This window comes from Lissotriton vulgaris, chromosome 2_1, assembly GCF_964263255.1.
Source record: "Lissotriton vulgaris chromosome 2_1, aLisVul1.2, whole genome shotgun sequence".
In the NCBI taxonomy this organism is placed as follows: Eukaryota; Metazoa; Chordata; class Amphibia; order Caudata; family Salamandridae; genus Lissotriton; species Lissotriton vulgaris.
The window spans coordinates 1461645053-1461933410 of record NC_141687.1 but is presented as its reverse complement, the minus strand read 5'-3'; positions in this window follow the sequence as shown (position 1 = coordinate 1461933410).

The following is a 288358-nucleotide window of genomic DNA, read 5'->3' as shown; positions in this document are numbered from 1 at the left end:
AAAGGCAGCTGTCGGCTTTAGCATTTTATGCGGGTCTACGGGGGGTGTCTGATCCGACTAAAGACCAGAGAGTTAGAAGAGCAATGAGAGGTTGGGAGCGCCTAGCGCCCGGGGAGAAAGATTGTAGGAGGCCGATAAACGTAGAAAAACTGATAAAAATCTTAGGAGCTCTCCCTTTCGTATGTTTCTCCCAGTATGAGACACAGTTGTTCCGGGTGGCCTATACCTTAGCCTTTTGTGGGGCTCTGAGAATTTCAGAATTACTCCCGGCGTCTAAATCAGATAGGGAAGGGGGTCTGAGGTGCTCTGATATAATCGAGTCCAAAGGTGTCCTACGGCTAAGGGTGCGGAGATCGAAAACGGATCCGCTGGGTAGAGGTACCTGGTTACAACTGGGTAGAGTAGAGGGTGAGCCCTTCTGTCCGGTCAATTTGCTGAGGGTATTTCTCCAAGTCAGGCCCCAGGGAACTGATGATAGACTCTTGATTCATGAGAATGGGTTACCCCTTACCAGGTTCCAGTTCACTCGGGTAGTAAAAATGGCCTTGGCATGGATCGGAGTGGATCCGGCCGAATTTACATCACATTCGTTTAGAATTGGAGCAGCGACAACGGCTGCTGGCCTAGGCCTACCCGATCAGGTAATCAAAAGGTTGGGTCGCTGGAAATCATCTTGTTATGAACGTTATATCCGCCCGCAATTAGTCTGACGTATCTTTCGCTTGCGTTCCTTTTTGTGAGAATCGACTGCCTGTATCTCTTCACATTTACTCTTCATATCTGTCAAAAGACTGAACCAATCGGTGGCGGAAATCCTGAAACAATTGAGTATTGAAGCGATTCGCCATAAATTAATTCAGGCAGAAAGGCCGGAGTTATATGCAAAGGACGGAGTCCACTTGTCGGAGGCGGGTATGGAGATATTTATAGAAACAGTCCTAGGAGCCGTCTCCGAAGCTCTTGAGCGCAGGGGGGGAGGTCGAGTCCGCCAGTAAGCTCCTCGTCCTGTGGCGGGGTTCCGGACAAGAATACCACGGGAACTTCTTGTCTAGAGACAGTTAACTCTGAACAGGTTTGCTAAATCAGTATGGACTCTGGGCTGGCGGGAGAGTTGGGGCCGACCTGCTGGTGGCCTTGGCTTTTCAGCCCTACCCCAGAGGCCGCTGGTTGCCCAAGTGGGCGCTTTCCTCACCTGCGGCTCTGTTGACCAGAAGGGGGTTAACGTATGGGGCAGGTGATCTGGATTGTGGCCTGCTGGCGCAACCCTGAAGTCAAATAAAAGGCCCAGTGGAATGGGCGGTGAATGTATATATTGTATTATAAGTGCAAGTTTTTTCCTAAATACTGTATTTGAATATGTACGAATAGATAAAGAGATTGGTGGGTCAATGAGGTAATTGACCAGAGAACTTAAATTTTAATAAACAAGCAGCACACTGCAGAAAATCAAGTACGACTCCCGAGTTTGATGTGGGGTTGGGTCCTTGTAAAGCATGCAGTGTGGCGGGGGGAGAATGCACTTTGTCTGCCATCTACGTCATTTACAACGCCAATAGCTCAAACTCGCATAAATGCGAGTCCTATTGCATTGTTTTTCAAGAACTCAATAATGAATACCAAACATATATGCGAGTATGAGGATGAAAAAAAACTTGCGGCCCACTTACTAAGAAAAACGCTAAATATCGTCCGAGCCCACTGATAGATTTCGGTGCCACCATTATTCCTTTAATTCTTATGGCATACTTTGGAAGCAATAATTAGCATGGATACCAAAAAGGGGCTTTAAAGCAGGCTCAATACGCAATTGTCAGATGGATCTTAAGCAGACATGTTAAAAGTGCCTTCTTTGATTTAAAATTGAAGGAGTCTTGAAGGTAAACTCCAAGACAGGGTCATAAAATAGCCCTTAATGTTTTGAAGCATTCAGTACTCAGGGTTGGATTTTTGTCCACTTAAAGCAGTAGAAAGGGTTTAGACAAGTACCAACACCTTTTATTTACTATAAGATTTGGCTTTAGTATTTCCCTGAATACTGAAATCCCTGAAGGAAAATTACACTGGGTCAACTTACCCGCTGATGCTGAGAAGACCGTTTCCTTCATGGTGAGGGGGGCGGATAAAAGCCCTACCGAAAGGGGTCCTCTTAGATGTGTAGATTTACATCAACCAAGAAAACGGCCACTAAATTCGGACATTTACCATAAACGTATGTAAAAATAATACAACACATTCTAATTGTATTTATACAGTGTATGAGTTTAACACTTACAAATATTTATTGAATGATATAGCAACTTTTCACATAATTCTTTTTTTGGGCATTACGGCATTGTAAAAAATTTGATTTTTAAATAGGCACCTATAGTTTTCTGATTCCTAATGGAGCTCTTGTTCTGCATTGAGAACAAATGTAACTCTAAAATGGCTGTATAGTGTCTAATGCTTTATGAAAAGGCGAAAAGAACCGCAAACAAAGCAGGGTGAACTTTGCATGTACTGAAGGCAAGAGCTGCGCTTCTAGTGCAGGGAATGGCAGAAGAAGAAAGAGTCCTCTCATAAACAGATAAGCCCCGAAAGCGTAAGGAAACTGTACTTTACCGGTGCGCCTCAGTCCTGAACAGAAGTGACTTACCGGCAAAGTGAACTAGTTAGGAGGCAGCAAAGAAGAGGGACAGCAGTGAGAACCTATGGTAAGCCGCAGGCGAGAAAAACATTGTTTTATAGATGACAACAGGTTTTGCAGACAGTGCTTGCACGCTGATTCTCGACCTAAAAATGTACACATGCAAGGAATTAAGTTAGGAGACCCTGACCATTATCTGCTTCCTCACTATCCTCCCTACCCATGGTTGCCTAGCACCATTCAAAAAGTGTGACCTGCTGCATAAAGACAGATTCTACTTTTTCCAATGAGATTCACTCCCAAGTTTGGTGAGAGTATTCATTTACTTATTCTTGACCATAAATGCATTCTCCAGTCATTGATACATTGTATTGTTACACACACAGAGGGTACCACATCCTCTATGCAATTAATGTTTGGGTTGGTAAAAGCGCGTTGTGAGTCAAGAAGACTTTTGTGACTTGTGAAGTACATTCAGTACTATATGACTCCTGATTTTGATCCATGTAATTAGTCAGATTATGCACACGTATGCTCACATTGGAATCGGAACACTCACATTTCACAGCATTACGTGCACACCTAGCCAATGCTTGAGTTTCGGAAACTAGGAACACAAACTTTAGTGTGAACACCATTCAGTTGAGAGCAGCATGCTTAATGCGTGTTTCAGAACCCACATGATCGCTGATACGTTGTACTACATTTGTCATTGTCTGTGTGGCTAGGTCTATTGGAGAGAAGCGCTGCCCTTACTGTAGATGTGGCGGTCTATCTCTGACTCCATCAAACAAGTTTGCTTCTTAAGCATGTTGAAAGTGATTGTTGTCCCCTCTAGCCTTCTAGGAATTTAAGTTTTTTTCCATGAGCAGCCATTTTGAGGTGTGCTCTGGAAATATTTGCTCTTGGTGCAGTTTCTTCTTATTCCAACCAGAGGTCTAAGGTTGACCAGACCGGTGTCCCACAACACTTTACCTTTGACCCCCTAGTGAAGAACAAGTATAATGCTGCGCTCCACTTCATTCCCACATCACAGCCAGGCTACCTTGCCAGAAGGTTATTTGTTGACATGGGTGTTTTCAGACTGCCCTACGAAGCCCTATGCATCACACGTTAAACTATTTTTTTAAGGAAATCCCACATCCCTGCATTGTCCAAAATATATCACAGAAATGAGTTGTTGCAAAGATTTCTGTGGCAGAAATGTGTGTCTGCGGTGCCAATGATTCTGTACTGCCTCACTGCACCAGTCATTGCAGGGATTCGAACGTTCTTTGCTGCCTCACATGAACCTAGCCTTATCATTAGTACAAGAGGCCGGGTAGTTTTACTATGCTGCTGCTGATATTCTATTCGCTGCCACTGTTACAGGATTGGCAGAACTGCATTGAGGTCAGTTGTGTTGCATACATACAAACTTCCCCAGTTGTGTTTTATACATGCACACTGCCCAGTTGGTCTGTGTTGAGAACTTTACAAGTATTTGTTACTTGTGCTTACTTTCATCTCACACGGGAGTGCAGAGCTGCAACTCCTCAGAATATCAGTGAGAGCCATCATATCAACTGGCATTGCCTTCATCCTGTCTAACTTTCTTCAGAGCTGCTGATCTCAGAGAAGGCAGCAATGGCTTCAAAGTTCAGCTCTAGATCACCGAGATACATTCACAAGCAGTGTTTGCATACCCACTGCACACAAGACTTGGGAATGGTATGGTATAAAATAGGAATGCATTTGATCACAAGTGCAGTTGTTGAGATAAAAAATAATGATGAGTTTCATCCACACTTATTTTTAGTTCTCCAAGTACTGTTCCTTACATCTTCCAGAATTGTGCAGGGGGATAGCTTCTTTTAGCTTCTTTCTACTTTAGAACTAATGTCTCACCACAACTCTACTTGGCATAACTATGATGCACCATATCAGGTATGCTTGGGGTAAAGTCACATCAAGATACAATCCTGGTAGGGAAACAACCTTTACAACGCAACTTTTACAACGCACTACCATTACAACAAAACTTTTACAACGCAACATCCATTACACAGTATGCCACTACAACGCACACCATTACAACGCATGTCATTACAACACAGTCATTACAACGCATACCATTACAATGCATACCATTACCATACAACATTTACCCTACTGTTGCACCCCCTGGAGTTAGAATAGTAATTTTTACCCCTACACTATCCAATACTTACCATACATGCAATGTAATGTTATGCTTTGTAATGGTATCCGTTGTAAAGGTAGTATGCGTTGTAATGGAATGCGTTGTAAAGGTAGTTTTTTAAAATTCGTTGTAATGGCATGCGTTGTAATGAAATGTGTTGTAATGGATGTTGCGTTGTAAAAGTATGCATTGTAACGTCATACAACCCTCCTGGTATACTACCCAGTTTATAATGTAAGTAAATAAAGTAGAGAAAATGTCGATTTCAACAAATATTTCCCGGCCGTGAAAATCTTTTCCTTGCACAGATCTTACATTCCCCTCAATTTCTTGAGCCCCACCACAGCTAGCACATTAATTACATATCAGAAAAAAGCATAGGGAAACAGTGGGAATGTGAATTCTTATTAAAAAAGCATTGGCATGGTCAATAGGTTTTGCCTGTGCGAGATCTATTGGCTTCATCAATGTTTTTTTTTTAACATGACTTAAAGTTAAAAAAAAAAGTGCTATGCTGCAGGCATCATTGACAGTATCATTATGCTATTCCCCTTTAAGTCATGTTGCACACCAGCCCTTGCTGCTGTGGAACATGTTAAAAAACACACACACCAAAAACAGCGGGGCTGGGAGGGTGGCAAGCAACATGAGGGAGGAGGGTAGGGGAGTGTGGATCAAAAAAACAGTAGGAGTGTGAAGTGGTTATTAACTTGCGTCTAAGTGTTGATTATTTTAAGCAGTAGAATTAAAAAAAAATAGTGAACCCCCCTCCCAACAAGAAGTGTTGCCATTTCTGGATGTTTTAAACGTTGGCTTAGGTAAGCTAGGTGTGATCATGAGTGATGGGTTGCAAGAACTGCATATGAATGAGGTAGAGAGAATGTGTTGCTGTTTTAGAATGTTGGCTTGCAAGAGCAGGGTATGAGTGAGGTGGAGAGAATGTGATGATGCTCAGAGTGTTGGTATGTGAACCTGGCAGTTATTTACAGATGAATAAAGCCATGGTACAAGCCTGTGCTGTAGATACTTCATCTTTGTTCTTGTTATGCGCTACACTACTGTGTGTCATGGCACACACCTACCTCCCCTCTTACATCTGCCACATATCCTGAGAGCACGTCAAGATGGGGGATTCCCTATCAGTTCAGAGAAACAGACTCCCATGTCTTGAACAGGTTGATGTGGCTAAGACCAATGGATACAATAAGGCTGCCAACAAGTAGTACTAAATCCTCCTATAAATGTCTACCTTCTGTCAAAACGTTCAGTCTGACCAGCACATTCATCACTGAATTCTAGAAGGCTTTCCAATGAGAAAAGGAAATAGAAAAGGTGCAACCATTCAGAAATTTTCACTGGTGCCTGGAAATAATATTTTGCAACCACAAGAAACAAGCACAACTGTGACCAATCGTAGACAATATTCTGGCCTGTAGATATATAGATTTCTAATCCAAAGAAACCAGAGGATCAGCATAAGCAACTGTTACATCCTAGCAATGTGTCCTGGCAACATGGTTTGAGTTATCTTCATGGTTGCCAGCATCCGAGAGTTCTAGAGCTGGACCACAAGAGAGGAGACAGTTGCTGCAGACAGGACGGGTATAGGGGTTGTTCCTCTTAACTTCAATAAAGTTCCGGCTTGAAATATATCGTCTGCGCCTCTTAAAAGTGGCGACGAGGATGGGATGTATTTTCACTGAGGGCAGACTGGCAGTGTAACGATACAAGTTGTTAACCCCTAGGTCATTCTTTTTTTAACTGTCAGGAGGTGCCTCATATAGCATGTTGTTGACTTTGTATTACTCAAGAAAGTGCTGCTGTGCAAGGATACAACTGCTGTGTAAGGATACTACAATAAGGAGACCGACTGACTGCTGTCGACAAGCACCACCACACGGAAGCGACCTACTGGAGCCTTGTCTGAACTCAAGGTACATGCGGAGTAAGTACCGATCCACGTGAGGCTCAGCTAAGAGCTGTGACTATGTGTAACCTTGCATTGTGTCTGTAGGAAATAGATCGGCAAAACGTGGTGTACCCTTGACTTCCGGAAATTTGTCTAACCTATCCATCCTAAAAATAAAAAAAATGTGAGAGCATTTGATTGGAGAGGGAGCGTTGGATTTCTTTGATTGTCAAGCTTATTGACTACCAGTTAGCCGAGATCTACCGATATATGCCATTGAGATCGGGAGCTCAACTAGGTGCATCATTTGTAACTTTGTTATGTTTTAAATTGGCTCACCAGTTGTTGCTCGTGCCTGCCTCTGCCTCCGTTCGACCTCTGTTGTTGTGCGTCATTGTGAAGAGACGCGTAATGCGTAACCAGTCGTTCCACACCTGAACCCAGAAATTGTACACGCCACAAGCGCGCAGTGTACTGTGGGAGCCGTGCTGCGTTGTGATGTGCAGCGTGATTGACGATCAACAAAGAACAGCCTTGGTTGCCATGGCAACCTAATACAAGTGCTGCAAAGCGATTGCAAAGACAGAACCGGCATACTAAAAAGAAAAACAGCGACACGATCGCAGAAGTGGAACCTGTATATTAAAAAAAAGGGAAACCGCAAACAAAGACTAGGGGCTAGATGTTGGTAATTCCGATTTACCTACTCTTAAATACCAAATTTTACCTATTCGGTATTTAAGAGTAGGTAAATAGGAAGGAGGCAGATGTAGGTAATTTTTATTTTACAATTAACGAATCTGTAAGATTCGGTATTTACCGATTCGGTAAATACCGAATCGGTATTTCCCATTGATTCCTATGGGCCTTGAAGCCCATAGGAATCAATGAGAAATACCGATTCGGTATTTACCGAATCGGTAAATACCGAATCCTGCAAAGGGGAACGGGGTGTCACTTTGACACCCTGTAGCACCCCAATTCCAGGCTTGTGTGCCCTGTGGCACACATACATGCCCTAAGGGCATGTCTGTGTGTCACATGGCACAGGTGTACATGCACAGATGTGCATATACACCTGAATTCGGTATTTTACCACTTATTGGATTGGGTGGTAAATACAAACTCCTAAAGGGCCTGTGGCACTCTTTGAAGTGCCAGCTACATATCTGGATTTATCGAATCGGTAAATATACCGAATCGGTAAAATATAGGCCCCCTACATTAGAAAACCCTAATACCGGTCGGTAACAGTCGAATTCGGCCGTTACCGACCGGTATTAGGGCTCCTACATCTGGCCCTAAAACTATCAGCAGGCACAGATTGAATTACCAATATAAGGAGACTGAGTTCTTCAACACTGCTTCGAACTTTTACTACGTAGACTACGGTGATTACATTAATTCTTTTAGTTTTTTTTTCTTCCTTATGTTTTCAGATATTCAATGCCAGTGACTGTTAGTATAATGCTTATTATTGTTGTTTCACCATAATATCAACTTAGTGCATAACAATTGTTAGAGATATTCTCCAGGCACAAAATTATTATTATTCTGCAACTAGGAAAAAATCATCAATATGGACATGTCATCTAATATAGCTCTGCCCACATTTTTACAAAATCTAGAAGAACCCACTTTGCAGTGGGAAGATTGGCTAGAGTCTTTGGAGACTTATTTAAAGGCTATAGGTGGGGAGGATTTTACAGCTTCCCAAAAAGTGGCGTGGCTCAAACATAATTTAGGAATAGGGGGCAGAAAGGTGCTGAAAACCCTACCTATTAATAATGATAAGGGACATATTATTCTGGGAGAGAAAACAAGTGATAGTAAGGTGAGGAAGCAGATGTACATTACAATGAAGTACTTCTCGCTGATGAATATGTGGAAGTAATTAAGGCACTAGAATAAAACTATGGCAAGAAAGTTAGCATAGTAGTAGAAAGGCACACGATGTTTTTCTTAAGCACAATTACTTGGGGAATCTGTAGAACAATACATCTCTATGTTAAGAACTCTTGCTGCCACCTGTAAATTCAGGGACTTACATGAGGAGATCATATGGGATCGATTCTTAAACAGAACGAGTAATGTTAAAATTACGGAGAAATTACTAGATATGAAAGATTTCCCCTTACAGAATACAATGGAATCAGCAAGACGGGTGGAGAACACTTCCAGATATGTTGAATAATTAAACACAGAAAAGACTGACACAACTAAAGTGTGTGTCCTAGAAAAGAATGCATTAAAAAAAGGAAAGTAATGCAAAAACCATTATACCCAAAAACAGCAGAGTGTGCTACAGATGTGGTAGTACGAGACACAACGCAGATTCCGTTTTGCAGTTAAGGAAAAATGTTTAAAATGCAAAAGGATTGGTCGCTTAGCATATATGTGAAAGGCTGGATCTTTTTCCTCCCAAACATGGAAGCGCCCTGTGAATGCTATTAGAGAAATTCTGAGGATGGCAACTCTGCCAATGATGGGGAATTTGATGTCATGGTTATTTGTGATAATGTTGTCAATGATGTATCTGAGGGTTACAACACACCCAAATGTGATCTTGGCATCAATGGTACCAAAATATCATTCACAAAACTTTATTCGACAGCTAAGTCATACAAGCACATTACATAATACATTTGAGAAGCAGTTTTTTAAATTATCTAAAAATTTTAAAACACAATTAAATCATTCTGTAACCATCGAATATAAAAATTCTATAAGAACACCTTAAAACTATTATCTAAAGAGATCGACCATTAATTCATTTCACAGATATAATAATACTGAATTTTCATGAGGAAACGCATAGCATAATTTTAGTAAGCAGAACATCTTGGAACAAAGAGTCTTTATAGACATTAAATATGGTAGGCGGCCACTCATTAGAACCTTGGTGCAATGTATTCAAACGGATTCGCCAAGTCCATCCTAAGAACTTCGCAACAGCTATAGAGATAGGGGTGCGGGATCTGAACACAATATTCGCAAGGCAGCTGTGTGCCTCCTGATGCCCATTGGCCTACAAATCGGCTTTATCCAGACTTTACGGGGCACAGTGTACATGGGGCAGAAGAATAATATATGCCCCACAGTTTCACATTGTTCTATGCACTTGCAACATTTGTCATTACTCGAACCTCCCCATCTGCAGGTAAATTCACGGGTTGGAAGAGCACCCACCCTTAATTGAAAGTACACTTTGCGGTCATAAGCTTTCTCACTCAAGTCCCAATACCTTTCAAAAGCTGGACGGGACTTCAATTCGAGGAAGCGATCTGTTAGGTGGGTTGAGAGGCCTTGGAGATTTCTGATGTGAATACCATTTCCCAATACCTTTCTTTCAATTTTTCCTTCGAAGGGAACACAACATTCAAAGGGTCATTCCAAAGCTCTAGCAACCCAAGCTTCCCTAGGAGGTGTCTAATTTCATTTAGCCATCTTATCTTGTGGAACGGGTCAGTTCTTATGACATCCATGAGACCTCTAGAATAGTGTACAAGTTCCACCGTGCACCAAAGCCTCCGCCAATAGAGTAAAGGGCGAAGCTGAGCTAGGTGTTCCACAGGCTTCTTGCCAAGATAAAGTAGTAGAGGTCTTAAGGGGGTGCTTTGAGGGAGGCTTGTTACTTTGCGTAAAAACGCATTCTCCAATACAGTCAAGCACTTCAGGTTTTCGAACCCCCGTAGCTCTGCCCCATATAGGGATGAGCTTAGGACCTTCATCCCATAAATATCTAATACTGGGCTAATAGGTTTTGTCAGAGGTTTTAAACTTAATTAGAAGGATTCCTGTTTGCTGTTTATGTGACAGAACGGCCCGATCAAGTTGGCAGTTCCATCGCATATCCTTCTGTAAGGTAACGCCCAAATATGTGAAAGAAGCAACCTGTTCCAGGGGCAAACTATCCATAAGCACATTGCCCTTGAACGACTTGTTTTCGTTAAATGACATAAACTTGGTTTTTGCTGTGTTTACTTCCAGACCACGTAGTTTACAGAATTCTTCGAAACGCAGGAGGGCTTTTTGTAAACCACTTGGGGTCTTGGAAATTATTAGGGTGTCATCTGCAAACATAAGGATTGGGATGTGTGACCCTGCCAACACCGGGGCATCCGTGGGGGTTAGGGAGAGGAAGTCGGCCACCCCGTTGACAAAGAGTGAGAACAACGTAGGTGCCAAAACGCATCCCTGTCGAACACCCCTGCTAACAGGGAAGTCTTCCGTCACCTCTCCCACACCCCCCACCGGACCCGAGCAAAGTTACCCTCATGTAAGCGGATGATTAGGGACAGTAGTTCTGGAGCCATTCCCATTTCTCTCAAGACCTGCCATAGTTTTTCTCGCGGTACTAGGTCGAAAGCTGCCTTTAAGTCCACAAATACTGCATAAAGGGCTCCCTTTCCTATAACCACCGTCCTCCAGTACAAGGTGATGAAACAAAAGACTTGGTCTATCCTACTGGTGCGGCGCTGAAAACCGGCCTGCATAGGACTCAGAATATCGTGGTCCTCTATCCATGTCTGGATCTTATACAGAACCAATCGGCCCATAACCTTCTGCACAGAATCTATTAAACTGATTGGTCTGTAGTTACCAGCTACTGACTTATCGCCCTTTTTGAATACTGGGACGATTTCCGCACCCTTCCAAGAGAGTGGGACATCCGCTCCTTGGGCGATTGCATTAGCGATATACGCAATATAATGACATCAGGTTTGTTTGTCATTAACAAAAACATCTGCCGAGATGCCATCCATACACGGTGCTCTACCCCCGGTCACTGCATCCAGCGCCCTATCAACATCTATTGGGGTAATATGTATTGGGGGGTGGTTCACTAATCTCTTCATCACTGCTCCTTGCGTACTGTGGCTTAAAATAATCAACCCAAGCATTTTGAGACACATTATTCTGTGGGCGATCAGGACAACCTCCCCTATCCCATTTGAATATATCCCAGAACAACTTAGGGTTCTTGGCCGCAAAAGCGTCTTTGAGGTCCTTCCACTTTTCTTCGCCCCAGCTTATTTTGCCTCTAACATTACTTTCCTATAGCAGGCTCGAGCAGACCTTATCAATGATATATCTCTTGTCTTTAGGGCACAGCCAAAGTTAACCCGAGCTTTTCGACAAGCTGAGTTATACCATCCCTCCGGTTTGTATCCACTTAATTTCCATCCTATATTGGGCCAGCAAAAGTAGGTATTTAACCCTTCAAAGAGTTTAGTATGGACATCAATCACATTATGATTGGTGTCCAAACTAACAGTAGCAGAACCCAGCACTAACAGTGCATTAGTTACATCTTTATTAATAGCAGCTACAATTTCAGGGATCTTCAACGATTCTGCTCCATTTTAGGTGGCGCATATCGTTGGATAGAACATGGTCGGGCGCTAAAACTCCCTAGGTGGATAGTGAACCGCCGGCAATGGACAAATTAAAAACGGAGGTGAGTGGATGGTGGCCACTCTCAATGCGATTAGTAACCTTCATATCTACAAGATGGGGCCATAGCCTTAGGTGAACAAGCAAATCATCTATGCGACTCAACCTAAGGCCATTATCAAAAGTGTTCCTGCCGGACTTATCCGACAAGGTACGCCCATTTGCTGCCCTCAGATGGCTACCCATGCACAATCCTTTCAAATGAATTGCTGCCTCTGTCCACCTTTTGATTGGAGCTACCTAAAGGGCCGGAATTCCCCATCTAGAGTCATCCTCTTCTGTAAGCTGGAGACCATCCTACCCTAGGGGCTCAAAGGTTGTATTAAAGTCCCCCACTACAAGAGGCAAGGTATTCGGGGGCAAGGTCCCTAACAGTTCTTCCAGATCATTTACAACCTCAGATTTTTTCCCCCCTGGGTGGCCTCGCGCATAGACATTGAAAATTTCTAAACTTATTCCTGCTGGAGTACTAAACTCTTACTGACAATATGTCATTATTACATACTGGGTGCTGCTTGATTTGACACCCTAAATCTTGCCTCACCCATATGGTTAATCCCCCAACTGGGCGACCCCTATCTTTTTTCAATGCAGGGACATAAAAGTTAAGGTAACCAGCGCGGAAGACAGGTTCTACTAACCATGTCTCCTGGAAGAGGCATATGTCGAATTTTTCGATAAAGTCCATCCACTCAGGTGAGACTAGTTTTGAGCCTAATCCCGCTAGGTTCCAAGATATCATCAAGGTTGTTCCTTTACCATAGGACAAACCACCAGCTACTTCCTAATCCCACTGTCATATTGTTATGGCTAGTAGTTAAAATGCCATCATCACCATTAACGGTAAACATCGTTTACCACAAAGTTTTTACCACGCGGTACCTTTAGCACGCATCCCTTACAACGCAAGTCGTTACCACGACTTGCGCTGGAGGGCGCTAAAGGATTAAAAATAGTAAATTTACTATCCCAACACCTTCCCTAAGGTCCACGGGGACTGGTGTTAGAATAGTAAATTATACTATTCGAAATCCGCACCCCCAACGCAAGTCGTGGTAACGACTTGCGTTGTAAGGGATGCGTGGTAAAGGGATGCGTTGTGACGGTACGCATTGTACCGTCATACATCCCCATTAACACTACCCACAGATAAATCATTTCCCCTGCTTTTACTGCACTGGGTAAGTTCTAGGTAGTGAACCCCGGTTCTGGGCAGGGAGAACTGTCAATCGCAGTTTTCCAACCCAGAAAGCCTGTCAAAACCGTTGTGAGTCCTAATCCCTCCCTTATTGTTAGCACGATGGTCTGAGCCCCTTGCTATTAAGTTGTTTGAGATGTGCTGTTGTGGTGTACGATAGAAGAAGGCAAGGGGTAGAGAGCGTATTGAGGTTATTGGGCTTGCCTCCTGCCAATCACAAATGTTGTTGCCGGCCTTTCTGTCCCTAAAATTAATAATTATGCAATCCCCCTCAATGGACTTACTGTGAGAGCCCACCCAGTCAACACGTCTAGCAAACAAGATTTCTGATGATACATTCGGGGGCAGGGGCGATTAGAAGTAAGCCAGTGGATACACTTATTCTTGAGTTCCCTGTATTCCTCCCTTTTATCCTGACTTAGTGGGGTGACCCCCGCTAGTACCACCACACAGGGGATGGATTCTGGGGGGAGATCAATACAAGGAAACCTTTAGACCAATGGCATACGGGGGGCATCCAAAATTAATTGCGTAGTGTGTGAAGCCTCCCTTATAGCTTCCCTCCTCCCACCCCCACCATTTTTGGCGAGTTCACTAAATACAGCCTGGTCTCCCGAGCATGGTGAGGGAGAAGTGTGCTGGGGAACAACAGCAGCTACAACATCCACAGGTTTTACAATACAATTATCAGTAGGTTTGTTGATCAGCTGGCAATTACTGGGGCCTTTGGGCCGAGATATGGTCCGCGCCTGGGCCGATGCGCATGATAATTCGAGACATGCAAGCCTACTCTCGATTATATCTAACCTATCATAGATAGGGAGGCATGTTTTTTGGAAAATAGATTCCAGCTTTGTCCAAAAGTCCCTTCCCATTTCCATGGGTGGCTCTTCATTGGGAATCGAAGGCAAAGTTATTACTTCACTTGTAGGACAATCAGAGTCTAATCTCAGAAGCACTGGTGATTTAACATTCCTAATTTCTGTATTGATTTTGCGGGTCTTTGGATTTTTCCATTTAGCAGTAGCACCCCCGCATTTCCTTTTGGAGCTTTGGTTCTTAGAATTTCCATCGGTGAGCTGGCTAAGTAGGACCTGCTTAGCGTTGGTTGCAGACTGTGTCATGATGCACTGAGCCATTACTCCTGTGTGTGTACTACTGAGTTGCCTCGATACCGCTCTACAGTTAAGGTTTGCTTCATCAGATACTGGGAGGCAGAGGTGAGTTTTGTCGCGCTGAAGAGCACCGTTTCCTTCCCCCCCTTCAGTATGACTTCCTTCAGTAGGTTCTAAGGCATGAGGAAGCACTGGCGAACGAACCTGAGCCAGTAAACCCAATGAGGACCGTTTTTCCAGTGCAATATCCAGGGACAGTCTTTTTTCTGTCTGGACAATTTCTTTTTCTAAGATTGTGGATGCTCTTATCAAAAACTGGTCCAAAGTTCCCACTATGGAACCACTAGTTAGCGACTTTCTTCCTCTCCTCCCTGAAGGTGACGCCATTATAACAATTACAAGTTTTGCCAATATACTCACAACCTTGTTTTGAGTTGCTAAAGATTGCAATGACAGTTACGATATTTAATAACAATTGTTGGGCTAACACTAACCTCTTAGTAAGATGTTAGGGGGAGGCCCCGTCCCGTACTCGAACGTTCTCTAATGGGCTCAAATGGGCCCGACCTTGGCACGGGCTTCGCCCGGCGTCCGCCCGCGCGCGTCCCGCGGGACAGGAATAGGATGCTGGTTAAATCCAATTGGACAGGCGGTGTGACGGTAGGGCGTCTCTCCATTGGCTGGGGAGCGTGGCTCTCCCTGTTCATGTTCCCCTGAGCTGCCTGCTGCCGGTAAGGGTTTCTTTAGTTGTGCGAGAGAAGTAATTATCCCCCTGCAGCTGGGGGCGTGGCAGTAGGGCGTCTCTCTGTTGGCTGGGGAGCATGGCTCTCCCCGTTCGTGTTCCTCCGAGCTGCCTGCTGCCTGCTGCCGGTAAGGGTTTCTTTAGTTGTGCGAGCGTTACCAAAATATCAGTTTGGGCAGACTCTTGCTCCCCTTACATCATTATAGATAAGAACACATGGGAGAATGTAGGAAGTCACCAATTGATTTCCACAGATGTTGAACCTGTAGATAACTGTAGGGTTAAGCTTCTATTGTTGCGCTTCTTCAAATGCATATTGTCTCACAAGGGTAAGGAAGCTACTAGCAAAGTATATGTTATGGAAAAAGAAGAGCATTGCCGGGGTGGTGTGAAATACAAATGTTGGGTATTACATTGGACCCTAACCACCCACAACAAGATCTAGTCACTGAGGATCTAAAGAAAACCAAGTAGAGCACCAAATTTCCAAGATTATTTGGGGAACGGTTAGGATGTTTAGAAAAATTTGAACACCGCATTGTACTAGAGTCCAATAGTGTTCCATGTGTGCATGAAGCAAGAAATGTGCCTTTTACTCTTAGAGAAAAATTACAATTAGAACTGCAAAGATAATGTGACGCACAAGTCACCAAACCTTTTGAGTCATCTAAACGGCTATGTTGGGTCGTTTTAGCATGCAAACCTGACGGTAATTTATGCATGTGCATTGATTTAAGAGACCTTAATTGCAACATCCTAGTTGACCAGTACCTCTTACCTCACATTAATGAAATGGTGTTCTCTGTAATTGATGCTACATACTTTTCACTAATTGACCTGTCCAATGCGTATCACCAGATCAAGCTGCATCCCACATCTAGACATCTCACTTCCTTCATCACACCCGAGGGAGCCTTCCTGTTTATTAGAATGCCCTTTGGTCTGGCATCCACCTCTGCGGTTTTCCAAAGAGTAATGTGCAAAATATTGGTCTGTTTATCTAAAGTGTTAGTATTTAAAGACAATGTGTTACTGTGGGGGGCGAATCGCTCTGAACATGACATGATACTGACACAAACTCTACACAGGTTACAAAATGAAGGTCTAACTGTGGGAGTCAAGGAATGTAAGTTTGGGGTCAAACAAATTCATTATCTAGGGCGCACTCTATCGAGGAAGGGGGTGATACCATAAAAGAAATGATTGGATGCCATCACAAGTGCACATCACCTTCTGACAAGGAACAAGTGCGTTTATTCCTAGGTCTCGCAGAATTTTATTCCAAATTCGTTCAACATTTTGCTGACAAAGTCCATATCCTCAGAACACTAATGAAAAAGGGTGTCACATTCGAATGGACTGATGAATGCAAAAAAGTATTCAGTTCCATTAAAGAACAGATTGTTAAAGCTGTTGCATTAAAACCATTCAACCCATCAAATTATAACATAATTGTGGTGAATGCTAGTGCATACAGTCTGAGTGCTGTACTCATGCAGAAACATTTGGGACATGAACGGGTAGTGGCCTTCGCATCACGCACTCTCAAGGGTGCGGAGGCCACATATTCTATTATTGAAAAAGAAGCACTTGCATGCTGGTGGGGAGTGAACTACTTCAAAACTTACACCTGGGGGACCCATTTTGAAATTAGATCTGATTACAAGCCACTCATAGAGTTGTTTACTACTACGGGTGTTGGAAAAGCAACCTCCAGGATAAGTAAATGGCTTTACAGGCTACAAGGATATGACTTCTCACTACAGTGTGTTCCAAACATTCGCAACATCAATGCCGATTGCTTATCCCATTTACCATTGGAGTGCGACGATGATGACATTGATTCCAATAAAGATGTGTGGCAGCAAGTGTATCTGAGTTATGTGAGGGGGTTATATCCATTGACGGGTGGAAAATGGCAATAGCAACAGATCCCATTTTCAAAGACATAATGATCGAATTGTCTAATCCATCTGGTCCCAACTTTTGTCTAAAAAAAAAAAATTGGGGGAGTTTTGGACAGTCTGGACAGAACTTTCAGTTGTGGATGGTGTGATGCGCAGAAACGGTAGGCTAGTGGTTCCGGCAAGCTTGCAGTCCAGACTGTTAAAATTGCTGCACGAAGTACACAGTCGAATGTCCAGTAAGAAGAGGAAGGCTAGAGAGACATTTTGGTGGCCAAGGATGGACAGAAATATAGAAGAGCATGTACGAGGATGTATGGAGTGCATGTGTAGTGAAAAAAACAATTGGGTAGAGGAATCCCCCATCTCCCCAACTAATTTTCCGAGCAAACCTTGGGAAAAAGTGGCTATGGACATCTGTGGACCATTTTCATCCAAAGGTATAACCAAAAATCATGCATTAGTACTAATTGACTACTATTTCAAATGGCCGGAAGGGGCCTTCACTGGACACATCAAAGCTTCCAATGTAATTGAATTTTGTGACCAATTCTTTTGTAGGGAGGGCTGTCCTGACATGTTGGCCACGGATAATGGACCACAGTTTTTAGCGGATGAATTCTAAACATATCTTACCAAAATGGGCATTTCTCACCACAATACCGCTGGTTATAATCCTAAGGAAAACGGGTTGGTTGAGAGATTCAACCGAGTCCTGAAGAAGTGTATCCAATTGTCAGAAGGTAGGAGTGGAGACTGCAAGGAGGCAGTAAGAGAAATGTTGTGGAGTTACCGTGCCACACTTCATTCTGTCACTAAGGAATCTCCATTCAGACCAGGTACAAGAGTTTCTCCTGTGTAGATGTTCAAAACATTTCCACGGTATGTGTGTGACAAAAGTCTAGAGTGGAGAGTAAAGAAACACCAAGAGAAGTATGTGAACAGGCACAACAATAGATTAAAAAAAAACTCAAACATATATTTGCTGCTGAAGACTGGGTGAGGACATATAGCATGGGTACTCAAAAAAGAGGTCTGTCTAAATGGTCAATGCCCAAGCGTATAACCAAAGTTGTTGGTAACAGTGTTTGGCCGAGTGATGGCAAGAAATGGAATATTCGAAGTGTCTGCTTGTGCAACACTTATCGAACTAAATGCGTGGTTAAAAAAGGCAGGTGAAGATCAAATAGAAAATTGAAGTAACAATGTAAGTAATGATAAACGTGTCAGAACGGCTCCCAAATGGCACAGTGAATATGTGACATATTGATATACCTGATGTCGTTCTTCAATCATATTTAAATTTATATTTGTAATATTCTTTTCTCAGGTATTCCTGTAAATATCTATGTATTCTTGTCCTGTCATTTTGTTTTATTATTAAGAAGGAAAATGTGTTACATCCTAGCAATGTATCCTAGCAACATGGCGTGTGTTCTTTCCATGGGTACCAGCATCCAAGAGTTCTGGAGCTGGACCAGAAGAGAGGAGACACTTGCTGGAGACAGGACTGATCTAGGGATTGTTCTTCTTAACTTCAATAAAGTCCATGCTTGAAATATATTGTCTGCGCCTCTTAAAAGAAACTAAACAAGCATCTCACTCTATTACCTAAGACACAAACATCTAGTCAAATAGAAGAGCATATTTATGGCCAAGGAGAGGAACGGTTGAATAAATTCCAGGAAAAATAAAGCAACTCTAACATACACGTATAAATGTGTGAAAATATAGAATATCAGATACGCAATTAGAAATCTCCACTCTGGATGAACCAATACCAATACACTCTGCACAAGATTCCGGAAATGTAAGATGGCTTATCATTTTGCAGCAAAGTATACTAGTCCTTATTTTTTGTGTGAGGACACAGAAAATGTGAATAAACAATAATTTGCGAAATGTAGAATTTGATACTCTGTTTTTGTTGTAACTGCAGAAGCCTTCTCAGACTGGTGTGTGGCTCGCCTACAGCAGGTTTGTCAGACCATTTCTACATTGTGGATCTGCTTCCAGATAGAGACCTGTACCGCATGACAAAGATTTCTTTCAGACTGACAAGACCACAACAGATATGTTGTCTCCCTCAGCATTAGCCCATATACGTGAATAAATACTGCTAACCTAATCTTTACGGGTGGATACAGGTTATCATCTCACAATCTGTACATGAGCCCTTAAGGTCCCCTAAGCCAGGCTTGTGTGACTATCGTGGATAGGGGCAGTTTTAATGTTGCAGTCTTGCTTTTATGTGTGGGTTGAGAGGGCAGGAAACAACACTAGGGTGGAGGGTGGGTGAGTGTGAGACTATGGGTAGTAGGGGGATGGGAATGGGCCAGGGGTCAGGGCCAGCAGACATGCACTGCAAAAAGTAGAGAAAGAGTCCCTGCAGGAAAGTCACTGGCCGCAGACAGGAAACTGTTCTTGGTCCATGCTCTACGGCAGGGACACAACAGATAAGCCCTAGGAAGAAGTCAGGAGAGGAGGATCTGGTGATCAAAAGGAAGCAAAGAAACGAGAGTGAGGTCGCAGCCATCCAATGGTAAGTAAAGGTATACGGAAGCGGTGCGCTCTAAACCCGTGTTTTAAGCTTTTTTTGTTTCCAAGAGATTTTGCATGCACAGTGCAAATGCTGTGCAGTCAAAACCTAAATACACGTATTTCCCTTCTGAGATTCACAACAGAAAGCCCTGAATATAGTCATAATTAACTAGCAGGATCATTTCAAAGAGGGCAATCAAACAAATGTCTTCATAATTCGCAGAGAATAAGTTCTGTTCTCTCCAGTAGTATGGACTTCACATATTTTGAGGCCGTGGTCTAGGATGCCAGTGGGCCATTTGTCTACAGTGCCAGGCTTTCCTTTTACACACTTAGGCTGAATCTGACAGCTGCAGACTTGGTAAATCTAATGATGATGTATAAAAGGAAAGCTAAGAGCTGTGAGCCTAATGCTGAGGGAACCCATAACCTAGAGGAGCCACCAATGACCTGCTCCCCTGACAAATAACGTGGATGAACTACAATTGCGGTGTCAAATATATCATATCTACTTATATTTTGTGTTTCCTACAAAGCAGTGCTTTTTAAAATGTTTGAAAACTTACGTGCGATACTAGCTTTCACAAGACACCTGTAAATCCACCTGCCAAATCAAATCTAGGGGTTCACGAAATTTGTGTTACTTTTGCCTAATTACGGGAACTGATGGAAAATTATGCATAGTTGCACATAATGCAAATCCACTATTTTGCGCTATATTTGAGCGTAAATGCATCCTCACAACAATTTTTGGCACAAGATTGCACTTAAAAAAGAGCACCATGTATAAAAGCTGCATGTATTCTGTTATTTCTGTGCGTTTGCAGTTATCGCAAATTGCACAATTTACAGTATATTTTTTTTGCAGAAATAAAGCATAATCATGCAAAGTAGCTTTAATAACATACTTTCAGAAATGTCGCATAAACTTGCAAAGTTACATACATTATGTAAATTGTGCCGTGTAATTTAATTTTCATCCACACCTACTTTCATTGTTTTAACTCAACTAATAGGAGCTTCACAATACACAAACACCTCGCTTAATGGAACCCGAAAAATGTTCTCCAAGTATTCCAATGCTTGCATTACTATTGCACAGACTGTACCTGGTGTGTGTAGGAAACTATGAAAAGCTGGTGCTTACATTACACGTGTTTGTGTGTGTGTGTGTTATGGGAAGTTTGTACTGCAGCTGTTCTGTGTGTGCGTGTGTACCTAGCACTGCTGATGCACAAATGTCATCTGTTCTAACTGTCCCGAATATATGATGTTACCACAAATACAAGTTCCACGCATGGCAATACCACGCGAATTTTAGTTCGCAAGTGGCTTTACCACGCTGGAATTTGCAACGATGGATTACACCACGCATTTTAACTTTCATTAAACACAAATAATAAAGATTATTTTCTTACCTGACACCGTCCTGTCTTTCACCAGCAGCCCGTACTTCCATCCACCATCGAAACAAGCGTCAAAACACGTCTGCCAAAATTAAAAAAGGACTGCTTTTTTGACGTAACGGCACGTCTTTGGGGGAGGCACTTTCCTTTTTCCTCGTTGGTACTGAAGTGCGTTTTTTTTTAATTTAATTAACCCGCTCCTTTGTTTATTTCTGGGGGGGAGACCCCCCCAGGCCCCCCCCAGCCCCTCCCCCAGCCGACCCCCGCCAACCCCCCAATCCCCCTAGCCAGAACGTATATGCGTTGCAAAGACTGTCGTTGAAGGCATACGCGTGGAAAAGACGTTTGCGAGGTAAGTGCCTCGTAGTAAACGTCACGCGTAGAAAAGCCTTCGTTGAAAATGATGTTTCCCAACTGTCCCTTTCTTCAAAAAGTGTTGCTCGTGAAAAGTGAAAATGACATGCTTTGACGGTACTTGTTTAACATTTACCTTCTCCCACTGATAGTGAGAATGTGTTTCTTTAGAGTTCACTGTCTATGCTATGTCAAAAATACTAACAACATGTCATCTCTTTTTGGAATCTAACGAGGACTTTAGCTGAGAAATGGTCCTCAGCTGGTTGAAGCCCAACCCCATGGACGGCGAACAGTGAAAGCAGCTGCTACCCATTTGTTACACCAATGCTTACCCTAACACTGCCCTTGCTGCCTCTTACCAGCCAGACTCATGTAGTCCGTGAAAGCAACAGAAAGTACAGCAGGCTCCTAGATACTAGTCAGTTTCAATTCTGTGGTTTGCCACCCCTGGTCCATCCTCCAGCCCTTCACAGCAAATAGGAGACTGTTGATAGGCTAGGACCAGGCTAGGACCAGAGCACAGGCTTTGTGATGATCGGGGCTGTAGGCCCCATACAGCTGGAAGGACCACACAGACACAGTAGTATAGTGTGTATATATATATATATATATCTCTACCCGAGGCACGTGCGCCCGGTCCTTTTTATTGGCAGGCCACATGTTCTGTGACACCTGTGATGGATGGGTGTGGGGTGAGTGTGGAAGCCAGCCCTCTAGGAGTGCCTGGTGGAAGCACATTACTTGTTACCACTAGAACGTGACCAGTCGGTCACTACATCTCTTCTAACCTTTACAAAAAATGGGACAATAAACCCAACCTGTGGGAGAGAGCAAAATGACAAAAACAATAACTCCACAGAGTCCATTCAAGTTGCTGGCAGGCCAGGATAAGTGGAGAGGAGCAGCTAAGAGCACCAGGCATCATGGTACTCCTCCATCGTTTCAACCAGAACACTCTGGACCTCAATGGAAGTGAGAATGAAATCCGGGCTTCTCACAGCATGGAAGTCTATATACAAAGTTTGCTGTGAGGGTGCACGTGGAGCTATAGTGAAGTTGTTTGCTAAAACATATTCAAATGCATCCTGGCTCTGTAGCTAGCACTCCTCCAAAGACGGATGACATTCCAGTGACTGTTGAAGATTCTACCTCGGATGCCACTGTGCTTCCAGCTGCCTGATGGTGGGGCAATTTCCTGCTTTCTTCTCTCACCAGGATTCCCCTCTCTTACCAGGATTCCCCTATCGCTGGAGTCCAATGAGGTCCTCTTCACCAGGCTTCTATGTGACTGTGTGGACTGCGCCGTGTCTCTCCAATGACATAATATTAGCCCATAGAGGAATCACTATGAGTTCCACCTTCTAGTCACCCACTCCACCTCAGGGGTAGTTGTTTTCAGGTCGGGGTACTCCTGCCATCCTGACTCTGGTGCACCGGAACTGACAGGGTACTCCTTGGGGTAGCAAGACTCCAAACAAGAACTTCATGCTTCCTGTAACCTGCTCGGGAGCTACTGCAGACCCATCTCTTGTGTTGGGATTCATCTCCCACTGGAAATCCCTGAGGCCCTTGCCCCATGATTTGCACGGGCTGGTGTGGATTGCTTGGGTCCTTTTTTATGGCCCACGACCGAGGTGGTCCTGTCCGAACAGGACCACCACCAAGTTTCATGTGCAACCCCAAAAGTGGATGGTACAAATGACCCAGCTTGCTCACTTCCTCAGGCTTCATGTTCACTTGTTCTAACCGAAGACTTCTGGGTGGTCAGCCTCTCACTGCACTAAAGATGCCTCACTGACCTCTGGGTGTTTCATAGGCACAGTGCTCCACTCTAGATGTCCAAGGCTCCTGCGATGGTCTTGGGGATGCACTTGATTTCAATAGCACTCACAGTACTTATTTCATACTTTGCTGTTTGCCAACTGACTACTACACCTCATTCTCTTTTTCTTTTCTTCCTCCTTTTGATTTAAACTTGTGACCTTGCGCCACGTCTACATTTTCATCTTTTCCTCTTCATGACGCGGTCTAATGCAATCTTGCCTTCATCTTCTTTCTTTTGACCAGGCCTCTCCATGTGGTGTGCACTTCGCATGGGTCTCCCTGACAATGTCTTTCCCCTAGGGCTGAGACTTCCCCTCATCCACTGACCAGACCTCTCATTGTGACCTTCTTCTTTTCACAACCTCTCACAGGTCTTCTTCTCGGGCCTCTCACAGGTCTTATCTTCATCGACCTCTCACAGGTCTCCTTGTAGACCTCTCACAGGTGTCTTCTTCGACCTCTCACAGGTCTCTTCTTCAACCTCTACCAGGTCTCTCCATTGACCTCTTACAGGTTTCTCCGTCGACCTCTCACAGGTTTCTCCGTCGACCTCTCACAGGTTTCTCCGTCGGCCTCTCACAGGTGTCTCTGTCGACCTCTCACAGGTCTCTCCGTCGACCTCTCATATAAGTAATAATAATAATTAATCCAGTATTTGTAAAGCGCGAACAATCACCCGTAAGGGTCTCCAGGTGCTGGGGGCCTTCGGGAAGATTAAGCAAGCTATTGCCCAGAGTCACATGGTGCTGGCCTAATCTGGCGCCGGGGATCGAACCGTGATCCCCAGATTCCAGCCTCAGTCGCCCTGGCCGCGGTGCCGCACCTCTCCCGCTCTCCTGGTCTCTCTTAAGCATGGGCGGAAAATCCGTTTCGCTCGCGGATTTTGCGGATTTTCGGTAAATTCGCAATCCGCGAGATTCGCGAATTTCCCGCAAAATCCGCAAATCCGCGAGCAGCGGATTTTATGGCTTGCTCGCACTGTTCGCGTGAGTTCGCGGCTTCCCAGTTCAACCTCGCGCCCCGCGAATAAGCGCTAAATTGCAGAAATACGATCTTAGCAAAACTGAAACTACTTACCAGGTTCAAAAGTTCAAGCTCATCATTAGTAGCCATTTCCTGTAGTGCTTCCTGAGGGGCCCCTCCAGAGTTCAGTTGCCTACTTGCAACTATTATGTGACCCTGCTCTGACCCTCAGAATAGTTACACAAAGGTCCTGAATTACAGCTAAGGCAGACAAGCAGGAGCCAGGCTGGAAGTTCAAATCAAGTGACACATTAATCAGCCCCTAATTCATTATTGTCAGTTGGGGCAGGGCAGGTGTTGTAACTAATTTTGCAACAATGAAAGCACTTAGCAAGTGCAAAAGATCACTAATCAGGAAGCACTAAGGAAGCAGGTGCCAGCTAAAAAAATATTCTGTGACACAATAATCAGCCCCAAATTAATTCAGGTCACTTGAGGCAGGGAAGGTGTGCTTTGCTTTGCCGAAAATAATGTACACTGGACAACCAGAGGGTGCGGTGATGAAACAGAGGGTGGCATGGGTGGGCCAGAGGGTGGCATGAGTAGTCAGAGAGTGGCAGTGGTGACAGAGAGTGGCAGTGATGAAGAAGAGTGTCCCAAACAGGCTGGACACGTAGAAACATAAGTTCGCAAAACTTGCGACCCGACAGGTAAGTTCGCGTTTGCGAAATTGTACAAAACCCTCGCGAACTGGCAGAAACCCGCGCAAACACAAAAAAAATTCGCGAGAATTCGCGGATTTTGCGGATTGCGAGTTCGCACATCCGCAAAATTCGCGAACGCGAGATTCGCAAAATTTGCCCATGCTTAGTCTCTCTGCCTACCTCTCACAGATCTCTCTGTCGAAGTCTCACAGGTCTCTCCGTCTACCTCTAACAGGTCTCTCTGCTGACCTCTCACAGGTCTCTCAGTCAATCTCTCGCACCCCTTGCCCTTAAGGCAACGATGCCGTGGCAGTCTCTTCTGCCTCCACCAAGGCAGGCTTCACAGGGTCTGTCAAACGCTGCAATAACATGGGCCCTCTTCCTCGCAGGGCTATCACTCCGAGGATCATGACCATGTAGTCAGCTTCTTTGGTGCGGTCTTTGGTGTATTTCTGACTTTGCGCCCTCTGTCCTTCACTTGAGGATGCTCCTTTTTCTGGTGCCTTGCTCACCCTGTTCTTCCACTTGCGGTGGTGTCCTTCTGCCACTGGGGGTGCAGTCAGCCTGCATTCTTTTGTCCTTCTTGAACTTGCTGCCTGAGGCTTTGCTGCTTAAGTGTCTTTGCTATTAGTGGACTCTTGTCAGCTTCCTTGGCTGGCAGCCTTGAGTTTGTTGGGTTTTCCCACATTGGGATACATATTCTCTCTCCCTTCATGGTTCTTGCCCCTTGGTGCTGCCACCAGCTTCACTCATGTGTTGGTATCCTTTTTAGCACTGCGAGCCTGTCATTTCTCACAGGTGTCCTTTACTGCTGCAGTGACCACCCATAGCCATTAAGTGTCACTGCAGCCCTCCTCATAGGCCCGGGCAGCCTTTTTCTTCTGGCAGAGACATCTTGGGACCAGCTTGGGGCTCATAGAGCCCTTCTCTGGGTTGCCCAGTCGCAACTTTTCCTAAATTAGTGTCCCTCATTCGGGTGCATTGCAGGTCATACTTTCACTCGCCTGACCCAATACGAGACGTTCATACACCCAAACTATTTCTCTGGACTCATCTAACACAAACACTGCTGTCCTTTCAGCTTATCCCACTGTGACTATAGTCGCTTTTGATGACAGGGTTTGCTGACAAGAGCAAAAGGGTATATAGTCCTTTTTAGGTTTCGCCTGGCGATCCGCTGCGCAGCAGCGTTCACGCAGGCAAAAACATTTGTTTACCAGTATGGGGCTTTGTCCCGCCTCTCTGTTCCATTGGCTAGCTCCATAAATGAAGGCTAGCCATTGGAACAGAGATGCGTCAGTCATCGTGGGAGCAGATTCGTGGGTGTTCCAGCGATTTTTTTTCTCTCTCCACCCCTTTGGAAACGTCATTACGGCAGTGGGCGGTGTTTTTTTTTTTAAGGTTTGTTTTGGCCATTTTGAAAGTGTCTTCTTTGAAAGCGGAGTCTTGTCTTTCCTTGCTTTGTCAGTTTTGCTTACCTGCATTAACCCATCTCTGTTTCGCTCTCCCTTTCCTACCCTTTCTCCTCCTTCACTATGATGACACCATGGCCAAGCTCCTAAAAGGCCCTGCGCGTCGTCGCAGAAGCCGAGCTTCCCAGCGGGGGGGCCTTCTAATGCAATTATGAGCCCGGATTAGAGCACGAGCGGGTCCTGGCCTCCCTCTGAGGGTGACCCTGCCGCCGCAGATGTTTCTTTCACCCCTCGGCCCCCAGTTGGTGTTGCGTTGTGTAATTTTGGCCCAGCCCTGAGTGCCCGCATCGAGCCTTTCCCAGTCCAGAAAGTTGACTGACTCTGTCTCTTGTGTAGAATTTGAGTTGTGCGGAAAAATGCAGGTATCAAGAATTTAACTGATTTTCTTTTGGGGGGGGGGCTCTACATTTTCCTTTCCATCAGAGTAGACGTCTCGCTCGGAGATGTCACATAGGCTGCACCAGGTGAATCATATCCCGATAGACCTCAGCTGGTGTGTGCCACAACTCATCCATTGCTTCAAGCGTGTTCCTTGTGTCACAGTTCATGCCGCAGGCGTCCTCTGTTAATGGTGTCACCACAGAGCTCTTCTGGCCTCGATGTCATGGTTCGAGAGGCCGGTGTCACGATAGGATCCGTCCGGTCGCTGGTGTCACGCATGTCGCTAGAGCTATCCTGGTATCAGCAGGTAAAGGACGCTCCGCGGTGACCTGGGCAGTGGTTAATGATGGTAGACTGTTGAAAGGCCCCATTGTTTCTGTGTACAATGGGCGCCTCTGATGGCGCAGCCCAGCGCCCAGACCCTGCTTCCAGGTGCCAGAGGTGTCTGACAGCGCTGACTGCAGAGGCCGTTTATCTGCTGCTGGAAGGAGCACGTGGCTGCTGGGAGGAGGGCCTTTGTGGTGACCACGATTACTTTTCAATGGGTACGTAGGTAGGCGGGACGGGGAACAATGCACCAAGCGGGGGGGGGTCACTTTTTGTACATAGTGGCGGCAAGGTGCCTTGGTGACCCGAGATGAGCTCCAGAGGTGCGATACCCGTCTGTGGTTGTGAATATGCGTTGGCGCTTTGGCTGCTGGGGAAGTCCCCTCCCCCCTCCTGTTAATGGAGTATGAAATTCGGTTCATTGTTTCTTAAATGAAACCAATTAAATTCGGGGGACATCTTTAACTTAAACTTTCAGATGTGTTGGACGCAGGTTTCGCTTTTATAAACCCACAAGACAACTGCTGGCCTTAATTTCTCTTGCTGCCCTTAACAATGCGGAAGGAAAGCAGCTCTTTAACACTGACGTAGCCGCCCCTTCTTTACCAGCTGCGCCCGGCCAGCCTCGCGAGACCCCGGCTCAGACGGTGCCTTACCTTGGTTCATCTTGGAATGAAAGGGGTGCGCCTTTTATTGCGGTCCTTTTCTAGAGTCTTGTTTCGACGGGAGGTGGATAACGAGACACACATGGGGCTTCCAGGTAAGTGTCATTCCAGAATATAGGGCTACCAGGAGATTCGACATTTCCCTTGTTGTACTTTCTTTTTCTTTAGTTGCATTTACACACCATTGTGCCACCTTCCCTTACAGTCACTTCCTAGCCCTGGCGCAGTGTACAGAGCCACGGCTAGGTGGTGCCCCCTCCTTCCACTGGCTGCGTGCGCTCTCTCTCTCTCCTTGTTGGGCCTTCCCTACCAGGAGCTAGCCTTTGCTGCTGCCGAACATTGCAGCAAGGGCACAACCAGGCTTGGCCCTTGCCAGCTGCATCTCGATTACAGGCAGAGCGCTGGGTCCAGCCAGTGTTGCCTCCTCAATGCTGCTGGCCACGTGCTCTCTTCGCTTGTGGGCAGAGCCCCATCTCTGAAGGCCACCTCTCAGACCAGGCACTCTGGCCTCAGTGCATTATGACAGATCACGTTGCAGTGCCGTAGCTACCTTCTCCATGACGCCCAAGCCTCTTCTGACCCTGTGGTGTGGGACCGTCTCATGCTTCCTGCAGGCAACACAGACAGAGGATGGCTCCCTCATCCTCTGGTGAGTGCATGCAGGTATTTTATGTCCAGGTGGCGGGGACAAGCAATACTGTTGTGACAGGGCAACTTGTTGCTCAACCATTTTAGCTTTCATTTGGGTGTGGGCACCGCATGCAGGTTGCTCTGGTCTGCTTGTCTCTTGATGTTTCCACAGTATACGACTTACACTGCAGCCCCACATGTCACCCTCATCTACCATGCTGCAGGAAGTGTCCCTCCTGCTGGATGCACCACAGACAGCATATTTTCCTCTCAAATGCAGACAGGGCTCTGCCATGCCGTGCCTGTCAGCAATGTTTAGGCACCTCAGATCTGTGCAGGCAGCACCATGTCCATGGTTTTTCCGCTGCACCTGTTGATTGCAGATCTATCCACAAGGCCCACCACATGCCCAGTAGGGCGTTGGATACTGCAACAGGTCCACTTACTGCCTTTCATAGTCATGGCAGGCACTCACTTGTAGGGAGTGGAGGCGGGATGCCATTCTCTTTCCTCAAGGGGTGGCCATCATGCTGGCAGCAGGTGCAGGGTTCCCTATGCACGGGCCACACCTCCCTCCTGCCGAACTAATAGACTTCTACCATGGAACAGCAGGAATTGGCCCACTCGTTGCCAATGTAAGAGTCGGAGTTTTAGGCCCCCGTACACCTGGAAGGATCACAGAGAGACAGAAGTATAATACATAGAAATAGCCCAGGGCATGTGTGCCTGGCCCCTTTTATTGGCAGGGTCAGATGTCCTGTGACACCTGTGATGGATGGGTGTGGGATGAGTGTGGAAGCCAGCCCTCTGGGAGTGGCTGGTTGAAGCACATTACTTATAACCACTAGAACGTGATCAGATGGTCACTACAGGCTTGAACCAAGTGGTGGGCACTCATTCAATGTCTACAGCTTAAGGGTAAAATGAGTATGTGATGCAGTTAATTTGGTAATATTGGGGCTGTGTGTAGATGCTTGTGGGTTCAGTTCAGATGGGAGGTGTTTTTCAACAGATGCAAGATGCTGGATGGCCTCTCTACCTTTGCATCCTTTGAAGTAGACTCTCCTGTAGCCTGGAATAAGAATTTGTACAATTCCGTAATTAGGCTGCAGAGTAGACTCCATGGCTCCTTTAAGTTGGTTTCGAGAATGTTGTATTTCACAAAATGTGCATTATATCAGACATTTACCTCATAACAAGATCATTGCTGCCTTGTTCTACTCGCATTGAAGTGTCACTCAGTGTCACACATAATGCATTGAAAGCCACACATAAGCATGCTGAAAACAGAGAAATGTGACAAATAAGCAGACTGAAAGTTTGTCTGCTGTCCAGCATCTCAGAGCTGAGGGGTTTGCCTGAAGAAATAAGAGCTCTACGAATTTCGTTTTTTTACTTTAAATCACAACATAAAAGAAACGGCATTAAATGTATATGTTACTATTGACCAGAAACAAATACATTACTATCAAGCATCATTATACAGATGAAAGAACTCATCTAGTGCTGGGGCAGCACTTTTACCATTCATATTCGGGGGGCACCTTCGCCGACTGAGAGGTAAAGGAGTTAGCATTTAATCAATCAATTTTATTAACAGTGCAACCAATTTGGTTACACAGGAATCAGAGACTATAGTTAAGAAGACTTCTACAAATTAGCAGTCAGATTAAGGTAAAAAAATCTCAATACTATGCTGTAAAGATATATAATAACAACTGGATAACCCAACCTCCTAAAGATGTTTAGGCATACCAGTATAAGGCAGATGAGAAGTTCAGTCACAGCAATGCAAAAGATCAGTAACAGGATTTGATGTTCAAAGAAGTTTGTGATTCTTTTTTTTAAACATGAGTGACGTCAATAATCATCTGAAGTAAAGTCCAAACTGAGGAAGATAGTTTAAAACCTAAAAGGATCCTAGAAATCAGGGAAATTAAGATAATTCGGAAAATGTGGGCAAGTGCTGAAAGTGTCAGCATTTCAGAAGTTCACTTAAGATTCTTTATGGGATAGGGGTAAGTGTTAACCTAAGCCACATTCAGAAAAGAGTCAAAAGGGATAAGCATTGAGGTCCACATTTCTCAAAGTTCAAAAGAAAGTGCTCTAACATCAGACAATGTGGAAACCAGGTATCACCACAACAGTCTCCATAGTAACACCCATCAGGGGCGTCATTGTCCTTTCCATTCTCACATTATGAGTTGAAGCATTAACAATGTCTCCAAGACCAAACAGGGGAAAATGTATTATCCTTGGTTACCTGTGATTCCTTGCAACATTAATGAATGTAAATTTTCAATTGGTGCTCCTGCTCTCCATGCTCCTTGTCAAAGTCCTTTTTAAAGCTCTCTCTTCGTATCACTAGTACAGTGTTGTATCTATCCTCAAATTAACAAGCCATGTGAAAGTGCCTGCAAGGTGAAAACATGCAAGCAGAAAATGGAAAACAGCATTTCATGCAGAAAGAAATGAGGGCGTAGTCAGAAAAAAATAACATATTAAATCAGTGGTGCACATTTAATATATATGTGCACGTTCAGCAGACAAATACATGGAATTTCTCAGTACATTAGATTCATGTTACATGTTACATACAGACAGAATAACTTGAGTATTTGTCTCTAAATGTGACTAAGAACTACATTATAAATGCAAATATGAAACATTATTGCACACATTACATAAATCCTTTTAGTTTTTAAAGTAACTACATTTTAATAGTGTAAGGATGGTTTTATTCAATCAGCTAAACAGTAAATGTAATTTAAGGAGTTAAAAGCAAAAGAAATAAATGATGGACGGATGCTGAACAATGCAAACATTCACGCCCAGTCACAGAGATCTTGGTTTAGTCCATCGTTCTTTTGCTCACCATGCCAAACCAGTTTGGACCCAGGAATATGCAAATTAGCCATGACCCTGTTCCTCAAGGGAACAGTCCTGCCCGAACTGCCAAGCCAGGTCCTTCCTGAACCGGAAACAGGCATCCTGGGACCGGCTTTGGGCATCAGCCCTCATCAGCCAGGCTAGTTTGATTCCAGTGGCGTGGTGAGCACAGGACCCACATCTGTACATACCCTACCCACTTATGGCAACAAAAGCAAAAGAAACAAATGATAGACGGAATAATGGACCATGCAAACATTCACCCCAGTCACAGAAAACAGGGTTTAATCCATCGTTCTTTTTCTAACCATACTAAACAAGTCTGAACACAGCTATATGAAGATCAGTGTTGACCCTGTTCCTCATTGGAACAGTTCAGGAGAACTGCCAAGCCAGGTACTCCCAGGACTGGAAGCAAGCTTCCTGAGACCGGTTTCAGGGAATCAACCCTCATCAGCCAGGCTAGCTTGAATCCTGTGGCGCAGTAAGCACGGGACCGAAGTCTTGGCATACCCTTCCCACTTAGGGAGACAGAAGCAAAAGAAACAAATGATGGATGAAATACTTAATAAAGCAAACATTCACCACGAGTCACAGAGATCTGGGTTTAATCCATCATACTTTTGCTCACTACGCCAGAACAGAGTTGGACCCAGCCATATGTAAATCTGTCTTGACCCTTTTCCTCATGGGAACAGTCCAGCCCAAACTGCCAAGCCAGGTACTCCCAGGATCAGAAACAAGCATCCTGGGAACAGTTTCGGGGCATCACCCCTCATCAGCCAGGCTAGCTTGAATCCATGGTGCAGTCAGCACGTGACGCTTACTGGGCATACCCTTCCCTCTTAAGGTGACAAAAGCAAAAGAAACAAATGATGGATGGAATGCTGAACAATGCAAACATTCAACCCCAGTCACTGAGATCTGGGTTTAAGCTGGGGTGGTGTGGTGGGCAAAAAAAGCACGGATTAAACCCAGATCTGTTTACTGGGGTGAATGTTTGCATTGTTCAGCATTCCGTCCATCATCTGCCCTTTTTGCATTTGTCGCCCTAAATAGGAAGAGTAAGCCCTGATGTGTGTCCTGTACTCACTGTGCTATTGGATTCCAGCTAACCTGGCTGACGAGGGGTGATGTCCCAAGACTGGTCCCAGGATGCTTTTTTCTGGTCCAGGGAGGACCTGGCTTTACAGTTCCAGCTGGACTGTTCCCATGAGGAACAGGGTCAAGACCAATTTGCATATGGCTGGGTCCAAACTGGTTTGGCGTAGTGAGCTAAAGCACAGTGGATTAAACCCAGGTATCTGTGACTGGTGGTGAAGGTTTGCATTGTTCTGTATTTCCTCCATCAGCAGTTCGGGCTGGACTGTTCTCATGAGGTACAGGGTCAAGACTGATTTGCATATGGCTGAATCTAAACTAGGGAGTTGTGGTGGGGAATAAAACTGTGGATTAAACCCAGATCTGTTGACTGGGGGTGAATGTTTGCATTGTTCAGCATTATGTCCATCATCTGTTTTTGTTTGCATTTAATGATTTAAGGAGCACAGTGTATATATAAGTCTCTAATCCTACAGTGAATGCAAACTAATAGTGATGTCAAGTGCAACACTTTACATAAATATTGTGCTAAATGCTTGTATATATTGCGTATTTATGTGTACGAGTGGAGCCAAAATTCAGCTGCTCCTGAACTAAGCTGAAAGTGAACTACTTTTCTACCATTTTGTTAACAATATGAAACTTGGCCTCTGGCTGCTCATGTAAATTCAAAATATACCTCAGTGTCATCATGAATAGTTCTTCAGATACCTTTTCTGGCTCTGGAATTTTTTTGGGCAAAATGAGGGTGGTTTGAAATCCCTCTTCTCTGCTTTCAGGTTGGCAGCCCAAGATAACGCTTTGGTATTCATTTGCATTGTTTACCGCTTCTATCTGCTAATTGCGAGTCTAAGGAGACTAATTTATTTGGTCTCTGAATATTTGCTGCACTTTGTTCCCATGTTTCAATTACAGGTTCCTATTTTAACTGTCAAATTGTTTCATGCTTGTTCACAGTTATAGTGCAGGGTGCCCTGTTGTTTCTCTTCGGGGCTCTTCCTGTAAACTCTCATTGTCTGTAATTTACACTCCATTGTAGATGTGTAGAAAGGGCCTCGCTAAGTTAATTGTATTTTAACTTGTGCCTTCAATATTGATTGAGTGGTTTGCTATGTGTTTTCTCTTTATTAAACACATATTCAACAACTCCACCCCAGTTAAAAAAAAAAATATATTCGTTTTTTTTTTAAACAAGTAAAACATACATAGCTCCATCATAATCCTAGGTGTGTCCCAGCCTACAAAGTGCTCAAAAGCGCATGGTCGCAGCTGCCAATCTGTAGCCTCACTGATCCACTGGGTGTACAGAGCAGCATTGTGTAGTGAAACAGTACAAACAATGGTTCAACAATCCAGGCAATTACATATAGGTTGAGTATCTATTGTGGCTGTCATAGAATGTAATCCCCATGTGGCTTGAGCTTCTGCCTGGCAGGAGTGTTGTTGTGGCTGCTTTGGGTTGCGTACTGCTAATAGTCCAGTGTAGTATGGGTCGTCCCACCCAACATGTGTGCTCTTCATGCTTGGGAGGGAAGAGAGGGGGAGCTTCCTCCACATACCAGCTCTATGAGTGCACATAGTACCCCATCCATTATTCTGCCTGGGGCGGTGTACATGGTCCTCATGGCACTGTCTATGTCAAGAGGGCTGCTCCCTCTGCAGTGGCCCATGTCTCCACCTCCCACTTCCATCTCATGAGGTGGTCCCTCTGGAGATTTCCAGTGCTATGCAGTGTCTTTGCGGGCTACACTGAGGGCCAGGTCAGAAAACCTATTCCCTGCTTTCCCTGTTGCCCAGTGGGTGTAGAGGCCTATCAGGCAAATCCCATCAGTGTACATATTACTCCTATAGAGTGCCTGCTTGAGCTGAGCTGTGACCCACAGCCAGACACAGGCAATCACCAGGCAGCCACAGATTACATGTATAAAATCTGTGTTGGGTAGGGAACACCGTGGACAGCAAGTTGCTTGTGTCTGCATGATCATGTTTAGTTGATGGGGTGTGAGACTTGTCATGTGGAGGTAGTTGAAATTTGTATATTTGAACTTGTGCTCTTGGTCACCATATGTGTTTTCTCTGGAATCTTCAACCACTCCTTGTCCCGCTAGGGCCTAACCAAGGTGTCCTCCCACCGAAGTCAGATGCCCGAGAGGTCATTTGGTGCTGCAGCTAAATAGTGTCTTGTGTCCATCATCTTGAGTTGAGTCCCTATCTCGCACATTAAGCCCTGCAGTTGCCGTACCACTAGACCATATGTCAGGAATTGTGCGCCCAACAGCCCGCTGCCCATCACCAGGCTGCCGAGGCTTCTGAGGGTGCCCTCAGAACAGATGTCTCTGAGTGTTTCCATCCCTACCTATGTCCAGGTCTTCAAGCTCCCAGGAATCAGGTATCCTCCTCCCAGTGAAGGCAATCCCACCAGAGGCGATGCCGACACATATCACAGGTCTCCTCAGGCCCTGCGTAATGCCCATTCCAAACATTGTAGAACAATTAACAAGAGCTTAGGCTTCTCGGTGGGGCTGAGTTTGGCCCCCAACTGGAGTGCCACCAAGGCTCCCTCTCTGGCCTGTTCACCGAACTTGCCCATTTCCTGGGTGTTGTGACCAGCTAGCCAGCAGACAAGCCACTGCCGTTGTCTAGCATGATAGTATAGTTTGAGATCGGGTACACTGAGGCCACCACTTTGCGTCGAGCGCTGAAGGATATGCAGCACTAATGTATGCCTCCCACCGTCCCAGATCAGTTCTCAGAGAAGTGCATTAAGCAATTTACACTATTTTTGTGGGACTTGAATCATGAGGTTTGCAAAGCACTGGAGAACTCTGGGTACAGCGATCATTTTAGTTAGGGTAAATCTGGCCATGATGGGCAGTCTCCGAGAACACCAAAATGTCACACTGCTGTGTAGTGCCCTCAAGACCCCACCCAGAATCAACTCCAAGATGTTCCGGTCTGTGTGGTAGACCCTCATTCCCAGATACTTAAGTACCCCTGGCTCTGGTAGATTGATATATACAAGAGCGTGCAAAAAAACAAAAGCTAATCCTTTAAGGAACAACTCACTACAAATAAACATTTTGAAAAGTTTCAATACTATCCCTTCCCTTTTTCCAAAAAAAGAATCAAATTTAAATTCAGCAGGGTGTTGGTACCAGCTAGCCAGCATACAAGCCACTGCCGTTGTCTAGCATGATAGTTCAGTTTGAGATCGGGTAAATTGAGGCCACCACTTTGCATCAAGCACTGAAGGATACGCAGCGCTAACCTACGCCTCCCACCGTCCCAGATCAGTTCTCAGAGAAGCGCATTAAGAAACTTAAACCATTTTTGTGGGACTTGAATCATGAGGTTTGCAAAGCATTGGAGAACTCTGGGTACAGCGATCATTTTAGTTAGGGTAAATCTGGCCATGATGGGCAGTCTCCGAGAACACCAAAATGTCACACTGATGTGTAGTTCCCTCAAGACCCCACCCAGGATCAACTCCCAGATGTTCCGGTCTGTGTGGTAGACCCTCATTCCCAGATACTTAAGTACCCCTGGCTCTGGTAGATTGATATATACAAGAGCGTGCAAAAAAACAACGCTAATCCTTTAAGGAACAACTCACTACAAATAAACATTTTGAAAAGTTTCAATACCATCCCTTCCTTTTTTCCAAAAAAAGAAACAAGTTTAAATTCAGCAGGATGTTGGAGTCTACTCGAAAAGCTTATAGAGAGACTAAAGTAGTCCCTGGAAAATCATCACCAGTAGTATCTATTAAACTATCTCCCAAACCTGGAGGAATTTGGTCTAGGGATCCCCAACTCTTGGAATCTAGGGAGGCTGACTATGCTGGCAAACTTAACCATCCACTCCCTTGCTAATGGAGTCCCCCAAATTGAAGGGGTATCTCATCTAGTGCCAAAAGTTGGAGAACCCATAATGGAAGATTTTATGCTACCTGACCTCAACATTGATATAAATCAGTCTTCCAAAATGCATCACACACCTAATCTAGAGTCATCCATATTCCTGCTATCTCACTTTCCTTCAAATCTCCTGTTCCCTCATAGGACTGTCCCGTTAAAATGCAGCTGTTTGGTAGTACACCCAGCGGGACAAGCATATTAGATTCACGCGGCTCGACTACACCTGATCTATCGCCGAACTTTTACCCTTCAATTTATAATCCAGAGTCAAAAATGCTGATGTCTGATTTATTGCTTTGCCTGGAAAGGGTGCTGTCTTCTATTTTAGCCTTAATGGAGAAATCAGTAGGGAACTCCGACTCTATTCTGGATTCTCTTTTGGCCCTGACTAAGTTCATAGCCTCTGAGCAAAGATTATCGCCTAGTAAAGCCGGCCTACTTCCTTCCTCTAAGTCTAATCCAGGAAAGGGGTCCTCTTTCCCTTTATTTTTGGAGGATAACCCCAATCAGCTCCACCTTACTCAATTAGGCTATTTTCCCCACGCTAAAGGGTGGGACTTTGGCGTTCAGGCTGGTAAGCCTTTTACTAGTAGAAAAACAAATTCAAATTGAAAGAAAACGAAGATATACTTGATAAATTACACTCTTCCACTCTTCAACAGCTTTACGATCCTGTGACTCTAGCTCCAGGGGTTGTATCCACATCTCGCCTACAAGCAAGGAAGAAAAATGTAAGTACAATTCAAAAAGTTTTCCCCATTTTCCTAAAAACAGGTGCAAAATCTCCTAAGCATCCTATAGTGGAGGGTCTAAAAGCTGGTGGCTCACCTACCAAAGAAAAAGATACCAAGAATAAAAGTAACAGCGTCTGTAGGAAGAAGAAGAAGGACAAGAGGGAAAAAGTCAAAGGATAAAAAAAAGGGCAAAAAGGCTACGCTTCTACCCTAACATAATCACCAATGTATCATCAGGCCCCAACTTTAAAGTTTTGAAGAAGGAAGATGGTCAAGCAGAATGCAACCTGTCTAGACCTTGTTATTCTTTTTTGTAACCAAGTTCTCCAAATCGATTCTCCCAAGATGCATTTGTATGAGATATAAGTATTCGAACTACTGTTCAGAGTAACCTGAAACCTAATGCCTCACTATTTGCTTCCTCCTTAGGCAATAATGTCATTTATAATCCTAATGAAAATATTCCTGAGGTAACCTGCCAAATCAATCATTCACCTTTTGCCCCTTAAACCTTGGATTTTTCATTTATTTTTTACCATGAACCATTCATGAATAGGTCCTTCCTGTTGGGTTGCTTTGCTGAAATCCCTGGCATTCAAATGATCCGAAGCAATGACCTTGTTCTGGTTCAGGTCCAAAAATATAATAATCCTAGGGGAGCAAGAGTAACATTTGCATCTAAAGCTATTTCCCATCTGATAATGTTACACAGTGATAAATAACACTGTTGTGGCATTGACGTTCTTATACCTGAAGAGGAGTTTGCCTTAAAAAAAGTGGTGCAAAATCAGAATCTAACACTTTCTCAGAAATCGCCACAAGAGACATACCCCAATCGGAGAGAGAGAGTATATTGCAGGTCTCCCTTGGTAAAGAAGGCAGGAGGGTCACGCTACACTCAGAGAAAAAGACACAGTATTAATTTTCCGCAGATGAGGAATATAGGAAATTGAGTTGGGTAGCAGGCGCTCTTAAAAAAAATAGATCCTTAGGCTGAAAATGTGGGAATTTTGCCTAGAAAGGATATTACTATCATATCTTGGAACGCAGCCGGCCTAAGCACCAACAAAAACAAACTCTTATTTTTGAAAGAGCAGAGTGCTGATATAATATGTCTACAAGAGACTTGGATCACAAAGGATTGGTCCACTGAAGATGATATAGTGCTGGGCCGGCCTGCGCTCCCTGTAAATAGAGGACATGCTAAAGGAGGTATTGCTATTATGCTAAGTGCAAGTCTTAGTTGGTCATATAAATCATTTTTTCATGGCTCCTACTTAATTCAGGTGATTGAGCTAGATCTTAAAGATGTCAGGATAATTCAAATTCTCTGATGATCGTAAATGCCTATTTACCTTTTGATGCTTACTCTCACCTACTAAAATACCTATTTGTTTTGATCTCCTCTACCTTGGAAAGGGAAGATTGCAGGTTTCTAATATTAGTTGGAGACTTGAATTCTAAATTCTCTTCTTACAGTAAAAGGGTATTCTCTAACACTACAAAAAATGAAGCCCTAAATATCCCCACTGCCCAATTTCCGAATAAAAGCAGGACAGATAAAAGAGGAGCTACACTACTCGAAGGTCTGAGAAGCTTAGACCTTATAATTGCTAATGGGAGGTTAGAAAATGATATTCCAGCACATTATACTCATTAGGAGCCAACTGGGAGATCCATTATAGATTAACTAAATACTTCTACAGATTTCTTTTGTAAACTCATAAGTATAGAAGTTTTGGGAACTGATTTTAGCGACAATATGCTGATCTGCTCCAAATGTAATTTTATTTGTGCTAACGTAGGTCCCTGGAATTTTAAAGGCAGCACAGTAGGGTTCAATGCAACAAATGATAGCATTCACTGGAATACTCAAGCGACCGCTAAATTAAAAGCAAACTTAACAGCTTTGATAAAAGGTCAGGAGCACTTAGTAATGGCGAGTGTGACTCTCCCCAATTTGATATACTTGAAGCCTTTTCCCATAACGTAGGTTCTTTGGCTACATTATGTAAATAATCTCATGCTCCAGCCAAACGTAGATCACATTTAAAGCCAATGCTCACTATAAATAGGGACATAAATAAATTAGTGAGGGCCCAGTTCCTGAATTTTTCTATGGAACAAAGTAATCTAATAACCCTATTATTGAGGAAAAGGCAGAGGAAAAAACGCTCCTTAACCCCTTCCCTGCTCATGACGAGCTCAGCTCGTCATGAGGCACACTGGAGCTGTGCTTATGACGAGCTGAGCTCGTCATGAATAAAGCCAAATAGCAATTTCCAGCACAGGATGGGAATTGCCTTAGCAGCCAAGGTGTTAAAACAAATAAAGGAAGATGGCATATGGGTGCAGTTAAAAGAGGCGGCCTAAAAAAATAAGTATTTGGAAGTCATTGCTGACTGTTGCGGCAGAAGAGTGAAATCTCTCCCCATTCCTATTAAAGAAGAGGATTACAGACTCCCCCTGGTAGAACTCTACTCTGTGAATTCTAATTCTACCAGCTTTGTCCCCGCTGCACCCGACTCCTTTGAAACTCCTGTATTCAACTATGCACATTCATTGAATCACTTGGTTGGATCTATTAAAAAAATGAGATCTTCAGAAGTAATGGGTCCTGATGAAATCCCATGACAGTAATCAAAAAGGAGCCACTTTTGTGGGCCTCATACCTAGCTCCATTGTTTAATATGTATTACTCTCAGGGGAAGACACCACCTTCTTGGTCTGGAAGTATTTTAATCCATCTGCACAAAAAGGGCCCAAGAACCCATTCGGGTAACTACCGGGAAATAGCTTTATCAGATTCAGTGGGGAAAATATTTGAACATAGTATTCTCAATCACCTTACGGAATGGGTGATGGAGAAGAAGGTCCTCCCTATAGAACAAGCAGGTTTTCGGAAAAATCACTCCACCCTGGATAACATCTCCATGTTGAAACTGATTTAGGAGAAATACATGATCTCTTATAGGTCAGAGGTATACAGGACCTTCATAGATTTCTCAAAGGCCTTTGATAAGGTAGACCAACCATTTCTATGTAGAAAATTACATATTATGGGACTGCCTGCGCCCCTGCTATCCTTAATTATTGCATTACATTTTCAAACTTGGGGCCAGGTACTAATGGGAGGAAACTAAGGCTTATCATCTGTAATTCCCATAGAAAATGGCCTGAAACAAGGTTGCTTACTAGCACCGCTGCTATTTTCCTTATATATTTTTACTAAAGGACAAGGGAACCCACTAGGTAAGCAAGGACCTGGGGTATCAATTAAGCTAAAGACAAAGGTCCTTGACAGGGAAAATAACCACTTCAATAATTATAGGCCACAATATGCACTATAATGAAAAAACGTCCAGCCGGACTTTGGAGTTTATTCAATGTTTAAATATGTAAGATCAGACGAACCAACAATGAAAAAGTGGGACACAATCCTGCATCCACAATGCTACACATACATTAGACAGTACATATAATTAGGGTATTTCAGGCATATAGAAAGAAGGAGCAAAAAGGAAATTTACAGTGCATTTGCTTCACATATGTGGAAAACACATGGTTTTTTGGCACATAATAGTACACTAGTGTTTAGACCACATATTGTGTCGACGGCGTTTCGATCCAGTTAATAATAATGGATCATCATCAGTACATTCATTCTTTGCCTGAATTTAAAAGCCTATATTAACAGGAAGGAAGGGAACATATAACAAATCATTAATCAACTGTGTTACTCATAGGACAATACTAATGCAAACTCATACCAAGCTTAAGGTGCTAATCGTCATTCAAGTGAAAAGGTGTCAGGCAACCTGTGCCAACCATCCACGGCGCAGTAGTGAGCAAACCCAACATACAGTCTCAATGATTGGCTTGTTACCATAACCAACTCGGGGCTACTGAGTTGATCAGACAGTTTCCAATAAGGCAACTATCAGTCATACAGCCATAAAACAGCAAATGTATGCAACATTACATTTGACAAAGCAAAATACAGTCCTACGATGGTATAACAATCTGTATCATAGTGTACTATTTTACACTCAGGGTATGTCATCCAGGTAACCCAACACCAAAACCCTGTCTATTACAGTAATCTGCCAGATTCTGTGTTACAAAGTATCTGTCAAAGGCCTTTAACACAGTGTAATAACAATCCGCCCTTAAACTCATATTGTATTGTATTGTATTGTAATTGCATTTATATAGCGCTTACTACCCCTGATGAGGCGTCAAAGCGCTTTTTCGGCGAATAGCACGCTACTCCGGGACCCATAGAGGATTAGTGTTCAATTAGTATTGTAAAACATGCAAGTACATTTTAATTAGTGGATAGGTTAGTCAGTTATTTGGATTTGGAATGATAGCAGAAGGATATTGGCTTTAACATACACTTTATACTTTAAATACACCCGGCCTACTGCTGTTGTCATAACTCTATGAAATAAACGCATCAGTCCATTATCCTTGATCCTTGACTTGTCTCATTACCCTAATAAATCCTGCTGTATTAAGCATATGCATTCCCAATAGAGAAAGCATGCAGTACTAGCACTCGTGTTCCGTGGCTGTTAAAAACTTCTACCAAATCAAATGCTGGGATCAAGGATATTAACATCTGATTGGAGCAAATCCCCTCACTCAGCAGTGCTTTTGAATGTTCTTTTGGTTAACTGACAAAATATTGCATATGAAAATATTGCCATTACAAAATACTGTGACCAAAATATTGATGCAAAAATATTGTCATCTTATTTTCATAATGGTAAGTACAAAAATATTGAAAAAATTGATATTTGGCATTAATATTGTATTAAATATATATGTATATGTATATATGTTCAAGTATTAAATACATTAAATAGTAAAATGTATTTAATCAAAATAAAAAAGATTTAATATATTTCAACAAATACAGCAAATATTTGTTTTAAATGTTAAAGAAACATCTATATTAATACATATATATCTAATAAAAAACTATTGTTAAATAATTTTAATTTATAATTTCAGACTTTTTTTAAAATAATGTAATACTATAACAAAAAAATATGTATACCTGTCGACACTCAAAGGCTTTTGTGGAAACGCCTCTGTTTCATATTTTGAGTGCACGTTAATAAATCCCGATTTGGATTTACACCAACGCGAGTGCTGGTCCTTACTGTTGTTGAGGCAGTGGAGCAGGATATATACATGCATGTCAGCAGCTCCCCATGTGGAAAAGAAATTCCGGCTCCCACAGGACGCGGGGAACCGGCAGGGACCGTGGGAGCATTGGGGCTCCCCCCACTGTCCCCAAGGAAGAGGCCAGGCCCCGGGGGATGGGGTCCCCAGGGCCAGAGGTGGCCTAGGAGGTGGCCCAGCAGCCCCCTCCATAAAAAATAAATAAAAGAGGCGCAGCCCTGGGGGGTGGGGTCAACAGGGCTAATAATAGAGTCCTCAGGAGTGGGGCCTCGACTTGTCCGCTGCGTTTGACACGGTCGACCATTCTATTCTTCTCGACCGTGTCTGCGCAGCGGGCATTCGGGGTGCGGCCTTCTCCTGGCTAGCATCCTTTCTTCAGGATAGGCATCAGGCCGTTCATCTCTCTGGTTTCTCTGCCCCTTCCTGTCCGGTCACCTGTGGTGTTCCTCAGGGCTCCTCTCTTTCCCCTCTCCTCTTTAATCTGTACATCTGTCCCCTTGTTTCTTCTCTTCTCAAGCTGTGGGTCTCTGTATATAATTACGCAGATGACCTCCAGCTTGTCTTTGATCTGTCTTCTTCTCCCGATTCTATTCCCAAGTTCAGTTCCACTCTTATTTTTATCTCTGAGTGGATGAGCGCCAACCATCTCAAGCTCAACCCCGATAAGACGGAACTTGTCCTCACGGGTGGCCCCTCTAACCCTTGGTCCCCTGCTCACTGGCCCCCTTCTTTTGCCCCCCCCTTGCCCTCTTCCTCTGTTCGTACCCTTGGCATTAAAGTCAGCTCTGACTTAACCATGCACAGCCAGATCAGCTCTATTGTGTCTTCATGTTTCCTTTCCCTCCGTCTTATTCGGAAAATTTCTCGCTTTTTCACCATCGACGCGCTTAAAACCATAGTCTTGGCTTTAGTCATCTCTCGCCTCGACTATGGCAATGGCCTGTACGTGGGTATCCCCTCCCACGAATCCCGACGTTTACAGGCCATTCAAAACCAAGCTGCTTGCCTCATTCTCTCCCTCCCCAAATCCTCTCACATCACCCCGGCTTTGAAATCCCTTCACTGGCTCCCTATCCGCTTCAGATCCCTTTTCAAACTAGCTTGCTTTGCCTTTCGTGCCCACTCTCGCTCTGCCCCTGCTTACATCTCTTCCCTCATTTCTTCCTATGTTTCCAGTCGCACCCTCCGGTCTTCCTCTCGCTCCCTTCTTCACATTCCCCATTTCCGCAAATCCAGATCCGGGGGCACTCATTTTTCCGTCCTGGCTCCCCAGTTCTGGAATAGTCTCCCACTTCATCTTCGTTCCATTCCTATTTTTAGCCATTTCCGTAAAGCCTTAAAAACTTTTCTTTTTTCTTTGGCTTTCCCTTCTTAGGTTCCCTTGTGTCCCCCTCTGTGAGTTCTGACCCAGGTCCCCCAGCGCCAGGAAGCCGCTTGGCAGCAGTGCGCTTTATTAAATATTGTTTTCATTTCATTTCAAAGAGGCACAGCCCTGGGGGGTGGGGTCAACAGGGCTAATAATAGAGTCCTCAGGAGGGGGGCCACTCAGCCCCCCTCCCAGATTTAAAAAATAATAGGAATTTAAAAAAAAATTATGGCCATGCCCCGGGAGATGGGGTTTCTGTGCCGAAATTAGCCTTGAGAGGGGAGGGGGCCTTACCATTTTCTTTTTTTAAAGGGGCAAGGCCCTTGGGGTCCCCAATACCCAAAAAAAGAAAAGAGGAGTGGGGCCACACAGCCCCCATTCTTAAAAAAAAAAAAATAGCTGCATCTCGGCTAGGCCCCCCCCCCCCCCCCCCTCCCTGCAGCGCTCAGCAGACGCGCGCCCTGGCACGTTGTAAGTTGGGGAATTAATTCCCCTTCAATACTGAGGGGCCCTGGGGGCCAACTAGCCAACCAGGTACCTCCAGTATGCGCCAGGGAGCTGCATTGCAGAGGTGTTCAGAGGCCACGCTCCTTTTTAAACCTCTCTGCAACATAGCTCTGTGGTGCTAACTGGAGGTACCCTGGGAGCCAACTAACCCACCAGGTACCTCCTGTAAGCGCCACTGCGCTGCGTTGCAGAGAGGTAGCCCAGGCCCGCCCCTTTTTACACCTCTCTGCAAAGCAGCTCTGTGGCGCTTCCTGGAGGTACCTGGTGGACTAGTTGGACCCTCAGGTTTCAAAGGGACTGCCCCCAAGTTAAAACATGCCACAGGGTGCATTTGCACAGTGGTAATGGGAGGAGGCGGGACCTGAGGTGACGTGTGCAAATACGCCCTGTGGCACGTTTTGAGCAGGGGAATTAATTTCCCTTCAATCCTGAGGGCCCCAGGGGGCCAACTAGCCCACCAGGTACCTCCAGTAAGCACCACTGTGCTCTTTGCAGAGTTGGCCCAGGCCACGCCCCTTTTTAAACCTCTCCGCAACGCAGCTCAGTGGCCCTTACTGGAGGTAAATGGTGGGTTATTTGGACCCCAGGGACGATCAGCATTCAAAGGAACTTAATACCCCAACTTACAACATGTCAGGGGCAGGTTTGCAGAGTGGTGGAGAAAGGGGGCATGGCCTTTGTCTACCTCTCACCACTCCGACTGCGTGGGGCTTACTGGAGGTAAAAGTGGACTTCAATTCCCATCCAAGAGCGTGATGTAATCAGTAATGTCACTGACCATGTCATGAGTGATGTAATATGTGACGTCATCAGCAGTGCATTGCGGGAGCAAGAGTTATAGTTAGCTGAACTAACTATAACAGGGGAATTTCTCTGGTTTTGTATGAGTGAAATGTTCAACTAACTATAACGCCCCTGAAACCTATGGTTTTTTCAGTGAATTTCTAAGGTTTTTTAAATGCTAATTTCCAACTATAGCGTGCCTGAAACCAATGGTTTTTCAGTGAATATATATATATATATATATATATATATATCATTAAATGCCATAAGTTTTTCCTCTCCGGTAGAGACGTGTGTTTTTACCATCATAACAAAATTTTATTAAGGATGACAGAATTGTGTCTAACAAACAACTTTTTTCATTTTAATAAGGAAATATCTCAACAATTCAGGGGTGTGGCTATGGAGGCATGCTTCTCCCCTAGCTATGCATGCTTGCATGTTGGCTGGTGGGAGAAGCATGTACTCAGGCACACCCATGCTGACACTGTCTCTAATCACGTCATTAAATGGTGGGGATTCATTGATGACGTGTGTGTAATATGGAATGGTACGCAAGCGTGAGAATTAAAATTTGTAGCTGACATTAATGACAATACCCTGAATTTACAATTTACTGCCAATGTTAGTAATCTTAAAGTGGAATTTTTAGATGTGGAAATTTATGTGGAAGCCAATACCATACACACTAAGTTACAAAGAAAGGTCACTGCTGGCAACTCTATACTGCATGACAGCAGTGCCCACCCTAGACACCTGATCAGGAGCATCCCGTATGGGGAATTTTTTAGAATCAAAAGGATTTGCAGCAAAAAGGAGGATTTGGAAGCATGCCTATCTGAATCAGTGGATAGATTTAAAGCTTGAGGTTACAGTTCGAAAGATTTGCAGACTGCACTTTCCAAAATACAGGATCAGGTAAATCAGCAAGAAACAATTAGCAAGGCTGATACACAACTGCAAACTCTGCTACAGTGTGATGATAAAAAAAGACGGTGGTTAAACTTATCACCACATTCAGCAGTCAAGAGAAGCAAGTTAGAAAGATAATCAACAAACAGTGGCCCATTCTCAAAACAGATATTACCCTAGCCCCTGAATTGGATACTTATCCGGCTATAACTTTCAGAAGAGCACCCTCTATGAGGGATGCTCTTGTTAGAACAAGTCCGGAAGTGAGTGAGACAAGTAATTGGTTGACCAATAGAAAGGTTTTTTTTTAAATGTAGCTCATGTAGGGCTTGCTAATTTGGGGTATGAGTTTGTTGATGCTTTCTCTTCTACACTGTATAAAATCCAGAGCTTATAGTCATGTAAGATGGACCATGCAGTCTATGTGCTCAAATGTACGTGTCAACTTCAATATGTGGGCAGTACTAAACTCCCTATGTTTAACCGTATTTAGCAGCACCTACAGGCGATAGTAAATTCAGATTCTTCATATCCGGTCGCCTGTCATTTCAAATTAGTGCATCACAACAATCTCAGTGACCTCTGCTATTTTGTGATCGATGCTGTCCCCAAATCTATACGAGGAGGGAACAGAGAGAGAAAACTGCGTCAGCTTGAGAGTCAATATATTATACGGTTAGATACTAAGATGCCAAATGGCCTTAATACAGGAGATTTGTACAATATTTTTATAACAACTGTCTATAACCTTGAGTTTTATATATTCAATTGTAAATATATATTTATATATGTATATTTCTATAACCTGTTTTGCTACTATTGATGAAATGAACTTTTTCTAAGAGAATATTTCTATGTATTCTAATATATTTAAGTGATCCGTGTATTCTGTTATGTGTATTAGATGACTATTTATTGGATTTTAGCTTCACGTTTATTCGGGTTTTAACTGGTTTTACTAGTTGTCTGGTTTTACTGGTTTTTTTTCCGGTGTCTGTGTGGTATTGGAGTCCAATGGTAGTTCATTTTACACGTCTTTGAATGCATATGTTTACTTCCACAGTCCTTTTTCCCCTTCATAGCATATATTTGTACAGTTGTTGTTCTATGCACTTTATAGTACTAACTTGATAAATTAGGATATATGAATTGCATCCGCCTGACCTGTTTGAATATTTTTAATCTTTGATCTTATGATGTAATATGTAATGTCATCAGCAGTGCATTACACGCGCAAGTTATAGTGAGTCCAACTAACTATAACGTGGAATTTCATTGGTTTTATGTCAGTAAAATTTCCAGCTAACTGTAACTGGTGTCAAACCTATGGTTTTTTCAGTGAATTTCATAGGTTTTTCAAATGCTACTTCCTAACTATAACGTGTGTAAAACCTATGGTTTTTTCAGTGAATTTCATAGTTTTTTTGAATGCTAGTTCCTAAATATGTAATCACGTTCGTAACTACATAGTGCCACCGCCTACACGTCCTGAGAAGCGCATGCAAAGTCATGTGACTTGAAAACAAAACTTCCAATTGGTTGTTAGTAGTTTCTGTTCTGGAATATACACGAAGCACTCCACCCACTTTCCTCACAATCTTTTCTACTCTCAAGAGACAACAACGTCGAGCATCTTCCGGAAGACTTTGCTGAAATGGCTGCCCTACCGGATTCATCTTCCGAATCTGAAGGAAATGAGCGACCACCGTTAAGAAGAAAAAAGGAATCTTTCATTTGGCAATTTTTCACTTATCCTGCAGATCAAAAGAAAGTGAATGCGCCAAAAGTAACCTGCACGATATGCAATTCGGAGCTCTCAAGGGGAAATCCAAATAAAAAATATTCCTTTTCTGCACACACCATGCAGCGGCATGTTAAACAAAGGCATCCTGAGCTTTATGCAAAAGCATCGACAAGAGCCCTGGCCACGCTATTACCATCAGAGGTGGCCAGCACATCTTCTGGTGTACGACCTGTATCTCCATCGAGTGCTGAAATGGACTTGAGACCATATCTTGCGAAGGTGCATATGAAATGCAACGAGTGTGGAGAAATTCTTTTATATGGAGAGCAGAGCCTCGTTCTTATTAAACTCAAAATTGGCAGTCACAAATGCCCCAAGAAAAGATAAATTTCTTCACTTCATTTTCAAACTATTACATACTGAAAAATGTAGTAGCAACTTTAAGAAATCGAAAGCATTATAACACTTCTTTCCCCAAAAAAAAAAAAAAAAAAAAAAGTTCTTTTCAGAACTAACTCTTTCTACCAAAACATGCTCGAAGAGCATATTATAAGATGTTTTTCCGCCGCTTTATTTTAGTGCGAGACCGAGTGCGCGCACCCTTCTATTGCGTACAGGACCTGACACTCCCATGTGAAGTCATGTGACTTCTAAACAACACTTCTAATTGGTTCTTGGTAGTTTCTATTCTGCAATTTACACGCAGCACTCCACCCACTACCATCACTTTCTTTTCTACTCTCAAGAGACAACAACGTCAAACATCTTCCCGAAGACTTCGATACAATGGCTACCGTTCCGCATTCATCTTCCGAATCTGATGAAAATGAGCGACCACCTTTCACAAGAAAAACGGAGGCCACGCTATTACCATCAGAATTAATCAACACATCTTCCGGTGGACGACCTGTATCTCCATCGAGTGCTGAGATGGACTTGAGACCATATCTGGCGAACGTGCACATGAAATGCACGAACTGTGGAGAACTTCTTGTATACGGAGAGCAAAGCTTTACTCTAATTAAACAAATAATTGAGAGTCATAAATGCTCCAAGAAAAGTTAAATTTCTTCACTTTATTTGGATAGTATGACATACTGAAAAATGACGTCGCAACTTTAAGAAATCAAAAGCATCATAACACTTGTTTCCAAGAAAAAAAAAAAAAAAAAAGTTCTTTTCAGAACTAACTCTTTGTACCAAAACAAGCTTGAAGAGCATATTAGCTGATATTTTCTCGCCGCTTTCTTATAGTGCGCAACCGGGTGCGCGCACCCACCTATCGCGTCGAGACACGCATGTGCAGTCATGTGACTTTAAAACAACACTTCCAATTGGTTCTTACTAGTTTCTATTCTGCAATTTACACGGAACACTCCACCCACTTCCCTAGAAAACCAGTTTATCGTAAATCTTTTAAAGCCTCCTCTTATAAAATATTCGACATCAATCACATAGCAGAGTACTAAACAGCACTATATACACTCCGTCCCTTAATTATAAGAGACTTATTTCTATGTAAAATCAGCTTTTGCTTTCCAAGATAATGTAAAATGCTGAGCCTATTACATAATTTTATTACACATATATGTTACTAGTCTCCTTCGAGTACTAACACCGTAGAAAATACCACCAATAGCGATGATATTTTTTACACCGAGAACGGGCGATTTCTATCGCTTACAGCCCTTACAATTATAAAGTTTTATTTCCTAAGTCTCTGATCTCCAACTGTGCAACGTAGATCCCCTGTGTGTCGCAATAAGGTCCATAAACAAAAACTACAGAGCCAGCATTATAAACATACACAAAACAACAAAACGACAAGAGCCACCATGCTAATATATATCCTTAATATAATAAACCTCTGAGAATAAATACATATTTCCGTGGCAGCCCATAACACAAATGTGGCGTCCTCTGACTCTGCTCCATTACCAAACACCGTAACTCCCCGCCTCCTCACTTTTCACTAAACTCCGCACTCCACCCCAGCCAAACCCCCTATTACAAACCCCCAACCTACCCTCCCTGCCCAAACCCACCATGAACCTCAAACCGCCCCTAGAAAACTTATAAGACACAGGATTACTAAAACTCAAAGAATACGCAAGAGGCACATAAAGTAAATAGTACATAAAGACACATATTTTTTCCAAAATACTATTTAAAAACATGTTCTATTTTTAATAAATCTATCATGCATCTGACCCTCTAGAACTGCTTTCAAAACGTGAAGTATAAACCTCTACTTTTCATTTTCAAACAATACACTTTCTTCTGACCCTCTAGAACTGCTTTCAAAACATGAACTATAAACCTCTACTTTTCATTTTCAAACCATACACTTTCAATTACATTATTTTTTTTCCACAATTCATGTAATGTTACAAACCTTTTCTAAAATACACCAGTCCGTATCATTTATAAGGATTTATTTTCAGTCTTCATCAGTGACACTTTCTTCACATACAATAGAAATCACTATAACTTTTTAAACGACAATGCTAACGCGGTAAAAATAACCCTTCATTTACTTTCCTTTAAGAATGCACACTATGTACCCCACGCATGCGTTTCTTAATCTTTGTATTTGGCAGCGAATACCGACCTTGAATCGGAAGACATGAACAAGAGCGCCATTGTCACATTTAAAACTGAACGTTGCATCTGCTCACACACATATCTTTCACTAAGCTAACATTCACAGAAAACAGCATTGATGTAAAAAAAATTGACCTTGCTTTACAACTCCCTCAAATCACTCCCTTATTTTTTAACACATCCTCCAGTTCAAAAAAAGCTACTTTTTTAATAACCACTAAGCAATATATAAGTGACTAGACTCCTAGAAAATGTATCAAGTCATTCTGCTCCTCTCCACTGCATGGCCGGCGACCTAATTCTGTGGAGTTGCTATACAACCAGCGGTGCTGCGCCGTTTCCTGTACCATCTTGGGAAATTAAAAATGGATGTCCCTCCTGCCTTCGCAAACAAGCCGGGCCACTTAGAACTATTTCGCCAGAGGATGCTTGACTACTACGGCATCTTACCACTCTCGACTTTGAATACTTCATATCGATTATCATTTCGATATTCGCATTTCACCTGTGTGCAGCCTGTATTTCATTGCCTGAGCTGTGATTTCACGTGGGCCCTGGATTTATGTCTCTGCAATTTGGTACCTCCTGAACCGAATTACAATCACCTCATGAATCCGTTACTTGATCATGAACAGCTTTGTTACAACGGAGGGTTTATGGCCTTTGCAGCGATACAAGGAGTTCTGGGTCATTGGAATATATTCGCAGCGGCGCAAGATTTCCTAACAGAGAGCTACATCGAAAACCCACCGAGCTGCCCAATGATGGTAAAAGACACTCCAATAATGACAGATCATGAATGCTCCTTTCATCTTCTCAATTGGATGGCTGACATGTTTTCAGATGATAACAATGATTTCATGTTAGAGGCACTTGCTGCATACTTTGCCTACACAATGGACACTTAACTCTTTCCTAACAGCGAGCTACATCGAAAACCCACCGAGCTCCCTCTGATGGTAAAAGACGCTCCGATTATAACAGATCATCAGTACTGCTTTACTCTTTTCCATTGGATAGCTGACATACTTTCCGGAGGGTTTATGGCCTTTGCAGCGATACAAGGAGTTCTGGGTCATTGGAATATATTCGCAGCGGCGCAAGATTTCCTAACAGAGAGCTACATCGAAAACCCACTGAGCTGCCCTATGATGGTAAAAGACGCTCCAATAATGACAGATCATGAATGCTCCTTTCATCTTCTCAATTGGATGGCTGACATGTTTTCAAATAATAAAACTGATTTCCTGTTACAAGCAGAAGCTACCTATTTTCCCTAAACAATGCTTCAATAACTCTCAAACAAGCCATTGACGTCCTCATTTCCTTTTGGTTTTCTATATTCTTCACGTTCTTTTCCATATTTTCTTTTGAAGAACAGACCTATTTGCTTTACTAAGAGTGGACATTATAATTTCGTGACAGCTGATTCATAAAGTAATGATGTATAACCACTTGCATTTTCATATATCGTTCCCAAACTGAAAGGCCAGAGACCTTCTTCCATTTATTAAAATATAATATACTTCCTTATAAGAGTGTACAATGTTTTTTTCCAACTATATTAATTTTTCTTCAACTATAGCGTTTGTATTCCATGTACTACTGACAATACCAATTACTGTGTTTTTTGCAATTTCTGTACTCATATTACATAATGATTTGCCTTTAAAACAGTACATTTCTAAATAAACATTTCAAATATTCACGGTTTCTCTTTTAATCCATAATCTCAACTGAAATGATTTCATATTGAAAAACTATTCATGGGTTCCACATAACCTTAACTGTAGTCACTGAGGACCTTATTTATGAAGACCTTCCGCCGCCGGTGCCTCATTTTTTAAAATGGGAAAAAGTAATGCACCGGTGGCGCAAGGCCTTCATAAATAAAGTCCTGAATCTTTTCTTTTCTCGACCTCACTTACTGATACTAGAACCTGCAAACCAATTACGGCCCGTGAACTCTTTCTTAGTAGGTCGCGCACCGTAAAGACAGTTATACCACTGTTAACATTTTTTTTTTACTGTTACTAAGCACCGACACAGTTCCGCTTCACTCAGAGTTAATCACTGCTCCCACGCTTCTACAGGCCAGACGCTATGTCGTATTTCTCTCCTTATCACCCTTTCATCTCCACAATAACAAACAGTTGTCCGCCAGCCACCAGAGAACAGACTCAGATGCAGAGGCACCAAAGAGTGAACCCATCACCAACTGCCATCTCCGGCTGTTTCCATGGTTACACCTCATTCTGCACCTTGCTGAAGGCACAGGTCAAAAGTTCATGTCTCAACGTTCTACAGCTAACTAAGAACACTATTTTCCCTCCAGAAACACCTGCCAATCCACAACTCTGTTACATGTCTTGTTTTTTCACACCCAATAGTACTTTTCGTTTAACATAAACATTGACCTGTTCACTCTCCACTTGTTACAATCAACCAATCATTTTTATTTTTTTAACCACACCCAGCCTCTTCCTTTTTCTTTATTTAAAATTTCAACTTCTAACTACCATTCCACTTCCAGAACCGATCGGATGACGACTACAAATCCCTTGAAAATGAAGGTCTGGCTAATAGGACACAGTTATATTCACTGGAGTGAAAAATATGCAGTAAGCAGACGAATTTGCAACCTCAGCTTACCAAATGTACACATAACATGGATTTCCAAAAGAGGATTGAAATGTCACCAATTGATTCCATTGGTGAAAACTTTTATGCATCTCCCAGAACCAGACCTTATAATTGTGCAATGTGGTGGGAACGATCTAGGCACAATCACTGGGGTAGGTCTGGAAATGCTTCTAAAAGACACCTTTCGACAATTGATGACACTTTTTCCTCGATCTGCCTTGGTATATTCCAATATATGCCAAAGACAGAAATGGAATTGGTCCAATCACCATTGTGCACAATTTGAGAAAGCAAGGAGACATATAAATAAATCTGTTTCTGCGTTCCTCAGAGATTATAGCATGGGTTCTATTTACCACAACAACTTGCGCTACCACATGCAAGACGTCTATAGGAGAGACAGTGTTCATTTCACGAATGAGGGAAACAGAATCTTCCTCTGCAACATCAGGCTCTGCATCGGTACTTACTTATAAATGCAGAAAACACTCAATTAACACAAGGGCTCTTTTCAGAGCCACCTTATATCTAAGCACTCAAACTTCTGATTTACCTCCTTTTCCACACTGTTGTAAATAGGTGTGCGCGACCGGGTGCGCGCACCCCGTATTTTTTTTCGGGGAAAAATTATATCTTTTTGCGTTTAAGGGCCTTACTGCACACCCCGAGAAAACCTACGCAGGAAGACAATCTCTACCTTCTCCCCTTTCCATGTTTCAACGCTTTGAAATGAACAATATATTTACTCGCAGTGACAAAATGGCGGACAAAACTTCCTGATTTCCTTCGAATTGAACGTTAACAGACGTCACGCAGCAAAATTCCGCTCGCGCGCGCAGCCGCTTGGGTGCGCGCACGTGTGCGCGCCTATAGATATATAATTGACTTTAACTTTAATTTTCTCAACAACTACTGAACGGATTTACACCATTCCAAAAAAAGCGTAATCTGCGAACAAGACTCTACAGTTTTGGCAAATTTCTTATAAATTCATTCACCCGTTCGAACTGTAGCCGAGTCTAAAGGTCCTATGGAAAATAACATTGAGAAAACACGTTTTGGGACCCCCCTTATATCTCAGCCCCCACTTGACCAATCCCCCCCAAACTTTCAGGGAAGGAGTGCAGCGAACCTAGCCATATTCTTTGAGAAATTCGCAAAGACTCATCCACCAGGGCCAAAGTTATTCCAAATAGAATGTTGAGGATTTCCTATGGAAAACAATCCTAACTATAACTACCTACTGGCGACCGCCAGCTTTTATTTAAAATTGATTGGTTTTAAATATTTTATTGCATTAGTATATATATATATATATATATATATACTAATGCAATAAAATATTTAAAACCAATCAATTTTAAATAAAAGCTATACAAGCAAAAACATAGTAATATACATTGTAACAATATAAAATACATTATATAATTTTACATTTAATAAATATACTGTTCCCAGAATAATTTATAAAAAAGTAGTCATAATGTTCTACTAAAGATGTACAAAATATACTACTCCCACTTCACACAACGCAACAGTTGGAATACTGTTACATCACACAGGAGTAGAATTTACTATTCCCACTCCAGTCAATACAAAATTAGAGAAATTGTTGAATGCGTAAGGGTCAAGTTCACTATTCCTACTCCAATCAGTGCATCAGATGGAAAAATGTTGGATTGTGGAGGGGTAAAATTTACTATTTCCACTCCAGTGACTGCAACAGTAGGGAGGGTGTTGGGTTGCAAAGGGCTAAAATGTACTATTTCCACTCCAATCAGTGCATTAGTAGGGAAAGTGTTGGATTGCAGAGCAGTAAACTTTATTATTCCAGCTCCAGTCAATACACATTAGAGAAAATGTTGATTTAAGGAGGGGTAAAATCTACTATTCCCACTCTATTCAGTGCTACAGTAGGGAAAGTGTTGGATTTCAGAGAGGGCAACTTTACTGTTCCAACTCCAGTTAGTGGAACAGAAGGGAAAGTTTTGGATTGTAGAGGGTAAAAGTTACTATTCTCACTCCAGTCATTGCTATAGTAGGGAAATTGTTGGATTGTGGAGGGATGTAATTTACTATTACCAATCAAGTCACTGTAACAGTAGAGAAAGTGTTGGATTGCAGAGCAGTAAAAATTACTGTTCCAACTCTAATGAGTGTGTCAGTGGGGGAATGTGGTGGATTTTAGAGGGATAAAATATACTATTCCTGCTCCATTTAATGCACCAGTAGGGAAAGTGTTACATTCTGGACAGGTCAAATTTACTATTCCTACTCCAATCAGTGCAACAGTAGGTAAAGCATTGGTTTGCGGAGGGGTCTCATTAACTATTATTACTCCCGTCAATGCAACAGTAGGGAAAGTGTTGGAGTGCGGGGGGGTAAAATGTACTATTTATTCCCACTCCAGTCCGTGAAACAGTAGGGAAAGTGTTGGATTGTGGAGAGGTACAATTTACTTTTCCCACTCCAGTTAGTGGAACAGTAGGCAATGTGTTTTATTGCGTAGGGGTCAAGTTTACTAGTTCCACTCCAATCAGTGCAACAGTAGGGAAAATGTTGGATTGCAGAGGAGTAAAATGTACTATTTCCACTCCAGTCAGTGCAACAGTAGGAAAAGTGTTGGATTGCAGAAGAATCAAATTTACTATTACCACTCAAGTCACTGCAACAGTAGGGAAAGTGTTGGATTGCAGAGCAGTACAATTTACTATTCCAACTCCAATCAGTGTGTCAGTAGGGAATGTGGTGGATTTTAGAGGTATAAAATATACTATTCCTGCTCCATTTAATGCAACAGTAGGGAAAGTGTTACGTTCTGGACAGGTCAAATTTACTATTCCTACTCCAATGAGTGCAACAGTAGGGAAAGTGTTGGTTTGCGGAGGGGTCTCATTAACTATTATTACTGCAGTCAATGCAAAAGTAGGGAAAGTGTTGGATTGCAAAGGGGCAAAATTTACTATTTCCACTCCAGTCAGTGCAACTGAAGAAAAAGTGTTGGATGGCATAGGGTTCAAGTTTACTTATCCCATCCCACGGAACTTTGACCTGACTTTCAAGGATCTCTAATGTGCTTCAGTAAGGAGATATCACAGGGCCATTCAAGTTGAGCATGCAGCATTCTACGCCGAACAAATCAGCAAGAGCACCAACCCGGCCAAGAGCATTTTTTCAATAGTCTCAGATCTTAAAACCCAGAAAGATGCCGCAGGTCCGCTGATTACATCTGACCGGCAGTGTGATGAATTGGCAGCCTTCTTTGTTAGGAAGGTAGAAGACATTTATAAAAGCTTCCCTATGGTCCACATAGGCCCTCTTGAGATATCGTGCAATCATTCCAATGGTATTCTTGAGGCTTTGCCCCCTATCACTCAAGATGTTCTACTGACACTCTTGTTCTAAACTTAAGTCTTTCCTGTTGACGCGCGGAAGCCCGACCAATTCTGGAAAATTCTACCCACTATCATACTTCTGTTGGAACAGGTGATTAATGGGTCCCTTGGCGCTGTGGGCATGCCTAAGGCATCGAACCAGGCCAGGGTAATACCGCTGCTCAAAAAACCGTCCTTAGACCCGAAAAACCCCAGAAAACTTTCGGCCTATCTCCTTGCTACCTTGGACTCCGAAGTTCACGGAGGCCTACATTAATTCTCTTCTCACGGAATATCTCACTTCTAATCATAGGCTCGACCCCTCTCAAAATGGTTTTTGCCCTTGCCACAGCACTGAGTCAACACTTCTGGCTGTGTATGAACATCTTTGGAAAGCCTTAGACGCTGGGCAAAGGTTGCTGAATGGATGACTATCAACTGTCTCCTACTGAATGCCAACAAGTCAGAGGTATTGTTGGTGGGAAAGAACCATGACCATTGGAACAAGACCTGGTGGCCAAAGAGCAAAGGCACTGTTCCTATCCCTAAACCTGTAGTGAAGAACTTTGGGGTGTGGATGGACGCTTCGCTCAACTTTCAGACTCAAACCAAAAAGGTGACGGGAACCTGCATTGGTCTGTTGCGCTGACTCAAACCCATTTTGGGCTTTTTTGATGCCCCTACTAGGCAGATTATCATCCAGGCTATGATTATGTCAAGACTCGACTACGCCAGTTCATTGTATCTGGGAGCCGACAAGTCAGAGATACAAAGGCTACAGAGAGTCTAGAATGTGGCCGCAAGAGCTCTACTCAGCCTGCGCAGAGCCTGCTCAGTGACAAGTGCCATTTGCCCTCTTCACTGGTTGTCTGTCGCTAGGTGTATTAAGTTCAAGGCACTTTGTATAGCCTTTAAAATCCTGAAAGGTGCATCTCCGGAAATCTTGACCGATTTACTTCTACCCTACACCCCCACGCATCTGCTCCGCTTTATGGTACAATGCCTGGTAGTGGTTCCCGTGTGAGAAGGGTTAGCGCCGGAGGACTTTCCTTTCGGAATAGAGCTGCCATCCTTTGGAACTCGTTGCCGGCCCACATTCGGGGGCTCAATAACTACCTCCAATTCAGAAATGCCATTAAAACGTTTCTTTTCCCCCTTCTCTAGGCCTTCCTGTTGCCCTTCTGTGCGTGGTCATTTCTCTGCTATTCAGCGTCGGGACGCCTCTTTCCTGGGGCAGCTGTTCTGCTATACAAACCCATAACATAACAATCAGTGCAACAGTACGGAAAATGTTGGATTGTGGAGGGGTAAAATTTACTATTACCACTCCAGTCAGCGGAACAGTACGGAAAGCGTTGAATTGCTTAGGGGTAAAGTTTACTATTACCACTCCAATCAGAGCAATAGTAGGGAAAGTGGTTGACTGTAGAAGGGTAAAATGTACTATTCCCACTCCATTTATTGCAACAGTAGGGAAAGTGTTGAATTCTGGAGAGGTCAAATTTACTATTCCCACTCCAATCAGTGCAACAGTAGGGAAAGTGTTGGAATGCGGAGGGGTCTTATTTACTGTTTGCACTCCAGTCAGTGAAACAGTAGAGAAAGTGCTGCATTGCGAAGGTTTAAAATTTACTGTTCCAACTCCAATAACTTCAACGTAGGGAAAGTGTTGGATTAAAAAAGGGTAAAATGTGCTATTACCACTCCAATCATTGGAACAGTAGGGAAGGTGTTGGATTGTGGAAGGTTAAAAATTCCTATTCCCACTCAGTGCAAAATTAGAAACAAACAAATTCTCTTCAACACACTAAAAACATTGCAAAAACATAGTAAACAGTTTAAAATATAAATATGGTCAAAAAAATACAAATATGTTACATTAAAAATTAAATTAAATAAATAGATATTATAATGTTAAATACATATCATAAATATTTTACATGAAATATAAAAAAAATCAGTTGAGTAAAGAATTTTATTTAAAAATGATTTATAGCACTGTTGTTGTATATCTGATCTTTAATTGGACATAGAGTGTGTTGTCTTGGTTTGCACTGCTCTGTACCCTATGGGGCTGATTAGTATGGAGGATTTTCCTCATCCTCCGGGCCGGCGGAAGCCACCGCCAGCCCGGAGGATGCGGAACATCCTCTGCGGACCCACCAAAGACCCACTGCCACGTTAGGATGGGTGGTGGGTCCTGGTTTCAGTCCGCTGCTTTTCCGCAACGGTTGGCTTACAACCGCGGTGGAAAAGCTGTAACATGGCTGACGGTGTCTATCAGACACCGCCAGCCATATTAGGATAGAGTAAAAGAGATGCTTTTCCACTGCAGCTTTTCTGCCGTGGAAAAGCATACGGAAATTGACTTTGGGGGCCCGTTGCGGGCCCCCTGGGTTAAGGGGGGTGGGAGGTGCACATGGGGTACCCATGGTACCCCCCTGCATTTGTATGCAGAAATCGGCAGGCACCGCGCGGTGCCTGCCGCTTTCTGCATACAAATGCAATGTATGCATTTTTAACATTGCGGCGGGTGCAGCTTGAAGCTGCACCCGCCGCAATGTTAAAGATAGAGGATGTGACCGCCACCCTGGTGGTCACATCCTAATCTGCACGGAGGGAACGCCGCTGCCCATGCGGACGTTCCCTTCTACTCTGGGGTCGCGGACGGACTCAAGTCCGTCCGGGATCCTAATGAGCCCCTTAGTTTGGTGCACTCTGTGTATTCCGGGACAATAAACCTGACAACACTGAAAAATGCACTGTCCTTAGTGGAGATGAAAACTCTGAAGGTTTGCCTCATATTTCACTTGCGGCAGCATTTATGACTCTGCGTTCACATCTGTAAAATGGTAGGGATACAAAGGCAAATCGCTACTTCCTTTATATGAGACCATGCAAATGAAGGAACACTCCATTGTGATTGCACCAAACCAAAAAGTGCATCTACTGTATGATAGAAGGGTCTGCACAAGGAACTACAGTCTCTTTCTATAATACCAAGAAGCCCTGTGGGCACAATGAAATGGGTGCAAATGCCCATTTGGCTCCATTGGGCTTCTTTTTTCAAAGTGCCCCAGGGACGCAACGGGCCTTTGCACCCACTTTGCATGGCCCTGAGGCACAATAGTATTACAGAAGGGGCCGCAGATGCGTTTACAGCCCCTTCTGTGATGCAGATAGAGTTGGTGCACATATATCATCAGCTGTATCATCAGAAGGCGTTCCCTCATCTGCATGGGGCATGGCCCTATGCAAATGGGGGAATCATATTATGTTATGTTATATTATATCATATTATATTATATTATATTATATTATATTATATTATATTATATTATATTATGTTATTTTTTTATATTATATTATATATTATATTATATTATATTATATTATATTATATTATATTATATTATATTATATTATATTATATTATATTATATTATATTATAGACTCAGGCTCAAAGGTGTACAGAAGCTGTCTGAAGGTGCATTGACAGTGTGCCATCTGAAAGGTGGTGCACTGTCAGTGCACCCCCTGACATGTTAACACTCACCTCTCCTCCATCGTTACCGCTCACAATCCGCTGCATCCATGCCAGCCTGGATTCAGGGTGGATTTCAGCACCAAATCTGCCCTACTCGAGTCACAGAATTTCTGAGGCAAAAACCTGATTCTGGTGGCACATGCGCTGTTATTCCCTTGGGTGAAAGAATGGCCTTCGATACGGTCTCACATTCCACCCTTTTGGATAGATTGGAGGCATTAGGCATTCAAAGCATTGCCTTGAAGTGGCTAACCTCTTTTCTGAAAGATCGAACATTTCAGGTCTCATCAACTAAAAACACCTCCACTATCCTAACACTGACCTCAGGGGTTCCTCAGGGTTCTCTTCTGAGCCCTTTGCTTTTTAACATCTACCTACGCCCCTTGTTGGATGTGATTGAAGAGTCTGGTCTCACCGTATTTTCGTATGTGGATGATTCTCAGACTATTTTCCCACTATCTGATGCTCAAAACAAAGATCCTTCCCCTCTCAGTGAAGCACTGACTAATGTCGCCCTCTGGATGAACACAAACACCTTCAAACTCAATGGCAATATACCCAAAGTTCTGATCTTGGGAAACAACTTTGAACTTTGGGGAGTCAGCCCCTGGCCCGCCATACTGTGCCCTTTACCCACACCGGTGGATAAGGTTAAGAATCTTGGTTTTATTATTGATAAAAATCTGTCCCTGACAACACAGCTCTCCAAGCTTACAGTCTCCTGTTTTTAATTCTGAAATGACATCAGAAAATACTCTGGATGATTCCTAGAAGTTCACGGAGAACATTGCTGCAGGCCCTAGTTACATCCAGATTGGACTGTGGGAATGTACTGTATCTGGGTGCTGATAGAACCTTGATTTGTCGCTTGCAGATCATTCAGAACGCGGCTGCACGCCTTCTTTTCCATCTGCCGAGATTTTCTTCCATCTCACCCTTGCTTCATAAACTGCACTGGCTGATGGTTGACAAACGGATTCAATTAAAATCCTTTTGTTACATGTTTTCACTAGACACGGTCTTGCTCCGTCTTATATTCAAGATCTGGTGTCCCCGTATGTCCCTACCCGAGCACTAAGATCAGCCAACCTCACTCTGTTTACTGTGCCTAGGTTTCGCAAAGCTCATTTTAAGGAGCGCTCCTTCTCCGTTCTAGGCCCAAAACTCTGTCATTCTCTTCCGGTTGCTCCCAGAATCTGTAACTCATTGCTTAATTTCCGTAAGTACCTAAAAACTTTGCTCTTCAACTGCCTTGACTGAACCCTCACCACCTTCTTGCTGTGCCCCGCCATTGTCTGCTGATAGTGCCGGGAAACCCTTTTGGGTAGCTGCGTGCTCTATAAGCTAAATAAATAAATAAATTGCAGTTCTCTGGAGGGGTATAGTGGAATCTATGGGCCCCCTAGACAGCCCCTTGCAGGTAGGTGAAGTCGCTCACTGCTTCCGCCTGCAAGGAGATCTCTCACCCCTATTAAAAGTGCAGTCAGGTTGCTGCCTACACAGTGAAATACGAAGTGGCTGCTTCAAAGCCGCTCTGTATTTCACGTGAATACGCTGCCCCCAGTTCAGTTGAATTCTCAGCTGCCCTGGGGCCAGCACATTCAATCTAATATCTTGCACTGTCCTTTTGAGAGGTGCGCCTGGAGCTAACAAGAAAATGCGCCCCATTTTATCATATGGCCCAAGGGGCTGAATTTCACAAGCGCCCAAGGGGCAAAATGGGCGTTTATATCTACTTTATGTACTCTGGAGCACTTTGGTATTACAGAAGGGGTAGCCCCTTTTGTAATACAGATAGCATAGGTGCACATACCATGCCAGAGCTATCATTTAGGGCATTCCTTCATTTGCATAGGGACGTGGCCCCACTTTGACTCTGTGTGCATACACTGTTTTACTGATGTAGGCGCAAAGGCAAGCATGCCTTTAGAAGTCGCACTGAAAGTGCGACACAAAAAGATGGTTACGGTCAGTGAACTTTCTAACTGCAGCCCACTAAAGGGATGAAAGGGTGTCCGCAGACATCCTCTAGCAGGTGAGTGAAGTCATTCACTGCACCCACCTGCAAGGGAATCTATAATCCCTTTTAAAAGTGCAGGTGGGTAGCCGCCTGCACAGAGAAACACGGACCATCTTTTAAACAGCTGCTCTGTATTTCTCTTGAATGTGCTAACCTGGGGGCAGTGCAAGTTCACGGCTGCCATGATGGCAGCACATTCTTCCTGACAGGGCTCACTTTCCATATTTGCACCTGGCGCACCTGCTTTAAGGTGCGCTGTGGCACAAACATGAAAAGTGCGCCCTATCTGAAATACGGGCTAAGATGTTCTTTGTGTTCCCTGATATCACTTGGAAAGCCTTGTGCAAAATACCCCCATTACTGACTGCTAGCAATCTCTGATAAGATGTGGTATATTACTTACCTTGAAGCACTGTGAATAAACTAAGTTTGGGCGGAGTTTGTGGAGTTTCGCTATGCGCAGTGAAAAAGAAACTACACTGCGCAACACGAAGCTCCGCAAGCGTGGAGTGTGTTATATAAATGCTGTCCGCTGTGATTTTTAGCATCACATGCTTGTCCACACTGTGCAATCATTGCGAACTGCACCATGCACATCGCAACAAGGCGCTGCTTCCTTTCTGCCGCTCAAGTAGATTTTTTACTCACGCAGCAGCTTTCTCAACGCAAACGGACGGTTTCTCAACATGTTGGTTGTAAGCATATGCAACCACTTGCAATGAAAAATCTGACCGCCCGTGTTGAGAAATCTCGCTGGTAGGTTGATTTCCCACGCAAGCCAACTTGACATTGACGATCGTGAACAAAAGAAAAATCATGCCAGGAGGTGGATTTTCCTCGCTCGTACTTGCCAATTTGGTGTTGGCAAACCCGAGTGAGGAAAAAACTCAGAACTTTGCGATCTCCGTGTAACACGGAGTGCGGAAAACTCAGTGAGCCGAGTTCACCGCCCAGACTTAGAATAAACAGTTTCACTACTGGGAAAGCAAATTGTCCTCATTTTAATTTTCTTGAAAACATCTTCATTGGCTCTACAAGTATTAAAACTTGCAGTGATGTTGTAAAGAATAAAAGAGTGGGGGCGTTTTATCTCTAAAATGTTGCACTGTGATAGTATAATCATGTTTACTTAAACAGATTCAAAGCTGTTTCAAACTAGGGTCTTGCAGAGTTTATATGCAGAACCAAAGCAGCACAGCTTTAATTCACAATAATGTTGTAGATTAAAACGTAAAATCATGTTAAGATACTCATATTCAGAGGTCTACGACTAAGATGGCTAAATAAAGGGAAAATAGATAAATATGTCATTTTTTTTCTCTTTATAGTGATGACTCCTGAGTAGGTGCCCCCCCCCCCCCTTGCCTAGGGGAGGGGCGCCTTTAGTTGCGCCACGGAGCCGAGCCTCCTCTTCTGGGGGGCTGGTAGAAGGAAGGAAATCATTGGGGGCATCTCCTATACGTAAAGGAAACTGAAACTGATCATGAATGCATTTAAGGCGTTGTCCCAGGGATCTCGTCCTCTTTGTCTCCTTGGATCCCTGGGAAGCCGCAGGAGCATCTGAACCGATGCGAGGCCTGCCACGTGGGTTCAAGGAGGCCTGGCGTAGTGTTTAGGAGCATCGACTTGTTGGCTCAGTTAAGTGATCTCGTGGTGCACAGAACCCAAGTTCATGGGTTTGATTCTGTTTAGACCACGTTGGTTGCTATTAATGGGCCAAGTTGTTTGCTGTTTTATTTTCGTATGTGTATTAACAATTGTAAGTTTTGGAACAGCGCGCATAAATGGTTGTGTGTTTTTTAGGTTGTGTCGGGCGCTTGGTTGGCCGGGCCGCGACGTGGAGCGGAACGTTTTGGGAGGCTGCCGTGTTGTTGAGGGCGGGCCTGTATATGGCATGCTGTGTTTCATGTGGCGCGGTTTTTGCTTTCTCTGGTGCTTCATTTTCCTTCAGTTTTCCTGGTCACATTCAGTGTGCGGCTTCCTATGTTTTCAGTGGCATGGCGTGCACTTTTGCCATGTCTCGGCTTGTCGCTGCTTATTTTGTGTCCGGTGGCTTGTTCTCTCTGTCTGCCGAGTGGGGGGATCGGTTTGTTCACCCAGAGCGGAGCACTGGTCCATTATCTGTTTTTTCGTCCGCTGATTTTGACGAAGAGCTTTTTGCTGCCTTGTACAGGTCAGGGGTTGGTGAAGGTGTAGTGACGCGTGTGGCCGCGGTGTGCAGGCCCTCCCCAGGGGTTTTGCTTATCACCTATCTATTGCTTGTTTAGGTCTCGCTCTCGAGACCTATTGTCGCCGAGATGCCTCTCAAGGGAGACAAACTGGGGCATGCGCGGCGATTCTGGTCTGTGAACACGCACGTCCAGCCCGGCGCCGTGCACATCTGTTGCTCCACATTCACACTCACGGAAGCACACACACACATGCGCGCGCACGCACACACACACACACACACACACACACACACACACACACACACACACACACACACACACACACACACCCAGGCACACACACACATCCCTCCTTCCTCTTACCTCACGGGCTCTTGTTAGGTCTCGCACATTGACGACGCAGTGTCTTGTTAATTCCTTCTCAACATTTCATTTCTCTGTTCACGTTGGAACGCGCAGTTAGGCTCCAAAGTTGAACGCGCCGGGGGTATGCATGCTATGTCTATGGAATGAACCGTCATCCTCGAGTCAGCTTAGAATGGAAAGGGAATTTGGTGGATGAAGGCAGACTGCTTTCCGGCTATCACGAGGCACCTATGCTGACTGGCCCATCTGGCAATACCATAAGTACTAATTTGGTACTGATAAGTGCATTTGTACTATAAAAACTGACACGGACAGCTGAAACGTGCACACACACACTCTCTCATACCGCAAGCAAACACGAATAACCCACAAGCCAGGAGCACCCGATTGGCTATTCACTCGTGGGAGCGAGCAGCTGGCGCCCTCCACCCCCTCCCCCTTCGCCCACCCTTCACTCAGTGCCGACTTGTTTTCACACGGACCGAGTTACTCTTTTTTTCAGAGGGTCAGCCTCAATCGCAACACCCCCTGCAGTCCGACATTTAAAACAGAGGTCAATAATGATGCGCACCTCAACTGTGCACGCTTCTTTCCGCCTTGACTTGACCTTGGAGTATCTGCGACTAGCGGGTGTCCTTGGTCGGGTGCACCTGCCTTTGATACCTACTTCTGCACAACCTCCCACCAAAGGCATGCTGCGCCGCTCTTCCAAGCGTCCCACTCCGGTCTCGTTTCCGGGGATCCTGCCTGCTATGGCACCGTTAGTGGGAGGGACTGCCCGATCTCTGGACCCTCGGGCTGCTCTCATGTTTCAGGTTCCGCACCACTCCATGTTACACATTCCACTAAACACGCGACAGATCAGTAAGCTGACCATCAGGATTAGCAACTAATGGGACATTTTCATCTCTGTCTTCCCTGATCTTGCTGTTGTTATCTGCGTCTACGAAATATTTAAGCGATGCGGATACTATGCACGTGGTACTAAGCGCTATACAAGTGCATTTAGCATAACATTTCCCGCATCGCTCTTCCGGGCACCCAAGTGCCAGCATTCCGATGGGTTCTGCTTGTGTGGTGTTGAGGTGCCATAGTGAGTTAAACTCTTTTCCAATATATGAGGCGGGGAGGACGTGCCCTCATTCCTGCGGACACCCCTGTGCCCCCCTCTCATCTTGTTTCATTTGAGCTTTGCCATAATCTTGTGTTATTATATGTCTCCGCTGCCGGTTCTGCGTTTTGTTGTGTGTCAGTTTAGTGTGTACAAGATGCAGAGCAGTAGATAACCAATGCCTGGGGTGGGTCCAGAGCAATACGGTTGTCTCGGTGGCATCTAATTCTATTGCCTACTAGCTTCTTATACCACTCGGTGCAGAGCTTTTAAATACATGTATAGAGATGTAGCTGTGTTTACTGGATTGTTGTGGAACATAAGCGGTGTTGACTTCAGTATTCGCTTGGTAGGGCACGAAGATGGACAGCTAGTTTTGTCTGCCCCCCCTCCTCCCCTCCTCCTCTCCTCCCCTCCTCCCCTTGAAGACATGTTTCCATCTTGCTACACGTGTGATAGTGGGCAGCGCACTTTCGCTCAACGGGTCCTATACGTCCCAAGGAGAATGTATTCCTTCCCCCCCAGTTGGAGGGAAAAGAAGAGCGCTTATGATAGGCTCCTTGTAAGGGGGGGAGGGGTGGAATCGGATGACGCTCCCGATCGCCGGGTTAACCCCAGAATTGTATCACATCCAACAACTGACCTGGCCCAGTGGGGAGCTCCGCGCAGAGCAGCTTATGGTCGGGGGCGTAGCTTCCGGTGATGCAGCAGGTGCAGTGGCACCGGGGCCACAGAGCCCTGATTATTGTTGTCTTTCACAGTGCAAACAGCAACCGTGGGTATAGGCTGCGCCACTGCTCCCGGCGCTGGTTTCCCCTCCTTGCCGAGCTCGGAAGGGCCGTCCCAGCCCTTGAGAGTTACCGTAGGTGGGAGGAGCCGCCGCTCAAGTTCAGGAACTCATCGAGGTAAGGGGGAAGAAAGTGCCAGAGAGCAGGAATGTGTTTATAACAAGGATGGAAGAGAGGCTGTCAGAAGCACATGCAAGAGCAGGCGTGCTTGGCCAGCCCCAGACAACCAGCCCTGGGTATTTTATGAGGGGGGCTGCTTCTGTGTGTCTGTTTTCTAATCTCGCACACCGCAGCTTTTACACAGCTGTGCTCTCCAGCAGAAGTGGGAAATATTCATGCAAGACGGTATACACCGACTTCGTCTCATAAACCATGGCCGCCACCCCAGGCCTGTTTGAAAGATGGGCCCCATCCCAGCGCCAGAAGTAATCTTTTTTGAATGTGTGATCTTGTGCACGCGTCTGTAAGAAGCCCCGGCGGAACTGTCTAGGTCTGAAATTACCAATAAGGCTGTAAGAGTCCAAATCTACCTAAAGTTAGTCTGCCAGGCAGAGTTACATTTTCACTCAACCTAGATTGAGCGCATATGGTGGTCGGTGCCGGCGGTGCCAAGTACGACAATCACTTTTGGTGCCCCACACCCCATGACTGTTTCCTCGGATTCTCTCACTATCACCGGGCAAAAGTGGACCTCATCTCTAATCATAAGACATTGCTTAACACAGCACCCTCCCAAAGTCAGTTCTCCCCTCCACTGGTCAGCGCCCTGTGCGGCAGAACTGGTCGCAATGCCCTAAAGCCGGCTCTGATGGTGGTTAGTTTAATCTATGGCAAATTCTGGGATGTGCCGCGTCTGGGATGTTTATTTGACGTGTTGGGCGCAGTTCTTTATTGCTTGGTGGAGCCAGCTGCTTCGGTGCGCTGTAACAGAGCTGTCAGTTCTGTGTGCAGAACTGTGGGCGCTGTGCCTGCCAGAAATTGGGGGTTTGCCAGTGCTGTGAGGCAGGGAGCAGCTTCCGCTGTGCTACCTGACAGACTGGGTCGCTGATGTACCATGTGACATTGTTTAGCTGCTCTTATGTTTGGGACAGAGCTGTCAGTTACTGTGATGGGTGACATAACAAGGATACTACTGTGTAGAAGAGCTGTTGTTACTGCTGCGTGCCTTGGCTCGATTGTTGCTTTGGCGAGCAGCCTTTATGTGCATCTAGCCCAACGTACCTACCTTCTCAACCTGTGGGAGCAAAACAGTACCCCAAAATTTAGATACCCCCAAAATACCTTTATTAGAGCTTCCATATTTCACTGGTTCGGAGACGGTGTTAATCCTCAGTTCCCTGAGGGAATGTGTTGCCGTGTTATGGCATTTCCTAAACAGCAAAATCTCGCAAATACAATTCATTAAATAATTGTGCCCACTCAATAATTGAATTCTAGATCAAATCTAAGTTTGAGGGTTTCTTTTATAACCAGATTTTAAATAAAGCGGAACAAAGTCAATGCCATGAAGGCTCTCGATGCAGAGTTATACAGAGAATGCAAAAATTAGAAATTATTCTAAGCCCTGAGTGGGCAACAAAATCAAGAATAAAACGACCAGCACCCCCGCAGCGTCCAAGCCTTCAGGAAAGTCTTTAAACTCTCCCCAAAAATCAAGTTGAAAAAAATAGATATTATTCTAACATATGAAGTTACTGGATCTGCAGATTCATGTGGTGGGAGCAATTTTAGTATTTCTTAAACAAATTAGAGCACGTGAAAGATAAACATTACACTGCGTTACCACTCAAGCGCTATCTCACTGTGTGAATATTTATTCTGAACCCTCCACGCTAATGTCGTCCAGAGATGCTCGAACAAAACATGATACATTAACAGTAACATGTTATGTGAATGAAAAGGACACAGTGAATAAACAGTAGGACCATCGTAAACTTTTCAAGTTGGAATTGAATTGCGTAAGGTTCATCAAGAGCAGAATGAAGATAACAGTGGAAATAAACCAGTGCATTTCAATTTGACTATGTGCTATGGAGCTTGCTAAGAGAGAAGGTGGGCGGGGGTGGGGAGGTTGGGAAGAAGTATGTCAAACGTTTCTAAACATGCTGCCACGTGTGTTGGTGTGCAGCAGCAGGCCCTTTCCCAAAAATATCTGCAGTGGCATAACAATGTGCCCCTGCAGTGCAGGGGTGCCCCAAGCTGCTGGGGGCTACCTCAGCAAAGTACTCTGGCCTGAGAGCTCCTGATTAAATTCCGCACCGAGGGTCCCTCAATGAACCTTGCAGGGGGGACCCCCTCAAGTTTTGTTACACCGTTGGTTATCTGGTCACCGTTCAATTGCTGATTGCTATATTTAAACATTAAACTGATTCTAATGATGTGAAACCTTTTGCCTAGACAGTGTTAACATATATAACAAGCATTGGCATAGCCAATAGGTCTCGATTTTGGGACCTTATAAGTGTTTAGCTATGCAGCACAATATCCTTGGTGCAACAACAATTGTTGCATGGCTAAACACTTATAGGGTCCCAAAGGGGAGGCCTATTGGCTATGCCAATGCTTTTTTATATTTGTTCTCCATCCTCTTCTTTACCCTCCCCTTGCTCCTTCTCCCCAATCCCTCTGCCTTGCGATATCCTCAAGATTGACTTCCTTTTTGTCTACCTTTAACATCACTGCCCAACCTTTACTGCTTCTCTGGATTACTCGGCTTCAGGTGTATGGCTTTGACCTCTCTTATAACTTTACTAAGGTACACTTATGTTTCCCACACTTGATTTAATTAGCAAGTTGCTATTGTTCATCTTTAAGTCATTTTCTTGGGGTTCAGGGGTATTCCGTGGTCGCTGGCTGTATCCCATGTGGATATTTCTGATTTCCATCAGTGTCCCAGGGTTGCAATACATCTGCACTATAGCTAGATACACAAATTACTCCCTTTGGCCACTTGACTAGCTCAGGATAGCAAGGACGAGCAGTCAAAGCTTACTCCGTTAGGTGGAGGGGATTAGAAACTTTGCTACAGTGTTGCGCCCTGAGTAAAACCCACTGCCCTGCCTCTGCTTGACTTAAGAAAACAATCATTAAAAATGCAATAGGTCTCGCCTTTCATTAAGTGAAAGCCATTTGCTCTGCTACACAATACCATTAGCAAAGCAAATGGCTTTAACTTAATCAAAGGCGAGACCTATTGCATTTTCAATGCTTGTTTTGTTCTTGGGTGTCAAAGCGGTGTGAGTCATGTCACATGGCAGCACTGGACGGGTACATTACTATCTTTGGAGCTCTTCCCTTGTTGAAGGTTCATTCGGGCACAGAGCGTGTGGGTTTGTCCGGAGGATGCCAAGTGGGAGCAATGCTGTCCCCGGCTCTGAAAAGGAGTGTGGCTCGGTTTGTGGAGCAGTTAGTAAATGCTGAAAAAAATGCATAATAGTGTATATTATATTTAAGTAGTGCATACTATCCTTGGAGCTCTTCCCTTGTTAAGGCTCACTCGGGCACAGAGCGTGTGTGTTTGTCCGGAGGATGTCAAGTGGGAGCGAGGCGTGTTTGCCCGGAGGATGTCAAGTGGGAGCGAGGTCTGAAAAGGGGTGTGGCTCAGTTTGTAGAGCGGTTAGTAAATGCCGCAAAAAATGTATAATAGCGTATATTACATTTAAATAGTGTGTACTATACTTGGAGCTCTTCCATTGTTCAAGGCTCACTCAGTCGCAGAGTGTGTGTGTTTGTCCAGAGAATGCGAAGTGGGAGCGATGCCGTTCTTTGGGCTGAAAAGTGGATAGCTCAGTTTGTAGAGAGGTTGACTTCTCTCTGCGGGACCCGGGTTCGCGCCTCAGGGGCTGCCCTAACAAGTGCATACATCTTCATTCCACTGCAGACATCTGCAAACAGTATAATGGGGAGCGGAGATAATAAGAGATCATTTCAATTATTTGATTTTGAAACTTTGCCGGCACTGGGTTATTGGACAGACCCTCCTTTGCGATTTCGCGGTTTGCCGCGAAATCGGCACTTTTGTAAAAATGCCGCAATTTTTACAAAAGTGCCCGCGAAATCTGCACTTTTGTAAAAATGCCACAGTTTTTAGAAAAGTGCCTGCGAAATCAACAACTCCACATTTAACTCTTCTCCCCTCACTACGGTCCTACAGTAGGCTAAAGACAGGACTTCATCCTATTTTTGACCACAGCTCTGGGACAATCTCCCACTGGCAATAAAACCACCCTTTTGGAAGGCCTTGAAGACCCACTTATACCCTCAGTGCCTCTTCCCTCTCTTTACTGGTCATTAGCGTCAAGATGTCCCAAGGGGTGAATGTCAAGCTCTGTAAATGATGTTCAATTCGAATCTGTCTTTGAATCCAGATCTCAAAACTGTCCACAACAGCAACCAGAAGTCTGTGTCTGAGAAAGATATCTGCTCCCAGAGGCCTTGCTGAGCCTCAGCACTTTCTAAGATTCCTTCATTTGAAGCTGTTCTGTTACAAGAGGGTGGGACATCGTTTTGCGAGATGTGAATACACTCACAAAAGTCGAATCAGGGGGACTGGGTTTGTGGCTCGGCAGCTAAGCACTGTGGTGTTCCCTTTATTTTGCACTTAAAACCTTTTTGTTCTGAGATGTCTGGATAACAAGACATTTATTGTCTGATGGAATCAATGACATACTTTGCTGTTTTTTTATTGTGTTTTCTAAATTGCCTGTAAACATTGGTTTGTTTTCGAATGTCTTTATGACATTAAATCATGTCATGATAACTTTAAGTTTGTTGAATGGCACTTCCTGAAGGATGCACAGTTCTTTTCTCCATGGCTATGGTTAGGGCCAGGCTAAAGGATGAAGTTAGGATTACAATAGTGTCAGAACAGGATCAGGATAATGAATAGTTATGGTTAATATATGGAAAAAGGTCACCCTTATGACTGTAATGGGGTCAGCATAGGATTAGATGGTGTGAGGTTACGGTCATGTTAGGCTACTGGTAGAGGTTAGGATCGGAGAGGGCCAGCTCTTTTAAAGTTTAGATAATTTTAGAGTTAGATTTGGATAAAGATATGGAACAGGATTTTGGTCAATTTAGGTTGTGTAGTTAGGTTTATGAAAATGGTTAAGATGAGGTAATGCTTGGTTATGATTTAGAAAATGGGTTACGGTCAGACGTTAGGTTAGGATTTAGCTTATTGTTTAGGATTTAAAATACATTCCGAGTAGAGCAGAGAGAACCAGTATAAGATTTCAACAAAAAAAATGTTATCACCTACATTATTGAAGTATTGATTGCAAAGCTCACACAGACAAACACAATATTTTCTATCTAAAGGTTTTCACCAAAATATTTATCTGTAGCCTTTTTTTTCCTCTGAAGTGAATTAAGAGGAAATGACAAACTAACACAAATGTATACTGCAAATGACAAAAGCAACTTTTGTCCTCTCTGGAAGAGCCATTAAACAGACCCTCCAGGATTTCGCAGTTTGCCCCAAAATCGGCACTTTGTAAAAATGCCGCGATTGTTACTGAAGTGCCAGCGAAATTGACACTTCTGCAAATCAGGAAGTAAGCTTTAGGATGTGGGAAGAAGAAAACAGAATAATTTTGAGCTTTAAAATAAATGGGCAGAGGTAGGATTTCAAAAGGTTTGCATACTAACAGAGTTAGTTATTTTTCTAACACTGGGCCTTCTCGGACCTGTTCAACGGGCCATGGCTTGTCCACAAAAGCGGTGTCCAGCCGCCTTCAGACTCTCAGGCAAGAAAAGGGTTAAGGATGTGCCGAACATTGGTCCCGCAATGTGTCAAAAGGTGTGATAGCTGCTACCAACCTATACTAAAGCAAATGGAGAATTGCAATTCCAAGGGATAACAGCCTTCACCTGTGGGCTGCTTCCTCTATTCCATATTCCAGGTTGCCTATTCAAATTGGAATACTCTGCTAAAACAGTTTCCATTGATTTAAGGCTGAAAAAGAATGATTATGAGTAAAATAAAGTTCCGCAAAAATGCAGCTAAATATCCATATTTGTGCCGCTAAATTTCCATATTTGTGCCGCTAAATTTGCGAATCCATGTCGCTATATCCTGGGGGGTCTGATTGGATTTCAGGTTTACTGACAAGGGACAGTTTAGGCCCCACCTCCCCTGTTTAATGCTTCCGGTTTTTGCAGACATCTGCAAACAGTATGATGGGTTACGGATATTAAAATAGCTAATTTCAATTTTTGAATTTGAAACTTTGCTGGTGATGTGTTATTTCCCACCACTGACTCAAATATAACTTTTTGTGGATGGCATATAAACTGGTTGGATTCTGGGTTTACTGCAAAGGGACAGTTTCAGACCCACCTCCCCTGTGCACTGCTTCTGGTTTTAAAATCTAACTTTAGTTTCTTACGCAGATTACCTGGGTCACCTGGCATAAGGGGTGGTGTGGGGCTGCGGTGTCAAACGGCAGCACCTGCACGGGACGAAGCAAAGGTGGTAAGGAGATGAAGTGACAGGCATGGGGAGAACAATGAAATGTGAGAGGGAAGCGAGCACAAGATGGGAGTGACTCAGTGAAGGAGCTCAGGAGTCAGTGTGAGACATCAAAAAGGGGTCACAGGAGTCAAGTGCCGGGTGGAGTGATCCAGGGCTATAAATGGACCGGCAACCTGGGTCTCAGACCCGGTAGTAATTCAAATTGACTTTTAAACTGGTCATACTCTGCTCCGATTTATTACAAAAAATTAAAAAATTGATGGTATCTCAACGATGATTGTTTAAACCTCAGTGGTAATTCATGTTAGTGAGGTAGCTTCTTTGACGCTCATACATCTGATTTAAACAACAAGCATGGGCAAACACAGTGGGTCAGACTTGTTCTAGGGTATGTTGGCAGTTGTATAAAGTGTCTTGCATACAATAAATCTCACGGAGGGGCAATTAAGTACTAGTCAGGGGTCCTGGTATGAGGCGCCCAGAAATTTAGTTTACATGTTTAAGCCATGCCTTAATTGCATAGGCCATGCCTCTTGAAATAATTATTTGGACACATCTCTTTTATGGACCTGCTGCTTAATGCCCCAGAGGGATCACGTTTTGCCACAAGGGAGGTAACACAGAAACACAATTAATATAGGTGGCGTAACAGCCAGACCTGCCAAGTTAGCTTATTGAAATACAGGGTTCAAGTCTCAGCGCTTGATCCACGTAATATTTTCTAAGGTCGGTGTTTATATTGTATATGTGCAATCATATTGTAATGTATGCAATCATAAGAGCTAGCCTCCTCAGTCGTGCTAAAATACATAAATAATTAAGTAAATATATCTAACTTTTGCATAATCAAGTCAGAAGCACACCAAACATTCATGGCTTATATTCTCTTCTCTTATATGTTCGTGGGAGGCACAACGCGCACACATGGCAGCAACTGCACGAAATTTCGGGTTCACTGTCATATCAGTACCATCAGGCATGGACAGGATCTTGTGCCCGCTGTGGAAAGCGGTTTGTATGGTTTGGGTACTACAGGCATTCGGGCTAATTTAACTTAAGTTCATGTTCACATGGGCGGGAACGGTACCACCGTCTATGGTCTGCCATTTTTAAGTAACATGTAATAACACAATACTAGGGAGATAGATCCAGCAAAAATTTAGCTTACAGAATTAATATAACTTTCACGGATGAGCGCCTAGCAGTAATAACACCAGCTGTTTTGGCACTGGTGTTTGCAAAATGTTCGGTCACATGCTCCTGCCAGTGCCAATAATGGTTTATTTTCTCCAAAATAAGTATATCCGGCCTAACTCGCCTGGGTCAGTTTGGTACCAGCCTCCATACCTATGCTGGCAGCTAAAAACGTGGTAGGGATGTTAGTGCAGGGGCTCATTCATAGGGGTCTCATGGTCCTTCTCAAACATCTATAGAGCTACAGAGCCAGTGCTCAATCCTTCTCGAGGTGATTGTCTCATGACCACTGCCTTTCTCCCAAAGTTGGGACAACCGGCCCGTGACCATGTTGAACAGAATATATTCACTTAATATAGGTGGCGTAACAGCCAGACCTGCCAAGTTAGCTTATTGAAATACAGGGTTCAAGTCTCAGCGCTTGATCCACGTAACATTTTCTAAGGTCACAAGGGCGGTTAAGACAACTTTCAGTGCCACCCTACTAGCGATAGTGGCGGTACGCAACCACAGTAGCAGGATCAACCAAATACAAAAGCATAAGAAATGGATGCTGGTGCGCAGCTGGGTGGGGCCGGAATATTGGATAATACAGTCTTCAGTTACCACTTGCCTTCAACAAGGGCAACATAATTTTTCTTATTGTTGGGCACTCACTTTTATTAACAATTGATAAGGGCTTGGGTTAAATAGATGCAGCGCGTTCGGGCCTGATGGCACAATGTGAGCAGCTGGGTGGGGCCGGAATAATGAATAATACATTCTTCATTGACCACTTGCCTTCAACAAGGGCAACATCATTTTTCTTATTGGTGGGCACACACTTTTATTAGCAATTGATAAGTGCTTGGGTTGAATAGATGCAATAAGCATAACAATTGGTAAGTGCTTGGGTTAAATAGATGTAATAACCGTAGAGTGTTCAGGCCTGCTGGCACAATGTGCACTGTTGAGGGGCCCAGACTAATTAAATAAATTAATTAAGTACTTCAGATTGTCTTCGACAAGGGCAACACAATTTTCTTATCGTTTGGCACTCACTTTGAATAACAATTGATGAGCACTTTGGTTAAATTGAAGCAATAGGTGTAGGGGACTGAATAAGTTTCACCAGTTACATAAAACGCTCTAGTCATTCCAGAATCAAATTAAATAAATAAACAAATAAAATAATAAATAAATAAACGAAAAAGAAAAAATTATTTAGCACAACATAAGTTGAGCCATTTAGAGGAGGTCGTGTTCCAGTTGGAGTACACAAGTCAAGCCTCTCTGGAGGCCGCTTGGTTCAGGTGGTCATAGGCTACGTGCCTTAAATTACAAGTGATAAACTGTTCACCAGAGCACGTTAGTGCCGGCTAGCACAATGTGTGCAGCTGAGTAGGTCGATTGAGTCGGCCAATTTCAATTTAAAGGCCACATGCCCTAAATTGCAAGTAATGAACTGTTGGCTTTGGAGCGTTATGGCCAGTTGGTACAAAGGTCGAGTCGGCAAAATACTAATTCAAAAGTAAGGTCAAGCTCCCCAGATTACAAGTCTTGAACTAGTTGCGGTAGCACATTGGGGCCTGTTGGCATAAGGTGCGCACCTCACAAATACAAGGCCAAGCAGATGTTCAAATGTAATATCCTGTCTAATTTCCTTAGTGCTGTTCACAGGTGGATGTCGATACAGTTTAATACTAGGAATAATGTTACATATATCCAAGTGAAATACTTTTACTCTAGTATAAGGCCCTACGCATTGGGCCGCTTAGTATAGGTGTTGATAAGGTAATGTCTTCACAGGTTCCATCTACGGTTCACTAGAATTACACCTCATGCCACCAGCATTATACCCAGGTGAGGGCAGTTTGCCCTGGGTTTTCTCGGTATATAGACAAGCTCCGACACATAGGGAGCAACCTCACAGAGCAGGGGTAAGCTGTAGATCAACAGAAATATTTTCAATGCACAGCTTTTCTTATCACAGTTTATATTGGGGTAGAGAGCATTGGAGTTAGCCTCCAGGACCACATTCCATTTCCCGAGCTTTGCGATCATATTCAGGTTTACACAATACTTACTGGCACAGTTAATATACTGGTTGGAATTAATACAGCTGGTTGTAGGGGTTTTCGTGAAATACTCACTGGTACTGTTAATATAGTGGTTGGAATAACTGAAGCGGGTTGTAGGGGTTTTTCGTAAATGGTGCCACGCTGAGCACAAATCAGCCCAACCACCTACAGATAGGAAAAAGGGTTTGTTCCGTTGGGTTCTGGTGCAGCTGGACTGCTGAAAGGGCAGGAAATCTTAACCAAACTATACGGGGCTATAGGGCAGCACTGTCAGCGCCAGGGGGGTGAGTGTGCAAGGGACCTTCTTACCCTGTGACGGAGCGCTGACAGATAACAGCAAAGGGACATGCACTGCAATAGAGGATCAGCGACTGGATGGACCCCAGGAGGGGGTACGATGGAAGTGTGCTAAGGGTAGGCGGGGAGGGGACTGACCTGCCGGTGGTCCTGTACTCTACTGCCCTAACCTGCAACATATGGACTGAGTAGTATTATGGGCAGGTTGCCTGTGTTCAGGTACCCCGGAGGGCCAGTGCATTATGCGGTGCCCTGGATTTCAAGTAATGAACTATTTGCAGCGTGTTGGGGCCTTCCGGCACAATGTACGCATCTGACTGAGTCGGGCAAATTAAAGCAATGCAGTGCCCTGGATTTTAAGAAATGAATTGTTGACTGTAACGCGTTGGGGCCTGCCGGCACAATGTGCACAGCTGAGTGAGTCGGCCACATTTATGGGTAAGGCCATGCTAAAGTTCAAGTGTAATGTCTTGCCTTATTTCCTTCAGGCCTTTGATATGTGGATGTAGCTAAAAATCTGAAGCTGTGAATAATGATATATCCAAGTACAATGCTTTTGTTCGTAATATACAACTGTTTGCTGTAGCACGTTGGGGCCTGCTGGCACAATGTTCGCAGCTGAGTGGGTTGGCAGAGTCGTCCAAATTCTAATTCTAGTGTAAGGCCAAGTGGAACTTCAAATGTAATGTCATGCCTAATTGTCTTTCTGCCTTTTGACATGTTAATGTCGCTAAAGTCTGATGCTGTGAATTAATGACATATATCCAAAGAGAATACTTTTACCCTTGTAATGGTTTGCGGTTAGTCAACTGATTTGATATGAAAAAAAGTCTACACCTTGGACAATATAACCTGATTCCTAAAGTTTTTGGGCCCCTCTGGGGCAGAAAAGGGGTCAGAAGTGGGGGTGGAGGGAGTGTTACGTTATGCGTGTACTAGTAATTTATGCTAAAACATAAATATGTCATTTCCACAATGCAATCAGATCATTAGCAGTACTGCTCAACTGGAAGTGAAGGTTAGGATTATTGGTTTCTTATTAGATTTATTGTGTACGGAAACTCAGATGCTGATTTTGCTGCAGGGTAAGGTCAGACTTTTCTCACAAGCTTTTCTTGAAGCAGTTGCTTGCATTCATGTTTCTGCCGGGAAACATCATTAACAACGAAGGCATTACTACGCGTAACGTTTACAACGAGGCACTTACCACGTAAACATCTTTTCAACGCGTATGCCTACAAGGATCGTCTTTACCACGAAAAAAAAAAAAACCTGTAGGATTAAAAAGAGGGGTTGGGGGGGTCTCCCCCCCATAAAAAAAACGATACCGCCGTGCCGAAGAAATCAGCGTCGTAAGAGAGGAAGCGGAATAAACTTCCGCTTCCTCTTTACGACGTAAGAACGGCGTGGTAAAGATGAAGAGGGGAAAACGAATTCCGTGGTAACGCATGCGTGGAAAAGGCATGCGTTGCAACGGAATTCGTGGTAACGACATATAACCGTCGACTGCAATCAAGACACTCCTGGGTAACTGCTTCCCAAAAGGTCAGGTTTCAAAAGTACCCAAGTTTAGCATTGTACTTTACATGAACCGTTGGCAGGGTACGGAGGCGCTCCGATGCGCAGTACAGGGGCCTGCTCACTTTAGGAGCCATGCCACGAGACTGATTGACTCCAGGCAGGATGCGCTTCAAAGTCATGCTCTTGATTAGGGACTGGGCCTAAAGATCTGAGGCAGGTTTTTCAGCTCTCTGTAAAGAATGGATGTATTGTCATCACCCCTAATCTGTTGTGTTCCTCAGTTCTAAAATCATTATTTTCTAAAGATATAATTTCCCTCCTACAGCTCTGCCTTTAACAACTCAGTCTAGCCCCCTGGTGGGTCCCATTTCACGGTCGCAAACATCATTAGGAGATTATTCAAGTCAGCATGGAGACACTCTGCACATATTGCCGATGAGAATCTGAGTGCATGACGGACGTGCCTGGCGTGAGGGCTGAGCAAAGCTGCTCAGCAGACACAACCACTCGGTATTACATTCTAGGGATCTCCTAGAGACTGCAAATCAAATAGGAAGTTCCATTTTCGCACCAGCTTCCAATTAATGTGCACAGAGTCGGGTTTCCAGGGTAAGTGTGTCATTGATTGGGGTATGTCTATTTATTTTAATAATAAATATGGCCACAATGAACGATCTTACTTTGATGCCTGTCAGGAGTAAGACGTAGCAAATGTATAACTGTTGTAGCAAAATGTTGACACCTGCCTGTTGTAAAAAGAGGTTTTCGTGCCTCTGACCAATAGACAAAACAGGCGAAAAAATCTCACGTTTAAGGAACAGTTTTTTGTCATTAGACTTTGCTTACATTCGTAACTTGGAATTAGAAGAAGTGATGTAAAGCCCTTGCATCCCCACTTAAATAAATTGTGACTTATTGAACAGAAAAATATTCACTGTTGTTAGACGGGACCTGGAGGGTCGGCCGAGGTCAAGGGGAGAGGTCTCCGGGGAGAGCCGTCTCCAGCGATCGTACAGACGAGTAACTTCCCCCCCACAGATGTACACCACACAAAGATAAGGTTTAACGTTCTTTATAAGCAATCTTTAAGTACGGTAGAATGGTACAAGGAGGTCAGGACTCAGGGGTCCCCTCGATTCTAGTCTCTTGGATGGGAAAGGGGGTAGCGGGACAGTCTTGTTACCAATCTGGTAGATGCGATGAAAAGATGGGTAGCTCACAATCCTCGAGCTCGGCGTTCTAGGAGGACGGGCCGTGGCAGCGCCAGCAGGTCCCGAGATGATCGTAGGTAGCAACGGTCCGCGGCAGCGCCAGCAGGTCCCGACGAAGGTGGTAGTTACAACGGTCCGCGGCAGCGCCAGCAGGTCCCGACGAGGATGAAGGTTGCAGAAGGCTGCGGCAGCGCCAGCAGGCAGGGCGATGGTTTCACAAGGCAGGGCTGCGGCAGCGCCAGCAGTCCGTCAAGGATGAGTTCTTCACGGTGTCTCTCGACTCCAGGATACCACTGCCTTCCTGCTCTGGAACTGCCCCAGTTATAGGTCTGGCGCCCTTTGATGTCCGGACCCTCGCACTTGGAGGTCGGGAGGTCTGGGATGAGGGAGTCCAGACACCCAGCAGGGGGGTGGAGCCAGCGCCCGGGGAAGCTGGGGGCGATCGGCACCTGGCGGGGGAGAGCCATCGACACTTCTTTCTCCCATTGACCTGCCAAGTGGTCCGTTCACCTCCTGTGTGGATGGTGGTGCCGGGATGTCGGGGCCTGGCCAGGCCCAGGGTTAGGGTCGAGTTGAGGCCATGCGGCCTCGTGGTGCAGTGTCCAAGATGGCGGCCGGGCCGGGCAATGGAGCTGACAGTGGCCCGGCCCAATGATACAGAGATGTCCGGGGGCAGGAGTCCCGTAGGGGACGGGGTGCGGGTTGCTTCTTGTGGGTAGCACCTGGAGGGCCGGTGTCCGGGCCCTGTCATGCGGGGAGGGAGCGAGCCCTTCATGTGGCCTGTCCAACATGCGTCCCCCCCCGCTGAAGGCGGGGAGAGCCACCCATCCTCTTGGGGACTCTCCTCCTCGAGGCGGAAAAAGCGTGACAGGCCATTCGCGTTGGCGTGGTCCTGGCCAGGTCGGTGCTCCACAGTGAAGTCCATCCCCTGCAGGGAGATGGACCAACGCAATAGTTTGGGATTTTCCCCCCGCATTTGCATTAGCCATTGCAGGGGGCGATGATCTGTTTGCACCCAAAAGTGGGTACCGAAGAGGTAGGGCCGGAGCTTCTTGAGGGCCCACACTACTGCGAAGGCCTCCCTCTTGATGGTGCTCCAGCGCTGTTCTCGGGCCAGTAGGCGTCTGCTGATGAAGGCCACTGGTTGGTCAAGTCCATCGGGGTTCAGCTGGGAGAGGACAGCACCGATGCCATGGTCGGAGGCATCAGTCTGTACGATGAATTCCCAGCTGTAGTCGGGAGCCTGGAGCACAGGAGCGGTGCACATGGCGGCCTTCAGTTTCTCGAAGGCCGCTTGACAGTCTGGAGTCCAGTTGACCATTTTTGGGTGTTTCTTTGATGTGAGCTCTGTGAGGGGCCCCACAATGCTGCCATAGTCCTTCACAAACCGTCGGTAGTATCCGGTGAGCCCCAAGAAGGCTCGGACCTCGGTTTGTGTGACTGGCGGCTGCCAGGACTGGATGGCAGCGATCTTCAGCTGAAGGGGGGCCACCAGACCGCTTCCCACTTGGTGTCCGAGGTAGGTCACGGACCCCTGACCGATTTGGCACTTGCTGGCCTTGATTGTGAGGCCGGCCTGTTGGAGGGCCTGCAGGACCTCTCGGAGGTGGCGGAGGTGGTCTGACCAGTGGCGGCTGTACACAGCGATATCGTCCAGGTAGGCGGCGCTGAACTCTTCGAGACCCGCCAATACCTGGTTCACCAGTTGCTGAAAAGTGGCTGGAGCGTTCTTCATGCCGAAGGGCATGACTTTGAAATGGTAGTGTCCATCGGGGGTGGAGAAAGCGGATCGTTCTTGGGCCCGGGGGGTGAGGCCGATCTGCCAGTAGCCCGCTGTCAGGTCGAAGATGCTGAGGTAGCGGGCAGCCCCCATGCGGTCGATCAGTTCATCTGCTCAGGGGATAGGATGAGCGTCGGTTCTGGTGACAGCGTTCAGACCCCGATAGTCGATGCAGAATCGGAGCTCAGGAGTGGTGCCCGGGGCAGCAGCTTTGGGGACCAGCACGACTGGGCTGGCCCAGGGGCTGTCCGAGGGCTCGATGACCCCGAGCGTGAGCATTTTTGATACTTCTTCTTGGATGCAGGCACGTACCCGATCTGGTACGCGGTAAGCCCGATGTCTGATAGGGGGACTGTCCCCAGTGTCCACGTCGTGCAAGCACCAGGGGGTGACCCCTGGGGTGAGGGAAAACAGGGTCGCAAATTGCAGCAGGAGGCCCCGACAGTCTTGGCGCTGTTCTGGGGTTAGGGCATCTGAGAGTCGGACCCCGTCCACTGAACCATCTTTCTCACGGGTCCTCAGTAGGTCAGGGAGGGGCTCGGAGTCGTCTTCCGCTCCACTGTCTGTAGCCATCAGTAGGCTGAGCTCCGAGCGCACAAAGTGGGGTTTGAGTCTGTTGGTGTGGAGGACCCGGAGGGGGTTCTGGGGAGATTCCATATCGATGAGATAGGTGACGGGGCTCTTGCGCTCGACTACCTTGAAGGGCCCTGTCCACTTGTCCTGCAAGGCACAAGGTTCGGTGGGGGACATCACCCATACTTGTTGGCCAGGTTCGAACTCTATGGAGGAGGCATTCTGATCGTACCATTTCTTCATGTCCTCCTGACTGGCCTCAAGATTTGCTTTTGCTATTTCTCTGAATCGTCTGGTCTGATTGCGTAGGGTCAGGAGGTACTTGTAGACGTCTGGAGGGGTTTTCAGGGGGGCCATCTCCCAACCTTCTTTGACTAGGCTGAGGGGCCCTCGAACAGGGTGTCCGTACAAGAGTTCGAAGGGGCTGAAGCCGAGGGACTTCTGGGGGACTTCTCGGTAGGCGAAGAGGAGGCACGGGAGTAGCACATCCCACTGGCGACGGAGGGGCTCTTCCAACCCCATAATCATTCCCTTGAGTGTGCGGTTGAACCGCTCGACCAGTCCGTTTCCTTGAGGGTGATAGGGGGTCGTGAATCGGTAGGTGACTCCGCACTGCTGCCAGAGGGATTTAATATATTTTGAAATAAAGTTTGTGCCTCTGTCGCTGACGACTTCCCGGGGGAAGCCCACCCGGGAGAAGATTCCCATTAAGGCCCGGCCGACCACCGGGGCTGTTACAGTTTGCAGGGGAACAGCCTCGGGATAGCGGGTGGCGTGGTCCACCAGTACCAGGATGAATCGATGTCCTTGTGCTGCTCGGGAGTCCAGGGGCCCCACAATGTCTATTCCCACCTTTTCGAACGGGGTGGTAACAACTGGGAATGGTTGCAGGGGTGCCTTGAGTTTGCGGCCGCTCTTCCCGCTGGCCTGGCAAGTGGGGCAGGACCGGCAGTGGTTGAGGACGTCATTTCTCATTCTTGGCCAGTAAAAGTGGGTCACCAGGCGGTTGTAGGTTTTGTCCTGTCCCAAGTGTCCAGCCAGGGGGACATCTTGGGCCAAATTCAACAGGAAGTCTCTAAAGCGGAGGGGCACCACCAACACTCGACTGGCCCCCAACTCCGCGATTCTCTGTTCGCTATACAACAGGTCATTGTCCCAATAGATCCAGTGGGCCCCGGCGGTATCTCCCGCGCTCTGGGCGAGGGCTTGCTGTCGTAGTCCCTCGAGGGAGGGACAGGTCTTTTGCTCTTGACGGAACTGTTCCTGGGTGGGTCCCCCTTCTTGACGCCACTGAGCCAGGTCTGGAAGGTCCTGGGGCTGAGCGAGCCTTTCTGGGGTTTGTTCTGGGGGGTCGGTAGGGTCGGTGTCCTCCACTGGAGCGATCGGGGGAGGAGGTGCTGGCCATTCGGGTTCTTCAGGTCGGGGGATGGCACGGGCGGCCATGGACCGGGTGGTTACGCACGCCCAGTCCGGGAGGCCCAACATCCCCAGGTGCTCTCTTCTTTCCACGGCGGCCCACGGGGAACTCTCGAGATCGTTCCCCAGGAGACAGTCCACGGGGGCATCATCGCGGACCGTCACCTTCAACATGCCGGATACTCCTCCCCATTCGAAGGGGACGCAGGCCATCCGACACAGGCTCTCGGAATTGTCGGCTGAACGGACGGGGCAGAGAATGTTCGGCAGGATTTGTTCTGGGGTCACCAGGTGACAGCGGACGGCCGTTACACTGGCCCCCGTGTCACGTAGGGCTTCAGCCTTGTGCCCATTAATGTTCACCCACTGACTGTATTTTCTGGTGTTGGCGGGTAGGGGAGCCCGCGGGATCATGTCTCTTCCCCCTAGGCACGCCAGAACCATGGCGGCCGGTTCCCACTCTTGTTGTTCCTGTTCGTATTCTTTATGTTCTTCGGAGATTTGCTCCTCTCCCAGGGCGGCGGCAGCTACCTGGCGGGGCCCCGGAGTCTGGTTCTTTGGGCAGTTCGGATCATTGGCGTAGTGGCCGACTCGCTGGCATCGGTGACAAGTAACATTGGCTCGGAACCCCGGGCGCATCGGGGGGTTGCCCCGGCTGGCCGGGGTGCTGGTAGCGGGAGCGGCCGGGGCGGTGTCTCTCCCCCGGCCCTGGCCTCCTCCTCCTCCTCGGGGACGGTGATGACCTTGGTTGTTCCTGTTCTGTTCGTTCGGCCCACTCCGGCCCACTCCGGCCCACTCGGGTGCTCTCCCATCGGTCAGCCTCGGCGGCGAGCTGCCGCGGATCAGTCAATTTACTGTCGAGGAGGTGCTGCCTGAGCTCGACGAAGCAGTTGTTGGAGAGGTGCTCCCACACGATGAGGTTAAAAAGTTGCTTGTAGGTCGTTACGCGGCTCCCCTTGATCCATCCCTCGAAGGCTCGGCTGAAATAGTTCACATATTCCACCCATGTTGTACCCGGGATTCGGGTGCATTCTCGGAACCTCTGGCGGTACATTTCGGGTGTAAGCCCATATCGAGTGAGGAGGGCGGCCTTCATGTGGTCATAGGACGTCATTTGATGGTCTGGGAGCTGTAACAGGGCATCGCGGCCTTCATTGACGAACCTCCCCCATAGACCGGCTCCCCTGTCACTTCGATCGATCCGGTGGGAGGTCATGGCGATCTCGTAGGCCTTGAACCACTGTTGTATGTCGTCGTTTCGGAAATACTCTCGGACGACATCCTTGGGGATGTGGACTTTTGGTTCTGTAGCTCCTGGGGTGCGCGGTTGCTCGGGCACCCCCGGGTCTTTGTTTTGCTTCCGTAGGTCTATCTCTGCCAGTTTGCGCTCGTGTTCGTACGCTAGTCTCTTTTCTTCGAGTTCTCTTTGTCTTTGCTTTTCTTCCCGCTCTTCTCGGAGCCGTAGATGTTCTAAGTTCAGTTTTTGTTCAGCTAGTTTTAGTTCACCGTCCATCTTGAGCCGTGCCATTTCTAATTTGTGTAGTCTGTTTCTTTCTCTCTCTTGGATCTCTTCCTGTGAGAGACCCGTTCTCCGCTCTTCGGGAGCAGTGGTGTTCATCTCTGATGCTGCAATGTTTTGGTCCGGGGGTCTGACGGCCCCGGTTTCCGCCCAAGACTCAATGGCGCGCTTGAAATCGTCTTTCGTGCTCAGACCGGTGGTAGCAATGCCTAGTTCGATGCAAAATTGTTTTAACTCACGATGGCTGTACTCTTCCAACTTCTCCATCTGGAATTTTTCTGTGCTCTCTCTGGTTGTCATTGTGGTCTAGTCGTGGGGTGAGTCACTCTCTGTACGTACGCGTTGATTCGGATCGCGCCGCTGGCCACCAATGTTAGGACAAGGGGAGAGGTCTCCGGGGAGAGCCGTCTCCAGCGATCGTACAGACGAGTAACTTCCCCCCCACAGATGTACACCACACAAAGATAAGGTTTAACGTTCTTTATAAGCAATCTTTAAGTACGGTAGAATGGTACAAGGAGGTCAGGACTCAGGGGTCCCCTCGATTCTAGTCTCTTGGATGGGAAAGGGGGTAGCGGGACAGTCTTGTTACCAATCTGGTAGATGGGATGAAAAGATGGGTAGCTCACAATCCTCGAGCTCGGCGTTCTAGGAGGACGGGCCGCGGCAGCGCCAGCAGGTCCCGAGATGATCGTAGGTAGCAACGGTCCGCGGCAGCGCCAGCAGGTCCCGACGAAGGTGGTAGTTACAACGGTCCGCGGCAGCGCCAGCAGGTCCCGACGAGGATGAAGGTTGCAGAAGGCTGCGGCAGCGCCAGCAGGCAGGACGATGGTTTCACAAGGCAGGGCTGCGGCAGCACCAGCAGTCCGTCAAGGATGAGTTCTTCACGGTGTCTCTCGACTCCAGGATACCACTGCCTTCCTGCTCTGGAACTGCCTCAGTTATAGGTCTGGCGCCCTTTGATGTCCGGACCCTCGCACTTGGAGGTCGGGAGGTCCGGGATGAGGGAGTCCAGACACCCAGCAGGGGGGTGGAGCCAGCGCCCGGGGAAGCTGGGGGCGATCGGCACCTGGCGGGGGAGAGCCATCGACACTTCTTTCTCCCATTGACCTGCCAAGTGGTCCGTTCACCTCCTGTGTGGATGGTGGTGCCGGGATGTCGGGGCCTGGCCAGGCCCAGGGTTAGGGTCGAGTGGAGGCCATGCGGCCTCGTGGTGCAGTGTCCAAGATGGCGGCCGGGCCGGGCAATGGAGCTGACAGTGGCCCGGCCCAATGATACAGAGATGTCCGGGGCAGGAGTCCCGTAGGGGACGGGGTGCGGGTTGCTTCTTGTGGGTAGCACCTGGAGGGCCGGTGTCCGGGTCCTGTCATGCGGGGAGGGAGCGAGCCCTTCATGTGGCCTGTCCAACAACTGTTTTCAATTCTCTTCTCTGGAGTCAAAAAGACTGATTTGGAGAAGGCTATCCAATGCTACATGATGTATACTAACGAGATCACTGCATTTACACCAGGTCAAAAGTTTATTTAAAAGAAAAATGGATGCAGAACAAAGGATACCCAAGTAACACATTTTTAAAAAACACCTTTTTGCTCTACGAAAACAAACATTTTTCTTGATCCATGCACTGCTGGAAAGTAAGTGGAACCTGCTGGAAGCAGGTTCCAGCAGCTGTTTCTGTGCCGGATCCCCAGGGAAACATGCTAAATTTGTCCTGGTGTCATTGTCAGACAAAGGGACATAAATCATCTGCACCTGCACGTTTCCTGCATTTTGTTCAGAGCAGCAACCTGTAGGCAGTTAAGGAGCTTTCTTAGTTTTACATCTAGGCGTGTTTTAAAGGGCCATCTTCACTACTTTTGTTCAACTGCCATCTTGACTGGGAACCACCTGCCCTCCGCCCTCCGCCTAGAGTATTCATTAACTAGTGCCTATGCCAGAGGAATTGCTAATATCATCAGGTGGGCATACAATCTCTTACACACGGATGAAGTAACGCTCCGATCCTTGCTTAAAATAGAAACATTTGAACGCGAATCATTGAAGCATGTATTTTCAAGAAATGTTTTAACTGCTTTCAAACTTTCAGAGACTAATACTAATCTGTTACTATCCTGGACACCTGCCCACCTGAAACTCTTCTTAAAACATTTTACCCCAAGACTTAGCTTTGACCTTGACTTTCAGCATTGTTTTAAATTCACTCTTTATAAAAATGTTGCAGAATCTATTGTTTTCAAGAAACCTCAACAGTATATTACATTTAATCTTAACCATGGGGCTAGGAGATCGATTGTGCTGCTCAGATTAGAAATACTTCCTGTAAAAGCCGTTACATATAGGTGGCACTTAAAAGAAAGCCCTATTTGTAATCTGTGTAATGGTGGAGAGCAGGACTTAGAGCATCTATTGTTCACCTGCCCAAATGCAACAGTTGTTAAGGCAAGAAAAAGGTTTCTACAACCAGTCTACGCTAAATGTAGAATCAACTCAGTACACGAAATGATTATTCTATGTAAAGCTCTGCCAAATGAATTTGTATGTTATTACTTTAAAAAAAATTTAAAACCATTTTTAACTTAGTATTAGAACAAAAACTTTTTAACGAAGTGGTTTAAAACTGAATATGGTGTACTAAATATTTGTGGTCCTCAGTGGAGAACCAATTCAAATAAAATAAACTTGAAACTTGGGAATCACCTGGAGCCTAACACCTTGATGCCAAGGAAGCAAAGCACATCATTTACCACTTCACAATTACTTTAGAGATGCCATGGCTTGGAGGCAGGTTTTTGACTTCATTCAAATCCCATGTAAGAAATGTGCACGCACTGTAAGAATGCAAGATTTGACTATGAGTACAAATAATTACAGAGATAATAATTTAAAAGGCACTCTTTTTTAATTTATTATTTTATAACGCTACTCATCACAGTGTCAAAGCGTCAGGGTGTCAGAGCGCTTAACAGCACAACCAAAGGCGCAATAAATCTAAATGTCCAGGGAATGTAACATAGTATAATGAGGGTTGTAAGTTGCAGGGATCACATATTATCCCTATTTGCAGACATTATTAGTTAAGAAAGAATGATCAGGAGAAACACAAAATTAAGATATACAACATAGCACAGTGATTGTTGTTGTTTGCATTAAAAAGACTGTATTACTTCTCAAAGAAACCCTTCTTTGCAATCTTAGAGTAACAACAGATTCTTAAAGAAGCCAATCTGTTGTTACTCAAAGAGCAAAAAAAGGATCTAAACCCATGATAATTAGATCACTGGCTTTTCATGGATGGGGTAGTGGCAGGGCGGTCACTATGGCAGATTTAATTCCTGGGAAAACCAGCTTGGCCTAAGAGTCTCTATCTGTTGCTTGTTACACGTGCCCCCTTGGTGGCGTGGGACAAGATAGCTGGGAGAAGAGCTCTCACCTCATTCCCGTCTCCATTAACTCCCATTGTGGAGAACCATGCTTTCTGCCCTGGGATGGAGGTGAAGACCTTTCACTTGCTGGACCTGGGAGGGCTGCAGGTCTATTGGACATTTCGTCGACAAGCAGGGTCCGTTATTCTTTGAACAGGGACCCCCCGAAACAGAATGGTACCGCTACAAGCAAATAAGGCACTGGGTTATGCACTCCAGTGTTTTCCCGCAGGTGCAACGTCACCTCACCCCATTCGAGAAGCTACTGTTATCCAAAGCTATTCATACCCACCTCTTATCACAAATTTACAGCTTAGTAAGACATGCCTCATAAGTCTCCGAGTAAAAAAAGATGGGAACTAGAATTAGGATGCACACTTACACAGCACAAATGGGAAAATATATACTACAGAACTATGCATACTGTGTGTAATGTTGCTAGTATAGAGACCGCCACTAAAATAACTAATTGGTATCTCACTCCCTCCAGACTTCACAAGGGCAGCCCAACAAGAGATCCCTTGTGTTGGATCAGATGTGGGTCGCTCAGTACCCTGATGCATATATTGTGGGATTGCCCCCAATTAACCACCTATTAGACACAAGTACTCAAGGATATTGACATCCATTTTGACATAGATTTGCTCCATTTTCCAGCATACATCCTCTTAGACCTACCTAATGCTCTCACATTCCCTCTTAAATCACGCAGAGGGCGTTGAATTGCACTGGCTCTAGGGGCGGCCCTTCAAAATTCCTGGCACATTGAGGACCGGCACGCCTTCCTACCCATCCGAGGTGGTTACATCGGATGTGGCACATTCTAGGCATGGAGCGGATTTCCCTCTCCCTTACCAACCAAGGTGCTTCATTCCCTGCTCTCTTGAAAACTTTCCTGGTGCTGCTTTCCTTAGAATTTAGAGATCTCACTTGCCCCAAATACTTGCGACTTTAATGACTCACTGAACCTAGACTGACCAATATCTGAGGAACAATGCATCTGGGTTAGCAACAGGCAATTGATGGCTGGGGGAGTGGGGGTTGAGGGACACGGGGGAGAGGAGGTAGTTTGGGGATGTTGGTATAGTTAAGTCTATTAGCTTTTTCTACAATTGTGGGATGTCACGTTGCATATCTGTATTACTACTGTGTTTTATTTCTTTTTTTTATTGAAAATCAGTATATACATAAATGCACAAAATTAATACTGTTACATTGTCTTTGTAATTTTAAGCAATGGTCACAATAGGATATTTTACCTTAAACATTTCATATTTACATATACATACATATTTAAAAATTTAAAAGCTCTTTCCTATCCTCCAATATTATTCAGCCATAACAACAAGGGCTCCCAAATCTTTCTGTTACCTCCAGGTCTAGCCAGCGTTATATAAAACCTTTAAAATAAATAAATAAATACATCTTCATTCCCTTCATCCGTGCTTCCGTCCTTTACATTTATATGGGGAATTTCCTACTGACTGATATTAAAAAGCCAGTGCAGCCATTGGTAGTATGACGGGGACTCCCTATCTTTCCATGCAGTAGTTATCAATAGACGGGCTACTGCCAGTGTTATTAAAACAAAGTCTCTATATGATGTATTGAGGTTTGCCCTACCATGATATCCTAGTATCATCATAGCTGAGGTGATCTTTATTTCTTTATTCAATGTCTGTAGCCAAGAACCCTCTAGATCACTTTTTAGAAATGACAGTTTCGTACAAGAAAAGAACATATGGATCCCATCGGCTAGTCCACTTAGACATCTCGGACAGTTATCAGACTACCTCTTCCCCCATTTGAAAAGCTTAGCTGGTGTATAGTACAAATTATACAAGGTTTTATAATGCTGAGCTTTTACGTTGGCCGACAGAAAGATCTTAATCCCTAATTCAAGTGCCATGTCCAAATCAATCTCCCTATCGCCCATTTTTTCTACCTATTTTGCTTCAGTTTTATCCATATCATCCAGGAGAGTCTTTTATAATTTGTGATAGCAATCTCTAATCCTATTATCTTGGTGTTTCATAATTTCCAGTATTGGAATTTCTTCCAAATTGATAGAACCCTCAGGTAAACTTCTTAAAGCGCTCTGTATCTGCATAAACTCGAAATATGAGTTGTTATTAAGACCGAACCTCTGAGCAAGTTCAGGAAATATTGAATATTTACTGTTGTGAAATAGATCTGCCACCCGCTCTATCCCCACCCATTCCCCTTATCTAGCCATACCATCATATAGTAAGGTAAATGTATTATATCTAGAGATGTTACAGCATTTATTTACCCTTTTCTATACTTTCCATGCCCCTTTAATACACTTAAAGCTTGTTTTATTTAATAATAGCTTGGTTCCAGTTGTCTTAAGAAGAGCCCTTCTGCATCTTTACCGATCACCAATTGATAGATTGTGGGTAAGCTCAGGACCTCATCTCTGCTCTGGTCTGGAAACAGTAAGAAACACATTTGATGGAGGGCAGTGGCCCACTAGTACAATAAAATATTGGGGGCTCCCCAACCACGCGCTCTCTTGGTAGTGTCAGATATTGCAATGCACTGCGATTCTTCTGATAATCCCAAATAAAATTGGTAAACAGGGCATTGACTGTATTTATTTAAATATCTGCTGTTCCAAAGGTATTGCACGGAGTAAATATAATATCTTGGGAAAATATTTCATTTTTATTACTTTAATTCTGTCTATTATTGTGAGATGAAGTTTGTCCAACCGCTTAAGTTCCCCATGTATTTTCCCCATAATCGGATCAATATTTACCGCCCAAAGGCTGTCCATGCTGGATGTTCTATTAATTCCTGAATAAGTAGCCATCTCACATTCACGTGGATCTTGTACCTGGCACTGAGAAGAGCATATCATTTGAGTTTTACTGCTGTTTAACAGATATCCAGATTTCCTACCAAAATCCTATGCCATACTTTTTGTTTCCCTAATTGCCATCTGTGGATCTGATGTAACTATTGCTATGTCATCCGCATATGCAAGAATCTTGGTTTCATAGCCTTTAGTGATTATGGGTTTTATTGCTTGGTTATTCAAGATTTGGTTAATAAATGGATTGAGATAAAAGGCTAATAATATTGGGGCTCATGGAACGCCTTGCCGCATCCCTCTAGCAATCTCAATCCTACCTGACGTATTACCCATTGTTTGTAGCTAAGCATATGGTTTATAGTACATAGCTTGAATAGCTCTGAGAAACCTTGACCCAAGCCCTCTCTCTACCAAAGTACCCCATAAATAGTGCCAAGATACGCAGTCAAAGGCTTCCTCCGCATCTAGGAGGACCACAGCAGCTCTCTAGATTCTACTTCTGCTATATCTAGTAGTGCGATGACCCGTCTGTGGTCCCCTCTACCTGGGACAAAGCCATGTTGACAGGGTGATATCAGCGCCACTATGATTTTTTGTAGATGTTTGGCGACTATCTTCGGATATAATTTGGCGTCCGAGTTCATAAGCGATATCGGATGATATGAAGAGGGTAGTTCTAGTGGTTTGCCTTTTTTTGGAAATACTAAAACATACGAGCCCTGCCACGATGGAGGGGGGATCCCGCTACATTGTACACCCAAGAATAGATCATGTATAATTGGAAGAATCTTGTCCAAGAGTATGTTATACACTTCTACTGGGATTTTAGCCGGTCCTGCTGCCTTCCCGGCGGAAAGACACCCTAACGCCTCCTGCACTTCTTCCATGGTAAATTCTTCATCTAATTCCTGAGTTTGGTCCTCGTCTATTCTATGTAGTACGGAGCTTATAGGATCAGGGTCTGTCTGATTTGTTTTGCACGCGTCAGGTTGATACAACCTTCTGTAAAACTCCTCGAACACCTCCATAACCTTTTCCGGGTTCGTCACTAATTGATCCCTGCTATTCTTGCTTTGTAGGATGTTATTCCGGGCACATTTTTGCGTCATTCTTAATGCTAAAAGCCTCCCTGTTGCCTCGCCATATTCATAGATTTCCCCCCGATAGGCTTGGAACATTTGGGCCACCCTTTCCCTGGAAAAAGCTGTTGATTTCTGCCTTTACTAGAGTTAATTTTATCATGTGATCCGACACTACCTCTTCCTGGTCTCCCTTGACTATTATTTTGATATCCTCTGCCTCTAGTTCTGCCAATTTCCCTATTAATTGAGCTACCTCTGCCTTTTGATGCTTCCGATGTCGGGCCACAAAACCAATAATTTCTCCCCTTAAAGCGGCTTTAAAGGTGTCCCACACTATCCCTCGAGTAGCACTATATCTATTGCTGTTAAAGAATTCTGCAGCCCGAAGCTTAATATGGGCACAGAATCCCTCATCAGCAAGTAGTTTTCTGTCAAAGGATCATGTGCTCTGTTTATATATGCCACGCACTCCCTTTATCTCCAGAATCAACGGGTTGTGGTCCGAAAAGAGTTGTGGTAATTTTATAATATTGAGGTTCTCCACCACTTTACTTGAGGCTAAAAAATAGTCCAAACGTACAAACCTCCTATGTGGGTGAGAGTAATAAATGTATCCAGGGTCTTTTGTAGTTTTTTCCACCCAAACACCCACCAGTCCATAGCTTACCTTAACTGCATTGATAGCCCTATAAACTTTAGGTTTTCTCCCTTCATATTTCTGGGCCTGAGTTCGGGCTTTTATAACCTCTAAGTGTATGTTAAAATAACTGCAGATTAATAATGGCTCTGGTCAAGAGGCAAGTTCAACCTAAAGTTCTTCTGGGTTTTATTTCTATTGTAACTTTATAAAACAATAAAGAAATTTAAACATAAAATATTAACTGTCGTTTTCACCAAAGTTGATGCAGATTATGATGTGCCTCTCTAGACACGTGTTTCTGGATTTCATCCTTCATCAGTAGAGATCAAAAAACGATTTCACCTGGGGTTGCTGGAAATGTTGCCAAAGTCTTCACAGGGCTCAGTACAACTCACATTTACCCAGGCGCATCTCAAAAGCTTGACACTTGAGTTCTTCTAATTCAGAGAACGGTCTTCACTTCCCGGAGCGGCACTCGCAAATCAGTGAGGTATGTCACACAACCACCATATTTCTGTAGAGCCTGCTAACTTTGTCTCTATCCGATCCCGGTTTTATACTCGTTTCCCCCATTTTCAGTCACCGCGTTTTCAGTAATCTCGACCGTCTTCTGCCATTCATGTCTTTCACTATTATAAATTGGGTCCTTTTTTTCAGGTGTTTTTCCTCTCTGATTAGTTCTCCATACTCTCTTGATTCAATCGGGATTTCTGTCATTCTTAAGATACGGGAATTTTACCACTCTGTTCATGGATCCTTAATTTATCTGGACCCCATCCACAGTAGCTTCTCGAGTAAGTGTTGTTACTTAGAGGCAATCACTTGATTACCTGCAGCCTCTCCTTCCAGATACATCATTTGGCTGACAGACACCTATATTCTTGTTCTGAGGTATGTTTGAGAGCCACGGAGCTCATTGACCCTCCACCATTGACTAGTGAGAGGCCCCTCCTTATCCACTCACGGTAAATATATTGACCAGGACCGCTCGAGCGACTGGAAGTACTCATTTTCATTCTAGTTATTGATTTGACACACCACCCTTTATCCTTCGTAGGTCCCACGCCACCCCACACCCCCCACCCTTTGTCCTGAGGAAGACCCTGCGAGTAAGGTCTGGAAGAACCTGCACACACACAGGGGTCGAAACGTCGACACTTCATGAATGCCAGTCTCTTCAACAGTACTTACTTTACTGTGGAATTGTATGCTCCATGGCAATTTTGTACAGATGTTATGTACTGTGACGAATCTCTAATTGTTTTTGGTTTCCTGGCATATGAATAATATATGCTTGAATGTTTGTTTGTGATATTTTATCACCTCCTATACTCTGTTTACCTCACTTGAATCACCGTCCTCCCCCTTTCCACCTTCCACTTTGGGCACTGCAATGTTGATATTTTTACAAAAATGTATGTCCTCCAATGCTTTTCTGACAAAATGTTAACTAGTTTCAGTGTGATTAAATAACACTGTAAAATTAAGTTATTCGTGCTCTGATTCTTCATTTTGAATCTCACTGTATCCTTTTCCTTTTTGACACTGTTGATGTTTTAATACTGGGACCACCCCAATATATACTGTTGGCTCAAGTGAGCCTTTTAAACAGAAGGGGGTGGGAGCACACTGCCTCACATCCCAACACAGTTCCCCCTTTGCATTATGGTGAATGCAGTACACAATTAGCGCTCACTTCAATATTAACTGTAGTTTTTCACCAAAACTGTTGCAGAAAGTGCTGTACTTCGCTAGACACATTAAAGATAACAGCGGGAAGAGGTGTCTAGGAGTAAAAAAAAGAGTACCTGAAGGAGGCTGTGGCCAGTGGAAGGACCCTGGCCACAGGAAGCAGTGGTTGGTCAATACTCAACAGCAAGGATAAGAATACTGAAACCTAGGGGAAAGATGGAGGTGCCAACCAATAGGAAGCATGGAAATAAGAGTGATGCGGGGGCCAACTATTGGTAAGTAAAGATAAGTAATGGCCGGGCTCTAAGCCCCTTTTAATATTTTTGGTTTCCTAGCAAGAGATTTCAAATCAAAGAAACCTAAAAACTGTGACTTATGTCATTGATTTTGTGCATTACAACTACGCATATTTAAAATCCCATATCCTCAGGTGCTTCTTGTTTTTTAAATAATGTATGTAGCAAACAGTATATCACAACAGAAATCTACCAAAAGAGTAATACCAGATTTTTCATGTCACAAAGTATAACGTTAAAAAAGTAGGCAAATACGGAAATGAAATGTGATATTTGCATAACCAAAGCACTATTTTGAACTCCTTCACAGGGATTCAACATACAAAAAAGAGAGAGATAAATAATTGCTGTTCGCTGTAGGCCACCTCCTCCCAAAAGTTTAATCTGTTCTCGAAAGTAATCAGCATTAAGCAGAGACTGCTTTCTCTTTGTAAACACGTCGTTAGCACCGCTGCTTTCTACAGAGTCCAGATTTCATTTTTATTAAAATGGATCTCTTTGCGGCACCTCGCTGTGCCCTGGAAAGCGCACTATAATTTTTTACCAATTCGGTTGGCCACGGGAGCCAAAGATAATTGGGCTTGCATTTGATTTGACAATTAGGGGAAAGTGTCCTTTTCATATGGATAATAATTTGCCCCCTCCACAATGGGCCTCTTACCACCCGCCAATAATGGAGCTAAGGCATGGTTCCCCACTTCTATAGTTCTAATAGGCACATGGACTCAAATGAGTGCGTTTTCGTGTACTTATTGGTTATATGCTAATTCTGAAGTTTAGAGGCAAAACGAAAAAGAGAGAGGCAAACAGTTAAAGAGATCTCTTGTGGGAGATCTGGAAGGGGCATGTTACAGACCTGATAGCATTGAACAGTTGAACTTACTTTGTCTGTGTGATTATGGCTCCTCCAGCTTGTGAACCCTGTTAGCTGCTCGAAGGGAATTTGCACCTGGCACACCTATGTTATGTAACATAAACACATACAAGTGCTGTTACTGGGTAAAGATTGCACATTTTGCATTCCTCCTTTACTTCGTGAGCAAGAGCAAATTAAAAGTGCATCTTGTGAAAATTGAAAGAGGCACTGATTCTAGCATCAGACCTTCAGATCTTGGCAGCAACCCACAGATGTAATTACGTGACTCATTGAAAAGGAAACTGCTAATTCGCACTTATCTCATCTCAGCAAGACTCAGGGCGGCATTACGAGCTCCAAGTTCGGCCAGTATCTCAGCACATAAATCCAGGAAGCTCAAGTTATTTCCGCAGGAAGATATTGACTTCCGGTCTGCATGTGTTCCTCCTTCCAGGGGGAATAACAGATCCAAATATGCACTCATTTACCACTTGCTTGGAGCAGATAGTAAATGTGTGTGTGGAAAAACTTTCTTGACAGAAAAGCAATGGGATGTAATTCATTGGTTTTTCGATCTTTTTGTGATAAAATAGCTCCTATAGCGAAATCTGAAGCGTCAGCTTCCACTATGAAAGGCTTTTCAGTGTCTGGATGTCGCAGAATAGGTGCCTGAGTAAACGTTTTCTTAAGAGTCTGAAAGGAAGATTCAGCGTCTGAAGACCAGGCGAATTTCACGTTCTTTCTCAGTAACTGGGTTAAAGGAGTAGCCAAGGTCGAAAAATTCTTTATAAATCGACGATAAAAATTTGCGAACCCTAGGAAACGTTGATCACAGGTTCCGTGCCTTCTTTATGCCTAATGTATGCCTTCCTTTTGCCTTTACTTATGTCTTGTGGTCCTCTGTACCAATTATGCCTTGTTATCTAATACATTCAGTGAATTTCGTTTCAGGTACCAGTGCTTGTTATTTTCAGTACACTACTTGTAGTTATTTCTAGACCAATGCTTGTTTGAATCTAGATACTGCATGGTGCGGGAGGCAGGCGCGCAACACCCATTGGGCTCACCGGGCTTCAGCCCCCCTCCCCCCCTCGCCTCCTCTGCCCGGGCTAAGATGACACGCACTGAAATGGTGCAGGAAGGCTGCGCATCCGATCCGAGAATGTGATTGTTTTAATGATTTCTGAGAGGCCCAGCAGCTCGAGCCAGACAGCCAGCCTCTGAACAGTTTCAGCGAGTGAACCGACCCCCCTGCCCTGACCTCTTGTGTTTCCTTTAGAGTGGTGCAGAGGTGAAATCCTTGACTGAAGGCAGGGATTTCACCTAAGCACTTGATGGGTTGTGGGCATGGGGTGTGAAGATGTGCACAGCAGGGGGAAGGCATGGCCAGTTAAGGTGATGCTTTTCCTTTGTAAAGGAATTTCTGCTGGCATCTTAGCCCAGGGTGTGCTGTCTGTGCACTTGTATAGATGTGTATTCCATACAAGTGCACAGACAGCAAACCCTGGGCTATGACACCAGCAGAAATTAATTTACAAAGGAAAAGCTTCACCTGCACTGGCCATCCCTTTCCCCCTGCTGTCTGTGCATTTGACCCACATTGATCTACACAGTGAGACCTTCAGGAGGAGCTGGATGCCAGGACACAGTGCTGCTGATCAGCCAGACTCCACAGTATAGTATCAGAAGAGCAGGCAGCAGTTTTTTTGTGTAAGTTCCAGTAACTTTAATGCATTTTTCAGCACAGCATTACCTACTGCCTGCATATCTAGGTTACTGTGAATGATGTTCTTGACTTACATACATAGAAACGTCAAAGAGGACAGTCCCCTCCAAATATGCAAATGTAGTGTAAGTTTGTAGTGTTTATTTTTTTTGGGGGTGCTAGTGGGTAATTTTAGAGTTCGGGTGGGTGTGGGTTTTAGGGTGCCAGTGAGTAATTTTATGGTTCAGGGTGGGTTACGGATTGGGGTGCCAGGGGGTAATTTTAGGATTCTGAGCGGGTATGGGTTTTGGGATTCCAGAGGGCAATTTTAGGGTTCAGGGTAGGTATGGGTTTTGGGGTGCCAGGGGACATTTTAGGGTTCAGCGTGAGTATGTGTTTTGGTGTGCCAGGGGTAATTTTAGGGTTCAGGGCAGGTGTGGGTTTTGGGGTGTCAGGGGGCAATTTTAGGGTTCAGGGTGGGTATGGGTTATGGGGTGCCGGGGGGGGGGGGGAATTTATGGTTCAGCATGGGTATGGGGTTTGGGGTGCCAGGGGTAATTTTAAGGTACAGGGTAGGCGTGGGTTTTGGGGTGCCATGGGATTAATTTTAGGGTTCAGCGTGGGTATGTGTTTTATAGTGCCAGGGGTAATTCTAGGGTTTAGGGCAGGTGTGGGTTTGGGATGTCAGGGGGCTATTTTAGGGTTAATGGTGGGTATGGGTTATGGGGTGCCAGATGGGAATTTATGGTTCAGCATGGGTATGGGTATGGGTTTTGGGGTGCCTGGGGTAATTTCAAGGTTCAGGGTGGGTTTGGGTTTTGGGGGCAAGGGGGAATTTATGGTTCAGCATGGGTATGGTTTCTGGGGTGCCAGGGGTAATTTAAGGTTCAGGGCGGGTATGGGTTTTGGGGCTCCAGGGGGGTGATTTTAGGGTTCAGGGTGGTATTGGGTTTTGGGGTGCCAGGGGGTAATTTTAGGGTGTGGGGTGAGTATGGGGTTTGGGGTGCAGGGGAGGGATAATTTTAGGGATAGGATGGGTATGGGTTTTGGGGTGCCAGGGGTAATTATAGATTTCAGGGCGGGTATGGGTTTTAGGGTGTGAGGGGGTTAATTTTAGGGTTCAGCGTGGGTATGTGTTTTGGTGTGCCAGGGGTAATTTTAAGATTCAGGGTGAGTATGGGTTTTGGGGGGCAATGCATCAAGCTAACAAAAATGTGTGCTTTAATTGTTGTCCAGTTTCAAATGCAGAATTCACCACATTTTTTTCTCAGCTTGACCTGAGCATTAACCGATCTTGATTATCTGCCATTTTAGCTCTGCCCCATTGATTTACATTAGCCACGCCCCTTCATCTGCCATGTTAGCCCCCCCCCGAAATTAAGACCTAGTTGCGCCCCTGGCGGGAGGCAGTAGCTGAAGGTACCGCTTCTGGAGCCTTTGCTGATCCTGCTCCTGGTATGTGTGTGCCAGAGACACTGCTGTATTGTATCAAGTATAAAGTGTGCCAGCCACCAGCTCTCCCCTTTAAGGTGGTTCGTAAAGGTCTGCATTGTCGAAAGCGAATAACATCGTTGCTGCGTTGCTAGCCCAGTGCATCTTCAGTCTGGAAACAAAGGTGCTTGTGTCCCTAGTAGGCCCATGGTGTCCCTTCATTGGCACCTCCCCACACACATTTGCTGTGCATTTCCCAAAGCCTCAGAAAAAAAGTTTGTACGCTTACGGAGATTTTCTGAAAAAGTGTTTCAAACTTTTGAGGGATGAGCTCAGCCACAATCCTCTTGCACATCACGAATTTTATAAGACTAGGCTCGTTTTCGCACTGTTTTATGGCAACACTGCAAACACACCTGATCACTTAACCTTCATCCTACACCCATTGAAGAGCCTACACCTAAGGTGTTTACCCATGCTCTCCATATATTTTCTGGTCAAAGATATTCCCTGGCGTTTAGAATAGTTTACTGTGTCATTATTGATTCACTCAATGCCCCAAAAACCACAAGTTTCCCCTAACAATAGCAACCATCAGTTTCCCGTAACATTAATCTATATCAGATCGTACCTGGAGAAAGTACATCTATGCAAAATTTGCAATTGTATGTGTAAATACTGCATAGTTCAGTATTTATTGTTCATTTTATTTTGCATCTACCTATAATATAAAAGCACATTCATATGTATTTATTGATTATATGCTTTTTCGGTTACCTTTATTAAATATTAAATACTGAGATAAAACTGAAGTATAACCTATATCTTGCCCTTCGGCATTACTAAACGTTTCATAATTTCTTAATTCCAATATGCCAAAGCTTTCGTAAGCCCCTGCCCAGTTACATGAAATTATGAAATTGTCATCTTCAAATCTGCCCTCTCTAAGGGGTCCATTAGGATGGCGGGCGGACTTTGCCCGCCCGCCATCCCTGTGCAAAACCGGACCGCCCGCCATCGGAGAGGCGATCCCGCCTTCGCCATTAGGATGCACCCGCCACACTGGCGGGTGCTTCCTTTATTTTTACCATTGCGGCGGGCGGTGCTGAAAGCGCCGCCCGCCGCAATGATAAAAATGCACGTTGTGCATTTCAAAGCACAACATGACAGGCACCGTGCGGTGCCTGCCATGTTGCACTTTGAAGTGCGGGGTGGTACCTTAGGTACCCCCCATGTACACCCCCCAACATCCACAGTCCCAGGGGGCCCGCAACGGGCCCCCGCAGGGAGTCTCCGCATGCCTTTCCGTGGCGGCATTGCCACCAGTGAAAGGCATTCCCCAAAGCCCATCATAATATGGCTGGCGGTGTCTAATAGACACCGCCACCATATTAAAAAAATTCCGCCCCGGCCGCAAGGCGACCGGGGTTGAGAAGCGGCGGACTGTTTTTCCGTCCGCCGTGGCCCCCCGCCATACTAATATGGCAGGGGGAAATGGGTGGCGGGCGGCAAAGGATGTTGGGCGGATCGCCACCGCCCACATGGCGGTGGCGATCCTCCTGACATCCTAATGGGCTCCTAAGTCTTTATGTTCCTAGGTCGCCCCACTCCAAAGTCCGCCAGTATCGAAAGTACTACTGAGAGGGAAAAGTCTTTAGAATAGCATCTCATTTAGTGCTTATAGAATTTAGGGAGAGTGAAATCCACTCTCAACCCTTATTCAGACCAACAACACAACAAATAAATGTACTGTTAGACCTTGCATCCTTAGGGTGGTCTTACCCCGAACGTTTAGCTTTTTACGTCCACGTTTTGCTGTATTTTTTTGTTGGCCTTAGGACTCTGAGCACTTTACTACTGCAAATCAGTGCTAAAGTGCATGTGCTTCTTCCCTAAATGTGTAACATTTTATATACATGATCGCCATATTTAATTTACTTGTAAGTCCCTTGTAAAGTGGTACACCATGTAGCCAGCGCCTGTAAGTTAAATGCTACAGACGGCTGCAGCACTGATTGTGCCACCCACAGATGTAGCCTGCCAAACCTGTCTGAGGCCTGCCACTGCTGTGCCTGTGTGTGCAGTTTCACTGCCATTTCAACTTGGCATTTAAAACTACTTGGCAAGCCTTAAACTCCACTTTTTATTACATAAAAGTCACCCCTAGGGGCAGGGTGCTATGTAAGTAAAAGGTAGGGCATTTACCTGGTTGTTTTACTAGTCCAGTAGTGACAAACACCCACATTTGTATTTCACTATTGTGAGGCCTGCTCCTTTCACAGGTTAACATAGGGGATTCCTCCAATTGCATTTAAGCTGTAATTCCCGATTGCGGAGGAGTAGCTGCTTTATGTGTTATTTCTTTGGATTGGTGATGACAAATACTCTGTACTAGTAAAGTTGGATTTGACATTGGTAGTTTTGGAGTGCCACCTTTAGAAAGTGGTCATTTCTCTGCACATACTGCTCTATGTGCCTTACAACATGTCTCAAATACTTGTCCGGAGAAGGGTGACAGCTACACTGTGTTTATTTCCTCTAGACAGCCACAAACACAAGATACTGCAGTCCATCTGCATTCATTTGCATACTGATGGTTCTTCCTGGGCAACAAGGAACGGAGGAGCTGCCACTTACACTTCACTAGGTAGTGTCCTGTCCTCACTCAAAGCACTGATCAACCCACCCTCCCCCCTTTGCTGGTAGTCTGGCAGACAGGACTGGGCTGAAAGAGGACCTGCACACGCCAAAACCTCAAAACAATAATGGGCCCTGGCTCTCACTCAGCAAGGCTGAGCCAATGTAATAAGAGAACAACACAATTGCCAATACTGAGACTCGCTTATTTAGTTATTCAAGGTCATTTCATGAAAGCAAACATGAAATTGTGCTTTAGGAATTGCAATTGACTCCAATGTACATTATTCAGCAAACATTTAATTTTTTTAAATTGTTTTTTCAAAGAGCAACATTTTTAGTTGTGCATTTCCGTACATGTAAATAAACACTCATTTGAAAGGAAAACAAGATATAGTGACACGCTACAACAATTACCACACCATACAGTTGGCCAATTCAACAATCATATCACATTCATACGAACATTCACCCTAAAGAAAACATTATAAAACAAGGTCCCTTTAGCACAATGACATATACATTTGAACAGTCAAAGTATTGCTAATAAACAAGTTTCTATTAGTCAAATTTTTCAGGGAAAAGATTTACAAAGTACACAAAACATCCTTTTATGTGTAAGGGGACCAGGTTGGTCGACGCGTTTCGAACCCCCTCTAGATTTTAGGGTTCTCCTCAGGACCAAAAACTGTCTATAAAAAACCAAAGAAAAGAAAAATATTTAGAGTAACTCAACTGATATTTGACCTATGGCCTTAGGTCTATTAAACTACCCCCTTTATCGCTATCCTACCTTCAGTTCTCCAAATTTTTAGCTACAGTCCGTGTGTGCAAAAGTCGGAGTGTCAAACATAGACAACACTGCAAGAGGAAAAGAAGGAGAACAAAGAGTACTTAGTGCTCCATAACATATCTAAAAGGGAAACTTCACTATTTTCATTAAACACCCCAGGTGGGTGACTTACTGTGTATTCAAATGATCTAGGCGTGGTGCGTAACTTGATGCCCATCGGTCAGTTTTCCACAAAAGACATGATCGTATTCTCAGACCCTGTGATATAATTAAAACTCATTTAGCAGCTGTAGCTGGATTCGATTGTGTTCAAACTGCACTTGATCGTGCTAAACTTACCCCGGTTTGGTTGGTTTCAATGTTCCTACGCTTGGGAAATGTTGACTTGCTTCAATTGCGGGTTTTCTTCGTTCTCCTAGAAGTGAACAACATTTGCTTTAATATACGGAGCGCCCTTCAAACACGGCGAGGTGCGGAGAAGAAATCAAGTGAAGTTCTTACCGGGCGGTAACGGGTTCCATGAGACAAGCGGTTCCGACTCAGTCTGCCAAGCGTTCACAAAGCTTGAGGCGTGGCGTGTTGGTTCCTACTTCCTGGTACGCCTGCCGCTGAGAGTTCTGGTCATTGTGGTCCATAGATATGGAAATTATTCAAACAGTGAAAAGGGTCTGTTCTGGGTGGTGTCCCGGTCTACGACCTCATGGGCTTACCACAAAGTCATGGGCTTACCACAAAGGCATAAGGCATTAAAATTAGGATTATTGATTATTAATGTGCAAAAAAGATGCGCAACAGACGCAACTTGCAAAGGCATTGGCCAAAGGCTCACAGAGACTGGACACGAACAGTCTCCTGTCTTAAAGAGGTTTCAGTATCTCAGAAATTTCGTTGAGCCCACTTGTGGCTGTATTGTACTTCATAATGAGAAAAGCTTCTCTTTGACTCAGCCGTGCTTCAAGGTCCCCACCACGGGGATCTTTTTCAACTTTTGAAAGAACGGTCCATCTGAGATCATTATCCTTATGTTCCTTGGTGATCCAATGGTTAACAAGAGGCGCATTCTCGACTCGTCTGCGTTCCAGACTTGTGTTGAGTAATTCGCTGTCTAATTTCCTGAGTTGTTTTTCCAATGTATACATTTGGACAGGGGCACAGCACTGCATAGACTACATTTCTAGTCTTGCAGTTTGTGAAAACCTCTTGTTTCCAGTAAATGTCTTGGTACTCAAAGGTGGAACTTTCTATAGTTTGGTCGCAACAAGTGCATGTCCCACATTTGTGGTGACCACTTACCGGAGTTAAGCCAAGCATGCTCCTTAAAGTTGGCGCTTGAATCATGGGTAGTGATGCGCGAACAATATGGTTGGCCACGCTTTTTTCTTTTCGAAATGCAAAAAGTGGTGGTGCTGCAAATTCTTCATGTAGATTTTTGATCAAGTGCCAATTTGACAAAATTAATTTCTTAAGATGATGGGCATTAGGGCAAAATGTGGTGACACATACAGCTCTTTTTAAACTTGGTTTGTTTTTAGTCTCTAATAGATTTTCCTGAGGAGTCCACCACGCTCTCTTGATTGAGTGCTTCAGGAGTGTTTTGGAGTATCCTCTTTGTATTAGTCGGTCTTTAAGTTGATTGGCATGGCTAAAGTAACTTTCCTTATTTGAGCAGTTTCTACGAATCCGTAAAAATTGTCCATACGGCAAGTTCTCTTTGAGACTGCGCGGATGGTTACTGGTAAAATGTAGAGCTTTATTTCTGTCCGTCTCCTTGCGGTACAAAGTAGTGGCCAATTGTCCCTCTGATGCCACCACTTTTACATCTAAGAAATTAATAGTTGTATTAGATGCGGAGCAACTGAATTTAATATCATTGGTCCTGGCATGTAGCCATTCAACAAATTCATTGAGTGATTCATGGGTTCCAGTCCAAATTAGAAATACATCGTCAATATAACACATGTAATTGGAAATATGTTCAATAAAAGGATTGTTGTTATATATGAACTTCTTTTCATATAACCCCATGAAAAGGACTGCCAATTCGGGCGCAAAAGGGCACCCCATGGCTACGCCTCTTATTTGGTAAAAAAATTCAGAGTCAAATGAAAAGTAATTTCTTTGTAATGCGAATTTGGCTAATTCCAAAATGAAGTCTGTGGGTACTCGCATCGGTTGTTTTCTGGTGTCCAAGAAAAATGATAGTGTTTCCAGCGCCTGGTCTTGGGGGATCTGGGTATATAAAGACACAACGTCTAGTGTCACAAGTAGTTGTTTTGATTCATCAAATTCGACTGAGGATATTCTGTTAAGAAATGCCGTGGTATCTTTCAGATGAGCCGGGATCTCTTCAATAAAAGGTTTTAGGAAGAAGTCTATGTATTTCGCTACAGGTTCAATCAGAGAGTTGCAACCTGACACTATCGGTCTGCCTGGGGGGTCAGTTGCATTTTTGTGAAGTTTGGGCAGTATATAGAAAACTGGTATTCTAGGGTGCTTGTTCTGTAGGAAAGTGCATTCTCTAGCTCCTACAAATCCTAGTTCAAATCCTTGCTGAATAATACCAAAGAGATGATTTTGCAATTCAGTTGTTGGATTCTTTCCGATTCTCCTATAGCAATTGATATCATCAAGTTGGCAAAGAGCCTCCTTTTTGTATTTGTTAATGTCCCAGAGCACCACTCCTCCCCCTTTGTCGGCCTGCTTGATGACCAGAGAATTGTCGTTTTTTAGTGAAATTAATGCGTCTTTCTCATCTTTAGAAAGGTTGTAATTCACATATTTTTTCTTTGACTCCATATTATTTATCCCAGATAAGATAGTTTTTTCAAAAGTTAGAACTTCCTTCGCCACTTTCAGGCTTCCTGGGATAAAAGATGATTTATTCCTAAGGCCCGTGACATCACCTGTTGGAGTTTCATGAATGTCCCCAAAAAAAGTTTTGAGTCGAATCTTACGGCAGAATTCGATACTTTCTAGTTTCATTTTAATGAAACCCGTTGGTCTTTCATTTCCAAAGGCACTTTTGGGTGTAATCACTGGGTAAATCAATCAATCAATCAATCAAAAGCTTCATTCAGTTATTTGCATAAAAACTATACTAGCACAATACAGCAGCAGGGCCATAAAAATGTGCAAGCAAAGTCAATAAGCCATACACTTAAAATATAAATAAATAACTATCCAGACTCTTGCAACCCAATAATAAAATCAATCCCAAATTTTCTGCAATCCCATGGTGGCTTTCAGAAAACATGTCACGTTTAAAATTAGTTCTTCAGGTAGAAGTTGCAGGTACAAAAGAACAGCATATACTTGATAGAAGTAAAACATTTTCCATCAAGGGTTTAATAAATGCCTTCCTTGGAACCTCAAGAAATTTGCAAAATATTAAAAAAGGCAGAGTGCCCTGCAGAGACAATCCGTCATAACCGCAGGTTTCTAGAGGATAACCCCAGTTCTGCACCTGGGATAAGTCGGCATAAAATGTAAAAAAACAAACCTAAATCTGGTCAGCAGAAAACGCATCTACAGGGTTTCAAAAACGCACCCTCTTCACTTCTCTAGCAATTAAGGCAAATATAAATTCTTTGGACCACCTAAGATCAGCCCTCATGATTCCCTTTGGTGGGTTATATACCTCACACCTTCCAAGCTTCTGGAAGAGATCCTTTATGTATTTGCACCATGGAATTTGTGAAGAGATGTCCAGGGACAAAAAGGGCAATGCAGTTAAATCTGGTAAGTAAGCCAGCCCCAAATCTTCATGCACTGAAAAAGTTGGAGCACTAGGCAGGATGCATAAGAGATGTTTTATAAAACAGTTTTCCACAGTCCGGAGGTCAGACTGATTGACAAACCCCCATATCTCACTACCATACACTACTTTATAGATACTCTTTGCCCAATAAACTTGTAAAAGGGCCTGAGTCTGTCTACTGCTGGGTCTAGATGCAAAACTAAACACTGCTGTATTTGCCCCAGTAAAATCCTCCTTCTTCCTATTCAACAAAGGCAGCCAACTCATTTTGTAATCAAAGAACGGCCCTAGAAAGGAAAAAATGTGGTCTTTGGGATAGTGCTAGACCCCAACATAAACGTGCTGGTCTTGGGCTTACGTGGACCTACCACTATCACATATGATTTTTTTAAATTCACGGTCAAAACAAAGTCTTCTATAAAATTGGAAAAGGCGTCTAACATAGATTGTAACCCCTTAGCTGTTTTTGCCATAAGAACAGCATCATCCGCATATAACAGCACCGGAAAATGCCGGCCTTCTACATGTGGACAATCTGCTCCCACATCAATCAGGGCCTGTTTTGAACTATTAATATATAGATTAAAAAGAAAGGGGGCCAAAATGCAGCGCTGGCTAACACCCCTTTTAAAGGAGAAGCTGTGCGTACATTTCAGGTCATGAGCATAACAAACAGAAAAAGAGGTGTTCATATGTAAATCTCTTAAAAATAGAACAATATCACTGTCCGCCCCGATGGACAACATGAGCTGCCACAATTTCCCTCAAATAACTCGATCAGAAGCAGAGGAAAGATCCATAAAACCTAAATCACAATAACCTGACGGCGCTATTGTGTATTTACTTAAAACCGTTTAAAGATTTAAACACTGGCCGACTGTTGACCTCCCAGCACGAAGACCATACTGTACTTCTGAGAGGACATCATTGTCCTTGGCATATTTTCCCAGTCTGTCAAAAAGAATGCACCCAACTACCTTCACAACAGAATCGAGGAGGGAGATTGGTCTGTAGCAAGCCGGGTTGTCCCTGTCTCCCTTTTTACAAACAGGAATAATAATAGAAGAGGCCCATACACAAGTGGACTCTCTCTCACTGCCACATTAATAAGTGAGTTTAGAGCCAGGGCCCATACCTCAGCGTCACCAAAATACATGTCTGAGGGGTGTCAATGGGTCATGGGGCCCTCCCCTAGTTAACTCTGCTATTCCTGTCTTCACTTCCTCAAGGGAGAATACCAATTTTGAGGTCCCAGCTAACATCCCCTCCTCTCTTTCTTCGACCACATTTGCAGTCTCAAAGCACTTCTCGAGAAGAAAAACCCAGCTAGCCTCTGTGATATGCGACACCAGAGATGCTGTATTTTCTGAAGCCCAAAATTGACAATTTACTATTTTCCAAAATTTGAACTATTTTTTAGGGTAATGGCTTCAAGCAAATCTTCCCATGCCATATCCCTTAGAAATCTTTTCCTCCTCTTAAGTTCTTTATTATTTTGGGAACGACTATTCTTCACTAACGTTGGATCTCTGGGTTGAGCGTTCAGGGAACACATAAGCTGCTTTCACGCCAGGGTAAAATCTTTATCAAACCATCTAGACCCTTCCTTTTTACCCCGAGGCGGTCAGACATCCAAAAATCTTGACTCTTTACTGGAAATAGCTTCAAAAGCCCCTAATACTACCTCAGGCCGACTAGTAACCTGCAATAATACTCTGAATTCCCTGTCACAGCTAGTATACAATGAACTGTAGAATGCCCTGGAGTCCAGCTGCAACTATCTTAGTCTCCTCCCTTGTGACATAACAGTTGAAATACTGCCTGATCCCACAACACTCTTTTGAACCATTGTTGGACAGGCCTCGTGAAGGGGCCGCTCCCTCCCCGCATAATAAGACTCGACCACCGGCGCTCCCGGTGTCACCAGAAGAACCACCCCGGCAACCCACAGAAGCAACCCACAACCCGTCCCCAACGGGACGCCTGCCCCCGAACACCACGACATCGGCCGGCCCGGGCCACCATCAGCAGCATTGCTCCGGCCCAGCCGCCATCTTGGACACTGCACCACGAGGCCGAATGGCCTCAGCTCGACCCCAACCCTGGGCCTGGCCAGGCCCCGACATCGAGGCACCACCATCCACCCAGGAGGTGAACGGACCACTTGGCATGTCAATGGGAGAGAGGAGTGTCGATGGCTCTCCCCCACCAGGTGCCGATCGCCCCCAGCCTCCTCGGGCGCTGGCTCCACCCCCCTGCTGGGTGTCTGGACTCCCTCATCCCGGACCTCCCGACCTCCAAGAGCGAGGGTCCGGACATCAAAGGAGGCCAGACCTATAACTGGGGCAGCTCCAGAGCAGGAAGGCAGTTGTATCCTGGAGTCGAGAGACACCTAGAAGAACTCATCCTTGACGGACTGCTGGCGCTGCCGCAGCCCTGCCTTGTGAATCATCGTCCTGCCTGCTGGCGCTGCCGCGGCCTTCTGCAACCTACATCTTCGTCGGGACCTGCTGGCGCTGCCGCGGCCCATCCCCGTGAACGATCGTCCTGCCTGCTGGCGCTGCCGTGGCCTTCTGCAACCTACATCGTCGTCGAGACCTGCTGGCGCTGCCGCGGCCCATCCTTGTGTGAACCATCGCCTTTGCCGGCTGGCGCTGCCGCGGCCCTTCTCAAGTGAGACTTATCATCCGAGCCTGCTGGCGCTGCCGCGGCCCGACCCTCCAGAACTCCGAGCTCGAGGATTATGAGCTATCCATCTTACCACCTCAGTACCAGACCGGTACCAAGACTGTCCCGCTACCCTTTCCCTTCCAGAGACTAGAATTGAGAGGACCCTCGTGTCCCGATCTCACTGTATCGTTGATATCCTTGCCTCAAGAATCGTATATAAAGAGTGTTGACCTTATCCTTGTGTGGTGTCCATCTGTGGGGGGGAAATTACTTGTCTGTACGATCGCTGGAGACGGCCCTCACCGGAGGCCTCTCCCCTTGTCCTCGGCCGACCCTCCAGGTCCCCGTCTAACAACCATGAAGGAGGAACCAAAAGACATAGGCAATGGGTTGTGGTTGCTGAAAGGGCCAATAGGTATCTCAGACTTACTAATAAATAAGGAAAAGCGAAGCTGAAATGCAAATAAAATCAATAAACATTTCACACCACCGCCCAATAAAAGTAGGATGCAAAACAGTAGAGGAAACTTCTCCAGGTTAAACATTAGATTAAATGCACTCAATAATGCATTCAATAACAAGCCTTGGGGTGAGTGTTTGAAATGATGACCTGACAGTAACATACAGCCATCTTCCTTCTCATTCCCCTGCGTGGGATCCCCAAACAAGTAGACGTTGAAGTTTCCTGCCACCATGATATTCACTGTGAAAGTAATAGAACCCTGCAAATTCTTTAGTAGCAACCCCACGGCTTGGATATTACTAAAATCATTTGAGTTTGATTGAGTGTTATAAAAATGTAACAGTCAATTAAGAATGACCACCGATGAAAAATGTTAAACTTTGAAAAGTAGAAACCCCTGTGTTTATCACATTCATCCTTCCTCTTCTCGCCAAAGATTCATAAGTAATCAAACTCCCTTTTGTCCTTCTGAACCAAGATTCCATTGCTGGAGTAAAAAAGGTCTTATACCCGTTTATAAATAAAACTATTAGTACCAAAGTCTCCTGTCAATGGATTATATAAACCCCCTAATAAAATCCATCCACTTGGGGTCCTTCAACTTGGGCCCAGCTCAGCATTGTTTCAGCTAATGAGGTTGACTGTTTTCTCTTCAGGGCCAGGTCATTTCCTCCTGCTATGTTGGATGACACCTTTGTGGACACTCCACCACCAAAAGGCCCTTTGAGTCAATCACAGCCATCAGGTTAGCTAGGGGGGGGGGCACATTATTGCTTAATACCAACTCATGTTGGACTGGTAAACGGTTACTCTAGGCCAAGGGTTGCCATGGTATAGAATACCACTGGAATGACTCTTGAACACCAACCACAGGCTCAGAGCTATAGAAAAAAGCCAAAAGAAAGAGCAATAGTACAGAGGGCGTTGCTTGAAGTCGCTGTGAACAGACGCGGGCTGCGGAGCCCCGCCCGCCGCTTTCCCCCATAGCCGCATATCCTGACCCCCAGACGCAGATTCAGGCATAGATCTGCAGACCAGAGGGACCTGGCAGCTGGGAGCATGGAGAACCGGGCTCCACACCACCTCGAAAAATCAAAAATCACGAAAATCAGGAGTGGGACCCACGGAGAAGTTGGCTGCAAGATGGTGACCTGCATAGCTGTAACGGACGGCCAGGAGAGAGACGAGTCCCAGCGGGGAATAGTGCCTCACCCCACAGAGAAGGCCTGTACACCACAAGTAAGTGGAGGGAACCCGGGAGAACAGGGGAATACGCCGCGAGTCCTGACTCCACAGAACGAAACTCATTAGCTCTGTAATCAAGTTCAGGCAGCCCCACGGAAGAGCCAGCAAGATGCGCCCACGCCATAGAAAGCCCAGTGTAGCCGGGGCCGGACGATAGCTCAGAGTCGAGGCCTGGTGGAGGGGAGCACCTTACTCAGCAGGAGAGCCCTAAGCACCGTGAGGGAACAAAGGGGCCCCGGGAGCAAGAGGGAGTGAGCTGAGTGCCTTCACTCCTCAGGAAAACGCCCCCAACTGCTGAACTCAAAGTCAAGCAGAAAGGCAGAACCGGCAGCAAGATGGCGACCATGCCATGCCGAACAAACTGAGACAGACCCCAGCAGTAGTAAGCCCCATGAGTATTGGAGGAGCCCAGAGTGCCTCAATAACTGCAGCCCACTAAAACGAACAGCGGTGACCAGGAGAAAGCCCTCAATCTCCGAAATTGGAATCCAGCAGCGCCGGAGAGCCGACAGCCAGATGGCACTAGCCCAGCAATAAATAGTACACAGTTGCCAAAGGCCGAATTAACTGAAACAGGCACCAGCAGTGGCAAGTGCTACGAGCACTGGGGAGCCCAGGGCATAATCAGGGAGGAAAGGCCCAACAATTGAAGTCCACTATACCGAGCAGTAGTATAGGTACTACCCAGGGGAGAGAAAGGGGTGGCACGCAGTGACTTCCCATGCGCAGAAGCCAGAGGAGGGGTCCATAAGCAGCATAAATTAGATTGAGGACATTTGATGGTCTTCAAGTATACTGGGCAACAGAGGCCCAGGAAGCACAGAACAACCTGAAGGAGGTTGCCCTCCTGGCACCAAGAAAACATACGGCTATAGAGCAAAATTCACAGTGTGTACGTCATTAGGCTCCACTAGGCCCCTTCTACAGACAGAGACTTCTAGACGAGAGCAACCTTGAGCCCGCAACGCTGGGCTGAATATAAGTGTTTTCTGCAAAGGCCGAAGTGGGTAACAGCGAGCAGGTACAATCCTGGAGTGACTGCTGCAGACTTAGTGGCAGTGACGGTCTGGGGAGAGCCGGAGATATGCTAAGAACGACAAGCAGCTGCAATGAAACGAAACAGCATTCTGTATCGCAGAACCTATCCGGGGATAGAGGAGAGAAATCAAAACTCAACCAGAAAGATGGTGAGAACCCCAAAAAAGAGTATATACTGTCCTCAGTGTATATGCCCTTGGGGCCCAGACCGATGATGATGAAGAAGTGCTGGAAATGGGTAAAGACTCAACTCCCAGGAGGCCAACGCTGACGGACATCATGCAGGCAATCACAGCCTCCAGAGAGGCGCTGGAGGAGAAAATCGATGCAATAGGCGCATATTTGAGCCTATTAAAAGATTACAATTGAAAGCTTAAAGAAAGGGTGATCACCACTGAGAATGAACTGGATGGCCTTCCAGAGCAGGTGACCGCGATGCAGAAGACACTCTCGGACCTGGAAACTAAAGTCAAAGTGTTAGAAGTGCGGACTGAAGATAGAGAGGGAAGATCCCACAGGAATAATATTCAAGTCATCGGAGTGCCGGAAAACGCGAGGGTGCAAATATGGTGTGTTTTTTGGAAGATTGGCTTCGAACAGAGGTAGCCCCAGAAGGATTTTCATCCTTCTATGCTCTGGAAAGAGCCGATAGAGTTCCGGCAAGACCGCCTATACCTGGGGCCCCTCCTAGACCGACAGTGGTGCGCTTATTACATTTCAGAGACTATATTCTACAACAAGCTCACCAAAAATGAGGATTACAGATTGATAATAATGCAGTTATGATTTTCCGGACTTCACCAGGGAAGTCCAGCAAAACAGAGCATCCTTCTTAGCTGTCAAAAAGAAACTCCGCCAAGTACAACTGTCATATGCGCTGCTATTTCCTGCGTGGGTCAGAATAGTGGACCCACAGGGATCACAATTCTTCACTACACCTCAAGAGGCCTGGGAACGGTGAATGGCTGGACTCGCGGCAGCCCCTTGAACGTCGTGGTTTCCAAGCGGACTCACTTCAACAGAGCCCTTGAAGCAATCAAACAGGGTCCAGAGCCCCATCTCCTGGGGAGCTTAGACTAGAACGTCGCAAACTGCTACAGGTGGTAGCAAAACATAGCCAAAAGGTTACAGCCCCACTTCAAGTAAAAGTGGATTGGGTGTGTAATATCAGAAGGTTCATCAGCTCCTAGTGACAACAATACCTCGGAGACAGAATCGCCAGAGATTACACCCCAGACGGCCGATGAGATTGCTTGATGACTATGGCGTGCATTCAAAACGGCAAACTACTGAGGCACGATATGGACTTGAACTGGATTGTTATGTGGGGACAGGCGGGTCACATTGAAGGATTTTAGCAGGAGCAAGGTTGCCCTAATGCAATGGGACCCTCCCGAGAGTTAAAATATATTTTGTGGAATGTAAGGAGAATTCATTAAATGGTATGGCATCATAAAATACATGCATATTTGGTCTGTAGGGGTGTCCAGATTGCACTACTCCAGGTGACCCATGTAATGAAAAAAGAGGGGGCAGCGCTGCAGTGTCATTAGAGAGGTCAAGTATTTTATATCAATTACCCAGCATTTGCTCAAGGGGTCATGGTTGGGGTTAAGGCGGGAGTACCCTTTTTTGCACAAAACAAATTATAGATCCAGACAACAGATATGTGATCATTTCTGGGAGATTAGATGGCAGGGATATAGTATTGGGGAGTATATATGCACCTAACTCAGACCAACCAAACGTTTTCTCACACCTCTCTGGGAAATTGGCCTCCATACTTACGGGATCAGTTCTATTAGGAGGTGACTTTAATTGTATAACGGATGTTGCCATTGACCAGACTCGATATCTGATCATAATCCAGAGTTGATTAGTTTGTAGTGGTCCAGCGCAAGGCCAAAAATACCCACTTGGCATTTGAGGCCTGAGGCCTTAGAGGACCAGGTGTTCCACAAAGCGATAAACACGGCTATTGAAAATTATTTCCAAGACAATGCTAGCACAGCAACAAACACATTAGTAGAGTGGGATGCATTTAAAACAGTCATCAGGGGGTGCTATATATCAGAGATGATGGGTACATGGAAGGTGCTACTACAGGACATACAGAGAGTTGACCAACGCCTAAGGGAACTAGAACAGGAAAGGTGGCCAGAGAAAGCTGACAAGCAGGGGATCTCTTGGAGGTTAGAGAAGTAGTGGCAGTGCAGGTGGAATATTTATCATATGAGGGGAGGGATTATTGTTGTGCAATTTCCACTTATCAGAAGTGGGAGGTCCAGCACGACCGGATGCCCCAAGCAAGAAATCAAGGAAGGATTGTGGTGCTGTTCCTCGTGAGGAAGTAGTCACTAAAGCATTGGGGACCACTGCGTCTCACAAGAAGGTGCAGGGGAATCCATATGTTGGATTGTAATGCCCTCACACAGCCTTGCAGGTGTTATGCTTTATCATCTGGGCTGCTCCTCGTTGGGTCGGCAGTGCAATACCCAATGGGCTCACCTCAAAGAGGGGCACTTTGCCGGAGATCTTTTTCCAACAGCTGTTTGATGAAGTGCAGGTATGGGGGCAGGACAGGTGTGTAGACGTGATAGTGAGTTAAAAATGGGGCTGGGAGTACCGGAAAAACGATTTTTATTCTGTGGATCTCCTGCCTCAGTTAAAAGCAGTGTAGCTGACAATCCGTGGGGTATTATGTCCCCTGTTATAGGGTCAGCGATTGAAGCATGGGTTAGACGGTCAACATGTTTCTCGCGTGTGTGTCAATTGACTCGCAATTCTTCAGGACCAAACTAGAACTGTCTACACTGAGAGGCATGTGTGTTCGTCAGTGGTTAGAGTTAATTCAGCTCAAACACAATTAGAACTATTGTTAAAGACTAGGTATACCAGAAGTGCACTGGAACTGCCTGTAAGGTAAGTATGGGAGAAATTAGCGAATTTGCGGTCTGCGAATTGGTGCGAAAGCGAATTCGCGATCCGCAAAATTCGCGAATTCGTGGGTTTTTTTGCGTGTTCGCAGGGTTTTTTGCGTATTCGCGGGCCGCTTGCAGCGCACCGACTGCAAAGTTACCCATGCGGTCATACATGGGCCCGGCCATCTTGTGTGCGTTGCGTATTTCCGTTTCCGGGCGCTATTGGCAATCTCGCATTGTGTGCAGCGCGGTATTACGAATTCGCGTGTGTTTTTGCATACTCGCGGGGAAAATATCACGCAAACTTACCCACGCGGTCCTCAATGGGCGTAGCCATCTTGTTTTTCATTCATTGCTATGGTTCTGTCCATGCTTTTCCTATCCAGCTTCAATCTTTGCCATCCTTTGTTTGTTTGAAGTTTTTTAAAATCTTTTTTACTTATTATCTATCCCTCTATTTTTCTAGATCTATATTTTGTGTTTTCTTCTACTTTTGGTTACTTTAAAACTACTTATTTTGCCTCTTCTTTTATTTACTTTTTCCCTATTCTCTTTCCTATTTATTATTTCCATTCCTGTCCAGGACCATGGCAAAGGGAGCCGGGAAGGGTACCGCACCCCGTACCCGGCTCCCATGCGGGCGATTGCGGGGGGAGCAATTCACAGGCCGGGAGCACTTCAGCGCGGAGGAGGTGGCCGCACTGGTTTACTATGTGCAGCGCCGCCTCCCCAAGACCATTGCGGCAGGAGGCAGGATCGCTAGCGGGTACGGGCTCCGGGAGCATCGGAAGCTGTGGGAGAAGGTGTGACGGGCCATGTATAAACACTCTCGGGTCCGGCGCACCTAAAACCAGGCCATGCACCGGTGGTCCGACCTCCTGGACCGTGAACATGACCTGCTCGACCTGCTAGGCGTCGAGATCCCAGGCCTTGGTGAGTAGTAGTAGCTATTTATTCACCACTCTGTTTTCTCCTGCTCTATGTGTTATCATATTGCAAATTTTTGTTTTTTCCGAAGAGCAATAATGCTGCTGATTAGATTGTAGGTAAATTATGTTTCAAAATGTTCTGTGATTGTATTTCAGGTGCACTGCTCTCCTACTCAGTGGCGGTGCTACTATGCTTATTTGTTTCGATTTTTTGTGCTCATTTCATTGGCCTGAGTGATTATGTATGAGTGTACTTTAAAGAACTGCGTAATGCTAGATACTAAGGGGCAGATTTACAATTACTGGCGCATCCCTGCAAATTAGCAGGGATGCGCCAGTAATTGTGCACCACGCCTCCACCACCTATGGTGCGCTGCATTTACAATGCGGCGCACCATGGGGCAAAAACAACACAGAAGCGTCACGCATCTGTGCCCTAAAGGCAGCACATTGCTGGAGTTGCGTCGCAACCACGACGCAGCTCCAGCAATGCTCTGGGGTGCCCTATCTCCCCAATGCTGCGTCAAGCCGCACGTCTGCTTCAAGCAGGCGCAGGGTTTTGAGTGACGCAGCATTGGCCTAAAAGTGACTGAGTGAAATCTTGTAGATTTCACTCAGCCACTTTTAGGATGCGTTCCTGCGCAGGAATGCACTCCCTTGCGCCGGAACGCCCCTAATGGCGCAGGGCTTTACAACGTGATGCATCTCCCAGATGCGTCAAGTTGTTAATATACCCCGCACCATGGCGCCTCTTTTGTGCTGCTGCTGCTTCACAAAAGTCATGCAACGACGGAGCAAAAGAGCCGCAAGGGACTTGTAAATCTGCCCCTAGAGACTCAAGTCCAGTCCTTCCTTTGTACACCTGCCACTAAGAAGAGATAGTGGTGGTGGATTGATAGTTTGCGTATTTTAATGACTGGTTATGTAGTAGGAAACTTACTTTTTAGTGTTCTCACTGGTCTGCAATCACAATGGACTTTGTCTGTCACTTCGCGTGCTGTGTAGTGCTGCCTGCCAGTACTAGTCGAACCTTTTTGTAGTTGGTTTAGTGAGTTACATAACTTTCCAAGTCGACGGTCCGCGAATCCAGCAATACTAATATCCTAGTAGACCACATCAGATAGGTCAATAAATGTAGTGCAATTGTTGTCTATTTCCTATTTCCCCGAAATAATTTGTTATTGTTCTTTTGAAATTTTTGATTTGGTTGACAACAATCATCCATGTTTGGGTCTTTCTTTCATGTTGTACATCAGCTTCCCCCAGGGGCAAGAGAACAGAGGAGGAGGTAGTGGCGCCGGCGGAGGAGGACCAGGAAGGCCAGGATCAGTCCGGCGAGGGCTCCTCTGCTGGCCCCAGTAAGTTTTCATGTTAATATTAATAATTATACTTCCCTATCTTTTAGAGTACCTATTTTTTACTAACGTTCCTCGTTCGATTTTTTCTAAATCGTCTTTGATCTTCTTGTAGACTGTTTCTAAATTCTTATCCTGCCTCTAAAATGACTCCCTGTGGTACTACTAGATTATCATTATTAGTCTGGCTGTGTAGCTAACTAAGCTTGCACAGTTGGCAAAAGGTGTTAAACAAAACTCCCATTCTATTCAGCAATAGCTCTATGCACTGAGTGCAGGTCTCTTGGTTGTCCAGAATGTCTTTTGAAGTCTTCTAAATGTTTATGCTTTGACAATTCCCAACAATAAACTGTCAATAACCACCAAGAAAGAATAAGATACTAGTTTACTTTTTGATTGGATAGGAGGACAATCCATACTACTATTGTTGGAGGGACAATTCTGCACAAACAGAACTATGGACACTAAATAGTACATTTTTTATCAATTATAATAGGCGCAGTTAGACTTTCCACATACTTCAGTCATAACAGAATTTGAACCCCCAATCTCCTTACTGACTAGCTAGTGTGACAGAGTCATTTAGCTCCCTAATTCATCGATGATTGATCCCCAATGATAATTATCCAACCCAGGACATAAGACTACGGAGTCAGAGTCCAGAACTGTCAGAGCCACGGACTCATGCTTGCAAATTGCAGACCCTTTCGCTCACTCACTCATGACTAAAAATCACAGAGTCTATGTAAGTTTTAAAGCTTTATTAAAAGTAAAAACATTCATTAAAATCAAGTTCATCATACAACATAAACGGTGGATTGAAAATGGAAAAGTGCTTAGTGATTTCACACATTCATTGTGGGTGAGCCCTCACCTGGTTGGAACTTCAAATCTTCTTTGTGGTGCTGAATCGTTGCTAACTCCGTCCTAGTGATGATGATCTGATCTTGCTCTTGTTCTTAGAAGGGAAGCTTCTGTCTGTTATGAGACAAACGGTGCGTGTTAAAAAGCAAGCATTCATCAGTTGTGCCAAAAAGTGTAGCAAGACAACACCCTTCCCTGAAAAAAGTGCAATTTTTTGTTTTGACTAGACAGTCACAAATTATCAAATCTGTTTGTGTAGTCGTAGTGACATTTTTTCATTCCTAGACAAAATACTAGGGAGTGGTGTATATGGTATCTAAGAATCTGAAATGTATTTTCTAGGCGGAACATCGGCACAACCATTCACCGGTGCTGGGGCCAGCGCGGAGGTGGGCACCCCTGGGGCGGAGGCGGTGCAACAGCCAGCGGAAACTGCTGTGGGGGATGCCACAGTAGTGGCAGACAGTGGTAAGCTATTATATTCCTTACTTATTGAGATTGCAGATTGCAGAGTGTGCTCTCTGCACGGGTGTATATGTTGTACAGTACAAGTATACTATACTGTTAAGAAGACTTACAAATTTAGAACTAAGTTTTTACCAACCAGATTGTAGCCTCCTCTAAATTGACTTCAACTCAGCTGTGAAAGTTTTTTCGAGAATCCAAGTCAGATCAGAGATGAACTTAATGGATGGGATGAACGAAAAGGGAAAGAAGGGAGTAAGTAAATGTGGAAGGACGAGCGAGTTAAAAGTAATGATGACTGGCAAAGAATGATACGTGTTTTTGAATGCTGCCCGAGGTGGCTGATAATATGATGCATGGCCGGTTGAAGGATGAAGCAAGGATGGGTGGAAGAAGAAAGGGAAGAGGACTGCCTAGGTGGGTGAAACAGAAACTGTATGTGTGCGCAATATATCCTTTGGTTGAAATTCAAATGCAAGTTAAGCACGGATGCATGGCTTGCGGTTTCGAAAATAAAATGAAAATGTTGTTTTCCTGTGAGAAAAAGTAAGGTTTGTCCAATTGAGACATTAACCCCTTCGATGCTGGTGACGGAACCATTCCGTCATCAGTCACGGTTGAGCTGTGCTGATGACGGAATGGTTCCATCACGACCACACCCTGTTCTGCATTGTCCAGCACAGGGGGGAAATTCAAGCAGCAGCCAAGGTGTTAAGAAGAATGATTACCATTTACTTTGAATGGATGGATGCCTGGATCATGGTACTATCTGACTCATAGATAGCATATTTGTATGTACAGAGAGTTGACGGTCACTGGATGAACTGAGTGTTACTTTGAAGAGCATGTAACACCACACCCGCATGTCCGTTCCAGTGTAGGAAAGGCAAGGAAAAGAAGTTGTAAATTTTCCGAATACTACCATGAATAGTAGCAGTAGTTTGCATTGCAAGCACAGCATATATCCGGCGATTACGGGGGCCACTCACTACCTCTGGTAATAATTTTAGTACAACTCAGTCATTCATGTGTGGCCTATCAGTGTTCACTCAATAAAAAACAAAGCACCTAAAGTCATCCCATATGTACTCAAATACATATCCTGTGAAGGGATACATAATCATATTATTTATCTTCTTCATTTTTCTTTTCTAGTAGTCATTGGCACTGTAGGGTGAAAGTTAAAATAATTAAGCAGTAGCCCTTGTAACAAAGTATTCTCAGTGCCACCCGTAATAGAAAAGTAAGAGCTTCACCACCTGCATGCACTGGACTGGTACAGTAACAAAGGCCTGTGTCATCATGGCGTGCGTCTGTTTTTCTCGGGTGCAAGTTGACTGCGCTGGCATTATGCCGGCTTCCAGAAGTTTATGTACCAATTTCGCTAAACAAGAGAGAAGAAGAAGAATAAGACTGGTGTACTGTCATAGTCGACTCTAATGTAGTGAGTCCACAGTGCTCGTAGAATTGATTCCTGAAACTCCCACTTATGTTAGAGCAAGGCTGAAGAAGTGGGAGGTTAGATAGATACAGGCCACAAATGTTATGTACTGTGCTTGCAAGTTGCTAGTTCTACTGTGACACAACTTTCTGCTGAATTATTTTGTGTTAATTTAAAGAGCATTGGTTACAGACTATGTTTTTCTTTCTTCATATAGATGCTCCTTCAAAACTGTCATGGAAAGAGCTGGCTAGATGGGCCCGGCAACGGAAACTGGAGGCGACTGTCGCCGAATATCGGCGGCTGGTGGCCAAGGAGGAGGAGGACTCGCAGTCGACCTCCACAACATCCACAGTGACAGCTGCATCCTCCTCCGTGCTCCCTGAGTCAGCCAGTCAGCGCAGGCCTCCAGCGGTACGGAGCCGTGGTCCCGCAGCCACCCGCCACCACCAAGCAGCCAAAAAATCAGCTGCCCCCCACAGCAGGTGCAAGGCACGCGTGCACCTTCTAAACCTCAGGGTGTCCTACCTTGAGCAGGAGCAGAAGAAAATGAAAATCCTGCTCAAGAACCTCCGCAAGGAGCATGACCACCTGGCCCAAAAAGTACACCGCCGGCGGCATTAGAGGAGGAGAGACTGTCCCTTGCCCCTTTTTTTATAGATTTTTGGGGGGTGGGAATTGGGAGTTGGGTTTTTTGGACTTTGGGGACTTTTTATTTCACGGACATTCATTGGGGTTAGGTGGGGGGTGTGTCGGGTCTTGCGGGATAGTTTATTTTTGTTAGTGATATAAATAATTATTACTTTCAACTTAAACATAGCATACGTGTTTTTACTGCAGTTGAGGCTGGAGGGGGGGTTTAACTGTAAGTTTGTTTTTTCTGAAACTTAAGTGGCTTCTTGATTCAAATTGTGTAAGTAATTGCCCAAATGTTTACAAAAGTAAGTGCCTCTCACAGAGTTACTGATTTCAATTGTCCTAGGACTTTACTAGTACTACCGCCAGTCTCTTGTCTCTCCTACTACTCCATTATTCTTCCTCCCCCCAAACGCTTATCTTACCTGTAATTCATGTTTGAAAATAGGGCTCCGCACAGGGCTGGCTACATGGCAAATGGCGATTAAGGTTGGCAATCCTGGGCGGTTGAAATGGAATAATTGCGGTGGTACTAGTGGTGGTACACAGTGGCATTTGCAGCATATGAAAAAAAGAAATTAAAACCTTGATTGGCCTGAGCGGAGCATTAGAACAGTGCGATAGATACTATAGCAAGTGACAGTACACTAGAACAGTGCCATAATGTAGCCTTACAGATGCTAAAGTATTGAAAGTATAACTACTACTTGCGTGGAATTTGACATTGGCTACTACTACAAGAAATAGTACTGAAGGTGAAGGACACATCAGCGTAATCATTTGCCACATGTAGGAGGAGGATGTTCTTCATGATCAATCCAGTTGATCAGCCCATGAAAATCTGCTTTGATTTGCCAATAGTCATGGGTCTGTGTCAAGCTGAGTAAGAATATATCCTCAGATTCCTTCACCAGCCTTGAAATGTAATTCATTTTCAGTTGCTATGACCTTATCCTCCCCAGCAAGTGTGTGGAATTATTGAAGTCATTTACTCACACATCAATGAAAACCACACAGCCTGTGGGAAGAGGGTTAGGGTTTTGAAATTGAATGGGAATGGGTTTTTTTTGGAAAGTTTTGTTGAGAGAGGAAAACAAGCATTTGCAATGCAATAGGTCTCGCATTTGGAAAGTTTGAGCTATTGGTATTGTAAATGACACATTTTTTATTTATGTTTTGTTTTTGAAAATAGCTAAATTAATAGCTTTGTCATTTACAATGCCAATAGTTATAACTTTCGCAAATGTGACACCTACAGCATTTGTAAAGCAATATGTGTTGTATTTACGTGACTTACATGTATTGATATTACAAATAACAATGGCTTTTACTTTTTTTAATAATAAATACTTAAATAAAAGTTATTGTCGGGCTTTAATGGCAGGTGAGAGTGGGGTCAGGCTCCTACAGCGGAGGGCGAGGCGGCGCGCAGGAGAAGGGTGTCAAAGTGCCCAGGCACCAACAATAGCGGAGGGGGGATGGCCGAGCACGAGTCGGTCAGGTGCGAAGTCCTGGGGAGTTGGGGCCCACGGGAGGGCTCGAGCGCAAGGTTAGAAGAAGGAAGGGCATGGAGGGATGGTGGCCGGAGGGGCCAGAAGTGGAGGGTGTGCTCTTCCATGGGGGGGGGGGTTGTGGGGGACTTATTGATATTCAAAGGGCGGGGGGGGGGGTTGTGTGGGACTCATTGATATTGAAAGGGCGGTTGGGGATGTGAGGGATCATACTCAGTAAAGCACTTTGGTCGACGTGGCCTTTTTTCGGAACGATACTGTGTATTATATATATATTTTTTCTTCTCATAGCAACATTAAAGGTTTCAGAAACGCCAGCCTTTTCGATACACGTACTGCATGCATTGCATAGGCTGAGCAAAGGAAAGGAATTTGTAGGAGGAGGAGAGCAGGGAGGACCACCGAGTGTAAGGGCTGGCGAATTTGGGGGGGAGCGGAGCCCGCTGTAACAGGCATGGCAGGGAGCGGCAGATAAGGCGAGTGGGGGAGAAGGGTGCAGGGAGCCTTGGAAGTGCCGGCAAGGAGTCCCCCCCCCCCCTGGATATTTGGGTTTGAAGACGCTTGGTAGAATTTAGTACGGTGCATGCATTGTAATTTAATAATGTTATTCACCATGTTAGTTAGAGATGGATAAATGAAGGTGTGATGAGAAGTGCGCATTCGTCGGCGGGGGGTGGGGCTGGGCAGCTCTCGAAGCAGTGGGGGCTCTGTTTTCGAAGGGAGGGCTCGGGAGATGACAAAAGGTGGATGGGCGCAGGGCGGTCGGCGGCAGGGTCCCGGACTGCGGGGGTCAAAAGAAAGATTTTTTATTTATTTATGCATTTTTATATAGCGCGGACTTTACCCGAAGGCGTCAGAGGGCTTCACATTAGGAACAGAAATGAAACATAATGAGAAACATTACAAAAGAGCAGATTACAAAAGCATACGTTACTTACATAAGGTAATAGTGACATTTGTGATCAAACAAAATACATGAGGTACTAAAAATTGTGAGCAGCCAAAAATACATGAGGTAGTAAAGGTAATAGTGACAATTGTGAGAAAACAAAATACATGAGGTAGTAAAAATTGTGAGCAACCAAAAATACATGAGGTAGTAAAAAGTGCACAAGAGGAAAAAGTGACAAGTGTGATATGCGGGAGGGCGGATGGGAATGACGCAGCGTGGACTAAAGTAAGTAGTTATTTGGTTTGTGCATTTTGTGTGGCGCGGACTTTGCCCGGGGTGTCAGGGCGCGTCACGAAAGGGGGCAGGGGGAATTATAGTGAGAAACATTGCAAAAGAGCAATTTGCGAAGGCATACGTTACTTTACATAAGGTAGTGGTGACAATTGTGAGCAAGCAATAAATACATGAGGTAGTAAGGTAATGGTGACAATTGTGGGCGGTCGGAATACGTGAGGTAGAAAAAATTGTGAGCGGCCAAAAGTCCATTAGGTGGTAAGGGGTGCACGGGGGAGGGGATGGCGGGTGTGTAATTACAGGAGAAAAAGGCTCGAAGGCTCTACCTCCCGGTGAAATTCACGTGGGTTTGGGTGGGGGGGCGGAGGTGAAGGGGGGGTGGCAGGGCGCAAATTACGGAACAGGGGGGATGGGAGACGGTAGGGGCGCCAAAGGTAAGGGGCGTAGTGGGGCACCAACGCAGGCAGCCAGGGAAGACACAGCGTAGGGGGTGGCGACAGGTGGGAGGGAATAAGCAAAGGAAAGGAATGTGTAGATGAGAACATGGAGGGCCGCTGATGGTGCTAAGGGCTGGCAAATTGGGGAGGAGGGGGCGGAGCCTGCCCCACCAGGCATGGCTGGGAGCGGCAGATAAGGGCGGGGGGGGGAGGGAATGGTGCAGGCAAGGAGTTTGCCCCTCCCCCGGTAAGATGGCACGGGTCAGCGCAGTGGATAGTTAGGAGGTTCAGGTGGGAATTGTTAGGGACAGACATCGGCCGCGCAATAGAGTGAAGATTCCACTCCTGGCATCTGCGGGGCGAGCATAAATAAAATATATAAATAAATAAATACTAGATGCGCGGCAATATGCCGGAGTGCGGACGGGAGAGAGGTGCGCATCTTGTGGTGGGGGGCATGGCTCAACGCTTCAATGCTCTGCTCGAGTCTCGTGCGTGCACATACGAGGACGGGGGCCCATGGGAAAGAGCTGGCTGGTCTGGTCGTTAAGTAGGGACTAGAGCAGACGGCTGTCAACACGTGGGTTACAGGCCGCGGCTCCGGGCATCCACGGAGTCATGAATGTATATGGGGTGGAAGGCGGATGAGCGGAATTAAGAAGAGCTAAGCATGGGTAGCATCAGCAGTGGAGTGATTGGCACGCGGGGCGAATAGGCACTAAAGGTATATGGCAGGAATTAGGCACAGATTGTGTAACACGGGACTTGGTGGGCTTTGGGGGGTCCTAGCAGAGTAAGCGGGAAAAATGTTTCACCTTGCCATGAAGGGATAATAAGTTGAACGATGGATGCTTAGAATGTCAGGCGCGGTCCCGGTGGAATTCGGGCGGGGGGGGGAGGGAGGATGGCAGGGTGCAAGAGGAACAGGGGGCGGGGGGACAGCAAGGGCGCCACGAGGTGGGGGCAGGACGGGGCGGACAGGGAACAAAGCTGCATTGCTTTACTAGGGTCTCGATCCGCACACAAGCGAGGACTGGGGCCCAGACAGTGTAATGTCCAAAGTATCAGTCGGGTGTAGCAGGATAGGAAAGGTAGGAAGGGGACGTGCACACCCGGTGGGGAACGTGGAGGTGCTGGGGGGAATATGACGACTTTGGCAAATTGAACAAAACTCCTTCCGAACTAATAAAGTACATATGACGGACAGTTCAGTCGATACCCTTCACGTGTAGGATGGTGTGCAACGCGTGCTGCTTGACACAATGATACGTTGGCTGCCGTCAGTGTTTTCGTGTTTTATTTAGTTACATTATTGCTGCAGATGCTCAGTTGGTTTTGGTGTTTTAAGAGTTGAATGTTTTGGGTGTGAATGCTCTTTGTAGCATTAGGTACTGGGTGTCGCCAACGTCAGCGAGTCACTGCCTGTGAAAGACACTCCGACCCCAGGGGCCCCCCAGGTTCTGGTCTTAAAAGTTCAGGGGCTAGTCCTTGTAATACGAGCTGGGTTAACACAAGAAGGTGACAAGAGGAATGCTCATCTGACCCATGAGAGCTCTGATATGCTGCGGGGTAACGAATGGGATAATAGGAGGAGACTGGGTTGAAATGCTGGGCCATTGTCATTCCTTTGCCTCTGGGCCACCATCGTTCACGTCAGTACAACTTCCTGTACCCTAGGGTTATCATTTCAGGGATAGAGAGGAGATAATTTGCGCGCTAAAAAGTGCTGAGGGAGTATTGGATGCGCGAGAACGCCCCCTTCAAGGCCACGGGAAAAGATGGTGGAAAGGCAGCCGGAGAAATAATTTATAGGTAATCTCCGTTTAGGATTACCGCCAGCCGGACGGGGGGGGGAACACTGCAGAGAGGAAGTGGAGCCGGGAGGGAGGGAATAACAACTAGAGGGGAACTAGAGCCAAAGAAACAAGACAAACTTTAAAGTGCAGACACGAGCGACACACGCAGGAATTAATATAAGTGATGTGCTGCCTCTGCAGCGCCTGCACCAGCCCCGCTTCTAGGCGCCCTGCGATAGAGCCCACTGCATCGCCAGGACCTGCCCCACAGATCACCCACCCCTGTTGTGGGTGGATGGAGTGAGCTGCGGGTGCTGATCAAATGTCTTTCATCACTCCCCCAGGCTCGGCCCATTGTTAAACACCCCCTCCTCCTAGACCTCGGACAACCCCGGCGGGCGCTCTAGGCATTCTAGGATAGAATGTAGTGCAGTTCATGCTGGGCTGGGCACCTTCTGATTACTCAAACATAATGTACCCTAGGGCCCTAGACACTCATATAAAGAAACAGACACAGTGCACCTTAGACGCACTCATAAAGAAACAAACAGTTCACAATAGACATTCTTATAACAAGGTTTATAATCAGGGCGGAAGTCAGGCAGGCCGGGGGGCGGGACGTTAAGACACACCGGAAGCCCGGGCGGGCTCCCGTGAGGTGAGAGAGCCTCGCACGCACAGAAGGAAGAGACCGCCGCCGCCTGCAACGAGCCCTCGCCTGGAGACGAGTACAGGTGAGTGGGGGCCTTTGCTGAGCTGCGAGGGCGGGGGGCATGTGTGTGTGCGTGGGGCGGCGGGGGGCTCTGTATGTGTGTGAGCGTGCATGTGTGTATGTGTCTTGGAGTCTGTGTGTATGCGTGTGTGTGTTTTAAAGAGCCCGGTGACTGGGGGGGAAGAGAGCGAGTGAGTGTCTGTCAGTGTGTATGCGCAAGCATGTGTGTATGTGTGGGGTTGTGCAGAGTGGTCGTGCAGAGTGGTTGTGCAGAGTGCAGAGTGGTTGTGCAGAGTGCAAAGTGGTTGTGCAGAGTGGTTGTGCAGAGTGCAGAGTGGTTGTGCAGAGTGCAGAGTGGCTGTGCAGAGTGGTTGTGCAGAGTGCAGAGTAATAGTGCAGAGTAATAGTGCAGAGTGGTTGTGCAGAGTGCAGAGTGGTTGTGCAGAGTGCAGAGTGGTTGTGCAGAGTGCAGAGTGGTTGTGCAGAGTGCAGAGTGGTTGTGCAGAGTGGTTGTGCAGAGTGGTTGTGCAGAGTGCAGAGTAATAGTGCAGAGTGGTTGTGCAGAGTGCAGAGTAATAGTGCAGAGTGGTTGTGCAGAGTGCAGAGTGGTAGTGCAGAGTGGTTGTGCAGAGTGCAGAGTAATAGTGCAGAGTGGTTGTGCAATGTTTGTTGGTTAATGAAAGTTCCCTGATATTTGGGGGTGTTGTGAAGCTGCAAAATTTTCAGTGTAAAGAAAGCCAGAAAAAAGGAAGATCAAGATGTTGGTAGCATCTCTGAGTCTAAAGCATAGAGAGGAGTGTGTATTGAAGAAGAGTGGGGCAATGCATCGGTTGGAGACAGCAATCCTAAGTCCAGTAAGAAAATAACCGGGCCCAAGTACCAAACGCATCTTTAAAGTAGGCAGAAAGCATCGTTGCCTCGTAGAGCAATTTAAAGAGGAGATGTAGGAGGTGTAAGGAAAGCAGCACTGACATTACAGGTGAAAATTAACCAGTGTTCCTATCAATGCTAAACGTTGTAATCTCGATGTTGCTTGCCGTTTGCTATGCTGCATTGTATTCCAATTGCGATATACAGAGGTGTTACAGAGACTAAAAGTAAACATTTGCTTTACAATTTCGGAAGTCATTTTTAAGGCAGGGTTAAGCACATTAATTACAAAGCAGTTTCTCTATTACTGAAACTTCATTTTCCATGTATGTACATTTTCCAGTAAAGTATTCTGATGCTGTGAATTTGCAGCATCGGTTGTGTAGGCAGTGCATGTTTGTAAGGACTAAAGCAGAACTTGTTTCTAACATGTTTAATGTGTAGGAAAGTAGGCAGCAGAATGTATAATAGGGTTCAATGCACTGTTTATCGTTTTGACACACAGACAATTGAAATGGACAGCAGGACGCGATCCAAGGGCTAAATTGCAAAGAGTTAGGAAGTGTTTAGTGTGAAGCAAAAGAGTGAGCAGATCTATGTTTGGTGCTTAATGAGAGCTCCCTGAGCCTTGTGTGTGGCGTGAAGCAGCAAAATTTACAGCTTAAAGAAAGACATGATAATGCAAGCCCAAGAAGTTGGTAGCAAGTGAAAATCTAGAACATAAAGAGGAGTGTGTTGTTAAGAAGAATAAGGCAATAATTATTTTGTAGAGAGCAATGTTATGTTCAGTAAGTGAATAACAAGGGCCATGTTGCGAATCTCTGCCGAAAGTGGTCCAAACGCATACTTGTGTTGGAGTACAGCAGTGTAATCATACGATGTGGGTAGTACAAGGAAAGCAGCATAGACCACTTTCATCATTACGGAAATTTTAACTGAATTACTCGCGAAGGTAGTATAACTAAAGGAAGTTAAAGCTTAGTGAGTAGCGGAGTCCAGGCGTTTTCAGTGAGGCAATCCTATGGAACTAAAAGTAGCCCACAAGTGCCAATGATTAAGAAATAGTGCCCTAGCAAAGGTGTAATACTAATAAACAGTAGAGCAATCAGGAAGCCCGTATTTTCCGAAAGAAACCTTTCACCAGTTTATTAATATTTTGTAGGCAAAGTCAGATACGCAGCACCTTGGCTAAAAATCTGACTCTATCAAATAGTTTTAAAGGCTTACACAATGGTATTGTACGCTATTAAAACACATATTGGCATCTATTTGACGTCACTGACTTGTGTCTAATGAAATCTGAGTTAGCAGGCTACACTACTACGTTATGTTTGCTTGTCCACATAGTTCTGCAAAAAGTGTTGTAATTATAAAAGCCACACTCAAATTACATGGAAGCTTCCGTTAAAGGGCCTCCAAGTTTTGAATATTTTTCATCGCCCTTCCTATGGTCCTTCGTATGTGCAAAAGCCATATGCACACACTGCAAAACATCGCCTACGTTTTCCACTAGTTAGTATGTCGAAGAAATTACACGACACGCCCTACAATTAAAGTCTGCCTCACTGCTAACATAAATATTGCAGCTGCGCCTTTTACCACAATGTCCGAGCAATCACGAAGCACGTACTTTCCAAAAGAAACCTTTAAAATGTTTATTAATATGAAAAAACACACGACACGCACTCCAATTAAAGTCTGCCTCACTGGTTACATAAATGGAGCAGCTGCGCCTTTTAACACAATCGCCGTGTAAGAAAGCAAAGTATATGCATACTATAGCACAAGTTTAAAAAAATGGCAGTAATCAAAAACACATTAACATCACAGTTTTTGATATTAGTCTGCAAAAAACACCTAATATGGCACCAACAACAAGCACCATTAGACGCTGTTTTGCACAAAACTGGCATATGACTCTGCAAGAAATACCTTATATGCCACCAACAACAAGCATAGCAGCATTCAACACATACACGCACTCTGAAATATCATGTTCCTTTTGCACTTACGATTCCGTAAAGGAAAAGCGGAAAATGAGCACTTAAATGAAAGTCTGCTTTATTATTTTACATCCCAACGAGAAACAAACATAGCAGCATTCGACACATACACGCACTCTGAAATATCATGTTCCTTTTGCACTTACGATTCCGTAAAGGAAAAGCGGAAAATGAGCACTTAATGAAAGTCTGCTTTATTATTTTACATCCCAACGAGAAATGAAAGCGCTAAAGCTTTTAAACGAAAGCCAGACCACGTAGCGCTGAAGCTTTTAAACGAAAGCCAGACCACGTAGCAAGCTCCCAGCAGCTAGATCCAAAAGCGCGTTCACATGGAGGAATCTGAAACAGCGAAGCGCGTGGGCGATTCCTGTCTTCACATTCCTTCTAACACGCCAACAAAAGATGTCTCGCAGACAGCAGGCTTACGCCTGCTTTTTACGTCTGCGAGACCTAAAAACACAACATGGACAAACAACAAATGAAGATAAACAAATCTTTGGATACGAAGATATCCATAAATATTTTAAGCATGCACTACTGCAGGCATGAAGTTGATTGCTTAATGGATGGTTAGGTTACTTAAACTAAGTAGTACTTTCTAATGAATGAAAGAATGCGACAGTACAGGGCTGCAGTAATTATGCGTTTTCTCTTGCCTATCTCTGCACTCAGAGAAACACTTTGTTCATTAAATTAGTTTGAAAAATAGCAAAGTAAAACTATACAATGGCTGGATGGATGAATTTAGAAGCAGAGAGCAAAGAAATGCAGAGTAACACTCATAGAAGTTCACAGCAATAACATTACTTAAAAGATAAGTAGAAATTAATGGATACTGTTACTGTATGTTGTTGTTCTTGTCCTGTTGAATTTAGGAAGTTGCATGCATCCAGCCATTCCTCTTATTTGCGGTACTCCTCCATTCCATCTGACGCTCCGTCGATCAATGTTGGTGAGCAGAAGACACCCTGTCCACTGCCTGCCTGGCGGATGCTGAATTGCGGCTCGCTAATGTGAAGCCTGACTTCATCCTTTTTTTCCATTGCACAGGGTGAAAGCCGTACTGTAAATGTTGATGGAAAAATAGGAAGTGATATTAAAACACCACTGAGAAAAAAATATAAGGTACGTACGCTGTGTAGTGCAAAAAATCACACTTTCAGTTTCAGAATCAACAGTACAATAGTTTCGAAAGGGCGTACTCGGAGTCTCCTTTTGAAGGATAAATAAGTATGGGCGAATTTTGCGGATCTTTCTCCTCAAGCTAGGTGTACTGTAAACTACGATTTTAGAACACAATTAGACCTTCCCAGCAGTGCTCCCAGACCCTTAAACCCAGACGCTAAAATGTACAATACCCCCAATCAGACCCCAAAAAACGTGCAATACTGCTACCTGTCTGAGGCCTAGTGGAAAATGGTGACAAAACGTACTTTGAAAGTAAAGTAGGCCCAAATCCCCCCTTTGCCACCATGGATTTTCTTCAAACCACTTGCAACCAAAATCAGACATTTCTCGACAAGTGCCTCAAGAGTGGACCCCAGAACCCAGTTGCCAAAATCTCGAACACCCCCAAACACATGCAATACTGCTAACCATAACGAGCCCCAAGTTAAAAATAGTGTCAAATGCTTTTTTCAACTAGGCCCTAACTCCCCTTTGCCACCATGGATTTTTTCCAAACCACTTGCAATCAAAAGTATCCATACCCAGCGTTGCTCCAAGACCCCCCAACCCCCCCCCCCCCAAACACCAGGAACCCCCCCAAGCAGGCCCCCGAAAACACAAAAGTGAGCGAAAACTCTGAAAAGTGAAAAACTTTTCCACCATGGATTTTCTCCAAACCACTTTTATCCGGTATTAGACCTTCCCAGCAATGCCCCCAGACCCGTCAACCCGGGCGAAACAGCAAAAAGCAAAACCGCAAAAAGTGAGACTTAGCAAATTTCGGGCCTACCTGGAATTCAGTCCAAATGGGCTCTTCAGCTAGGCCCTAACTCCCCTTTTCCACCATGGATTTCCTGAAAAACAAATGCATCAACATTAGACTGTGCCAGCAGTGCTCCCAGACCCCAAATCCCACCCACAAAAACCTAGAAGCCCCCCCAACCAGCACCCCAAAGACAGGCAAGTGAGCAAAAACGCAATACCTTTTTCACCTCCGATTTTCTCCAAACCACTTTTATCCGGCATTAGACCTTCCCAACTATTGGCTGACAGGCTTACAGGCTTAGGGATGGGGATAGGAATAGCTCAGATATATTACTTCTGGAAAATAAACTTATGATCCTACGCACAGATATGAAAAGTTCTTTCAGGGAAAAAAACAGCTGTAAGATACTTAAATACAAAATTTCACAATATGAATGTGGGGATCGAATAGGAAAGCTCCTGGCGTACAAGGTGGCCAAAGATCGAGCATCAACACTAATTAAATCTATAAAAGGCCCCAACGATATTATGTATACACAGCTTGTAGATATAATGGAGCAATTTGCTTCTTACTATGAAGAACTATACACTCCCGAGACTAGGGCTAGCCCAGAGCAGATTCAATCTTACCTAAATGATAATCTCCCCGCAAGACAAATTTTAGATCAGGATACTCTAGATAACCTGGAACAGAATTATACAATAGAAGAATTACGCTTAGCTGTGTTTTCACTTCCTTCTAATAAAGCGGCAGGGGAGGACACGATTCCTATTGAATTGTATAAAATCTGTGCCGAAGAAATACTTCCTCTTTTGTTTTTAGTTGTGAACTCAATAGGCACAACAGGTAAGGCCCCGGAATCCTGGAGAACGGCGAAAATTATGTTTTTTGTGAAAAAACAGAACCCACCAACGGAATGTAGGTCATATCGGCCTATTTCTTTAATAAATACCAATGCTAAGGCCTATTCTAAGCTAATATCAATCCGACTGGCATCCCTTATGCCGCACTTAGTCAACGAACAACAGCATGGTTTCGTAGCTGGAAGGGATACTACAGCTCATGTCAATATGGCGATTACGGCATTCAATATAGCGGCAACTAATCTCACCCCACTCAGCATGATATTGCTGGACGCAGAAAAAGCTTTTGACCGAGTGGGGTGGGATTATTTGTGGCAAGTGCTAATGCAGTATAGATTTAAATATCATTTCCTTAGAAGTATACAGGCCATATACAGGGATCCTAATGCTAAAATTAGCTATGGGGGGCTACTCTCACCAACTTTTGCAATATCAAGGGGGACTCGGCAGGGGTGTCCACTTTCACCCCTGCTGTTTGCCCTCTCCATGGAGCCTTCCATAAATGCCCTGCAGGATCAAGAGAAGATAATACCGGTAGAACATGAATATAAAACTCTCAAAATTACTGCATATGCAGACGATTTGGCTATATTTACCACAAATGTAATAGATGCTCTATCAGGAATTACAGACGAAGCGACAAAATTTGGAGGCATTTCAGGCTATAAATTAAACTGTAATAAAACCCAAACCATTATGAATTATCAAATTAACCAATCAGTTACTGGGTTATGTAATTCGGCTGTCTACTTAGGGGTGAAAATATCTTCTAAAATAATGAAATAATCAAACTAAATTATGACCCCTTATTTAAACATGTTACATCGGTGCTTAAAAAATGGCACAACATTCCATTGAATATCCTGGGAAGAATCAATTTGATAAAAATGAAAATTTGGCCCAAATTTTTATATCTTTTTCGTTCTATTCCCCTCCGAGTTAACAATATATTTTTTAAGAATTTAGAAGGAATATGCAGTAGCTTTGTTTGGAGCTACAACAAACCTAGGAGATCTATGGCGATACTAAAATTACCTCTAGAGAAGGGAGGATTGGATTTTCCGAACTTTAAGTCGTACTTTTTTGCATCCTTTCTAGGACGGCTTAGGAGCTTATTGAATAAGAACCAAACCTTTTTTTTAAATCAATTTATGTTAGGCACAAACTCATCTCAATTCCTAGCAAGAATACAAGACCCGAATTTCTTCAAACGAGTCAAATTCAAGACAGCAAGGGACTCGGTAGTGATTTTTAACTTAATTATGAAATTTTGTGATACTTCTTTTTTTCATTCAGACTTACCATTATGGGACAACCCAGGGCTACCAGGTATTTTTAATGATCAAGTCGGGAGAGAGTGGGCCAGTTATGGGATTAAGAGATTGGGAGACTTATATGGCCCTGAGGGTTTTCTTCAGTTCTCGACTTTACAATTAATATATTCGCTACCAAGTGAAATGATACTTAAATATATGCAAGTAAGGGACTACTTTATATGGAAAATGAATTTGAAAAAAATTACTAGCTCGGACATCTGGGAATCTTTGTATAGTACTAAAAAGAAATCACTAATTAGCACAGGATATAAACATTTAATTCAGCATAACTCGGATGACTGTCCTAGATTGTCGCAAAAATGGACGCTTGAATTAGGAATTAATGTGACACCACAGAATATATAAAATGCTTTCATAAATCTTAATAAAATTGTTCATTCTTCGAGTTTAAAGCTTCAATTATACAGGACGGTTAGCCAACTTTATTACACCCCCCAGGAAATGTCCAAATGGTCACAAAATAATGAGCGCACCAAATGCCCTAAATGCGATCTGGTGGCAGCAGATCTCATTCATATGATCTATTCTTGCCCAGCACTTGAACCGTTCTGGCAAGAAATAGAAACCACTCTATATCAAAAACAACTGATTAGCTCTCCACTTACTCCATCTATGGTTTTACTATCTATACATGAGAGGGGCAACAACAATTTAAGTTGGTTAAACATAGAGATTTCCTGTGCTAGACTGGTAGTAGCTAGAGCCTGGATCTCACCGAATCCACCTCATAGGACTGGGTGGTTAATGTTACTACATGAAATATATACTATGGAAAAGGCTCTTGCTAAGAATAGAAGTCGAAAATCAGTAGATAAAATGGAAAGGATTTGGGCAAATTTTGTATAAACTATAAACGCCATGAGATGAATTCCTTTGTTTATTTTTTATATTTTTTTCGCTTTTTATGCGATTTGGAATTATGTATTTGGAATGCCTTTTGTCTGCTTTTTTTATATAAATGTCTTTTTGTTAGGCTGAAGCTGTAACATTTGAAGAATACTGTTTTACTTTGCATATTGGTGCCAACCCTGATATCACTCTAAACTATGATATTCTTTGCTATAATGTCTTTTTTTCTGTGACTTGTTTGCCAAATAATTTTTTTTTTTTAAAAAAGACCTTCCCAGCAATGCCCCCAGACCCGTGAACCCAGGCAAAAACAAGTTTAACCCCCCCAAACAGCAAAAATGGGGACTTTGACAAATTCATGGCTAGTTCCCACATCACTCCGTGCGCGCTCTACAGCTAGGCCCTAACTCCCCTTTGGGATTTTCTTCAAACCACTTGCAATCAAAACTATCCATACCCAGCGTTGCTCCAAGACTCCCCAACCCCCCCCCCCCAAACACCAGGAACCCTCCCAAGCAGGCCCCCGAAAACACGAAAGTGAGCGAACACTCTGAAAAGTTAAAAACATTTTCACCATGGATTTTATCCAAAACACTTTTATCCGGTATTAGACCTTCCTAGCAATGCCCCTAGACCAACCCAGGCGAAAATAAGTTTAACCCCCCCAAACAGCCCAAAAGCAAAAATGCAAAAATGGGGACTTTGACAAATTTATGGCTAGTTCCCACATCACTCCGTGCGCGCTCTGCAGCTAGGCCCTAACTCCCCTTTGCCACCATGGATTTTCTTCAAACCACTTGCAATCAAAACTATCCATACCCAGCGTTGCTCCAAGACTCCCCACCCCCCCAAACACCAGGAACCCCCCAAGGAGGCCCCCAAAAACACAAAAGTGAGCAATGGATTTTCTCCAAAACAGTTGATTCCGATATTAGACCTTCCCAGCTATGCCCCCAGACCCCTGCAGCCACCCACAAAAAAGCAGAACACCCCCAAACAGGCAAAAAGCAAAAATGGGCCTACCTTCAATTCAGTCCAAATGCACTCTGCAGCTAGTCCCTAACTCCCCTTTTCCATCATGGATTTTCCGAACAACAAATGCAGTCAAAAATTATACTGTGCCAGCAGTGCTCCCAGACCCCAAAACCCACCCCCAATAACCTAGAAGCACCCCAAACAGCACCCCAAAAACAGGCAAGTGAGCAAAAACGGAAAACCTTTTTTACCATGGATTTGGTCCAAAACACTTGATTCCGATAGTAGACCTTCTGAGCTATGTCTCCAGACCCTGCAGCCACCCACAAAAAAGCAGAACACCCCTAAACAGGCAAAAATAAAAAATGCAAAAACTCATACTTAGAAAATTTTCAGCCAACCAGTCAACATCGGTCCAAACGCGCTCTGCAGCTAGGCCCTAACTCCTTTTTCTGACCATGGATTTTCTTCAAATCACTTCCATCAAAATTATGATATCCCAGCAGTGCTCCCAGATGCCCAGACCCTCCCCCACAAATCTAGAACACCCCCAAACAGCCCCCCAAAAACATGCAATACTGGTATATTCAAAACATGGCAAATTGCGCTGTTCACAAAACATTGCTGTTTTCAGCACTTCCACTACTTCGATCCTCTTGAAACTTACCCGGACAGTCACTTGTTCCAGCGATTCACAAGAATCTCAGCAAGGAAGAAGAAGAAGAAGAAGAAGAAGAAGAAGAAGAAGGAGAAGAAGAAGAAGAAGAAGAAGAAGAAGAAGAAGAAGAAGAAGAAGAAGAAGAAGAAGAAGAAGAAGAAGAAGAAGAAGAAGAAGAAGAAGAAGAAGAAGAAGAAGAAGAAGAAGAAGAAGAAGAAGAAGAAGAAGAAGAAGAAGAAGAAGAAGAAGAAGAAGAAGAAGAAGAAGAAGAAGAAGAAGAAGAAGAAGAAGAAGAAGAAGAAGAAGAAGAAGAAGAAGAAGAAGAAGAAGAAGAAGAAGAAGAAGAAGAAGAAGAAGAAGAAGAAGAAGAAGAAGAAGAAGAAGAAGAAGAAGAAGAAGAAGAAGAAGAAGAAGAAGAAGAAGAAGAAGAAGAAGAAGAAGAAGAAGAAGAAGAAGAAGAAGAAGAAGAAGAAGAAGAAGAAGAAGAAGAAGAAGAAGAAGAAGAAGATGATCTATGACTAGTTTTCACTTAGTTTTCACCCAAACACACGCGCCCGTAAAAAGCCAAAATTCTGCCAATTCTGGACCAAAGAACACCAAACCCCCCTAAAACATTGCCAACATCATTATGAACAAGCCTGCATCGGGCCCCGAGCCCTAGAATCAGCGTGAACCATACCAACTTAAACCCAAAAACCCTAGTAGATCGCACTGAACCCTAAACCCTAAACCCTAGATATGCTTTGTCTGTCTGTGTCAAAGAGCCTAGGTATGCTACATCAGGAGGATGCTTCACTCAGTGGTGCCTGCCTTGACCGTCTGCATGGCCCTGCTGCAAGCATGGGCCAAAAATCCGTTCCGCTCAAGAATTTGCGATTTTTTGGTAATTTCGCGAGATTTGCGAAATACCGGAAAACAGCAAATTTTGCAAACATAAGGGATGTTTGGCCCAAGCTTGAGGCAGTGCCATGCAGAGGGTCAAGGCAGGCACCACTGAGTGAAGCAACCTGATATAGCATACCTCTGCTCTTTGTCAGACAGTCAAAGCATACCTAATTGTATGCAGCAAGCCACATAGCCCCAATTTTACATGAACTGCTGTCTGGAGTGGACTCTGCCTGGCATAACAACAACAGTACACTGTCTCGCCCTCAACCAATACATACCACGAATAGACAGACTTTTAGTTCTGCTGTAGTAGTTGTTGTAGACTGGTTTACCTGTTTGCCACTCGCGAATTGGCCATAGTTCTTCCGTAAACCGACGCTGATGATCCATCCATCCCAGTGAGTGACTGTAAAGAAAAAAGATATATTATTTAATCAATCATCATGGTATATTGGCAAGTGAGTCCGCTCCAAGGACATTTTGCATATTGTGAAATGCAATATAGTTGCCCCTGAATTTGAAGTACAATTTTAATTGAACACGGTAAAAAAAACTAAGTTATTGACATGAGTTACAATTACTGTCTAAAAGATTAAATAATAACTAACACAAGACATATGAATCATCATTTCATGCACAAAAAACAAACAGCAGTTGGTTTCATCAGAGCCAGACAGCCATTCCTGTCCACTGCATGCCATCTTCTCAATTATTCATTACCTGTTCTACTTTTTGTCCGCATCTTCTTCGGAAAGTGAGGGCCCACAAGGCAGGCTCTCCTGTCAATATCAGACGTAACTCTGTCAGCAATCAGCAAGCAGGTAGTCAGTCAGTAATTTCAGTCCCACTTGAGGGGAGTCGTCGTAATCCATCCATCTGCCTTGAGGGAAATGGATAGGGGGAGTCTTGAGGAGGAGTATAAAGGAGCATGATTGAGTTGTAAACTTCTGAACCTCAGGAATGCAGACTGCAGCACCTTCAAATCAATAAGGAATATAAGATGAAGACAGTGCTGCTGATGGACTTGTTGTGATTAGGTGATTAGAGTTTTGTTGTGGTAAAAGTGGCAAAACAAAGAAAGACACACAGGAATAAAAGTGAATAAGGACGAAAAAAAGGAAGTCATTTTCAGGGCTCGTTGTCAGGGAAGTAGAGCTCGTCCTCAGACTCCATGAATTGAGACAGGAGTAGGTCAGGTAACAGAGAAGAACTTCCGTCACCTAAGTCGGTGTCCTCTTCTTCCTGCGGGCATTCACATACTTTGTAATCTGGTGGTATGAAGTGCTGATTCATCTTGATCAGTGTTAACCTCTCCACATTTATGACCGCGAGGCGGTTCCTTTTTGAAGTTACAATGGCACCAGCAGCACTGAAAACATGTTCAGAAGACACGCTTGCGAGTGGGCAAGACAAATAATTTATAGCCAGGTTGGTGATCAGTGGCCATAGAGCCATTTTCCTGTACCAATACAGCAATGGGTTCTTATTAACAAAGACCTCTGTTGGGTCATCCAGATAGGCCTGCACCATCGACTCAAGGTTCTCCACGGTTGCTCCACTTTGCGTACCATCTGTGGCCTTTGCAGCACTGTAACGAGCAAACCCTTGATGACTTAGCCAATCCACTTCCGACAATATTATGGCTGGGCCTGGTGCAGGTGAGGATGATAATACGGTTGCTGCTGGTGTCGTTAACAGCTGTGAGGGAATGTGAATCCCTTCGCCCACAGATTCAGAAGTGGAACTTGACGCTGGATGGCCTGCTGATTCAGTTGGACTTTTGCCGGCTCCTTGAATTTTCTGCTGATCTTTTTCGAACCGAGCGGCAACACAGCTAGCCAATGTTTGTACTTTGAAACATCTGCTTCATCAAAAGGAATGAATGCTTTGCTGGCCACTGCCTTTCTGTACCGTGGATCCAGAATAGTGGCAGAAATGTAATGTTGTTCTGTATGTATTTTTTTAAGCCTTTCATTGGCAACTAGGCGGCTTAATAACCTCTCCACCAACAGATATGCGTCTTGCTTTTCAACATCATCTCTGAACAATGAACACACCGCCTTCAGTTGGTTCTCTAGCATGACCAACAATGGGATAGCTTTACCCAAAGAACAGTCCTCCCTGCTGACTTCACGCGTGAAGACCTCAAAAGGACGAATCATGTCTGTCAGGATTTCAACTAGCTTCCATTCCTCCAACTCTAGCCTCATGTCTTTCATAGTAGAACCTAGTTGAAAGACATACTCATTGATTACCATGCACTGCTCAGACAGACGCTCAAGCATATAAAAGGTTGAGTTCCAACGTGTTGCCACCTCCCGGAAGAGCCCTTTGACTGGCACTTTACGTTCATGTTGAATGCTCCTTAGCTCCTTCCGGGCCTTAAAAGAATGGCTGAAATGTGTGCAGATTCTTCAGCAGGTGGTCAGTAACTTCTTGACTGTGGTTTCATTTTTTAAGAAATCTTGCACAACCAGGTTTATACAGTACGCCAAACACGGAAATAGTCACCTTGCTGCATGGCCTTAACTATATTACTGCCATTATCCGTGGAAACATAAACAACTATGCGATTTCTTGGTTGCAGCCATTCAGACACCTTACTGTTAAACTCCTACAAAATGTTTTTTGCAGTATGAGTTTTCTCCATGGCAAACATGGCTAATGCTGCATGTTTCCGAGTAGCTTGAAAAACTGTGTCCAGGTCAACAACTGCACTTGACTTGTCTCTAACCCCTGCAAAAGACCCAGCAAAAGAGACCTAGTGTGCAGTGATGCACATGTAATCAAGGGCTTGGAAACTGGTCCACATGTCTGTTGTCAAGTGGATAGCGTGAACAGCACTCTTCTGCAAAGCTGCCCCAATCACCTCCAGCACATCTTGATGTTGTGCTGGAACCGCAACTCTGGCAAAATAGGACCGGCTAGGAACTTTCCATTTAGGGCAGACTGTTGCCACTAATTCTAGAAACCCCACCCCTTCCACGAAAGAAAAAGGGAGAAGGTCCCGCGCTAGCATTTTAGCCAGCTCTGCGTTATACAGACGTACCGTTGGGTGGTTGCGTTCAAATGGCGCCTCCGACCACAACATTCCGCGAATGGTGGGCTGGATCATTTTACGTGATGATGATGATGACGTCTTTAAACTAGTTAGGCCCAGTGAAGTAGTTTTTCACATTGGTGTCTCTCCCAGACTCTTAGTGTGCCTCATCGATGTTGCAGGGCTAGAGGGTGTGGGCGATACCACTGCAGTGCTGCTGCCAGCGTTACTGGGTGTACCAGAAAAAATGTCTGTGTCGCTTCTTCACTTCCCCCCTGAACGATCAGCCTCTCGTCATCAGATGCAATATCAAGGGATACATTTGGATTTGGTTTTCTTTTGTCTTCCTCGATCTTCCTCATGTGTGCTTCCCAAATGATAGTGTGGTGTTGCTTGAGATGACCTCTCTGGCCTCCAGTACCATAGTTGGTACCAAGCTTACCCCGACATCCGGATACTTTACAAATCGAACAAACAACCATGTTTTCCGCCTTTGCGCTAACAGTAAAGAAGTCCCAAACTGGAGACTGGTGATGTCTGCTGGTGGTGGAGGTGCTACTTTGACTTTCAATGCCAGATGAAGTGGAGGATGGGCGTGGCTGAATTTGTTTCTGTTGTTCACTTACAGCACCACTACTTGTGGTCGAGCTGGATGGAGGTCCATGCCGGCCCTTCTGCCTAAAAAAGATGGAAGCTGTAGGTCGTGTTGGTGTTGTAGTTAACGGTGGTAGTACCAGTGCCACGCCGCCCATATCCCGCTCAGCAGCCATTCGGGATAGGGTCAAAATGTGTGTCTGCTGCATGCCCGCTGGGGCTGGACTGACGACTGTGATGACTGGGTCGTCGTCAGACTGTTCATCCGCAGCAGAAGGCACCACTTCTTGTTCGTCATCATCACCCATAAGTCAAAGCCTTGCGGGAGCCTTCCTTTTAGGCTTAGCTACCTTTGTCGGCTCATGGCGTGACTCACTCTCAGACTGCATTGCTGGGTTCCAATCACAATCAAGGTATTCAGAATGAAGGGGGCTTGAAGAAGAACGTGTAGTAGTAGTAGTATCCCTCCTTGACCTTTTTCTTGCTGGGGATCTGGAAGACAATGGATCATCATCAGGAGGAGTGGCTTCCTCGGATGATACCTCCTTTTGAATATCAATTTCCTTATGTGCCGCTACTTCTGGAGGAACAAGCGTTTTAGGCAGTTGTGCCGCTTCATGAACATCTAGTTGCACCTCTCCATGCGCCTCTCCTTGCACCTCTCCTTGCGCCTCTCCTTGTGCCTCTCCTTGCGCCTCTCCTTGCGCCTCTCCTTGCGCCTCTCCTTGCGCCTCTCCTTGCGCCTGTCCTTGCGCCTCTCCTTGCGCCTCTCCTTGCGCCTCTCCTTGCGCCTCTCCTTGCGCCTCTCCTTGCCCATGTACTTGCGCTTTTACTAGTTGCACCTGTGTTTGTGGATGTGGTTGTTGAACACTCGTCAGCTGAGTTACACCCGGCATTGATTGGATGGTACTTTCTTGTGATGAGCCAAGATCACTGGTCGATGGAGATTGAACAACCAAAGTGGCTGCCGCAGCAGCACTCCTGTTCTTGGACCTAACTTGGCATGGTGGCACTGAGCCCAATGAAGCGGAGGTGCTGCTTCCAGGTTGGTCCCTGACCGACACCGCTGGTGCTGCAGGCGTAGTTTTTTTTATATCACTACGGGGAGAAAGTAAGTCTATTGGAGTGACAAAAACCTCAAATGCTCAAAATGAACTGCTCACCAGGTCGAAATAGTTTGCCCAAAAGCTGGCTTGAGAAAAGTCTCCATCAGCCCACCCATTTGGCGGAGCTTCGTCATCTGGAAGACTACGAGAGGGGGGTCAGGTGTAGCCAATGTTGCTCTAAGGCTTTCATGAGTGGACACTTGACCTCATACTCTCAGAAGTTCTCAGCCACAGTAATTGTTCAAAATATGAGACCACTGATGGAGTGCTTGCCCGGCTTTCTTCAGGACCCTAATGATGTTAATTGCTACTGCAGGAAAAATAATAGGTGAAGTGTATTATACATCCAGCTTTTCCCACAAGGAGGTAAATAGATCAGTGGTATATTACCACCCTACCAGGTATAAATCCAATATATACATAGATAAGATCTATCTCTTCATTCCTAGAACAAAAAAAGGTTTAGTTCAAAACAGGTCAAGCTAGCAATGGCGAACAGAAATACTCGGAGCATAGAGGTAAAAAAGTCAAAGAATCGATTACACTTTGTGATCGACTGTACCCATTCATTACGTAATTTTAATTAGGCAATTATGTTTTCAAAAACTAGTAGGTACTCACCCAGCTTGCTGTGGGAGTGAGCCTCACCCGGCAACTGCTCGTTGGTTGAGCCCGCTCTATTTGTAGGTAAAACAAGGGAACAAATGGTAATGGCATCATCCATCTTATGTGCCCTTGCTATACTCAGAAATCAAATTTATAAAACTGAAAATTAAAAAACTAAGACCATAATATTCTACACCATGTGAGGAAGCAGGCTGGCGCTCAACGTCTGAGGTTCTGTGTTAAAGTATGTCAATTTCTTAATATAGTATTTAATTTCATTTATTGATTGGAAACCAATACTTAAAATTTAAAAATTAGAGAAAATGCATAGAATGTCTGTAAAACACTCTCTCATTGCTATTAAAGACCAGTAAGATTGGAGCAAATGAGCCCAATAAGGAGGTATCCTGACATAAATGTTACCAACCAAGGGCCTATCAAAATGGTAAGGTAACCTACAGCTGAAGCTACAGTGTTTACCCATATTCCCAGTTAGCTAAGCATCCATTAAGAATAGAGGGGCAAAACAATAATTAGGCCGAATGGTAAAGGATAAGTCCAGACTAGCAGAACCACCCAGGATCATCTTACCTGTCCGTCGATACCTCTTAGCAATCCGGAAGCAGTGTGGGAGGTACCGAGGACGGTTCGATGTCCCCTTTTAAAGTAGAGCTAATTGGCTAATCAGTCTCAATTGGTTCTTTAACCAATAAATGTCCGTGTTGTTGTGGTATGCTTAGCGCATTCTAATACCTCGCAATGTTGATAGATATAATTGCTAGCCTTGCATCGTGCTCAGACGCTTACTTGATTTATTTGCCTCGGGTGCACATGCGCAAAAAGCCAGTCGCTCTCTGGGCATGCTCGATCCTTCCGGTAGCAAAATGTCGCTAGTAATGCTATTCACAGGCTCATGCGCGTTGCTGCCTGCTAGGTGATTAATGCTCATGCGCGCACAGCTTAGGACTCGAGGTGGCAGCGTCAGTACAAGTCGTAATATGGCCCGTAAAGGTTTTTTATATGTAAGAAAGGTATTTAGACTCATTGGATCTGTCTGCCCCACCTCTTCACCAAGAAATGGTAGAAGATATCTCTATTGATAACACAATGCATATCACAGAGAACAATTTAGATCAATAGATGGAGTGCCATTAATATAAATACACTAGTTGCTAGGTGTCGAGTATACATCATTAAGAGCAGTAAGTGCTGAATACACACTTAATGGTGCCATACGTGGAGTCTAATAACTGTCTGTCTATTACTACTTATACCATAAGTCTGACAGCTAGATTCACATGATTGGAGAGGCCCCAATATCGATCATAGATTGCATGCGACCAATCTCCTGTTATAATAATAATGATCGTGAGTTACAGTGAAATACCCATGAAACAGGTAATACTTAAAAGTATGCTTATCACTATACATAAGATGATACAAAATTATCAACAGGTAACACAACAACTGTTTGATGTATTACAAGTAGATCAGGCCTGATATACCAAACGAAGCTAGCACAATATACTGATGGCCAAGGTATCATTTTACGAGGCTTATTCAGATAGAGACCCATGGAATGTTATCATTCAGGCCTTCTGTATCCGTTTTGAGCTTAAAAATCAATTTTTGCTCCTTAATAAACAGAAACCTGGATATGTCAGTCACATGTTGGGGGATCAAAGGGTGTTCAAGGATCAGCCATCTCATGTCATCTGCTTGATATTTGAAACGCAAGAAATGGTTTGTGAGGCACGTTGATTGCTTATTACAGCGTATCGTACTTTTATGCTCACTAATACGCAGCTTGATTTTGCGGGTGGTGTGGCCGATATACCTGAGTGAGCAAGGACATGTGATCATGTAGATCACACAATCTGTATTGCAATTGGTGTGATTTTTTAGAATCCACGGTCGACTAGTCCAAATATCCACGGATTCCGTTTTGATGGTCTGTGGGTACACACTGCATGACCCACATGGGTGGAGGCCCCAAAGGGTGTTGGAGTCTTGTTTGGACTGCAACCGGGGTCGAGTATGTACAAGACTGTCACACAGACTAGGACCTCTCCTGAATGCAAAAAGTGGCAGAGGGATGTTATCTGTGGCAACATTCAAAATGCGCCAATGTCTGCGTACTGTCTTCTGGACTTTATTAGACAGTGTACAAAAAGTATTTACAAATGTCAATCTGTTGATTGCAGGTTTGATAATGCTGTGGTCAAGTAAGGCATCTCGACCAGTGTTAGAAGCTCTCTTCCAGGCCCTATGTACTAGGTGTTTCGGATATTCGCGGGCCTGGAGTTGTAGGGAGAGTTCTTTAGCATGTTTATCAAAAAGTGCTGATGTTGAGCAATTCCTGCGCACCCTCAGGAATTGGCTCACCGGGAGGTTTTCGTGCAGAGCCTTAGGGTGATGGCTATCAAAAGTAAATAAGGAATTTCTTGACATGGACTTTTTGAACAGTTCACATTGTAACTGTCCATTCTCAACAAAGATGGAAATATCCAAAAATGCTAATCGAGATTCACTGTCCTCAACAGTAAATCTCAAAAAGGAGTTCTGTTGATTAAGCCAAGAATGAAAGGCATTAATCTTGTGAGTAGTGCCTCGCCATACCACCAGCACGTCATCTATGTACCTCTTCCACAGCAACACCTGATGGAAAAATGGGTTGCTGTGGTTGAGGACACAGTTCTGTTCAAATAGATGAACGTACAGGTTACAAGGCTAGGCGCAAATACGCTGCCCATAGAGGTGCCCGAGATTTGGAGGAAAATCTGGTCTTCAAACCGGAAGTAGTTCTCCATCATGGCTATCCTGGCGCACTCCATGATAAAGCTAACCGGAGTGATGCTTTCAAGGTCCCGAGCCTCAAGTAAACTCCTGACAGAATCAAGAGTCTCTTGTTGGGGTATACAAGTGTATAACCCAAAAAGTCAAAAAACACAAACAAATCACCACAATCCCATGTCATCCATGCCCTCAATGATGTTTAAATTCAAGACACCCCACAGAAAGACTAGGCCCATGCACCACTGAGTACCCCTGGGCATAATGGTTGAAAGCAAGGCAAACTGGGTACAGGCCTGAGCACACTGCCTGGCTTCAAAATAGCCCCTTCATCCCCACCACACGGCCAGGCTCTGCCTATACCAGGCCTCAAAATGGCCCCCACCCACATGGCCAGGCCCCAACACCAACCCAAAAAGCCAAAAAACACACAAGAGTCACAACAATCCCATGCCATCCATGCCCTCAATGATGTTTAAAATCAAGACACCCCACAGAAAGTCTAGGCCCATGCACCACTGAGTACCCCTGGGCATAATGGTTGAAAGCAAGGCAAACTGGGTGCAGGCCTGGGCACACTGCCTGGCTTCAAAATGGCCCCTTGACCCCCACCACATGGCCAGGCCCTGCCTGTCCCAGGCCTCAAAATGGCCCCCACCCACATGGCCAGGCCCCAACAACACCCCAAAAAGTCAAAAAACACTCACAAATCACCACAATCAAATGCCATCCATGCCCTCAATGATGTTTAAATTCAAGACACCCCACAGAAAGACTAGGCCCATGCACCACTGAGTGCCCCTGGGCATAATGGTTGAAAGCCAGGCAAACTGGGTGCAGGCATGAGCACACTGCCTGGCTTCAAAATGGCTCCTTCACCCCACCACATGGCCAGGCCCTGCCTGTACCAGGCCTCAAAATGGCCCACACCCATATGGCCAGGCCCCAACACCAACGCAAAAAGTCAAAAAACACACAAAAATCACCACAATCCTATGCCATCCATGCCCTCAATGATGTTTAAATTCAAGACACCCCACAGAAAGACTAGGCCCATGCACCACTGAGTACCCCTGGGCATAATGGTTTAAAGCAAGGCAAACTGGGTGCAGACCTGAGCACATTGCCTGGCTTCAAAATGGCCCCATGACCCCCACCACATGGCCAGGTCGTGCCTGTCCCAGGCCTCAAAATGGCCCCCACCCACATGGTCAGGCCTCAACAACACCCCAAAAAGTAAAAAAACACTCAAAAATCACCACAATCCAATGCCATCCATGCCCTCAATGATGTTTAAATTCAAGACACCCCACAGAAAGACTAGGCCCATGCACCACTAAGTACCCCTGGGCATAATGGTTGAAAGCAAGGCAAACTGGGTGCAGGCCTGAGCACACTGCCTGGCTTCAAAATGGCCCCTTGACCCCCACCACATGGCCAGGCCCTGCCTGTCCTAGGCCTCAAAATGCCCCCCACCCACATGGCCAGGCCCCAACACCACCCCAAAAAGTCGAAAAACACACAAAAAATCACCACAATCCAATGCCATCCATGCCCTCAATGATGTTTAAATTCAAGACATCCCATAGAAAGACTAGGTCCATGCACCACTCACTACACCTGGGGCTACTGGCTAGTGAGGCTTTACAGGCACCCCAAAATTTTAAAATAAATCAACATGTAACAGTGAGCTAAAATTCCATGACATAAATGAGAATTAAGTTTTAAAAAAATCACAGAAACAGTTGTATCAGGCACTCATGACTAACCCTGGGCCTACTTGATACTGTGGCTACCCACAATATATATTTTGTTAAAGTTGTGAAAAAAAGTTTTAGAACTGTAGTTGCCTCAACTGCAATGCCCCAAACAAACAACACCAACTTACTGGTAAAATCTCAAGTCCAAAAGTGATCCAAACTCCAAAGTCCAAAAGTTCTCAAATACAAATATCCAGCAGCAGCCACAAAAAGTAATCCTTCCAGCTCCACATCCAAGTCAAAAGTGACCAGGACATGAACAAAGCACTGGGAGGAGCCTGCTGGACAGGAACAGGAAGTTGGAGACTCTGAGGCACTTCCTTCTTCCCACCCGACCCCAAAAAATGGACTCCTGCACCAAAAAGTGCAGCCAAATGCCAATCTGAGGAGGTAATCTGATCAAAATCATCATTTTCACAAGGTTTATGCTTCCTGCGGTGGATTTCTTGTGCAGAATTGCAATTTTTGCAATTTCAGGAACGCGAGCTGCTCAAATCTCCCGCCGGAAGTCAGCTGTGCGCCGCATCTATGTGTTTGACATTGTTTACTCCTGCAATGCGTGATCGCGGGCCTTTATGACGTACTCGCGTTGTCAAACTCTCGCTCTGCAGGATGGCAAGCCACGATAACGTAATTGCGTTCGAAAAATTCTCGCGCGATCACGCAGCAAGATCAAGGTGGGGACAGGCAGGTATCACACTGGGTCATCTCCTAGACAAAAGGCAAATAATACAGTTTTTGGATATTTGCAGTTTTTCAAGTTTTCATACAAACCAATTCCACACTTAAAAGATTTTTCAAAGAAAAACAGTCAATGCATTCCTATGGGAGGAAATGAAGTTATCGGTTTACAGGTAAGTACTTTGCTGTGAGAGTTGATATTTCAGAGTTAGCACCAGGGTTCCCCCAGGGTCAATGGTGCACTCTCAATGTATCCTCAGCAGCACTGGATCAGCTGGGTGCAGAGTGTTGAGGCCCAATGTTATCCAATGGGGGATAGGGGGCCTTTGGTTGGTGGCTGCTCACGAGAAGGCCCCAAGGTTGTGGGAGCAAAGCTCCTGGTGTTAGACTCAAAGAAAAGGGGATCCTATTTAGCACACAAACTGTACCTACAGTGGCACAGGGGTGGCCGGGTGCAGGGTGCTGCTTTGGGGTTGGGTGCCTTGTTGATTTCAATGAGGGTTCTCCGTTTGCAACAAACACTGCAGGCTCGGAGACTACGATCTTCCAGAGGTGACCACCAGTTGGAGAGGTAAGTTAGGATGCTGGGACGCCGTTGGTTGGGCCACCCAAGGCCGTGGGAGGTCGGGTGCAGGGATGTCTTTAGGTGTCGGGTTTTTCTTACCGACTCCGGTCTCAGGGATCCTCCAGAAAGGGTCTGCAGGCGTCGATTGGAGATTCGAGGCAGGTCAGAGATTACCAACCTCAGGTCAGAATCACTGAGGAGACCTTCTCATGCTATTGGGCCACTCGACCTCGGGCTGTGGGCGTCGGGTGCAAAGTTGTGCAGGCTCATGGATTTGGCCAGAGTCTGTGGGTGATCAAATACGGTGCTCATGGGAGACAAAGTCATAGTTTGAGAAGGCAGAGCAGGTCCACAGGGTTCTTGGGGACTGCTGGCTACAGAACATGCTCGAGGTGGGGACAGGCAGGTATGGCTGGGGCCAAGTCAGTGGGTGTCCTCCTCCTTCTTAGTTCAGCCCGACTTCTTTGGTCCTTCTTCTTTCTTCTTGTCAGTTCTTCTCTGAGGAGGCAAGGTTTGGGGTTGCCCCTAAATACTAAATCTTGGAACGAATCAGGTAGGTACAGGTCTGGATCAATGGGTCCCTTCCTTGGGCTGGGTCCACACCCTATAGTGGGAGGGGGCATGTGCCTCTCTCTGTATGGCTGGGTCCCCCCATTAGCAAGATGGTGGGGACTGAGAGTTGTGCCTAACCTTGCCTCCCCCACCTGAGGGGTGGGGTTGCAAAGGTGGGCACACCTCCCTTCCTCACTTGGTTTCCCGCTGATTCTCCCACCCAAAGTGGGGGTCAGAACTGGTGTGGGCTAGTTAATGGAAGCTGCAAATGGCTTGGTAGCTCACAAAGACGGAAAGCTTCCCCTTTGTGGACCATGTCCATCCTGGGGGAGGAGGCTTGGCACCTCATCCCAGGAAGTGCATTGTTTCAGACCCCAGAGAGCAGCAGGCTCTTGACCCAGGGGTCCAAAAACATGTCTGGTGGTGTCAACTGGCAAGCAGTTTTCGGTAAAGGCATTATGGTGCTGTGTAATAAACTCCCAGCACCATATACTCGTAATGGCAGTACTGCACCTATAATATCTAAGAATTGGTTTAGACACTGTAGGAATACCGGACTCATATGCCTGTACCCTTACCACTGGTATAGTGCACCCAGCTAGAGGGGTGGCTTACTTATGCAAGGGCAGTGGGTTGTAGACATGGCACACATGGATGTTTGCCATGTCAACTCTTCACTTTGTTCACTACCAAAGCATGCAGCCTGCAATTGCAGTGTGTGTGTGTGAAGGTAAAGGGCCTCTAAGGGTAGCACAATAAGTGCTGCAGCCCTTAGAGGCCTTCCCTGGCCACAGTGTCCTTGTTACTTATGGTACCATTTACAAGGGACTTACATGTGGCCAAAGAGTGCCAAATGGGTTTTCTATCAATGTAATTTAGGGAAAGAACATAGGCCCTGGGTACCTGGTTGGCAGGAACTCCGGGCACACTCACTCAAAACACATCAACAGTTTCGCAAAATGTGGAGGCAACCATGCAAAAAGAGAGCACTTTCTTACATTCATGAAAGGCCATTAGAAGACTCAGAGACTAAGTCCCCTGTGTTGAACTGTATATAATAATAATATAAGGTGGCAGGGTTTGGATGCCCTGCTCCCCAATGTCATGTGGAGGGATCCAGAGGGGCACCCCAGGTGCCCAAAAAATAAATCTGAGGTTTTAGCCACAATCACCATGGAATCTTGTGGGATTACTGCAAAAAAATAAAAGAAAGTTGAGCTACCAATTTTATGAATATATTTGTGGAGGGATTGTGTAAATGGGGAATTCACTTCCTGGGGCTGATTTAAAGGGAGATGGGTACGCACCCCCCTCCTTCTAAGCCTTAACAGGCCCCGGAAACCCCATTTATCAGGGACGATTGCTTTTCCTTCCAAAAAAGGGAGGAAGTGCAGCGGCCCTCACAAGCATTTAAAGACCCAAGTACCCCTTCCACTAGGGTTGATTGCTACAAAAAACAAAGGGCTTCTCTAGCATTAAAAGGCCCCGGTGATCCCATCTTCCAGGCTGACTTAACATATGTTTGCTCCAGCATAACAGGAGCTTTTTTTAATCTCCCACCAATCGGGAGCAAAGAGGCCTTTCCTGCCTTCTGGAGTGCAGGCAGGGAAGGAATGTCTGCTCCCAGCCAGCAGGAGATGTAAACAGGAGCAGACTTCTGTTTTACTGCCTTCACTCCTGCAGGCAGGGAAACAGGATAGATAATTCTCCTGTACAAAGGGAGAAAGCATAAATAGCTGCTCAGGAGCAACCTGGTAGGAGCAATGCTATCTCCCAAACCATACGGTAAGCCGGCTGGGGCCCTGTTGCTCTCCCTGTTGGCCCCCATGTGCTGATTGGTGTGTGCCCCAGTTGAGCATCAGGGTACCAACCTCTGGCCTCCTCCTTCTAATAATTATATTTGGCCACAGGGGATGGGGTTCCCATACCCTATTGAGGCTTGGGGAGGGGGGTTGCGTGCCCACCCACCCATTTCCCCGATATTCACTAAAAAGACTAAAATTAAAGTGATGTTATAGTTAGCTGAGCTAACCATAACCTGCTCCCCCACCATGACAAAGTATGCCCTCACAAACTACATCATTTGACATGTTATCAGTACTGTCGTGTATGATGTCATAGAACACATCATGAGCCATGTAATATGTGAGGTCATAAGCAGTGCATGGCTGGGGCGCAAGTTCTAGTTATCTCTGCTCATTATAACTGGGGAATTTCTTTTTTTGTTTTACTTAAGCATGTCATGTTGGCACTAACATGTTTACCTAACTATAACATCACTTTATCCTTTGTTTTTTTCAGATAACATACAAAAGTTTATTAATGCAACATTTTAAAAAGGCAGGCCAAATATATCAGTCATGGTAGACTCAAATAAACTGTTGAATAATACAGTGTTCAAAAAGGTAAGCCAAATATATCAGTAAATGCAGATCCCCAAAATGTCAAATGAATATTTAAATGAACAATTGAAATAGAATGCAATATATACAGATAGCAAAGAGTAGAAATTATATACAAGAGACAGAGTGATTAGGAACACCTCACCGATTGAATTTGCATCATCCTTGCCCGCTCAAGCTGTAGGAAGTCCATCAAACAGCCCAGGTGGGAGTTTCAATCAGGACCCAAGTTCTGTCATCCCCACATCAATACGTCTATTCTGTAGTGAACTTTCCACCTGGCTCCCGTCGGCTCACAGCTTAAATATCATTACTAAACATAGGATGAAGCTTCTAGAAAACCCTGCCCCCTTTCTCATTGAAAAAACCCAGCCGGCTGTACCTGTCTGCGTCAAGGCCAAGACAGTGGCTGGTTAAGACCCTATATTTTGACTTAGAGGCAGAGTTTCACATTCTACAGATAATGTGCAGTTCACTCTGGTCAGTGATGTGCACAAAACAAGTGAGAAGCAGAAAGACCTTGAATAGGAATCGCAAGCATTGCTGTGTAGGCAGGAGCAAGGCAAAGTCAGACATGAGACCATGTCAAAGCCAATATTAAGCACTCATAATTAACAAGCAAGGCAAAGTCAGAAAGCAAGATTACATGAGACCATGTGAAATCCATTAGTCAAAGTCAGAAAACAAGATGACATGAGGCCATGTCAAAGCCAATAATCAAAGTCAGGTAAAAGCCAATAGTAAGCACTTATAATGTAAATGTACTGTTCTATTCTGTATGAAATTAGTGTTAGGATGGGATGCACAGCTTGTAAGCGAAGATTCAGTATGGTTGGGTTCACCTCGGGTGGCGTTAATACCCCTAAAAACGCCGTTGATAAGTACTCAAGATGTGATTCCAGCGGGACACTGGGACCATCCCCTTGGGAACACCTTAATTTCCTCTAATATATAGAGAATTCCACAATGATTAATGTTTCAAGTTAGTCTTTTTATTCTTCAAAAGTTCATTAAATGTTGATTCAAAAAAACGTGTTGTTTCAGTTCATATTTTCACTCATTGGTAAGCATGAGTGACATTTTAATTATTCAGACATCATTATAGTTCAATGTATCCAATGCATTTCGGGCAATGCTATATGCCCTTCATCAGGGAATAATGATGTCCGTGGGTTCGATCTTGGCTTAATCGTTATGTTAACGCTGTTTGCCAATGGATTCAAGCGTGAGTCTGGCCGCTCGTCCGAGGGTCCGTGCTCACGGTAGCTTGCGATTTCAAATTGCAAGCTACCGTGAGCACGGACCCTCGGACGAGCGGCCAGACTCACGCTTGAATCCATTGGCAAACAGCGTTAACATAACATTATTTGAATAATTAAAATGTCACTCATGCTTACCAATGAGTGAAAATATGAACTGAAACAACACGTTTTTTTGAATCAACATTTAATGAACTTTTGAAGAATAAAAAGACTAACTTGAAACATTAATCATTGTGGAATTCTCTATATATTAGAGGAAATTAAGGTGTTCCCAAGGGGATGGTCCCAGTGTCCCGCTGGAATCACATCTTGAGTACTGTTCTATTCTGTGACAGCTCTCACTAAAAGACAGCAAGATTACAAGACAGAAGAGAAGCAGGCATATCAGGACCATTTCATACCGCCAGGCTAAGGTAAAATAACATACTAAAGTCAGTTAAAATGGTGGTAGTTGAGGGTCATCATAGTGTGCCAAATCACAAGAGCGCCTCTTGTTTTACAGCCCTAAAAAGGTTTCGCTCAGCAATTCTTTTTCTGTCACACAATTGTGAAATAATGCAACAACACCCGTGGGTCATTTTATGTGATAGTGAAAGTGGCCTCATGTTATGTTGGGCCTATTCAGCCAAGCACTTTGTATTCTAGGACTGGCATTTAGGGGGTAAAGACCACTAATTTATGATGCACAGCATGGAATAGAGGAGTAAATCATACAGCAAGATATGAGCAATAGACAATTGTATGACACATTCTGTGGCTTTAATACCATATTGATACAATAGGTATCCCAATGGTATAACAAGCATTGGCATAGCCAATAGATCTCACCTTTGGAACCTTGCAAGTGCTTAGGCAGAGATATTGACTTTGCCTATGTCTTTAAGCTGTGCTGTAGAAAAGTGTGCAGCATGCTGAAAAGTTATAAGAAGTGTCAGAAGCATTTTTGTTACCTTATATATGACAAAGAAAGCATTATGTACAACTGAACGACCACATTAAAAAAGTATTTACAATAAATTATGTCTTGAGGTTTTTTTGTCCTTGCAATCCTGCTAACTTCTAACTGCCTGTTCCAATGGTTGCCTGTCATGGTTGTTTTTGTTATGGCGAGGTGCATAAATAACGGGAGGGTGAAGGTTGGGAAATAGTACCTGTATAACAACACTAGCAGCGGACGGATGCTAAGGGAGTAAAAACAGATGCTAAGATCCGAGGGCAGACTGAGGTGGTGCTGAATAATGCTGAGGTTGTGGTGGTGACTAGTGTGAGGTGCAGAGGTGATGCTGAGTGATACTGAGGTCTTGCTGAGCGATGATGAGGTGGTGGTGTACTGGTGCAGAGGTGGTGACCTAGTGCAGAGGCAATGCTGAGTGATACTGAGGTGGTGCTGAGTGATGCCTAGGTGGTGCTGACTGATGCTGTGGTGCTGAGTCATGCAGAGGTGGTGGTGCTGCACTGGTGCTCTGGGGGTGAAGAGCTGATGCTCAGGTGGTATTGAGTGATGTTGATTTGTTGCTGTGCTGAGGTGATGCTGAGGTGGTGCTGCACTGATGCTGAGGTGGTACTGTGCTGGTGGTGGTGCACTGATGTGGAGATGGTATTATGCTGATGCAGTGTTATGCTGATGCAGAGATGGTGTTGCTCTGGTGCTGAAGTGGTGCTGTGCTGATGCTGAGATGTGCTGTGTGGATGTGGTGCTGAGTGATGCTGAGTGAAGATTTTGTGTAGCTCAGGTGATTCTGTGTGGGTGCCGTGCTGGTTCACTGATGCTAAAGTGGTGCTGTGCTGATACTGAGGTGGTCCTGTGGTGTTGTTGAGTGATGCTGAGAAGATGCTGTGCTGGTGCTCAGGGGTTGCTGACTGATGCTGTTGCGGGGTGAATAATGCTGTTGTTGTGCTGAGTGATGCTGTGGTGGTGCTGAGTGATGCTGTTGTGGTGTTGAGTGATGCTGTGGTGGTGCTGAGCGATGCTGTGGTAGCACTGAGTGATGATGTGGTGGCACTGAGTGGTCCTGTGGTGGTGCTGAGTGATCATGTGGAGGTGCTAAGTGATGATGTGGTGGTGCTGAGTGTGCTGTGGTGGTGATGAGTGTTGCTGTGGTGGCACTGAGGGATGCTGTGGTGATGCTGAGTGATGCTGAAGTGGTGCTGAGATCCCGCTGAGTGATGTTGAGGTGCCACTGAGTGAAACTGTTGTGGTGCTGAGTGATGCTGTTGTGGCGCTGAGTGATGCTGAAGTGGCGCTGAGTGATGCTGAAGTGGCATTGAGTGAAGCTGAGATGGTGCTGAGTGATGCTGTGGTCACGCTGAGTGATGCTGTGGTCATACTAAGTGGTGCTGTGGTAGCATTGAATGATGCTGAAGTGGTGCTATGTGATGCTGAAGTGGCGCTGAGTGATGCTGAAGTGTCGCTGAGTGATGCTGTGGTGGTGCTGAGGGATGCTTTGGTGGCACTGAGTGATGCCGTGGTGGCACGGTGGGACGCTGTAGTAGCACTGAGTGATGGTGAAGTTGCACTGAGTGATGCTGTGGTGGTGCTGAGTGATGCTGTAGTGGAGCTGAGTGATGATGTGGCCAAGCTGAGTGATGCTGAGGTGGCATTGAGGTGGTGCTGAGTGATGCTGCGGTGGCACTGAGTAATGATGTGGTGATGCTGAGTGATGCTGAAGTGGCGCTGAGAGCCCGCTGAGTGATGTTGAGGTGCTACTGAGTTAAGCTGTTGTGGTGCTGAGTGATGCTGAAGTTGCATTGAGTGAAGCTGAGGTGGTGCTGAGTGATGCTGCGGTCACGCTGAGTGATGCTGTGGTCATGCTGAGTGATGCTGTGGATGCACTGAGTGATGCTGAGGTGGTGCTGAGTGATGCTGTGGTCACCCTGAGTGATGCTGTGGTCATGCTGAGTGATGCTGTGGTGGTGCTGAGTGATGTTGTGGTGATGCTGAAGTGGCACTAAGATCCCGCTGAGCGATGTTGTGGTGTTACTGAGTGAAGCTGTTGTGGCGCTGAGTGATGCTGAAGTGGCATTGAGTGAAGCTGGGGTGGTGCTGAGTGATGCTGTGGTCACACTGAGTGATGCTGTGGTCATGCTGAGTGATGCTGTGGTGTCACTGAGTGATGCTGAAGTGGCGCTGAGTGATGCTGAAGTGGTGCTGAGTGAGTGATGCTGTAGTGGTGCTGAGTGATGCTGTAGTGGTGCTGAGGGATGCTTTGGTGGCACTGAGTGCTGCTGTGGTGGCACTGGGTGATGCTGAAGTTGCACTGAGTGATGCTGTGGTGGTGCTGAGGGATGCTGTTGTGGAGCTGAGTGATACTGTGGTCACGCTGAGTGATGCTAAGGTGGCATTGAGGTGGTGCTGAGTAATGCTGTGGTGGCACTGAGTGATGATGTGGGGGTGCTGAGTGATGCTGAGGTGGCACTGAGTAATGCTGAGGTGACACTGAGTGATGCTGTGGTGCCGCTTATTGATGCTGTGATGGCGCTGATTGATGCTGTGGTGGCGCTGATTGATGCTGAGTTATGCTGAGATGGGGCTAAGTGATGCTGTGGTGACACTGAATGAGTCTGTGGTGGTGCTGAGTGATTCTGAGGTGGTGCTGAGGTAGCGCTGAGTGATGCTGAGGGGGCACTGAGTAATGCTGAGGGGGCGGTGAGTGATGCTGAGGTGGTGCTGAGTGAAGCTGTGGTGGGGCTGAATGAAGCTGTTGTGGCACTGAGTGATGCTGAGGTGGGGCTAAGTGATGCTGTGTTGGCACTGAATGATGCTGTGGTGGTGATGATGGGTGCCCAATTGGTGCTGAGTGATGCGGAGGAGGTGCTAAGTGAAACTGTGGTGGAGCTGAATGAAGCTGTTGTGGTGCTGAGTGATGCTGAGGTGGGGCTAAGTGATGCTGTTGTGGCACTGAATGATGCTGTGGTGGTGCTGATGGGTGCTGAATTGGTGCTGAGGTGGCACTGAGTGATGCTGTTGTGGTGCTGAGTGATGCTGAGGTGGGGCTAAGTGATGCTGTGGTGGCACTGGATGATGATGTGGTGGTGCTGCGTGATTCTGAGGTGTGCTTTGTATCTGAAGCTTGTTCTTTTGTTCAATAAAAATGAATTAAAAACAATACCTTAGAAATTTACTGAAAACAACACAGTTAAATTTAAGTAAGGTTTCAAAATAAAACCCAAAAAACACTGATATGCTCTATTTATGCTTACGTAAACTAATCATAACTTGCGGAATCATTTTGCACTGCTTTTAAACTCACATATGGCTTCAGTCAGGACATGTTACATGACGTCATTGATGACATCTCTTGTGACATCACAAATGGCATCATTGATGACATCACTGATAAGATCATTGATGGCAACATCCAGTGGTACTGCTGTTGTCATTACTTTTAATATCTCTGTTGATGTAAATGATACATTTATATTTTTACATTGCATGAATAAAATCTTTTTTCATAATGAGCCATTTTAAATCTCATTTTTGGTGAACAATAGATTTTATTGGTTCCGCATATTTTTACATAAAGGTGTCTCCCTTTTTCTGTTAGAATAGTTGGATGTGTGTATATTGGTTAAATAAGTATATTTGCTCTGTGTGTGATTACATACTGAGGGGGGGTATTGAGTTGAGATGTGTTTATTGTAGTTGAAGTTTAAAAGGAGCTTCAATATGGTGACATTTTAGATTGAAAAAGACAGTTGACTGCCTAAACGCATCTTTCCTGTGTTCTTGCGCCTGGAGCAACCTGATCCAATAAACAGGTTAATTTCTCCAGACTTTGAGCGCCGGTTTTCATTCTCCTAATATTTTATTTTTATTTATTTATGCATTTTGTAGAGCACACAAATACCCATGGGTGTCTCTGCACTGAGGACTGATGGAAAGATAGGTAGAAGGATTATTAATTAAAAAGCCATGTCTTTATCTGCATCCTAAAGGTGAGCAGGGTAGGACTGGTCTTGATGTGGGGGGGAAGCCTATTCCAGAGTTTGGTGGTGGCGCACAGAAAAGATCTGTCACCCCAGGATGCTTTTTTTGTGTGGGGAACAATAAGAAGATTGGCAGTGGAGGAACATAATTGTTTGGGGGGATTGTAGGGGCGAAGGGATTGCTTAAGGAAGTCAGGACCGGTGGAGTAAATGGCTCATATGCAAGGCAGAAAGCCTTAAACTTGAATCTGCTTCTGACCGGTAGCCAGTGGAGTTGGCAAACTACTTTGGAGATGGGTTTAAATTTCGGAGTGCATGTTAGAGGCCTGGCTGCTGCGATTTGTCTCAGCTGGAGTTTATTAAGAACTGTTTCTTGCGCATTGATGAATAGGCTATTGCAGTAATCTACTTTTGACATGACAAGTGTGCTGATCAATGTTTTGGCAGCTGAGGATGGGAGGTATGGGAGAAGTTTCTTCATGATTTTAATGGTGTAGAAGACTGATGAGACTAAAGAATTAGCATGGTGCATGAATGACAACTTAGTGTCGAAAATGACTCAGAGGTTTCTGACTTTTGTGACTGGTGAGGGGGGTGTTCATAAGTCTGCTGGCCACCACAGAGAGGATCAGGAGGTTGTAGGATTGCCGAAGATTATCACTTCCGTCTTGCTAGAGTTCAGTCTAAGGGAATTGTCTGGCATCCATGTACTTATAGCAAGCATTCCTTTCTGGAAGTTGGCTGCAACCCTAACACCATTGTTTTTTTGTTGTTTTTTTTAAACATATGTTATTACGTTTTTTTATTTGTGCCATATATCATTGCAAAAAGTAATCTACATGTCTCTTCTGTCCCGTACTACATTATTACATCAAAATACCTTTACGCATCCATTACAGCAATGTTAGTTCTAACGATCTCGGTTCTCTGCAACTTTATTTATCATCATATATTTTGCCTGCGTTTGGACAATACATGGATTATTAATACTTATTGATTTCTAACTATCCCCAGAACTCCCTCCACCCCGAACAACCCCGGTCACAGTACCTTAGCAACAGTGTTTTGTGAACCATTGTTGGTATAACATATTCTTGAATTATGTATGCTTAGGCGTACAGCTTCACATTTGTACATAGTTGGTCGAGGCATGGGCACCACATATTACCATTTTACATAAAACATTTAACCATCGTGGTCTATATCAGTTACTTTCAACTCTTCCAACATAGTCTCCCATTCTAGAGCTTTTGGTGTTTTCCGTAGTCCTCTTATTTCTTCCCTGCGCAGTGCTGCACCCTCCACACAACTCCAGCATATAATTTCCATGCGCCAGCTAGATACAGCTGGGGGTTTACTCGATTTCCAGCGCATAGTGAGGGTTCTAATAGCCAGTATTAATGCAAGGTCTATGAATCGATATTGTACCTTGTGTTTGGACAAATGTTTGTGTAGACCCAAGATGCATTCTTCCACTGTGTCATGAATCCTGTGATGCGCTGCTGTCCCGGTTATTCTTCTAATCGTGTCCCAGTATCCCCTTATTGTCGGGCACGCCCACAGCATGTGTATCAGGTCTGCCCCTTCTGCCCTCCACCTCGGGCATGAGTGCTGTGTTTGTGGGAACATTCTATCCAACCTACGCTGGGTCAAATAAGCGCGATGCAATACCATAGTTTGGATACATTTGAATTTTGAATTTCTCATTGCTTTTCTGGGATGCTCAATTACTGCCATCCTTTCCTTATCTGTCAAGACTCTACCTATATCCCTCATCCACACAATCTTCAGTGCATCTAGAGAGACCCGTTTATGGACGCTGATACCAGTGTATAGCCAGCGAATCAAGTGTCTACCTCTGCCCATACAGTGTACCATCTTGACCAGCTCGTTGCTGGGAGGTTCCCTCCTCTGCGGTGCCCAAAGCATTTTTATGTATTGAAGCAGTGCAGCGTGCATTAAGTACAGGTGCGCTGGGGCTCCTGTCTTGTTAACGAAGGTGTCGTGATCAAGCAGTGTCTTGTTACCACATAGGTCTGCTACTGTGTTAATATCTGCTTCGGACCAGGGTGCTAATTTGCGATTGGTGAGTTTGCCACTTGCTACTGGGATACCCAGTAGCGGGATGTTGCCTGCGTATGCAGGGGGTGCATTTGTATACCGCAATGCTGCTTTCCAACATTTAAGCACAGTGTCCAACAAGGGGGTAGGTCTCTCGGGGGTCTATGTCCAGGCAAAAACGAGGCGTGTAGTGCTCCGTTATCAATGTCCATGTCTGTGTGCCCTATTTCCTGCAAGTTACGTCCCGCCATCCAGTATGATAACCATTGTAATTGGCAGGCATAGTAATAGTCCTGGAAGTCTGAAACTCCCAGCCCCCATACGAGTTCCCATTTGCAGTTTCTTCAAGCTTATACCTCTTCTGCCCTTTCCCCATATAATATCTATTATCAGAGTATTCAGTATTTTGAAGGTGGACTGCGGCACTATTAATGGTAAGTTTGTAAAATAATACAATAATCGCGGCAGAACAACCATTTTCGCTATTGCTGCTCTCCCCATAATGGACAGTGGCAGCGCAGTCCAAAAGGTGACGCAGGACCGTAAGACTCTAATTGCTCTGTTAAGGTTGCCATCTAACATATATGCATGTGTCCTGTACATCTGGATGCCCAGATACTTAAACATGGTCGGTGCTATCTGGAGTTTGGTATCTCGGAAGTCTATGTCCATGTCATCTGCATGTTCCATGAAGAAAAATGCATGTGATTTTGTAGCGTTTAAGGCCAGACCCGACAAACCTTAAAATTGTCTTTACATCTCAAACATTGGGGCTAGGGACAAACGGAGATCTCGTATGTACATAATGATATCGTCGGGGCAGGCCGAGAAGAGATGCATCGTGTTCCCTATCGGTATTCCCCAGCCCAGGAAGTTCTGTCTCAGTTTTATTGCTAAGGGTTCCAGTGCCAAAATAAAGATGAGAGTCGACAACGGATAACCCTGTCTGGTCCCTTTATGTATCGTATATTCTTCTGATATGTGTCCACCTGTTCTGGTGCGCGCTGTCAGGGCCTTGTAGAGTAGGCCCAGCCATGCTATGTACCCCTCCTGTATCCCAAATTTCAGTAATGCCGGAAACATGTATTTCCAATTTATTGATTCAAACGCTTGTCTGAGATCCAACGAGATACAGCCCCCATGGGGGAACCGTTTCGGTGCTTCTGTCATCAAATAATGTAATTTCCTAATATTCAGTGATTTGCCCATCGCTGGCAAGAACCCGGTTTGGTCTATGTGGACCAATTTTGACAGATATGGCAATAACTTGTTGGCCAGCACTTTACTCAATATTTTGTATTCGGTGGGCAATAACGATAGCGGGCGATAGTTAGCCATGTCCGCGTGGTCTCTCCCGGGCTTTTGTAGCGATATTACAAGTGACTGCGCTGTGGTGAGAGGTAAGGAACCCTCTTCCCAAACTGCTTTAAACAGTTCCATTAGTTGGGGTACTAGGGTCTCTGCATATGTGGCATAGAATTCAAAGGGGAGCCCATCCATACCAGGGGTCTTATTACGTGGAAGACCCTTCATAGCAACTTTGATCTCTTGTGGCGTAATGGGCCCGCAAGGTGTTTTTGTGCCGAGGTTGGGAGCACTGAAATGTTAAAGAAGATAGGAAAGCCTCCATTTGCTCCCTGGTAGCAGTTCTTGTTACACCATATAGTGTGGCATAATATTTCCTGAAGGCATCATTGATATGTCCCTGACTAAAAACTATTTTTCCATCCTCTGTGCCAATTTCACTTATCACTACTGCAGGAAGGGTATCTCAGATCAGTCTAGCACGCGGAGTTCCTGCCTTTTCTGCTTCTGCATGGGCACGTCTGGTATATGCCTGATAGTCTATGACCCTAAGTGATTCCAAGAGTTCAGCGTGTTTAATTTGCGCCTCTTGTAACGGGCCCTTTTGTTCTTCGTCGGTCGCTGCCTCTTGCTCTAATCTGCCCATTCTTTCCTCTACCTCGGATCTATAGAGTTCCTGTCTGGCACCCACTGTCACACTAATTGCCTTACCCCTTATGACTGCCTTAAAGGCATCCCATTGCACCCGCCTACTGGTTGCCGTATTACTATTTTCTGCAAAGTAACAGTCTATAGTGTGTGAGAGATCATTTCGTAATACTGAGTCTTCCAACAACTGTGGCCACAACTGCCACGTAGGGACCGGAGTGGGTATTTTGCCCCATGTAATAACTATCTCCTGTGGGTTATGATCCGAGAGAGTCTTGGGGAGGTATGTGGAGTGAAGCACTCGCATGGCTATTCTATTAGAGCAAAATATTCTGTCAATCCTAGTGTGTAGATCATGTACTGCAGAGTTGAAGGAATATTCCCTTTGTAAAGGATGTCGCATCCTCCACACATCACATAGCTCCCATCCTCCTGCCCATCTAACCAATGGTAGTTTAGTCTGCCCTGTTCCCATGATGCACTGGGCCAGGGACAGACTGATTTGCATATAGCCAGGTTCTGAGCTGGGATGGTGCAGTGAGATAAATAACGGTGATGGATCAAGCCCTGATATTTGGACTGGGTAAGAGTGGTCTGCTTAATTCAGACACTCTGTTCATCACCACCCCCTTTTCTGAATCATCTAACCAATGCTTCAGTCCGTTTAAAGACCCCAGCTCCGCGTAACAGCAGGTGTGACCTGTCCAAGGGTACGTCCATTACTGTGTTACAGTCACCTCAGACTATCCATGGGCATGTGTACCACCCCGCCAGCGCCACGCTCACTGTGTTCCAGTACTTATCTTGGTCAAAGTTAGGGGCGTATACTGTACCCAGCACCACTAGTTGTCCGTCTAGTGCACCCTGCACAAACACATATCTACCCATTTTGTCAATCATCTGTTCGTGCGGTACAAACGGTACACCATGCGGTATCCAGATTGTGGCCCTCCTAGCATAGTTAGAGTAAGAGGTAGAGAAAAATTGGCCCGCTATTTCTTCCTAAGTTTTACCACTTCACTTTCCACCACATGAGACTTTACGGCGTTGTAGGTGCGCATGGATCCTATGTCACTTGTGTATTGTGCCCATACCTTGTATTTTCCATGTTATAATAGTGTATTTACCCAGCGTATGCATTGTACCAGGTGTTGTATCAAAGTGTATGGTATCATGGTTCCCAAGTTATCCAGTGTATCTACACATATATGTATGCTGCGACCGTCCCACCATCCAACATTCATATTACTCAGTCTGGTCTTCAAACTATACCAGGACCATAAAACAGAACTGAACCAATACCAACATAATGGTCATGAAGAGCGCCTTCGCCATATGGGGGGCTGCTCCTGTGCTCTGACTGCGGCTTTATGCGACTTCAATCTACTACTCTTAAGCATCTACGTTACCCGGGTCCTAATAATGACTTGCCTTCAGCAATAAAGCTGACAGTATCATAAGGGAGGCAAAAATGGTTACATATTAATTATAGTTACACAAGAAAAAATCAGTACATGCACGAGTCCATCAACCAAACAGTTCTGTAATCAGCAGTGGGGTGGCTAAAGGGAACAGAGCCACACTGCCTTCGGAGTCCGATCCATGCATCACCTCGTCTTCTGAGGATGACTTAGTGTCCGTTCGTGGGGCTGTCGTGAAAGTAGCCGTAGTGATGATCGCTTGCGTCTTGTTCTGTCATATCTGTTGCGAGGTGACATATGCATGTGCATTGGTTCGGCACGATCTTCCCCCTCTACGACCTATTGAGATGTCAGCGAAGGATCGGTTCCTATCTTCAATTTGTGTGGCGATCTCTGCAGCGTTAGTTAGTTCCATCACTTCTAGCCAGTCCTCAACGTCCCCAGGGCTTTAGTAGTAGGCTTTCTGTTCATGCAGTATTTTTAATCTTGCCAGGAAGAGTAGTGCATACTTTAAATTCAGGTCCATGAGCCGCTATTTTACCACCATAAAGGAAGACCGTTGTCTCTGAACCATCATCATGTAATCCGGATATGATGAGTCTTGCATTTTCAACGTTTATTGGTGCTGCTTCCCTGGCTTTTTGCAGTAGGGTGTCTCGATCTCTGAAGTTCAGTAACTTGACTATAAGGGGCCACGGTGGGGCTCTCGGCTTCGGTCTTCCCGTGGGTATTCTATGCGGGCACTCTATACAGTATTGTGCGGAGAGTCCATTCCTCATGACGTGATCTCTGAACCCCTGTGCCATATATCCTGGTGCATCGGATCCTTCACTCTTCTCTGGCATCCCAATCACTCGGATGTTGTTCCTTCTTGCTCTCCCTTCTGCATCCTCCACTTGGTCAAGTAAGGTGGCAACCTGTGTCTGCAGCTGTTTCACGTCGAATTCGGTCTGTTTTTGTCTTGGCACCACCTCAGCTAGCATCGCTGCATTTTCTTTCACCTTATCTGCCGTCTTCAAGTGGTCCGCACTTAGGAAATTCATGCCAGTAGTCAGGATCCCTATCTGGAGCTCAATTGCTTTTCTAGAGTCTCACACTTCCTCTAATATAAGGTCCAATTTATCCTCCGGAGCAGTCACCGTAGTGGGAGGAATGCAACCAGAAGCAAGCGTGCTGTCCACACTGTTTGTTACGTCTTGGAAAGAGTCTGTGCAGCTTTGGGCCTGTTGTTTCGCCCTGTTCCGCCCCATTGCTCTGCACTGTTATGGTGACCGTTAGCGACGTCCGTATCCTTCAGGGCAGATAAGCTGTTCTGCACCCCGCCGTGATACCGCAGGTACTCCAACCTCTTTCTCAGTCGGACAGTTACACTCCACACGTAGCTTACAGCACGTTACCTCCAGCGAACGGTCTTATGCAGGTCCCATGATCGTTGCCATCATCATATGCTTGTATGTTGTACACATAAATACCTCTTCAGCGCCAGCGCCCTCAATGGAATGACTGTGCGCCGGGTGAGTTCATCACACGTCAGCAGCCAGGGGTTCACGCGTGAAGAAGCACGTTATCCAGACTTCTTTGTCTATCCTGCTCTAGGACCCTCTCCCCATTAGTGTCAGTGTCCTCCAATGTAGCCGCTGTAACAACCCCGGTTCTGGCTGTGGGAGCCCAGCCTCACACAGTGGTCTCCCGGATCATAGACCTCCAGGCAATCCTCACAGTTATCTGTACTATAGCAGGCTTCTCGCCGTCTTTCAAGGCCTACCTCTCATCATCTTTGCTCCATCTCCCCGCTTGCCTGCAAGTGATGTCCCTGCTTCACTGCGCCTTACTTGATCGTCCTCACATTCATGGTATTCACTGTACCCAGCCGGATTACACCACTCTTCCGGCAGCATTATCTGGTCGCTTGACTACGTATAAATATCGCCAAAAATAGAACGCTGACTTCCTTTGTAAAACAATTTGAAATTAGAAGTATGCCCGGTGATTAATGTCGCGACATCCGGTGCTGTAAGTAGATATTCCTCAAGGTGGTGCTCCGTGTTTCTAAAAATAGTTTGATGAAAATTGATAGCAGGAAGACGAAGGAACATAACCGTGAGGGCAGAATCCTTCCAGTCTAATTCTGTTGGTTTGCGGAAGGACGAGAACCGGAGATGCGATAATATTAGGAAGATGTTGACTTCCTGGTTATATGGGTTAAATTCAGGATACGGTTCTCAATAATGGCAGGCACAACGCGAAAGTGCTGATGTCAGGTGAATGGCGTGGTACAAACGCAATGTCATCATTGATGTCATCAGTGATGTCATTTGAGATGTCATGAGTGATGTTATTTGAGATGTCATCAGTGATGTCATGAGTGATGTCACTGTTCATGTCATGAGTGATGTAATATGTGACGTCATCAACAGTGCATTGCGGGCGCGCGAGTTATAGTTAGATGAACTAACTATAAAGGGGTAATATCAATGGTTTTGTATGAGTGTAATGTCCAGCTAACTATAACATTTGTGAAACCTATGGTTTTTTCAGTGAATTTCTAAGGTTTTTTAAATGCTAATTCCTAACTATAACGTGGCTCAAACCTTATGTTTTTTTCAGTGAATTTCAAAGGTTTTGTAAATGATAATTTTTAAATATATTAATTGTTATATTTTTTTATACTGATTTACTACATTGTTTTAAAGTATTTATTTTTAGATATTTTATTTTTTAAATTACATTACATGTTTTTAATATAAATTGCAAAAAAGTTTTTAATTTTTTTTAAAATTGTAATATATATATTATATTTTTATATTTTTTTAATTTATATATATTTTATATAGCAGGCAATGATATCCTATGGAAGGAAATTCAAGTTACTGGCATGTACAGTTAAAATTACTTTTCAGTAACAGTAGTGAGCTGAAAGATGCAGCACTGAGGTCTCTCCTGATAACAGGTGAGTAAATCAGAATTTGTAGTTCGACTGATTTTAGAGGACATTTTTTAAAGTTCCAAAACTCCACACTTAGAAGAATTTCCAAGTGAAGCCACCAGTCAATGTTAGCCTATGGAAAGAAATTCAAGTTACTGTAAGTATGGTTAGAATTACTTTTCAGGATCAGTAGTGGGCTGAAAGATGCAGCACTGAGGTCTCTCCTGATAACAGGTGAGTAAATCAGAATTCGTAGTTCGACTGATTTTAGAGGAATATTTGTACGTTTCAAAAATAATCACTTAGAAACTTTTCTGGTGAAAACCACACAGTAAATTCCTATGGAAGGAAATGCAAGTTACTGGTAGGTATGCTTAGATTTACTTTTCAGGGTCCATACTGGGCTCAAAGATGCAGCACTGACGTCTCTCATGATGACAGGTGAGTAAATCGGAATTTGTAGTTCGGCTGATTTTAGAGGAATATTTTCCTCAAAAGGGAAGGAAGGGGGCGGGGCCTGAGGTGACATGTGTGGAAACACTCCCTGTGGCGCGTTTTAGGTTGGGGAATCAATTCCTCTTCAATCCTGAGGTCCCCTGTAAGCCAACTAGCCCACCAGGTACCTCCAGTATGAGCCAGGTAGCTGCGTTGCAGAGAGGTGTTCAGAGGGCACACCCTCTTTTTACAACACTCTGCAACGCAGCTCTGTGGCGCTTACTGGAGGTACCTGTTGGACTAGTTGGCCCCCAGGGGAACTCTGGATTGAAGAGGAATTAATTCTCCAACTTAAAACGCTCCGTAGCGCGTTCTAAAATGGGGGATTAAGTCCCCTTGCATACTGGGGGTCCCTGGGGGCCAACTAGCTCACCAGGAACCTCCAGTATGTGCCAGGAGCTGCGTTGTAGAGAGGTGTAAAAAGGGGTGTGGCCTCATTACACCTCTCTGCAACGCAGCCTCCTGGTGCATTTGCAGAGGGGGAACTAAGTCCCCTTGCATACTGGGGGTCCCTGGGGACCAACTAGCCCACCAGGAACCTCCAGTATGCGCCTGGGGGCTGCGTTGCAGAGAGGTGTAATGAGGCCATGCCCCTTTTTACACCTCTCTGCAAGGCAGCCTCTGGGGCATTTGCAGAGGTGGAACTAATTCCTCTTGCATACTGGGGGTCCCTGGGGGCCAACTAGCCCACCAGGAACCTCCAGTAGGTGCCAGGAGGCTGCGTTGCAGAGAGGTGTTCTGCGGCCACGCCCCTTTTTACACCTCTCTGCAACGCAGCCCCCTGGCCCATACTGGAGGCTCCTGGTGGGCTAGTTGGCCCCCAGGGATCCCCAGTATGCAAGGGGGAATTAGTTCCCCCTCTGTAAACTCGCCAGGGGGCGCATTTGCAGAGAGGTGCAGGGGGGGGGGGTTGGCCTCCTCCTGATCCCGTTTCTTTTTGTTATTTACTTTTAAGAAGGGGGGCTGTGTATCCCCCCTTATTTTTCTTTTTTTTGGCCCTAGGGACCCCATCCCCCAGGGCCTGCCCCCAATTTTTTATTAAAAAAATATATATCGGGAAGGGGGCCGCGTAGCCCCCCTCCCAAGGCCATACTCTGCCCCGGGGTCCCCATCCCCCAGGGCATGGGCCTTTTTTTTAAAAAAAAATAATTAGGAGGGGGGCTGCTTTGCCCCCCTCCTGTGGCCACTTTTGGCCCCGGGGCCGGCCATTTATTTATTTATTTTTTATTTTTTGGGAGGGGGCCACGTGGCCCCCCTCCCGGGCCACTTCATGCCCCGGGGCCTGGCCCTCCTCGTTGGGGGCCGTGGGGGGTCCCCAAGCCCCCCACGGTCCCTGCCGGCTCCCCGCATCCTGCAGGAGCCGGCATTGCTTTTCTGCTTGGGGAGCAGCTAACATGCTGCTTCCCATGCAGAAAGGAAATCTGCTTTGATTTTTGAAAGAGAGCAGGTTTTCTGCTCTCTCTTTCAAAAACTAAAGCAGTTGCTATGGTAGGGCGGAGCCGCAAGGCTCCCACCCTACCATAGCAAACAGCAGTGTCCCGGAGGTAGGCATCCAAGGTCACTGCAGGTGCCGGCCCTGGGGGGTGGTGGTCCCCAGGGCCATCAAGGGCTCCAGGAGTGGGGCCGCGTGGCCCCCTCCCAACAGTTAAAAGCCCCGGGGGAGGTGGTCCCCGGGGCTGGGGGGTCCGTCACGGAACCCCCTATTTTGAATATTAATGCCCCGGGTAGGTGGCGGTCCCCGAAGTGTGTGCGGGGGCTTGAGCCCCTAACACAGGTTTTTTTTTATTTTTAAAAGAAGCCCTGGGGGGTGGCGGTCCCTGGGGCCGGGGGGTCCATCACGGACCTCCCTATTTTGAATAGTAGTGCCCCGGGGAGGTGGCGCTCCCCGGGCGTGTGGGGGGCTTGAGCCCCCCACAAAGGTTTTTAAAATTTTCTTAAAAGAAGCCCTGGGGGGTGGCAGTCCCCGGGGCTCTGGGGGGGTTGTGAGCCCCCCGTATACATTTCATGGAAGCCCCGGGGTGGTGGTCCACGGGGCTGGGGGGTCCGTCACGAACCTCCCTATTTTGAATATTAGTGTCTCGGGGAGGTAGCGGTCCCTGGGGCGTGTGGGGGGCTTGAGCCCCCCACAAAGGTTTTTTAATTTTTTTTAAAAGAAGCCCTGGGGGGTGGCGGTCCCTGGGGCTGCAGGGGGGCTGTGAGCCCCCGCATACATCACATGGAAGCCCCAGGGTGGCGGTCCCCGAGGCTGAGGTGACCCTCTGGTCCCCCCATAATTACAAATACAAGAAGCCCCAGGGGGTGGTGGTCAGAGCCCCCCACCCTATTAAAATAAGCCCGGGGTGGCGGTCCCCAGGGCTGGGGGGCCTACAAAGAGTCAATTCCGACAGGATTTGCCCCCCCGGGGGCTAAAAAAATATTTTAAAAATATGCATTTTTTTTATCAGCAGGGTACGCGTACTCTATGCATATCCCGTGATTTTTTCAACAAAAAAAATTTGGAGGGTCCTTGGGGGTCCTTTTGGGACCCCCTAAGCAGGCCTAGGTGGTCAGGGTGTTTCTACCCTGCCCCCTTTTCGTGTTTTTCGTGTTTCTTTTCTGTTCTTTTGTGCCTCTGGTCTACCGAGGCACAAGATGGCTGCCAACACTTCCTGGTTTGGAGTGTTGACAGACAGTTTTCAGCCAATTAGCATGCAGCTCCTGCTCGTAATGGTACGACGTTTCGAACCTAATGCGCCCCAATTGGTGGTCACGGCGGGTCTTTATCAAGACAAGAGGTGGGGAGTGGGCATCGGGGTCCGGTAGGCTGGGAATTAACTCTGACAGCTCGGATGGCGCTCTGACATAGCTTTGACCGCCAGCGTTACTACTATAGTTCGCAGCACCGAGGGTTGACTGACAGGCTTCCCTCCGGAGTTAATTCCCAGCCTACCAGACCCCGATGCCCACTCCCCACCTCTTGTCTTGATAAAGACCCGCCGTGACCACCAATTGGGGCGCATTAGGGTCGAAACGTTGACGCTCATACTTGGCCAAGATAACTCCAGGAACTTGGACATTAACCATCTATTTCCTTGGAATATGAACTTTGTAACACTGGCCTTCCAACAAAAGAAAAACACCCCTGCCCCACCCACTACCCCCCCAATGTTCAATTGTAAAAATCTGTATATAAGTGTCACTATATGCCTTGCACTAGTCACTTTGTTCACCACAGTCACTAATCACATGTTTTAAGTATCTATCGAAACCAAAACGGAATGAAGTAATTCCCGTGTATTGTGTTCTTTGTTTTTACTATAAAAAACTTTGTTCTCAGAGAGGTTTGCTTTTGTGTTCTGAGCTGTTTCAGCCTGCCTCTACAAGTAATTCTTGCTACCACCCGACAGAACCATTTTTTTGTTAATCACATCATGGAAAAGGGCAGCACCACAAGCTCCATTCAAAGAGGCATGTTTACAAACATCCTTTCACCCTGTGGCAGGCACTATGCGAAGCCTGCCACATGATGCCGGAATGCTTTGTTGGGCACCACAGGTGCCCCCCAGGGCCCATAGTGGAGGGGCACGGGGGACAGGGGCTCTGCCTGGGACCCCAAAATAGCCTTTCTATGAGCCTTTTCATGGTGGAAGAACTGATGTAAAATGGCTGGCAGAAAGGTGGCCAGGAAGGCCCTGCCCCATTGTGAGGAATGCGATCCGACTGACTGCCGGACGGGCTCCTTAAGCCGGTTGGAAGCTGCCGGTCGGTCCCTGGGGCAATGAGGTCAGATCGACCGGATCGCAATGCAGCGGTCTGGATGCAGTTATAGACAGGGTTGGATTGGGAATGAAAATTGGCCCGGGCGCACCAAAAACAAAATCGGCCCGCATTTGCATAAACACTCCTCATATCACAGCGTTGGTGTAATCCTTTAAAAAAACCTTTAGGGGGGGGTAAAAAAAATGCACCCATTAGTTTACATTGGTAAAACAAGTGAGGCCACTTCTACTCAGGCCCCCTGCCCCCGCTCAGTATGTGCAGACATTAATGGGTCGGCCCGAGAGACAAAGGAAGTGATACCTCTGCTAAACGGAGGTAATGAGCGCCCATTCGCCTCTAGAAAGGCAACTCAGACTCCCACTGGGCCGCTGACTGTATCAGAAGAAAAGAGACAGCGCCCAAATAGCCCCCCAGACTGCTAAAAAAGCAGCCCACAGCAGCCCTCGCACACCGGCCCCTCGGGCATTGCCCGAATGCCCACGTTACCAATCCGACGCTGGTTATAGATGTCATTGGTACCACACCAACGTGTGGTATGTATCGGTCCCACTGACATCGTCGTCGGCCCCTCAGTGTATAATGGTCTATTTGTTTAACTCGTTCGATGCTGATGACGGAACCGCTCCGTCATCAGCCGCGGTTGGGCTGTGCTGATGACGGAGCGGTTCCGTCATGGCCCGGCCGCCGCGCCTGCGCGGCGCTGATTTTGCGCCTGCGCGGCACGTTCTATTGAGCGGGGTGGGCCAAGACGGAACCGCTCCGTCACGAGCACAGCTCAACCGCGGCTGGTGACGGAGCGGTTCTGTCACCAGCATGCGGCCGCCGCGCGGGCTCCCCGCCCTGTTAGCGCTGCGGTGGAATAGCCGCCGCAGCGAACGAGTTAAGATAGTCATAGGCAGAAGACCGACATTTTTCTTTGTGTCTGTATTTATCAATTGATAAGTGATCATATGATGCGAGTGGGCTGTTTTACAGCTGATGTGCGTTATCTCATGTTACTTATTTCATGTTGGTAGTGAGATAGTGAGATTAGCTCTTTTATAGTCGTTTATGATAGTTAGTATATGTCTCGGTGTTGCTGCATATGTCTTAAAACAACGATTTGGGCTAGATTATAGTGGGTTAATGAGCAGAATATTGGTACCAGTAAATATTGTAATCACTGATTTTTCAATGATGTCACTGAGATGCCATCAATGCCGTCATTTAACATGTCATGACTGATCTCATATGTGATTTCTTAGGATATAAAATCGTTACGATTTTCGTAAACAGGACAAAAGGCTTGATGATGGTGTTCATAATTCGCAGTAAAGCACTCTAAGCAGCGCCTTGTTACATACACATCCTGAGGGTCTATGTAAATTTACTATGATGCACGGTGCAACCAACTTGTGATATGTCTGTTAGCATTTATGATTGTTTTGGTGCCATTTCAGTAGTAGTTTGTGTATTCCACAGAAGTTGACTTATCTCGTTATGTCCGACTTTTCCTCCCTTCTATTATCTTTAAAAAAATCTCTGTGAAGATTGTAAATTTCTGCCAGTCTTATAATGTTTAAAATGTATATTTACTTTGAGCGATCACAGTCAGCTTCTTTTTAAACCTTGTAGCGTTTAAAAGTTGTATTCCTTTTGTGTGAGCATTGTGAAAGTGCGTTCCACCACTAACATTTTAAGTCTTAACACCTGAAGTGTTGATGAGGGCTTCTTTCGAAAGTGTACGGGCGGTCCCATTGTTGGACGGCAGGCATTTTGGATTGAGTTGCCGCTTTCGCAGCACCCTGCACCTGTAACTTATACTGCTTTTGTTTATCGTAAACCTGGTGATCTGGTTCAGGCGGTGAGTAGGTATTCAGCTGTGCGCGGTAAGTGGAGGGGATTTTTCTCTCTCCACGCAGCTCTCATTTAGTGTGTAACAGCTGCAGTCCAGCTGCTGGCAGCCCTTTTGAGGAGACCTCTCAGGGTCAAAGCTGTGGTATGCCGGTCTCCATGGCAACCAGACAAGGCCAGCTTCTCAGAACAGTTCCGTTCACAGCCAGACAGGGGGTTAGCTCAGCTCAGGGGAATGCAGCTGCTCGTACGGTGGCCCAGAGCCTTGAGGATGGTGGGGGAGTGGTCAAGGTGGGTTGGGGCTTGTCTCTCACGGTGCCTCGGCCCCGAGGTCAACATGCACACATCTCGAATCAAAAGCACAGAGTCTCCCCGCGGGGTTTTACAATAAAGTCTGATGTTTAAAATACCAGTAGTGTGCAGCTACTGCTAAAATACAATTTGAGAAGCCCCTCGCCTGCAGCCTGCGCCCAGCATAGAAGGATCTCCAGATGGCATTTTTTTTCTGAGTCCTTTAGGCAACCTAAAAATAAATATTTAAATTGCTGACAGTGCCCTAGCTGTTGATTATTTTTAGCTATGAAATGATATCAGCGTTTAGTTTCCATCACATCCAGGCCTTTCAGACGGCACTCACTTGCGTGTAAAAGCAAAGAATTAACAGGGATGGTTAAACGATTGAACGTGTGTGTTGGAGCAAAGTTAAGAGGTAGAAAAGCTTAGAAGATAAGATGGTTACAAATGTAGAATATTTTTAACATAATGTAGGGAGAACTCCCTCAAGAAAGTCAGAGAAATGCATAGACTAAAAAACGTGAATTAAAACTAAAGAGAAGAGGAAAGGACGACGAAAGAAGGAAGCAGAGAGATTAACAAAATTATTTAAAAAGACCAAAAAAGAAAAAAAAGAAAGAGGTGCTTTTGTATATACAGCCATTGTTAAACGCACGTTTTAGCGGGAGTGAAGATTACAATGTTTGCTGACAAAAAGAATGTAAAGGGGGAAGAAGTCTTAAAACAGTGAAATGCCAGTGTTTTTTTAAAAAAAAAAGACACACAATGTTTCAATTGTCGTTTAATTCTGATCTGAAAAAGTCTATTAGTGCTCTGAGGCGACCAAGAGGCAAGTTCACTGCAGAGTAACTAATTAGATAAATCAAGGAATTATACAGGTTGCCCCAGGCTGTGCTGTGGCTTTTAGTATTATAAGTCACTAAATATTTCACTTCTGCATGGATTCATTTTGATGACACTTACTACCTGTTGTGTCAGAACGTCCTCTGCATGGTAAGAGGCATGTACCCCTGCCCTGAGTACCCAACTGTACTGTTTTCTGGATCCCTAATGGTGATTTTTTTATCATAGGCAAACACCGATCATACATGTGTGCCATGACATAGGCCTGTCCAATGGAATGTGATCTTGTTGGACCGGGAGGGAGCCCAAAGCACTATCCTCATAGTAGTGGGAGGCTACTACCCACAAGACCAGTGGTCACAGTAAACCGTATAGTGATCAGTTGTAGTGAACAGGACCATTTTATCACTGGAGTGAGGCCTACAGGCCCCCCTGTGGATATATCCACTCCCCTAAAACATGTGCCAGGCATCAGGGGATGGGGTCCCCGGGGCCAAAATCGGCATGAGAAGAGGGCTGTGTGCCCTCCTCCCTAGTTGGATGCCTTTGTGGCCAACCCCACTCGCACACGGCCTGTGTTAAGCATGGCGTTGCAGTGTGCTTGGGGTGGCTGCAAGGTCAACCCTTCACTGTGAAGGTCGTTCACAGCATGGAGTGGGCTGCATGTGGGGGATTGGCCACAAGGCCAGGCTGTGCGCGGTGTGGGGTTGGATGCATGTGGGGTTTGGCCGCTGGCCCTGTGGAGTGTCCCCTGCCCTGCATAGCGGATTAACATATGGTCATTAAATATTACTTTGCATTACAAAAAAATAAATTCAAGATAAAAACAATGGTTACAGGAACATGATAGTTAGGAAATAGCATTAAAATAAACTAAAAAGTTCACTGAAAAAGACAAAGATTATTGTGAGGAAACCCTGTTCCATTATCCTTAGAGGATTGACACCCGACACCCATAATATTCCCTAACTTATCTCTCTCATCCCAGCCTGACACCGACAAAGAACTACGGCAGCTCCTTCCCTGGAACAAAGAAAGGAAAGGAAGGAGTTAATTCAGCTGATTAAAATCCACTGGCATTAGAAAGAGGCGGACTCACGAACACTAGGAACCAACCAGGAGTCTCGAGCGATGGTAAAAGCAACGTCACTGACCAGGAAGAGGCACGCAGGAGGGAGAACCTGGAAGAGGCCAAAAAGAGCAGAGCATCAGGAAGACAGAGTGATCGAGCGGAGATGCCTTCCATCCCAACCGAGCCAGGATTCTCTGAAGAGGACGAAGAAACTCCAGAGGACATGAGCAAAGAGTGGTGGTCACCTCTGGGAGACGTCCATAAGCGTTGCGGCTTCTGCAGTACATAACCAGAGCCGGAAAAGGAAGTCTAGGGGACAGTTGGGATAAGCAGGAGGGTAACAAAGGAGAGCTGGTCTGGGAACGGTGAGAGAACAGCCAGCCTAGTTCTATTTGTGTTCCTTAATGGGTTTTTTTTTGCCTGTTATGCTTCCCAACTTATTCTTAGAATACTGCAATACTAGCTTTTGTATCTAGCACTGATGTGAGGCTGAGAAGCTTTAAAGAGCTCAAACGGGCTAACTTCTTTCTCGGAAGACTGCAAGCAGGACAGACGTGAAACGGACGGGTGGGACGCTAAGAACAACAGAGCTAGAGGGACGTAGTGAAACCCGGCGAGTAAACACGGCGCTCTGTAATTACAAAACCATCCGATCCCAAGACGCTTAACCTGTGATCAAACAGGACATTAAGGAAGAGGGAGAACTCCATGACACAGCGATCAGTAAGCAGCTAGTAAGGGCAGTTCCAAGCTGAAGACAACCATTTTTGAGGGAGATGGCTCTGCATCTATGCCTCCATATTTCCTAATTAAAGATCAAGAATCTCTGGCCAGGACCAATAACTTCCGGAAGAGATATAATCATCAGACAAGGTTCATTCATCAACACCATCTATCAAAATAAGATGTTGAAAGAGATTCAAGCTGTATATTCCACAAGAAACATGATTTAAGGACCTATGTACAAAGGCAACCATCCAGTGCCATTGTAGGAGAGAAATAAACAAGATTTACAAGTCTTGATAAAGATGGCACTCATCTAGAAAGACCATCGAAACGCGTCGACGCATACTAGTGCACAATTAAAACAACCAAACTCGCCCCAAGAACATCGAGAACAAGTCGGGTCTGGGTTTGAGTCAAATCGGACATTTAATGTGCAATATTGAAAGACGAATTGTGAATGTCTGTGTTTGTTTTGTCTCTCTCCCCCACAATTCTTTAAGTCCCTTTTGAATTTGAGTAGGTCTTCCCCTTTGATTAAGTGTTTGATTAATTGTTTGATCAATGCAGTACATATATGTTCCATTCATGTTGTTAATATAATTATGTGGTGATGTTTTTATAAGTTGCGCATAGAGTCCTTCTCAACTCTATTTTTATCAAGTGTGTTGCTCTTATGATTCAATATTGATAATTGTTTTAATAAAATATTTGCATATTTTCATATAAAGAATGTTGCCATGTTTATGATTTAATTTGTTGGTGTCCAAGACGAGTATTTGGGCTTCAATAGATATTGAATTTAGCCAAGGGAAAACTTATTCACACTAACTGAAGATCTCTACAGCAAGGAGAGGGTTTGAAGTAGCATGACCATGTTTTTTTTTTCTTCCTGCACATTCTTTACCCTGGGCCTTATTAAACCCAAAACGGACCTTAGACTCGCACAAAGAGAGAGAGAGAGAGAGAGAAAGAGAGAGTAAGAGAACACTCAAATCCCCCTTCCTAATAGAGCTCTTCATCAAGCCTCCTAGATTCGTTTTTCGCCCATCCGTCCCAAAGTTATATGGACGTTACAGTTAGGAAAAATAATTAAAATTAGTTAAAAAATTCACAAAAAAGCAAAGGTTACTGGAACGTCATAGTTAGCTTCAGATTTTACTCACATAAAACCTTACAATTAACTTGTGTCCTAAGGGAACTATAACTCACGCCCTCGCCATACACTGATAATTAATTCACATAATACATCATTTCTGCCATCCACTATGACATCATTGATAATATCACTGCATCATTTACAATAAAATCATTGGTGTGCAAACTGTATATATATATCGATATATGTGTTTGTGTGTATATTACATACTGGCGGTCGCCAGTAGGTAGTTATAGTTAGGACCTATTATGCAGAGCTTCCAAATAGGAAAGCAGATTGCTTTTCCATATGGGGAGCAGCATGTTAGCTGTTCCCCATATGAAATAGCAATGCCGGCTCCCGCAGGGAAGAGGTGTGGCGCCGCGGCCAGGCCGACTGACTCCAGACGCTGGGGATCACGGTTTGATCCACGGCACCGGCAGCAGGGTTCTGCCCAGCACCATGTACTCTGGGCAATAGCTCGCTTAATCTTCCCAATGGCCCCCAGCGATGGGATGCCTCCGGGTAGCTGTGCGCTTTACAAATACTGGATTTACATTTACGTGTACATTTAGGATGCGGGGAGCCGGCCTGGACCGGAGGGGATTAGGGCCCCCCCACGGCCCCTAACGGAGTGGCCCAGCCCCGGGGGATAGGGTCCCCGGGGCTATTAGTGGCCTGAGAAGGGGGCCACGCGGCCCCCTCCCCCCAAATTAAAAAAAATATATATATTAAAAAAGGGCCGGCCCCAGGGGATGGGGTCCCCGGGGCCAAAAGTGGCCACAGGAGGGGGGCAAGTGTCACGTTCCGGCGTTTGCCGATCCCGGGTTTCCGCCAATCCACATACAGAAGACCGAGATCCTCACTTCTGGGCGGAAGCAGAGTCCCGGTCTAGTCTTTCTAGAACCACCTCTTGCCCAGTAGCGGTTCAGGGGGATTCGGTTAAACTCAGCGTTTCCTGCTGGTTCAGCGCTTTGGATTCTTTGTGTTCCAGGTTCGCGTCTCCATGCAAACGCTTCCCGAGCTGAATCCCGAAAGCTGAGGATGCCTCTCCTTCGGCATTTATACTTTCATTCCGGTTCTGCCGGAACTCTGCCTTGTTCCTTTCTGCGCTGGTGAGCGCTGATAAGGAGTTCCTGTTGGGTGATAACCAAGTGCAGGAGCGCTTTGAGGTACAGTTCTGATCCCGCGCAGGAGTGCTTACATTTGTTATAGCTTTATCCGCGCTGGAGCGCATTGTAGGTTCTACGTGCAAAGCGCTGGGGCACAGTTGTTCTTTTATTTTACATCAACGCGCAGGAGCGCTTATTTCCGGCTAATTTGCACAGCGCTGGGGCGCTACTCATTTCTTGATTACCAGCACGTGCAAGAGCGCCAGGTCTTGGCTACTTTGTACAGCGCAGGAGCTCTATTTATGGGTTCATATACATTGCGCTGAGGAATTGCTTCCCTTTGCACAGGATTGGTTGTGCTTGCAGAACTACTAACCTGAAACACTGTACGTGTATACTTACAGCGCAGGAGCATGTACAATATTTTCCTTTCCATGATGGGAGCTATTCTTATCGTTCTTTAGTTTGGACATCATAAGCCTTGGTGAGTTGCCCCATGGTACATTTTTCTGTATGTGATTGGATAGTGGGAATAGGACGTGAGAGGTGCGGGAACCTTCTAATTGGGTCTCTCTTGTTTTCCCCAGCTGTTGGCCACTGCACAACCCAGAGTCTACAGCCACAAGCCTCCTGACATTCCTCCTTTTTTGGCTCCCTTCCCTGGGTCCATCTACACCCTGCCGGGTATTACTTTCAGCACGGGGTCAGGTGGGTTCAGGGGCGGTGGCTCTTGTCGTCTCTGCGGAATCGCTTCACAAGCAAAGGTAAGCCTTGTGGGGTACCTGACAGAATCCAAAGCCCACGTTTCTTATTCCGCCCAGAAGACATGAGAAACCCAGATGTTTCCCTTCAGGATATAGCAGTCCTGCTGACTAACATGCAGGCAGAGAACCTCAGCCTAGGCCAGGATTCAACAACCTTACTGGGTCAAATAGCGACAGGGGCAACCAGCCCTTGGGGAACCACCCTGAGTCCCAGAGTCCGACATGAGGGGTTGTTACGGCCACCTACGTTCACGTTTGGTGGAGCATCCTCTGCATCCAATCAAGACACAGCTATACAAGTCATCACACCCCATCCGGTGCAGTTGGCACCACCCGAACGTTTTCATAGGGATAGCACTAAGTACAGTGTCTTCTTTCATCAGTGCCACTTGCATTTAATGGCCAGGTCCCCAGCGTTTCTGGACGACCCGTCAAAAATCGCGTTTATCCTCTCATAGATGGGTGGAGACGCCGCCCAGTGGTCAATAGCTCTCGTGGAAAATGATGATCCTATGCTATACAACCTACCGGTGTTCAAAGAAACCATGCGGCAGATGTTCGCCCGACACACGTTTGTGCAGGCTGCCGACAACGAACTCCTTAGTCTAAAGCAAGGCAACAACGATTTGCTTCATTACATTACTATGTTTAGTAGGCTTGTCATCGAGGCACACTGGCCTGAATCCTAAAAGTGTCTGTTTTCTATTGGGGTTTGCGTGATGACCTCAAGGACCTGATATCACAAATGCCTAACCCTCCTGACAAAATAGGCCCGTTCATTGACCTGGTGGTTAAGGTGAACTACCGAATACAAGAAAGAAAAAACGAAAAAGGGAAAGGAAGTGACACCCGCTTCCTGTCGTTCGGAGATAAAGCCACAGACAAAGGCAGGGAAGAAGCAGCACCTCCTAGCGATTCCTCAGAACCTATGCAGATAGGTGGAGTACGAGGTCCTCTAACCAGCCAGGAAAGAGAAAAGAGGAGGAAACAGAACCAGTGCCTGTATTGCAGCAAGAGCAGTCATTTCGTCAGGGAATGCCCTGTGAAACCCACATGCGCCCGCAGCCGAAGACCCTTCGCGTTACCTGTTACTAAGGGAGACAAGCCGGGAAACGAAGTAACCCAGTAGACACAGGGGTCCGTCCTGCAAAACAGCGATCCCTGCGGTCTTTGATGGTAGTCATCACGTGGGTGTAGAGGTAACCTTGCGAAACATGACAGAGAAAATTTGGCTGGTAACCGCTCTACTAGATTCCGGAGCTACCGGCAACTTTATTGACACTTAGTATTTACAAGCCTTAGGAATTACCATAATGCCCAAATCTAAACCAGAAACAGTCAAGGCAGTGGATGGAATGGACTTGACTTCCGGCCTTATTCGGCATCAAACAGAAGACATGGTCATGTCCTTCGTGAATCATCATGCAGAGACCATTGGGTTTGATGTGATTGACGCTCCACAATTTAAAATTATACTGGGTCTTCCTTGGTAGGTAAACCACAATCCCTGGATCGATTGGATGTCCAGAGTCATCACTTTGGATTCAGACCACTGCAGCGCTTCTTGTTACACAGATGGTGGCTCCTTTGGTGTTCGTGCTATACAACCACATTTGTTACCCCTGCTGGGCATGGGGATGGTTACTCAAGCAGACGTACCAGAGGCGTATTTGGACTTTGCAGACGTGTTTGACAAAAAAGGAGCCAATACGCTGCCGCCACATCGATCTTTTGACTGCAGGATAGACCTGGTACCCGGTTCCACGCTCCCTTGTAGTCGAATCTACTCCCTTATGAACAAGGAGAACGACCATCTACGCTCCTACCTAGATGAGTATCTGAACAACGGGTTCATACACCATTCCAGGTCTCCAGTGTCCTCTCCTCTTTTCTTCGTGGCAAAGAAGGAAGGAGATCTGAGGACCTGCATTGACTTTAGGGCTATGAACACCATCACTGTGAAGAACCGGTACCCATTGCCGTTGACCTCCAGCCTTTTGGATCAGGTGAAAAACGCCTCCCTCTACACGAAACTGGACCTACGGGGTGCGTACCATCTACTCAGAGTTCCGAAGGGTGACGAATGGAAGACCGCCTTCCGGACTAAATTCGGCCTCTTTGAATCCCAGGTCATGCCTTTCGGACTCTGCAGTGCCCCTGAGGCATTCCAGTTCTTCAGAGACGAGGTATTGAGGGACTACATCGATGTCTTCTGTATCTTGATTACCAGCACGCTCCAGAGCGCCAGGTCTTGGCTACTTTGTACAGCGCAGGAGCGCTATTCATGGGCTCCCATACATTGCACTGAGGTAATGCTTACCTTTACATAGGATTGGTTGTGCTTGCACAACTACTAACCTGAAACACTGTATGTGTATACTTACAGCGCAGGAGCACTTACATTATTTTCCTTTCCTTGGTGGGAGCTATTTTTATCCTTCTTTAGTTTGGACATCATAAGCCTTGGTGAGTTGCCCCATGGTACATTCTTCTGTATTTGATCGGATAGTGGGAATAGGGCGTGGCAGCTGTTGTCCACTGTACAAACCAGAGTCTACAGCCACAAGCCTCCTGACATTCCTCCTTTTTTGGCTCCCTTCCCTGGGTCCATCTACTCCCTGCCGGGTATTACTTTCTGCACGGGGTCAGGTGGGTACAGGGGCGGTGGCTCTTGTCTTCTTTGCGGAATCGCTTCACAAGCAAAGGTAAGCCTTTTGGGGTACCTGACAGCAAGGAAGCCCACCTCCTAATATATATATTTTTTTAAATGCCCATGCCCCGGGGCCCCCGGGACTATGGCCTCAGGAGGATGGGGTCTCCAGATCCCAAAAATTAGAAAAAGAAGGGGGGCTACACAGCCCCCCTTCTTCAAAAAATAATAGTTTAAAAAAGGGATCGCGGCCAGAGGCCACGCCCCCTTATTGCAGCACTCTGCAACCGAGCCCCCTGGCGTGTTTGCAGAGGGGGAACAAATTCCCCTTGAATACTGGGGGTCCCTGGGGGCCAACTAACCCACCAGGTACCTCCAGTATGTGCCACGGGGCTGCGTTGCAGAGTGGTGTTCTGAGGTCATGCCCCTTTTTACACCTCTCTGCAACGCAGCTCTGTGGCGCTTACTGGACATAACTGGTGGACTAGTTGCACCCCAGGGACCCTCAGTATTCAAGGGGAGTTAATCCCCCAACTTAAAATGTGCCTCAGGGCACAGTGGTAAAAGGAGGGGGGGCCTGAGGTGACATGTTTGCAAACACGCCCTGTGGCGCATTTTAAGTTGCGGGATTAAGTGCCCTTGAATCCTGAGGTCCCGTGGTGGCCAAATAGCCCTCCAGGTACCTCTAGTAAGTGCCACGGAGCTGCGTTGCAGTGTTGTAAAAAGGGGCGTGGCCTCTGTAAACCTCTCTGCAACGCAGCCCCCTGGCGCTTACTAGAGGTACCTGGTGGGCTAGTTGGCCCCAAGGGGACCTCAGGATTCAAGGGCACTTTATCCCACAACTTAAAACATACAACAGGGCGTGTTTTCACACATGTCACCTCAGGCCCGCCCCCTTCCTTCATCATTCTACAAATATTCCTCTGAAATCAACCGAACTACGAATTCCGATTTACTCACCTGTTATCTGGAGAGAACCCAGTGCGGCATCTTTTAGCCCAGCACTGACCCTGAAAAGTAATTCTAAGCGTACTTACAGTAACTTGTATGTCCTTCCATAGGAATCCATTTGTGGTTTTCAGCAGAAAAGTTTCTAAGTGTTGATTTTTGAAACGTACAAATAATCCTGAAAAATCAGCCGAACTACTAATTCCGATTTACTCACCTGTTATCAGGAGAGAACCCAGTGCTGCATCTTTTAGCCCAGCACTGACCCTGAAAAGTAATTCTAAGCGTACTTACCAGTAACTTGTATTTCCTTCCATAGGAATCCATTGTGTGGTTTTCAGCAGAAAAGTTTCTAAGTGTTGATTTTTGAAACATACAAATATTCCTCTAAAATCAGCTGAACTATGAATTCTGATTTACTCACCTGTTATCAGGAGAGACGTCAGTGCTGCATCTTTGAGCCCAGTACTGATCATGAAAAGTAATTCAAACCCTATTTACCAGTTACTTGAATTTCCTGCCATAGGCGAACATTGACTGGTTTCACTTGGAAATTCTTCTAAGTATGGAGTTTTTGAACTTTAAAAAATTCCTATAAAATCAACAGAACTACGAATTCTGATTTACTCATCTGTTATCAGGAGTGACCTCAGTGCTGCTTCTTTGAGCCCAGTATTGATCTTGACAAGTAATTGTAACCGTACTTACCAGTAACTTGTATTTCCTTCTATAAGAATCCATTGTGTGGTTTTCACCAGAAAAGCTTCCAAGTGTCTATTTTCACACACTAGAAATATTCCTTAAAAATTGCCTGTATGACTTAAACACATTCTTTCAACTGTTTATAGCAGATGCACCAGTGCTGGAACCAGGATCCACCACAGAATAAGAAAAAGTAACGTTAACACTACTTACCTGATAAGTGAATTTCCTCCCATAGGATAACATTGGTGATTCTATGTGAAAAAGTTTTTGTCATCTTTTAAAATACAATAAAATTCCTTAAAAATCACTACTGTAACCAAAACGCTTTTACTCAACTGTTCACAGGTGATGTCTCCGGACTGAATTTATAATCCAGTCCTGTGGTTAGAAAAGTAATCCAAAAAGTAATTAATTGCATTTAACTAGAAATTCACATTGACCTCAATGTTGCATTGTGCTTGAAATTGAGTTGCCCATTGCAACAACTGTAACTACTGTACTTAAAATTCTATTGCCTATTTTCAAAGTATTTAAACTAAAGTAATTCATTCTGAGAAAGTATATTTTGTAATGTAATGTATGATGTAATTGTAATGTAATTTAAAAAATAAAAAATCTAAAAATAAACTGTTTAAAATTTTTTTCTAAATCAGTATAAAGAAAATAGAAATAATAAATACATTTAAAAATGTTCATTTACAAAACCTTTGAAATTCACTGAAAAAACCATAGGTTTCAGACATGTTATAGTTAGGAATTAGCATTTAAAAAACCTTTGAAATTCACTGAAAAAACCATAGGTTTGAGGCCTGTTATAGTTAGGAATTAGCATTTAAAAAACCTTAGAAATTCACTGAAAAAAACATAGGTTTTAGGGGTGTTATAGTTAGTTGGACATTTCACTCGTACAAAACCATTGAAATTCCCATGTTATAGTTAGTTGTACTAACTATAACTCACTCGCCCGCAATCCACTGCAGATGATGTCACATATTACATCATTCATGACATGGTCAGTGACATCACTCATGACATCTCAAATGACATCACTGATGACATCATTCACGTGACAATCTGATACATCTTATCTTACACTAGTATAACCTTTCAACACTCATTATAAAATATGGAGTACCATATTTGAAACCATTGACACACCAGTACAAGTTACAAAAAACCCACTCAGTTATTCTTACACACACATCTAAAGACTTACCTATAGAGTCACTCATACATGCTAACAAAGATCAATAGAACACTATTAAATATACTTATACACCAACATCGACATTACACGCCAGCACACATCCTATTCACTCATGCAGTCATCCTACTCCCTTATGCAAACAATTGATCATACCAAAGAACTGGATTAACCCACTTACTGGGTCTCGGCAGCGGGGGAACCACCCAACCCTTCCATACCCTTCATACGTAGTAAAAGGAGACACAGATGCCTTCGTCTGCAGGAGGAACCCAGGTTTATTCAAATAGCCCGGGCTATGGAACAGAGTCCAAGCTCGTCAGAAACAAGACAGAGGAGGCTGCTGCTTTACTCCGCAGCGTATAAGCCTTTCATACTTTTTCATTCAGATCTTTTGGCTGTTAGTTCATTGTTCAATCAGGGCAATGTTTGCAGTTGATAACCAGATCCAGACGATGTTTGTAGATGGTGACCTGGTCAAGGTTTGGTACACAAATCATTGTTCACTCAGTTTGGCAAAGCTCGGTCTTTCAGGTCATTGTCCACTCAGCTTGATCAAAGCCCGGTCTTTAGGTCATTGTTCAATCACCCTGATCAAGGCCCAGCAGTCAGACCATTGTCCAGATAACCTGATCACGGTGTCAAGGATGTTCACCAGGCTGGGAGCAGGAGATGGAAAACAAATCATTTACACAGGGTGTGAGTGTCTCGTGGCTTTCTGGTGAACTGCAAAGAACAGGGGGGGTTGGGTGTGTGAAAGTTCCTAGGCAGAAATGCAGGCTGCAAGATGGTTGTTGTCGTGTTAGTTAGATTTTCCTCAGGCATCAGCAGAAACGACCAGGTGGGTCGTGTGGAAGTGCTTGACACGAGATGGCAATGAAAAAGCAATGGAGTCCTGGTACAAATGATGCCGATTGTGAGAAGTTGGCCCGATATGCAGTGTTCACTATTCTAGTGACCACTATGCATCGGTCCAAACGACCCTTATGGTGATTGGTTGTAAGTCAACCTTAGACCAGCTATCCTAGTAGCGTGGATGGTATAGAGACAAAATATCGACTCCAAAATATCGACTGGACATAATATCGAGTTTTAAATATAGACTGGACAAAATATCGACTGGACATAATATCGACTACAAAAATATCGTTTTTCAGGTAAGTGAAGTAATATCGACTGTATAAAATATAGATAGCAAAAATATCGATTTTTTAATAATATATAATATGTTATAGTGTATTTTTATGTAATAATATGTGTGAATAGTGTGTATTAATGTTATAAAATATTTTATTAAATGAATTTTGTTTTTATAATAATTGCGTAATGTAATTCTGTAGCGGGTTGTGGGTTTATAGGGGAATAGGGTAGGAAGTAATTTAATAATTAATTAATTAATATATGTTTGTTAATATTTTTAATTAATAATTAATTGGTAATTAAATAATATTGATAAATTTTGAGTAAAGGAGCATTTTTAGGGTTCAGGGTCAGTTTTCAGTTTTTGGGTAAAGGGGCATTTTTAGGGTTCAGGGTCAGTTTTCAGTTTTTGGGTAAAGGGGCATTTTTAGGGTTCAGGGTCAGTTTTCAGTTCATGGGTAAAGGGGTATTTTTAGGGTTCAGGGTCAGTTTTCAGTTCATGGGTAAAAGGGTATTTTTAGGGTTCAGGGTCAGTTTTCAGTTCATGGGTAAAGGGGTATTTTTAGGGTTCAGGGTCAGTTTTCAGTTCATGGGTAAAGGGGTATTTTTAGGGTTCAGGGTCAGTTTTCAGTTCATGGGTAAAGGGGTATTTTTAGGGTTCAGGGTCAGTTTTCAGTTTTTGGGTAAAGGGGTATTTTTAGGGTTCAGGGTCAGTTTGGGGTTTTTGGGTAAAGGGGTATTTTTAGGGTTCAGGGTCAGTTTTGGGTTTTTGGGTAAAGGGGTATTTTTAGGGTTCAGGGTCAACAAATAAGATTGTAAAAAATTATTTTTATTATTTTCATTTATTATTTAATTATTATAATTTAATTTAAGTCGTTTTAAGTATATTTTAGTAATTAAAATATAATATTAATTTAATTTAACACTGTTTTTAATAAAGTCGATATTTTTTACATCTATATTATTGTTAACGATATTTTGTACTCGATATTTTTGTACTTACCTGTTTGTAGATACAAACTCGATATTTTGACTGTCGATATTTTGTCCACGATATTTTGGCAAGTCAATATTTTGTCCCTCGATATTTTTTCAGTGATCCAGTGTGGATACGAGCAGTCTTCGGGCTAAACTCTAGAGGGCGTGTTAAGCCAGCTGTTATACCATCACATACCCCTTGAACACCAAGTGAAAGGACACCACACAAGTGTTATGAAAATAAACAGTATATTTATTAGAATCACAACAGCCCTGTACTCTTTATGAGGACAGGGTACTAAGCACAGAACAAAACTCTTAGGAAAATACTTCAAGTGCACAATCAATACAAGTGCCCGAGGGCACGGAAAGTTTAGTGGTCTCGGGCGGACCCGATAAGGCAAGTCGGAAGCGAGGGACTCGGGACCCTAGAGTAAGGAGGCTATGCAGGCACCGAAATGCCGAAGTTACCTAGCCACGAGGGCTGCGGCTGCACAAGTCTTACAGGCGTCGGGGGTCTTCGCTGACGAGCCAGGAAGAAAAGGAGTTGCTGGCCGGCGACCAGTGATGAATAGTTCGTAGAGATCCAAGCCTGGATCAGAGATCGATGATACCTGAAAGCAGAGGGGACCAAGTTCGTACTACTAGCCAGTAGTCAGAGGGTACCAGGAAGGCACCGGATGGCCGTCACCTCGACTAGGTGAGTGGGCGACGCTAGGCTCTGCAGTCTCACGGACCAGGAGGCGTTGTCGGCGACCAGGATGGAGGTGCGAGCTGTCCCATGAAGGTTGATGCTGTCGGCGTCGCTGGGCCCAGGATTGGGGCAACAAGCCTTGGCAGATTTCAGGGCCACGTGGTGGGCCTAAAATGGCATCTTGAGTGGACCAGGAGGGTCCGGGGTGCTCCTCTCGTAAAATGGAGCAAGGGCCGGTCTGGAGCAACCAGACCAGCAACGTTGGTTGTCGGATGTCGTCAAGGACAACGTGCTGAGCGGCGAGCAGAAGGGCCCCACGCTGATCGTGGAGATGCTGGGAGGCTGCACTTCGGTGCTGGAGCTGCTCAGGATCGGGGCTTCTCGGACCCCAGAGCACTCACCAGAGGATTCCTTCGGTGGTCGTGCTGGATTAAGAAAGCGTGCAGGTTTTGATGATGGCCGGTCCCTCGAGGTCTCGTCGCACCCACAGATCTCAGCTGAGCTGACGATGTGGGTAGAGGTCAGAGGTGCCAGGGAAGCCGGTTCTCGTCGAGCTGGGTCGTCGGATTCCTGAGGAAGGACTTGCAGCAAACCGCAGAGTTCTTAGATGGTGCCTGCGGATGCAGGGTGACTACTCCTTAGCCACAAGGGAGAAATCTTGAGAAGAGTCTCAAAGTCCTTTCGTAGAAAGTATTCTTGATTCAAAGATGATCTGATTTGTAAGGGTCCCCGCTCCGGCCTTTATCCTAAAGAAAGGGGTGGGTACATGACTAGGTCCTGCCCTAAGGGTGGGACCAGGAAGGGGGGTAGTTACACCCCTCTCCCCCTGCTGGACTTTCCCCAGGTCAGGGGCTGCGCGCCCCTGGAACTGGTTCTAGCCGGCAGATGCGTAGTGAGCACCGGGGTGCCACTCCGCAGTCACCTTCTCGCAAAGCCCTACCTACCCAGAATACACAAACCCTGTCTGGGACGGTGCGAACACCACCCTTGACAGGAAACCCTTTGTCCAAGCTCTCCTCGCTGGAAGGACTCCCAGCAGCAGGAGGTCAGACTCGTGTCTGTGGTGGCAACGTCCATTTTGTGGAGCTGAGGCTTCGTTTAACTTTAACCGGGGTTCACAGTTACGTACATGTCGTGTCCCTCTAGAAGGGCGGAATGCTAACCTCGTCGCTAGAATTGATGAGGGGGCAGCATCCCGATTCGTATGACACCTTACTCGACATGTCTTGATAACGCGATACCGAAGTTACCGATATGATATGCGTTATCATGGAACAGCCATTGGGTCTTGGTTCCGCAAGCTGAAACCGGGCTCGGCTCGTGCCAGAGCCCAATTCACACGGGTCCATGCACTCTGCCTTCAGGATTGTCAAGGCCTGCCATAGGAGTGACTGATAGGAACCCGGGTGTCCATTGTGAGGTTAGATATAGGGATACTATACCTATAGCAACGAGCGAGTACTCTACGTTGCCCCAGCTGTCGTGCAGCCAGTTGTGTCAGTTTTAGATGGCCATCCAGGGGTGGCATAATACATGCTTCAGCCCCTGGTAGGCCCTGGGTACACCGATGCCCTGAGTTACAGGGTCTGACAAGGTGGCCCAGTTCCAATTGGGTTATGCACCTAAGGTACACACATCAATTTAGTGAGAGAACAGCTAGGCTGTGGGTCTGATTGGCAGGCCCACAGCCCGAGAAAGTCGTAAACCAGTGAAACAAAAGCAAAAAGTCCGGGTGATCATAGGATTGCAGACCCTACTCTCCTACACCGATCAGAAGAACACTTTTCCTCAATACTTACATATACTAAGCTACACACTTACACAAACACCACTTTATGTATTCATATAGATAGTAACTCATACTTAGTCTGTTATATAATAATTATTACAAGTATACAGTTATCCATACGTCACTCATACAATCACTGACTACTTATTTATATACAACAACTGTCATACACACTGCCTTTTATACTTCTAGTTTGTTGGACATGTATCATTGAGAAATATATTTACTCATCACCACACCCATAAAGAGATTCACTCACCCAAACAACTGTTTCCACATACAGTCTTAACCTCATATTCCTACTAAATCAACTATTTACACATCTTTGGACAGTCATATACCTCCCACCCAACCGCACACACATTCATTCACTATCCCATACAAATACTCACTTAACTAAGTAATAACTAATATAGACTTTCACATAGCTAGTAACCAACTTATGTAGTAGTTTACACTACAAGAGATAGAGTGATACAGGTATTCATACAGTTTAATCACTATCCCATATATTTAGTGAGACACTTTAAATTCGTCACTTAGACAGTCAATCACATTGCTACTGAATCCTCCATTCAGACACTTAAACATCCACCCAGTCTTCAAGGCAGATTGCTATATATATATAATACTTGTTTAAATATCGAAGCAAACCACATTCACTGGATGATGTCATCTGTGAAGTCATCAGTGAAGTCATTTGAGATGTCATCAGTGATGTCACTCACCATGTCATGAATGATGTAATATGTGACATCATCAGCAGTGGATTGCGGGCGCGCGAGTTATAGTTAGTACAACTAACTATAAGGTGGGAATTTCAATGGTTTTGTACGAGTGAAATGTCCAACTAACTATAACACCCCTAAAACCTATGGTTTTTTCAGTGAAAATATATATATATATATTCAACAAAAGGGTGCCTTGATGCGGGAAGACGCTACACGAAGGGATGACTCACAGCCATTTATTCCAGGAAAAACAGCGTGGCAGTCTGGAGTTCAATTTCAATCCTTATGCTTTTCAGAGCACCTTTATCAGAGGAAAAAGACGACTGTTCTCCGCTTTAGTTCGATCCAATTCAGTCACAGAAGTGTTACCCCAGTGGGTGCGGTGAAACACAGTCATCCATAAAAACCCAAGTAAAACCCCAGTGGGCCTCCAGGCGCACAATGCTGTTCCAGTGTCCATTAACACCTTCGTACCCCTTGAATCGCTAAACAATGTCAGTGCAGGGGCTCCATTACTATGGGGGCATCATCCCTCCGGCCAGGCTGCAGCACAAAATTCAACAAAAGGGTGCCTTGATGCGGGAAGACGCTACACGAAGGGATGACTCACAGCCATTTATTCCAGGAAAAACAGTGTGGCAGTCTGGAGTTCAATTTCAATCCTTACGCGTTTTAGAGCACACCAAGCTCCTTCATCAGAGGAAAAAGATGACTTTTCTCCGCTTTAGTTCGATCCAATTCAGTCACAGAAGTGTTACCCCAGTGGGCGCGGTGAAACACACTCATCCATAAAAACACAAGTAAAACCCCAGTGGGCCTCCAGGGTCAGGACACTGTTCCAGTGTCCATTAACACCTTTGTACCCCTTGAATCGCTAAACAGTGTCAGCGCAGGGGCTCCATTACTATGGCAGCATCATCCCTGCGGCCAGGCTGCCGCACAAAATTCAACAAAAGGGTGCCTTGATGCAGGAAGACGCTACACGAAGAGATGACTCACAGCCATTTATTCCAGGAAAAACAGCGTGACAGTCTGGAGTTCAATTTCAATCCTTACGCATTTCAGAGCACACCAAGCTCCTTCATCAGAGGAAAAAGACGACTGTTCTCCGCTTCAATTTTTTAACAGGTATGTAATCACATGCATTGGCAGATTCTCCACACCTGGACATTCCTCTAAGCATGCTGGTACATGTAGTTCGATCCAATTCAGCCACAGAAGTGTTACCCCAGTGGGCGCGGTGAAACACAGTCACCAGTAGGTAGTTATAGTTGGGACCTAGTTTCCATAGGAAAAGTATTTTCTGATTTGCCAATATCTTTGGCGCCGTTCCACGCATCTTCGCGAAATTTTCAAAACGAATAGCCTGCTCAGGTCAGCTCCTATTTTGAAAGTTTTGGGGTGATTCGTCAAGTGAGGGCCGAGAAAAAAGGGGGGTCCCAAAACACATTTACCCCATGTTAATTTCCATAGAAATTTTGGAACAGGCTACAGCCCGAACTGCTGAACAGAATTACACCAAATTTAGCAAACCGGTAGCTCTTGGTTCAGCAAGCACTCTTTTTTTTTTAAATAGTGTAAATCCATTCAGTAGTTCCAGAGAAATTCAAAACATAAAAATATCAATATCTGAGCACTGAGGAGGATTCGTGACTCCTCCTGAGCACAAGCTGACTTCTAATTTGCTGCCAACTCTTCAAACCAGCATGTGTTCGCAGCCGTCCGAGTCACAAGAAATCAGTAGGAAAAATGATAAAAAAAAGAAAAGGAGACAGGGTAGAAACACCCTGACCACCTAGGCCTGCTCAGGGGGTCCCACAAGGACCCTGAGGCCCAAAAAAGCATTAAAAAATAATTGGCCGAATTCACGCTGGGAGCGCGAATCCGGTGGAAATTTGTAAGCCAGATCCCAAGGTCAATACCAAATGTATCTCATTCGAACTGACCTGGGTGATGCGGAGGGTGCCGCTGGTCAGACCACGCTTTTCCTGAGGCTTTCCACTGCCGCCACAGCCGCCGGACAGCACAGCGCGGCTGCGGTGACCTGGGACTGCCATTCCCATCGGCCCCTGTGACAGGAAGTTGCGCACGGCTTGCCCCGTGCCCGGAGGCGCTTAAAGTGCAGCATGAACCCCTGTGGAGCGGGCTCATTCAAACTGATGTGGGTGATGCGGAGGGTGCCGCTGGTCAGACCACGCCATTCCTGAGGCTTTCCAATGCTGCCACAGCTGCCGGACAGCACGGCACGGCCGCGGTGACCTGGGACTGCAATTCCCATCGGCCCCTGCGACAGGAAGTCGCGCACGCCTTGCCCCGCGCCCGGAGGCGCTTGAAGTGCGGCAAGAGCCCCCGCGTTGTGGGCAGCGTGCAGGTGGGCGCCGGGCTAAGCCCGAGCAAAGGGCAGGCCAACTGAGGCCGTCCGAGGTCGACAGAGGCCGGGCTGGGCCACTCCATTGTCATCTACCATGGGTAAGAGAAAGCAGTTATTTCGGGGAGTACATGAAGGTAAAAATGCAAAGATCCCTAGAAAATCCGATTCTATACTATCATACTTGACTTCAGCTGTGGGGGTTTTAACCAAGGAAATCACGGGTGTTGAGAAAAAACTGGGGTTGAGTTCAGTAGACATTGAGCAACCATTAGAAATAAACCACAGTCCGAGTGTTCCGCTGGAACCATCAATCGTGATTTTAAAACCCCCCTCTATAGTGGAGTCCTCGAATGTCCCTCCAAGATCTCCACACACCTCCCCTCCTCAAGAGGATATACCCGTATTGGTCTCATCACCAAAGCACACGCGTAAGCGCAGGTCAACGAAAAAACCATCTAGGAGGAATAATGCAACGGGTAAGGCTTTAAATCGGGATGCCAGCATAAGGGACCACGTTTGCAAAATCGTCGAGGACTTACTTACATCAAGACTTGAACCCGCACTAGTAGCCATCGCGAAAAACATTGTGGACACATTGAATGTATGTGTAGCAGGACTATTATGCAAATGTGATAAAATTGATGCTTTTTTGAAACAACAATCAAGTCAAAAGGGGATTTTGGTCCACTCTCAAAACTTAATCACTAATGAGCCCATGGTCAATACGATGATTATGGCCTCAGAAGCCTTAAGGGATAGAAGCCCGGTAACAGTGGGACCCCGGGGTGGGCGGGGACCCATGAGGGTTGGCACATTGAATATTAACCCCGGAGATAGTAACTGGAGAAATAATAGTTCAGACGGTCACAGGCCGGTTCCCATAGGGACAGTCATCTGGAGTTGCCCCCGGAGGCTGCCCCTTTAGTGGCTGTTTTTACAGGAGTCCCCCTAGTAAGGGCAGGCTTAAATGAAACAACCCATGACCTCATGTTATTGGCCAAGCAATGGTGTTCCTAGTTTAGTAGCGGAGGCACAGACATCGTGAGTACTGTCATCATGGCTAGGAGGGTTAGTTGGGTTGGCCGTGGTCCAAAATCTATCCCAGGGGACTGCGTGGTGGTAAATTTTAACAACCAGCCCAGTGCTGAGAGATTGTTCTGGAATGCCTCAGTCCTGACGAAAAAAGGCATAAGACCACTCCCCCTTGGGTTTTTCTATCCACCAATTAGGCCAGCCAGGTTAATGGTTAAGCCCCTGTTGTCACATCGGGAAGTTCCCCCCTGCAGTAGTCAGCGGACGTCATCTCACCAGGCTAATATTATCTCACAACAAAGGACCACACAGGAGCTGTCACCATGGGTGGAAAGGGGTCCCTCTAGCAATTCTCCAGTCCTCCAGCATGGTGGGTTACCCACAGTAGAGATAGGTCTATCTAATCATTTCTCTCCCCTGTCCCCTATGGAGGCGAACAATTGACTACCTTCCAGACTGTCAGGGGAGAAGGCTGAGGTAGCAGCCCAGATACCCTTATGTCAATTTTTGACCTGGAATGTGGCGGGTATCAGATCTAAAAGTACAGATCCTATCTGGCTAAAGTATATTAGGCAGCATGATATTCTTGCCCTCCAGGAAACCTGGGACATTTTGCCCAGTTTTCTACTGGATGGTTACCTTAGTTTTTCCACTCCAGCTGTTCCTGGGACAGCGAAAAGACCCAAAGGGGGTTTGCTTGTCCTTTTATCGCTTAATTTGTTACGTGTTTTTAAAAAACTTGAAACTGATTCAAAGAACTTTCTAATAATTGAATGGATTGTCTCTGATCAGCAGAAATTTTTACTAATTAATTTTTATAACTCTAGGGATGGCTCATTTCAAAACGAGCACTTTAGTGCATTGGATCTTTTTTTGTCAGTCTACATTCAGGAGCAGTCCTACGCCCCATAGGTGGTACTTCTGGGAGATTTTAACATACACCCTTGTTCGTGGGACTTTTATAGCGACGAGCATGGAGGGTCACCCGGCAAGGGGGTCCCCCATTTCGAGCATAGTACAGAGGGAGAGGCCCTTGAGGCCTTCCTCTCCAACATGAACTTATTGGAACCAGGTATTTGTGAGGGTGAGAAGAGAGCCCCTACCTTCATAGGGCGAGGTGCAAACTCCGTCATCGACTATATCTTCTTATCCCCTGCTGTTCTGGCTAAAACAAAGCCTATAGAGTTCCCACTTTAACTTTCAGCGACCTTGATGTCCTTAGGGAGCAAAAGGATTCAACAAAGGGGGGTGCGCCTAGGTATCTATCGACCACTGCCCAGGGGAGACGGATTAAATGGAATAGGGTCGTCCCAGAAGCCTTTTTTGAGGACCTCGCAACTAAAACCGAGGCCAACTTGGCTATCTGCTTGGATGGAACTGCTGCAGGAGCCCACGTTGTGGAAGCTTATGTAGCGGTGTGCAAGCAGATTGCCAAAGATCTAGAGGTTGGCGTTAGTACACAACGGAGGAGGGCCTTTAAATGGTTAAATAATAACTGTTCAAAGGCCCATGACGCCTTACTCAAGGCACTTAAAAACAGGCCTAGGAATAGAGCCCTAATAGCCCATCTTCGCAAGGAGTACAAAACTGCTATTGGTATGGGGGAGGAGCTTCGCGGGCGACCAAGATGGCCGCGTAAGCTCGGAGCTCCGCGGACCCTCCGACCCTCCGCAAATATCCTGTTGAAAATCCTGATCCACGTCAGTGGATTCTGCTTGGTGAGAGGTCGCAGACACGGGAACTGCTTTCCGCTTTTAAATCGGTGGTTCCTAGGCGAAGTTACGTCGAGCTGCACTTCGTGCCAGTGATGCGCCATTGTCTCATGGGTGGCTGCTGGTTGTACCGACGCTCCGCATGATTGGGATGCGAAGTGGACGTCTTTGGTCCCTGCTGGCGAAGTGCATGTAGCTGCGGAGTCGCCTGCTACCGGCCTGGTTTGTTTGCTGACTTCGCTTTTGCTCTACACATCTGCTTCCTGGTCCGGGCGGAGTAGCCCTTTGTCCTCCTTGGGTCTATCATGGCCGGCAGAGGGGACCCCGACAAGACGTTGAACAGGGGTGTTCGTAGGACGACTCAAACGCAGCTGAACAAGATTGATCCATACGCTCAGCAGCGGACCTCGCCCACGGTGGTGGCCTCCTCTAAAGACCTGCACCGGGCGGGCTCGCCTGAAGGTTCCGAGCCTACTCTGAGTGACATTATGGGGGCCATTGCGGGCATTCGGTCTGAAATGCAGAAACAGCACGAGGTCCTGACTCATAAGGTGGGCACTCTGGCCGTTGATCTCAACCTGATCAGGGCCGACCTGGGGAAGACCAATGACCGGGTGAAATCCCTTGATCTCAAGACCTCCAGCTTAACTACCGATGTTTCGGAACTGCAGTCGGAGGTCCGGACCCTAAGATCAGTCAACGACCAATTCTCCAGAAGATTGGAGGATTTTGAAGGGCGTGCAAGACGACGGAATGTCCGCGTTATTGGTGTTCCGGAGGGAGCGGGGGAGGCGGCAGTGGACCTTTTTGTGGAGGACTTGGTACAGACGCATCTCGCACCCTCTGGCCTGAGCAACTTCTTTTCTGTGGAGCGTGCCCATCGGATACCTGGCGGCCCTCCAAAGTTGGGTGCTGCGCCTAGACCCATCATTGCCCGGCTCTTCAACTTTAGAGACCGGGATGTGATTCTCCAAGCCTCTAGGAGACATGGGCCGCTCAAGTTTCAAAACTCTGAGGTGCACTTTTACCCGGACTTCACCAGGGCCGTTCAGAGGCAACGCCAGAGTTTTGCAGGGGTGAAACGACGCCTGAGAGACATGGGTTTTAAATACTCTATGCTGTTCCCTGCTAAACTGCGGATTGAGTACGAGGGCCGAGCTATGTTCTTCGATGTGCCAGAGAATGCGAGTGATTGGCTGGACACTTTGCCTCAACGACGGGAAGAACACGACGAACATTCCGGTGGCGCAACTGGTGGTTCTGATCTCTAGGACTGGGTACTGCAGTGCTGCTTAAGGCGGTTGGTGTCCCTGATGTCTGTGACTGCCAATACCAATGCTATTTCGATTTGATAGTTTTCCTGTTTTTCCATGGAGGGTGGCGGGAGGGGTTTGCAGAGATTCCTTACTCCTCTAGGGTCTTTTTGTAGATTAGTTTATGGGGCGACAGGCACACTGCTGGTTGGAGGGGCTTTTTAGTCTGCTGCAGGGGTGCAGGGTGGTGGGTGGTGGTGGGGAAGTTCGTTTGTATATTCTCTTTTCTCTCTTTCTGTCTCTTGGGCAATGGGATGTATATACTGATCAGTTTCATTTGTTGTTGAGGCTTGATGGGGTTGGGCGGGGCCAGGGACACGATGATGGGGGGTAGGAAACTACGAGTCCTCAGTTGGAATGTTAACGGGTTGGGTGACCGTATCAAGAGAGGGGTTGTGATTCAATTGATTAAACGTCATATGCCTGATGTCGTCTTCCTTCAGGAGACGCATCTGGTTGGAAACACGTGCAAAGCACTTAACCGTAAAGGGTACAAAATGGTGGCTCACTCGGGGTTCTCCTCGGGATCTCGGGGGGCGGGAGTTCTTGTTCGTGCGTCCCTTCCACTTGAGGTCGACGTCACAGTGATCGATGATATTGGGCGGTACGCCGCTGTGGCGGGTCGATGGGAAGGGCGTGCCCTGACATTACTTTCAGTTTACGTTCCCCCGGGTCTACAATCTAGCACTTTCCAGGACCTTGGTGGCGCCATTTTGAATTTGCCAGCTGGATTGCTGATAATGGGGGGTGATTTCAACTCGGTTTGCTCCGGCTCCTTGGACCGCCATCCGCCTAGAGACCTCCGTAGCTCCCAATTGTGGTTGCCATCCTTCCTCGAGACCATGGGGCTAGTAGATAGCTGGCGGCTTCTACATCCCACGCTCTGTCATTATTCCTTCCACTCTGGTGCCCATGGTAGTCTTTCTAGGATCGACTATGTTCTTACATTGGCTGCGCTCGCGCCTGCTGTTTCTGAGGCCCGTTATTTGGCACAGGGTATTTCTGAACATTCCCCGTTGTGGGTCTCTTTTGACTTTGACATTGTCATGTCGGACCGACCGGCGGTTGTTAACCCGTGGTATTTCCGTAATCCCAAGACTCGCAACCTCCTAGCCAAGGCCATCGATCTCTATTTTACTGAAAACGAGGGATCGGTTGCGTCGGCCGCGACTTTATGGGAGGCGTTTAAGACAGTTTTGAGGGGTGAGGCTTTCGCTCTTATAGCAGAGGCCCGTAGAGTCCGCAATGCTGATTTAATACGCATCGAGGAGGAGATCGTGGAGCTTGACTCCCAGTTGGAGGCTGAGCCCGATCCCGCTCTCCTGCACGACCTCTCCCTCAAACAGTCGGAATACCGCGACCTTGCTACAAACGCTGCTCTTCTCTTATCTAAAGAACAGCAGGGTCGGATATATGACGCCGGCGATAAGGCCGGGAAGTTGCTGGCATGGCTGGACAGGAGGGAGATGGCTAGCCGTGTTGTACCCGAGATAAGGGGGGAAGACGGAGTTGTCGTCACTGATCCAAGTGCCATTGCCGAGTCCTTCGCTGATTACTTTCGAGGCGTCTACACCTCTGTTTTGGACCGGTCTGAGGCCGATTCGACAGTGTTTCTTTCGGCTGTCGATCTCCCGTGCCTTTCGGACGAGGAGCGTGACGACCTGGATAGGGACGTCTCTGTGGATGAGGTCGCACTTGAGATCCGCTCACTGCGTTCGGGCAAGGCACCTGGTCCTAATGGTATCCCGGTTGAGCTATATAAGATCAGGCCGGATGTGGTTTCCCCACACCTGCGTAACATGTTCCTGGGGGCGCGGGAGAATGGCCTACTTCCTCTGGACCAGAGGTTGGCCACCATTGTGCTCATCCATAAAGAAGGGAAGCCGAGAGACTTGTGTCGGTCCTACCGTCCCATTTCCCTCCTAAATGCTGAGCCTAAGATTCTTGCCAAGATAATCGCTAACCGACTGATTGGCGTTATCGGTGACCTAGTGCACCCAGACCAATCGGGCTTTATTCCACACCGCAACACTGCCCTTAACCTGCGTAGACTCCACGGCGCCCTGGCCAGGGCCCACACCCTGGAGGAGCCGGCGGTCCTTGCGTCCTTGGACGCCACGATGGCTTTTGACTCTCTTGAATGGAGCTACCTTTGGGCGGTGTTGGCGAAGCTCGGTTTTGGCCTGGTGTTTGTGGGATGGGTGAAGCTCTTGTATGCCGACCCACTGGCTAACGTTGCCGTCAATGGCCGCATCTCGGTGACCTTTGCCCTTCATAGAGGCACCAGGCAGGGTTGCCCCTTGTCGCCACTTTTGTTTGCGCTCGCTCTTGAGCCGCTTGCGGCCCTGCTACGCACGCATCCGGATCTGCATGGTATAAGCTGGGCCCCTGGCTTTGAGGACAGAGTCTCTCTTTACGCAGACGACATTCTGCTTTACCTCACTTCCCCTTGCAAGTCACTTATTGTGGCATGTGACGTATTTAGACTCTTTGGCCGGTATTCGGGCCTTGTTATTAACTGGGCTAAGTCTTCCCTCTACGTACTGAAAGGGGACACACCGCGCCTCCCTAGAGGCTGCAACATCCAGGTGGCCAGCCAGGGCTTTAAATACTTGGGGATTTATATCTCTGGTAATGCGAAGGCGCGCTACGAACATAATTTGCTTCCCCCTCTTCTCCGCCTCCGACGTGATGTGGAGGGATGGCACAAACTTCCGCTTTCTTTACTCGGGCGTGCGGCATTATTTAAGATGATGTCGTTGCCCAGGTTCCTTTACGCCCTGCAGAACACCCAAGATCCGGTCCCCGCCCGATACTTCCGAGAGATCGAAGGCCTTCAACGTGCCCTGCTCTGGGACGGCCGGCCCTGCGTCGCTATCACAAAGCTCATGCTTCCGTGGTATGACGGGGGTATAGCACTACCAGATGTGCGCAGATATTACTGGGCCTCCCAATTGGCGGCTATCAATCACGGTTTCTATGGTCTGGAAAATAACCCTGGGTACGCGATGGATAAGTGGCTCTTGAGTGGCGGCAATTACTACAGGGCGCTGTATTCGAGGTCTCTGGACAGGCGGATGTCGGGCCCAACGAAAACTGCGGTCCATATTTGGAGGACGATTACCAAGGCGCAGGGCTGGCAGGGCAGACTGACTAGATTCACCCCATTGTACGATTCTGACATTTTGGGTAAGTTATGGCACACCAAGGGGTTTGACAAATGGGACCTCATAGGTATCTCCAGGGTGGATGAAATGATATCAAAGGGTGAGATCAAGACCTTCTCCCAGCTGCAGGCTGAATATCAGCTGGGTAACTCGGAGTCTTTCCGATATGCCCAGTTGCGGCACGCACTGCTCTCTGCCAAACCAGCTGAGGGGTTGATTCCAGAAAGCTCCCCGTTGGAGGACAGGGTGTTGGATGGCCATATGCTAGACAGTGCTATCTCGCTGTCTTACAAGAAACTTATTAATGTACGCACTGACCTCCTCCTGGGTGTGCGGGATCAGTGGGTGCGTGACGGATTGGAAATCGACGATGAGGACTGGCAGAGTGCAGTTTCTTCCCCTAAGGAGGTCGCCATTTCCTCTCGTCTCCGGCTGGTGCAGTTTAAAATCCTACACAGGGTATACATGACTGGCCCCCGGCTTGTGCATATGGGCTACTCGATCGATGGGCTTTGTCGCCGCGGTTGTGGCGCCCTTGCCACTTTTATGCACATTCTCTGGGAATGCCCCGCCATAGCCTCCTGCTGGAGACATGTGCATCGGATTATGGACGAAGTGACTGGGGTAGTGGCGACTGCGGAAGCTAGGCGATGCCTCCTCAACATTTGGGGACCGACGGATCACAATGTGGCTCAGACGCAGTGGGTGACCCTTGGCAACATAGTGGCCAAACGCGACATCGCACAGAAGTGGGGGGCTTCGGTAGCTCCCATGGTGGTGCAATGGAAAGCCAACATGGATTGGTGTATGTTCAGGGAAAAGACGGTCTACGTTGCCAGGGGTAAGCCCAAGAAGTGGTTGAAAGTGTGGGGGGCCTGGAATGCTTACAGGGTACCCCCAGAACCTGTCTCTTTGGAGGAGCACCTGTCGCCGTAACCTGTGACACCAACTGTGACACGATGTAATGTTGTATCCTGTTTCCTCTTCTCCCCCTTCTGCCCTGATCTGTTCTCCTGTATCCGTGCTTGTGTTCCCGCTGCTCCCCCTGCCCCACTGCCAACGCTTCACTGATTTCTTTTACCCCATTGCCACTTTTCATGCGCCTTCTGGTGTCTTTTTCTTTCTCTTTCTATATGTTCCTTTATGCAACAAAATAATAAAATCAACCTTCATTGTACTGCGACACTGATTCTTGTGCTATTGCTCTCCTGCTTTTTATGCTGCCTTGCCTCCGGGATGTTAGGCTGAATAGCTGTGTGCACTTTTCTAAATAAAGGTTTTAATTTTTTTTTTTTTAAACTGCTATTGGTTCACGCAAACGTCACATTAAGGAGGAGGCTCAGGAAAATCTACAATCCGCCGATGTGATAAGAGACAGCAGGAAATTATGGGCCATTATTAATCAGCCGTTCTTCTCAGAACAGGAGAACCTAGACACGGAATGCATGATCCCTGATGATAGCCGGCCTCAACATTTCAAGAGCATTTATGACCTAGATCAGAGGGGATCAACGCCCGCCCTCACAGCTACACTACAGCATGCTATGCCGCTCAGGTTCGTCTTGGCCGAGGTAGAAAGGGCGATTAGAGAAACAACTAGACATAAGGCTCCAGGACCAGACGGGGTACCCGCAGATTTGTACATTATGTATCCACAGTTTGGGGCAAAGATTTTGACCAATGTGTTTAATGCGGTCCCAACAGCTGGTTTTCCATCCTCTTGGTCCTCTTCTGTGATAGTCCTATTTTTAAGAAGGGGAATAGAGGAGACCCCTCCTGTTATAGGCTGATCTCATTGCTAGACTCTGCCATTAAAATCTTGGGCAGAGGCATTCTCCAGAGAATGAGGAATTGGCTTACGGACAGGGGGGTGCCCTCTAACCTCCAGTATGGTTTTAGAGAACACAGGGGCACCATGGATCAATGTTTAAATCTACACCTCCTCATAAGCAAATACACAGTCGCCAGGGAGGGTCTTTTATATTTGGGTTTTATGCACCTTTCTTCGGCATTTGATTTAGTTAACCGTTCAAAATTATGGTTTATTTTGTGTGAGATCAGTTTAGATGCATCTTTGGTCAACTTCTTAAGTGATCTTCACCAGGACTTTTCTGCCTCTGTTAGGGTCACGAGGGAAGGCCGGTGTACTTGGCAATTTAGCTCCAGAAGGAGGGTCAGACAAGGCTGTATACTGGCCCCTCTTCTTTTTACGATCTAGATTAACGCCCTTGAAAAATCTCTGGGCCTGGCTACACTGGACACTCCGCGTATAGGGGAATTGGGTATCCCGGTCCTCCTGTACGCGGATGATGCCGTCCTACTTGTGCGCACGGGCACAGAGGCTGTTGGACCATTTTGGCAGCTTCATGGAGGCCCTGGATTTGAAAGTTAACATCTCAAAATCCCATGTTATGGTGGCCGGCGCACGGAGCAGGAACTCTAAAGTCAAAACTTTCAGGTGTAATGGCAAGGAACTGACGAGGGTGCCTTTCTTCTCCTACCTGGGAGTCCTCTTTGATGAGAAGGGAAATTGGGGTCCCCAGATGAAGCTAAAGAGCAATGTAGTAGTAAGATCTACAACGGCTCTCCTGAATTTCTCTAAGAGATTGGGAGCTAGACCCATGGAGGCCATGCTAAAGATCTATAAATCCAAGTGCTTGGCGATCGCTTCTTATGGTGCGGCTATTTGGGGCTATGTAGCTCCGAACAAAATACAAATTGCTGAAAACAGGGCCCTTAGATCTCTCCTGTCTCTACCGCAATCGCCTCCTACAGTCTCATTACACTCTGAAGTAGGCCTGGGTTATGTTACGGATCATCTAAAAATGGCTCTGCTGATTTGTTGGGCAGAAACCTGGCTGAACGAAGAGATTACACTTAACCACCTGATCTTAAAGGATTGTGTAGCCCTTGAGAAGGCAGATAGGGTCCCATGGTTGGCGTATGTTAGAGTGGCATGCATCAGGCTGGGTCGACCAGAATTGTTTTCATCCCCAGAGCGCATCACGAACGAGGATATAGGGTTGATCAAACACAACTTTCGTAATCTGTTGGAGGCGAAAAGGGAGGAGCAGGACCTGAGAAAACCAGTGGCGAGAAGCATTTATTGTCTATCAATTTCCCCATTTATTGAACCGTATCTGAAGTGTGTCACCAAGCCTTTCCACCTCTTTTTATTGGTCAGATTTCGGTTCAATCTTAGTTACCTTACGCTGGGTACATTTTCTAAATGGGGGAAATCCGAAGATGCAGTGCCTTGTTCCTGTGATAATTTTTCCACACAGGACACACTCCATTTCGTAATGTTCTGCGAGCATTATTCAGACGCGCGTCATTTTTTTTAAAATCCAATCTTGCGCCAGGCTGGATTTGTACAAGTAAGGCCTGCTCTCACATATTTACAAATGCTTAGTTCTGTCCAGGTGATTTTTAGTGTGGCCAGCTATTTGGCAGCCGCGGCCCGGGTAAACATAAGAAGACTCCTTTAAATATAATTATCCAGTGGATTCAAAAGGGGATCATGGTTTTACCTGGAATTACTCATGATGCACTTTATATTAGATTTTTTTACCCGCTGGTTAAGGGCTTTTTATACTGTATATGATGTAATTAATGAATTGTAGACAGTGTATATATGAATTGTAACTAATCAAATGCTCATTTTATTCTTTTATATTTTTAATGTGTGGAGGTTCATGTTCCTTGCATTGTCTTTTATGATTTTAATTAATTAAAATAAATAATTTTTGACTGACTGACTGACCAAATGTATTTAGCGGGGGCCTTCGGGCCCCCGCAGCCCCAGGGACCACTACCTCCCCGGGGCTATGCTAATTATATGCAGGGGCACGCAGCCCCCGACTGCCCCGGGGACTTCCACCTCCCTCTGGCTTAAATTTATTTTACAAAGTGAGGGTGGAGAGGCCTTACGGACCCCCCCCCCCTGCCCCGGGGACCGCCACCTCCCCCGGGCTTTCGTCAATTATCTGTGGAGGGCTTTTGAAATTCTGGGAGGGGGCCCCCATCCTGGAGCCCTTGATGGCACTGGGGACCGCCACCCCCCAGGGCCGGCTTTTGCAATGTCCCGGGGTGCCTGCCCCCAGTACATTGTTGCTTGCTATGGCAGGGCAAATAGCAAAGCAGGTTGTTTTTGGGCAAGAGGAGCTGCATGTCAGCAGCCCCCTTGCCCAAAAGCAATGCCAGCTCCTGCAGGCGGTTGGGAGCTGGCTGGGACCGTGGGGGCATTAGGGCTCCCCCCATGGTCCCCAATGCTAATGGTCGGCCCTGGGGGTTGGGTCCTCGGGGCCAGAAGTGGCTCAAGAGGGGGGCCACTTGGCCCTCCTCCACTTTCTCTAAAAGAATAAAAATGGCAGCGCCCGGGGATGTGATCCCCTGGGCCGAAATCACCCTAGGGAGGGGGGCCGCGCGGCCTACTTCCCGTTTAAAAAAAATATTTTTTTTTTAAAAAGGGTCAGGCCCTGGGGATGGGGGTCTCCAGGGCCCCAAAAATACTAAAAGAAGAGTGGCGTGTTCTAAGTTTGAGAAGTAAGCCCCATTGAATACTGAGGGCCCTTGTGAGCCAACTAACCCACCAGGTACCTCCAGTGAGTGCGACACAGCTGGATTGCAGAGAGGTGGTCTGAGGCCATGCCCCTTTTTACATCACTCTGCAAACCCGTCTCATGGCGCACTGCTGGTGGGGCGATGAGGTCCTCTTGTGCAATTTCCCATAGGGACCTTTAGCCAGGGCTACAGCCCGAACATCTGAACGGAATTACACCATTGGCAGAGAGGTAGAGTTGGGTTTGCAGATTGTGCTTTTTGTTAAATGGTGTAAATCCGTTCAGTAGTTACTAAGAAAATTAAAAGTAAAATCATAGCGATATCTGGAAACGAAGTACCGCACGCGTATGGAAATCCGTACAATTACAAGCACAAGCTGCATGCTGATTGGCTGTCAACTGTCTGTCAACACTCCAAACCAGGAAGTGTTGGCAGCCATCTTGTTCGTCGCTAGAACTGAGTCACAAGAAAACAGTAAAACAAAATTGAGAAATAAGGAAAGGGGGCAGGGCAGAAACATCCTGACCGTCTAGGCTTGCTCAGGGGGTCGTACATGGAACTTTAGGCTCAATTTTTTTTTTTTTTAAGTAAAAAATCACGAGGTATGTGTACGGAAATCCGTACAATTACGAGCACGAGCTGCATGCTGATTGGCTGTCAACTGTCTGTCAACACTCCACACCAGGAAGTGTTGGCAGCCATCTTGTTCGTCGCTAGAACCGAGTCAATTTCAATTTGTAATCTTTATTCGGTTCTTAAAAAGACACCATAAAAGCACAAATACAAAGTACACACAAAATATTAAAAAACGAAAATGATTTTCCATATGAAAAGGTATAAATGTTAAAATTATCTGACACTATAAAAAGACTAGGGGATCATAAATTTAAATGTTCAAGGGGACGAGTAATGTTAGGGGCCAGTTTCTGTAGTGTTCCTCAGTCTTATTGCCATCTGAATGAAATTTATTGTACAAAAAAGGGTGTAAGCATCCTCCGCTTCCTGTAAGAACCTCAGGGCCAATCTTGCATGTTTAAACTTAGTCTTTCAGAATCCCCACCAGGAACTTGCGTCTTGGCACGGTATAAAATGGGCACAGTAAAACAAAGTGAAGGGTATCCTGCGGAGACCTATGGTCGCAGCCGCAGGTACCCTTCTCCTCCACTGTGTGAGTGAACCCAGCCGGGACCGCGAGGAGGTGATGGAGCATGTTAAGTCTGAAACGGGTCATGACGTAGCGATCCTGGGCGTTATACATGACCCTCAAATAAGGTTCCATGCCATGCTTCGCTGTAAGTTCATTATAAAAAAGATTAGTGGGTTTGTGGTTTTCTTTTCCTGCCCTTGATGACTTAAGCTGTGCCGGAAAAAGTTTTTTCACCAGGGCCTTGCTCTCAGGTGTTAGAGAGTCTGGGGATGTAAAGAAGTTAATGCAATCAATCTCTACTAGAGATTTCTTGACGTATTTCAGCCAGGGGATGGTTTGACCTTTATCTCTTTTGAGGCAGTCCCCTATGATTTGTCTTGTTAGGGCCGCCTCTGGGTTGGTCCATACTTTGACCCATGCCAGGAGAGGTTTAATTTTAATCCTGTCTTCTATGAAGGTTTCTCCTACTTCTTCATGGATGATGTGGGCCGATACGCTCTGGGGGACTTTCAGAATTCTTCTCAACAATTTATTTTCTTCTGTCTGGATCTGCTGTACTTTATTGTCCAGGAAGCCCCAAACTTCTGCCCCATAGGATACTTTCGCACAGCAGATTGACCTGTACAAGTTCAATATTTGTTCCGGAGACCATTTTCCTAGTCTTTGCCCGTACCCCATAATGGCTCCTACTGAGGCTGCCAGTTTCATAGAATGCTTTTCTACCAGAGGTTTAAAGGTGAGGTGGTGATCAAATAGTACCCCCAGGTATGAAAAGGTCTTGACCTGGTCTATTTTGTGTGACCCAATGTGATAGGTGAAGGTCCCTTTTGTCGGTTGCCCTGATGACATAATATAGGATTTTTCCAGGTTTGTCGCCAGGTCCAGTTTGTCCATGAACATGACGAACCCGTCAATCAGTTTTTGCAATCCTAGAGGGGTTCTGGCAAGCAAAACCACGTCATCGGCGTAGAGTAGTACAGGCACTGCACGATTTGGGGTGAGTCTACCTTAAGTTTGAGAAGGTCTTTTTCCAGCGAGTTAATATAGATAGAAAAAAGAAAGGGCGCGAGGATACATCCCTGCCTTACTCCACTAGTGCAAGTGAAGGGGTCGGTCTTTTTACCCTCTTGGTTGTACCTCACACTTGCAGTGGTGTTCCGGTGGAGATTTGGCAGGGTGTCAACTAGCGGTTGATCCACTCCTAGTTCTAATAGCATGGACCAGAGCTTTCTCCTATTTACACGGTCGAAAGCCGCTGAAAGTTCCATAAACCCCATGTGAATGGACCCCTTCCCGGCGATGGTGTATTTAGCTATCAGGAGGTATAAGTTTAGGCATTGATCGGTGGTGGATCTACCTTTCCTGAAGCCGTATTGAATTTCCGAGAGGACTTGGTGCTCCTCGGCCCAGTCTTGCAATCGCTGTAGGATGACTCGCCCTAATACCTTTGCTGTCACATCAATGAGAGAAATGGGTCGGTAGCATTGAGGGTCATCACGGTTCCCTTTCTTGTAGATGGGAACTATGGTCGCCGTTGACCAGGACTGAGGCAGACCTGCCACCACTCCCTCGTTTAATACCCTGGTGAGCAACGGTGCCCATAGATCGGGTCTGCTTAGGAATAGGTCTGGTGGAATTCCGTCCGGACCCGGTGCCTTGTTTTTACTGAGCCCTGCTATTCCCATTTCGAGTTCTTTTAGGGAGAAGTCCAACTTGGCCGGCTGATGATCCCTAGGTGCATCCTCCAGGGTTAGGTGGCTTGAGTGGTTGTATAGACTCTGGAAATGATTCTGCCATTGTTCCGGCAAAATGATGTTTATAATTTTTGGTGCCCCTTGGTCCTGGAAACATGGGGAGTTAATCACTTTCCAGAAACTTGCGAAGTCTTTCCTTTCAGCGGCGTCCCTTAAGTCCTCCCAGGCTTGGTTTTGTAGGCTTTGCTTACGTTTCTTCAGAGCTTTTTTATATTCAGCTCTGTTCTGTGCCACCATGATCTTGTCCCTTGGTTTGGAATGGAGAGTGTCCTTCAGTTTTTTAAGCGCCTTGGTACAGTTCGAATCAAACCAACGGGGATTTGAGGACGTTTTATTAGACCCAGTGGTCTTTAGGGAATTATTTACATGGTGCGCAATTTCTTCGAATGCCCTGACCACCGGAGCACCACCCACACGTGGGTCGAGGCATTTATCTATTGCTTCTGAGGCCTCTGTTAGTAATTTTTTGTAAAATCTGTCCCCATCAATTTTGGCCCATTTGATTCTTCTTCCCTGATCCACTGCTTTTTCCATGATGTCAGATCTCTTTGGGCACGAGTTAAAATCAAAACCTTCAATTGTGATAATGACCGGGTTGTGATCACTAAAGCTGCTGGCCTCAATTATAGTATTGCTGATGTTTCTTTTTAAAATGGGGGAGACTAAAACAAAGTCAATGTAGGAGTGGCAACCTCTTCCTTTGTATGTTGGGGTTAGTTCCCCTTTTTGGCCCAGCACAACAAGGTCTAGAGTTTGAGTTAGGTTATGCCTTTTCATTAGTCTCTCTAAGTCCCATCCCTCTTTTGAATGAGTGAAATGTGGGCCTTTCATTATGGTGCATCTTGACCAGTCTTTGTTAAGGGGTTTTAGTTTATCACAAAGGTGGCAGTTAAAATCTCCCGTTAGTATTAAGCTTGGGAGGTTTGGTGTCTTGTTTAAAAAATTCAAATTTCTTAGGCAATCTTCCAGTTCGTTTACAGCTATTCCCTTCTCCGTCGTTGCAGGAGCATTGTACCAGTTGACTAGGAAAAAGGTTAGTCTTGGTGAGGTGAACCTTAGTGCTTGGAGATTATGTGAGGCCCATTTAATGTTGGACCAGGTGCCCTTAATGTCTAGGTTGACATATGTAACAAGTCCTCCGCTAGCTCTCCCCCGAGTTACTTTTTTAGCTGGGACAGAAAAACTTTTGTAGCCTTCCAAGCTGTAATCATTTAGTTCGGTAGCCCAGGTTTCTTGCAGGCATATGATATGGAATTTGTTTATGTAGCTGAGCCATTCCTGAGATTCAAATTTGGCCGCTAATCCTGCAATGTTCGAGGATACAACTTGTAAGTTTTCTTGGGTCATTTCCTTTGGAGTTCCTTTTGGGTCTCCTAATGGGAGCATTGCATGTTTTCCCGCTTCCGATGAGGTGACAAGGCTGGGCTGTATACTGCTGGGGGCAGCTGATCTGCAGGGGGCAGCTGATCTGCTCTGTTTGGTAGTTGTCCTATATTTTGGGGGATTTGTCCGCTCTCCTTTTCCCCAACTTGTGTTCGGCGATTTGATACTGCCTCTTTTACTGGGCACAAGTTCTGATCCATTGCCTGCCCCCTTTCTCCTTCCTGTTGAAGGTGGGCTTACCTCCTTCCACCTTGCGATCTTAGGGGATTGATTATCCCGTCCCTGTCAGTCAACCTCTTCAAGTGTGCTGAACCTATTCCAGTGTGCATGCTGCATTAAGGAAGAGTCATAATTTGGAATAACGAAGTTTGGCCTTTGCCACTGGGGTGGTCCATATTGAAGGCCCATGTAGGGTATTCTAGTCGGTGGTGGTCTGTTGCTCTGCCTGGGTCTTTGAAATGCGAAGGGGTAAAAGTAGGATAGATGTACCGGATGAATTTGTGAGCGGGTGTAGCTCGGGGGGGCATTACAGATAAAATTGACTGCTGCCATGTCTCTAAAGTTTACCATGATTATGTCCCCTGCTATGGTCTTGGTGCCTTTGCCAATCCACTCCCCCCTTCTTACTGAAAGGATTTCCCCATAGACATTGGGGGGCAGGGGTCTATGTATTTGTAACCACTGTGCGCATTTGTTTTTCAGTTCTACTTGTGATTCCCGTTGGCCCTCCCTTAAAGGTGGGACTCCTGTTAAAACGACAACAAAGGGCAATGCTTCGGGCGGGAGGTTAATTGTCCTGAAGCGGGTTGCTGTTTTGTTTTCTTTGGTAGTTGTTGTGGAAGGAGTCGAATTGGTCTTCGGGTTCGCTTTGGGGGTTTGAACATTGTTTCCTTCCAATGTTTGAGAGGGTCCAGGGGGTGGTTTATTATTTTCAGTGGTTGCTTGTTTGTTATTTTTACCTGTGTTCGGTGTGGTAGCAGCCTTTTGTGTATCTTTGATACTTTTTTGTGTGACTCTGTTAGAGATCTTTGCTGCTACGTCAGGTGTTGTAGAGGCCTTATCTTTGGTTAGTTTTTTGGGTATGGCATCATTCTGTTTTATTGGGCCACCTTCTTGCACTAAATGGGCTTTCGGGCCGAACCTCTTGTTATTTACGAGTGATGTTAATCTATCTATTTTGGCTATAAGGGGTTTTAACAGCACAGTAATGGAATGCTCAAGGTCCGTTTTGAGGTCAGCCACCATGTTGGTGATCCAACAGGGTATTCCTGGTGTAGATGGATTTATAGGCGTTACCAAATTGTGGTTTCTAGTTTTTGGTGATCCTTTTTTGCCCCCGCGTTTGGGACCTTCCTTATGCGAGGTTTTCTCTGTAATATATGGGTTCTTATTATGGTTGTTTGTTTGTGCGCCAGTTCTCTCACTACTAATTTCGGCGGGCACCTGGGCACAAGGGAGGTCGACGAAAGAAGAGGGGGTGAGGGGCAGGCTAGTATCAAGTTCCTCTGCCAAATCTCGGGAAGCTTCAGATATGTTAATAAGGGATTCCTGGGTTTCCTGGATAATTGTCACGGGTGGTAGGGACATCCTTCTTTCAGTGTTTGCGATGGCATTAGAAACCGCCCCTATGGTTTGTTTGAGCATTTTGTCGATGGCGGTTAGAGTTGGTAAAGGCAGAGGCGGATCCGTTTTGGATTTTGTGCTTGATCTTAGGGTGGGCATCTTGGACTTCTTGACGGTCTTCCTCATAGTCTACAATACAAAGTGCAAGGGCAGTAGGTGGATTTGACTGATATGAGTAAGTCAAGATTAAATGCCTGATATGCGAGATGCGGTAGGCGACTTTAGGGGGGTGGCCCAGCCCGGTCTCTTTTGGCCTCTGAGGGCCACAGAGGGCCCGCCCTTTGCCCGGGCTTCGCTCGGCGTCCCGCTCGCGTCCCGCTAAGCGGTAGTGCGCTGTTCTTAAAGGAGACGTTGCAGCCGGGGGCGTGTCTTGCTGGGGTCGCGGCCGTGCACACCTGTGCAGTGCGGGGACTCCTGGTCTATGGAGTCCCTGCAGCGCGCGCCCACAGTTACCTCACGCAGTTCACTCTTCCTCCCGGTTGCTCTCCGGCGCTCCTGCTGCCTCAACCCCACACCAAACGCCGCGCAGCGGCACCGGCGAAGCGGGTGCTGCAAGTTGTTAAGCGGCGATATGGCGGTCAATCCCTCCTGGGACACGGGGAGGCTGCAAGGTTGGATGGCGATTTCCCAATACTCTTCGTCTGCTAATGGCGGCGTCCAGGTAAAGTTCCTCTTACAAATAGGTCCCCGAGTCACAAGAAAACGGTAAAACAAAGTTGAGAAATAAGGAAAGGGGGCAGGGCAGAAACATTCTGACCCTCTAGGCTTGCTCAGGGGGTCGTACATGGATCTTTAGGCTCAATTTATTATTTTTTAAATAAAAAATCGCGGGGTACGTGTATGGTACTCGTACGCGATGGAAAAGGAAAAAAAAACTAGAAGTCTGTTTAATTCTTAGTTAGCTCCCGGAGGGGGCAAATCCTGGGGGCATATTTTTCCATGATGTGGGGCTTGTAAGGTGCCCCTTGCTCCGGGGAACGCCACCCCCGGTGGTTTTATTTTGAAGTATGTGGGGGGGGTTACGGTAGCTCTCCCTGCAGCCCTGGGGACCGCCACTTCCTCTGGGCTTTTTGATGTTTTTTTTTTAAGTATGTTTTCAGCCTCCCCCTAAGAGTACAGAAAGTGTACCGAAAACCATACAATTACGAGCACGAGCTGAATGTTGATTGGATGTCAACTGTTTCTCGGGGGCAATTTTCTTCATAATGGGGGGCTTGTAAGGTGCTCTGAGCTCCGGGGAATGCCACCCCCCTTTGGTTTTATTTTGAAGTATGCGGGGTGTTACGGTCCCCCTCCCCACAGCCCCGGGGACCGCCACCCCGCTGGGCTTTGTATCAAAAACCGTACAATTACGAGCACAAGCTGCATGTTGATTGGATGTTAACTGTCTGTCAACACTCCAAACCAGGAAGTGTTGGCAGCCATCTTGTGCCTCGGTACAAGAAAACAGTAACACAAAGTTGAAAAATAAGGAAAGGGGGCAGGGTAGAAACATCCTGACCCTCTAGGCCTGCTGAGGGGGTCACACATGGATGTTTAGGCCCAAATTATTTAAATAAAAAAACACGGCGTACGATTATTGTACGGGTACGGGTGGCAAAGGAAAAAAATGGAAGTCAGTTTTATTCTTAGTTCGCTCCCAGGGGTAATTTTTGTCCATAATGTGGGGCTTGTAAGGCCCTGCGAGCCCTGGGGAACGCCACATCCCAGGGTTTTATTTTGAAGTATGCGGGGGGCTCACAGCCATCCTACAAGCCCCGGGGACTGCCACCTTCCTGGGGCAGTAATATTTAAAATAGGGGGGTCCGTGACGGCACGGACCGCCCAGTCCCGGGGACCACCACCTCTTGGGGCTTTTTAATGTTGGGAATGGGTCACGCGGCCTCCGTGCTGGAGCTCTTGATGGCTCTGGGGACCACCATCTCTCAGGGCCGGCTCCAGCAGTGTCCCAGGGTGCCTATCTCCGGGACACTGCTGTTTGCTATGGTAGGGCGGGAGCGTTGCGGTTCCCACTTTAGCACAGCCAACCAGTTTCCTATTTGAAAGAGAGAGCAAGTTAATCTGCTGTCTCTTTCAAGTAGGAAAGCAGTTTGCTTTTCGTTAAAGAGAGAAGCATATAAACTGCTCACTCTGACAAAGCAATGCCGGCTCTCAAACGATGCGGGGAGCCAGCTTGGACTGTGGGTGTATTGGTGTTCCCCACACGGTCCCCAATGTTATTTTTTGAGTCCCGGGGGATGGGGTCCCTTTGTAGCTCCTTAAACATTCGTACATATAATTTCTGCAAAATCTTTTTTTGTGTTGGGGAACAGAGTATTACCCTAGTGACTTTGTCATCCATGTACCTTTTTTACTTTTTCTTTAATTGAATTCCGCTTTATTTACAGTATGTTTCTACCTCTCTTCACAATGAGTTCCACAGCGTAGCGTCCGTTGCAGTGTTCTTAGCCTTTTTGTTCTTTTGCTGACTTACCAGTTTGTGTTCAAGATTCGGTGTCCTATTTGTGTAGCTTTCCTTTGTGTATCTTTTGTGCAGCCTTCTTTTGTGTATCTTCTCTTGTATCTGCCTTTGTTTATTCAGTGCTTCATCCAGTGTTCTGAATATAGCAGTACATCTGTAGACATATAGTTTACTCCTTTCCTTTGCCTCCCTCGACCCTAATTGACAACGTAATGGGGTGAGTCAAACTAAGGCACTGCTGTCGTCACTGTTTTAAGTTTGCAACACAGTAGGTAGGATATGGGTTAAGAAACCCAGTCTCCACCACTGTTGGACCCTTCTGGCAATTGTTGCCACCTCGTTTGCTATGTCTTAAGTATTTAATCTTTGCACTTGACGGTGGTCCTCCTACAGTGTATTTTTATCATAGTTCAAGCACATACAATCCATCATTTTATCTGTTCTTCCCCATTCTGTGTGGTGGTATCGTCAGCACTTATTGCACATTATAGAATACCTTGAGTGTACCCGCCCTCAAAACATCTCCAATGGCCATTGTACATGAAGACCTTGGACAACCCTTTTCATCCATTCTTGCATCCTGAGATGTAACCTCTTACCTGTGTTCTTCATCTCCTACTTTACCATTTTAAATATTCAAATTTTCTTGAAAAGACATTACTAATCCTTATCATCAAAAAGTAGTTAGGGCCATATGTATGAACACATTTTCCAATAGACACAGAGTGGGTAAAACCCCTTGATACATATGGCCCTAGGTTTCTGAAATCATTTTATATGCGAGTAGTGTATGTTATCCTAATACCCAACATTCCAATGACAGGCTTTGTGCTATTATGTAATGTGCTTTAGTTGCAGTGTTCTATGTTGTTTTGGTTTGTATGTCCTTACAATCAAAGGTAACATATTCCTGTATATTGTAAATAAAGCACTCGACACAATGCAGTGACACTGTATTTATTGTATTTAATTTTTGAATGTTTTCAAAATAATATACACTCGTACAAAATATTGTTGCTTCATAAAATGAAGTGTTTAGGTTTTTAGGTCTCGCCTGCCGATGCGCTTGCACATTCGAGCTGGCGAGAGTATAGGGGCTTTCCCAGAGTTCAACCAGACTGGCGATTTGATACAGTGCATGTGCGCTTTTAGCTCAATGAGTAAAAATGCGCGTGCACAGCATCAAATCTCCAGCCATCGCCATCTGTTCCCCAGCTTGGTGCCGCCAGCACCTCCCCTCTCTCTCCCTGCACACAGCCTTACTCGCATTTCTACTCCCCCTCCCCAGCCGCCAGCACCTCCCCTCGCCAGCAGCTTCACCGCCCACTGCTGCATCAAAGGCTTTCAGAGCTTTCACTTTCACGGCCGCCAGGCCGTGTTGCATTTCTCCTCCCCCTCCCCAAAGCAATGCTTTTGTTTTTCATGCTTGTCTTCACCTCGCTCTGGCCATTACTGCTTTTTTTTCAGGCTTGTCTTTTTTTTATGCTTGTCTTCACCTTGTCTCCCTTTCCCCCTGCTTTCGCTCTGGCCATTACTGCTTGCCGCAGCGGAGTAGGTTTGCTTTATCAGTATGTCTGGACGCTTTCCCACTGCTGTGCTTAATGTTTATTCAATTCGTAAAGTGTGTTAACAATGATGCAAAAAAACATTTGCCTTTCTCATCTGATTCTGAAAATGTTGCCACAAACTGCTATGGTACAAGTGCAATCTACGTAGTTCATCGCATACAATGTGTGACTGGTGCTGCTAATTTTCCACATTGTTGTCAACCAATGTGGAACTCGCATTGAGAAAGGGTCATTTATTGTTGTGTATCAATGGCGCATGCGCGCATGAAAGCTGCGTGTTTCTTCAAGTACCTCTTGCACGATGTGCGCATGATTAAAATGCTTAAAATACCTGCTAAAAACGTGTTTTCCCAAACTTAACTGCGACCATGTGTCCAAAGCGAAAAAAAAAAATATATCTAAATAAAAGAATTCAAAAACAGCTCCCAAAACATCATGGGCACAGGCACAAAAACAAACACAGGTACTACACCGCAAACTCGTGCACTGGTGCAGGTTTTGATAATAGAGCCCCTGATGTTTTGTGAATTTATTTTTATGTTAGTTCAGATTAATAGTAGTGCACATTTTATAGCTCATCCACCTCTAGGCGCTCTTCGGCATATTAATCAGGTTTCCCATGTCTCTCTGTTTGCTCTCTGCTTTTCGTGCCTGGCTGTCTCATTGTCTGTCCTCTTTCTCTTCTCTCAGCGGGCGTCTGCCTGCATGTCTTCTGTTCTCACGGCCGCCCGGCCGTGTCTCGTTTTATTGTAAGTTTTTTTTTTTACTTGTTTCTCAAGCCGCCCGGCACCCCGCGCTTCAGCAGTGCTGCTCTCCAGGACTGTCTCTCTGCCTGCCCTCTGCTCGTTATGCCTGTGTCTCTGTCTGATCTCCGTGCCTGTCTGTCTGAGTGCACTATGCTCACCAGGGCTGCCTCTCTCTGTCTGTCCTCTTCCTCTCCTCTCAGTGACCGTCTGTTTGAGTGCCTTCTGCTCTCCAGGGCTGTCTCTCTGTTTGCCCTCTGCTCTTCATGTATGGCTGTCTCTTTGTCTGTCTCCTGTCTCCCCACTCAGTGACCGCCTGTCTCAGTGCCCTCTGCTCTCCAATATCTCTGTCTGTCCTCTGATGTTCATATCTGGCTGTCTCTTTCCCTTCTCTGTCCTCTCAGTGGCCGTCTGTCTGAGTGTCCTCTGCTTTCAAGGGCTTTCTCTCTGTCTCCCATCTGCTCCTCATATCTGGCTGTCTCTCTGCATGTCCTCTTCCTTAGTGACTGTCTGTCTGAATGCCCTCTCCTCTCCTGCAGGACTGTCTCTGTTTGCCTTCTGCTCTTCATGTCTGGCTGTCACTTTGTCTGTTCTCTTTCTCTTCTCTCAGTGACCGTCTATCTGAGTGCCCCCTCCTCTCCAGGACTATTGTCGCCGTCGTTTCTCTGTCTCTCCACAGCTTGACAGGGCCTACTCATTGACACTGTCCCATCATTCACCGTTCCCCAGTCTTTCAGTCGGCTCACAATGTTGCCCCAACATGTCACTTTGACATCAGCCTTACTAGTGTGCCCCCAAGCTGCCTCTCACTTTTACCCTTTACTGTGGGCTCATTGGGAAGTGAAAATAATAAAGTCACCTCACTGCCTGTGAGTTTCTGCTCTCACATCACCTCTCCCTTTACCCCCTTCATTCACCCGTAGCCAGCCCTTCACGCTTCCCCAAACATGTCCCTCCCTGCATCTCTGAAGCTTCCCCAGCATGCGCTCGGCCTCAGGCATTCAAGCTTGAAGGTTCCCAAGCATGCGCTCTGTCTCACTTCTCCTCCCCCCTAATTTACCCCTGCTGTTGCTGCCCACGGCTGTATTTCACTTTAGCTCTAGCTCATTATGCCGAGAGCTTCACTTCAAAGGGGTCTCAGGATGGCTTCTTGCAGTAAAAGCAAGCCCACCTTTCTTTGAAGAATGTAGAGTGCGCTGCCTGTGGAGAGCAGTTGAAGTAATAACTCGAAGCAGCAGGCATCGATTTGTGATAGTCCTCTCGACCCAGATGACTAGTAAAGCCCTAGAAAGTTCTCCCCCAGCCAAAAAGCTCCTCCCTTCTCCCCCTCCCTCCCCCATGCCCAGTGCACGTAATTTAATCCTACTCCGGAGGTGGCCCAACCTTCAATCAATCAATCAATCAATCAAAGACATTTATAGAGCGCACTACTTACCCGTAGGGTCTAAAAGGCGCTGGGGGGAGGGGGGTGCCGTTACTGCTCGAACAGCCAGGTCTTCAGCTTCTTCCTGAAGGAGAGGTGGTCTTGGTTCAGGCGCAGGTCGGTCGGGAGGGAGTTCCAGGTCTTGGCGGCCAGGTAGGAGAAGGACCTTCCTCCTGTTGTCGCTCTTCGGATGCGGGGGACGGCGGCGAGGGCGTGGTTGGCTGATCGGAGGTGGCGTTTGGGAGCGTAGAAGTTGATTCGGTTGTTGAGGTAGCTCGGGCCTTGGTCGTGTAGGGCTTTGTGTGCGTGGGTGAGGAGGCGGAAGGTGATTCTTTTGTTGACGGGGAGCCAGTGCAGGTCTCTCAGATGTCCGGAGATGTGGCTGGTTCGTGGGATGTCGAGGATGAGTCTGGCTGAGGCGTTCTGGATCCGCTGGAGTCTCTTCTGGAGCTTGGCTGTGGTACCGGCGTAGAGGGCGTTGCCGTAGTCCAGTCGGCTGGTGACGAGGGCCTGGGTGACGGTCTTCCTGGTCTCGGTGGGGATCTACCAGAAGATCTTCCGTAGCATGCGTAGGATGTTGAAGCATGCCGAGGAGACGTTGTTGACTTGCCTGGTCATGGAGAGGGAGGAGTCCAGGATGAAGCCCAGGTTGCGTGCGTGGTCTGTCGGTTTGGGTGCGGTGCCCAGGGCTGGAGGCCACCAGGAGTCGTCCCAGGCGGAGGGGGAAGAGCCCAGGATGAGGACCTCCGTCTTGTCTGAGTTCAGTTTCAGGCGGCTGGTCGTCATCCACTCGGCTACCTCTTTCATCCCTTCGTGCAGGTTGGCTCTGGCGGCGGCGGGGTCGTTGGTCAGGGAGAGGATCAGCTGGGTGTCGTCGGCGTAGGAGATTATGTTCAGGTTGTGTTGGCGTGCGATGGCCGCGAGGGGGCTCATGTAGACGTTGAAGAGGGTGGGGCTCAGCGAGGATCTTTGAGGGACGCCGCAGATGACTTCGGTGGCCTCTGACTTGTACGGTGGTAGGCGGACTCTCTGTGTTCTTCCGTCGAGGAAGGAGATGATCCATTCCAGAGCCTTCTCCTGGATTCCGACGTTGCTGAGGCGCTGTACTAGGGTGCGGTGGCAGACAGTGTCGAATGCCGCGGAGAGGTCTAGGAGGATGAGGGCCGCTGTTTCTCCGTTGTCCATCAGGGCTCGGATGTCATCGGTGGCGGCGATGAAGGCGGTCTCGGTGCTGTGGTTGGCTCGGAAGCCAGACTGTGAGGGGTCGAGGGATCCATTTGTCTCAAGGAAGGCAGCCAGCTGCTTGTTGACGGTCTTCTCGATGACTTTGGCTGGAAACGGGAGGAGACATCAGTGACATGCGGCAGCCCCCCTCTCTTTGCTGTCATGTTAGTGTTAGAAGGGGCCTCTGCTCTCTCTTCCACGAGTCTACGTCACGATTTCTCTGCCTCTCTGCTCCGTTATTGAAGTTACTCTCCAGGCCTCAGTGTCGTGACGGCCACTGTCTTAGAACCGTCTAGCTCTGGGGCACACTCTGCTCTGCTCTGCTTGTGTTCTTCAGCACACACCACTCTGCTCTCCGTCTCCTCTGCGCTGCTTTCACATTCCATTTCATGGGCCTCCCCTTCTGGTTCGTGCCTTCTGCTCCCCTGATTGTACTCGGTTTTTAGGTCTCGCCTGCTGATGCGCTTGCGCATTCGAGCTGGCGAGAGATATAGGGGGTTATCCAGAGTTTAACCAAACTGGCGATTTGATAAAGTACACGTGAACACAAGTACGCGCATTCTCGCCACATGCATTTTTTTTAAGTTCTTTCATTGGCTCGTCACTTTAAGTCCTCCCACCCTCTCCCTGTCCAGCTCACGCTTCACTTTGATCACACCCCGTGCACTTTTTTAACGTTCTTTCATTGGCTCGTCACTTTAAGTCCTCCCACCCTCTCCCTCTCTATCTCGCGCCTCAAGCGGATCACACCCCCTTGCTCTTGAGAACGCTATCACGCATCCCAAAGCCACCACACTCAGTCCACAGCCTCTCTCCCATTGGCTCTTGCCACCACACTCAGTCCACAGCCTCTCTCCCATTGGCTCTTCACTTCACAATCACGCATCCCACAGCCACCACACTCAGTCCACAGCCTCTTTCCCATTGGCTCTTCACTTCACAGCCTCTCTCCCATTGGCTCTCCACTTAGTCCACGCTCTTTTCAGCTGACTCGCGCGCTTCGAGCTGATCACGCCATCATGCATCCTACAGCCACCACATTCAGTCCACAGCCTCGCTCCCATTGGCTCTTCACTTCACAATCACGCATCCTACAGCCACAACACTCAGTCCACAGCCTCTTTCCCATTGGCTCTTCACTTCACAGCCTCTCGCCCATTGGCTCTCCACTTAGTCCACGCTCTTTTCATCTGACTTGCGCGCCTCAAGCTGTTCACACCATCATGCATCCTACAGCCACCACATTCATTCCACAGCCTCTCTCCCATTGGCTCTTTTTGCATGCTGCATTCAGCTGACCAGCAGACTCTCCCTGCGTGCGCCTCTCGCTCATAACACCCCCTCCCTCAGACAGAGTCTCCTTTCATTGGCTGTGCACGCTGACAACATGAAGCTCGCAGCCATTCTCAAATTTTGCTTTAACACACATCCATCCTACGACATCCACCCATCCCACTCCATCGATTCATTCATCTAACCATCCATCCATTCATCCCCCTACTCCATACATCCATCTACACACTCCAAACATCCATCCAGCAACCCACTAAATCCATCCTTCACCCCACTCCACCCATGCACCCATCCCCTCACTACATCCACCCCCCCTCCATCCATAAATACATCCATCCAGCCATTAATCTTCCCACTGTATCCGTCCATCCCCCCACTCCATCCATCCAGCCATTAATCCTCCCACTGTATCCGTCCATCCCCCCACTCCATCCATCTATACCCTGTCTCTCTATTGCCCTAACTCTATTTATCCTTCACAATAACTCACTTTATCTATCTATCACCCTCACTATCCATTGCATCACCACAGCATAACTTATAGCCCACACAACAATACTATACGCTACATCCATCCAATATGATGAAACACACAGACTCTCTCTTATTTAGTTGACTACTTATTTAAACACTCCCTCCTCAGCGTATGCCTGCTCAATGCTATTACTTACCATGCAGACTCAAGACTTGCACGTAAATTCAAAAACAAATTTAGACGTTATTAAAATAACTTTTTGTTTATATATTTTACGTTTTGCAAACAAACTTGCACGTTAAATGTTATAACTTGAATTGAAAACATTAAAAAAAATTGATTTCAAAGTACACAAAACACACAGCCTCTCTACCATCCAGCTGACTAATTCCTTCATCCCCTCACTCCTTCTCTACCGCGCGCCCCGCTCTGCAATTTCATTAACATAAACACTCAGGCCACAGACTTTCAGACTTTGGGAAACGAAACTACAAGAGAATAGTGGAGAGCTTTAAGCACCATCGTAAAGATTCTAATCTGTTGTCGGGCAGCATCTGCGAAATGCTAATTTGAACAGCAGGATGCGAAGCTCTTGTGATCTCTACAAACCCCCCCCCCCCCCAAAAAAAGAAATGCCCGGAAACACAAATCCCACTGTCATAAGATAACATGCAGTGCAAATGTTATTACATTTTTAGAGCAAATATAAAAACATTGCTTGGAAAACTTGATGCTCTGCACCCAGATCTTCATATTAAATGTTATTATTTAGCTTTTGTTAGGGTGAATACGTTTTAATTTATAAAAGCACAAAGGGCACATCTTATATGACATTCCGCTGGCTAATAAAACTACCCCCTCTCTCTGTAGCGCGCGCATAGCTCTCCATATGTTTTTATTTGTAAACACTCAGCCCCCAGGTCAGCAAAAAAAGCCTAAATACTTCCACACTAGTGCATCTTAAGTTTATGACATAATAAAAAGTATACTTTAAAGACACCAAAAAAAAATTGTCCATTAAACTGTCTACTCACACACCGACCCCTCACTGTCCAGCGCACAGACGTTTAATGTGGATATTTTACATTCAGCCTTCAGACATTAAATTTACATTTTTAAACAATGTTTGCGTGCTTACAACAACGATTCCTTTACATTGTTAATGACTTGCCCTCATACATGCACGTTCAATATTATTACTTGCTTTGCACACATAATACATGCTGTTCTGGCACATTTGCACACCAGGCACACACAACACCAGCTGTTCCTACATGCTTCCAGAAGGCACAAACCAACAGCCCTTACTGCATAACTCCAACACGTACACACACAGCAGCAACACCCATGGCATGCTTTTACATTAGACACACACACAACAAGGGCCTCATTGCACGCATCCGCATCTGCGTTCAATTAAAGTGATAGCGTTGTATTGCATGATACAACAGCAGAAGGCGAAAGATTGCAACATATTTTACGGACACATACAAGAAATGTACAGGAAGTATACCTATTGAGCACACGCTTTAACAATTCATTAAAGCCACATCACAGGCACATTCTGGGTACGGATGGGTTCAGTGAGGGGTCTGCAGGAACACCATCAGAATCACTGCAAGCTTCCCTCATCCCAAGTGATGCGACTGTGTTGAGGAAAGTTGCTCTGGTGGAGGTTAGTGATTCTATATATGTTGCTGAGTAATGCTAGTGTTGTGCTCAGTAATGCTAGCGTTGCAATGGTGCTGTGGTGGGGCTAAGTACACCATCACAGTACCAGGGTACAACAGCACAGCATCCCTCAGCATCACCATAGCACCACTCAGCACCACAACAGCACCACTCAGCACCAACACAGCACTACTCATCAGCACAACATTATCACTAAACAACCCCACATTATCACTAAGAACCGACACACCATCACTCTGGACCAGTCCAGTATCACTCAACACCACAACATCACTCTGCAACACCACAAACAACACTCTGCACCAATACAACACCACTCAGTACCACCACAGCACTACCACACCAACAATTATCGACACACCAGCATCACTCAACACAACACCAGCATCAACAAGCACCACCACACACCACAACAACATTACTCGAAACCAACACATTATCACTCAGCACTAACACATTAACACTATGCACCAACACAATATCAAATTCAACTATCACAGTAACAAACAGCACAACATCGTCAAACAGCACCACTTCAAAAGTATGTGCAGCAAAGCAATGCTAAGTTGTGCTGTTGTGCTGCTGAGTGATGCTGCTCTGCTGCTAAATGATGCTGTAGTGATGTTCAGTGATGATGTTGGGGTGGAAAGTGTTCCTGTTGTGGTGCTGAATGATGCTGTGGTGATGCTAGGTGATCCTATGGTGTTAGTGAGTGATGCCACTGAGTTGAGGAAAGTTGCTCTGGTGGCGGTGAGTGATGCTATATATGTTGCTGAGTAATGCTAGTGTTGTGCTCAGTGCTGCTAGTGCTGCAATGGTGGGGCTAAGTACACCACCACAGTACCAGGGTACTACAGCACAGCATCACTCAGCATCACTATAGAACCACTCAGCACCACAACAGCACAACATTATCACTAAACAACAACCGACACACCATCACTCTGAACCATTACAGTATCACTCGACACCACAACACTCTGCAACACCCCAATCAACAGTCTTCACCAATACAACACCACTCAGTACCACCACAGCACTACCACACCAACAAATATCGATACACACGCATCACTCAACACAACACCAACATCAACAAGCACCACCACACACCACAACAACATTACTCTACACCAACACATTATCATTCAGCACCAACACATTAACACTATGCACCGTACCCGTACTTTGATGGTGTTGTTGTGCAAAGTGTTCCTGTTGTGGTGCTGAATGATGCTGTGGTGATGCTAGGTGATCCTATGGTGTTAGTGAGTGATGCTAGTGTGTTGGTGACAGTTGCTCTGGTGGCGGTGAGTAATGCTAGATATGTTAATGCCTAATGCTATTGTTGTGATGAGTGATGCTGTTGTTGTACTGATGCTGTGGTGGGGCAAAGTAGATCCACAATTTCGTAACAAACATACCTATAACCTAAGGACATAGGCAAAAGACAATACAGTCTCGATACACACACATATAGAAAACATCAGAATCAATAATCCATAAAGAATTTTAGTACAATAATTGAAATATTTACATTTTACTGTCCAAAAAATAATCTAAAACTACTTAAGAACTAAACACCTTTCGCACGCCAACATTCGCCAACATCAGGATAATTACACGTAAACGCACATCGAACGCAAAGCTACGTCACTAAACGGAACAATTACATTGCCTAAATATTACATAACGAATTAAACTAAACAAAAGTTACTAAACATACATTTATATACATTGGTACTTAACATGCCAAAAATAAAAGCCACACATTAAAAACTTACTAACGAATAAACAACTCATAAAATTCTAATTAAAAGGCCAAACCTGTACATACGCTGAAGAAAATAATCAAGTTACATGGGAAAATGAACGGAAGTAAAACACTCATATCATTAAAAATTCAAGACCAATACTGTACATACAATACCTAAAATAATAACCCAACACCTACTAAATACATACCGATTAAATATAAGCATGCCAATACTTTAATACATTAAATTATTAATACATAACCGCTCATAAACAAAGGAAAATACTATTTACAAGCATGAACAAATTACGTACATTCAAAAAATTTATGAAATTTACACATTAACAATAACTTTCAATCAATACATTGCTATACAATACATAAAGGTACATTAAAACATTGCACATTGACAATTTAGAACGTTTGAAACATATTTAACTATATACTAAGTACATAGGATAACGCAAAAAATTAGCGATACACAAATGTCAAAGATTACTATTAAAAAGTCATAATTATAAAAAAATAAAAACCATAATCAATAATACATTCAAATAATACACTACATAATATTAAAATATAAACTTACCTGTCAAACGACGCAGGAAAAAGACCGGAACAACAACACGCCTTTCCCCCATGAAAGTTCCCGAAGATCTAGGAAATTCCCAATTGACGCACGTCAAACGCAACGCTACGTCACCAAACGTAGCGCTGCGATTGGATAAAAATTACGTCATACCTCAAACACATTCACACTACACTAAAAGACTAGAACGCTAAACAGTAAACATAAATCACGTAACGGAAACACATAGCGTCCGCAATTTTACACAATAAAATTATTAAAATACGTTACAACACGAAACATTAACACACACAACACAGACTTAAAAAATATATACATACACACACATGTTACAATAAAAAAATACATGCAACACAGAACGTGACCTTTGATGTGGGTCGGTGCATTTATATGTTGACAACAGTTCATGCCAGATAAAAGATCTGAGAACATAATGGAACAAGCACTCTCCTTCTCATCAAGAGGCCAGTAGTTAAAATCTCCTAGGACTAAGATATTGGAATTATTAATAATTAATTGAGAGAGCATGTCACCGAACAGCGTCGGGAAGTTAAGCATAGGTTGAGGGGGGCGGTATGCTAATACACAGATGAGGGGTATGGCTGAGGATTCCAATCTTAGCACAAGGTAATCAACCAAAGGGATACAGACCGTAGTTAAAGTAGAACATTTGATGGGAGATTTAATATTAGCTGCTACCCCTCCGCCTGGCCTGCCAGAGGCTCGATTCGCTTGCAGGATATAATAGCCAGGGGGGATAGCCGCAAGAATATCTGGAGAAGACTCTGCATTGAGCCAGGTCTCGGTCAGCAGCAATATGTCGGGTTTCACAGAGTCTAGATAATTAAAAATTTCCAACCTATGTCTTACCAGTGAGCGAGTGTTAAGGTAGCTCACTGTAAGCTTCGGAAATGAGGGCCCTTTAGTAGAAGAGGTGTTAGTACCTAAAAGGGGGGATAAGGACGGGGAAGCTGCAGAGACTTGTGCTGGAGGAGAAATAATCTCAGGGAATGTTTCCCTGGCACAAAATAACCCCAGTGACTCAAGTTTCGACCGAGTAATAGAAGTAAGAGGCCATTTAGCATGTAAATGAGTTAGGTCAGAGGATGAGTATCCGGACGAACGGGCAGAGGGACATGCCCCATGCCCCGACCAGCATCGGACGGGCGCAGACGGGCTTACCTTAGGCGCACCTTCGGCGCGCCATCGTCGCGCCTGCTGCGCTTGTCCGCTGCGCTTCCGGGGGGCCATTGCAATTTGAGTCTAAACCCCACCCCCAGCTAGACCGCAGCGCGCGTTACCGCCGGGAGCCAGGTCCTCACCTAAGATGGCGCCTGCCCTCCACAACAATCGGCACGTCAGCCGTGATGGACCAGGGCAGGGAGGCACACCCTACCAAGGAAACTGGTATTAAAACACCCGTTGTCTGGCTCGAATAAAATCAGGTAAGGACAATGAGGGAATAGGTTATTTTAAAAAGGGTCGAACAGCAAAGGCTGATTAAAAAAGTAATGACACGGCGAAATGGTAAACGGGTGACAGAAGAGCTCCACGCACTATCACTAGCTTGCAGTCTGCCCCAGCGCTCAGCGGACCTTCAGCAGTGCTGCCACCACACCTACTAGCACCGCGAGACGCCCCACGCCTGTGGTCAATTTGAGGCTAAACCCCACCCCCAGCTAGACCGCAGCGCGCGTCACCGCCGGGAGCCAGGTCCTCACCTAAGATGGCGCCTGCCCTCCACAACAATCAGCATTTTTGAATCAAAGAAACAAAGTAGAGGTTTTAATACTCGCAGGAGCCCAAAGCAGGTCCCTGCTACTGATTTGGATTGGATATCAAAGGAGAGACCTCTATCAATCCAAATACCTAGATTCTTAACTGCCTCTTTAGGCAGGGGTGCTAGTTTTAGTCGGTCTGGCCAATATTGCTCCGACCACAAGTCCTGGTCTCTCCTGAACAACAGAATTTCTGACTTGCTAGCATTTTGAAGCCATCCAGTCCGCGACTACCAACAAGTACTCCCTGAATTTCACAAGGTTGTGGTTAAATTTTTTAGAAAAGGCGATAACTAATTGGGTGTCGTCAGCGTACGACAACAACCTCTACTTTTAGCCACAACCGCTAAGGGTTGAATATAAATATTAAAAGGTAAGGGGCTCAATATTGAGCCTTGTGGCACCCCCTGTTACTGGGCATACTCCAGAGAGTTGAAAGGTGGCACCATGACCTGGAAGGGGGTGCACATAGCACAGAGTCCTCACTTGATTTGCAAGCAGTAAGTGTTCTATTATCCAATTCTAACCTGTCCTCAGGTACATGCAAGTAAATCCCATTTTGTGAAAAATATAATGTTGCATGCAATTTACAGAGGAGGTCTCTTCCCAGCAAATTGGTGGGTGCATCTGGTGACAATAGAAACTGATGGGTCAGTGTGAATTCATCAACAGAAACTGATAAGGGTTCTAACAATTCTTCATGCATTATCATTCATTTTACTGCTATAGTAGTGACTGTTTCAGCACTACTAGGACCCAACTTGTTTCTTACTGCTGATAGGGTTGCACCACTGTCTATTAGGAAATCGATCTCTTTACCTCCTGCCTTAATTTGGAACATGGGATTCTCTTCAGGTGTGTCTGATACCTTCATCATAAAGTACTAGGCTCTGGTTTCTGCCGTTTGTCCCATCTCTCTTTCTGCGTGGTCCTATGCTGATCCATGTTGCTCCTGGATAGGATTACTCAGGGAATGCTGGGTCTGCTTAAGGTCTCTGGGCATGAGTGGTGCTGATGGCTGGATCTCATTTCTGTCAAACCTTTCATTCCTGTTGTTTCTATCATTTCTATTATACTGGTCACATCTCTCATACCAGCCCCTTCTACCTCTATAATGTTTTAAAATTACGTCCCCAGTGCCCATACCTCTGGCAAATATAACTGTGATCCCTACTCCTGTCTCGTCTCTGGTATCATTGTCCATTATCCTGCCTATGTAGTGCTCCCTGATAGTACATTCCCTCTGGCTCCTCCTCTATTTGTACTTACTGCAACATCATCCCTTTATCATTTTTAGCGATGTCCTTCATTACCCTAAAAATAACATCTCTTTCCATGGTTATGAGAAGCATGCACAACTCATGATATCCTTTAGTGGACCAATCAGGGTAGCGCAGTTTACAACTGTGGGCCACAGAAGCTAGCAATCAATTCATAAGTGTTTGAGTAGCTAATACCTTATAGGCATCTGTTGTGTGTGGAACCCCTGCACTGTTATCCCATGCTTCATTGCACCTTAAGATGTAATTAGCCACAGACTCACCTGGCTTCTGCAACGTGGCAGTGATTTGAGAAAAATCACCATGTTTAACTGCTAGGCCATTGATTGTGTCCCTGATAGACTCTAACCAGTTAATCTATTTTCTGTGACATCTATGTTATTAGTCAGTATGGTCTGACTTTCCTGTGGAATTTGGAACACACTTTTTACTAAAGACCATCTGCTTCCATATCCTATTTTTAATAACATTTCTACATCGCGAGGGAGCGGGGTATAGGCAATACATATTTTATGAAGTCACTCATAATATTTGACACTGGCAGTGAGTGGGTCAGGCATGTCCTCAGTCATCTGAGTTGCCTCCAAAGGGATCCATGGCTTTAGCATGGCTGTCCCCCAACACTATTTTTGGAGCAGTTATTTTAGAGTTCAATAACAAGTCATCAGTATATGAGTTCTCACCCTTTCCCTTTAGTGTCTGTGTGCATGACCGTGTATGTACCAGTCGTTTCCTCCTCTTATCCTGTAGTTTATTAATAGAGCGTTGTATTTCCTCTCTATCACTGTTCACTTCTTCTTGGAACTCATCTTCCTCTTTCCTCAGGTGTGTCAACTGCTCATGTTCCTCCTCTTCGTTTCTCTCTTTCGCACTTAGCCCTAAATCTTCCCTCAGACCAAAAGTGGAAGTTTGGGCTGGGGATTTAAAGGCATGTAGCATGTCCCCTCCTAAGAATAATTGCCCATTCAGGACTGGTGTTCTAAAACTGCCTTCTCTGGGGCTTGTTGGCATGTCAGATACCCTAGTTAAATCACCTTCCAGGGATATGTGGAAATAAGGTACATGTGATAAGCTTGGTTATAACGCCAGTGCTTGCTCAGGTGTGTTATGTCTTTCACATTGTATGTAGGGGCCTGAAAGTAATGGGTAAATTGAAGTTGCTGGAGGAGGGGCTGAGAATTGAGGTACAGGAGGAACAGGCCCTGCAGACTGGATGTTTTGTCCCAATATTGAGTGGCTGTTCTCATTGTTGGCTCTATCTGAGTCTCAGGAATTAAATTCACTATTTGCATCTACTCTCTGTCTTTTCCTTTCTTCCTCAGTAAATAACAAAATCTCCTCCTCAGTTAATGCACCACTAGTTAATTGCTCACTGTCTGCTCCTTCCCCCAGTTTGACAAAAAGGCCTTGAGGCTTGGAGGCGATTAACAGTTTCTTCCACTTATTTATGTCGATATTTACTTGGCGGTGCGTCCAAATACATTGCAGAGCAGCAGCCCTTCTAGAAGTAGTGGCATTTGGTATTGCTTTAACCCGGTCTGCTTCAATTGTTGAAAACCCACACTTTTGCCATAGTGACAACAAATGCTGTTCTGTTTGCACATAGTTGCTTAATTCCAATAAACACTGGCTATGAGATGTGGGCCAATCTTTTGCTACTTCTAGCTCCTTTTTAGTAGCTCCTTAGCACTCACTGTTTACCATTGCTTTTGCAGAGTAGCCTCTGTATTTAGTGGAGGCATTCCCCTGGCCTTTCTTTTTTGAAAGGAGAGCTTTATTTTTGCAGTTGAAAGCCCCTGCGGTAAACAATCTTTTACATAGTGTGAATCCCATGATGGGTCACCCTTAAGTGCATACTTTCTGTCAAGCATTCAATATCATCTATCTCAAGAGAACCAAATTTAGACCACAGCCCTCATTCCCTTTCCATGTCCATAATAGCGTGCAAAACAGTTATTACATATTCTAAACAATTTGTACCTTTTACAACCTAAGCTGCAGGGCTATCGGCAGGTGCTTTAAAATCCTTCTCTAATGACAGTTGTTTAAACAATTGTTCTGCCTTTTTCATCATGCGAGGCCTTACCACCTCCATGGTTCCTTTAGAATTGCTGGTGCCCATTGTGCCCTTCACTTACAATTTTAAACCATGAAAGATAAACAGATTTGTCTCCTGGAAGGAAAAAGTTGTTAAGATTTGGATAGAGACATGTTAGAGAAAATAAATCAACAGTTGTGGACCACTCAAACACCACACAAAAAATGTGACTTCTCTGATGCATTAATGCACTATTTTAATATCACTCAAAGAAACATAGCCGGACAATACTTTTAAAGATCAACACATAAACATAATTAAATACAGTCATTGATCAATGACAGAACAGTGCAAATTTCAAAATCATTTCCTTGTGTCTTGCTACCAGCCAATAGTCAATGCTTCCCAAGCTACACTCTGTGACAGTTGCTTTATTTCTTCGTTATCCCCACCTTTGGGGTCATAAATTATTCTCTAGCCTAGGCTCTCCTGTTGTGGTTATGGGGTCCAATAGACCCCCTGCCACATATCAATTCAAAGGTATTGATACAGAGAGAAATTCTCAATTTTCAAAGAATCTTTCTCTACAGTCCCCAATTTGGATTAAATGCCAGTTACTACCCTTTTAAAAACAAAATAATAATACTATGGTCTAACTGAGCATTTGAAACACTGAAAGGTCACTCCAGCAAGGTATTTAGCGTTTTACAGCTTACTTACCAACTGGAGACATTACAGTCCTTCCAGTGCGTCCCACTTCTGACGCCAACTGTTGGGTAATAAATCTTCCAACTCTCCTCAGAGCGATGCAACGCAAACACAGACACCAGCAGCCACAAAACACAGGAAATATATTTGCACCTTCTTTTATTGGCATGCTAAGGCAGAAGGCAGACGCACATCCCAGTGTAACGTCTTGAAACAAGCTTCTTCTGCCCCACATAGATATTCAGCGGAGCATATATAGGACAGAAAGTGCTGTTATCAGTACAATCCTTAGATGTGGACAAGGCCAAATATGGTTATCTATACAAAAATAGAATTGTCATGCACACCCAACGCATAGAGCAAAATAAGGACACAAGGGAACAGAAAGCAAGTTTAAGCGAAACCTGAAAGAATCAGAGGTTTTTGACAGCTGTTAACCCAGAATTTGTCATATCGGGCAATAAAGGTCCTTAGGTCAGGCTGGAATATATTTGTAAAGGAGGGGTGATTTTAGGAGCACAGAGCAAGCAGTTTGTTCAGAGACAAACATAGTTAACTCAGTGGGTCTGATATAGTGTGGGGGAGAATTTGAGATTGATTCACTTATTTGGCTGATGCAAACATATAGATATATATTTTTCATCACACTGGGGATGCCACAATTCAGGTAAGTGATATTGTATTTATTTTAAATTATGTTGTCATAATATTTTATTAGGGGGGTGGAGGAGTGTGGCAGAGCAGAGTTCCACTGAGTTTTTCCCCAACTCCACATAGTTGCACTCTGCCAGCTCCGCCCGAGTTTAGTAAAATGCTTCTCTTTGTGAAAAAGTTTTATCTAGAGGCTCCAATAAAAAATATAGGCATGGCACAACATCAAAGCTTTACCACCTTAAAACGTATCCAGCCATTCAACTAAAAAGGGCGATGCAACAAAGAGAACATGCAGGGCCATCAAGAGGAGTGCCCAGAAAATCTATTCCTGGCCAGAAGATTCCTGTGAAGGTGGAAAATGAAAGGGAAGAAATGGCTTCACAGTTCTCTCATAATGCCATGTACTGCATGGACTGTGGGGGTCATTCTAAGTGCAGGAGAACCGGTCATCTCAGCTATTAATGCTGCAGCCAAAAACCACAAATGTTAATTTTTTTCAAATTTACTTTCTGCACTTTTTCTTCAGTGCATCTTCTAATTTTCCAACCTTTTGTTCTGCATCACAAAGACAAAAAAAGTTAAAATAGTTTAGGCGGCGTGACCAAGATGGCAACCGAGTAGGACGTGCCTGCTCGTCGCTCCGACCCATGGCCTGAGCCGTGCCTGCAGAACTGCATTTAGCGGATTCTCAGCCGCAGTTTGGGACTCTGTTTGGGTCAAGGACTTGCTGCAGCACCGCTGCCTTGCAGTCGGCGTGGTGCCGGCTCCTTGCTCTGGGGATCGGCGCTGCGTCAGACCAGGTGCGTTCCGTGGCCTACCTCGCGGCCATGCGATGAGCACTGGAGCGGCTGAACTCCGGACCGACACCCGCCGGAGACCCCCCAAATGCTGGTTCCTGATTCGGGGGGATTGCGAGGATCTAACGTCTCGCTCCCAGAGGGAGCCTGGGAGAGATGGTGGGTGACCCCGGTGGTAGCGACAAGATGACGGTGTGGGTCTGAGGCCGCCATTGGACACGATCCTTCACCCATCAGAGGTGAGCCCCTCAGCTGCGATGACCAGCCTCAGGGCACATCTGAGCCACTCTGTCCTCTCCCCCCAGCGAAGCAGCATGACACAAAGCTTGCTAGCACCACAACCAGAACTGTAAGCTCCCCAGAGGGGGCCACAAAGCACCGGTCCTGCTCCTGCGCCTGACTCCCTGGCTGCTGACCCTCACCGGGTGGGTGGTCTGTCCGTCGTAGCCAGGAGCGGTGTGCCATGCACTACGTGGTTAAGAGGCCCGGCTGGGGGTGCGGATCTAATCGAAGCCCCTGCATCCCAGAGGAAGGTGTGCGGTTGGAGGTGCTGCTCCACACATAGCTCAGCACATCTTCTACTACTGCCGCGACAGAGGGAACTTGCGGTTGGAAGGGGCTCCTCCAGAGGCAACCCTTGACCCCCATTGGGAACAATTGGAGGTGGTGCACTGCACGGTGGCGGCAGCACAGATTGCCCGGGCTGATAGGCAGGAGGCCTACAATCGCTGCCTGCACTTCAAGACACCGGTACCTGGGGCACTAGAGCGCACCTAGTGGCGGCGAGCAGGAGGCCTCCTCAGAGGGGAGACTCATTGACTACTTGGGTTTGTGCCCCTCTCGGATGCCTCGTCATTTCTTAACTGCCAGCGAAGGGAGGCAGTTGCTTCAAGATGGCCACCAACAAATCTGGGAAGGACAGAGCCGTTAAAGACCTTCTAATCAAGGCCGGATCCGGAGGTCCTAAGGCGATGCCAGCACAGAATGACGCAATGGCTCAAGAGGCTCAGATGACCCAAAGGGGCCAGTCACACGGAATGTCCTGGAATCTATCTTCGCAGAAATCACGAGAGAATTCCATAACCTGAAGAAGGACTTGACTGCAGTGATCCGTGAGATGCGCAGAGACATTGACTCGTTGGGGGTGAGAACCGATGAACTGGAGAATCAAACGACTGCCTGAGACAAGGAGGTGTCTCAGCTTCAATAGGAGGTCCTCCGACTCCAGGACCAGCACTTAGATTTCCAAGCCTACCCAGAGGATCTTGAGAGCCGCTCCCGCTGGAACAACATAAGGATTCGAGCGGTGCCTCAGGGGGCGGAAGATCAAGACATCGAGACCTTCGTCAAGGATCTTTTCCGTCACATCCTAGGGGAGCCTCCAGATCAAGAGATCCAGCTCGACCGGACACACTGTGTGGGAATCAAACGACCTTCGACCACTCCCCCGCCCAACATTTTGACATGTGTACACGACTTTAAGCTAAAGGGCACATCTTAAGGGAGGCGCAAGCCAAACATCCTTTTGAATTAAGCCCCTGCAGGCCCCTTCTCTTTCAGGACCTGGCGACTTCTACTCTGCAGAAAAGGCGGGAGTTCCGTCTCGTCTCAGCGCTCCTATGCTCCAAGGTCATCTCCTACTCCTGGGGCCACCCGTTTAGACTCATTTTTAAGTGGGAGGGCAATCGTCACCAGCTCTGCTCTTTAAAGGAGGCCGCATCACTTCTCCGTCTTCTGTTGTGGACAGCACTACTCCGGAGAGGGCTGCCTCCATCGGACGCCGAGCTGATCCCACGCGATGGCAGCAAGTTGGGAATTCACCGCTGAGTGTCCGTCCGGACTCGGAGACCATTGCCAAAGAACGCATGGCTGTCCTGCAATCCCTGTCAGAAGACTTGAATAGCGGAGATTGATATGCATCGGCTGAGGTAGTGCCATTCACAACCTTACTGGGAATCATCTTGCTTTATTTGGCCGGGCCCGGTGCGGGGTGGGGGCGGCGGGGAGCTGTTTCTATCCATCTCGTGCCTTACCACAGGGCAGGTTGCCCAGGACATTTCTGGACTTCACAAGTAAATGTTTCCGGTTGTTAGTTTTTTGTCATGGGCCCTTGTATTCTCTTCTCCTCCTCCAAATTCCACTGGGCTGATGATAGTCATTACTCCTCTCTTTTATCCGTCTTTAAAGATTCGAGGGCACTCCTCTGTAGCACACACAGGGACTCTCTCTTATGTTTTCTGACATTAATTTTGTGTCCCTTAACCTCAAGGGGCTGAACAATCCTTCCAAATGGCAAGCAGTCTTGTCCTATCCTGAGCAGTCGGATGCTCATATCTGCCTGCTTCAAGAAACGCATCTACCACCCACTGATAAGCACAGACTGCTGTCCAGGGCGTTTCCCTATCAGATGTTCTCCTCTAATCCCTCCAAGATGGCAGGGGTGGCAAGTCTGGTCTCCACTAAATTCCCGGGTCAAATAGGTGGTAATTAGGCCGAGATTAAGGGGAGACTCTGTACGTACGTTCCCAATGGTGGGCAGGAGAGTTTTATTGGGAGGTAATACAGGAGCTCTCTAGCCTCCCAGACAAAACTATGCTCCTTGGGGGGAATTTTAACTTGGCATTCGATGGAGAGACTGACCGGTCGGGGAAGCAATGGGGACAATCTGGGGCCCTTTCTGGGGATGGGAAGCGACTTATTGCAGTAGCTGGATTTACAGACATTTGGTGCCATCTAGGTTCCGGGGCACACACTTTTTACTCACACCTCACAAGACATACACCAGAATTGATTATGTTCTTACCTCTGATTCCCTGACGCAACAGACACAGGATGTAGAGATCCTTCCTCCCCCTTATCTGACCACTCTGTGGTGAGGATATCCCTGTCCCTACACCACCGCTGATCTACTCGCCGATTCTGGCGACTACTTGAGACCATGTTGCAGCGCCACATGGTAGTACAGCAAATCCAAAAGTGCATGACTGATTACTTAGACCGTAACGACTCCACTACCATCCCTACGACGACTTTATGGGAAGCACTGAAAGCAGTGGTTCAGGGGAGTTTCTCGGCATTGCGGGCAGCCGATAACAAAGACAGGAGAGGGAAACGGGAGCACATAACAGGGAGGTGGCTGAGTTGGAGTGCATTCACTAGAGGACGGGGCACCCAGGGTCTGGAAACTTCTTATGGCAGCCAGGGCACAGGTGGCAGGACTGGACGTTGACCAGGATGAGTATGCAGCCCTTCTCCTGAAACATGCATTCTATGTGGTGGGTGATAGGTACAGGCTCTGGGCACAGTGCCCAGCATCCGAGTCACTGAGATATGAGACCAGCAAGGGAGGGACTGTGATGCTGATACTGAGATTGTAGATGAGTTCCGGCTATTCTACGCAACCCTATATGCGGCTCAATCCCTGCCTGAGAGTGGACCAATCCACTATCTTCAGGGTGGCTCCACGGCTAAACTTTTCCCACACCAGGCGGAAGAGCTTGAGGCCCACATCCGGTTGGAGGAGTTCATCTCTGCAATCTCCCATTTGAAACCCAACAAGTCACCGGGCCCGGATGGGTTGTCCTCCGTTTATTATAAATAAAATTGCACAGTGCTAGCCCTACTCCTAGTACGGGTCAATAATTGGATCGGGTCTATCCGGCTTTCACCCTCCCACCCTCTATGCTAGAAGCGTTGATAACGGTGATTCCTAAACCGGGTAAGGATAAGTGCCTTTGCGACTCTTTTGGCCCTATATCCCTTCTCAACGTGGCTTTAAAGATTTTTACCAGTATCCTGGCGATCAGACTCTCTCGTCATCTCCCCGGGCTGATTGACCCGGATCATTCCGGGTTTTTCCCCGGATGCCAGTGCTCCGACAATATCAAACAGCTTCTCCACCTAGTGGACAGGTCAGAACGCTTCCCAGTGGAATGAATGATTCTCTCTGTGGACGCTGAAAAAACGTTCAATAGGGTCCACTGGCCGTAACTCCGGGCGATCCTGGTTTACTTTGGCCTTCCAGCCCAGTTCCTCGATTGGGTATTTGGGGGCTACACAAATCCTCAGTGCTGGTGAATGGGACGGCTTCAGCAGCCTTTCCTATATGTAGGGGGTCAAGAAAGGAGTACCTGCTGTCACCGTTACTGTTTGCTCTGTATGTGGAGCCCATGGCTCAAAGGGTTTGAGATGATACTGGACAGGTTCGCACTTGCCTTGGGCTTTAAGATTAACGTGCACAAGTCACAAGCCCTGAATCTTTCTTTAGGGTCTGAGACCCTGCATTCTTACCCAATCCTGTGGGCCCACAATTCCATTTCCTACCTAGGATTGCAAGTATCCGCTACTATCAAAGCCATCAGAATGACAAGCCACACAGCAATCCTGTGATAAGTCTGTGATTCCCTTAGGAAATGGAGACCACAATCTCTCTCTAATAGTTGGGCCATACTGCGGCTGTGAAAATGGTGATACTGCCCCAAATTCTCTACCTGTTCCACACACTTCCGCTGGGGCCACCGACGGGGGTCATACGTTCTTTGCACCGAGACATAGACCACTTTGTCTAGCGGGATCAGAGAGCTAGAATGCGTCGGTAACTTACCTATAGAGACCCAGTGGAGGGAGAGTTGGGAGTCCCTGACCTTTTAACTTATTGGTGGGCATCTCAGATGCGAGCGCTGGTGGAGTGGTCCCGCCCGGAATCTGAGAAGCACTGGTTATTTATGGATAGGTCCCTTGCTGGCCAGCCTTTAAGGGGGGTTCCCTTTCTCGCGAGCACGGGGCGACTTCGCAATTTGTACCTTTCTGAGGTGACTCGCCCTATTCTTCTAGCATGGGACAAGACTGCGGTTTCTAGGGGGCTTACGACGTTCGCGTCCCCGATCACGCCTATAGCACAAAACCCTGACTTCACACCAGCTCTTGACCCCTGGGGGTTTCACCACTGGACTAAAGAGGCTTGCCACTCCATAGGTCATCTTTTTGACCTTTCGGGACCCCGTTCTTATTCTGCTCTCCATAATGAGCATCGCATCCCAGAAACGGAGCGGTATCGCTACCTGCAGATCCCACATTGGGATCTCCACAGTCATGTGTGGGTGGTTGCCGAAAGGCACCTCGCTCCGTTCGAGAAGTGGTTGCTCACACGACATAGTGACATACGTTTGACGTCAGACTTATACAAACTCACTAGATGCACTTCTGACACCGGGAAGACTCCCGGCCAACTACAATGGGAGGGGGAGTAAGGTAGGGCCCACACGCAGAAGGAATGGACTGATATCTATTAGAGGGCCCAATGCACGGCACGTAATGTCGCCTCTATCGAGACTGCCACTAAAGTGGCCACTTATTGGTACCTAACCCCTGCAAGACTCTATAGAGGTAACTCTTCCCAAACTCTGCAGTGCTAGCGAGCCTGTGGTTCACTGGAAACCCTTACCCATCTGCTGTGGGAGTGCCCTTCTCTGGGGGCATATTAGCAGCAAATCCTTGATGACGTTGACTCCCACTTTGACACCCAGATTATCCGATTCCCAGTCTATGTTCTTCTGGGCCTTCCCAATGCCATTACCTTCCCCCTTAAATCTCAGATGGGTAAGCAGATGGCACTGTCCCTAAGAGCGGCGGTCCAAAATGTTTTGACTAACTGGGGGACCAAGACAGTCCCTACATGCCTAGGATGGCTTAATAGGTTGTGGGCCATTTTGGGGATGGAAAAGATCTCTCTTCCTTTGACTCACCCAGGGGCTTCCTTTCACTATCTGTGGGCACCCTTTCTCACGTTACTGACATCAGAGTTCACTGAGCTCACCTGGCGCAAATATCTGCAACTACTGAGACTTGCAGACCCCCCAGACCAACTGTCCCCACCACTTCCACACTTTAGCATACTACATACGGTCTGTTCCTAGATTGTTATTCATTCTCCCATCTCATAGCAGTGTGTTCTTTCCCGGGGAGGAGAAGGGCGGGGAGGCATGTATTTTCTTCCTTTTTATTTTGCCTTTTAATTGCTGAACATAGTAATACGATTGGCCGGGTTGCACCCCGATGACCATAGAGCACAGTGGCTCGTTCGGCCATTTCTCTGTGTTGAAAATTAATAAAAGAAATTTCAACAAAAAAATAGTTTAAAAAAATACAAAAAATTGTTCTTTTTAGAACCAAATTTTATGCTTAAAAAAGAAAAACTGTCTGGGTGATTCTATGAGTTCATAAGTAGTGCATGGGTGATTGGGTGAGTGCATGATTAGTGCCTGGTGATTTCATGAGTTTGAGTAGTGCCTGAGTGATTGTATGAGTTGTGCCTGGGTGATTGAAGGACAGGATGGGCACTGCTTGGATTATTGAATGTCTGTACGAGTACTGCTTGGATGATTGGATGAGCGCATGAGTAGTGCCAGGGTGCTTGGATGAGTCAAGGATAGTGCCTGACTGATTGGATGAGTTCATGGGGAGTGCCTGAGTGAATTGATAAGTACAAGGGCAGTGTCTGGGTGATTTCATGAGTTCAAGTGCAGTGCCTGTGTGAATGGATCAGTGCAAGTGCAGTGCTTGTGTGAATGGATCAGTGTAAGTACGGTGCCTGGGTGATTGCATAGATGCATGGGTAATGCCTGAGTGATGACATGAGTGCATTTGCAGTGCCTGGATGAATGAATAATGGCAGGTGCAGTGCCTGGGTGCATAATGAGTGCACGTACAGTGCCAGGTTGATTGGATGACTGCATGGGTAGTATCCGCTTGATTGCATGAATGAAAAGGTAGTACCTAGTTGATTGCGTGACAGCACAAGGAGAGCCTAGGAGATTGTATGAGTGCATGAGTAGTGCCTGAGTGATTGGCCAGGTGCCCAGGTAGTGTCAAGATAATTGGATAAATGCATGAATAGTGCCTGGCTGATCACATGAGTGTATGAGTAGTTCCTGGGTGATTGTAAGAGTAGTACACAGGTGATTGCAAGAGTGTAAGAGTAGTGAATGAGTGATTGGATGAGCATATGAGTAGTTCTTGGGTGATTGCATAACTGCATGGGTAGTGCCTGAGTGAATGGATGAGTGCAAGGGTAGTGCCTGAGTGAATGGATGAAAACAAGGGTAGTGCCTGGGTGATTCAATGAGTGTATGGATAGTGGCTGGTTGATTGGATGACTGCATGGGTAGTGCTTGCTTGATTGGAAGAGTGAATGGGTAGTGCTTGAGTGAATGGGTGACTACAAGGGTAGTGCCTGGGTGATTCAATGAGTGCATGGATAGTGGCTGGTTGATTGGATGAGTGCATGGGTAGTGCCTGGAAGATTTGATGAGTCCACAGGTAGTGCCTGGGTGATTGGATGATTGCATGGGTAGTGCCTGGGTGATTGGATGAGTGCATGGGTAGTGCCTGGTTGATTGGATGAGTGAATGGGTAGTGCATGGGTGATTAGATCGGTGCATGGGTAGTGCCTGGGTGATTGAGGAGTGCCTGGGTAGTGGCTAGGTTGTTGGATGAGTCCATGGGTAGTGACAGAGTGATTGGATGAGTGCATGGGTAAAGCCTGGATGATTGGATAAGTGCACAGGTGGTGTCTGAGTGAATGGATGAGTGCAAGGGTAGTGCCCGAGTAATTGGATGAGTACATGGGTACTGCCTGCATGATTGGATGAGTGCATGGGTAGTGCCTGGTTAATTGCATGAGTGAATGAGTAGTACGTGAGTGAATGGATGACTGCAAGAGTAGTGCCTAAGGACACCTTGCCAGACTCTCGCCATCACCGCCGCAACGCACGAGGTCTACCAGGACCAGGGGGCCTAGCGGCAGGAGCTGCGTCTGATTTGCGCGCCAGCTGGTGCTTAAAGGCTGTCTCTGCCTCCCGCACCGCGTGACACCTTGCCAGACCTTGCCAGACTCTCGCCATCACTGCCACAATGCACGAGGACTACAAGGACCAGGGGGCCTAGCGGCAGGAGCCGTGTCTGATTTGCACGCCAGCCGGTGCTTAACTCCATGGCTGCTAAGGCAATTCCCCTCCTGTGCTGGAAATTGTCATTTTACTTTATTTCATGACGAGCTGGGCTCGTCATCAGTGTTTGAGGAGGCTACACCATGACGAGCCCAGCTCGTCATGAGTGTGGAAGGGGTTAAAGGCCGACACAGCCTCCCGCACCGTGGGATGCACCCGGGCGAAGGGCAGGCCCGTCTGAGCCCGTCAGAGACAGGTAAAGGCTGGACTGGGCCACCCCCCTGTGATTTTCTAAACCAACGTGAACATCAAGGCGGATATCTGCTGCTAAAACAAGGTACTCATTTGTATTGGCGCAGTTTGTGGGCTTTCATTCTTGAGTGACAGTTAGCCGACAAGCATGAGCAAATGTAAGGTCGCAGGCCTACTGGCACGGGGGATTGTGGGGACATTGGATGATTTTTTGACAAGGGCAGAGTCAGTTCTGACTCATCAGATCCAGCTCACTGAAAAAAGACTTTCACTGGACACCTTTGCGGCCCAGAAACGGTCCTCAATGGGAGGCATAGTTATGGCTAAATCCCCCAAGAGTGTGCAGCATTCTGTGGATCATTTGTGTCACACCATCCCTGGCTCTAGGAAAAATGGGGATTTAGTTACCCTCCCTGATTCTCCATTAGTGGCATCAGAGGTGACCACAGTTGTGCTGGTCGATTCCATTATTATGGCATTAGACAGTGCAGGGGACAACGAGCCTGATCCGTCACACATTTTGGTCGAAGATCCACTGTCTCATACCACGGCACACAACGCAATTACATCTGGCGTGTGCCGTGGGGAGGACATCACTCGATCCAAAAGGGTTGACAGGGAAAGAACGATAATTCTCTCAAAGTCTTCGACTGGTGGTAATGTAGAGCAACCTGGGAAACGCACGAGGGGAGGAGCTGCACAAAAGCAAAAACAAAAACCCAGATTAAAATTCCAAGCAGCCAGGCCTCCTGATAAATCCGCTCCAGAACTGAATAAAGGATTGGCCATGAATCAGACTCATAATAGTGGTAACAATGATAATTACACTGGTGCAGAGTTTGGAGATGACCCTGAACCAATGAAAGCGACTGGAGACTCTGATAACTGCTCTTCTGGGGCCCATTTTATGCAAACTAAGTTCAATTGAAGAAAAATTGCTATCATTTGTGAACTTTGGGAGCACTGCAGTAAACCAAGGGGCATGTAGGTGTGCATGTGTCACTCAGGGAGAATCTGTGGCTCTAGCCCCATTACCCGTAAATGTGAATGAGGGCAAGAAAAATGGGGATATTGAACAGGCCATCAGGAGAAATGTTATGTGCATTAGAGTCCCACAGGTACATTCGGAAGTAACCAGATCCAATGTTACTACTGTTGCTGGGGGGGGAGGGAAACAATGACGGGCCCACAGGCAATCCCTCAACATGTTTTATAGACACTGCAAGGCCAGAAAGGGGGGCAAGGTGAGACAATGCACAGCCTCATCCAACAGAGATGTCCTCTCTAAGTGCGCAGAGTACACCAGGCCTCCCAGTTTTAGACCTACCACTAAAATCTTGCCCATATACAGGTGTTTTAACTGGTGTCCCAGCACACAAAAGCCAAAAAGAGGAACCCCTGACACAACTGATTAACAAGGTGGCGCATTGGATGTGTAGGAATGCGGGGTTCAATATTTGAGACTATAGACATATCTTGATGACGAGGAGAGTTTCCTGGATCGGCAAAACCAGGAAAGCGTTCCCAGATAGTGACACTTAGGTATCCCGATCTCGTGCGCAAGACACTTTTTCAGAGTAATAGGTATTATCAAGCTGAGATGGACTCATGTGTTAAATTGCTCCTGCTGGGCTTTTTCTATAGACCTTCCCTCTTCTCGAATCAACAACATAGAGAGGTATGTCGACAGGAGTGTGCATTTGGGTGGGCCCATGCACCATTGCAAAATAATGTCTTTGCACCACTCAGAGACCTCAATGACCTAAATGATGTGGATTGACTAGGTCCGTCGAGGGACATTGATAGAATTGGTGGTACTCCCGCAAATAATTCAGATCGAGGGAGGAGGGTAGAAGTGATAGTGGAAGGCCACACTATTTGTGGTCCACAGGGTGTAAACGCCCACGCGGACAGTGGCTCATACACGAATGTTCCCAGGTCAAATGGTATTCAGGCAATTGATAGCGTAGTAAGGCCAAATGGGAGAGAAATTAAAATTGTTACATGGAACATAGCAGGCCTATCCACTAAATTTAAGAATGCAGAATAGAATATCTACTCTATATACGGGAATTCCAGATTATTTGTCTGCAAGAAACATGGGAACCTGTTATTAATAACTTTAATTTGGAGGGATATAAAACCTTCTTTTGCCCGGCACATAAGGCAACGTCGGGGAGAGCCATGGAAGGGATGGTTATTTATGTTGATCTTACATTACTCTGAGGTTGTGCAGCCACACACTTTTCTCACTGAAGGTTACAGGTTACCTTTTATACATTTTTATAATGCAACGTCACATGGTCAGGGTCTCGCAAGCCTGCATGATTTGGATGCTAGACTCACTCAGATGCAGGAGTGTGGGTTGACGGCGCTTCAGTTAGTTTTAGCAGGACATTTTAACTGCAATCTGTGCCCAAACCTAAGAGCATTTTGTGGGGATTGGTCAACTTGTTTGTTTGAGGATGGCCCACACTTGGAACATACAAAGGAGGGCAGGGAGTTATGCGGCTTATAAAACATGCACACGATGGACATGATTGATGCCCAACAGGATAAATTGGTTCACCCTACATTTAAAGACAGAGGATGTGCCTCTTTTATTGACTATATTTTTGTCTCTATCTCATTTAGAAATTGTGTGTCCTGGTTTATTATCAGTCACAGTGCTTTTAGCGATCATAACCCCATCACCTTATCCTTGGTAGATGTTTGCCACCACTATTATCCGCCTTGAACATGAGGGGGGAGGCCAGGGCCACGGAACAGGGCAGGACGCTGCGTTGGACACAGGTTAACGGAGAGGCCTTCTATAAATCCCTTTTAAAAGAAGGTGAACAGGTCATTTTAAGGTGTCTAGACCAAGAAGTGGAAGGGGTAGAATTAGTTGAGGCTTTCAAACAGGTTGCCCAAATAGTTGATACCTTGCTGAGGGCCCCTGTGCTTAGTATCAAAAGAGATAAGTCAAGATGGTTTGACCCACAATGTTCCCGTGCTCTTAGAGAGCTAAAAGATGCCTTAAAGACCTCCCCAAGAGATAGGGATTGGGTGTCAGTTTGCCAAAATAATTGCAAGTTAGCCGTCAATGGACGTAAATGTCAATTACATAAACAATCTTGGGACGACCTGACAGAGGCAATAACACTAAAAGACTCCACCACTTTCTGGAGAGTCATAAATAATCCTTGCTTTCAAGATTCAAATAAACCCGGGCTGAGTAATAACATCCTACCGGAGCAATGGTATGAGCACTTTCAAGGGCTGTATAATAACTATCCAAGTATGGATCAACTTCAGATGTGTAATGGGGAACAGGGTATACCTCCACTGAGATTCTCATTTAGTGAGGTCAAAACAGGAAGTGAGTTTCTAACCAGGAACAAGGCGCCTGGCCCAGATGGGATCCCACCTGATCTTTTCATAAATAACATAGATCTCTGGGCTCCAATCCTGACTTGCAGCAGTGGATACAGTAATGCCAGCATCCTGGACCATAGCCACGATTGTCCCCATTTTTAAAAAGGGTAATAAGGATAATCCACAATGTTACCGCCCGATTTCTCTCATTGATGTGTCAGCAAAGGTAGGTAGTTTTAAGTAGGCTGATGGACAGGGCTGATGAGCACCAAGTTATAATTGATGTTCAATTTGGTTTGAGGCCAGGGAAATCTACCACCGACCAATGCCTCAACCTTTACCTTATTTCAGCCAAATACACAGTAGTCAGTTCAGGGATGATGTATTTGGCATTCATGGATCTATCTGCAGCTTTTGACAGAGTCAATAGAGGGAAACTGTGGGCAAAAATGGGCGGGCTTGACGTGGACCCTGGGCATATTAACATCTTTAAAACTTTGCATTTAAATACCACTGCTACGGTTAGATACAGTCAAGCTGGAAATAAAACAGAACCCTTCACGTGCTCTAGTGGTGTCAGATAGGGTTGCATATTAACTCCCTTTCTGTTTATGCTATACATAAATGGTCTTGATCCCGCACTAAGCACTTTTCAGGTAGACACCCCAAGGATAGGTGCCCGCGAAATCCCAGTTCTGCGTTACGCAGATAACGCGGTACTCCTTGCACGCACCCCCAAAGGTCTGCAGATCCTAATAGATGGGTTGGCAAAATCTGATGTTATGGAAGTGGGCAAAAAGCCAGGTAAATCCTATAATTATACAATTGGATCTCATTGTTTAGATAAGGTACAGTCCTTCTCATATCTAAGGATTTTATTTGATGGGTGATTAAATTTCAAATAATTATTAGAAGAGAAGTGCCGAACCATGGCCCAATGTAACGGATCAATAATGAACTTTGCACAAAGTCTAGGACGGTGGTCCCCAAAGCAGATCCTGAAACTGTACAGCTCAATGTGTTGCGCCAAAGTGCTGTATGGCAGTGAGGTATGGGGATTCATCAAGGCGAATCAATTACAAATAGAGAACAAGTATCTCAGGCGCCTGTTAAAAGTCCCCCAGAGCACGCCAGCCCATATTGTACATGAAGAACTGGGTGTCCGTTACATTATAGATAGGTGGGCTGTCAACCCCCTAGTTTGTTGGGTAAAGATCTGGTCGAATGAGGAGGTGGCATTAAGCAGGCAGGTTATAGAAGATTGTCTCTCCCTGGACCATGGACTCAAAATTCCATGGCTAAAATATGTGAAGGAGTCCTTTGAGGAAATTGTATGTGCAGATTTATTTGATAGCCCCTCGAAAATAAGCAGGCAGGATAAGGTCCTGGTTAGGTACAGGTTCTTTAAGTATGCTTCGATGCTCCGGGGAAACAGAGAGTTGACCAAACCGTCGGTGAGAGAACATTTAGTAGCCAGGTCCACCGAGGGCATTGAACCATACCTCTCCTGTATAAGCAGTGCTCATGATAGATTTTTGATGACTCGATTCAGGCTAAATCTTTAGCATCACGTTTTAGCAGAGCTGGCAGGGTTTACACCACCCTCAGAGATGAAGGGGCCCTGTGGCTGCGACCACAGGTCTCCACAGGACACCCTTCACTTTGTTTTACTTTGCCCATTCTATCTTCATCCCAGAAGACTTTTTCTAAAGGGTATTTAAAAAAAGCCAGATATGAATAAGCACGGTTGGCACTTTTATTTTTAAAATTGGCCCAGATGCTTTTACACTTTTCTGTATTACTCATTTTTAAGGGCTTCATTTAGACTAAGGACCACAAGGGGTAGTGTCAACTAAGCCTGTAGATGAGGTGAACTGATGAGGGACATGTGATAAGTGATGTGTATGTTTTTATCTATATACTTAAATTGTACCATATAGATTTTAGACTGATGAATTGTTTTTTGCTCTTTTTAAAAACAAAGTTTGTACTGTAACCTCTATTGATAAACTGTCACTTTTATGGTATTTTTTTATGCTGGATAAAGAATGTTATACAAGTAGTGCCTGAGTGATTGAATGAGTTCATGGGTAGTGCCTGGGTGATTGGATTAGTGCAGGGGTCTCCAAACCGGTCCTGAAGGGCCGGATCCATGCCAGATTTTTTGGATATCCCCATTGAGCTACATATAGTAATTTTAAAAATCTGGCATGGGTCCGGCCCTCCAGGACCAGTTTGGAGACCCCTGGATTAGTGCATGGGTAGTGCCTGGGAGATTGGATGAGTGTGTGGGTAGTGTCTGGGTGATTGGATGAGTGCATGGGTAGTGTCTTGGTGGCTGGATGAGTGCATGGGTAGTGTCTGAGTGAATAGATGAGTGCATGGGTAGTGTCTGAGTGATTGGGTGAGTACATAGGTACTGCCTGTGTAATTGGATGAGTGCATGAGTAGAGCCTGATTGATTGCATGAGTGTATGTGTAGTGCCTGAGTGAATGGATGAGTGCATCGGTATTGCCTGAGTGAATGGAGGAGTGATTGGGTGGTGCCTATTTGAATGCATGAGTAATAGATGAGTAAAAGGGTAGTGCCTGGGTGATTGGATGAGTGCATGTATATTCCCTGGGTGATTGAATGAGTGCATGGGTAGTGTCTAAGTGATTGGATGAGTGCAAGGTTACTGCCTGGGTCATTGGATAGTGCATGAGTAAATGCACAAGTAGATGGGTAGTGCCTGAGTGAATGGATTAGTGCATGAGTAGTGCCTGAGTGAATGGATGAGTACATGAGTACTGTCTGGGTGAATGGATGAGTGCAAGGAGAGTGCATGGGTGATAAGATAAGTGCATGGATGCTGCATGAATGAATGGATGAGATTATGGATAGTGCCTGAGTGAATGTATGAGTGAATGAGTATTGATTGACTGAGTGGATGAGTGCACCAGTACTGCCACCTACACTGCACCACACATAGTCGCCTATTGAGTGCTCCTACGTATTTTGCAGGTCGAAGCACGCCTCAATACGCAGCAGATTGAGAGGACCCCAATGATGAAGCATGTCACCGGTGGGAAACCCCGGTGAGTGAGGGGACTCAAGAAAGCATTTGCTTTTTCTTTCTATAAATACCTGACCTTCCAACTCGATTTTGTTTATATATATATGCCTGAAGGAGTTTCCCAGTTGGATGTTGCTGAGATAACACAAAAGACTCGCACTCCAGGGTCCGTGTATGAAAGATGTTTTATTGGCGACGTGTTACGACCAGGCGGTCTTCCTCGTTAGACAGCCACATAAACAAACTATCACCATTTTAAAGTGCACATAGAAGGGTGAACATAAAAAAGGACCACTGTCCGAGAGGAACTGCAAATGAGCTAGAGAAAAGACTCCATTGTTTTACTGCTCTGTAAGTGCATGTTGCTAATAACCAAACAAAATTCCATTTAGGCAAGCCCATAATTGCATATTGGTATTCATTAGGGTGGCTATTCCAGCTTGATTCTTAATAACGCAAATTTGAATCAATAAAGAAAATTATAGAGGAGGAGCTTCGCGGGCAACCAAGATGGCCGCGTAAGCTCGGAGCTCCGAGGACCCTCCGATCCTCCGTATCGATCCTGTTAACTATCCTGTCCCACGGCGGTGGAAATCAGTTGCGGTGCTGATGTTGATGCGGCGCCCGTTCTCAGGTTGAAGATCCCAGCTTCCTGTACCGAGTTACACTGTCGGGAAGCCTGTTGACGACGACGCCATAACAGCCTGGCATTGTTGGGATGGCGGCGGCGCTCCTGTGCGGTTGCATTTCGAGTGGGGACGAACTGCCTTGCTGAGGTCTGGTGACCGTACTGCTCTTACTGGAGGCTTGACGTCCCCTAAGCACGGTGGAGGCGATTGTTGACTACGACCGTCTGGTGGTGGTATTGTTGGCTTGACCCCTTCTCGGATCGCACGATCCCCGTCGCCCATCATGGCGGGCAGAGGAGACCCAGACAAAGGGAAGCCACCAAGGGTCAGCAGGAAACCCTCCCTCTCGCAGCCCACCATCCCTGAACGATTCTCTGTCTCCAAAGGTTCGCCAGGTGCATCGGGCCGTACCAAAGACTCGCATCGGGATGTGTCCCCGGAAGATACTGAACCCACCCTCCGGGACGTGATGGGAGCCATTGCGGGCGTGAAGGCCGAAATGCACAAACAACATGAAGTGTTGTCCCACAAGGTCGATACCCTCACGATCGAGCTCAACCTCATCAGAGCCGACCTCGGGAAGACAAATGACAGGGTCAAGTCGCTCGATATCAAGACGTCGAGTCTGACTACTGACATGTCTGATGTGCAGACCGAGGTTCGGGACTTGAAGGCCGCTAATTTGATGCTTGCCCGCCGGCTTGATGATTTTGAAGGACGGGCACAGCGCCAGAACGTCCGCATTACAGGTGTGCCGGAGGGTGCGGAGGAGGACGCTGCTGACTTGTTTGTGGAGGAACTGGTGGTGAAGCATTTGGCGCCCGGAGGCCTGAGTAAGTTCTTCTCGGTGGAGAGAGCTCATAGACTGCCTGGTGGCCAACCGAAGTCGGATGCGTCCCCGCGCCCTATCATTGCCAGACTTTTTAACTACAGAGACCGAGACGTGATCCTACAAGCGTAGAGAAGTGGCGGCCCGTTGAAATTTAAGAATGCTGACGTGAATTTCTTCCCCGACTTCACTCAGGCTGTACAGAAGCGCCGACAAAGTTTCATGGGAGTTAAACGGAGACTGAGAGAGCTGGGGCTGAGATACTCCATGCTCTATCCAGCGAAACTTCGAATAGAGCATGGCGCTCGGACGCTGTTCTTTGACTTGCCGGATGCTGCTGGGGACTGGCTGGACACTTTGCCTCAGCGTCGGACTACTCCTGAGGACCTGTCGGAAGAGGCGTTGGGCGGTCCAGGTTCCCAGGAATAAACTTTACCACGTTGGTCTTCTTTCTGCGGAGGGCTCTGGGGATGCCATCATTCACTGACTTTTGTTTTCTTTTTCTATTTCTCCTGTTTTCTCAACTCTGGTGGGTAACGGGGGGTGATAGGATGTCTCCTTTCTCCTCTGGGGGCTTTTTGTAGGTTAGTTTATACGGGGCGACAGGCACACTGCTAGTTGGGGGGGGCTTCTAGTCTAATGCAGGGGTGCAGGGTGGGGGGTGGTTGGTTTGTGTGTTCTTCTTTTGCTTTTCCTCTCCTTCCTTTCTCATGGCGAGGCTATTATTGTTTTGGTTACAACGCAGCAGTGGCTGCTTTCTGGGGGGGGGGGGGTTGGGACGGGGCATCTTTGACGATGGGGGTAAGACTTTAAATGTGCTTAGTTGGAACGTGAATGGGCTGGGGGATCATATTAAACGTGGTGTTGTGTTACAAATGTTTAAACGTTGTGTGCCCGATGTTATCCTCCTGCAAGAGACTCATCTCGTCGGCAATACTTGCCAGGCCCTGAACAGAAAGGGGTTCATGATGGTTGCCCATTCCGGGTTCTCTTCGGGATCCTGGGGGGTTGGGATAATGGTGCGCATGTCTCTTCCCCTGGAGGTGGAGTCCAAAGTGATTGATGATAGGGGCCGCTATGTTGCTGTGGTGAGCAGATGGGAGGGACGCACCCTGGTTTTGGTTTCTGTTTATGTCCACCCGGGCTTGCAGACGACTACCTTTCAAGATCTCGGAGGCGCCATTTTGGGCCTCCCGGAGGGTTTGCTAATACTGGTTGGGGATTTTAACTTTGTGGTTTCGGGTACCCTTGACCGTTTTCCGTCCAGAGATCTGCACTGTGCACAATCATGGCTCCCGGACTTCATGAGCACTATGGGCCTTATCGACTGTTGGCGGCTTTTACACCCTGCTCAGCGGCAGTACACTTTTCACTCGGGTACACACGGCAGCCTTTCTAGAATTGATTACATCCTGACTCCGGCGGTTCAGGCATCGACCGTCTCTGGGGCTCGCCTTATGGCCAGGGGTATATCGGATCACTCTCCAGTTTGGGTATCCTTTGACTTTGGTATTGCGGCGGCTACTAGGGTGGCACCAGTCAATCCTTGGTACTTCCGCAACCCCAGGACTCGAGAGCTCCTTGCTAAAGCTATCGACCTATACTTCACTGAGAACACAGGTACGGTAACGTCGGCCCTTTCCCTCTGGGAGGCCTTTAAGACTGTCATGAGAGGAGAGGCTTTCTCCTTGATAGCCGAGGTGCGCAGACGAAGGGATGAAGACATGGTGCGGTTGGAGTCGGATATTTCAGGATTGAACTCCCAGTTGGCGCTGGGACCGACACCCGAACTGTTACACGCTCTCTCCCTGAAGCAGCCGGAGTATAGAGCCACTGCCACTGATGCTGCCAAGGCGATGGGCAGGGAACAGCAAGGGAGGATTTACGATGCCGGGGACAATGCGGGCAAGCTCCTTGCCTGGTTAGATAAGAAAGAGTTGGCTTCCCGTGTGGTACCTGAGATTTTGGGCGATGACGGACTGGTTGTTAATGACCCCAACGCTATCGCCTCGGCCTTTGCCGACTACTTTGAGACGGTTTACACCTCAGTCTCCGCCTTGACTGAATCGGACTCTGCCTCTTTTTTGGAGAGGGTTGAGCTTCCTTGCCTGTCGGATACCGAGCGTGACGACATGGACCGGGGCATTACGGCGGATGAGGTGGCGTTAGCAATACGGTCCCTGCGCTCCGGTAAAGCCCCCGGTCCCAATGGTCTCCCGGTGGAGCTGTACAAGATCAAAGCGGATACCGTCGCAGTGCCCCTGAGGAGTATGTTCTTGGAAGCCCGGGAGGTTGGTGAACTCCCACTGGATCAACGCCTGGCCACCATTGTGGTCATTCATAAGGAGGGGAAGCCTAGGGACCTTTGTAGATCATACCGCCCTATTTCTTTGCTGAATGCCGAGCCCAAAATCCTGGCTAAGTTGCTGGCCAATCGGCTTGTGGGTGTGATTGCAGACTTGGTCCATCCCGACCAGTCGGGCATCATACCTCACCGCAATACTGCCCTTAATCTTAGAAGGCTTCACGCTGTCATGGCGCGGGCACACATGCTCCGCGAGCCAGCCGTCCTGGCTTCACTGGACGCGACGATGGCGTTTGATTCTCTTGAATGGAACTACCTCTGGGCGGTGCTGTCCAAGTTCGGGTTTGGCCCTGACTTCATCAGTTGGGTCCGGCTTCTCTATTCCTCCCCATTGGCCAACATAATGGTCAATGGCCGCATGTCTGCTTCCTTTGCCTTGCGCAGGGGTACTAGACAGGGCTGTCCATTATCACCGCTCCTCTTTGCCCTTGCGCTTGAGCCGCTTGCTGCCTGGATCCGCACTCACCCTGATATTTGTGGGATCAAGTGGTCACCGGGATTCGAAGATCGCGTTTCGCTATACGCGGACGATATTCTGCTTTACCTTACCTCCCCCTGTCGGTCTTTGATTGTGGTGTTTGATGCACTGGGTACCTTTGGTGGATACTCGGGCCTGGTTATTAACTGGTCCAAGTCCTACCTATATGTACTTCGTGGAGACACTCCACGTCTCCCTAGGGGCTGTGCGATACAGGTCTCGCAGCAGGGCTTCAAGTACCTGGGTATCTATATTTCAACGGATGCCCGGGCACGTTACGCTAACAACCTGCTCCCTCCTCTAACGCGCCTTCGGCGTGACGTGGAGGGTTGGAAAAGATTGCCGCTGTCCCTGTTGGGCCGAGCGGCATTGTTTAAAATGATGTCCCTGCCGAGATTCTTGTATGCGCTTCAAAACACGCAGGACCCAGTCCCTTCCAAATACTTCAGGGAGATGGAAGGTTTGCAGCGTACCCTTTTGTGGGAAGGTAGGCCGCGTATTGCCGTAGTTAAGTTGACCATTCTGTGGTACGACGGCGGTATTACCCTGCCCGATGTCCGCCGGTACTACTGGGCCTCCCAATTGGCGGCTCTTAATCATGGCTTTTACGGTCCGGCGGTAAGTCCAGGGTACGCCATGGATTGCTGGCTCATGAACGACTGGATGTACTACAGAGCGTTGTACTCTAGATCTCTGGACCGAAAATTGACTGGTCCCACCAGGACCGCAGTGCATCTATGGAGGGCCGTTACGAAGGCACTGGGATGGAAAGGTAGGCTCACCATGGCTACTCCCCTTTACGATTCTGACTTGCTGGGGAGGTTGTGGCACTCAAAAGGGTTTGATCTGTGGGATCTCATCAGCATTTCCAAGGTGGCGGATGTGATGGCCAGAGGGGAAATTAAATCGTTTGATGCACTACAGGCCGAATTCCAGCTGGGGGCCACGGAATATTTTAGATATGCGCAGTTGAGGCATGCCCTTACGTCCAATCTGCCTGATGGTGAAAAAGTTCCCGAGTCGTCCCCGCTGGAGGACAGAGTGCTGGACGGCCATATGCCGGACAGCGCCATTTCCCTGACTTACAAAAAACTAATCAATGTTCGGACGGACCTGCTGGTGAAAGTGCGAGATCAGTGGATGAATGATGGTATTGAGATGGATGATGAGGACTGGCAGTCTGCAGTATCCTCCCCCAAGGAAGTAGCAATTTCGGCCAGACTGCGCTTGGTTCAGCTGAAAGTGCTTCACAGGGTGTACGTCACTGGCCCCAGGTTGATTCATATGGGGCTTTCCCAGGATGGCCTTTGTAGGAGAGGATGTGGTGCACTGGCCACCTTTATGCATACCATTTGGGAGTGCCAGGTCATTGCCTCCTATTGGGAACGGGTGCATGCGGTTATGCATGATGTGACTGGTGTTGATTTGCCTGCGGAAGCTAGACGCTGCTTGTTGAATGTGTGGGGTCCGACTGACTACAACAATTCTCAAACCCGCTGGGTAACGCTAGGGAACATGGTGGCCAAGAGGGACATTGCTCAGAAATGGGGTGCTCCGACCCCCCCCCCCCCCATTCTCTGTGAGTCTTTGGAAAACCAACATGGATTGGTGCATGCTCCGGCAGAAAACTGTCTACTTAGCTCGGGGTAAGCCCAAGATGTGGGGGATGGTCTGGGGGGCCTGGAATGCGTATAGAGGTGATATTTGTGTGCCCCCGGAGGTAGTCCGGCTGGAGGTTCGTCTCTCACCTTAGCCTTTCCCTCCACCCACGTTTCACGTGATATAATCCTGTTTCTTTCTCCCCCCACAAATGTATGCTCTTTTTTTTTGTTTATTTCAATGTGCCGATGTTCCCACTCGTCCCCCTGGACATATGCTTTACCGCTCCTCTATTCTCTTTTTGCCTTGCCATCTTTCTCCCTTTCCCCCCCCCCCCTTCCCCCTTTTCCTTTCTTACTCTTGTTCCTTCTCGGTTCTTATCTTGTTCCTTAGGTTCACTTCTATAATATAAAATTAAACCTGACTGCTCCTTTTACTGTTTTGTGCACACCTCTACGTTGCTTTTATAATGCTGCCTAGCCTCCGGGATGTACGGCTGAATAGCAGTGTACTTTGAACTACCAATAAAGGTTTTCCAAAAAAAAAAAAAAAAAAAGAAAGAAAATTATAAATGTTAAATTTCATAACACAGTATACAATACGTAAACATCAGTTCCGGCCAAGTGGCCTTTTGTTTCGACTCTCAAAGAGGATTACATCGATTCAAATTGTAAATTAGGATATAATTTCATATGAAAACTGTCCGGGCCAAGTGGCCAACCACAAACTCTGCCAAAATTACATATTAGGTAAATCGGTTTATATCATATCGTGATCAGGTTAAAAATATATATATATATACAAAATAATCTTGTAAGACTTGTAATCCATTACATGTAGTGCTTTGTCCTTAGATTGTGGGAGCGGTGAAAGGAACTACTGCTAATCAACAGATATAGCTAAATAAAACCTGCAGCACTAAAATAACTGTTTCAGCGCCGGGATTTGTACAAAAAAGTGACCCCTATACTATCTGTTTACAGTCACCTCAGACCTGCACCACAGAGTACAGTTGTGGGTGTGATTGTGTTGTGAAAAAAGTGGAGTGTTGGTTGTAAGCAAAAAAGGAAATAACCAAAAGTGAGATGGGGTAGGTGTATCACGGAGAGTGTACTCTCACACGTGCGGGACCAGATGGGTTGTCCCAGGGTAGTGGTGTCTAAGCTATACTGTAAAATTCCTAAATCCAAGAACTGTCACAAGAGAGAGCCCTCGCCAGTATTACAGCATGGTATAGGAAGTTGCGATCACAACAGCAGAAAGGGGGGTGGATAGAGGGTGGGGGCGCCGTTGGAATAAAGGGTTCAAAGGCTATGCAGAGGAGTACCAAGGCCGCATGTGGGGTACTTATGCGATGTGCACATGTAACTCCGCATCCTCATTCATGCCAAAGGGGTTTCTTGAATCCAGACGAATGATGTACTGTGATTCCAGGACTCGTAGCTGTTTAAGTCTGTTACCCCCTCTGGGATTTGCAGGTACTCTGTCAATGCCAAAAAACGAGAAACAATTAACATCATTGTTATGGAATCGCATCCAATGGCGTGCTGTGGCATAGCTCATGTCGCCATTCTTAATATCCCTCATATGTTCCAATATGCGATTTTTGATTGGGAAGATGGTGCTCCCAATATAGAACTTTTCCACATGGACATACAATCACAGATACACAGAAATCCGTGTTGCAATTCATGAATTTACCAATCTGTTCACTTTTGCCAGTAGGAAGGAGATGCGATTTGACATTCCTGCTAGTACCACACGCCTTGCATTTTTCACACTTAAAAAAGCCTTTCTGTTCCTTAAGCCAATGTCAGTTTCTTTGGGGCCCCAAAGTAACTTCCCACCAGCATGTCCTTGAGCGAACGTGCCTTCCTGTAAGTGATCTGAGGCTGTTTGTTAACTGTGTTCCCTATGATAGGATTACTCTTGACGATATGCCAATGTTTTTTGAGTATTTCACGTACTTTGCCCGCTTCTACATTGAAAGTGGTGATCAACCTGACATTGTTGGACTTGAGGTTCTCTGTGGCTCTCCCTGTCCCCTTTGTCAAGAGTGTCGCTCTATTCCTGGCCTTTGCTTTCTCCTTTGCCGCCAGCAGTACCTGGTCAGAATAGCCCCTGGCCTTAAATCTCTTGGTCATTGAAGCCTGTTCTTTCTCAAATGCTGTCTGTGAGCTGCAATTGCGCTTTGCCCTAAGGAACTCCCCGTACGGGATGCTATCCTTGAGACTGGTTGGATGGTCACTGCTTGCATGTAAGACGCTGTTGTCTGAGGTGGGTTTTCTATATAGGCTGGTGTGTATGGCTCCTTCCTCGATGTTGACTGTTACATCTAAGAAGTCCATCTCTGCCTGATCTATCTTGTTTGTAAACTTCAAATTGACATCATTCCTATTCAGGGAGGCAAGGAATTTGTACAGTTCTAACTTGGGCCCATCCCAGATCAAGAAAATATCATCAATGTAACGGGTGTAGAAGGCAATGTGGCGTGTGAAGTTGACATTCCCATCAGACCACAATACTTGTTCCTCCCACCATCCCATCAGCATGTAGGCATAACTAGGAGCAAAGCAACTTCCTATCGCTGTGCCCACCTCCTGTTTAAACCACCTGTCCTCAAACAGAAAAAAGTTTTTAAGCAGACAATACTCTAACATTTCAAGCAACGTGTCAGTTTGCTGGAGAAAAAAGACGGATCTGTCCCTCAGAAAATGTTTGCATGTATTCAGGCCGTCAGGGTGTCTAATACACGTATACAGGGAGACTTCGTCTATCGTGACTAGCCAGAAATTGTCCTCCCATCTGATCCCATCTATCTTGGTAATGAAATCCGTGCTGTCTCTGCAGTATGATGGAAGGTTGAGGACATACGGAAAGAGAAAAGTGTCTAGGAAAATAGAGGTATTCTCGAGAAGGCTGCCGTTGGCAGACACAATGGGCCTACCGGTTGGGTTTGTGTCATCCTTGTGCACTTTGGGCAACATGTAAAAACAGGGGGAGACCGGTTGCTTGACATGTAGGAATCTAAACTCTGATTCAGCTAATAGGTCTCTCTCTTTCCAACCCTGTAGCTTCTCATGGTAGGTGGTGATACTGGAGACATGCTCCTCTTTGTTGGACTTCCTGTAATTACCAGATAGTCCCAGTTGTTTGTTGGCTTCTTGTTTGTACAGATTGATGTCCCACAGGACAATATTGCCCCCCTTGTCAGACGGCTTTATTACACAACAAGGGTCAGCATTCAGTGTACCCAGGGCTTTTCTCTGGTCTGGCATAAGATTGTGTGCATGTTTGTTCTTGCTATTCTCCCAAAGATGCAATAGATCTCTAACTACAACGTCATGGAAGGTTTCAAGGTGATCGTGTGGTGTGCTGGGGTTAAAGGTCGATTTGGGTCTGAGATTGGTGGTGTTGCACCCTCCCAGTGTTAATCCCATTCGTTCAAGTATTTCGGAATCATTCAAACCATCTACGTCTTCACCACACAATTCCATAGCACATGCCAGACTCTCCACTTCCTGTATACTGAAAACTTTAGACACCTGTGTGCTCCAATCTGGTTCACTTGCCCTCTGGACCTGGTCCAGAGCCCGTTTTATTTTTTAACATAAACATTTTCATCAATTTCAATTTACGGACATAAAGGAAAACATCAATTCTACTCCGGCTGTAATCGAAATTGGCCATCGGGCAAAATGTCAAGCCCAATTCCAATACCGATCTCTCAGCCAAAGTCAAGACATGAGAAGAAAGGTTTACAATAGTCAGATTGGGCTCACCCATCATTTCCGGTTGGTCTGTCGTGTTGCCCTCCCATGCGACATTGCTCCTCTTGTGTTTCCTTCCTCCCCGCCTCGTTGTTTTCCTCTTACGCTTGCGCCTCTTCCTCTCCCATATGACTGCTCCGGTGGTCTCGCCCGCAATGTCATTCCCGATTATAAAAAATTGTACTCCTCCAAAGGTTTGAAGGTTAGTAAGTTCCTTCCGCTAGCATCCATCAGTTCCTCCATATCTGAGTAGGTTTCTGAGCCTGATTCAGAGATAGTAACGTTGCGTTGCTGTGTGCTCGCTCCAAGCTGTTTAAATTGTTTTATGGCTCCGTCGTACTTCTTGCCAAAAGTTAGGATCCGCCCACTGGCATAGTCCTGCTTGTCTCTCAGGAATTTACTTTTATTCTTCTGCTTGATTTCGTCCTCATACTTGTCAAGCCTTTTCTCCATTTGTTCAAGGGCTTTTATTATCTCTTCTTTGGCGTCATGTTTATCAAGATCCTCCTTTAGTTTCGCAATATCTTTGATGACCTGTTCCAGTTCTATGGCTGCGTATTTGGACAGCAGGCCAAGCTTGTTCTTGCAGGTACCTGCCATGAGCCCGGACCATTCTTCTATCAGCTTGGGATGGGGGTTCTGATAAGTGGGTGTGATCATGATTTGTAGTCCTCTCGGGACCCTGCCCACTTCTATATAATTTTACAAGGAGGTTACCTCCCACCAGCGGTTGATTTCTTTTTTCAATAACTTTTCATAGTGGAACAGCATCTGTTTCAGGGTTTTATCAGGTGGTGTAGTTGTTACTCCCGCCTCATTGGTCCTCTCTGCCATGTCTTCTGTCTCACAGAATAGCGACCTCGCCTCATCTGCTCTCCCAGCATGGCGATTCCTAGTTGTTGTTGTTTCGCCAGTCGCAGTTGTCTTGGCAGTCGCGACTGCCGCAGCTGCCGCCGCCACCTGTTTGCCTTTGGTCATGTCCCCACTCTTTTAAGGGTAAATCCTTAGTTGCGGTTCTCTTGATTTTTTTCATTTCAAAGAATTTTATTATTATGAAAAAGAAAATGAAGGTTCTCTTGATTTGAAACACGGAACCGATGTCCCTGCCGCTCTGCTCCCTGATTCGGTAGTGCGGTACCCCTGCTGATAATCTAATCTCCTCTTCAGCCTCGAGGCGCTGTGAGCTGCATGGGTCAATGCTGGAAGGCGCCTGGACACTGTAACGCGCAACTTCCGAAGCACGTCTCCAAGGCCAGCACCTACCAGCAAATCACCAGCAGCAAGCTTTCTCCAGCAGTAACGTAGTCGGCGGACAGAGCAGGACTTGGCAGAGGCCGGTTTGTGAGGAAAAGTCTCCCGACTCGTCCGCTCCTGTCCAAACAGGGTAGGTGCAATCCCCGGATGTCGGGAACCCGGAAATAGATGCCTGAAGGAGTTTCCCAGTTGGATGTTACTGAGATAACACAAAAGACTCGCACTCCAGGGTCCGTGTTTGAAAGATGTTTTATTGGCGACGCGTTTCGACCAGGTGGTTTTCCTCGTTAGCCAGCCACATAAACAAACAATCACCATTTTAAAGTGCACATAGAAGGGTGGACATAGAAAAGGGACCACTGTCCGAGAGGAACTACAAATGAGCTAGAGAAAAGACTCCATTGTTTTACTGCTCTGTAAATGCATGTTGCTAATAAACAAACAAAATTCCATTTAGACAAGCCCATAATTGTATATTGGTATTCCTTAGGGTGGATATTCCAGCATGATTCTTAATAACGTAAATTGGAATCAGTAAAGAAAATTATAAATGTTAAATTTCATAACACAGTATACAATACGTAAACATCCGTATATATATATATATTGCAAATCACAAGAAGAGCCCACAGCTTTGGCATCATGTTGAGCTGACATTTTATGCGTCATAGTGCAGCAGCTTAAAACAACACATTAAGTCCTTACGCGTTTCGGTGCGCAAATGCGCCTTGGTCACAGGTGAGTGTTCAAACAATTGATCATGTGATCTTAGATCTCAACTGTGAGTCCCATAATGCACCAAATGAACAGTCCCTGCATTACGGCATAGCATACCACTATCTCCTTGCTGTATAAACAGGATGCATATTGGTGATGAAATTAAAAGCATAGTGCCCTTTGCTGCCACACAAAATATTTGCTTGGCAGGGGAAACACGAAGATTGCCCGAGAGAGGACGACTCCTCTCTCATTTCCCTTTCTTCTTACCAACACCAAATACTCGTGGAGATCCATTGACTGGTGTGGTAGAAGAGCGGGTCATGCCCCCTCGAAAAACACCGTACCAAAACCTCAATTTTTCTGGGGGCCTCCGACTCTGCAGGGCGGGCTCTGAAAAACAGTAACGGAGAATCCTGTGGTATGTATTGCAAAGCACAAGAAGAGTCCACAGCTTTGGCATCATGTTGAGCTGACATTTTATTTGTCATAGTGCGGCAGCTTAAAACAACTCATTAAGTCCTTACGCGTTTCGGCGCGAAAATGCGCCTTGGTCACGGAGGAGTGTTTGAACCTTTCCACCCTTATCTGAGTGGCATATCACTATCTGGTTGTCATTTTTCAAATCCTCTATGGCCTGTATTTGTGCGGGCGAAAGATTTTCTGTGTACCTGGAATTTTCATTTTTCTCAATTTCTTAATATCATTCAACACTCCCTTTTCAAATACCTCCTCTGCCTTACACACAATGTTAGGTAAACATTTTTACTTAGGTTTGAAATTACCTCCTGGATTCACCCCCACATTAATATCACCTTCATCCAATAATTCATCTCTCACAATAGCACTTGAGGAAATGATCTCTAGTAGTTCCACATCATTACTGTCTAGATTGTTAATATCATCTAATCCACTAGGCAAAGTTTTTCTAGGATGCAGTTCAAACCATTTTTTCAACTTTAACTTTCTAGCAAAGTAAAACAGATCTATTCTAGTCTGAGGGTAGTTAAGGTTCGTCGAGGGACAATAGGAAAGGCCCAATGCAAGTACCTCAGTTTCTTGAGTTGAGAGGGATCTTTGTGAGAGGTTAATTACAGTCATACTCTTGCTTTGCTGCCCCTTGTCATCACTCCCACGGGTAATTTCTCAGCGTTTTTGCTTTCTGATTTTTGCTTGCTTGTTCCTCTTCCGCGTCCTCCTCAACCCCTTCCCCGTTGTCCCCCCTGTTCTTGTAGAATTCTGTCCGCCCCTGGTTCATCACTGGAAATTGTAACAAAAAATTACTCTTCTTTTTCTGTAAATCATCAATCGTAGCCTGATTCAGCCCTGCCGTAGAAACATCTGATAAACTACTATCCGATACATCACTTTCACTTATCTCGGCCAGTGGTGTGGTACTTGGATTGGTGATATTAGCCATTCCTGATTTCTCAAAAAGATGGTCATATTTCCGTTGAAATTTTTTGCTTGTTGAGATTGTATTAACTGTGTCTCAATGATTACTTGCCGCGGCGCATGGACGCCGTATTATTGTTCAAAGAATTCGAACTATATTTAAAACTGGCAGGCAGCTATGTATTTGTTTGGAGGTACTTCGTATGGTAACGATTATGAACCTAGTAACAACGAGCACAACTGCACATTAAGTGATGAACAAATGCAAAAAATGCATAATTTGCACTCGTGTTTTCAGTCCGTTTTCCGTATTAATTGTTATGGTTTTTTACTTTTTGTGAACCGCTATTTACATTCACAATGTGATGGAATTTCATTTCAATGAAAATAATGCTATTCCATTTGTATTATCTGTACATAATCTGGTAACGCCGTACTGTTACAAAAGCTTATTAAGTTTTGAGAAATGGCCGCCATGGTCGGATTCTGTTTCCTCACGTATGGGGTGTAAAGTCCTATGTCGATGTTTGATGTTGGATAAAAATGGCACATCACAGTACAATGGCTGAAACGTGATCAAGCTGTAAGGTGAAACGTGTTGTTTCCTGCCAATAAACTTTCGTGCACTAGCATCTTGAAGTGTCTGAGTACGTCTGTTTTTACGAACAGAGAGCTTGTTTGGATATATATACATGTATATTCACTGAAAAAACCATAGGTTATAGACCATATATAGTTAGGAATTCGCATTTACAAAACCTTATTTTACTCACACAAAACCATTGAAATTCCATATATAGTTAGTTGCACTAACTATATATCGCGCACCCGCAATCCACTGCTGATGATGTCACATATTACATCATTCATGACATGGTCAGTGACATCACTGATGACATCACTGATGACATCTCAAATGACATCACTGATGACATCTCAAATGACATCACTGATGGCATCACTGATGACATCTCATTTGACATTACTGATCACATCACTGATGATATCATTCATGTGATAATACGATGAACCTCTTCAGACTCTAATATAACCTTAGATACAATCAGTGTAAACAGACACTCACAGACTGTCACTCATCCATGGAGTTACTCACACACCTAGTCAGTCATGCAAAGAATCAATCACACCTCCATTTCCTCAACTATACAGTTATACAAACTTTACTTATTCAAACATATACTAACACATATTTACTCTCTTATACAATCCCTGATACAAGTTCACAATGATCCATACAGCCACTCACACATTCACTGGCTCTTATGCACAGTTATTTATATATGTCAACTCTAACATGTACTGTGTTTTACATATGTACTTACTTTGACATGTAGCACTGAGATATCCATTCACTCACCAATACACTCATGCACACAGTCAACCGCCCATACAGCTGTTTCCACTTGCACTTTTGAAACCATACATCTAGTGAATCAACTGCTCACACATCTATGCACAGAGTCATACACCTTCCAGCCACCCACACACACACTTAGTCTCCCATACAAATACTTGGGCAACCAATCAATAACCCATATAGTTACTCATATAGCTACTTATCAACACATGCAACAGTTTACAGAACAACAGACATAATGATGCACAAATTAAGACAGTTTAGTCACTAACCCATGCACTCAGTGAGACACATTTAATCACTCACTCATACAGTCAGTCATGCACCTACTAAATCCTTCATCCAGACACTTATACATCCACTCATTCTTCAATATGTAAGACATATTTTAACTTTACAGAAACATACAGTCACTGGATGTTGTCATCAGTGATGTCATCAGTGATGTCATTTGAGATGTCATCAGTGATGTCATCAGTGATGTCACTGACCATGTCATGAATGATGTAATATGTGACATCATCAGCAGTGGATTGCGGGTGCGCGATATATAGTTAGTGCAACTAACTATATATGGAATTTCAATGGTTTTGTGTGAGTAAAATAAGGTTTTGTAAATGCGAATTCCTAACTATATATGGTCTATAACCTATGGTTTTTTCAGTGAATTTTCAAGGTTTTGTAAATGCTAATTCCTAACTATATATGGTCTATAACCTATGGTTTTTTCAGTAAATTTTCAAGGTTTTGTAAATGCTAATTCCTAACTATATATGGTCTATAGCCTATGGTTTTTTCAGTGAATATATATATATACATACATATATCATCTGTATATCTATATAAATACAAACATAAATGCATGCATACATATACTTATATGCATACAGATGCATGTTATTTACATGAAAGTTGAAAAAACACTAATAAAAGCAAAGCTAAAAAGCCACCTCATTACAAATAGAATGGCTTTAACTTAAACGAGGGCGAGATCTATTGCATTTTCAATGTTTGTTTACTTTGGTTCCATCAAGAAGGCATTCAGATGTGTCACACATTTGCCATAAATTCTGAATGTTAGCACTCTAGTTGCACATTAGATCACTGTAGTAAAGCTACTGCTCACCAGGGACGTCTGCTGCTGGTATTCAAAGTGCATGTTTCAGTCTGCATGTCAGAATTTTTTTAATGAAATAGAAGAGGATTTGAGAAGTCACTCAAAATGATCGCTAATTTTTCTTTCTGAAGCACTAATCATACTTTCTATGGCAAAATTAACCCCCTCATGTTGTTCCTTTTTAAATTGAGTGTTTTCAGACTTACCACTTCATTCCAATCAAGATGGCTTCTGGTGTGCCATACTTTTGTCATAAGTAAGACTGTTAGCGCTCTAGTTGTTCTTTAGAACACTCTGGGACATTCTGTCATTGGGCTATACTTGGGGTACATCTGGGTGATAATTGGGCTACATTTAGGCTCTTTTGTCTCTGGTGGCCATCTTGGGAGACTGTATGTCAGAATTTTTTAATGAAATTGAAGAGGGTTTGAGAAGTCACTCAAAATGTGCCCTAATTTTTCTTTCTGCAGCACTAATCATAATTCATATGGCAAAATATACCCCCTCATTTTGTTCCTTTTTAAATTAAATGTTTTAAGAGTTACCACTTTATTCCAATCAAGATGGCTTCAGGTGTGCCATACCTTTGTAATAAGTAGGACTGTTAGCGCTCTAGTTGTTCTTTAGAACACTCTGGGACATTCTGTCATTGGGCTATACTAGGGCTACATCTGGGTGATATTTGGGCTACATTTGGGCTCTTTTGTCTCTGGTGGCCATTTTGGGAGACTGCATGTCAGAATGTTTTAATGAAATAGAAAAGGATTTGAGAAGTCACTCAAAATGTGCCCTAATTTTTCATTCTGCAGCACTAATCATACTTTCTATGGCAAAATATACCCCCTCATGTTGTTTCTTTTTAAATTAAATCTTTTAAGAGTTACCACTTTATTCCAATCAAGATGGCTTCAGGTGTGCCTTACCTTTGTAATAAGTAGGACTGTTAGCGCTCTAGTTGTTCTTTAGAACACTCTGGGACATTCTGTCATTGGGCTACATCTGGGTGATATTTGGGCTACATTTGGGCTCTTTTGTCTCTGGTGGCCATTTTGGGAGACTGCATGTCAGAATGTTTTAATGAAATGGAAAAGGATTTGAGAAGTCACTCAAAATGTGCCCTAATTTTTCATTCTGCAGCACTAATCATACTTTCTATGGCAAAATATACCCCCTCATGTTGTTTCTTTTTAAATTAAATGTTTTAAGAGTTACCACTTTATTCCAATCAAGATGGCTTCAGGTGTGCCATACCTTTGTAATAAGTAGGACTGTTAGCGCTCTAGTTGTTCTTTAGAACACTCTAGGAGGCTGCAGTAGAACACAAAGGAATCAACTGACAGTCTCTGTCCTTGTTGGATGTACATGTTTTACTGAGAATGTCAGACTTCATTTTCACATGACTGAGAAAGATAATGTGAATTTACAGAAAATATGCTTTCAGTTTAGCTTATAGATCCCCTTCCAAACCACTGTGGGAAAATCATGAGATATTAGTTTTCTTTCAAACAATATTCATGATATCACAGCAGAAGGTTTTTTCACATGGTAAAATCACCTTAGAACCCACCACAATTCCTAAAACGAGTATGGTACCATCAACAAATGATTTATAATGTAACTAAAGTCCTAAAACCCTCTATTAACTACACTGCTTTTTAATGAGGTGCTATCATGTATATTGGTCCCAAGATGGCTGCCAACACTTCTTGGATGAAGTGCTGACAGCCAATCAGATCAGATGTGTGGTTAGGCTCCGCCCAGATATATATCTTTTTTTGAACCTAAATTACTCAAAATCCACTGGAGCACATATATTGAGACCTAGCAAAGGCACATCGGGCTAACAGTCCCTACAATTTTGCCAAGTTTCGTGCAAATCCATTCAGCCGTTCGAGCTAAAAGTGAGGCCAACCGCCCTATGGAAATTAACATGGGAAAAACGCGTTTTGGGACCCCCCTTTTTTCTCGGCCCCCCCTTGATGAAACCCCCCCAAATTGTCAGGGGCTGCTCAGAAACAAAATGTTCAATTTTCCTGAAAATTTCAGCCAATTCCGTCCACAAACGCCAAAGTTATTAGACATAGAATTTTCAAAAATCCCATAGAGAAAAAATCCTAACTATATATACCTACTGGCGACCGCCAGTAGGTAATATATATATATATATATATAAATATGTATATATATTTACTGAAAAAAACAAAGGTTACAGGGATGTTATTGTTAGGTTCAGGTTTCACTCATACAAAACCAGTGCAATTCAGCTGTTATAGTTAGCTGAGCTAACGATGACTCATGCCCCCACAATACACTGCATATGACCTCACATAATACATGGCTCATGAAATGGTCAGTGACATCACTGACAACATCTAAAATTATATAATTGATGAAATCATCCAGTGACTGTGAGTGTTTTAAAAAAAGTTTATGAGTGTTAAATATATATACCATGGTATATTGATAAATCAGTGAGTGTATGAGTGCCTGATTGGATGATTCAGTGGGTGCATGACTTGCCATTTATTTGTCTATATATAATTTCATTGAGAACTTGCCTGAATAGATATCCAATGAGTGCCTGTTCTTGGACCATTTGCCAGTTTAAAACATACTTTTTACTAAGTTATTACTATAGGATGCAAATTGGCACACTCATCTTATTGCTGAAAAAACACGCAGCCAAAGCACTCGAATTGAAACACTGCTCTTTTTTTTCCTCCAGAAAGTAATATGATAGGAAAAGAAGTGTTTATTGACTTTGCAAATCTATTTTAGAGGGCAGACTTGTGGTGAACTAGGCAAGCAGACAATTTACTGCCTCATCTGTTTCCCCTGTCAGAAGGAGAGGGCATATTTGATGCCTTTATGGCAATCAAACGCTACTTTGCTCATTGAACCCTATGTGACTGCCCATTAGTGGTGTGCCACATTACACACTGAGCAGGCTATACCATGTTATGCACCATTGAGCCTCATCAACCAACGAGCAACTGGAAAACATTTCAAATCATAATGAACCCTTCAAACTGCTGTTCTTATAAATAAAGATGCAGAGGAAGGACATTTTTGTCTGGAATGTTTTTACATTTTTCATTTTGAAAATGGTTGTACTTCACCATTAACCCATGTATTTATATTTACCATTTTTTTCTGGCTAGACTTTATTTTAGATTTGCAGGAGAACACAAATACTGTTGATTGTGGTGAGTCCAGACTGCTTAATTCGAAGTTTCTTTGCAGAGTCTTACAGGGATATCCACAAAATACCTTCCTCTGAAAGCTTACGAGAAATTTACATTGAAGACTAACTGTATTTCTGTATATATCATTGATACTTGCTGTACTACCATTGCGAGCATTCTTACGACCCCCGCTAGGGGTTAATAACATGTTTTTATCCGATCTTTTGCACACATGTTTAGAATACTGTATACCAATCCTTTTGTCTCTGATGATGTTTTGAGAAAGGGGCTGATTGAAGAACTACGCACACTGATTTAACGCATTGTTATGCTTCAAGGTTTGTGATGGGTATTTGAGAAGCATTCAGCCTCAGGCTTTTTGTGGGATTTAGAAATTCACTGCTGTGTTTTCACATTTATTCTTTCTGATATCTTGTAAACATCTTCATTTGGCGCAGCATTCCTAATGTTTTCCCTGTAACCTATTACCTAACAACCTGCTAGTTATGGCGAGTGATTACGAGCAAATCAATGCAGTGTATTTTTTCTGATCACACCAGGCTCTTTCCCTTCAGAAGCCACGGCGCCTGCAGCAGCCTTTTTCACGTATGTTACATCAGCAAAGTCACAGAATTGGTGAAACCCTTGACACCCTCTCCCTGGCCTGCCCCTAAAATCACGGAGAATGCCATCACACAACCATTTCCTCCTGTGTCTTCTGATAGTGGCGAATGCAGTATAGTACATGATGGTTGATAACTGCTGCAAGGCACAAGCTACTGAAGTTAGAAAGACTTAATTCATGCAAACTTTTAACATCCACCTCAACAGATAGATGTTGACTATACTCCTCCAAATTCGAAGGATCAAGTTCAATTCGTGTACCCACATTTTTAAACGAACTCTGTCAACACAAGACATAGCCTAACCTCGTGATGAACTTGAATTTCAATTATTAACATAGATATATGCTGATTTTGACAATGTATCAGAGAGTACGAGGTGCGAAAGTGGTGTCTGGGAGAGCAGAGAATTGGAAAGAATTTAAAGGAATAGCTTTGGGAGCGGGAGAGGGCATGTGTGAGAGTCAGTAAATCAATAAACCATTGGCAAAGCCAATAGGCTTCGTGTTTGGACCATATTGGATTTACTAATAGTTTTATTCTGACTGCTAAGAATTCCCTGATGTGCAGCATGGCTAATAAATAGGAAAAAAATTAAACACAACTAGTCACATCCGTTTTGAGGCACATGCATGCCTACAAAATGACATCTTTTTCTTTTTCTTTTCCGAGTTGGATCTGTAAAAAAATACTGCAAGCCGGTGGGGGGAAAAGGGGGTGGGGAAAGAACGCAGGTTCGGGAAGACACATACAGGGTGGAATCACAGAGGGCCGAGAATCAATTGGAGTGTGGGGAAGCAACAAAGTGGTGCATGGGAGAAGCAAAATTGGCATGCAGGTTAGGGAAAGGACGCGGATAGTGCGGGAAGGAAAGCAAACCGAGACAGAGCAATGTGACAGAGGTGGAAGCAAACAAACACGGGAGAGTGCACCATGGAATTAAATAGCACAGAAGAGTGGCTAAAAGGGCAGAGCTGTATAAGAGTGAAAGCATGTAAGTGTGAGTCGGAAGACAACGATGTAGAAAAGGAAACCATTATAATGTTCTGGAAAGAAATATTGTGGGAGAAGAGGGAAAACAATGAGAACTGTAGAAATACATGCACACACATGGAGTTCCCTTAGAAGATGTTTCCTAAAAGCAGACACTTGTGGTAGGATAAAAGGGGCCAGTCTGGGGGATTGTAAACAGGTTGTGCTCCACAGGAAGGACAAAAGCCCAATAGAAGGGTTAAAATTAATTAAAAAAATATTGAATAGAAAGCAAAAAAAACAAGAGGGCCTAAGCAAGAACCCAATGGAAAGCAAAAGGTTACTTTCCAGGTCAGCAATTGACATGTCCCCAGTAACTCGTTCATAGCCAGACAGCCCTGCTGCCTGGCAGATGTTAAGCAAAAAAGAACAGAAAATTCAATGTTACTAATTATGTTCATGAAACAAGGGTGAGATAGTCTTAAATAGAAGTTGTTGATAATGTGTACAACGACCTTTCTTCCTTTTTTTTAAATAATGTTTATTGAGAATATAAACGGTAATAACACATTTAGTAACATTTGCAATCAATGTTATCAATTAAAAGTATTGCACGTATAAGGAAAAAAGAAACATGCAATATTAGAAGTTTTGCCGTTTTATATTTAAAAGAAAATTAGGAAGACAAAGAGAAGACGCAAAGAAGATAAGGGAAAGGATAACAATAAGAGAAAGAAGGAGGGAAGAAGAAGAAAAAAGGAGAAAGGAGAAAATGTATTAAGATATTGACGAGTGTGAAGAGCGAAAAAGTAGTAAAGGGTAACCAATATAGATCTGATTTAATCTTCTGATGTAAGGTTGATGAAGATACAACATGTATTGTATGTTCATCACATATATAATTTCACCATGTTAATACAGATATTTTAGAAACATCTTTCCAACAAGAAAGTATAACTTTAAATGCAAGTGCAATAAAAAGACCAGTCAACATAGGCTTCGGAAATAAATATTCAAAACTAGGTAGTAAAGAACTGAAGAAAACTTTTTGCCGGGTAAGGGGAACATTACAATGAAAAATCTTAAAGCATTTGTCCCAAAGTGAGGTCTGGAAATTAGCCATAGGAGAACAATTGTATATCATATGTGTTAAAGAGCCAGTATATTTAGAGCAGGACCAGCATAATGCATTATGAACCCCAATGTACCCCAATATAGGCCTAGGTAGTTACACGACCTTTTACCTACATCTGTCCTACCATTGATCTACATAACGGGTCTGGTGCTGACCTTTTCACCTCGTTAGGTGCTACATGATTGTTATGTGGTTTTCTCTGAAAAACTACCGTCATGTATTATGCATGTGAATTCTCAGTATCATAGCAGCATTACCATCTTCTTCATAATAACTCTGTATAAGAGTCACCTCTACTGTCATCAATGCCCGACATGCCCATACTACACTTTTAGGTAGAACCCCTGGGGGTACCTTTCGGGTATATAAGCACTACATCTTCTCTGGGCAAACCAGAGGAGAAAAAGACTTCCATGCTAACAGACTGACTGTTGTTTCCGCACGCAGATACTTCAGCATGCAGTGGTCTGACATCCCTCATGGGGTGTCCATATTGTGATCAAGAAGGGGTCTTCGCTCTCCCACATCTGGTAAGAGGGTTGGCTCTATCCGAAGGGGATTCCAGGCTCTACACCTACATGCAGGCTAGGTGCACTTAGGTACATCTAGTAAGGGTTGCATTGTAGAAGTATGCATCATTACTGTCATGTATTCATATTCCCGCATAAACCTATTGTTTTAGCACTATAGTAGAATTCTACCTTTTCTTTACCCTGCTTGTGCTTCTAACCATATATATCTGTTTCTGTCTCATGGCTGTTGCAGCACACATATGTTATCCTAGAATGATGCTGGTTCAATAAATACTTATTGAAAACGTCCCCATTGCTTATTCTGTGTATCTGAGACAAAGTGAGTACGAGTGATTGAGCAAAAAGTACAGGTACTGTGCACCGCACCGCAGGACCTGGGCTTTCTCCTCTTGTAGCTGGCGCCCACCATTTCCAGCCGTTCCAGGTGGGCCCTGCTGCACTGGCCCCGTGACGTTGGTGGCGCGTCCCCGCGTCTTCCCACTGCTTCAGTCCCTGCGGTTTTGTCCTCCTCTGCAGCACTCTCCGCAGGGGCTCGCATCTGTGAAGCTGCTCATTGCCGGCCTGCCATCGGCCCAGTTGGTACTCCACGCCACCACCACCTCTCTTTACCGGGGGCCTGCTGACCTGTTGGGCGCTCCTCGTCGCTCGCCATTCCTTAGCCTCTGGTCACACCGCTGCACCACCTCTACTTGCTTGTGGCTGCGCTCGCCTGCTGTACCACACTGTGGACTCGCAGCCGGAGCCCACGTCACGCTGCCTCAGAGCCGCTGCCTCTACTCCTTCATCTCGCAGGCCTGCGGTGACCTGATTGCCCCATGGGGCCTACCTGCCGCCTGGCCCCTGCTGTTTCCCGGTGAGTGGTGCCACCGGGGCATCTGCGGCTGGGTTGGGTCAGCGCTCACCGCACCGCCTGGGCATACCTTTCCTTCAATTGGTGTCCACCACCTTCAGCCTCTCTTCGCTCTCCCCGCGACATGGGCAGCGCGCCCCCGCGTCTCCCAGCTGCTTCTGCCCCTGCGGCCTTGCTTTCCTCTTCTGCATCTGCTGCGGGGGCCTGTGTCTGCGCGGCCGCCCATTGATTTCTCACCGCCGGTCCAGCTGCCCCTTCACGCCACACTCCCCCTCCTCCCGATGGGGCCTGCAGACTTGTCAGGAACTCCTTATCTGCTGGCATTTTGAGAGGTGACATCAGCAACTTTATTTCTGCTATCTCCCTCAGATCTGTTTGCTGCCTGCCTTGAGGGTGCCCGGGCTCCTGCAACTGGACTCTGACTGTCCGATTCACCTGATACCACTGTGGAGCGCTTGCCACCTTCCATGGTTTTGTGAACCGGGCACGGCCTTCACTGTCTGTGAAGCCTCCCTGGCCTCTGTGCATCTCCCGGTGGCTGCCACACACGCCCTTTTCACTCCTCCTGGGCTTTCTCCTTGCAGGGCCCCTGTTCTTGCTGCACCTCTCCTAGGTGGGCCACATACTGGATGGTAAGTGTTACAGGTTAGGCCAGACTTGCTGGGGGTATAGGGTAAGGGCTTTCCGAATGGAGAAAAAATTATTTTTCTGCAGAGGAAACAAATTTGCATTTGAATAGGAGGCTCCTACTCCTCCTGTCCTAAGTTTGGCCTGACGTGCCAAAATCCTCCAATATCTCTTAAATGGAGGACTTGGTGGAGCAGCTCATTCGTGACCTATTTGGCGACGTTCTCTCTCCTGTTTTTATTATCGAGCGGGCCCACCGCTCCCTCGGCCCTCGCCATGCTCCTGGTTTGCCGGCCCATTCCATCATTGACAAACTCTTGAACTTAAGCGACTGCAATGCCATCCTTCAAAATGGCCAGAGAGAAAGGCAAAATCCTTCATCAGGGCAATCTATTTGTCATTCTACCCGACTTCACAATGGCGGTGCAAGCTGCCTGCCACAAATTCTTCCTGGCTAAGCGAATTCTCCAAAAACATGATGTCTCCTATTCCTTGGTGTACCCTGCCAAACTGCGAGTCAGGCAGGGCTCCAAGGTGCATGTCTTTCTGGACCCGAAAGCTGGTTTGGCCTACTCGAAGAAACTTGAGCAGGCGCAACGCTCTACTCCTGCTGGCTCTCAGGCCATTGCTGACGGCAACTTAAGTGATAATGACTGAACCCTGTTGATGATTTGATGCTGTTGTAATTTGTGCTCCTTGGTGCATGCTTGCCTGTTATGGGTCTCTCCCAATTTTGTACCTCTTGCTTTACAGGGTTCCCTATTCTATGACTGTGCTTTGGTTTGCTTTCTAGACTTGTCGTGGCTGCATGGCCTTTCGCCCCTTCTCCATGGCAGGCTCTTGCGATCCCTCCTGTTCCCTATGGCCCGGATTATTGTCTGGTGAGACACCTTGGCCCCTGTGATGCCCCAGTCCCAATGTTAATTCCTTTTGTTGTCTGCCATTACCTGTAGCTTGGCCATCCGGTCTCTTTGACAGGGGAGTATGCTGGGCGACACCACTCCTCCTTGGGATGATTCCCTTCCTAGACTTTGATCTTTCCCTTCCCAGTTGTGGACCCCGGGGTGGGTAGCGGTGGAATCTCAGCCTGATTGGGGGGTTGGTATGGGTGGTGGGGGGTTGGGTTTTTGGGGTTCATTGCCTCCTTCTGGGGCTTAATTGTTTGTATTGTTATATGTTTTTATTTGCTACTTGCGCTTCACGCTGCACTTCCTCCTTTCCTTGCTGAACGTCACGGTCACACCCTTGGCTCAATGCTCCTTCCATCTCCTTGACACAGTGACATGACAGACACCACCCTCTGGATCTGGAATGTCCATGGCCATATTGACCACCGTAAGGCCCGTCTGGTCCATGCTCACCTCATCTGGCATCAAGTTGACATTTGTTTTCTCCAAGACACGCACTTGCTGCCTGCCACCTCCTCCAGGCTTCGCTCCAGACACTGGGGCGAAATTCACTCCTCTTTTTATTCTTTTTACACCTGTTTTGGCCTCCTCAGAGTGATCAAGAAAGTCCTTCCCCTCCTCTGTTTCGAGGCCAAACAGATAATTATACAGGGCCTTATCCAATCCCGTTTGGACTTTAATAACGCCCTATACCTGGGAGCCCCGGATTACACCCTACAGAAGCTCCAACGCACCCAAAACTGTGCTGCCAGAGCACTGTTGGGCATCCCCCGGAGGACCTCAGTGAGAACCAGCTTGAGGACCCTGCACTGGTTACCTATCAGGGACAGAGTAAGATTCAAATCGCTCTGCATTGCCCACCAGACTTTCTGGGAAACGGGCCCAGACATCAATCAGTCCCTGATTTCCCCCTGTAGGCCGAATAAATCCCTCCGCTCTTCTACAGCATTCCTGGCCGAGATCCCCAGAACTCGTAGAGCTAGAGCAGGAGGACGCTCCTTCTCGTATAATGTTTCCAAACTTTGGAACTCACTTCCTTTGCAGCTAAGGAACAACCCCAATCTGACCACTTTTCGTAAACAGCTAAAAACCCTGCTGTTTAATGCCTAGTAAAGTAACCGCAAGAGGGCCTCATCTGTTTTCAGCGCCTGGACGCCTCAGGGCAACTGTAGCGCTTTATAAGTCACATTTTCATTTCATTTCATTTCATTTCTAATTATTCTTGCGGGGTGTTCATCCTATTGTGCAGAGGCTGCCCTGGCACACCGCTCAGGCGATCACAGACCCTGGGGAGCATTTCATTATCCTGCATGGTACTCTCCTGACGTGCTTACTGGGGGTCCTGCAAGGACCGTCTCCCCTGGGGAAGTGATGGATCGCTTCACTACCTTTTACTCCCAGCTGTACACAGCTGGGGTCTCACCCACACGTGACACACTTGATCAATACTTTGACACCCTCGAACTTCTGTGGTTGAGCAATGGTCACTGCAAATTTCTCGATGAACGCTTTTCCAGGGAGGAGATCCTGGCTGCTATGTCCAGCCTGCCCGGGGATAAGGTTTCCGGCTCCAATGGCCTGCCTGCTTCCTATCTATAAGGCTTTCGCTCCCCTCCTCATCCCGCACCTCGCTGTAATGTACAATGACTCATTCGAGTGCGGTCAATTCCGCCCCTCGCTTCGCGAGGCCCAACTGACGCTTCTTCTTCAGCTAGACAAACCCCCAGAACTCCACAATTCCTATCGCCCCTTGACCCTTATAAATACGGGCAATAAAACTTTCGCCAAGCTGCTGGCCTCCCGCCTCCTCCCTCTAATGCTGCTTATTGCTTGCCCGACTAGTCCGGGTTTATTCCTGGCCGTGCCACATCGAACAATTACAGGACTATTTTCTCCGTCCTTCATCAAATTAATCCTGCTCTCCTGGCTGTGGTTGCCCTCCTGGACACTACCAAGGCCTTCAACACTTCCTCGCCTGGGCTTCAGCTCAGTGTTTTTGTGCAAAATTCAACTCCTATGCACCCTCTCAATGGCCCGTCTCATGATCAACGGCCAGATCACAGAACCCATTCCCATTGCACGGGGCACAAGGCAGGGGTGCCTGCTCTCACCCATGCTATTCGCTATCACTATGGAACCTCTTCGACTCTGACAGCTCCATACTCAAAGAGGTCTCAGCTTTGCTGCTCGTGCCTTGGTTGTTTCCATGTACGCGGACAACGTCACACTCTACGTTCGCAACTCCAAGGAGAATCTTGGCCCCATGATCTGTGAGGTGGTCCACTTTGGGAGCTTTTCTGGTATCCAAGTCAACTGGAGTAAATCCATTCTTTCCGCTCTTACAGGTGCTACTGTCCCCTAATTTTGTCCCGCTGCGGACTGGTTGGAGTCTAAGATCCAGCTTTGGCGGAATCTCCCCCTTTCCCTGGCGGGCCGTATTGCCATTGCCAAGATGGTTATACTCCCAAAGTTTTTGTATCTATTTGTTAATGCCTCTATTCCCCTTATGACTCACTCTTTCCATACGCTCCGTTCCCTCATCATCTCCCTTGTCTGGGCAGGCTGGCAACCCGGAGTTGCATACTGCATACTGACACTTTCCCTACCGTGAGGGGGTCTGGGCGCCTGGACTTTAAACTGTACGCCCTTAGTGCCCAAGCCATTCTTCACTTTTGGCTTCATCCGCCGCCTTTCCAGCGACATGTGGTGGTGGAGGAAGACCTTGCAGCCCTCTGGCCGCTCTCGACAGTTCCTTTTGCTCCACTGAAAACTCTGCGTGGTGAGATTGACACAGTTGAGACGGAGATATTCAGGTTTTAGTATGCTATCCGCAAATGCCATGCCTATTGCTCACAATCCAACATCTCCACCCTGCAGACGACTGATATGGTTAAATGTGCTACAACATTGGGGCTCTCCATGGTGTCGGACCTGTACCCTAGCGGTACTTTCTTTTCTCTGGGGTCAAATTCCGGTCCCATGGATACTCTGGTCTTCCATCAGCCAAGGGCTCTCTGCAGGGAGCTTCATTCTTTTTTCCCCAAGCCTCCCCCTCTATGGCTGGCCTTCACTTTCTATACATCTCCCCCTCCCCTCATAAACTGGTTCACCAAGATCTATGCCCTCACGCTTGCTGACTCCGCCATCTCCACTGACCACGCCCGAGCGGCCTGGAGCACGGACCTAGGTGCTGATCTTTCCCAGGATTACTGGCTATAATGCTGTAATCAGATCAAACATCTGTCCCCGAATGATCGTTTACGCCTCAAGCACTTTCAATATTTGCACAGATTGTATCGCTCCCCCGCACAACTTCATAAAGTGGGCCTCGTCCCTAGCAATAGATGCTTGCGCTGCTCAGCTCCTGCGGCAGACTTTTCCCATCTCGCTTGGCTGTGCCCGAAGGTCTCTGTCTACTGGCGCGAGATGTGCGCCACTATCACTGATATCGTCTCAGCACCGTTTGCGCTGGATCTACTGCTTTGTCTCTTTGGCTTTCTGAAATTTTGTCCAGACGCTTCCCGTCGGCTGATTGCCATGCTCCTCATCCTTGCTAGGCGCAGGGTCTCTTTGTGCTGGGGTCGTCATTCAGTGCCCAAAGTTAGTACCTGGCTCGAAGATGCTTCACGCTGTCAGACGCTGCTATCCAAATTCTGGGAATTGGTGCTAACCACTTGCCGTCTGATTGATACTTGGGGTCCCCTGGTCTCCTATCTTCAGCAACAGGTTGGTTTGCCTGCAGCGGCCTCTCCCGCACTCCCTGCCGGCTCTCTGCCCACGGCGGCCGCCGGAGTTCGTTCGTGAGGCAACGCTTTCTTACCAGCAAACTCCCCTGGTCTCCGGCCATTCCCCAATAAGTATGGGACTCCTTTTTTGGGGATGCCGCTCTGCCCTTTTGCCCCCTGCTCCACAATCTTCTCCCCATGTCGCATGCTGGACTTCTCACATAAGCCCGTCCAGGTTCCATATCCCTCGATTGTGATTTAAATCTGTGACTGTTGACTTCTCATTTGTCTGTAATATAACCTGAAGTGCAAGATATGTTATTCAATAAAGGTTTTCAAAAAATAAAAATAAATTAATTCTTACACCCTGGATGAAACACCGAAGAATATTGCCATACGAGGACATTGAAGTTCTGCTCAGTTACCAGAAGCATATATGCTGTTTTAAAGGCGCCCGCCCACACACCACAGATAAAGTGAGACTCAGTCTGCTCAACAGAGACGGAGCGACTTGGCCTGTCCTAGCAGCTTTTACAATGCACCCAGACGTTGACACATTGCCAATAGTAGACTTGTAATGTAATGTAAGTGCTCTTGTAAAGCGCACTGCTGCCCTGAGGCGTTGTGGCGCTGTAGACCGCTGGGAACCCGTCCTGGCTATCCCTGTGAGATGGTCCCTACTGGGTATCTCCAAGGTGAAACCAGGCATCCCCGGCGAATGTGGGGGGCCATTGTAGAGATGAGGCAAGCTAATGCCCAGAGTTGCCGAGTGTGATCCCTGGTTAGAGTAGGCACCGAGGCGAGAATTATCGAGTCCGCTGACCCTGGTCCACGACCCTGCCGCGTCGGGAATTGAACGCTGGTCCCGGGCCATTCTCTGCTTTCGGGTCTACCGCCTCTAACCAGTGAGCCACACCACTCCACTTCTTTCCTCTTCTCAAAGAAACAATAAAACTGTGCAGAAATATGACACTGTTCTTTATGAGAACACTCACACGTCAACCAACTAAAATTACCCCAGCAGGTCAACTACAAGGAACTGCAACTAAAATCACCCCACAAACACTGAATGCAGTTATGGGAAGAATGCCCACTAAGCATAAGCAAATGTCCTTCTGGATAGCACAGAAACTAGCACAGTTAGAGGCAGTGTTTCCACACAAAGGCCCATAGTTAAAACACAGAATACTGACAATTTGCTTGCCAATGGGGATAGCTCCCCCGATGGATGATAGTACCACTTGCCACTTGGGATACAGTTTACACTGGCATCTATACCAGAACTCATGGTATCCCTTCGCTAGCAGTGATACCAGAAGTATTAAGACAACAACAGAATGAGTATTGAGCAGAACCTGCTCTGAACTTGGGGATGAAATTATTAGGCAATTTTTCCCAGGTACCTACAAACATGTTAGCAAACATAAAAGGGGAGGCAGCATTGGTGGCTGTATGCCAACGCCTGAGGGAATGCACTCCTCTATAACAGGAGCAAGAATTACCGAAGGTACTTTCGCCGAATTAGGTATAGATCATTTGGGAGCCAGAGCTATAAAACCACAAGTAATGAATAGTCCTGAAAAGGATAACACCAAGCAGGCATCTGATTGTTAAAAAAAATGGGATAATAATCAACAAAAAAATAGACAGAATAGATCCCAATCAAGGGGTGGGTCTCCTCGACAGGAGCCCTCCAAAAGGAGGTATAACCTTAGAAATCGTGATAAAATTAAAAAATCTGACAGGTATCAGGATACTGATGCACGTTCCTCTCAAGGTTCATCAAAAAACTCAGAGAGGGAAGGACGGTCAGATCACAGATCAGAAGAGCGAACAAAGTCCAGAGATACACGTCATACTTTGGGCAGAAGCAGCAGAAGTAACAATAGCTCGCCAGAACCTGATAGAATTTCTGGTGACAGTGGCATTGAATGAACATATCACGGTGGAGACACCGGATACTAGGGTAAGTGTCCCACACCTGTTATACGGAATAACACTCCAAACGGAGAAGGACAAACTCAGGCAATTGAAGGGTCTCTTTTGGGAGAATCTGAGTTTTGGATATGACATCCTTTTGGCTGAAATAATTAGCCATAGGAGTTTGTTATGGATTGCCCAAAAGGAGAAATGGTAATTTTACCAGCTTTCTCTCACCACGTTTCGGAATCCCTAAAATATATTCATACGCGCAGAAATGGGCAGTAGCACTTGCTCCTGCATTATACCGCAATCATGTAGGGTGGGATGCTGAGTTACCTCACCATGAAATCCCAGTAAAAAAAACTGCATCTCCACAGAGACCGGACCTAATAAAACATGAAGTGAAAAGAAAAGTCAGGGAGATCTTAGATCAACTTGAATACTAAGGTGTAATAGAAAAGTGCACCTCTTCCATGAATAATCCTTTGTTTCCTGTAATGAAACCCGATAATTCATAATGTCTAGTTTTAGACTACAGACATTTAAACCCATGTTCTAAAACATTTGCAGTACAAAATGCACACAGTGCGGCATTCATTATTAACATTATGCAGAAGAAATATAAAACAACACTAGATATCTCAAATGGATTTTCTTGCCGAAATATAGCTCCTGAAAGCAGATATGTGACAGCATTCTCGGGCCTAGGCTCTTAGCATCAATTTCATAGACTGCCCCAAGGGTATAAGAATAGCCCGGGGTTGTTCTCAGTGAGAGTATCAGAGTTACTTCAAAATGTTGATGAGGAGGCATTGTCCTATGTAGATGATATTTATCTGAAGGGCAATGAACTATTAGATCGCTTGGCCAGGTTAAACACATGATTTTGGGGTTCACCTCAGAGGGCTACAAATGTAACTTTGAAAAATCACAAATTGCCAATCTCAATGACCTATTTTTGGGATATGAGCTTTCAAGTGAAGGGCAGAGCAGCAAACCTTTAAGAAAAATGTGCACTGCTCCAACCTCCAAAGATTCTTAAAAATCTACAATACATTTTAGGATTCCTAAATTTTGTCAGAACATACATTTTGGATTACACAGAAAGGGAGAAACTGTTCTATGACTTAATTAGAACATAGATTCTGGACTACACAGAAAGGGTGAAACCATTCTGACCCTTAAATAGACCTGATTTCTCAGTTCAACATTGGACACAGGAATATGCAGACATAATTATTTCCCTACAAGCTGACATGATAGCTTCCAAACACTCACACACATGTGTAAACACGATGAATGTGGTGATCCGTATAGTCACGGGTCAATCTGGGTCCACTTACTTAAGCTTCAATGAAGGTTAAACTGTACGCCTGTTATATAAATCTAATTTGTACATGTGCACTGAGATGCACTTTGCATCCACTGAAAGAATTCTAGCAGCAGTACAGACTTCTGTAGTGAGAGAAGGAGCACTGGCACAGGGGACACGAATAGTTGTTTTAACTCCAGCACTGGCCTTAGAGGCTGTTACAAAATCTAGCATTCTGAACACAAAAGCCCTGTATCTACAATGGATACAAAGGGTAAATTCTCTCACTGCAACAGATGTAGGCTATACATTTTACTCTACACTGAAAACGCAAGCATTTCTGCAGTACGAACTGGAATTTCCTCTCTAGAATTATAAAATGCCACTAGATCAGTATGAATGCATAATTTACACTGACAGATCAGCTTAGCAAGCCATAGGAAGTAAAGATCAGTTCAGCGCAGCATGCGCAATTGTAAAGAGTTGCATGCAGGATTGCAAGTCCCATCCTAGCAATACGCAGACGCAGTCTCTAGGAGATTGCAAGGCTTAGCTGGTAGAACTAAAAGCCCTAGTACTGGCACTAAAGAATATGGATTGAGTATTCCCCACACTCATTGTGTGTGAAACATTTTATTGTGTCCAGTCATACAATGCATATCTACATACTGGAGGCACGATGGATTTAAAGATTCAAAAGGTTGCACAATAAAGCATAAACTGCTTTGGAAACAAGTGGCAGAGCTGAAAAAGGACTTGCCGCAGGCTCACATGATTCATATGCTGAGTCATCAATGTGTTGACATGCACATTGAAGGGAATTCATTGGCTGATGAAGCCACCAAGGCGAACGGCTGCTGTAGCTGCAATCACTCATTCTCGCACAAGAGTAGATGGGCAGATAATGATAGCTGTCATCCCTTCACGCAAAAACAGCACAGCCTTGCCCAAAAGTTTTCCACTCAATCCAGGAGTGGGGGATTATGTCAATCTAAACATGGATCTCAGATTAGATTTAATACTAGCTGCATACGAGGGTCTGGGTTCAGCACACACAGGAATTACTGCAACTGTTTCATTACTAAAACAACGTTATTGGTGGCCAGGTCTTACTAAAGAGATAAAGGTGTTTGTCCTTAAGTGCGACATCTGTCAGTATATTAATGGTTCCATTGTAGCACGTCTACCACAAACACCACTACTGATTTCAGACCTACCTCTCGCCTGTGTTTATCTGGACCACTGCAGCCCCTTACAACCTGTTGGGGCTTACAGGTACATCTTAGGGGCAGTGGATCCATGCTCAATATTCCTGTGGGTTTGGCCGCAGCGTTCGGCTGATGCCGGAACTGTTATAGAGGATTTGTGAGTCTTCATAGGGACATAGGAAATTTGCACATTACATTCTGACCGTGGCCATGTGTTCAGCTTTCTGTCTTACAAGGAAGCCAAGGGAAGTTTGGGTGTGGCATTGCTGTACTCCTCTTCGTATCATCCAGAGGGAAATTTGATTGTGGAAAGGAAAAACCGGGACTTAATGCAATCCTTAACAGCAAGGGTATTAGGCTCGGTGACAGTTGTATCATTCACCTCTATGGGGTCCGGAGAGCACTTAATAACATGGCAAGAAGATCCTGGGGAGGCTGTATCCTCACGAGGTCCTGTTTGGGACTAGGATGTGGGTACCTGACCTTATGGGGGATGAAAAAGCATTTGACATCAATAATCGTTTGACTGTTTTACAGGAACTCAATAAATTCCAGGCATTACTAAGCAACGTCCAAGTAAAACGCACTGCCACTGGGGAAGTAAAATCAGTTACCTCAAAATCTGCCTGGGCCCCAAACATTCAAAGATCTGGTCAGAGAAAAAATTGTGAACAAGAAAGAATCTGGGCCATCATACAGAATGCCTGACCCTGTCCTGGCTGTCGAAGGAACAAGCACAGTACTTCTTCCGCCTCTTGCTGGTAAAAAAGAAAAGAGATTTGTCTCTATTGAGCTGATCAAACCACACTATGTGGGTGATACTGAATAGCAAGCTGTGTGGGATCCTGGGTAGCTGTCAATCTCCTTGCGCTACCATACAGGAAGTTCAGACTAAAAGACTAATAATAGTTGAAGATTCTAATATATGAAGTAACGGAGTTGCCAACAATGGAATGGAACTCGTACCTGTTGAAACTGAACAACAACAAATACTAATGAAACACAAATCTCACTTTGGCTCAATACCAATATTTATGTGAATATGTCTCACAACAAGTAATCTGCCAGTTCAACAAAACCTGCTGAGCTACCAAAGATAAATTGCACAGCATCTGGCTACTTCATTGATTTTTATACCTTCTCTCTGGATCCGAGTGAACCTGAGTCACTGCCAGCTTCTGTTTCCCCCCAAAAAAATATATAACATCTACCTTTGGCTGAAAAATACTTACTTTGTTTCTCCCTGGCTGCAGCTATGGATTGCAATTGTTCTACTGTTGCTAGTCCTCTGGATAGGTGTAGTGACTGCATTTTTCCTGCTTCTGAATGGAAATTATCTCCCAGACAGCTCTGCAGTACCACATTTGAAATCAGTCCTAAAACCACATACATCATCTCATTGTGAAAGAAGAGACCTGTCCTTTGTTAACATTACAACAGTTCCAAGTCCTGAAGGACTAGTTTGGGATAGGGTTTCATATGATGTTTTTAGTCCCACTGAACTTTTGAAAACACCACATCTATAAATGATATCATCACCTCCACTATATTCTCTGATGAATGGGAATTTGAAACAGTGAATTGCATGCTGTCTGATTTAGAACAATGTGCTGCTTTAAAAAAAATGACTTTTATGATGATACATCAGATTTTGACACCATGTATTGTTACCAACACTATGTTCATCATTTCTTGCACAAAACAACTGTTCCACACAATGTTTTAGCTTATCATCAATGGGAGCATTGCCCAACACCACCAAAAAGTCGTTCACAAACATTTGCATAAAAGACTGCTTCTTTTTTCTAGGTTTAATTCTTCAGACCCAAGCTCATATTATAATGAGGATGCACTTACACATGCAAAGAAAAACATGCTCACCAACACGAAACAGATATACTCTGCTTTCTTTATTTCTGAGCTGCCTTTACAGGGTTTTGATTTTTGGAGGGACACTATAGATACAAACACTGTCTGGGGAACCCAAGATTGGCAAGCTCAAGGAACTGAGGCATTATTTAGAGCATGCCTCATACCACAACAAATTATCTTCCGGAACATTACCATGCAACAGACTTCCTGTCTTGGACTAGCCAAGATTAAGGTCTTAAACACACCTCAGATTCCCTCATTTTCAAACGATGAGAGAAGGCAGAACTATACCAAACATAGTGAGAATACAGTTGATGATATTATACATGAGGGTTCATACAATTCTTCAGACCCCAATTGCAAAAAATACTGACCCTGCTACCCCTGGAGTCTTCTACCTTGTATTATGGACAATTTACAAGTGTTTTCTTCTTGGCCATCCCGAAGAGAAACTAGGCCAGGGAAGGCACAGTGCGTCATCGTGTCTTGTGGACCTGCCGCCGGAACTACGTAGGATTAATTTCTATCACTACGAAGTACAAAGTCAGGGGCCGGGCAGGGCCTTTAACCCAGGCAGGCCTACCCAGCCCTATTGTTATAATAATGTGTGTACAGCGTCGTCGACTGCTACTAGGCCAAGTAGCAGGCCAGGAACAAAGACTGCATCATCAAATGGAGCCAGAGCTACCACGGGGCCCAACACCACTGACTGGGCATGTCGCATGTGGCACGATGTCTGACTAAATGCTACAGTACTTACAGTTTCACTCGTCGTGGTCGGGGGGCACTTTATTAAGTGATAGGCCGCCTGGTGGTGCTGTCTGCCATCAATGTGGTCGGAGTGGCTCGCCTCTAAGTCGTGGGGTGCGGGTGTGCTGGAGCTTGGCAAGCGGAAAAAAAACAGCGCGCACAACCAAAACTGACCCAATCAATGCCTGACTCCTGCCCAGTACTGCTCCTGAGTCCCGCCCACCACCGACAACAGTCCTGACCTAAGGGCCGTGCCCTCGCGATGCTGCGCGGCCGTGGCAGCCATGATAACCCCGAGTCCATGAGAACCTGTATGTGTCGTTATTATGCTTAATGAATGCAGCCAGCAATTGCTTTGCTCTGGACCTCCGGCTCACATTCACACAGACTCCTGAATCAACGGAAGCACACTGGGAGTCAGGAGACCCAGAGCGCCAACTCCGAGTCACTGTTTCAGTATTGCACCAGGTCATCATATGTGACGACATGCTGTCGTGCTGATGTGTGCAAAGCGGAAAAAATAACACTTACATAGTAGCTCACACGGCACGGGCAAACCTTCCTTACCTGATTGCTTCGTGGGAACTTAAATCTTGCAGCCAACTCCAGCAACAGACACTTCTAAAAAGAACAAAACAGGCCGACACGAAAAAAACTAAATAGCACACACCCACCGCCGCGATGACGATCAGAAAAGGGTGGAGAGGGAAGAAATCGCGGGAACGCCCACGAATGTGGCCCGGCCATGACGGACAGATCTCTGTTCCAATGGCTAGCCTCCATTTATGGAGCTATCCAATGGAACAGAGGGCGAATTCCCAAGCCACATAGTATTCTCATTAGGTTTTCGCCTGCGCGAAAAGCTGCGCAGTGCGCAGCTTTCACTTAGACGAAACCTAAAAAGTATATAAGATCATCTGCTATAATAGGGTGAATGGTCTGATGTACTTACATCAATCTTTTCAGGCTGTTAGTGCATTGTTTCCATTGGCGGAGCCAGCGTGTACTCCACTGGCAGAAACATGATGGCCCAACAGACACTAACTAGAGTGGATCGATGTCAGTTTGGAAGATAGCATACTCCATCATGTTTGTGGTGGAGTACCCTGTCTCAGGTCATTTTTATTTCTGTTTCTTTAGTGGTCTTGACGTAAAAAAAAAGGAAACACTTTTATCGTCAGTCAAGAGTTCTCATTTACTGCTCCGTCAGTTAAGAAGGCAAGCACACAGAATATTTAAAAATAATTTACTCAAAAAAAATTCTCTTCTTTATAGTAATTATGATAATACCACCAACATTTGTAGAATCGGTCTTTGATGTTAATTCACAATTTTATCTATATGAAACAGTAATATATTTAACAGTTTTCACTCCTTTCTACTGTCTTCCAACTGCTTCGGTTTGTAACCAGGGCTGGACTGGCCATAGTGGGCACCAGGCAATCCCCCGGTGTGCCACACGGGTAGGGGCCGTTTTTCGGCCCCCTGGGGACCGTTTTTATTACAGGGCCGTTTTTGCACCATAGCTGCAAAATCGGCACTGTACCAAAATCGGCAGTAAAACGGTCCCCGGCAAAGAGCTCGGTGTCACCTCCAATACCCCCCCCCCCCCCCCCCGAGTCGGGAGGGGGGCCAACGGAGCACTTTGTCAGGGCCGGTTGTGGTTCCCAGTCCAGTCCTGTTTGTAACTAGTTTCATAATTTGCCAGCACGGCAAAAAAAGACTACTAAGGTAATGTGTTCTTGATGGGCCTAATTTCAAACTGTTCAATGTGCCTCAACCCTTTTAATAAATGTACCGCTGCCACCTTTAAAAAGTTTGTATAAATGTATATCACCGAATGGCTGCTAGAAATCTTTCAATCATATATTGGCTTTGAAGATTAAAGAGTAGTTTGCACATGTACGTAGACTTTGCCTGTTTCTTTATACCTAAAATAGTAGATGTAATTGTCCCCTTTACTCATTCTCTTATAGAGTTAATCTCCAATGCCTTTGTTGATTTTTACGGATATCGGAAATTTTCCTTTGGGCCGCATGTTTGTTGTTCCACCCTCAGGTAAGAATCTCGGGGCCGTTTCTCCTTCTTTGCAGCCTCTGACTGTTTTTCTGACTGATCCTTTTTCCATTTAAAGTTTGTGAGCGTGTGTTTCTTCTCTTCTTTTCATCGTGTGCGATGGTTCTTCCCAAAGTGCTACGTGGTAACTACATTTATTTAATGAAATTAGCTTTTTTAAATAAATTGTAAGATTGTGAATGCAAATATAAACGTGTACCTAGCCTTCTTATTCTGCAATATGAAAGTTTTCCAGAAGTGGGGAAGCAAACGTTTTAAATAAACAAGAAATCTGATTGAAAGAAAAGTATTGTGTTTGCTAAAATCATCTGTAAAATTTAAATTTAAGCTGACTTGCCCTTTTCTTTATTGTTCTCCACAAATGCCATAACAATACACCCATAAATAGCATACAAAAATTCATTCACATCAGTAAAATATTAGATTTTTCAACAATTTACAAGAAATTAAAACACACCACTTACATTGCCAAGGTAAACCTACTTACTACAATGTGCAACGAAGAACAAGAATACATGAAAAAACAATTATCTCACCCAAAACCATTGACACTGGGCAGAATGCATTGCGTTATGGTCATTAAACAAACTAAGCATTTCTGAAACTACTGCCACTGAGAAAACATCTATGACTCTTACTTGTACCTATCAGTGCAAGAAAAAAACATAATAATAATGATACCACCTAAAACGCCATTGCTAGATAAGATACAATGTTGTGTACACCTAGGTAGGTAAGCATTTCTAAAAGATACTATAAGTAAACGCTATATATATTTACACTTATATATTTACACCATAGCCAGCCAGGCAGACCAAATATAGGACCCACCTTCATGTAAGATTGATATTTAATCAGTTCGGTAGCACAGTACAAATGCCTGAGCAAAACGTATAGCTCTAAAGGTCTTAATGAATGGAACTGACCACTTCATGCAAATAATTCTTGTCTTGGTACAACAAAGCATTAAGTGTAAAATTGTTGCTTTCGCAGTTCCGGGGGATGTCTGCAAGGTAGTGGGAGGCTATTGGGTTGGTGGAAGCTCATGCACTTGTTGATGTATGGTGGTCTTTTGTTGTGCAGGGCCTTGTATGCGTAGATCAACATCTTGAACTGACCTTTAACCTGGATCGGGAGTCAGTGTAGCTTTATGAGGTGAGGTGTGATGTGGGTTTGTCTATGGAGGTAAAGGATGAGTATAGCCACTGGGTTTTGTATTGTCTGTTGTCTATTCAGGAGGCGTGCAGTGATTTCTACATAGAGTGTGTTCCCATAGTGTGGCCTGCTGGTGATGAGTGCTTTGTGACGGTCCTTTTGGGGTTGTTTGGGAGCCACCTGTAGATTTTGCAAAGCATGCGCAGGGTGTGGAAGCTGGCTGATAAGACTGCGTTGACCTGTTTTTGCATAGATAGCTTGCTCCCCAGGATGATGGTGAGGTTGCAGGCGTGGTCTGTCGGGGAGGGGGTAGGCTGAGTTCAGTAGGTCACAATGCGTTGTTCCATGGAGAGGTGTTGTTCCCAAATATGACAACCTCTGACCTGTCCATGTTGAGCTTGAGACAGCTGTCCCTCATCCAGTCAGCAGTGTTCATCATACATCTGTGGAAGTTGGCTCAGGTGTCCGAGGGGCTTCTGACAGCAAAAGGATGAGCTGTGTATTGTCAGGATAGGAAATGATGTCACTGCGATCTGATAGTGCTGGCCAGGGGGGTCTTGTACATGTTGAAGAGGGCGGGGCTAAGAGATGATCCTTTGGAATGCCGCAGATTATTGTCTTGGGTTCCAAGGTGAAGGGTGGTAGACTGATCTCTGAGTTCTTCTGGTGAAGTTAGAGGTGATCCATTTGAGGGCGTCTCCTTAGATTCTGATAAGGTAAAAAATGTTGAACAATATGTGATGGGAAACAGTGTTGAAGGCAGCTGACAGTTCCAGGAGAATGAGGGCTACCATTTCGCCATGGTCCAGGTGAGCCCTTATGTCATCAGTGGCTGTGATCAGTTCTGTCTCGGTGCTCGGTGCTGTAGTGCTGCGGTTGCTTCGGAATCCAGATTAACAGATTACCAGGAGGTCCAGCAGGTTGTGTTCTAGGTTCTAGGCATTCAGTCATTTTCTGGTTGATTGCTTTCTTGAGAACCTTTTCTGGAAGGGAAAGCAGGGGGATGGGCTGGTAGTTCTTCAGTTCTGCAGGGTCGGCGGATGATTTCTTCAGGAGAGGACTGACTTCAGGGTGTTTCCATTCCTTAGGGAAGGAGGCTGAGGTGATGGAGGTGCTCAGAACTTTTTTCAGCTCATTGCCAATTGTCTTGCTCCAGAGGTGAAAGATGTGGTGGAGTCAGGGGACCGCAAGTGCTCCCGAGTGCACGGATTTCATGATGGATCTTGTGGCTTATTAGACCTGGCATCTTTTGGCATGTTTCCACTGTCTTTTTGCTTCCTGACCTCCTGTTTTTGATGGTATACTGGACTTTGTTTTTGCTGGTTGTGACTCTGCGCATGTTTTCACTTCTATTCAGTGCTGCAGTGCAAGTGCTCCTAGTGTAAATTGTGTTATGATTGGTTTTCCATGATTGGTATATTTGATTTACTAGTAAGTCCCTAGTACAGTGCACTGCACGTGCCCAGGGCCGGTAAATCCAATGCTACTAGTGGGCCTGCAGGACTTTTTTTTCCACATAAATAGCCTTTCAAAGGTGTCTCAGACCTTCTATTGCAGTGTCTGCTTGCAGTTTTTACTGCCATGTCAACTTGACAAATGCACCCACTTGCCAGGCCCTAACCTTCCCTCTTAATACTTGTAATGTAATCCTAAGGGAGGCCCAAGGTAGCCCCATAGGCAGGGTGCAGTGTATATGAAAGGTAGGACATAAAGTAGTATGTTTTACATCTACTGCTGTGCATTTCATTTTTCCCTATTGAAAGGCTATCTGCCCCATAGGTTAACGTGGGAGCTGCCTCGTAACATTTTACAGGTGTAACATTCCATTGGAACAAGATAGAGAAATGGAGTTTAGACTCCCTGAGCTCAGAATGTAATAATACATCTTTTAGTAAAGGTGGTTTTTACATTGTGGGTTTTAAAATGTCACTTTTAGAAAGTGTGCATTTTCTTGTTTAACCATTCTGTGTGCCTCTGCCTGTTTGTGTATTCACCATCTGGTTTTGGAGTGACAGGAGCTGGGGATGTGCTTTCACTAGTAAATGTAAATGTAAATGTAAATGTAAATGTAAATGTGTATACTTGTAAAGCGCACTGTGACTCCATCTCGGAGTGTCCTGGCGCTGTATACCGCTGGGCAACCCTTCCTGGCTTTCCCTGTGAGATGGTCCCTTCTGGGCATCTCCAAGGTGAAGCCAGGCATCCCCAGTGCTGAAGGGGCCGTTTTGGAGATTAAGCAAGCTATTGCCCAGAGTTGCAGAGTGGAACCCATGGTTAGAGTAGGCACCGAGGCGAGAATTATCGAGCCCGCGGACATTTTGACCCAAGACCCTGCCGCGTCGGTATTTGAACCCTGGTCCCGTGGCCAGTCCTCTGCATCAGGGTCTGCCGCTCTAACCATTGAGCCACGCTCTCAGTAGGGTTGAGGTGTGTCCTCCTGCCTTTCCTGAGTGGCTCATAGCCAGGCTGAATGGTCCATTCTGTAATTAGAATGGTGGCAGGAGTTTTCACCAGGACCTGAATAGGCTGTGTCTGTTCTATTCGGAGGAACTACCTCTTTGCTGTGTGCTTTGATGTGTTGGCATGCAGTGTCTGTCTGCTGCTATCTTGGGCAGTGTAAGGACTGTACTGTACTGGACTTTCTGCAACTTATTTTTCTGAGATTTTCCAAGGGCTGGATGTAGAGCTTGCCCCCATTCAAGAAGTCTCAGGGACAGCAAATACTTCAAGAACATCTGCTACCAGCACTGGAAACTGTGTGTTTTGTTAAGCAACAGAAGAAAAGGCAACTGGAGGCTGTCAATGACACCCTTGCTGGCTCAGTGACCTGTTGGTATTGCAGAGAACACTGCCCCACTTCACACCGCAACCCTGGTCTCACCGACTATGACACTCGCAGCCACTACCAAGCAGGTGACCTGAGGGCACTGCATTTTGAGCTGCCTAACTCCACATCGCTGCCCTGATATCACCAACTCCACGCTGACATCAAGACAGTACCTGCACTGTGGCCTGGGGCACCGCTCGTAAGTTACTTGATGCACTGCTCCATCCCACACCTGAGCCTTGGCTCACCGATGGTTTAACCCTTCAAAGTAGGTGTCAATGTAATTTGTAAAAAGACTAATAGGTAAAGGTGCAATGATACATCTTTGACTCACTCCTGACACAATAAAAATAAACTCTTGGTCCACTCAAAGGATGGACAATAGCAAACTCTTGCACTTGTATTATTGATGGGGATCCTCTCTGGCCACAATATGTGAGCTGCCTAGGCATTATTGACTGATTGCAAGCAACACAGTTGATTCCTTTTAACCCATTCTCAGACTTACCGGAGATGCTGTTGGGGCCATCTTCATTTGCTGCTTGACTCGCCGGGACACTTACACCAGTCCTTGCAACGTGAGGGGAGCGAGAACTGCCATTGTTGCCGACCGCCCAAAAAAGCACAACCCCAAGCATTCCGTGCGGCGCACACGCCACTCTCCACACCATGAGCACCAGGAGGTGCTCATAAGGGGGCTAGGGCTCCTGCGGCGTGGGACTGCACGGGCGCACCCGGGTGAAGCCCGGGCCAAGGGCAGGCCCGCCCGTGCCCGTCAGGGGCCAAAAGAGGCTGGGCTGGGCTACGTTATTTTAATTTTTCAAACAAATCTTTATGGTTAACCACTTATATCCTATGTTGATTGTTTCTCCCCCTGTTTGCAGTAGGCGGTTAAAACATATTATTTGAGTTCCTGCATGCGGGAGTAGTGGCCGCCTTAGGTGGTGATTGTCAAATAAAAAAAAAACATAAAAAAAATATTTGTACTGGGGTAAACTCATCAAAGGTTATAAATAGCAGGGCCATTCCATCTTCAGAGGCCCGGCTAATTACATAGGGTAGCAACAATGGGGAGGAGAAAGACCCAGGCGACTCATGTAGGGTCTATAGTTGCATCTAAAGCAACAGTAACCACCATGGACGCCTTTTTGTCATGGGCTGCTTCAGTCATTGACAAAGAGATTGAATTGGTTAATAGGCGTCTATCTAGATCACCCTCAAGTGTTCTATACCCCCTTCTGGGTGGCTCTAATAATTGTTCCAAAGATTCTATTGATGAGCTAGAGAGTACTCCTCTTTTCTCAGGGTTGGGCAGTGATATACAGTCAAAGGACGTGCTTTTCCAAATTCCAGCAGTTTTGGGGGAGGTACCCCCTAGACCAGTGGTTCCCAAACTTTTTTGCCCTGTGGCTCCCTTGACCTAATCGGCAGTTGGCCGTGGCTCCCATCATTTTTTTACCATGCCCCTTTAAGAGACACCCCCCCCCCCACACCCACAGCCCCCTCTGAATCCCACTTAAAACACTGGTTAAACCCCTCCATTCGTACGAAGAGGCCTCTGGTGTCCGTGGTAACCCCAGCCCTGTGATTTATAATGTGCTGCCACTATCACCATGTCGCACAACAATGTTGAATGTGTACGTCAGTTCTCATTTCTGACTTTTGTTTATTGAGTTAATTCACCTTCCAGGTTCTCTGTATTCCTGGCTTTATTTCGAGAAGCTGAGGCAATGTGCCCTTTCTCCTGCCCTTCAGATGCCATGGCAGGGGCATAACGTTTAATAGTGCAGCCGGGGCAGGGGCACCAGGGCCCAGAGTTCTGAGGGATCCCCTGCTCTCCGACCCCAACTGTAGGTGCTCTTTAACTGCCAACCCAAGGTATCAGGACCATTTTCCGTGCTTGAGCTAGGGCCCACGGCAGCTTTCTACAAGTTCAAAGCCCGCCACTGTGTGGCATTTTAGAACTTAAATCTCATTCTCAGAAGAGTCCATGAATAGTCTCTCGAGAGGCGACCTCTTACAATTCCAGTCACAGGCGTTTGTTTCTGGAAACCCCATCATGGTCAATTGACTGCCGTTAGCTGCCCCCCTACCTCCCTCCCACCATGGACAGACTCTGTACACAGCCCACTTCTGCAACCCAAGTTTCTGGCAAATATAAATATAACTCCTGCAGCTTGGATCGCCTGGCCTGACCCCTGCGCCATCTAATTCCTGCAGGCTGTAGCACTTCAGCGTGACTCCTTCAGGCTTCTAACTCATGCAACTCTGCACGCCCAGCCTGGCCCCTAGGCACTGTGGACTGGGATTAAAAACATGCACGCATCAGTGTACACTTGTGAAACACACCTGAACACAAGTGAGGCCACTTCTGCTCAGGCCCCCTGCCCCGCTCAGTATGCCTACATTAATGGTAGGCCCAGCGAGAGAAAAGTGGTGACACCTCTACCTGTTGCTGCTATACGGGAGGTAACGAGCGCCCATCTCCCTCCAGAAAGGCCACTCAGACACCCACTGGGCCACTGGCGGTATAGTCTAACTACTGAAACGCCGCCCAAATCGGTCCCCAGGCTGCAAAAGCAGCCCTCAGGTGGACCTTGGACCCCGGCCCCTCGGGCATTGCCCGAATGCCCCCGTTACCAATCCGACGCTGACTGTGGAATCAGCAGCCGGGCCCCTGGCCACTCTGGAGCCCACAGACAGGCCCCTGCACCCATCTAAAGCCTGACCCCTGCGGCCTAGAGTAGTCAGCCTTCTGCCTCTAAACCTCGCAATGTACACTCAGCTTGACCCCAAACTCGTAATCCTAGCATTCGCATACATTTCTTTGTGCTCTTGAAATTCAAGAACACAACGGTGACCTCTCAGCCAAAAAAATATCAACGCACTTTCTGCCTCACAGTCACACTTGCAGATTTGTACAGCTATAAATTACAAGTGCCGCCATTACCCAGTCTTTTCTCTCTCCGAAATGAGAAGCTTTCACACTGCACGCAGATTTGAGCAGCAGTTGCCTGACCAACACAACGCTCAACCATAGTTGCCAAGGTTTCAGATTTCTATGTGTGACATGTTCATAATTTCAGTTTAATTATGAGTGACATTTTAGTGACTATGAGTGACACTTTCTCTCGCAAAATATCAAGCAATGAAGACTAGGGAAATAGGCATAGGACCTAGTAAATAACACTTAACACAAACAAGTACAGCGCATTGTGAACAAAACTGTAATATTTAAAAAGTGAACTCCACTCAAACACTAATTAGCTGCGCGCAAACCGGGGCGGACCTCTCTGGGTTAATGGTTTATTTCTTATGTCACAAATAGCAGTCTTATTTATGCAGTCAGTGGCACAGATCACACCATGACCCACAGACTATCACAGAGGCTCTGCTGACTTTGATGACGCTGCTGGCACAGAAAGTAATTTGATGACAGGGGCACCACACACAGTCACAGTGTGACCCAGTGACCCCACCGTCCCAAAACAAGCTGGTGGGCTATCACAACACATACCCACCAGGGGCGCAACACCCATCCTACTCAAAGGGCTTCAGCCCCCCTCCCCCTCCCCCTCCCCCTCTCATCTGTGTGTGTCAGCCTGGGCTGAGACAGGTTACCCGGGACACACACACCGCACCCGAGCACTTCACAGGTCTTTAAAAGACCATTTGCATGTGAATGAGGCTTCCTTGTTGTTTCACCCCTTCTAAGAACCCCTGCAGCTCCACTCAGCCTATTGCTTAAAGCTTCAGCCGTCCCCTGAAATTTGGCTCGAATTAAACCTCTGATACCCACTCCCTCCCTTCCCATTACTGGCTAGCATGCAATTTCCCTCATTTTGCGCGCGGCTCCCCTGGCACCTCTTTACGGTGCACCGGGGTGCAGCGGCGCACAGTTTGGGAACCACTGCCCTAGACCCTTGTCCCCGGTAGTGAAAATTGCAAAAAGGAAGGGTGCTGCACATACTGTTACTTTGGGGAAGGGTGTGACTGGTGGGAAGAATAGTGACGCTCAACCTGAGGCCCCCCATGGTCTTATTCCACCTCAATATTCGAGGGAGGCTAGTCGTTCTGCTGGCAGCCTGAAAAGAAAGTTTACAGCAATTGGCAGCCAAGCCAAAAAGATCAAACCCAACACGTCGCTATTACCTCCATCAGATATAGGGTGGTCTCAGGTTGTAGTGTCTCCTATGGTCTATTACCCCACGTTGGAAAGTCTTAAATCTATGTTGAGCTCTATGTTGGAGGAAAAGTTGTCCCCTATTGTGACCAAGTGAAATGATATAGAGTAAAGTATAGCAGTCCAACTTAAAACTTTGCATTCAATCCGCACATTAGATATCATTAACACCTTGGCTGCTAGGCGTTTTCCCCCCCCTGTGCTGAAAATTGCCATTTTGCTGGTGTCATGACGAGCTCAGCTCGTCATCAGCACAGCTCAACTGTGCATAATGACGAGCTGAGCTCGTCATGAGCATCGAAAGGGTGAATAATGTGTCAACTAAACCTAAAACCGCAGCAGGCATCTCACAATCAACAGGGATACCCGGGGACGCATGTTCATCTAGTATTACTGCAACCAGTGGTAGAAATTTGGACCACAACCACCTAGAGAAGCTGTCTGAGGGTACTACAGAGTGTAGGGTAATGAATGGGGCCCACCCAGTAAGGCAACAGGGTCAGGCCCCAAGGACTTGGGGAATAACACAGGAAATTGGCAGCGAGGTCCCACAAATGCCCCACCAAACTCTGCAGTCATTAACTTACCACCTCAATCCACTCTGTTGGTGGTCATCCTCTGGAATGTCCCGCCACTCTCTCGGGGAATTAATGAGAATTTCAACCAACTCAAGAACAAGGTTACGCACTGGTTCTCCATCAATACCTCCGTAGGCTCAGCAGTGGAACAAAATATTATAATGGTGCGCCGTGTGGGATGGGTGGGTAATTCTAGAAAAAGAGGGGGAGGGGGCGATTGTATAATTGTGAATTTTAATAATCCAACGGTCATCGAGAAAATATTTAGGCTGGCTAACAGGAATCCAGG